The sequence below is a fragment of the Clarias gariepinus genome, chromosome 16 (assembly GCF_024256425.1).
Source record: "Clarias gariepinus isolate MV-2021 ecotype Netherlands chromosome 16, CGAR_prim_01v2, whole genome shotgun sequence".
NCBI lineage: Eukaryota > Metazoa > Chordata > Actinopteri > Siluriformes > Clariidae > Clarias > Clarias gariepinus.
In genome coordinates this window covers 29,262,501-29,505,000 of record NC_071115.1, presented here as the reverse complement: position 1 = coordinate 29,505,000, position 242,500 = coordinate 29,262,501, and the positions used below count along the sequence as shown (strand labels likewise).

General features: G+C 38.5%; 10 protein-coding genes across 11 annotated transcripts; 3 read left to right on the top strand and 7 right to left on the bottom strand.

The window, feature by feature from the left end:
• Positions 1-36,050: 36,050 nt before the first annotated feature.
• On the bottom strand, positions 36,051-38,806 carry si:ch211-76l23.4 (uncharacterized). The gene is made up of 5 exons (XM_053514421.1): positions 38,720-38,806; positions 37,349-37,452; positions 37,104-37,233; positions 36,528-36,773; positions 36,051-36,434 (listed from the first exon to the last, which is right to left on the bottom strand). Exons 2-4 carry the CDS (start codon positions 37,449-37,451, stop codon positions 36,554-36,556), a joined length of 453 nt encoding a protein of 150 aa, XP_053370396.1. The 5' UTR covers position 37,452; positions 38,720-38,806; the 3' UTR covers positions 36,051-36,434; positions 36,528-36,553.
• A 1,452-nt stretch (positions 38,807-40,258) lies between these two features.
• Positions 40,259-58,933, top strand: flr (fleer). The gene is made up of 19 exons (XM_053514413.1): positions 40,259-40,429; positions 40,586-40,651; positions 41,649-41,858; positions 43,334-43,390; positions 44,969-45,104; positions 47,593-47,697; positions 49,355-49,483; positions 49,757-49,806; positions 52,233-52,385; positions 52,576-52,641; positions 52,791-52,844; positions 53,791-53,856; positions 54,213-54,289; positions 54,380-54,590; positions 55,984-56,055; positions 56,899-57,002; positions 57,649-57,727; positions 58,224-58,353; positions 58,730-58,933. The coding sequence occupies exons 1-19, from the start codon at positions 40,376-40,378 to the stop codon at positions 58,864-58,866; spliced, it is 1,956 nt and encodes a 651-aa protein (XP_053370388.1). The 5' UTR covers positions 40,259-40,375; the 3' UTR covers positions 58,867-58,933.
• Positions 58,934-59,170: 237 nt separating this feature from the next.
• On the bottom strand, positions 59,171-64,002 carry c16h16orf89 (chromosome 16 C16orf89 homolog). The gene is made up of 8 exons (XM_053514419.1): positions 63,771-64,002; positions 63,075-63,227; positions 61,702-61,852; positions 61,503-61,620; positions 61,239-61,401; positions 60,333-60,437; positions 60,137-60,214; positions 59,171-59,856 (listed from the first exon to the last, which is right to left on the bottom strand). The coding sequence occupies exons 1-8, from the start codon at positions 63,943-63,945 to the stop codon at positions 59,753-59,755; spliced, it is 1,047 nt and encodes a 348-aa protein (XP_053370394.1). The 5' UTR covers positions 63,946-64,002; the 3' UTR covers positions 59,171-59,752.
• A 1,042-nt stretch (positions 64,003-65,044) lies between these two features.
• Positions 65,045-71,737, top strand: alg1 (ALG1 chitobiosyldiphosphodolichol beta-mannosyltransferase). Its single transcript, XM_053514415.1, has 13 exons — positions 65,045-65,325; positions 66,356-66,433; positions 66,521-66,624; positions 66,707-66,855; positions 66,934-67,023; positions 67,372-67,482; positions 67,734-67,852; positions 67,941-67,979; positions 68,075-68,134; positions 68,232-68,342; positions 69,674-69,788; positions 69,892-69,967; positions 71,097-71,737. Exons 1-13 carry the CDS (start codon positions 65,052-65,054, stop codon positions 71,232-71,234), a joined length of 1,464 nt encoding a protein of 487 aa, XP_053370390.1. The 5' UTR covers positions 65,045-65,051; the 3' UTR covers positions 71,235-71,737.
• Positions 71,425-75,711, bottom strand: eef2kmt (eukaryotic elongation factor 2 lysine methyltransferase). The gene is made up of 8 exons (XM_053514420.1): positions 75,619-75,711; positions 75,465-75,524; positions 75,298-75,378; positions 75,120-75,221; positions 73,186-73,319; positions 71,965-72,218; positions 71,722-71,865; positions 71,425-71,569 (listed from the first exon to the last, which is right to left on the bottom strand). Exons 1-8 carry the CDS (start codon positions 75,703-75,705, stop codon positions 71,460-71,462), a joined length of 972 nt encoding a protein of 323 aa, XP_053370395.1. The 5' UTR covers positions 75,706-75,711; the 3' UTR covers positions 71,425-71,459.
• Positions 75,712-78,513: 2,802 nt separating this feature from the next.
• On the bottom strand, positions 78,514-84,148 carry noa1 (nitric oxide associated 1). Its single transcript, XM_053514412.1, has 7 exons — positions 82,829-84,148; positions 80,484-80,648; positions 80,161-80,369; positions 79,938-80,069; positions 79,552-79,668; positions 79,295-79,412; positions 78,514-79,150 (listed from the first exon to the last, which is right to left on the bottom strand). Exons 1-7 carry the CDS (start codon positions 84,069-84,071, stop codon positions 78,930-78,932), a joined length of 2,205 nt encoding a protein of 734 aa, XP_053370387.1. The 5' UTR covers positions 84,072-84,148; the 3' UTR covers positions 78,514-78,929.
• Positions 84,149-84,592: 444 nt separating this feature from the next.
• polr2b (RNA polymerase II subunit B) lies at positions 84,593-94,989 on the top strand. Its single transcript, XM_053514406.1, has 25 exons — positions 84,593-84,720; positions 85,258-85,330; positions 85,455-85,605; positions 86,357-86,469; positions 86,660-86,879; positions 86,967-87,125; positions 87,239-87,403; positions 87,510-87,706; positions 87,875-87,994; positions 88,090-88,276; positions 89,185-89,328; positions 89,434-89,573; positions 89,682-89,793; positions 89,873-90,027; positions 90,137-90,335; positions 90,428-90,596; positions 91,247-91,343; positions 91,480-91,574; positions 91,722-91,972; positions 92,060-92,149; positions 92,400-92,507; positions 93,823-93,936; positions 94,102-94,262; positions 94,431-94,626; positions 94,727-94,989. Exons 1-25 carry the CDS (start codon positions 84,702-84,704, stop codon positions 94,814-94,816), a joined length of 3,525 nt encoding a protein of 1,174 aa, XP_053370381.1. The 5' UTR covers positions 84,593-84,701; the 3' UTR covers positions 94,817-94,989.
• A 2,276-nt stretch (positions 94,990-97,265) lies between these two features.
• igfbp7 (insulin-like growth factor binding protein 7) lies at positions 97,266-105,399 on the bottom strand. The gene is made up of 5 exons (XM_053514139.1): positions 104,933-105,399; positions 103,463-103,572; positions 101,160-101,267; positions 100,408-100,534; positions 97,266-97,898 (listed from the first exon to the last, which is right to left on the bottom strand). Exons 1-5 carry the CDS (start codon positions 105,357-105,359, stop codon positions 97,876-97,878), a joined length of 795 nt encoding a protein of 264 aa, XP_053370114.1. The 5' UTR covers positions 105,360-105,399; the 3' UTR covers positions 97,266-97,875.
• Positions 105,400-109,612: 4,213 nt separating this feature from the next.
• LOC128545000 (cytochrome c oxidase assembly protein COX18, mitochondrial) lies at positions 109,613-117,010 on the bottom strand. Of its 2 annotated transcripts, none has more exons than XM_053515316.1 (7): positions 116,868-117,010; positions 115,499-115,904; positions 114,113-114,213; positions 113,185-113,351; positions 112,927-113,045; positions 112,035-112,142; positions 109,613-109,959 (listed from the first exon to the last, which is right to left on the bottom strand). In XM_053515316.1, the coding sequence occupies exons 1-7, from the start codon at positions 116,885-116,887 to the stop codon at positions 109,792-109,794; spliced, it is 1,089 nt and encodes a 362-aa protein (XP_053371291.1). In that variant the 5' UTR covers positions 116,888-117,010; the 3' UTR covers positions 109,613-109,791. The 2 variants fall into 2 exon arrangements, with proteins under 2 accessions (XP_053371291.1, XP_053371292.1); XM_053515317.1 differs by having other exon boundaries at positions 112,927-113,042.
• Positions 117,011-118,134: 1,124 nt separating this feature from the next.
• On the bottom strand, positions 118,135-133,818 carry cpxm1b (carboxypeptidase X (M14 family), member 1b). Its single transcript, XM_053515315.1, has 13 exons — positions 133,486-133,818; positions 130,175-130,284; positions 129,750-129,889; positions 129,532-129,616; positions 127,361-127,511; positions 125,866-125,954; positions 124,780-124,903; positions 121,254-121,450; positions 120,944-121,123; positions 120,503-120,797; positions 119,997-120,136; positions 119,429-119,531; positions 118,135-118,595 (listed from the first exon to the last, which is right to left on the bottom strand). Exons 1-13 carry the CDS (start codon positions 133,814-133,816, stop codon positions 118,300-118,302), a joined length of 2,241 nt encoding a protein of 746 aa, XP_053371290.1. The 5' UTR covers positions 133,817-133,818; the 3' UTR covers positions 118,135-118,299.
• Positions 133,819-242,500: the final 108,682 nt, after the last annotated feature.

The following is a 242,500-nucleotide window of genomic DNA, read 5'->3' as shown; positions in this document are numbered from 1 at the left end:
ATCCATAGTTAAAATGATAAGATTGTGGGAGAGAAAAGAGAGAGATATTTATCAGTTTATTGATGAGGTCAAACTCGAAGGTAGCGAATACTGGTTGGTATGAAAGTAAACAATCATAGCATTAAGGATTTGCAGTTTTTCCTCACCAGCAGGGGACTCACAGCCACCCCGCTCCACTTCCCAACGACCTGCTCGGCATCACTTTACAGTAACACATGATAGTCTCGATACTCTACACACGGAAACCTAACAGTGTCCTAACTAATCTAATGGCAGACTTGCACTGATAAAATAATCACTTATTTTATAATGGATATTACTGTAATACGTTAATAATGGAATGCCAGTATTAAAAAATCTAAAGTATTCAAACACTACAAATTATGAGCAATTTTATATATATATATATATATATATATATATATATATATATTTTTTTTTTTTTTTTTTTTTTTTGCATCATTGTGGTTCAGTTTCTGTTGTGTCGTCTTGGTTAAAGGCTTAGAGACCTCAACGATCCCTAACAATTTCATCGGGTCAAAAGACTAGCTACGCCACACCAGCACCCTCCTCCACATCTTGAGCTGTTTTGTGCTCATCATCTTGTCGAAAGGTCCATCTTCTCCTTGGATTAGGATTATAGCTTCTAGTTTTTTTATTCTAGAATAAGAGTTTGGTGTAAACATGATTAAGCTACACTTTATGATTGCTTTCTGTTCTCTAACTATTGTTCCTGCAGCTTTCACGTCGTCCTGCGGCTGTTTTAAAGTCACTGCAAGCTTACCTTCATCACTTCTCTAAGTGCCCAGAAAGAAGGACATGGTTTGTGATTCTATGAATTGGTTATACTGAATAATACTGAATAATTCCAGCCTTGTTGAATAATTTGTGCCTGAGAACTTTAGGAAGCTCCATCGTGATACAGTTCCATGAAGTCTCCTAAACTGACTATAAGATGATAATAAGCTGTATTGTTCTTCCTCATTTCTGTTTAAGGAAGAGTGCAAATTTAAAACCATAATCCGAGCACTGGCATATTCATAGTGTCTCATTATGAGGAGCGTTGTGAAAATGTGAGCGCTGCAAAAAAAAGGATGCGGTTTGACCCGGGCCGCCCTGTGTGCCTCATTATTTCATGGCCGTATACCAACGCTGGCGCTTGACAAGCATGTGGGCTGTAAGACAGAAACCAAGTAAACAAACAGCTTAAACCTATCTCGCCGTCATTTCCATAAAGACAAAGCACTTTATATTGATTCGAGCAAAGCCCTTCATCTCATGCCGTCCTCCTACAACACAAATTTATCGCTTCACCCTTAATGGTCACTTTCTGATCAATAAAAAGGCTCAGCGTATGAGCTACACTTTGTGAAAACTGCATCACTGCAAACATCTCATGATGGTGTAACAGACATCAAGAATTTCAGCGACCTTGATGGCCTGCTGTAAGGTTTTATACTGTGGCACTGCTGAAGAATTACAGGTTTTTGTTAATTATCAATGCATTCATTCTAAACAGTTATTGTTTCCATAGCAACACTGATACATGGACTTATAAAGGAGATGTTTATATTAAGCGATTTCTTTTATTATGAAAGTCTCAAGGATAAAGGACTTGAGCTGCATTTGCACATACTGTAACTATAAAGAATTTTTTTTTAAATGACATTCTTTAATAAATTATTAAAAACATCAACATGATTTGTAATCGCAATATGCTGTGATATAACATATAATTATATAACAGAAACAACAGAACAACAGATAACAGAAAATTCAGGTTGCTGTTACGAGAAATTAGTCCACTTTGCAGTGCTGGGAAAAAGAAAAGAAAAGGAATGAATCAAAAATATAATAAATTGGAGTCAAAATAATGCATTAAAAATAAATAAAAAATCAATATTAAAAATTCTAAACTATCAGTCAAAAATCTAAATATATACAAAATCAAGAGTAAATAAAGAAATTTTATTATCCAGAATAAAACAGAAATTTAGAACTCAATTAAAATGTAGAAAAATAAAATAAAATAATAAGAATTTTTTTATGAAAATTAAAAATTATTAAATAAACATTTACAAATACAATTACAAGTGAGAAATCCAAAATCAAAAAGAAAAACAAATTAAAATAAAAATTTAACATGTATGCAAATAAAAATACAATATCTTTTATAAAAATAAATAAATTAAAAAAATTATTAAAATGCAAATAAAATTATATTTAAAAAAAAAGTGCTGGGTCTTTACTAGATTATGGTGTTAGTTGTTCATGTTATTTGTTTGTTAAGTGTTAGTTGTCTTAGGTGAGTTTTTGAGTTAAACAGTTACTTCTAATTGGATGAAAGGCATTCCAGGAGTGGCGATAATGGTCAGTAACAGCACTGGGACGTTTAACTACATGTACCACTCCGTGTGCCAGGTGTTCTACAGTCATCAATTGCACTCAGTGTCTGTCTCAGCTTGGGTGAATGTAGGTCTGTACGGTCTGCAGTGCTGAGGAGAGAGCGGTTAGTTCGTTCTGCCAGGAGCAAAATAACTGGTTTAATAAACAATCAATGCATAATCTGTTGATAATAGCAGGTGTTTGTGGAATGGTTGTATAATATCACACTCAAACCCGTGCATCATGGCCACATTACAGGCGTGCTGATAAGCAGCACAACAGCTCGACCTTGCATGTGATGGCATTTAAAATAAAGCTGACATTTTATTAATTATTAATATTGCTATTCAATAAATGTCCACATTTGTAAGTCATGTGATGATATGGCAGTCGATATTACTGTTTCTGTGAATCAATTATATTTTATTTAATTTTATTTCTACATTCAAATAAATCTTGTAAGTCGCCGCTGGTTTGATGCACGGTGTGCGGCTCGGGAGAGATCAACCAGCGAACAAATGAAGCTGTGGTCATCTGGAGTCAATGCCACATCCAGGAGTCATTTTCAGGTCTTTTTTTTTTTTTTCACCGAAGGTGCATCAGCAAAATAGAGGAAGTCCATCATTTCCAGCGCTAAATGACATTTATGCAAATTACTAAACCATGCTGGTTATTTATTTTTTTGGAAAACATTGATAAGCTGAGTCATTCATGGGTGCTTTTTCCATTTCAGCACTTTTTTAGCAAAATCCTGTAGTTTATTTCTGTTGGAAGTGGAATTCATTACATTACGGAGTCCAGGGCTGTGAGGTTATTTAATATTTAATACCACATCCAGCGTTCTTGTCCCTTTCAATGATGCAATAATTCATTACAGCATAGATATTAATCCTGCAAGTATGTTTTGAGTAATTTTTTTTTGTTCTCTGAATCCCGACTAGTGTTAAAAAAAAGAAGAAGAAGAAAAAGGAAATAAAAGTGTGTATTAAAAAGGCAGTGGTGGTTTTAAGAATTTTGGCACCCCTACAGTTAATTTTGGGGTTTATGTGTGTGTGTGTGTGTGTGTGTGTGTGTATATATATATATATATATATATATATATATATATATATATATATATATATATATATATAAAGAAATACAAAAAAAAAAAAGATAAACTATTTTCTAAATTTTATAACTGAAATATATATATATATATATATATATATATATATATACACTAACGTTAAAACATTTGTGCAAAATCCGTCCAGCACCATAATGAAACTGGCTCTCATGAAGGCCGTCCCAGGAGGGCGAGACCAAAACCTACCTCTGCCGCAAACCTACCTCTCCCTGCAGATATATATATTAGGATTCATTTGTTACAGATGAAAATAAAAGTATTGAATTAAATTAAATTGAATTAAGAAAAGGTAAGTGGGTGATTTCATTTCATTCAATAATTTTGCAAGTGAATGTTTGTAGATGAGATTATTGAAGCCTGTCCTTTAAATATGAAAGTTGCTCATCAAAGTCATAAAAGTCAACCAATAATAATACAGAGTAAATGTTCGATATTTCCTTTCAGAGATGATTGACAGCTCTGCGTATGCAATAGAAGAAACACTTCTATTTTCAATGTCATTCAGACACGTATTATTCTGAACAGGGTTTTAGTGCCGACATTCCTCAGTGAGCACGTTTATCAATATCAGTGGGGGAAAAAGATCATTTGTTGTACTGCCATCCTAAACATAGAGTGTTTCAGGCATTTTGCGTCACACATAATTCACCAGCTCTGTGATTCAGTTTCAGAGGCTCATTCTCTCCATGAATCAAATCCAAAAACTCACTGGTTTCATAATTCAGATTCAGAGCCTTGTTGTCTATAGGATTCAGATCTAAAGTCTAATTGGCTCCATGATCCTGAGTCAGAGCCTTATTAAATCATCAGATCCAGATGTTTAGTAACTCTATGATTTAGATTCAGAGACTCACTTGTTCTGAAATTCACGTGCGGAGGTGCACTGGATTTCTGATTCATATTTGTAAATATTTAGACTCATTGGCTCTGCGATTCAGGTTCAGGATCTCATTAACTCTACGGTTCTGATTTACATTTACATTTGGCAGAAGCTCTTATCCAGACAAAAGTGCTTTTCAGTTCCCATCATTGGATAGATCCGTACACTGGTTACTAGTTTACTAACATTAAGTATCATCAGTCAAACACTGTTTGTAAAGGTTTTATTTTATTGTCTATATGATTAAAATCCAGAGGTTTATTGTGATACTCTGTGAATCACATCCAATGGCTCTTTAGGTCCATGGTCCAGCTTCAGATTCTCATTGACTCTATGAGCCAGATTTAGTGGCTCATTGGATCAAAATTCAGATGCAGAATTTTGTTAAGTCCAAAAAACAAAAAATGTACTGGCTTCTGGCGTAGTGATTTAATAACTCTTTAATTCAACTTCAGAGGCTCATTGACTCTTTGAGCCAGACTGTGTGGCCCATTGGGTCAATAATTCAGATGTAAATGTAAATTGACGATATGATTCAGATTCACGGAATAAGTGGCTAAATGATTCAGAATTAAAGAATAATTGGCTCTATAATTATGACGCTACTCATACACCACTCAGCACATTGCACATTTAGCACACGTTTGTACATGGTCTATATTTTGCACACCTTGAACTTTGCACATTGTTCTAATGATTGGAGATTGCTTTTCTATTTGCATTTCATTTGAATTCTATTTTATTACTCGTACATAGTGTGAATATATAGTAAGAATATGTAGTGAGAATACAGCTACATATATTGCCTATATTTGTATAATGTTTATTATTATATTCTTATTTTATATTTTGTATTCTTTATTTGAATATTTTCTTTTTTATACTATTTCTCTTTTTTCGTTATATCCTTATTTTATATTGCTTATTTAAAAACTCTATTTTCTTTTTTCATTTTTAGGTCATGGGCGGTCATACAAGCATTTCAGTGCATATCATACTATGTAGGACACGAAAAAAATTTGAATTTGAGCTTGATATATCTTAATTGGGATGTGCGATTCCGATTCAGAGATGTTTCGACTTTGTGATTCTGACTCAGAGGCTCAAAGACTGTATGGTTTATATTCAGAAACTCAACCCAAAGATTTTTTTTAGATATATCAATGAAAATCATTGTATGTTTCTTTTTTTTGTACGTAGGAGCAAAAGCGAATGCAAGAGCGAGACATGTGGCAAATCTACTGAGTGAGAAGCCATTTTCAGGACCTCGTCCCATGTTGTGGATATTTTTAATGGAAAAAATATGAGAATGATTAAGCCCTGGGCGATTAAACCTCTGCAGTCATTGCAATGTGCCAATCACATTGTTGAGTCCATTTTGTTACCTAATGAGGTCCAGGTGGATCAGGGTAAGGACCTAAATTTAGGACACAGCAAGATGAAAAGCACACACTGGGAGTTCCATCCAGTCTCAGATGTTTTGAGAAGCTAGACCCAGAGCCATTGGCACACTGCGGGCGGTCATGTCATGTGCCAGAGCTCCCAGTCACTACGGACTAAAGCTGTATAAATCATTATTCAGCAGAGTTGCAGGACAGACGAGCCACGAGGACTGGGTCTCTGTGCGCTCACGTGTGTCCATGCCAGGGCTCAGAAGATGTGATGCTTCCAGACAATGAACTTCATCAGGAAAGAGTGAATGTCAAATAAGGGGTTTAGGTGTTCCATAATTCCAATCCAGATGTATTGACAGACACTGACTCCATGGTTCAGATCCAGATGCTCATAAGATCTATGGTTTAAATACTCATAGCCTTATGATTAAAATCCAAAGGCTCATTAGCTCTGGGATCCAAATTCAGAGGCTCCTGTAGTCTGTGATTGAGTTTCAGAATTATATTGTCTCATTGGACATGGGATTCAAATTCCTGTTTGCTCAATGATTCAGATTAAGCACATATTGACTTTTGATTCAGATGCTCATTAACTCTAGATCTGTGATTCAAATGCTCATCAGCTTTATGATTCAGGTTTAGAATAATATCGACTCACAGATTTAGATTCAGATCCTGACTGGCTCTATGATTCAGATTCTGAAACGATGGACTCCTGATTCAGATGCTCATTAACTCTTGATCCGTGATTCAAAACCTCACTGGCTTTATGATTCAGGTTTGGAAGTTTAGAAGTTTTGACTGATTCAGATTCAGATCCTCTGGCTCATTTGCATAACGATTCAGATTTAGAGTCCGATTGGTTCAAGGATTCAGATTCAGCACTTACTGACTCTTGGTTTAGATCTCTGCTCACGTGATTCAAATGCTTGTTAGCTTCATGATTCAGGTTTAAAATCATATTGACTCACTGATTCAGATTTAGATCCGTAGGCTCTTTTAATTTACGATTCAGATTCAGAAACTATGGACTCCTGATTCAGATGCTCATTAACTCTAGATCCGTAATTCAAATGCTTGTTAGCTTCATGATTCAGGTTTAAAATCATATTGACTCACTGGTTCGATTTGTTCATTGATTTAGATTCAGAACTCATTTGATTCTTAACTCAGTTGCTTATCAATTCTAGATCCATGATTGAAAGGCTCGATAGCGTTATGATTCAGATTCAAAATCATCTTGACTCAATGTTTAAGATTTAGATCCTCAGTTTTTTTTGCATTATGATTCAGATTTAAAATCCGATTCAGATGCCGTGGCTCTGGAATTGAATTAGACCTGTGATTCATTACCTTTATAATAAGGTTCAAATTCAGATCCTCAGGCTTTTTTGCATTACAATTCAGATTTAGAATCCGATTGGCTCTGTGATTCGGATCAGATCTGTCATTCAAATGTTCGTTGGCTTTATGACAAAGGCTTTATATTTCAGATCCACAGGCTCATTGGGTATTTGATTAGGACTCAGAGGCTTAATGCCGCTATAATTCAGGTTCAGATGTTCATTGCCTCTGTGATCTACATTCAGAGGACCACTGGCTGTATGAATTGGATTCAGACGCTCATAGCTGCTTTATATTCACTTAACTGCCTGAGAGATTCTGATTTAGAGACTTGTTGGCTTCATGGTTCGGATTTTCAGCTTGTTGGCTTTCATTCAATTTTAGACGCTCATTGTGTTTGTAATTCAAATTATTCGGTTAATTTGCTCGGTGACTCTGAATTGTTGGCTCCACGACAAGTATTTCAAGGCACACTGGCTTTATTTTTCAGATTCGAAGCATCATCGGGTGTGCGATCCAGGGTCGTTGAGTGGTCAGGGATAAATAGGATTTTCATGTTGTGGTCTTTGTGTTGCTTTCATTTACGAGCTGCTAACATACCTCACGCACGGGCGGTGAAAGCAGATAGGGAAGAAGAGAAAGGAGATCAAATCAGAGGTGAGACGAGGGAAGAGGAAGTATGCGAGGAAAGAGTGAAAGGAAAGATGAGAGAGGACAGATGAGAGGGAAAGACAAAGCCGAGGAAAGATGAAAAGAGGAGAGGACAGTGTCGAGGAGAACAGCTGCTGTCTTGTCTCCTTTAATAACCCCTGCGGATTGAAGGAGAGGTGCCGACAGCTGCTGGCGTGTCAGTTTCACTCTCTTAAAAAAAAAAAAAAAAGTCCGAAGGATAAATCTGGCTCTGACATGAGCCATGACTTCAGCTCAGACACTCCCTCCCTCACTCCTCTTCTGAAGCCTCGGCTGATACGTTTTTTTTTTCCCCTCTCCATCCTGTGATTGCTGCTTTCTTAACTTCAGCCTGTTCCTTCATCAAAAATCCAGATGTGTCTTTATTTGAATGGTGGCGTATGGTGGATGAGGCAATTGTGTAACATTGTCAGGGAATCAGCCTGCACTGATGGATGATGGAGCTTCATGTTAATTTGATTTTGATGGAAACTGCTTGTATAGGCATAGCGCCAGTCGCGCATGTCAGTAAAAGAGGTAGAATGATGATGACTAGTGATATTAGGTAGGCTAAGTATGGGATAACAACTTCTGACCAATCAGAATTGAGAATTCAGTATTGCTTTGATATAAGATCAAACCAAAGTCTATATCTATATGAATAAAAAAGAGGTTTTCTCTTTACATTGGTCAGAACTTGCTCTTTCAATGATATATTTACATTTCGTACATTGGGGGACCCAAGAAATTTTATGTCTGTATGTCTGTATGTCTGTCCAAACAGATTTAGTCACAGCATCACGCAAAACTGTCTGGACAGAATTGAATGAAACTTTGGCAGTGTTTAGGTACTCGCCTGAAGGTATACCTGGGCCAGAAATGAAATTAAAATGTTGAGAAGTTTTGTGCCAGATTACATCACAGCATCTAGCGGGTTTTTTTGTACTGTAGTCACCCCCACAGAGCCAATTGTTGCTATAGTTTACCATGTAGAGTATGCAGATGACACAGAAACAACCGTAATGTCTTTACCTACGTACAAGCTGACAAAATCCTCAATACAACCACAACACCATGATTCACCGTGGCTTACTCCAAAATAATGGTACGTACACTATGAAAACTGAACCGCGCGCCATAAATTACATCAAAATGTTGAGTAAAAGGGAAATTATGAGCAGTTACAGATGTGCCGGATACTGATCAGCTTATTTTTAGCTTGAACCTTTTAACCATTTCTACAAACTCACTACTTGTCAACCACAGGTACTGTACTAACACTACTATGCTAATAGGTATACATTACTATGTAATTATAATAATTAATAGGCTTCTATGGTTTCAGACAGAAGTACTATTCATTCCATAATCCTGACTCATGTGAAGTCGCACCTTGAGCTGATTTGTTATTCAATACGGTTCGTAGTTCCTGCTCAGTGCAGTACATAAAGTGTGAAAGAACAAATATTTAATATATACCAAATATTACTCTCTCGTATAAACACTTGCTCTAACAGGCTGTCGAGAGCGCGCTAGGATTCTGCCACAGCCGGAGCGTTTGCTGCTTTACAGCTTGCTGATAATCAAATTTCCATTTTCCCCTCCGTAGCCCTCATGAAGGCATGTATATAACTCCGACACACATCAGCCTTCTCCCCGCGCGCACACACGAACGCGCCGCGTCGCGCCAGGCCTCGCTGCTTTATAACCCCGCGTATCAGGCGTGGCGTGAGAGAATTAGCTGCCAGGACCTCATATTTGTTTCTGAAATAGGACGAGGAGAGCTGGCCGAACAAACACATCCATCAGGTCGGAGGAAAGGGGTGTAAATCTCTGGCTTTTTTCTCCAGCCAGCCCAGCAAACCCGTTACAGCGCAGTCCACTGATTTACACAACTAGACTAGAAAAAAACCCTCAGCGAGAACGCGCTATCTTTAATACCAATATTTCTCTGATTTTACTGAGTAACACATGAAAGCAGCATAAGACCACTGTATGCTTGTTAGTGTGTCTTACTGTGTGTGTGTGTGTGTGTGTGAGACAGGGAATTGCATGGCGAAAAAAAAAGTCTCCCACAAAATTGAAAAGTCTTGTTGATGATAGAACGGCCAGAGCTGAGAGGAAGGCTGCGGTTACTCAATTAATCACACTTTACAACCGTCCTGTGTGTTCAAACCAGTCGAAGGCGGAGAGCTCTCTCAGTATCCACCGTGAAGTCACCTTCCGGACAAGTCCCGGTTTGACTTGAACGGCGTTGTGACAGGATTATGACCTGACTAAACACGTTTTATGATTTGTATGCATGTTGGAAAGACTAAATTAAATAATGGGTGCAAAATTAATTCATTAATTGATGGAGTGATAATAATAATAATAATAATAATAATAATAATAATAATAATAATAATAATTTAAAAATCAATATATATAAATATTCAGGACACTAACTGGCATTTAAAGCAGTCATGTCCAAATCCCCCTGTGGTTGTACTTTGTAATGAACGTGCCTGGGATGTCGGGACAAATCCCACCCCGGAGTCACATATCAATCTCCCAGCTTTATGCCTGAGACTTCTCTCTGACTTTAATTTGCTTCAGTAAGCAATGTTTTATTCATCGCACTGAGACGGAACACGTCGCTGGTGTTGTTGTTCTGGATCTTCTGAGTGCGCTTTATACCATGGCTTAGGAGCCGCACTGAAGACTCATGATGTGTCGACGGGGGACACGCGGCTAACAGGAACATATACATTATTTATTTTATTATTTCACTGTTTAAACTGTCTCAGTTTACTTAACTCTTATATATTTAAATTTTATTAATTTTGTTAGAATTACATTTATAAATGTAAACATTTCCATTTAACATGAAAAAAAATAATAATTTCGTTTTGGAAAACAGTTACTGCAAAAAAAAGTTCTAATTTATTTATTTATATATATTTTTTATCTATAAACTTACCCACGACTTTGTTCCCCGGAAGAATAAAACTTCTTTGTTTGCAATTTATAAAGTTTGATTACATTTTTCTTCACTATTAATATCACTCGAAGGAAAGAACAGGGAAAAAAAACGGTAAAGAAACTAATGAAATGAAAAAAAAACCAAATCAAATAAAACATAAATCAAATAAAAAAATTATATATATATAGAACAGTGATGTTTTGGGGCTGTCACAGACTTTCAACTCCCTCCAATGATTCTCTATGGGGATGAGATCTGGAGACTGGCCAGGCCACTCCAGGACCTTTAAGTGCTTCTTACGAAAGCTTCTTGATTTATTTATTTTTAATTTGATTCATTTTTTAATTGTATTCTTTCCTTTTCTGTATATATATATATATAGATGATCATTCCTGATTTTTATTTCTTTCTACATTGTAAAGGAATGCTGAAGGCGTCCAAAAAATGCATTAATCTCCTTTGAACAGTTAATGGTGAGATGTTTCTGCTACTTCTGCTCTGTAAAGACTTCATAACGCCTCTAATCTGAGATGCTGGTTGTTAATTGGTCATTTTTCAGGCTGATAACTCTAAATGAACTTCTCGTCTGCGGCAGAGGTAGGTTTTGGTCTCGCCCTCCTGGGATGGCCTTCATGAGAGCCAGTTTCATTATGGTGCTTCACGGATTTTGCAAATGCACTTGACAATACTGTTCTTGCAAGAACTATTACAGAAAGGCCGACCTCTGTGTCTTAAAATAACAACTAACTGTTGTTTTTGTTGTAGTTGTTACGTAATTACCTAATTCCATATGTGTTATTTTATAGTTTTGAAATCCCCAGTATTGTTGTAGAATGTAGAAAATAAATCACTAAACAAAAACAAAGAAATTTGCAAGTGACCCCAAACTTTTGAACTGTAGTGTGTGTATATATATATATATATATATATATATATATATATATATATATCCATCGCAGGGCACACACACATACACACACACACATACACACATACTGTACACTCACACACACTATTGGCACACTGGGAATGCCAGTTAGCCTAATCTGCATTTTTTTGGACTGTAGGAGAAAACCGAAGTACCCGGAGGAAACCCACCAAGCACGGGGAGAACATATAAACTCCATACACACAGACGCAGACAGAACCGCTACTTCACCGTGCCGCGGTTCTGCTAATCAAAACTTGTTAAAATGGAGGGAAAAAAAACCTTGGTAAAACTTTTTTTTTAAGAAAGGCTCATTCATGAGAACAAGGCACATTTCAGAGTCTTCTGCCTTTTATCTCCGCTTCCTCCATGTGATCACAGCGATATCTGGCTGTCTTGTCAGTTCCAATTACAGTTTCCTCGGCTCGGCTGTAGGCTTAACCAGAAATCTTTACAAGCCTTGTGATGTCTCACAAGAATGCCGAGCGGCCTCGCTCTCAGCCTTGACCTGGAGTGTTGCTTGTGAAGGCTGATCGATGGGCATCGGGTCCAGACACGTGACCTCATGGATGAACAGGAAAAAAACAAACCTTGAGAAAATGACACTGGAAACAGGTAGAGGATCAATACCTAATTTTTTAATGCAGTTCACGTAAAAAACAAAAACATATGATTCAGCATTTTGTTTATGGTATATATTTATTATATATTTGCATCAGGCATTAAATAATGTTGTAATTCGTTCAGCGAGGTTTACGGGTTTGGGAATTCATTTAGTGAGAAAAAAGACACGATGAGAACATACTGACAGGAGCTTCTTCAGGAGCCACGTGATGCACTTGCAGTGCCGTCTTATGTGCAGATCTTATCGGATTGATCGATACGCTGCATCGTTTAACAATACTGACATGAGGCGTGAGCTATGTCTTTGTCACAGCACCCAGAGATCATATAAAATATCTTCAGCATGGTTTTGGTTATCACGAACAACAATTACGACACGGTCAAACACCGTATTAGTATGGCGTTCCTAATAACCCTTTAGGTGAGTGTATGTGTTTATTACCTACTGTATAATTACATGCAGCCTCTTGAGATTAAATAATTGCACAGGTCCACATTTTAATTTTTATGCGGTCAGTTGTGTTTGTATAGCAGTGAGGATTTTATCGCTCATGTACTGTAAAGTGTTGGAGAATTTTAATTTAAAGCTGAAATGATGATTTACTGCCTCTGAATTGGGACTTGATTGACACCTTCGAAAGTGGTTTAGCTTTTAAGAAGCACTTTTATTATATTCCTTCTGCAAGCTTTCCAGACGCTGATATACCCCTTTCCTGCTGCACCTGACATGAACCGTGTTCTAAATAACAACGCCCGGAGCAAATAAGCTAGCGGGTGACTCGGCTCTGTCTACTGACACCAAGACTTAATGAAACACTCACCTTGACTCCGGCGAAGCCAACGTTGACACCTAGCGCGTGTCATTCAGAGGAGATTATTATCCCAGCAAATGTGCTTCTATGCCAACTACCACATAGACACAAGCCCACACACACGCACACACACACACACACACACACACATACAGTATCCACGCTCATCCTGAAGGACCCCCTCGGCAGGAAGCATCTGCTTGGCTCAGAGTTGCAGGTGATAAAATATAACACGGGCCACCTGGCAGCCTGAAGAACGAACGCATAGTGGCCACCATATTGGCTCGCCATATTAAACACCTGCTGGATCGACTCAGTTAGAGGACATTATCTATTGCTGCTTTTCCAAACCTGTCCCGTTTCTAATAAGACAAATAACATGGGCGAACCGAACAACGTGCAGATGCTCGGCTGTAATTTGTTTGCCTTGAGTGAATCCAGGGTGCAGTGGTGTGTAGTAAATCCTCTGTGATGAATTCTACACGTCGCTCAGATGTAACAAAGTCGGTCTTCTACGTACGTAGCGACAGTAAATTTCCTTGAACTATTTTGGCTTGTTTTAAAGGAGCTGAAATACAAGCACAGCTAGGTCGAGTGGAGTAGGGTAAAGTTTGTCATTTCTGAAAGTAATGTTTAATATACGTATATAAGCTTTATACCATAAAGGTTATACATTAAAACATTATTGACTATGTCAACATTAATTATCGGGAACAAGTTCAGACATCAGTTTTAAATGTCACACATGCATAACCCTGCACCGAGCTGGCAGTTCGAACCCATACTGTAGTAAACAACTACCTCGCTGAGTGCATGTGCTGGAAATGAGGTCAGAAGTGCAGTGATGCGTCCCGTGGGAAGGCCAGATGGCTTTCTTGGTTCACGCATGTCACTAACGGCGCTATCCATGATCTCAGCTCATGACCATGCCCGCGTCCTGTGTAGGAGGCACCGAGGCCAGGCCACCTGTGTAACCCACATGCTCCTTTACTGGAACAACGGTTTTCAGCGGTAACTTCCGCGGTAATCGTTCGCTACAAAGTGTATGCTTGTGAATCCTGAAATTGACTTTTTTGATACTTGTAATCAATATGGCAACATTTACCCATTTAAGGTTATAAGTTTCAATGGGTTATATGCGTTTGCAGTTTTTAAACAACAAACCATCCAAGGCAGGAGAAAAAAACAAAACAAGTAAATGACTTAAATAGGTTTGCCAAAAGGAGGTCAACAGTTGTTTTTGTTTTTGCCTCCTCTCTCTTTTTAGAAATCAATAACAGCTCCGAGAAAGAGGAGACGGCTTTTCCGGCTAACGCGACCATCCCCCCTTACTCGCTAATGCCGAGCTCCCGTATGCTCCTCACACAGCTCAGCGCTCTCCCATCAGCATCTAATCGGCTTGCGCTCAACTTGCGCTGTAATTAAAGAAGCCAGAGGGAGACCAATAAAAGAGGATAAAGGCGAAGTAGTGCGCTCTAACCTCAGGCCAGATAACATAATGAAAAGGCAGCATGCTAATCACTGAGGTGTGAACAGCGTCTCCGAGCTGAGGCCGACTCTGGCGAAGGGTGTGAACCTGTGCCGCAGGAGTGTTGACAAGCCAGACAGGTTGCCTGATGGATCAGTGTCCTCTAGCTACAGTTGCTAAATGCAGTTTGGTCTGCTTTTAATGAAAAAAAGCGTAATAGAAATACTCATATTTTGCAAGCTTATAACAAGGAATGAAATGCAGTAAAAGCTTATTTTTGTCATGTGCTTCATTTCATCTTTATAATTAGTCTATTAATGAAAATTGACATGGGTGTAAAAAAAAGGGGGGGGGGTGGAGTTACAATCAATACATTATTATTTAGGTGATATCCAATCAATTTAGCATCTCATATATCATTTATAACTGAGCATGACATCCTGGTTGACTTCCAACTTTGTGGCAACAGTTTGGGGAAGTGACAGTGCCTGTGCACAAAGCGAAGACTGCTGTATAAAGACACTGTGTGGAGGAACTTGACTGGCCTTCGGGATGAACTGGATGAACTTGAAAGGAGATTGCGAACCAGAACTTCAGTGTCTGACCTCATAAATGCTCTACAGAATAAAAGGGCACGAATTCCCACAGAAACTCTCCAAATTCTAGTGGACGGCCGTCATAGCATTGCAGGTTTGACCAAATAATTTTGTCCATATATGGTATGTTACTTTAAGCTCGGATGCTATATACAGTACTCCTTCCATGAATGTTAAAATGTCACATTATTACACCCCTCCTCCGAATGCACCATTTCGGTGTCTACGAAAATGAGCTACTGCTTAGCCACTCCCCTCCAGAGATTAGCCACTCCCCTCCAGAGATTAGCCACTCCCCTCCTAGAGCAGCAATATGAGGTCACACTAGGTGAAAAATCTAACCAAGATCTCAATGGAACAATGGCTAAACATGACCAATAAGTACATTTTGTATGATAGTCCCTCTTTAATTGTCAGGTTTACATTGTGAATGAGCTATTACTATAAAAACGCCAACGTATCAGAACGAGTGCATTAATATGAACAAAACTTGCAGCTGGACTTCTGTCGGAGCGTTTAATCCAAACCTCATCCAAATCAGAAGTAGGAATTCTAGAACAAGACAAAAAAAAAAAAAAAAACTGGCAAAGGATGTCGTTGCATCTGAACAAAAGCAGTGGCCATAGTCTGTGTGTCTTGTTTAAATTTTTTATGCAGACTAATGACACAGACAGAAGAAAGACACCCACCCCAGTGTCTGTCTGAGTCTGGCAGCCATTTTAATGAACAGAGATTAATTTGTACTCCTGCACACTAACTTAATATGCTGAGCGGAACAACTTTAAAGCATTTACAGCACGAACCTTTGCCTTTCTCACCTTTTCCAGCCAGATCGTGTGTGTTTGTGTGCGTTTATATATAGATATATATAAAGTGCTGAATGCTGACTGACAGGTGGAGCACGTGTCCTTCAGTGGGTCAGATTCTATTTTTCGTCTTGTTTTTTTTTCCCAAGCAAAACCTGTTGATTGAGTTCCAAGGCCCCCTGCCTCAATCCAAAAACGAATCAATACACGCCATCTTCTGGGTTTCTTTCTGTAACTGGAAAAGGTCGTTTGAAATTGCATCAGCGGCGCGGCTACATCTGTTGGACTGTTGGAGTGTATTAGATGCAGGGCTCCAAAGAAATCTGAGTCTATGATCGAGATTTCATTATGTGTCCAATTCTATATAATTAATGATTTAAATAATCTTTTTTTTTTTTTTTGTGGGTGGGGGGGGGGGGGGGGTTCCAATTTTCTTCCTTATGTAGTCGTGGCCAATTCCTCCCCGTCACTAGGGGGCTCCCACATTAAGGCTACTACTACCACTCAGTCGGGAGGGCGAAGACTATCCCGTGTTTCCTCCGAACCGTGTGACTTCAGCACAACACACTCGGAGGAAAGCGCTAGCCACTCCTTCCGCGTGTGCGAGCTCACAGACGCCCCTGATTGGCTGTAGAGCCGTGATTAATGTGGGAGCGCAAGTACCTCTCATCCCTTCCCCCTGAGAGAGCTCAGCCAATCAGCTCTTACTGTGCCTCCGGCTGTGAGAGGTTACAGCATCACCCGGGGATCGAACCGGCGATCTCCGGATAATAGGGCGAGCACTTTACCACTGCAATATACAATACAATACAATATACTGAAATATACTTTATATCAGAACATCCTATTCGACTATAACACAGTTAGCTCTAACCGAGTAGTCTGATTGGACGAGAGGCTTTCCACAAGTTGAGATAGACAGTAACAGAACTGAGGTGTTTATCTCTATGTATCAGGTCTATCCAGTCCGCAGTACGGAGGAGAGAGCAGCTGCCTGCCAAAACCCACATTTACAACCAGTCACAGAAGCACTTTTAGCAAGAACACACATCTGATTATGGTATGTCGTCATGCTGTCTCTGCAGTACTCGCTTCTAAGGGATTCTGAATGACCTCTAGATCATCAGGGTTGTTCTGTTTATGGCTAATGTGAGCTTACAAACCTGGCCAGCTCCTAACACAAGGCTGAATTCCAAATCCCTCTCTAACCCCTGATCATGGGGCACTACTTGGTGTGTGGAACAAGGGTTTGTACATCCTACATAACGCACTAGATTTTCATTCGTTTGGGATTTAACCATGGACCCCAGATGTTAGCTCGTATTCCAAAGCGGAGTAAGCAGAAATATAAAATAATTCTTTACTTAAAGTTTCTCAGGACTGTCCACCACCTCCACGATTTATTCCCCTCACCTTTTGGCTACAGAGTACTGGTAGGAGTTAATAAACGGTGGTTGTATAAAACTTAGTTTTTGTAACATTTGACATCAGCTGTTGCACATCAAAGCCATGCCGATATTCAGCACAACAGCACTCATTCTGATGTAATATTGCTTCATTTTATGCCACTGTGTCTAAATATAGAGTACAATTATTAACATTACTTTACACACATGTTGTAACAATGTGATTTAGTGATACAATAAACATATATGTACTGTATGTATTAAAACTTGTCTCAACCACTGTCCGGTCATTGATGTTTTACCTGATGGTGTTCCGTGTCTTACCCTTCATTACTTTTCTATATAAACCGTTGTATCTCAAGTTCAAAGCTTTAACGTGTTTATAAGTCTGTATTTTTTCTTGTCTACTCCTGCATATTTGTTCTTTTTTGTCATGATTGGGAAATTTGGCAGTGATACCATACTTGCATCCTGCCTTAACTAACTACACCTCAAAAAATATTCACTATAGATTTAAACGAAACTGTATGTCAGGCTGTTCTTCACCTGTCTAGCTTCCTGTTTGTGGAATTATGTGGAATGACATCACAACTTTGCTGCTTATTTCAGGTCTTTATGAAGTCTCCATCAGAATGTGCTTGATCCAAACTCTGGGATTAACTGAGCATCTCCAGTTGAGCCTCCTGCTGTTCTGTTATAATGAGTTACCGAGGCATCTCCTGCAGATCTTGATCTTTCATCCACTCACTGATTCATAGTTTTCCCAACTGTCATCCAGCACTGTAGATTTGGAGGTTGTTTAAAGGTGCTTATATAACACATAAAGCATACATTATAGAACTGTCCAAGCAAATAAAGAGCATGGTCTCTGGGAATCAAACCCAGATACTGGTGGTGCAAGTGCTACATACAGTGCTGTGCAAGAGTCCCTCATTTCCTCATGTTAAATGTAATTAAGGGCGGCATGGTGGTGTGGTGGGTAGCACTGTCACCCTCCTCCTCCCCGGTCAGGCTTCTGCACCTGTTTCTCACCAGTTCAGGCCATGTTTTTCTATGCTTGAATGATTCATAGGTCACTGTTTGGCTTAACAAACAAAAAACATTGGGACTGGGCTGAAAAAGAAAGGCAAAAAGCCCCTTAGAATACCTGCAGAACGCCTGAAGAACTTTTTGAACGTCAAGACTTTTTGTACGGGACTATACGTCTAAGAAAATTTAGACTAAATTTGTAAGGATGAACACTTTTGTTGCAGAACCCAAACTCCAGAGGGAGCCATCGCAATGGTCAAATCCTGATCCTGATCAAGCTTCCTTCACCTAGTCAGAAGAGCAAACCTGATGCAGCCTCTCCTACCTGGAATATGGAGTCATACCTAAACCAACTCTGGTACCTAAACAAAGCTGAACAAAAATCCAGGCAGTAAATACAACCCAGTACATATACTGTAAGGCAGGACACGTCTTGTCAAGGGTGGGGTTTTGTGGTGTAGAGCACAAAACATACTGTAGGTAGGGGTTAAGACTTTTAAGCAATAAAAGCAACAGCTGGATTAGGTCTGGCTCTGCCTCCAGGAACTCATCCTGTGTTTTCCGTCCCAGTATTACTCTGTGGGTTTAGGAAATGAATAAAACAAAACAAACTTTGAAGATCTTTTAAGTTTGTGCCTCAGAGGAAACCCTTCTTTTCCATCTTAAAGGATTCCAAGTAGAACCAAGGGCAAGAACCGTTAATCACCCAATAAACCCAAATATTAAGGTCTCTGAGTATTACAACAAATGTCATTGTCAATACAGTGGTACTGCAGCATAGGTGCAGGTGCCAAGAGGAATCGTAAATTAAGGTTAAGAGAGGTTTAGTGTCTATTTATTTAATATTTTACTACATTTACAGTACATGTCTTTTCTAAATGTATTGTTTTCATCTGCAAAAATATGATTAAAGTGTTGGAAATAGGTTATATTGGTAATATTTTTGAGTGGCTGAAACGGATTATCTGCATTTACATTATTTTTCGATTGGAAAATGCGTTTTACAATACAAAATTCTGCCTTAAGAACTTACCTCCGGATCGGATTAAATTCGTATGCCAAGATACCGCTGTTTTGATTATTATATTGTTATGCCTGAAATAATGTAAAAATCTGTTTATTTAAGAGAAAAAAAAGTTAGTGCATTTGGGTATGTTTTTATTCATAAACAGCCATAACTTCTAGTTCTGTTTGGTTGGTTCCATTCTTTGGTTTACGTCCTGGTAATATATTGTCATGTCTACTCTGACACAACGGACACAGCAATTAATTATCCGCTTGTTTACACATTCCCCAACTGAAGCTTTTTCTCTGTCATAGGAATGTTTTCAGTCTTATATTAAAAATGTCCAAACTTTCCTCCTGAAGGTGCAAAGACATCCTTTTGGTTTCCAATTCTTCATGGCGAGGTCCTGTCGCGGTACAGATCCGGTTTACACTTGTTATCCATGACAGAAAGGGGCCGAACGGACAGGAGCGAGCGCTGCTGGAAAATTGGATACAGGCAGAGCAGATAAGCAGGCTGAATCTTTGCGGCCTCTCGGGGCTAAAAATCTATTAGCAATGCCAGGAAGTTAAGCACAAGCCTCCTGGGTGAATGCTCCCAAGCCCTGGCAGTTTTTTTAATGAAACACTTGAAATCTTAGCCAGTTCATTTGTACCTCTGCCTCGACTTTCTCTCTTGTTATAAGACTCATCGCGGCAGGCTTTAACACGACGTGTTCTTTTTAAACCTTCTGAAAATTTAAATGTGTCTAAAGGATGGCTGGTGAAAAACTTTACTTTTCTTTTCTGTCTTCTTTTTCATGTCCGTGTCAAATTGACCGTTTGTTCACCTCTGCAGCATCGTTAAGTTCACGTCTCATTTCCGCCATCGGTTCTGACAGGTGGCGAAAGTTTAGAGTAGACTAGATGTTCTCAGCCAGGAGTAATTAAGTTTTGTGTACAACCTTTTAAGAAGCTAAAAATAAAAAAATTTGGTCTATCAGATATAAAGATGACAGCAGTTTCAATGATGTCATTTTTTAAATCCTTTTTATTAAATGTGATGGATTTCCATCAAGCCCAATTTTTTTTCTACTGGGTAGAGACATTTTTCTTTTAAAGCATTTATGAGATTTTAGGGAGAGACTGCAAATTCAGTGGAATGTAAAGAACTCTATACGCTGCCTGTGAATAAATGGCCTGCCAAGCAAAGAAAACAACTAAGGAGATTGGAATACAGAAGGAGACCGTATTGCTGAACCGTCAACATCGACTCATCAAAGTCCTAGGGAGAGAGGAAAGATTGGACTTTGGAGTGATGGAGAAAGGTCATGTGACCTGATGAGTCCAGATTGAGCCTATCCCAGAGTGATGGGCGTGTCAGGGTAAGAAGGGAAGGACATGAAGCGATGCTCCCATCATGCATAGTGTCCACTGTACACGCCCCTGCATGAAAAAGACAGTGTTATGATCTGGGGTCGATCAGTCGCTCAGGTCTGGACTCAGTAACATTATGTGGCAATAAAATGAAGTCAGCTAAAGTTTTCTTTTGGCCATATTCCAGGATTCAGGTTGTTAAAAGTGGTCCAGGGAGCATGAGGAATGATTTTCACACCACATTGCACACCATAATTAAAGCTAAAGGCACTCAAACAAAGTATTAGAGTGTACGATTTTGTTTTGGCCAGGCAGTGTAATAAATGGCTTTTTATTTAGAAATTGAATTAAGATGATATAGGACTATATTTATAACACCTCCCTACCTTCTCCTGTATACGTTTTCTAATTATTATATTGTTTTAAAAGGGAAAAAAAAAACAATCAATACACAGAAAAATAGAAGAGGGAAAGATGTAAAAAGTAATAAATAAGACAGAACCACATCGATCATAATGAGATGATTTTTATGATGAGATGCTATGTGCCGGCCTTTACTTAAGATAATGTAAAACAATGATGCAAAACTGTTTCAAAGTTTTGTTATAAGGAACTAATAAAACTTTTCAGGCGTTGGTAAATCGTCCAGACTTATGTAACCTGCTTCTGCTGTTAATGAGAGAATAATATTCAGTTTGTTTTTAGCGCTTATACATGAAACGAGATGTCGGAAGCGCTGAGAGAAATGAGGCATTATTGACACAAAGTACAAAACGGTGCCTTTAATTTGTTCCTCAATTATGAAACTCCTCATAATCTCTGGGAAACATTTTTTTTTCCACTGCTCTATGATTCGTCATATTTGCAGAATAGTTCATTTATCAGAGTATAGCAGTGAGAAAAAACACACACACACACACACACACACACACACAAGTCAGTACAAATGTGTAGTGCTGATTAATCTCTCAGTTTCCCGACATTAAATAGTAATGAGAAAATAATTTTTGTTTGAGTATTTTTAAACAGTGCCAGGTTTTTTTTTTTTTTATAATAATAATTTCAGTAAGACATCTTGCTCATATCACTGGGAGCCTCCCTTATGAAAATGAATGACTTGTGAAACGTCAAGGAATCAGCCTCAGGGTATTGGAGAAGCCGGAAAAACCATATATTATAAATTATATAATCAACCAATCATGTCAAAGCATAATAATAATAATAATAATAATAATAATAATAATAAATATAGCAGATTTATGGAAGATTCATCATTAAAGATCTTCATGTCACTAATTCCTCTCTCAGCATGGTTGCTAGGAGGCTAATTACATATTACAGGTGCTTTCGATCATGTCCTTCATTACCGCCATCCCTGTCCAGTCATTGCTTTGTTATCACGCTGTGTTCACCTGTTTTATGTTAACTCTAGATTAGCTAGCTCAATTAGACCACGCTGTTTTGTGTTGCATTTTCGCATTTCTGAGCGTTTTAAGTTTATATCCCATGTGTACTGTGTTACACTTTTGGTTTGAGGTTCATGACTAAAAAAAAAAAAAGAAAAAACCTGTACAGTCAAACAATAGCGGTGGAGCTGGGTCTGAAGTTGGTAACTCAGACCCTTAGTACAATTTTCGACCCAAGGCGAGATGCCTGATCTCACCTGTCAATCTGTTTAGTTGAAATATATATATATACACGTTTTGCCCTTTTCCCGCACACACCGTGCCATGCAAAGATCTCGGTGTATCAGGAGAAAGACTTCAGGGATAACCTTTATTTCCAGAGAGAGAGGGTTTTGCGCATGCCGTTGTATTTTTGATAACAGATCGCCCATCATTCACGCCAGACGAGTTTCCATCAGCGCGAGGAGAAGCAGCAGTCAGTCCTGGAGTGATTTGACAGGCGCCTAGACGCTCGCCTGAGCCCAGGGGAGGCTGTGTTGTGCTCTCAGACAAACCCGGTAAGTAGCAGTGGGATGCCAGGCTGGATGATGGAATACGGGCTGTGTTATCTCACAGCGGGATCAGAGCCAGGTTTTAGACAAAAGGACTTTACCCAGCTCAGGGACAGCATTGAGGCAAAATGAACTGAATCTGGAGCGGGATTGTCAAATTGACTTTTACAGGGAACATCGGGCTAAGGCGAATTAACTCCGTGGAAGTCTGTCGCACAGTTCGACCAATATAAAAATCATCTAAGGTCTCTGTGGTGTCAGAATATCTGTAACTTTGTTACCTGACTTTAAATATTTAAGCACTATATTAACACAACAGCCATAGATCATCACAGCTGAGACGACATTACTCACAATACAGAACCTTGAGCGTCCCTCTGCTTTATACAGCCGCGTACAACGCAAGGGCAATACGGAAAGCAGACACACATTATCTCTAATGCCTGTGTTTTATAAAGGAGATTTATTCCATTACAAAAATAGTCTTCCATTATGTGACTTGTTGCTAAGCTGTAAAATATTATACAAAATGATTGTCAAGCCTGTGAATTAGCCATCATGAACTGTTAGGTGTTGGACTGTGGGCATGGTGTTGAGGCATAGACGCAGAGGGGATAAGGTGGCAAACCAAGTCTTTTAATGACAAACTAAACAAAACATGAACAAAGGAAGTTGGCTTGAACTTGGAGCATACTACAAACAGAACTCATAAAAACACAGACTAGGGATTACACAGTCTAATACAATACAGATATGGGATACAAACCGGATGAGACAAGACGCACTAAACAGACTAGAGGACTAAACACAGGGGACTATACATGCAAGGGGACTAAACGCACACAAGACAGGCTTGGCTAGGCCTACTAGCTGTTATGCACATTAGCTGCTAAGCTAGCTAGTAGCTAAACAGACTAATTGCTTAACAGGATAGTAGCCAGAGACCTAAGGGGCGAACAGACCAGGGGCACAGCAGACTAGGTATGAAACAGACTAAGAACTCTAAAGATTAGTAGCTAAACAGACGAGGAGACTGGACAGACCAAGATCTAAGCAGGTTAGTAGTGCACTGGTTAGTATTTATACAGACTAAGAACTACACAAGCAAAGGTGGTTACTCACACATGAGGGTAAACACAATAGGCTTATTCTCCTAGAGGCTAATCCTGCTACGAGACACAGAGACGAAGAGACATAAACTAAATCAAGACAGATATAAACTTAACTTAAAGAGCTCCAGAAACCAAATGCCAACTCTACTTCAACAGAATATAACAAGACAAAACAAAACCCACTTAACGGAACTGAAATTAACATTAATGCTCGACTTAGTTTCCCAGAACAACAAGCTATTTATAACAAGACTAATTAGCTACCTCGTTCGGGTAAGCAACTGCATCACCTGACCGAGGTGCCTTCTTGTTAAACTGAGTCTACTAACTAAAACTACAAACTTAAGAACAGTGCCCTCTACTGGGCAACCCTCACATTAGCAGCTAGTATTGGACGCTCCGTAGGCCGTCTGCTAGGTTTAACAGCTAATGTAGTTTAGATAGCATGTTTGGTAACATCCTGCTATTATTGTGCTCTTTATTGTGTTGCATATAAAAATAATCAAAACATTTAGAAATGAAGACATGAAGAAATGAAATAAATAGACATTAAACCTCACTCAACATTAATTTATGATTCCTCTGAAACCAAACTAAAAGCGGCTCCGTTTTTTTCTTGCTACCGCCCTCGATAACATTCTCGGGACCCGTGGTGCTACGTCTTCACTAAATCTTACACAAAAGGCAAAGAAAATAAATGAATGTAACTCGCTTTGCATAGCATTCCACTGACACAAACATGTTTTGAACGGCTTGAAACATGTGCTGAAAATGCTTCGTATGCCGTCTTGCAGAATTTCAATACTTAAGGTGAAAATTTGCAAGGAGGGGCGTTTGTTTAATCAGGTACTTCTACTGTATAAGGCTATGTGAGTGTAACGCCACCTACCAGACACAGAACGAACTGCACTTCCCAGCATCCACACTCCTGATCACCGGAGTACTAATGACACGACACACCTGTTTCCAGTCTCTATAGGAGTAAAAAAGATGTTCAGTAACATCAGATCCCATTGAAGTCGTTGCTTCCTGATTGATTTCCTGTGTGTGAACTTAGCTTTGAACTTTCAACCTTGTGTTTTTAAATATTCCTTTACATTTTGTCGGCCTGACTTTCGCGCCCTTGATCCGATTTTGCCTTTGAACTACCCGTGTTTGATTTCATTGTATCAGATAAACGATGTGTTCCACCTCCATATGCTTTCTCTCTGCGCTGTGGTTTTAACAATAAGCTGTATGTATGATCTTTTATATATTTTTAAAGTACTTTTTAAAAAAAGTTGATATGTCATAAGTGGAATGATACAGGTTTTTTGGGGACTGCAGACCTTTGAATAGGACTTTACTGTATATTAAGCAAAACATCAGATGTAACTATTCAATTACAAACAGTAAAAGTAAATAAACAGTATAATGTTTCATCCATCCATCCTGGGACCTCTGAATCCAACTAGGGACCGTGGAGGCCAATGGCAATTAGTATTGTATTTAAAAATAATCAACTTTGTCCTTATTTTTGATTAATAAGAGTGGAATGTTATACTTGCTCTATAAATATATCGTTTATTTTTTACTTGCTGTTTATGAAAGTCACTACTATGATGTCATGCTGATGTTGTCTCTTGGTTACACCCACACAACCCACTTTACACACACACACACACACACACACACACACACTAACCCTCCATCCAAAAGGCTTTTCTGTGTCTGCTTCCATAAATATAGTTTATAATGTCCATCACTGGACCGAGTGTGAATTCGTTCAGAGGGACTTGCAGATTTATGGCACGTGTCTACGCTTTTAAAATCACTACAGAGACGTTTCTGTTACGAATAATTCATCTTAAAAAACTCGTGTATTTATGCATATATATCTTTGACACATGAGACTCACTTAATATCCAAGAATGACTAATGAAACAATTATATATGAGTCCTGTTTGGAATAAATTCCTGCAGCCACGCCAGCCCTTTAACGCGTAAGATTGAGGACCTGAGCTTTAAATAAATCGATAAAGAATGTATTTGTGTTTGTCTGAAGGCTGGTTTGTGTTTCATAGAACATTATTAATTATAACATTTTACACTATCAAGTACAAATGAGATGCAAATGAAATTAGATACACAGTCCCTTGTGGTCACGGTGTTACCCGAAGGTAGACGACACCGCCATATCTTTAGCAGATTTTTCCATTCTTACACATTTTGTTCATCTATCAAATCAAAGCCCGAAGGAAGGAACTGTAGAGCACCTAGGTTGTCTCCTGTGTCCAATTCAGTTATCTACTCAATAGGAGAGGCTCGACTCCCAACTGCAAGTGTGAGGTCATAGCACTTTCCTCTGAGCGTGTTCCACAGCCATGTGATGCAGCAGGAGCAAGAGATATGGAGGTCAGCTTCAAAGTAAACAACATCACTTCTATGTTAGAAACCAGTACAGTTATCGCTGTTCACTATTGTGTCTTACACTTAGCTTATTAAATCTTTAATACAATACCGCTTTATAAAGACAGTGTGATGATGGAGAGACTTCGGCTTCCCTTCGTCTCACCTCCGCTCACGACACGACCGCCTTCCAGTTGACATTTCTGTCATGTGGCATTTCGCTGTCTTTTTTTCTTCTTTTCCTGAAACGCAATGTCAAAAAGCTCAGATGAAAAGAGAACTCTGTCAGAATATTAACAAGACTGCTAGGATTTGAGAAAATCCTCACACATGATATGACAGGTAATAACATTATGGTGCCACGGATATTACATTTCTAATAGATCAAAAGTAAAAAAAAAAAACATTTTAGACACAGATTTAAAGTGTCCTAAAAGTACATTCAGATAAATGGCGAATTTAAACATTAATAAAACTATATTTTTTGTCGCTTTAAATTGGTTATTCGTGTAAATCTTTTGAAAATTGTATTCTTTTTCACTGCAAAAAAAAAATACATCTTAGCAAATGAAATATTGCTGAATTTAGCCAAATTGATTTATTTTATGATGCTGATTTTTTTTTATGTTATACAGAAAATGTGCCAAAGAAGCTACATCTGAAGTTTTTGCAACATTACCAATCTTACTTCCCTAAAAATTTTAAGTTGCTAACTTCAGCCATTTTGAAGAGCCGATTTTATATGTGGCCCAAAAATGCCCATTGTTCAGCCTAATACTGCCTCGCTTCAAACTAAAATAATACAAAATGCTAATTATTTATATTTCTCTTTGAAACTGTAGTGTCCGTAACCATGTTAAATTTATGTTGCAATATTTTAAAATTTTGGATTTTAAAATAATACACGTTTGACAGGTTTATGACTTTTTATGTAAAATCTAAATTGGCCGAGTTTCATTTGAACGATGATTATGATCATTGAAAGATTTGAATTTTAAAAAGTTACCCATATAAAAACATTAAATGGCATGAAATTGTATTTAGCAAATGTTTCTTTATATATATATATATATGTGTGTGTGTGTGTGTGTGTGTGTGTGTTGTTGGAGATTTTTTTCTGGATTGAAAAAAAAATACAAGAAATGCTTTGCCTATACTGCTTTTTGCTCAATAAATATGAGACGTCTGATTCAAAACTGCTCCTGTCCTTGTTTTGCATATTTACAAAACTGCAGCATAAATCAGGAGGTAATAAACATTAAGTTTTATGAAAAATGATATTGTATGATCCTATCTGAAAATTCACTTTTCCACTTAGTCAGACACTTTTTAGCACTGATACCATGTTTTTTACAACATTATCTATAATTTCATAAAATACCCACACAACATATTTTACACTTTTATACCTCAGAATTTATCATTTCTTTCTGTATTGTCTGTAAATCCTGCATAATTTATATATTTCTATTTCAATTCTGTTTTATTTTTATAACTTTTGTGAATATTGTACATTTTTCAGCCTATTTTTTTCCGTTCTTATTCTTACGTTACTTTTATTAGAAAAGTCTATTTTTCATTCAGTTAAATATATTTTAAATGTCTCGTCCTTTTGGCAGATAATATTGCTAGTTTATAGGAATTTTATTTCTTGAAACAGCTTATCTGCCAGTAGACACCTTTTTTTTGTTTTTGGAACTCAGGTTTTAATTTAACAAACATCTTATATTTGCCCTGTTGCAATCTTATTTTAAGAATTTATAGATAGGTTATGCTAAATTAGCAACATTTCATTTCCTAAGATACGTGTTTGCGTTAATGCTTATTTATTAATATTGAAACATTTTTCTCAACAATCTGTTCATTGTTAGTTATGAAAGCCATTGTTAGCCATTTTTGTTTATTCATTCTGAAATTCACTCTTAGCCAGTGTGAAATGTTTAACAGGAAGTTGCATCATACAAATTGCCTGAACGTTAGAGGAAATTGAAAAGTACGCTCTCTTATTCTTGAGGTTACTTTGAATTCTGTTACCTATAACATGAATTTGAGTTATGTTCATTTTAGCATGTCTTCAAACATTAATGTTAAATACCTCCGTCGTGTGTATTGCTTACACAATGTGTGATAATTTATTCCAAAGAATGATGGTGATGGTAAAATTAATATTTTGTTTGATTCACTGTTAAAAATGATAAAGTCCCAAAGGCTAAGTGACACCCCGGTGGCTAGACCTTGTAGTCCTGTTCCTCGTGTCTTACTCACATTTAATAACAGTATCCCGGCTTAAAAGCCTTCTCTCGGGAAACCAATTTTCCCTTATGTCTAGCTCTAAATTGTTTCTGCTTATGTGAACGGCAGCAGACCTTCACTTAACATCACGTCAAACGGCGCTAATCCTTAAAAAACAGAATGACGTTCCAGAAGTCGAGAGCTGTGAAACAGACAGGGGGGATCCACTTAATCTCCTTTTCTATCTCTCTTTTATTCGATTAATCCCCGCCACAGCTGTTTGAGACACACTCCGCTTGTGTAATGGACGTCCTTCCCTGCTGTGAGCTGTAATTGAAAAATGACGGGTCGCACGCCGCTCCTCCTGACTGCCACATGTTGGGCGAATACAGTCTTCTCGAAACCGCTGTTTGTCTGCTGCGAACGTTTGGTTTCAACACAGAGGATTATGTTTTGTCTAAAAATAAATCCTGTGTTTTTGTGTGAAGTGTGAACCAAAAATGGACAAAAAGTTAAGACGCTACGCTAAAATTCATCAGAACAGCCATTTCGTAGATTTCCTTTCTTTAGCATGCTGTTTGCTGTTACTTTTTTTAATCATCTGTACTTAAAATCATCTATATTTCATTTGAGGAAGTGCCGTTGTCCTGAATATCAGAGTGACTGTGATATCTTCTGTAGGCGCCCTATGACCGCATCACAGCCGTGCTGATATCGAGCATAACAGCACTCGTGTCATATTCCTTAATTGACGATTTCAACTATCGTTTAAAATAAACTGGCCAAATTTGCAACCTGGTACAAATCTAATTACTCATCCAAAACAACTTTTGGTTTTTCTTTTCTTATACATTTAGTGTCCATAAGCTTTGATTACATTGGCAAAATTAGCCTTGTAATGTCTATAAAACACTAAAAGTAAACACCAAACTTTTGGCCGTTTTTTTTTATTTTTTTTTTTAGATTCAATCACATAATTATGCCCTTGTTCCCATTAAGTTCTATTTGTCTTGTCTATTTTCCAAAATGCTCCCCACAATCCCCTCTGTAAATGTATTTTCAATATCAAAATCAAATCCAGCCTGAATGCTGAATTAACCTCTAAATAATTAACTGCTCCGAGTAAACTCTAATTGCTTTTTTCTTTTTTTCTTTTTTATAATAATATGCTTACAAATGTTAGTACAAGAGCAATGATGTCAACAAGAGGCAAATCAATTTGCATTAATCTCCTCCCTCGTGGGGGTAAATCTATGCAGATTATTTAAACATCATTAAACAACTGCGGTTTATATTACAAAGCTAGTTAATAATAGATGAGGTTTGTTATAAGGCAACGGATTCATATCGGAATTCTCTTTGCATGCGATTTGAAAATATTACAAACGCAATCGAGTAATGAAACGCAGCTGGGTTTGTGCAAAGAAAATAATGCCACTTCAGTTAAGCATTTTTTTAGCTGGTAATAAAAACAACAGACTTCCAGGAGTTCATTACAAGGATAGAAAAACAAGACAAGCAAGCCTAAGGATCTGAGAGACTTTAACGAGCTGGGTGAGAACATTTCCAACATGGCAGGTCTCCGGGTGTGGTCCTGGTACGCAGTGGGTAGTACTAGTAGTCCAACAGCGTCATGGGTGTCCAAGAATCATTAATCTGGATGGGAAGCAAAGGCTAGCCTGTTTGGGTCAATCCTACAGAATAGCACAAATCGCTGAAAAAGTTATTTCTGCTATATTAGTAAGACAAAATAACACAAAGCACATCTGACAGAAACTGGTCAGGGTCTCCATGTTGACCTTTGTCCACTTCTGAAAACTCCTACAATGTGTATGTGAACATCAGAACTGGACCGTATAGCAATGGAAGAAGGTGGCCTGGTTTGATGGATCGTGTTCTTTATTACATCACGTGCTTGGATCAGAGTGTGTATCTCATTTACCTGGGGAATGACAGCAAAGACACTGTGACGTTTGCTGAAAAACCCTGGGTTCTGGCATTCATGTGGATCTTCCAAACATTGTTGCAGACCAAGTACTCTATGATGCCATTGGCGCACCATGGAATTGTTGAGGAACACAATGAACTGCCTTCAAACCCGCCAGATCTCCGTCTGATGGACGGATGGACAAACAAATCTGTCTAATGGAGGCCCACCTCATAATTTACAAAACTTAAAGGATCCTCTGGTAACATCTTGTGCCTGACACCAGAGGACATCTTCAAAGGTGTTTTGTTGCCCATACCTTAATGAGAATTGTTTTGGTGACACAAAAGGAACCTAATCAATATTATTTATTGTTATGGCTGTATGTATTTTTTAGACATTAAGAGGTTTTGTAATCGTTAAAGATTAAAAAATTCTCAGCAGTTTGTTAGAGTCTGAACACTCCTTGAGGCTGATGCCATAAGGTTGTCTCAGGACGGATGGAGAATCATGATGTAACACCAGACCTGTACTATAAACTAAACACATCCATATAAGCACCGACTACGTCACTCAGCTGGGTGTCGAAATCTCAGCCAAGCTGTCAGACCAACATAAATCCAATTTAAACCCATTTAATGAACCCTTCATAAATAATGATCTCTAATGATGGATAAACCTTCTCATCTGTCTTATTTCCAGAACAGCATCCATAAAAATGACAATATTTACAATGACAACATAATATACTGTATAAAGCACACATAAGACTGCCTCCATTAGTGTCAGAGCATACAGAATAGGCTATGGAGAAGCCAGCATCTGCATGCAGTGCACACAAAACACGCCAGATGACTACACACATGCCATATGGGACGGCACACCAGTTAAGCACTTCTGGAAACAAATCGCTAAGGAATATCTTATTTGTTTGTTTGCTTGTTTTTAATCAAGCCATCCCCTCTCTCTTCTTCACTCAGAGATATTTCTGAGATCAACAGCAAAAGGAAAACACGACGGTACTTCTTATAGCGCTAACCATCCGCGAGAAACCCATTCTATGCATGCATGTCTTAGTTCTGTTGGAGAAAACTGGAGTAATTAACCCAGAGGAAACCCATCAAGCACGGGAAGAAAATGCAAACTACATGCACACAAACCACAGAAGGTGGGACTCGAACCCGGAACCTGGAGGTGCAAGGTGACAGTACATGATGCTATCGCCACCGTGTTTCACAATAGAGATTTAAAGCCTGGGATTGCAAGAAAAAAAGGATCGGATCAGCAAGTGTTTCTCATGGCCTCACAATACGTTCAGTGCTTTGTTGAATGCCTAATGAACCCTTACAGTACACTGTTTTTCCTGGGTAAAACAGGGTAAAACAGGTGTTCTGCTTCTGTTTTTCATCTCAGGTTGGTGGAGTGCTGGAGAAAAGCTTGTCCTGCTGAAAGCTTCACATTTCTCCAAACAAGACCTACGGAGTTCTATCAGAGTAAACTTTGGCGACTTCCTCGACTACCTTGACTCCTTATTCCACTTTTCTCTTGGGAAAAGACTCAATAGCTCACAATGTCTTCTGTTTAAGAATAATGAAAGACAATGCATTCTAAAGACCTTGAATCCTACAGAAAATGTTGTACTCTTTCCCAGATTTGGGCCTGGATACAGTCTCAGAGATCTTTAGAGACACTTATTTTACTTCTTAGCTTGTTTTTGTCAGCTGTCAGACTTTTTATCTTGAGATAGATAGAGTTGTGCTCAAGCTGTAGAAGAAACATGTTAAAGGATTGGTATCGGAAAATGACCTCCAGTTAAATAGGAAGCCAGGTTAGTGGGTTATTACCAAGTTGTTATTTTTAAAATGTTTAAAAAAACAAACATGAATTTTATAGAGCCGAAATGAAATACATCGAAAAAATACAGAAAAACAGTCAGGGCTTGGAAGTGGGAGTTCATGGAGATCTGAGTTTGTGCTAATGGGAGGAACCTGAGTTCCAAATCATATGCAAAGGTTTTAAGCGTAACATTTGTGAAATTACAAAACAAAATAAATTTAAAAAAGAACTTTAAGGAACTTAATTATTTCTATATACTGTATACTGTATTCGTCCATGCTTTGAACTGTAGATACGTCATTATTTTATGGTGAGCACCAGATAAACATCTGAAATACTTTTTGGGGGGGGGGGGGGGGGGTTTCCACAGCACTGGATTTTACACAATATTTTTCTATTTCAAAGCTTTTTTACACTCATGCCGTAAGTAGAAACGTCCCTCATCATTCATCACACTGTTCTTCTTTGGCAGCCTCAGCAAGTTGGAAGACCTCCAATCCCCTTGGATTAAATCCTTCCGGCTTTGAGAGCTTGTTAAATCTTTAATCAGGATCGGCACCTTTATCGAGACCGAGTCGAGACTCAATTAAAGCTTGTCGCGCTTCTTCTGCTGTGTGTTTCTGCTCGGGGTTTATAAGAGCAACTGCAACGTGGACCTGGTTACGTAATGATCTAAGAAAGAAACATTCGCCCTGGCTGGTGACAATGATGAATTACCTCATGCTTAAGTAGTTCTGTGAGCGCTTTGTCTTTCTCTGAATTATGAAGAGTTCCAGTTTCTCTGGTAATTTTCTGAAACTTATTTTAACCGGTTGCAAAAAGGATTTTTTTTTTTTTTTATTTGCACCGGTTTATGTTCTAAATGTGTGATTGGTCAGGATTTGATACATTTTCTCTAAGGTCACTTCTGACAGTAGTGCACGATATTAATACTTTGAAACAGTAACGACTCATACGCAGACTTTGTACAGCTGACACTCCAGGTAACTGTCTTAATTTGATTGATTGATTGATTGATTGATTGATTGATTGATTGATTGATTGATTGATTGCTAATATGACAGAGTCGTCTCTGAAGGTGTTCGTATTCAATCTGTACAGCCTTCCAAGTGAATGTCTGTTTAGAGCTGTTATAACATAAGTGAGAACAGAAAGCTAACCTATTTTTGGCGATGCTCGATAACTTCAAGTGCAGCTACAGTATGTATAAATGAATAAAATGTAAAACATTTGGATGGCACAGTGGTGTAGTGCTTAGCACCTTGCACCTCCAGGGTCGAAGGTTCATTTCCCACCTAGGACTGTGTGTGTTTGCATGTTCTCCCTGTGCCTCGAGGATTTCCTCTTGGTTTCCTCCAACAGTCCAAAGGTTAGGCTAATTTCCATTGAATGATTGTGTGTGTGTGTGTGTGTGTGTGTGTGTGTGTGTGTGTGTTTGTTTCACAAGGCTCAAGGCTTCCACTGACCTCCACCGAACCAGAATAAGCAGTATAGAAGATGAATGAAAGAGAGTGAGAACAAAAAAATGTTCTATGGTTGAGAGAAATAAAACAAAGAAAGTTATGTTATGTGGAAATTTTATTCAATAAAAACACATAAAAACATTAAAATATCTTCTTTATTCTGGTTTGCTTTTATTATTTAGGGCAGCACCATAACCTTAAAAAAAGGAATGGTGCCATTTCTAATATTCAACAGGAGTTCAATTAACCTGAGAAGATTACAAGTTTATATTCTTCATGCTGGAAATGAAATAAATTAGGGAAATAATTCTGATGCACAAGAATGTGAATAAAAACCTGAGGATGTTTCATGTTGTTTTTCATAATAGGGGATCTTTAAGTTCAGTTCAGCCTTTATTCTTCACATATACATCACTGCACAGGGAAATTCTTTGTCCTTTGCATATCCCATCTTCTTGTTAGCACAGGGTCAATCATTACATCAGACAGGATTAAGGACCTCGCTCAAGGGCCCAACAGCGGCAACCCAGGGGAGCCGTGCTCGAACCGCTGACCTTCCAATCAGTAACTCAAAGCCTGAACACACTGAGCTACCACAATTATGAAATATATTAATTATATGTCTTTAAAGGTTTTTATTAAAAGACGCTTAAGTTCTGAAACCAGGGACATTGAGGTAATCTGATTTGTCCAGTTATTTTCCGGTGGGCTCCTTGAACTGATGATGATGATGATGATGATATTTTGGCCCTGACTCCTCTCCTGCTTCATAATTTATAAAGACAAAGATATAGATTTCCCCCTGGTGGTGGTGGTTTGGTAGTGCACCATTTGTAAACCAAACCCAAATAAGTTTTACTGAATAGAACTCATACTGGTGTGTAGATGAGTTTCATGGACTTCTCAATATCATCACTTTGAAATGTCATTATTATTATTATTATTATTATTATTATTATCCCTGATTATTTCAACTACAGAACAAATCGACACCTGGTGTACTAGATGTAATAAGTTATTTATTTTGACATATAAAGCATTAAATGGTCTCGCGCCGCAGTACCTGAGCGAACTGCTAGTGTCTTACGATCCGCCACGCCTACTTCGATCAAAGGATGCAGGCTGCTTGTCAGTACCGCGTATTATGAAAAATACAGCTGGGGGCAGAGCTTTTTCTTACAAAGCCCCAAAGTTATGGAATAGTCTTCCAAATAGTGTTCGGGACTCAGACACAGTCTCAGTGTTTAAGTCCAGGCTAAAAACCTATTTATTTAGCCAAGCATTTTTATAAATAGATTTGCCATAGGTAAAGGAGCAGATCTGGGGGACTCATGGACGTAGAGTATTATGGTGAACTGGTATGTTTGGATGCTGTCTTCCTCACTCTCATTGATCACTCAGGTTTGCTGACGGTGAGGTGATTGGTTGCTTTACATCTCAGTTCCCCCTCATGTTTGTGTTTCCTTCTGGCTCTCCCTTTTAGTTATGCTGTCATAGTTAGTCCTGCCGGAGTATCTGCTTGCACTCTACAGTTAATATACATTCACATTATACATTGTGTGACTGTGACCAGACCTAACTGTTATCTCTTCTCTTCTTCTCTTTCCCCCCCTCTTTCTTTTTCCTCTCTCCTCCTGTCTCCCCCTTTCACTCTTTCTCTCTCTCTCTGTCGAGCTACACATGTCGTTCCTGAGCTGCCAGTGATCCAGACTCCCTCTGCCCTCCGGACCTGTCTGACCCATCCTGGTGCCCCGCTTCTGGCTGAAGATCTCGTCACATGGATGCCCCGTATGTCTCTCTGGGATGCGTCTGGTGTCTGGGAATGATTCTCTCTACCTAGAAAATGGTTCTGGCCTTGACTGGTGTTGGCAACTGTTTCTCTGGGGACTTGACAGTTCGATAGTTCAGGACTGGAACTTCCTACAAGTCTACCTGGGTCTTCAATAACTACCTGGACTCCATATTAACATCAATTAACATCAGCTATTATAGCTGAACTGCCTCCCACCCTACACACTGTATAAATGCAGATCATTTACTGCTTTCTGTTTCACCCAGATGAGGATGGGTTCCCTGTTGAGTCTGGTTCCTCTCAAGGTTTCTTCCTTTTACCATCTCAGGGAGTTTTTCCTTGCCACTGTCGCCCTCGGCTTGCTCACCAGGGACAAACTGACCATTTTGATTCATACACATTAAAATTCCATACAAACTTAAATAATTCTTTTGATTGTGTAAAGCTGCAAATAAAATTTAATTGAATTGAATTATCAGCATTACCGTAGCAGGTGTCTAATGCTATGGTTCTCTTTCCTTGTGAAACATCACTCTCAGGTCGTACATGCATCAACATCAGATTTTATTCATAGCTTAGATCAGATCATGAGCCGAAAGAAATGAAGCACCACTTTATCATGCTCAGAGAGATATAAATGCAGAATAATGTCCTAATACATTAGCTCATGTGCTAGAAATAATATATGTTCTGATTACCAAATCCAAATACAATCCGCTGATAAAATATATAATTCTATATAATTCTATATATTGTATATATGTCTTTGTATATCTACATATAGGTCTAGCGTAATAGTATAATAAACACTTTGCTTTTTTCTTACAAATGGTCGCTTTGCTATGTGGCCTGGAAACCACAACATGGGGGATTTCAGCAGTTCAGCATTTTGTGTATTACCTGTTTCCCAGCAACATGCAGTAACAAGATGCTAAAAAGGAGGGAAAAAAGAAAAACACTATGTAAGTGCATACTGTGGTATTTTTTATATAGACATAATTGTGTGTATGGATTCGCAGAGTACCAGCTCTAATGGAAAGTTCTGGACGCTCAGGAGCTTGACGAAGCTGAAGTACGAGTCTTGATCAGCCTCCGTCTCACCGGAGTGACGGGCGCAGGGGTGTTGGCTTTCTCCTTCTCCTTGTTTATCTTCAGGTCGTCGATGAAGCTCTCGATGGCCGTGAACTTATCCGTCAGCTCGCCAAGGTGGCTCTTCAAGGCATTGAACTCCTTGTACAAGTCGTCCAAAGCCTCAGACAAAGGCTGGATCCTGCAAAAAAAGAAAGAAACGACAAGAGGGATTTTTTTTTAAGGTTAACTGATTTGACCACTTGAGTGTAATTATGCTTGACTCATATCCAAACCATCCCAAGCAAACCATCCGGGAAGCTCCCGATTGTGCATGCAGCATTTCCAGTAGCCATAATGACACAGTCTGCTCTGAAATAAATCCAGCAACTTAAGTTCCAGACTTTCCTTCTAACCTCAAACCAGCAATTTTCCTTCTTGGCTACATATTTTGTCCTTCTCAGAGAATGTTTATGGTCTGTCGTGAAAGTCAAGAGGTGATGGAAAAAGAAGAGGGATGACCTCACGTTACCTGGCGTAATCAGGCAGCACGTTCTGGTGGTCTTTCTGGAGAATGTCCTTCACCTGGCTCAGGATACCGAACTTCCAGTCATCCAGGACTTGAGTCAAATTCGCCACTCCTCTCATGCTCACTTTCTCAGCTGGATCGATATTTTAGGTGAACAATAAAACTCCATGTCATCATTTTGTTCACTCTGTTTTTTTTTTTAGCTTTTGTTTTTACTTCATATTTAATTACCCCAAAAAAGAACTCACATCCATCACGGTAGCTCCATTCTTTATTAGCGACGCGCTTCTTTTGGCCAAACACCACAACCGCGGCTAGAGCCAGGAGCAGGAAGCTCAGCCTGAATCCCATCCTGGCAAGCGAAACACAAAAACACAAAAAATGGGAGGAGGACCATGGCTCAACTCTGAGATGTTTAGAGTGTTAGCAGGAACATTCCATAGCCACATCCATACCCCAGACCCTATTTAGGAACAAAATAGTTCTGGATAAAACTTTAAGATGAACGCCAGTAGCAAATTTATGTCTGCTTTTTTATGCATAACAGGTTAAATAAATTTATAAATTTTAAATCGATTGCCTTAAAACATTCAATAATTTTATATTATACTAAAGTTGATCTACCTTAGAAATATCGCACAACTTGTTTGTATGTTTCGTCTCAAATTCACTTTTCAACATTTTCATGCTGAAAACACAGCCGTAATTCACCACCTTTAATATCTTCAAAATACTTTTACAGATTTAGATCTACATGGCTCCATATATTTACACTGAAAATTATCTGTAAATAAAAAATAAATTAATTAAATAAAATCCCAGATTATTACATGCTAAATGATCTAAAAAATATTTATCAGCTACAACCAAAAATTCAGCTTTTTTTTTCCAATCTGAAGAATAACAGCCATTAAATATTATACATAATCTTTATCATTCCATCGTGAACTTTTGTCCTAAATTCACTTTTATAACAATTTTGAGCTCTAAATGGCTCCACAGTCATACCAAGACAACATAATTTATGTTTGTTTATTTTGTTTGTTTTGTCCCATAATTTTTGAGCATTAATTGGCTCCATAAATTTATGCTGGAGATGAATTTACTTAAAATCTCAACATTAACAAAGCTCCATCTACTCTGGAAAAATGCCTACCTTTTTTTAATGTGCATAATTTTTACATTAACATCTTTGCATTCTGTCTGAAATTCACTTTTGTAAAAAAAAAACATTGGGCTGTAAATCATATCGTAGTTTACTCTAGGGATTAGTCTTTAATTAATTTTTAAAGTTACTCTGAAGAACAACAGGCTTAACCGTCCTGCATAATATTTATTTCTAATGTTTACAATTTATACAATTTTTTAACTTCGGAATGCTCCCGTAATTTAATCTGGACTTGACATGCTTTAGGGGAAATTCTAAATAATCTTTATTAAAAAAAAAAAAAAAAAAAAAAAACTATAATTGGCTTTATAGCTTTACTCTAACATTTACGAGTCTCACCCTGAAGCTCAAACCCCTCTGAATTTAACTCTCAGCCCATTTCAAGCTCACGAATTTTAAATGATTTGAGAAATTTCCATGCATAAAAAGAATCTTAAAGAAGAGTAAATACCTGTGAGTGACTGAGTGAGTGTGTTCTCAGTAGGGCGTCTCTGTAGTGTCCAAACACGTGTCTCCAGCCTAAGCACACTGCACACACTTTAGAAAGTCCTGAATATACAAAACACACACCCTCTCATTTTCTCTCCATCATCTGAGCTGCCACACACACACACACACACACACACATGTATAAGCAAGTCATTGTGATTTGCACAGGATTTTCCCCCTGCAGGTTGAGAACACTGTTCAAGTGAGAATAAATAGTTCAAGTATTTGACTTTTTTTTGTAAATGCACTCATCTTTATAAATAAAAGAAAGGTTTTGTCTTTACATTAGTCAGAATTTACTCTTCATACATTAGAGGACCCGAAACCACTCTCAGAAAAATTCTGTCTGTGTGTCTGTTTGTCTGTATGTCTGGCTGGACAGAATCTAATGAAACTTTTGAAATGTAAAAAATGTTGAGTGAAAGCGATGTTATGAACAGTTATGTGGGGGATTTAATAATCCACTTTAAAATAATCTACTAATAAGCTTGCTCAATGTAAACCCCTGCACCACTCACTCATCGTCTATACCGCTTTATAGCGCGGGGGGCCTGGAACCTGGACACTGGAGCTGCAAGGCAAACACCTCCACCTATAGATATTCATTAGAAAAGCTAAACTGAACATTTTTACTGGAATTAGTTTATATTTTTAACATTAAAATAACAAAGTTATGGTGAAGTGAAGTGGTATAAGTGAATTTTAACACGCTGGAGGGGTTTTAAGACAAAACTTCATCTTTATCCTTTTATCTACTTTTTCCATTTCTCATCTGTGATTCACTCTCCGATTACCGAACAGGGAGTGTATTTGTCTGACCGCCAAAGAAGGACAACTTAGTGTAAACAAGGCGTAAGATCCTCAACCTTACAGAATGGGATTTCTTTGTATTAATAAGTTAGACAGAGAGTTCTGCTGTACAGAGAGACACACAGACATGTACGTGGGCTTCAACCTCAAATAATAATAATAATAATAATAATCATAATAATAATAATAATAATATCACTGATTACATTAAAGATCAGCAAATTATTTTTCAGCTTTAACCTTTTAACTTTTTCTTCAAACTCTTTTCTCGTTAACGACGGTGCTTACTTTAGTTATTAATTAATTAAAGGTTTAATGCTAAATGCTTAATTTACTGCTGCATGATTATTTTATTGCTGTATTTATTTATATATGCAATTTAAAATAATCTGTGTCACAAAAACAGATTTTGTCAGATTTTTTAAAAATTGTTTCGTCTGACAGAGTTTAAAATTAGTTGTTGTGGTGGTTTTGTTGTGTCTTTTACTGTTTTCAGCGTTTTATTATCGTTATTTAGAATGATATTGACCGCAAAAAAAGACAAAACCTTTATAAATCACCTTTATATATTTAAACATTCATTTATTTATTTTAAATAGGTAAAAGCATTTTAAAAATCCGTGTTCATACGGAGGACTTTTAAAACACTAACGCAAGCCATTTCCGGTTCCGGTACTGTTGCTAAGTAACGCGTGCCGCTGTTGATACAGACTGTGGAAATGCTGAGCGTTTGAGTCGCTCGTGCGTGCGAGCTTCAGTTGTGTTTATTATTATGTCTGTAAATAATAAATGAATAAAGTGTTGAGTCATGGCGCTGAATGCGATTAAAGATGGAGAATTCACCGCTACTGTTTATAAACTGGTGAGTTCATGCTAACCTGCTGTTAGCTTAGCAGCCTCGCGCGCGTTAAGCGGTATTTTGTTGTTTTTCTCTGTTTTATATCTAATATTAGAAATGTGAAAAAATGTAAAGCATGTGTATTATTCATTTTTATTACTGTTATTGTTATTATTTTAGATTAAAGATGGGCGCTATGGAGACGCTATACACATCCTGAGCAATGAACTTCAGAAGCACATGAAAGTAAGTCACATGTCATCATTTCTCAGAGTTTCAGTGTTACAATATTTAATGTTGAACTTATTTAAAAAAAAATTGAAATACATTTTTGAGACCTTTTATATTATGTTATGCACTGATTTTCTAAGTTCCACCCGGATGCACACAGGCACAAAAAAGTTCACACCATTTTGGTTTTTACAAAAACCAACTTTACAATTAAATTTGAGCTCCTTTTTTTAACCTACAAATAAAATTGTAATAATATATATTCATATAACTGTTCTTTGGCTATTCCATACATGCTATGACTGTTCTGTGACTGTTCTCTACATGCTGTGACTGTTCCTTGACAGTTCCCTGTATGTTGTGACTGTATTGTCTGTTTGTTGACTGTTCCATACATGTTGTGACTGTTCTCTGACTGTTCTCTACATGCTTTGACTGTTCCATACATGTTGTGACTGTTCTCTGACTGTTCTCTACATGCTTTGACCGTTTTCAAATTCAAATTTTATTTGTCACATACACAGTCATACACAGTACGATATGCAGTGAAATGGTTAAACGACCGCCGGTGACCTTAAAAAGAAAATAAAAAAATATATATAAGGAATAAATATTAATAAAAGAAATAAAATACAAAGGAAAATAAATGTAACTAGTAAAATTAACAACTGTACAAATAAGGGCATGTAAAAATATTACAAAAATAGAATATAGGAATATGGGGGGGAAATATATATATAATTTTTTTTTAAATGTTTTAAAGTGGCATTAAAATGTCTTAAAGTGTCAGAGTGGCAAAGTGTCATGTGCAATGGCAGGTAAACATGTATTCTATAAAGTGACATGTGCAATGGCTTCAGATATGATCTCTCTACATGTTGTGACTGTTCATTGACTGTTCCATACATGCATGTTGTGAATGGTCTATGACTTTATTCTCACTGCTTTAACGGTTCTATGACTGTTCTGTTAATTCTCTGACTGTTCTTCTATCATGTTTTTTTCCCCCCAGTCTCGAGCTGCCCTGTCTCTCCTGGGTTACTGCTATTACCATGTGCAGGATTTCACCAATGCAGCCGATTGTTATGAGCAGCTCATTCAGCTGCACCCAGAAGTGGAAGACTACAAACTATACTACGCCCAGTCCCTGTACGGAGCGTGTGCTTTCCAGGACGCAATGAAAGCCACGTTTCTTCTGGACAGTCCTACGAGTCACATCAAGGTGATATGATCTACCCTAATGCAGGAAAAAAAAATGCCTCTCAAAGCACGTTTTGTAGATTTAGTGTGTGTGTGTGTGTGTGTGTGTGTGTGTTTTTTTTTTTTTTTTTTTTTAAGAAAATACATTTTAGTTATGTAATTGTGGAAGCTAATGACCATTTTTCTCTTCCAAAACTGTCCCTGATGGTTAAAGAGATTAGACGCACATCTGTAAACATGATTCAATACAAAATATAACTTTCATTTGTGCTTTTAGGTTTTATTTTTATGTTTCTGACCTTCTGAAGACAAACATCAGGACTCTGACAGACCCCTAACCCAAAATTACTCCACCATATTTAGAACTCAGTGTTATTTTATACATGTATATCATGAACTATGAACAATTAAATAACCTGTTAAAATATATTCATAAGCTATTTTTCATGTTCTGATAATTACTTGCATTAGAAAACATTTATATCAGTGTGTATTATATTTTTATGAATAGTTAACATAATGCTTTATAAATAGTAACACATTACAGCACAAAAGCACAATTTCAGGTTCGTTAGTTTGCTATCTCGTAATGATCATATATATAAATGTTGTAATTTTTTATGTACATCCAGTATGTGATATTTCAATATTCAGTCTATATACAGTACTGTGCAAAAGTCTAAGGCACTATATTATATGCTGTACCCATTTTGTTATATATGTTTATTGTGTCTGCATAATTATGTACAAAATCATTCAGTATTTTCATATATAACTTAAAAATTAATAAATAACATTACAGGAGAATATATGCATGGCTGTAAAGAAAAAAAATATAGTAGAAGACAGACCAGTTTTCAGATGGAAACAAAAAACCTAATGTACGCTCCTGGGATTTGCATAAAAACAGGAAGGAGCGAGTTTGACAAAGTTACCAGGAGAACTCAAATTCTCCAGCAAGCTCAGTAAAACCTAACAACTGTTTTACTTATAGTCCGGTGCAAAAGTCTTGGGCACATACAGAAATATGGCACAATATGGTTTTGAAAACGTTTCTGAATAAAAGAAACTTCTATAAAGAGTAATAAAATAAACAGTCACTATTTGAAGTGAAAACTCATTGTTTAAAATTAGGAGTTTTAGACAGATTTGTGAAGTTTTATAAGAAAACAGCGGTTTTACTGAGCTTGCTGGAGAATATGAGTTATTCTGGTAACTTCACACTCGCTCCTTTCTATTTTTCTCTTTTCTACCTTTCCATGCATATATTCTCCTGTAATGTTATTTATTTATTACATTTTAAGTTATATAAGGAAATACTGAATGATTTTGTATATGATTATGCAGACATCATAAACATATATAACAAAATTGGTACAGCATATAATATGGTGCCTAAGACTTTTGCACAGTACTGTACAGGTATGACAGCCAGAACATGAACTTTTTCAAACAGCGCTCGTTTACTTGCCACAATCTGCTCTTGTTTACCTGCAGATGATTAAACTTCAAGCTGCTATAAAGTACGGAGAAGAAGACTTTCCAGCAGCGATGGTGAGGTCATGGTTTTAAGGGAACAAATTCAATATAACAACAATATGGTCTGTCAAAATTTGTTTTATTCCTTCTTTTACAAAATAGATTTTAAAGAACAGTGCAATGTTTGATTTTTCCCAATGTTTCATCTGTAAGAAGGTTTAGTGTTATAGCTAGTGTTTGTGTAAAAGCATCATAAAAATCATCTGATCATAGCGGGTCTCGGCAAATACTACCTCAGACGAACGACAACATAGAGCTTTTTTCACTGCACCATGTTATTTATAGTTATTATATAGATATATAGATAGTTATTTAACAAAAATGAAGCCATGTTTGCTGGTCAGGAGGATTAAAGTGTATGTTAACACAACGCCAAGCGGGAAAGATATTTTTTTTAATGGTCTTAGAGCAACAATTGTTGCTGCACTTTAATCTAGAAAAGGTTATAAAACAATTTCTAAAGAATTAGGAGTTTATTGCATTACAATGAGAAAAATTCTTCACAAGTGAAGAGCATTCAAGACAGTTGCTGATCTTCCTAGGAGTGGACCTCCCTACAGGAGCTACATCTCAGACCCTACAGGCCTCACTGAGCATGTTGAATATTAAAGTCCATGAGACAGCACAATTAGAAGAAGACTGAACAAATACAGTTTGTCTGGAAGGAATTCCAGGAGAAAGCCTCCTCTGTCTAAAATGAACATGGAAGCACGACTGAGGTTCACAAAGCTGCATCTGAACAAACCATGCATTTTGTGGAGTTATTTGGCCTTAATGTGGAGTGGAGTTATTTGGCCTTAATGCTCAGCACCAGGTTTGCAAAAACTAAACAGCATTTCAGCAGAAACACCTCATACCCACTGTCAAGCACAGCAGTGGAGGGGTGATGATTTGGGCTTGTTTTTTTTTTTCAGCAACAGGACGTGGGGACCAGACTGTTCTAGAGCTAGATGTGAGGCCATCCGTCTGACAGCTAAAGCTTGTGCGAAATTGGGTCATGCCACAGGACAATGATCTGAAGCTCACCAGTAAATCAACATCAGAATGGCTGAAAAATAAAAGTGTTAAGTTTTTTGCAATGGCCCAGTCAAAGTCCAGAGTATAGAAAAGAATCAGCTTCCTATAAGATAATAATTTTTTTTTTTTTAGCTGTATTTAATCAGTGCAACTTTTAACGTCCAAGTGAAAGATTTAACCCATTGAGAAGTTGATTAGCTTCACTTACAGTGATTGACTTACAAGCTATTTTCCAAATCAGTGACTCTGTTTTGTAACTTTGTAGTTTTTTTCCAGACGTTAGTGTTATATCTTTTACATAGATGTTGAAAGTTGCACTAAGCAAATACAGATGAATAAAACTAAATCTGTGTCAAGCTGCATGTTATTCGTTTGATGGTGTACTTGCCTAATATTGAGACCTAATTTTAAAGTTTTTACACAAAAAAAAAAGAATTACATTTTTCAGATGCCTGTATTTTCCATTTCACCGTAAGATGTTATCATACGTTAATGTTGTCTCAGCTCTTACTGCTTACTAACCAGTGCTTGTGGCTGGAAGTGGCTGATTTTTGGCAAAAATAAAAATGGTTTCAGGCTCTGGTGGAGCAGTTGCCTGCGGACGACCCCGATACCGAAGTGGATCAAGGCTGCCTGCTGTATAAGCTCGGAGAACATGAGAAGGCCTGCTCCAAGTTTACAGGCGCCATGCAAGTGCTGGGATACCAGCCAGGTGAATAAAGCAGGGCTCTCTCTCTCTTTCTCTCTCTCTCTCTCTCTCTCTCTCTCTCTCTCTCTCTTTCTAACACCACCATCACTTTTATTTGCTAGGCTGAACAAACTTACATAGTAAAGATATACAGTATTGTGTGTATATCACTCTGTGCTATGATGTTGTAGGACAGTTTTCTACAGAAAAGTGGGGTGCTGAAGCAGTGACGAAGAGTTCCTGCTACCAGCAGAAAGTTGATTGATCATTCTTTCCCCTAAACTTCTGAATAGTTTTTATGTTTCTGATACTACAGCTATAAGATTAAAGAAAGAAATGCTAGACTTTGTCCATTTATAATCATGTTTAACACTGATGAATATCTATGAATCGAGTAAGTCCTGTGTTATTGCAGCTAAACGCAGTCGTTCCTGTCTTGTAAAGCATTGGAAAAGTTAAAGTAACAGCTTCAACCCTTAAAACTCAAATGACACAAATCCCTGCCAGCAAAAACCACAAAAAAAAACCTGCTTATACAAAAGTCCTCCTGTTGTGTTGATGGGGGGGGGCTTCAGATCAAACGTTTGGTGCATTTGGGTTTTCAGACGTCTCAGTTAAAACTTAAGTTGTCATTACTTTTAAAATGACGTGACAAAAATGTTGAACTCGTATCATTTTTTTAAATGAGTGATCATGTGTATCTGTGGTATTTCTTTGCTTTTTTATTGTTGGCTTAGTCATTTTTCTATAAATGTATACAAACCTATAAAAAATATTAGTTCACTTCATTATGTTGCCTAGGTTGTGCTGAAAATCTTTGCACAAACCTGACCCCTATATATATTAAAACATAGTTATGCAAAAAAAGTCTAACAATGCCAATGAAAAATAAAATTTAACTGGTCCCAGATCAGATCTAATTATTTGCAATAACAGAACAGCCTAATTTTTTTCTTGATTTCTTCCACAACACTACAAAGTCATGTGTCAATAATAAAAGTTTTATATTTTAATGAATGCCACATTGGACTTTTTATCTCTTTACAGTTACACTATAGACTCCTTGCATTAATGTTAAATACATAATGTTAAACAGACCAAATCAAAGACTGCACAAGTGTTTCATTTGCCTTTCCTGTCTGTTGTTTCTTGCGTTACTATGGAAACGTAACATGTTAGAACAAACAGATTAATATTAGCCAGGGATTTACAGCCAGACTTACTTTCTGACCAATCAGAATCTAGAACTCAACAGAGCTTTGGTATAACAGGCTATATATAAAATAATAATAATAATAATAACAATAATAAAATGCACCTATATTAGGCAATAATTAAATTTAAACTATTCATATAGTAATCATGTGGAAGTGAAATGTAACACAATGTCTTGTAAATGTAAGATCTGTCTTCATCTTTTCTTTCTAAACTTTTGCACTCAAATGTACTGTATAATTTAAGCTGTAAGTGACACTAAACAGTGGTATTTAATAGTATGTTTAGACATATTTTCTCCATGAGGGAATCCAGTTTTATATATACTCAGGAAAAAAAGAAACGTCCCTTTTTCAGGACTGTGGATTTCAACAATAATGTCGTAAAAATCCAAATAACTTTACAGATTTTCATTGTAAATGGTTTAAACAATGTTTTCCATGCATGTTCAATTAACCATAATCAATTAATTAACATGCACCTGTGGAATGGTCGTTAAGGCCTTAACAGCTTACAGCGTTCTAAAAACGCAGAAAACTAAAAACACTTGTCTACCGACTGTGAAAAACACCAAAAGAAAGATGCCCAGGGTCCCTGCTCATCTGCGTGAACGTGCATTAGGCATGCTGCAGGGAGGCATGAGGACTGCTGATGTGGCTAGGGCGATAAATCGCCATGTCCGCACCGTGAGACGCCTAAGATGGCGCTACAGGGTGACAGAAAGGACATCTGATCATTCTCGCAGTGGAAGACCACGTGTAACAACACCTGCACGGGATCGGTACATCCGAATATCACACCTGCGTGACAGGTACAGGATGGCCACAACAACTGCCCGAGTCACACCAGGAACACACAATCCCTCCATCAGTGCTCAGACTGTCCGCAATAGGCAGTCCATGAGGAGGAGATGCACTGCAGTACTTCAAGCAGCTGGTGGCCACACCAGATACTGACTGGTACTTTTGATTTTGAGCCTCCCTTCATTCAGGGACACATTGTAAAACATTTTTAGTTTATGTCTTATGGTGTTGACTCTTTTAATGTTCATACAAATATTTACACATTAAGTTTACTGAAAGTAAAAACAGTTGAAAGTCAGAGGACGTTTCTTTTTTTGCTGAGTATATATTTCCATACGAACAGGAAAAAGTGATACGTTTATGAAATGGTGTGTTTATACTGGCTGGACGAGCCGGCGGTCCTCAGGGTAGTCGTTTAGTATTTTTATGGATGTGGTTGTGGTAGGAGGGGTTCTGCATCCTTCACTGGCTCACGTGTGTTTTTCCCATTTCAGATTTGGCCTACAACATCGCTCTGTGTCACTACAGCCTCAAGCAGTACGCCGCAGCCCTCAAGTACATCCGGGAGATCATCGAGCGTGGGATAAGGGAGCACCCAGGTTTATATTCGCTCACCACCGCTCTTCTTCTACATGGGTGTAACCTTTATTTTCTGTTCCAACATGAAGCTCTGGTCTTGGCTCTGCATCTCGAATGAAATAATTTTTCCAAAAACGAGCTTGGTGTAGATTTTTATTTTTGAGATGATATTCAGGTCAAATTACCGGCGAAGAAAAACGCGATTTCAGTTCCAGATTGTGGGGATGTTTTGATTTCCATAATTGGTGCCTGTATGACCAATAATAAAGTTGGAGACAAATAATTCGATTATTTATTTATTTATTTTGGAACGAGCCAGTGGTGGTGTGTGACGTGATACGTGCAGGGAATCCAGTCATCAAAATTCTGAATCAGTTGGGGTTTATGGAGGAGCTTGTGTTGTAGTCCCAGTAAATGTGAATTACAACAAGCAATGTGTGAGGTGAGGCAATGCATGGATGAGATTGGCACCAGTTTCCGGGGTAAGGGATGGGTGGCAACAAAGTAACATGACTTAGAGACACTGTTAACATAGGATTCAAAAGTCAGGATACTGTCTAAGCCGTCAGGAACAGGCAGAGAGTACTGGCTACCTAGTATACCAGTAGAAATTAAAGTATCTTAATCGTGTGTACTGTACTCAGTTGTAAGGAATTTACCGGTTTAAAATTACTGAAAGTTAGTTTTAAAGACAAAAACAAAGAAAAAGAGGTTGGGGCAGTCGTAGTGGCAGCTGACCTCAGCAATACTTTTATTGCATAGGATACTGTGTATGACTGTGTAAAAATAAAATTTAAAGTTGGCTCTCAAGTTTTTAACCTGTGAAGATGGAGAAACTGTGGACCCATCAAGGCAAACTGTTTTAAAAGAGGAAAGAGTAGATTTTAAATCTATAACGAGAACATCTGTGCAGAAAAAACATGTTTTCTTTATGAAGACAGTGAACATACAGTACGAGAGTAAAAAAGCATGGTCATAACAGTAAAAACGATTACTGAATTTCCTAAAAATGTTACCAAGAAGCAGAAGATAGATTATAAACAAAAGAGGGCCTATGACGGAGCCTTGAGGAGCCTGAAATGTTTCAAAATACAGACTGAAATGTCTCCAAAACGCCAGCATGAGCATGTGTAGAAACTGCTTTGTCCAGGACTCTGGATTATAGTCCATGTCCTATATCTTAAGGATCCGAAATATTGCAGCTATTTTATAAGATGACAGAAAAAGGCTGGAGCTAAGAAATGAGTGTATAATGCAAGTTATAAGTAAGGAGAAGAAGGGGACACTGGATTTTACCAGAGTTGGTATGGGATAGAGCTGACACGTTAAAGATTTGATAGAATTTACATTTCAGTTTTAAAAGGAAGCTTAAAAGTAGTGAGAAGATTGCAGTGGGGATTGGTAGAAACCTTGTAGCAGGAACTATATAAAGTATTTGTTAAAGAGCCTAACTGCTGAAGGATATCAATAATTTCCACATTGAGCAGTGACGTGGGAGTGTGTCTGAAGATGTCAGGATGATATTAACAGTGTAAAACAAGGCTTTTGTGTCACCTTTAACTGACTTTATTACTTTTTTTATAATAAGCAGAACCTGGCTCGTTATAAGGAGCACACTGAAAGAAAATTGTGTACTGTAAGGTTTATACTGTTCTTTTTTTTTTTTTTTATGCTCAGAACTCGGCGTCGGCATGACGACCGAAGGGATTGAAGTAAAAAGCGTGGGAAACACACTGGTGCTGCATGAAACGGCCTTGATCGAAGCTTTTAACCTGAAAGCAGCCATCGAATATCAGCTAAAGAAGTGTAAGTACAAATGGCAGAGAACAAAAAACAAAGACAGCTCAGTTCTTGCATTCTTAATTCTGATTGGTCAGGTGGAACGAAGTTTCATAAGGGTATGAAGTGTAGCCTTATGTAACAGCAGATTTGGTGATCAATTATCAACTTGTTGCTTAACGAATCTAAACGACCTCGGGTGCAGGCCTGGGCTTTACTTCTCCGTTAGAAAATATGCAGCTTGTGAATAAAAGAAAGGAATCTGTACCACTAGCTTTGTCCTGTTCTTGCCCTCTGCAGATGATGATGCTCAGGAAGCGCTGACTGATATGCCACCCAGATCAGAAGAGGTACTTGTCATTTGTTCCCCCCCCCTCCCCCCACCACACACTCTGTAGCATGTGTATGTGTGCGTGCTTGTGTGTGTGTGTAGGCGTGTGGTGTTTTTTGACCTCTGTCTCCATGACGGCCTCGAATAACTTTGCATGTTGAACTTGTCTTTGCAAGCAGAAGCTGTCAGATGCCACATGCCTGTCAGCAGAGATTTCTTTTTCTCTCTCTTTTTTTTTCCCCCAAGCAGGCATGCTTGCTCATGTAAGCGACCTTTTTTCTGAGTTCATCACTGAACCTTTTTCTTTTTCAAGTCAATGGTTCGAGTTGAAGGTTTTACATCCTGATTGCTGTGGAATGATGATCCTTTGTGACACTGATGGGAGTTTAAGGCTCATTGGTTGTGGATAACAAACACACACGCATTAACACACACACACACGCATGCGCGCACGCACTGGCCTGTAAAAAAAACGATGAAACGCTGCAGGGACATGCTTCTTTTCTGGCACCTGGGGAGAAACAATAAACCCAAACCCCGGCCCCCGCTCGTTCCAGCCCTGCAGGAGACGTGGTTCAGACTCGAGGGGGTTCTGAGACGTGTCTAGCCGAGTTAGACCCAAGAAAATCACCAGATTGAAACATGAGCACAAAGTGTTTATCTGTTTACAGTGAATATTTTGAAGGTTTATTATAGAGATGCGTCTGTGCAGAAGAGCTGAGTGGATTGGAAATTGAAGTGTTTCACTGTTTGCTTCCCTCTAGTGACAACCAGCGATAGAGTTGGATGTGTTTATTACAGACACAACTAAGGTTTCTCTCTGGGATTTTTCATGAAGATTCTTACAGAGCAGCATGTTTAATATTTATATTTATCTTTGAAAATGCTGAATTTAGCTTTCGTGACACTCAAATATAGGACCATTTGGACCTGATTCCCACAGATAAGAAAGCACAAGGACCCACAAAACCATTTTGACATGTAAAATAAAGATAACACTGCATATATCTTTTTTACCTTTATGCTATGTATATAAAAAAAACTAGTGTGTTGCATTTAGAGAAAACGAAATTCTAGTTCTGCATGCAACAAAACATTTTGAAATATATATATGTTCAAATGTAGACGCTGGGTTGAAGGTTAATTTCAAATACAATACTGAGAATGTCTATTTGAATTCTCCTTGTATTTCTAAAATAAAAAGCCAAGCTTAAATTGTCCACCTACAGCAAATCAAAAATGCAGTAATGTTACAAGATCACCATAATTTTCAAATTTAAAATTACATTTAGGGATTAAAGATGCGACTCCGGTGCCGCGGTTTACCGACCCCTGTACTATACAAAACAAATGTTTTAAGAATTAAAAATAAATTAATTAATGAATAAATCCCATTATGTTTCATGCAAAAAATTAATTAAAAAAATCAGCCTGCATTTGTTTTAGGAAATTTGTTACATACAGTATAAAAACAGTGTATTAAATTATAGGGATGTTCCGATACAATATTTTCACAATACCTAGACACTGATTCGATTTGTATTGTGATTCCATAAATATCACAATTTTTGTGATTAATAATTCAGTATTTATTTATTTTTTTTTAGATTTTGTCACAGTTATAAACAAACTTGGTAAATAATTTGCTCATACCACACAGCATACTGTGCTGCCTGTAAATGTGTAGGATTATAGAGTAAATGCATTGTTTTCTCATCTCAAATGCAAAAATAATAATTAAAACAATCTATAGCGAGGAATGAATCCCCACACAAAAAAATTGTGATAAATAACTGAATCTATTTTTTTTAATCTCTATTAAACTATATATGCATAAATTTTATATATTAACATGTAAAAAAAAACTTTGCTGAAAAATACATTTGACGAACAAGACCTACTTTGCTTGATTTGAGGAATATTGTTTATAGAAATTTTTAAAATAAATATATCCCATGTTTGGTTCAAATAAAAACGGGTTTAAAAAATATGAAACATATTATACATAAAATATACAGTTTATAACTACGAGTTTATCAGAAATTTATTTTCAGAAATATTTTCTTCGTGTTAAAATATTAAACTATTAAGTGTTAAAATATTCGTATGAAGAATTATTTAAGAATTTGGCCCTGTAATTTAAAAAAAAAAAATAATAATCCTTTAAAAAAACCATTGAACATTTTTACCTTGTCCACAGCTGGATTAGAGCTATCAGCTTTGCTTCTTTTTTTTTATTTGTAGTTTCTGTGTGAGTGGTTATGATCATTAAATTCAGTTCAACATTACACACCGCTGCTGTGATGTTCTCCAGGGAACATTTCTCATTATATTTTTATAGGAGATTGTTTAAAAAGTGATATCAGATTAAGACCTTAGTAACGTCATCAACTAATCATTTGTATCCTTTACGTTAGAATTACCGCATTGTTTTTGCGATCGCAGGAGCTCGACCCCGTCACACTTCACAACCAGGCCCTCATGAACATGGACACCAAGCCGACAGAAGGCTTCGAGAAGCTGGCGTTCCTCCTGCAGCAGAGCCCTTTCCCTCCCTCCACCTTCGGCAATCTGCTCCTGCTCTACTGCAAATATGAGGTGCGACCCCTTCGAAGATTTTCGCTTTAATAATTCACACCAGTTGTTTATTGCTTTCTCCATGAGATGAATTATGCATGGTTGTGTAAGAGCATGAAGAAACCCCACACAGAGCTGTAATATCTCTCTGCTGTGAGTACGAGCATGTGCTGGGTTTCAATGTCTTGGTGTTTTTTTTTTTTCCTCGCAGTACTTCGACATGGCTGCTGATGTGATGGCTGAAAACGCACACCTCACCTACAAGTTCCTGTCTCCAGTAAGAAAACGGTTTTGTAGCTCTGTGAACTGGGCAAGGGGAGATCCTGAATACTGTAAATATTAGTCGGTGCTAATAATGCAGAATTCATACGTCATATTTAACGACTAATTGTGAGTGTGCTGCGTTTGTTTTTTTCTTGTGTTCAGTACCTGTACGAGTTTCTGGACGCCATGTTGACGAGTCAAACCGCTCCCGAGGAGGTAACACCCATCCTCATCACTATAGCTGAAGTCAAACAACACACTGAAATATCCTGAATACAGGCTTAAGACATGTTCTTAGTGGATGAAATATTTTCAATAATTCAAATAAATGTAAGTAATAATAATAAATATAGTTTCAAGCAATGATGAGGGGGCCCAAGCACCATGCACCATCGGCACCCGGACACACCAGAAGGACAGTGGGCACAGTGGTCATATCTATTTAAAGGGAACATACCAATATCATTGGCAGAATTTTAATAATAGGGGGAATTTTGACCTGCATGAGAATGGACTTTGTTAATCTATCTCTTGTATGTCTTTACTTTCCTAAAATATTTCTTTTTCGGTTCCGAAAAAGTATATATCAGAGATCCCCTGAATATAGATTTTTTTCATGAATTTCTTTCTTAACTCTACTCTTGTAGAAAAAAATAGGACTGAGTTGTTTCTAGTGCTTTGCAGCAGTGAAAGGTGACTAAGCACAGTTTAGTTAGTTACTGTACTTTTTTTTAACATATCTGTACTTTGCTTAGCGAATATGTTTTATGTTTACTGCATCCTACAGCAAATATCTGTAGTTTCACTGCAGTTCTGCATGGTGTAGGGTTACATAACAAGAATGCAATGTAATATTTAAAACAGAAACCTGCTGGCTGTTGTGCATTAATTGGATGATTTTAATTTCTAAAATTAATAATTAATAGTTACTAAAATTTTTAAAATTTAGACTTTGGATTAGTTTCTTGGACCCCTAAATATAACATCATGATAATAGTAGCCTGGGTTCAAGCCTGGGTTCTGTGTTACAGTACTTATGAACCTTTGCTTGTTCATGTTCTTTTAAGTCATCATCAAGAAATGTTCTGTTATTAAATAAAACGTGTTTAGCTTGTTTTATCAAACCTGGAGCTTTGTGTACCTTCTTCTACGTCTTCTCCAGGCGTTTCGGAAGCTAGACGATATGGCAGGAAAACTGACGGAGCGGTTACGGAAGGTCACCAATCTGGTAACTTTTTTTTTTTTTCACTTATATGATGATATGATATAAGTTTGCTATTTGTATAAAATAAAACTCTTGGAGGTGTGCTGTAACTGGAAAATAATAAATGACATGAACACCGCATGTGAACGCCACAAATTTGATTAAGTTCCAAACAGTCACAGTGTGTTTTTTTTTTTTTTTAAACCCTCTTATACCAAATTGTAAAGCAATTGTAGACATTTATATATTTTTTCTGTAGTTACATTAAACTTTACAATAGTTGTTTCTCCATTGTTTTCTGTCTTATATTAATAATAATATTAATTAAACAAAAAAATGACTTGTATAATAACTTATAAAAAGCCATTTTGTGGTTGAAGGTTCAGGAGTCACGGCGTTCACGGGACGACGAAGGTCTAAAAAAAGCAGTGGAAGATTACGATCAGCTTCTCGAGGAGTACGTGTTTAGACTTTACATTGCTACTTGATACTAAAACCTAGCTACAGTGGATGGGACCCTGAGCTGATGAGTTTTTTGTTTTGGCAGGTACGTCCCTGTGCTGATGGCGCAGACGAAGATTTACTGGAACCGCGAGAACTACAACATGGTGGAGAAGATTTTCCGCAAGTCAGTGGAGTTCTGCAACGAACACGACACGTGGAAGCTGAACGTCGCACACGTGCTCTTCATGCAGGAGAACAAATACAAAGAGGCGATCGGATTCTACGAGCCCATCGTAAAGAAACACTACGATAATGTAAGCGCAGCGAGATCAGGAAGAGTTGAGGTGCATGAGACTGTTTGAGAAGATGCATCTCAGGGGGCTATTAGGGGCTGTCTGAGTGTTCTTCTTATAAACATAAAATAATAATAATTATATATATATATATAGAGAGAGAGAGACAGAGACAAAGACTTTTATGTAAAATCATTAAGAAAAGGTTCTTCTGGTGCAGAATATAAGGAAAAATATGACCTTGTAAAAATTATAATATATTTTTATATAAATTTTATATAATATATAATATATAATTATATATATATAATTATAAACTGTAGTTTAGTTTTGTGCTTTCTGTTTTCATTTAGCTTTTTTAATCCTTTTTTTTACATAATTTTTAGGAAGTTAAAATTAATATGTAGAGGGTCCCATTCATCTTTTCTTCTATTTTTGCTTTTTATTTTACTTTTTTTCCATAATAATAATAATAATTCTGCAATAGCTTATTTAAATACATAAAATATTTAATGTCCCATTTAAGTAATTTAACCTTTTTGTTTTTTATTTCTCAAAATTCTGGTTTACTTTTGGTTTTCACTTTTCTCTTTTTTTCATTTCCATAAAAATTTTTTAATCAAAATTCTCTAAAATATTTTCAGGCACAAAATATATTTTAATGACATAAAAAAAAAAAAAAATATATATATATATATATATATATATATATATATATATATACACACAGTATATAAACTCTGTCATCTGCGGCATAAACATAAACAAGTTAATTTATAATATTTTTAACAAAAAATGTTTAGAAAAGGGAAGTTTTAATGTCTCAAGTTCTTAATATTTAATCCATTTTTCTGTCCTGCACATGAGGTTGAGTCAATTTAAAACCTTACATTAAAAACTTGCATTGGTTTTCTTGCACAAAGGTGTCACTAAATGACATCGGCCTTCGAATTAAAGTCCATTTCATTGTGTGTGATTGTTCCAGTGATTTATTTTCTCTAGGTTATAAAACTCTAATTATTAAAATATAGATTAAATTCAAATTTATTTTGCCACTTAAAGGTTTTCATTTGACTCACCCTGATCTATTTGCACACTTAGCAGTTACATTTAAGAATTTGCATTAACAGGAGATTGGACGTCCCCAGGTGTAGGATTGGAATTGAACCTGTGTTTGTGTGTTTTTCACTCACTAGCTGGAACAGTGTAACATTCAGGAGTGTCCCTGCAAAAGAAAGCCTTCGGTAAAGCGCGTGCTAGCATGTCAAAGTCTGACTGCATGGGACGTTCAGTGTGGTGTTGGAAGTTTGCCGTGTCCTTATGGATGGCGTTTGATTGTGTTTTCTCTGTCCTCGTCCTCTGACTGAATAAAAAGACATGTTTTGTTTTTTTGTTTTTTTTTTAAATCTAACAGATCCTTAATGTGAGCGCGATCGTTCTGGCTAACCTGTGTGTGTCGTACATCATGACGAGCCAAAACGAAGAGGTAAGAACTGTTTGTTTTATTAGCGTCTGCTGTGTTGTGAGCTAAAGATAATGAAAGACATTTTTTTTAACATTTTTTTTTTATTATTTATGTACCATTCACACATTTAAAAAAAAAATTGCAGCTCAAAGTCATTTACAGTGAAATAATACAAAAGGTAAAAAAAAAAAATGTTATAGTGAAAATGCAATAAATAATAGCAGAAGATATACAGAATATAGTAAATTTATAAAAATGGAATTAAGTTTAATGTAAAGTGTAAAAGTGAGAAAAATAAGTAATATTCCATGCTAAAATACTAAATTAGAGAAAAAATACAGATAAATATGAAGCAACAAATGGTAGGGAAAATGGGGGAAAAGTTACAATTTTGAATAATAATGTAAAGTATTGTGTAATTTTTAAAATGGTGGGTGTAAAAAATGTTAGTAGAGACAGAAAATTTAAAATACAAAAGATCATTAAAATGTCCAACAAATAGAATGGACTATAAAAATAATTACTGGTCGAACTAAGCAAAATATTTAATAAAAGCTACTTAAATACTACAGTGTATAACAGTTTTTACTGTTTGTTTTTTCGGTGCGTTCCAGATCTTCAGTTCATAAAGACAATACTTATAATTTGCATCACCATTTGTTTTAGGTCTCTTATGTAAAATAGGACATATTCATTATTGGATTATAATAATCCTCGAAATGACAAAAATTCTAATTCTAACCCAGACGGATCAGTCTGCATCACTGTTGTACAGCTTCCACAGCTTCGGAATTTTTTCTTGTCTGTTTAATAAAAATCATTTTCGAGGGGTGGCAATAATTCTTGACGGTTGTGTCTCAAAAGGCAGAGGAGCTGATGAGGAAAATCGAGAAAGAGGAAGAACAGATCTCGTACAACGACCCTGACAAGAAGGTGTTTCACCTGTGCATCGTCAACCTGGTGATCGGGTAACACGTCTCGTTCGTATTATATCAGAGAATAAAGCTGCCACGTGTGAAAGTTTAATAGCTAGTAAAAATCAGCAGTATTGACATACAGTAGGTCTGCCTAGCTGGCTTTGTTGTTTTTTTTTTGTTTTTTTTTTAGTATATATATACATATATATATATATATATATATATATATATATATATATATATATATATATAAAATAATAAATAATAATATAATTATTAAATAATAACAAAATAAAAATACATACAGGCAGACGGTATGCCTTTCTGTGCTTTGACTCCGCCCATCATCTTTGTTTGCTTTAAAGAAAGCAACATAATACAGAACAATAAACATTAGTTAACAAAAATAAGGCAAAACATTTAATAAATACTTCACCATACTGTTTGATGTCATAACAGTTCATGCATGCTCATGCTATGTCTAACTGTATGTTCTGGGGGCGGGGCTTTATGTACATGAGAGTAAACAAAAAAAATATTTGAATGTTGTTGTAATGCATCTACCTCACCACTAGAGGTCAAGTCTTGACTTTTAAAGGATGACTCAGGAGGAATAACCATCAGTTGGTTCATATTTGTATGTGATGTTAATACACGTTGTTCCATGTCATTTGAACCCACGCTCTTGTCCCTGCAGGACCCTTTACTGCGCTAAAGGAAACTACGACTTCGGTATTTCTCGCGTGATCAAGAGCTTGGAGCCGTACAACAAGAAGGTGCTGCGCATTTAACCTCTTTCTCTTTTTTTTCTCCAAATATTTCCTCCTCGTCCTCCAGTGTTCAGCGCTCGCATAAGCCCTCTCTATTTATTATTACTGTGGCCAAACGGAAGAGCACTCGGCCACAAGCAGCTGAACAAACACCATCCTTCCGTTCTCAGAGCCGTGCTGAGATAAACGCGCACTCATGAGCGTAGTTCTGTCCCTGTGCGAGTGAGAGACACTTCTTTTCACAAGATCTCTGTTGTCTAATTTATAAATTACACAATAACTGGCTAAGACTGCTGAGCTTGTTTCATGTAATCGATCAGTGTCTTTATTTCTTGAAAGGAACCCCTCAGGTTTTGGGGACCACAAGAACGCTTAGAATATACTGTAGAGTTCTTTATCCTGGTGTCTCATTTAACAGATTAGATTTGAATTTAACAACAGTATGAAGACTGTGATCGTAATACTTTAGGAGCTAATCCGTGCCGTGTGGCCTAAATTTCAGCTCGGAACAGACACGTGGTTCTACATTAAGAGGTGCTTCCTGTCCTTGTTGGAGAACATGGCCAAGCACATGATCATGCTGAGGGACACCGTCGTGCAGGACTGCGTCCAGTTCCTGGAACACTGCGAGTGTAAGTGTATATTAAAAACATTTTAAATGATTGTTCACATAAACCAACCCAGTCCACTGTATATTTATGTGTAGGACAATAATTAAAGAATTATAAGAATAATAGTTTTTAGATTTGAAGAAGCAGAGTTCACTTCACCGCCTCAATTAGGTGGATTAATTTTTTCAAAGACAGAAAATCCTGAAGTTTCTTATTTACCAGTCAAATTATTTAAAATTAGTTTGTGCACAAGTGAGTCGTTACTATAGAAACAACGATGCATTTAAACAAGCGTGTCGATAAAACCATTGTCAGACCGAGCAGAATGAAGAATTCCGAAATGATCCTGATGTTCTGTTCAGGAAGGCTAATGATAACGCTTGCTTTCTCCTCTCAGTGTACGGGAAGGACGTCCCGGCCGTCATCGAGCAGCCTCTGGAGGAGGAACATGCGCACATCGGGAAAAACACGGTCACCTACGAGGCTCGCATGCTGAAGGCTCTGTTCTATGAAGTCATCGGATGGAACGACTAGCGGCTCCTCCTGAACGCATCCCGGCTCGGGGTTTCAATAACAGCACGCGTTTAGAAGAGGGTTTTTTTCTAGTATCTTGTAAAAAAACACTGTGTAAAATGGTTTGTCTAAAGAAAAGAGGAATATTCTTCTAATTCTACATTTATTTATCATTTCTTTGCATAAAAAAAATAATGTTTTCTCTTACAATTCTCAACATTATCATCCTCTTTATAATAATATCACAAGAAAAATATTTACTGTTAGATAAAAAAAATAAATATGGTGGGTTTTTTTTCTACAGAATAAACCCATGCTTGTTTTTACTGAATGTATTAATTTGTTACAGCGGAACTTTGGATTGCGAGTACCTTGGTCTACGAGTGTTTCAAGTGTAAATTTTAATTCGGTAAACAAGTGAGGTCTTGAAATACGAGCAGAATTGTGGGTAATCGTCTCCCATGCTCGGTCTCAGTGCGTGTACGTCACTTGTATAGTCATCATTCGGCGTGCGCGTGTGTACTGTTTACTATAACACTTTGTGTGTGTAAGTGTATGTGTGTGTAGAAATCATCCTACAGAGTAGTCCCCTTTCTCTTCCTCTCCTCTCTCTTAAGTGAGAGCCACAATTACTTCTTTCAATTCTTTCAATTACTTTTACTTCAGCCACAATTCTTTTTAAAGGTAAAGTGCAGGTTAATTTGTTTTATTTTTACTTTTTATTTTGTATTAATTATTTTTCTATAAATCTTTTTGGGATGTGGACCAAAAAAAAAAGTTACTTCTTATTTCTTATGGGGGAAAATTCACTTTGATATACAAGTGTTTTGGTATACAAGCGCACTTCCAGAATTATGCTCGCAATCCAAGGTTTAACTGTATATTATAATGTATATGTATATATATTTTACACCAGTGGTCGTTTCGTAGTGTCTTGCTCAGAAAGGTAAAAGTTGAGGTATCCGCCCAGCGCACCCATGGCCACGCCCGTCGTGTGACTCGAGCATCCGTCTAAAACAAGACAGCGCTAATATTTAATTTACTGAAAGAAATAGTTTAAATAATTTGTTTTTTTAATAAAATTCATGTTTGTTAAAACAAAAGTAACAGAAAGATCTAAAAAGAAATTCTTCAAATGTGATTTTTAATTTTTTTTTTTACAGAATGTTGTTTTTTCCTGTTAATCATATTTAAAATTATTTCTGACATCCATAAATAAATAAAAAGACTTAATTTGTAGATTGCAACCGTAAACGTTATGACAATTTCCAATTTAAATCCCATCATTTACCTTTCAGTGTTTTCTCCCTCCTCTTCACGCGCTTGTGCGCCGCATCCAAATATTCCTCGAACATTTGCAAGTAGTCGTCTGATAGGAAAAGGAACACATTGACGCAGATTGTTTTGCTAATCTCTTTAGATCACTAAAGAGTTCAGCAAAGTTTAGATCAAAATTAGTTATTATTAGGTTTTATAATTAGACTCACCGTCTTTCCCGAAACAGCCCAGCTCCTTGTCCTGCCAAGTCAGAATGTGCTGCAGCCAGGCGGCTTTGTAAAAGTCAGAGAATCCAGCCAGCCCACAAAGGAGAACTGAAAAACAAACAAACAAACAAAGGAAAAAACTAAGGACTTTCCTTTACTAAAAAATAAAAAAGCATAACTTATCAAGCTACAAAGAAACCATACCGAGCATAAACTCCTCTGTCCTGAAAAAGACTAAACAAGTTTAACAACTTTAAAAGCACTGACACTGGAGACTCCTTCCATAAATATTAAATAAACCTGAATTAACAGAAAAAAATAAAACCAATAAGTATTTTTTCTTGTTTGATCTCAGGGGATAATTTCTTTTTTAAGGATGTGATAACTCCTTCCTCAATGCACCGCGTTCCGCGGATAAAGCAGCACTTTGGCATCGTCTCCTCAACTTCGAGTTCAGCAAGTGACATATAATCAATATGGCCGCTCACAACATGAACATTAAAGACAGCAGCACTTATTAATTTTAATGAATTATGTTGTATATGTACTACCTGGGGAAAAAGGGGAAAAAAGACTGCTGACTTCATCTTATTGCAGCATAACATTGCTGAGTCTAGACCTGAGCAACGGATCAACCCCAGATCATAACACTGTCTCCAGAGGCTTGTACATTGGACACTATACATAATGGGTGCATCACTTCATGTGCTTCCCTTCTTACCCTGACACGCCCATCGCTCTGTAATAGGCTCAATCTGGACTCATCAGGTCAATCCTTTTTCCATCACTCCAAAGTCCGATCTTTATGCTCCCAAGCAAACTGAAGGGTTTATTTTGATTAGTCTCACTAACAGCTGAACGAACCTTGTTATATGTAAGGTTTATACTACATTATGAGTGGCTACTAACTGTTCTCCATGAAGATATCTTGGATTTGCCCAGTGAAGCCCTTGGTGCTGATCTCCTGGTTGCTCCTCATCATGTTGGAGCAGAAAATCCTGTGATAGTGTTGTACTGTGATGTTAACTGGTAAGAGCTTCAACTCTCCATTCAGCATCCTGGTACACCCTTTCTAAAAATAATATTAATCATAATAATAAGCATAAATAATTGAGTGAAAATTTCGAATTGAGTAAATGGAATGTGTAATGGCTGGATGCACTGCTTCATTACCATCGTCCCGATCATGAAGTAGAGCAGCTGGTGGGACAAAGAGTAATGTGGACACCCGAATCGCGTCATGGTGTCCCTGCAGGCCTTCGTGACGATGCACGGCGTCCCATCGTCTTTCCTTCCGATTAAAACAGATGTGATTTCACAATCTTTACGTTTTCTTTTTGTTTTTTTGTCATTTTGAAAGTTTTGTTCTTACCAGGTTCCCAGAAGAAACGTCATGCACTTATCCCCGAGCTGCTCGTCGTAACACTCTACGGATCTCGGAGACGTGTACACCAGGGACGAGTCAGTGGAGGTCCATTCATGAGGCAAGGACCAGAAAGACGAGGATAAGACGGGTTCAAACTCTGTAGGAAAGTTGCAGGTCAAATGACTCAAAGTAAATACTCACACAGGTGGACGAGTGACTCAGATCAAATTAAATTCAGTTACATTTCATAAGCATGCTTGGGGTGATAAACCCATTACTAGACATTGAAGACTGTTCAAACTGTGTGTTTGAGACTGTTTTTTGCAGACATGACACACGATGGCTCCATAGTCTCACTGACCTGAACCCTGTTAACAATCTCTGGTGTGGGTTCAAGAGCGAAAACCTAAAAATATAAAGTAAAATACAGGAAGTCCCTGACTTACAAACTTTTGAGTTATGAATTTCCGCAGTTACAAATGGACGATGGTTCATTCATCAATGCAAACAAATTGCGGAAGTAGTTCATTTCTATTATACAAAAAATAGACACTGCAGTGTACCAGATATTTACAATTATAAACAATATTTTCAGTATGTAAGTGAACGTATAAAATGTCTAAAGTCCAGTATATTGTGTGTGTCGGCCTCACCGGTTTCAATGAATCAGTCCGGAAGCACGATGATAGAAAGTGGCTTTCCTGTAAAGCTGTGATGGTGAATAATCCTAATTTTGGGAAATCCTCAACAAAACAGAGTTTACAGTCTAATACAGTGAAAAACAGCTGACAAAATGTCATCTGGGATTCCCCTCGCGATTCAAAGGCACACAGACAACACTGTGTGATTTCTTTCTGTATGAGATTAATTTCCTTATGCGCGGTTATAGTTTTTGACCACTTAAAGGCAGTATGGGGAAAGCGGACAAAGATTAAGTCAAATGAATTACTATGCTTTACATTGTATTTCGCGTCGAAGGTATATAAGACTTAGTTTTTCCGACTTAAGAACTAATCTGACTTATAAATATGCTCCCGGAGCGGAACTCGTTCGTAAGTCGGGGAATAGCTGTACAATATAAAAATGCTAAAATTTTATTTCATGTTATTCTTTCTTCAGCAGATGATTCTCCAGATATTAAACTTGGGTAATTTTAACAAGCAAACGTTTTGTAGGAAGGAAAGAATAAAACTGTTTATGAGTAGAGCGGATAAGTTGACAGGATATCAAACCCACAGCAAACTGACAGAAACCTCCGCCCCCAGGATCTAAAGCAACTATAAAAAAATGTCTTATTCCTGAACTTTTTTTAATGACAAGATTAATTAACTGCAGCTCCATTTTCAGCAAGGACTTTTGTCTTTTGTCTTTTTTCTTACCTTTGTAGTATTTTGGATCCATCTCCTGAAGTGAAGTGACAGCAAGAGCCAGACTCTTGTCCAGTTTTTTGACCAGAGACAGGGCGATGGTGCGCTGAGAGAGGTTTAGAGAATCTGAATGGGTCTGAGATTTCGTGGCTTCCTGTAACTGGGCTGAAGGGGGAAAAAATGCAGAACTAATGCAGAATTTAACATGAAGGCAGGGTCTCAGAATGCAGCTTAATGCTCTGGGGGTTAGTGAATACGGCAGATACGGTGTTATACTGTAGTAAAAATATTTATGATAATGTAATAAGAAAAAAGGGACTTGTTAGGCGTTCAGTGTTATGCATAAGTGAAAATTTGTTTCTCAGATGTACAGAAACATAATATTAAGGATTTATTCATTTATTAAATAAAATAAAGCTAAAAGGAACTGTTCATAAAGTATGAATAAGATTTTGTGTAACCTGGTGAAAAAAAAATCTTAGTTCATGCAAAAATAAATAAATACATAAATAAATAGAAAACCCTGTGCAGGCATGTGTAATTCAGCTTTATCGCCATACATACTGTACTTGTAGAAGTTGTTATAACTCTATTCTGCACTGTGCATGCTTTTACAGCCTACTCAGACTTTTAAATTAATTGATTGATTGATTGATTGATTGATTGATTGATTGATTGATTGATTGATTTATGTGTTGAAGTGCTCACCTTGCAGGATGACATAACCCACCACACCGTCCAGATTTATGTTCCTGCTCTGCTGTTCAAAATAATTCACTCCTTTAGACACACTGTCCAAAATGTCATCTATAACCTCCTGCTGTGCCAAGCGCGCTCCCGCGACTATGAGAAGTGCCACGAGCGCGCGCATCTCCCCAAACATCAGTAATAATAATAATAATAATAATAATAATGAGTAATTGTTTCTTTATTCCTGATGCGCGTGAGCGGACCGCAGACTGTCCTAGGGTCTCGAGCTCCAGACTAAAGACAGAGGTTGCGGGGAGGTGGGCGTGGCTAAGGGGTACTTAGGTAGTTAAGGTCGGCCCTCTAGCGGTGAAGTAGGTGACGTACAACAACATTTTAGTTCTTTACAGAACGAATTCGCCTCCAGCATGTGCGTGTGTGAGTCGGTACGGCGGCCAGTAAGGGTCAGATAGAGCATAAATTTTTTTTTACTTTTAATTATGGACTGAATTTTTTTTTAATATCCCACTACAGTGTATCAATGTATAGGCTAAATTTAAAAAATAAGTGTAATGATAATGATCATAATAATAATAATAATCTGTCGATATTATTATATTAATATCCCAGTTCCAATGTTTTTATTTCAGTGTATAGGCTAAATATATAAATTAAAAAAACATGATTAGTAATATAATTTCTTCTTCTTCTTCTTCTTCTTATTATTATTATTATTAAAACAATGATTATGGGCTAAGTATTTAAATCCCAAATTTGCACAGTTTATTTTAATCTTTGGTTGTGGATTAAATATTTATTTAATAATCTCTGATTATGAACTTATTATCGCTCACTTATTATGTAATTAAATCTCTTATGTTTTTTATTTGAGGTGTTTTGAAAGATGTATGGATTCAAAACCCTAAATGATAGAATAATTAATATTTGTAGCTGTATTAGGGGAGTATTTTTTAACAACTCCTGATTTTGGACAAAAGGTTTTTTGGATTATAATTATGAGCTGAAGAATGTCACTTAACTTGTTTAGGTGTGTAATGTGTGTTTGATGTTAGGGGGCGGGGCCAAATCAAAACATGGACTGGATGCAAACTTTTTTAATATATATATAAAAAAACTTTACTTTAGTTAGAGCATACATAAAGCATATTAATTGGATATTATTTCCATACATGTATACTGTTATTATTACTGCCAGTTTCTTTAAAAAGACCCTTAAAAGGAGAGTGGTCTCTTTAAATCCTCCGCCACGTCACTCCTGACGTCACACACAGGAACAGGACGATGGCGGATGCCAATGCGGCGGTCCTGCTCGTGACCGTGTCGCTGGTCGTGCTGGGGCTCGTGGCCGGTCTGAGCTGGTCGTGGGCGCTGCTTCCGGTCGGCGTGGTGGTCTTCATTTTCATCCTGGCGCGCGGGCTGAAGTCACGCGACGAATTCGCTCACCTGAACGTGTGCGTGCTCGTGCTCGGGGACCTGGGACGCAGCCCGCGCATGCAGTATCACGCGCTGTCTCTCAGCAAGCACGGATACAATGTAACCTTTATCGGCTTCCTCGGTAAACATTAAAGAGACGCTGCTTTTATCTCTGCACTGCTTAAACATGTCATGATAGTATGACGTCATTGTCACGACTGTATTATTCTATACTCATTAAAGCTGCGCTCTGTAATTCATTGAAGTGTTTGTACAACTTTAATAATCATTTATCCTTAGAGATGAGGTCATCCACTATACTGTCACCGCACTACTGACTGCTGAGCTTCACTAATTTGCATTAGAACTCTATCATACTGTGTAAGATGCATTTTTATTCGTACCGTATCTTCATAAACAGAACCACTGTACATTTCTGCATGGACCGATGATCAAACTGGTCCTGTCTGAAGAGCCAAAAACCCATTTATGGAGCTGGAACTGATCTAACTCCAACTTTAATCCTATTCTCAAACTCAACAAAATAATCCAGCCTCTGAATCTCAGTTTAGCACACAGAAATGTTTGGTTTGCTCTCGCCGATGATCTACTACAATATTATTTTGTTTAATTTCCTAAGTGTAAATCAGCTCTCGTGCAAATAAGTTGCAAAGTACACAGTTTGAGATGCAGCTCCTGCCTATATGTGTAGATTCAGGCTGGAAATAAGCTTCTCCTTCAAGGCAAAACAACTATGCAGTTTTTTTTTTTACTTTTTTCCCAATTTTCTCCCTAATTTAGTCGTGTCCAATTCCTCCCTGTCACTAGGGGGCTCCCACATTAAGCTACTACTACTCAGTTGGAAAGGCCGAAGACTATCACGTGTTTCCTTCGAACCACGTGACGCCAGCCAACCGCATCTTTTCGAACTACTTGCTCACGCACCGTTGGGGGCGGCGTAACACACTCGGAGGACAGCGCTATCCGCTTCTCCCGCTTGTGTGAGCTCACAGACGCCCCTGATTGGCTGTAGAGCCGTGATTAATGTGGGAGTGTGAAGTACCTCTCATTCCCCGGCTCTGAGAAAGTCCAGCTAAATAGCTCTCTCTAGACGCCTGGCTGCAACAACTCTTCCTGATTTGAGAGATAAAAAAAAATACTTGTCTTTACAGGCACTAAACCTCATCAAGACATTCTTGAGGATGACCGGATCGAGATCCTTCCCATCTTGGAGCACAAAGGCCTCAGATGTAACATCAGCTCTTTTGAATTTCATATTGCTACATATATATTTACTGTCAAAAAAAAAAAAACATGCGTTTTGTTTAATCTTTCAGTTGGTCCTAAGATCCTCAGATACGTCACCAAGGTGATCTCTCAGTCCCTGCAGCTCCTCTACGTCTTAACGAAGCTGGACGATCAGGCCTTTATTCTTCTTCAGGTATTTTCCCGTCCCGTCCGATGCTGTGTCTGAAGTTGTGTTGAAGGTCGGTCTAGCTTCACAATTGCGTCCTCTGATCTAGAATCCTCCGGGACTGCCGAGCATCGCAGTGACGTGGCTGGCGAGTCGGCTGATAGGAGCTCAGTTCGTGATCGACTGGCACAATTACGGGTACTCCATCATGGCACTCAGTCATGGCGAGAATCATCCCATCGTCAGGGTGGCCAAATGGTACTGGAGACTTCTTACACAAGACCAAATTGACAATTATTTTATTTTTTATTCACTTTTTTTTTTTTTTTTTGATAGGTATGAACAATTTTTTGGCCGTTTCGCCGATCACAACCTGTGCGTCACTGACGCGATGAGACGTGATCTTCAGAAGAACTGGAACATTCGGTAAGCTTTTAACAAGATTTATTGTGATACAACAAAGTAAATATAAATAATCTACACTTGACACAAATTATAAATAAAACTCCACCTTCTTTTGATAACCAGCGCTACAAGGTCTGCATTTGCATACTGAAACCTGATTGGTTGTTTCATTTACTGATGCAATAACACCTTAATAAAAGAGTTCAGTTTTCTCAGCAAGGATTTAACCATAATAAAATCATTTTATGATTATTGTTTAATAATGTTTATTAAAATTGTAACTTAATTGTAAGTTCATTTAAAACCAATTTGAACTCACCTTGTAAGATTAATCAATTATCAAAATCTTGTATTTTTTTCCCTCTCTAGTGCATCAACCTTATACGACAAGCCGCCCTCAATATTCCGAGAAACGCCATTGAAGCTTCGCCACGAGCTCTTCATTCGTATGGCCAGCGCTTACCCACCATTCAGAGGGTGGTAAGGTTTTTCGTATTTTTTAATGGGACCTTTAAAGTGGCTGCACAGTTATTGTAAGTGAACCGATATAAAGAATGATTACATACGACACTCCTAGCTCTTGCTAGCTTGTTGCTTGATGTAGCGCCCTCTGGTGGCAGTACCCAGAAAATACAGTAACTCATGTAACAGATTTGTTAATTAGCAACGCTAATTCGGTACTTCCATTCGATAATGCTTATCATATTTTTTATTATTATTATTAATCGTAGTTCTGAAGGCAAGGAGGACACGGAGCTGACTGCATTCACGGAGCTAAACACTAAAACCGGGGAGGTGACGCCTGCACCCGGACGACCTGCTCTCCTGATCAGCAGCACCAGCTGGACCGGTCAGCACTGTATCACTGTCTTATACACGATTATATAAATATAGAATTTAATAAACAACAACACTAACGGTCTCATTCTGTTCGACAGAGGATGAAGATTTCTCCGTTCTTTTAAAAGCACTTAAAGGTTTGAGCTGAACTTTAACATTATCTGTACCATCTTATACACTTGAGAAAAAATAAAACAAAAAGCACGAAATGTGACATGTTCTCTTTCTGCAGATTATGAAGGGTTTGTAGAAGCAGGGGCCCGTCTTCCAGCGCTCGTCTGCGCCATCACAGGTTTCTGCTCTCGATATGTACGACATGAGATGATCTTCAGCGCTTAGATGTAATGTAGAGTGTGTTGATTGTATTTATTTTTTTGTTGTAACTCCAGGAAAAGGTCCCCAGAAGGAATATTATCAGAAGATCATCAACTCGAAAGAGTTCAGACACGTCAAGATCTGCACGCCGTGGATGGAAGCGGAGGATTATCCTGTTCTTCTGGGTGAGAGAGAGAGAGAGAGAGAGAGTTACTAACTAAACTAGCTATTGTTTAAGACTTCAGTAGTTGAACAAAACCTACATAGATAGAGCAACACTACAGCTAGAGCTTGGTTTTGGGTCGAGAGGGCATCAGAGGGATCGTTTCAGACCCCACACTTTCGTTGTGTAACTACTAGGGCTGTAATGGAGCACAAAACTCACGGATTAGTTCGTTGTTGTTTTTTCCCCCCCTTCAGATCAGACAAAAAAAAAATTAATAATGAATACACAATAATTGTTGAAATTGTAAATAATTGTTAGTTTTAAAAGATCACCACGTCAATATAATGATTTTACTTATTTTATTTTAATGACGTGGTGATCTTTTTTTTTTTTTTTTTATCATTAGCATCCAAAGGAAGAAAATCAGGAGTTATAGTTTTTATCTTTTTTTTAATACTTTTATCATCTTGATTTTTATCATAATGATTTTATTTAATGTATTTAATTATTAAATTTTATTTAAAAATGTAGTTTATTTTCTTTATAATGATTTTAATAAAAAAAAAAATTTTCATTTTAATAATGTGGCGATTTTTTTTTCGTTCCCTAGCACTCAAGGGAAGAAAATCGGGACTATAAAACCTTTATTTATAATTGCTTTACAATTTAGTTTTAGTACATTTATTGTTTGGACTGGATTTTATCCGAGTGCGCGGCACTGTGGCCCAGCACCTCCCGGATCCTGGGTTAGATTCCCACCTCGGGATTGTGGGTGTGGATTCTGCATGTTCTCCCTGTGTTTGGTGGGTTTCTTCCGGGTACTCCGATTTCCTCCCACAGTCCAAAGACATGCAGATTAGGCTAATTGATGTTCCTGAATTGCCCGTTGTGGGTGTGTGCGTGCGCCCTAGGATGGATTGACCCCCCCACCTTGTGTGCAACCCTGTACAGGATAAGCAGTATACCAGATGAATGAATGAAAACATATTTATCAGAGTGGGAGGAGTTTTATCACTGCATAGGGGGATTCTGCCAGTGTGAGCTGGCAACCCTGATTTATACAAAGAGTACAGAGTTTGAGCGAGGGGGAAAATACAATTACTTAATGTGCATGTGAGAGTTTGAGTGAGTGCAGACCTAATTGCTTAAATTTTATTTAATTTAAATTCGTTACACAACTCTATTAGTTAACTACGTATTAAGTCTTAACGTGATTGTATATCTTTGTTAAACACGTATCAGTTTGTAATTAACTACTTTATTGAAATGGTGTAACTAGGTAGATTATTACAGATGTTATTTATTTATACGCTTATTTATATTCGATCAAACGGCATGCTGGGTTCACAGGCTCGGCTGACCTCGGCGTCTGCTTGCACAAGTCCTCGAGCGGTCTGGACCTGCCCATGAAGGTGGTCGACATGTTCGGGTGTTGTCTTCCTGTCTGCGCGATACACTTCCAGTGGTGAGTCTCCTCTAACACAAACGAATGCAACGTTTTACCTCTACGTTGATTATTTTCCCTGAGTTTTATTCCTAATTGTTTTGTATGTCGTGTGTGATTGAAGTTTGGACGAGCTGGTGAGGCACGAGGAGAACGGCCTGATCTTCAAAGACTCGGCCGAGCTCTCGCAGCAGCTGGAGGTAAAAGACACAAGGCTTCTTACAGTGGAACCTTGGAATGCGAGTAATGCGGTTTGCGAGCGTTCCGCAAGGCGAGCAAAAATTTGTAAAATTTTGACTTGAAAAACGAGTATGTCTTGGTTTAAGAGTACCGAGTATTATGTATCACGAATTCGCTTCTTGTTTTGACGCAGAGCATTACATGATCACAACTGAGCCAACGGTTTTTCTCTCTTGCGCTGCAGAATTGTGGGTAATCGTCTTCCCTGCTGGGTCTTAGTGTGCGTCTCTTACTGGTATAATCAACATGGTGTACTGTTTACTATAACACTGTGACCACGTGTGTGCGCGTAAAACATCTTTTATTTTGTGATGTATGTGTGTAAAGCAAAACAAAGTCTTATTAGAGAGGTTAAAGATCCATTTTCTCCCTCTCTATTGTTGTGTGCATGCATAATTTGACACCGTGCCCCTTCACACACACACTCTCACCTTTACACGCCCCACTTCTCACACTCTCTCTCTGCTCTACACAGAAACACTGTTCTGTCGTGATTCTTTTCAAAGTTAAAGTGCAGGTTCATTTTTATGTTTGTTTTACTTTACACCAGTTATTCCGTTAGTATGCGCTTACACGAGTGTCATTAGCAATGTTCCTTGCAAATTTTTCCGACAATACAGTCTTTCCGTTAATGTGTTTGTGTAAAATTCAAATAAGAGAGGAGAAAGATTTACTATGTAAGATGAGAAGAAGGAGGGTCTGATTCCTCCTCTTACTTCACACACAAACCCAAACACACACACACATACAATCACAGCACCTGCGCGTATAAATGGAAACCCTTAGCTGTCAGGATTTATTTTAACTTTTGTGCAGGTTAATTTGTTTTATTTTTACTTTATATTTTGTGTTAATTATTTTTATGTATTTATTTTTTGGAGCTGTGGAATGAATAGTTTAAGGTTTCTTTATTTCTTATGGGAAAATTTGCTTTGGTTTAGTGTTTTGGAATACGAGCCCACTTCCGGAATGAATTATGCTCGTAATCCAAGGTTCCACTGTATATTTATACATATATATAAAAAAAACTATCCTTAAGAAACGTAAAGCATTTTAACACTAATGCATGTTTGCATCACATCTGTACAGATGTTGTTCTCTGACTTCCCTGATGATCGAGGGAAGTTGGGCGTCTTCCGAAGGAATCTCAGAGAGAGCGGGGAGCAGCGCTGGGACGAAAACTGGGACCAACACATCCTGCCGCTGTTTAAGGAACATTCTGACTGAGCAGTAGTAGAGTCCGTGACGATGATAATCAGATTAACAATAAAAGTAATAATAGTAATAATAATATGAAGAAGAAGAAGTGGCAGGGATTCATACAGGGTAAAACGTAAAAATATTTTTTCTGTGTGTCATTCGAGCAATTGCATCGGACAAAACTTGAACATGAAGCAAAAAGCACACTTTGTGTAAATACGATGTAAATAAGCACTTTATTACGTTCAGGATTCAGCCAGCAGCGTGCACGTTGATGATTTCGATAGAAATCCCGTGTCGGTCGTACGGGAACACTTGACTGATGGGATTCGTAACAATGCCGTGTTTCAATCCAGCCTTTTCTGTACCAAAAAAAAAAAAAGTGAAACAAAAAACAAAACAAGCCATCACTCTTAGTGTTACTGATAGTGTCTTGACAAATGCCTGTCAGTGTTGTTCTATCGTTATGGTTGTTGTTGTTGTGTTATGACATGTATGACATTAAAACTCAAACCCAGCTGGTTCTTGAAGCAGGTGTAGGTTCCTGGGTTGCGTACGGTCGAGGAGATATAAACCTCCGGAGGGTTCTTCTGACTCTTTATCAGTTTCGCTAGTAGTTTCACCAGACAGCTGACGATCTCGGGATCATACACCACGTCTGTGTTTGGTTTTATTTTCAAAAAGAATCCAGTTTTTACTCACAAAGCACTTCATCTGGAGTGAAAATACAAACAAAACAGGATTTTAAACAAAGCACCTGCTGCGATGACTGTCTCCGCCCCGATCCTCCTCAGCTCTTCGTCTCGTACGTGTTCCCAGTCCAGTTCCTCCACACACACCGACACGCCTGTGTCGTCCTCCTGTTCCTGTAACCCGTTGTGCTGGATGTTATTCCGCAGTCTCTGCAGCACACTCTGGTGGCAGTCTGTGAACGTGTATTTTTTGGGCTTGCAGGCGCGGCACACTGCGACACCGGTGAGTCCGGATCCGCTGCCCAGCTCCAGCACCGTCCTGTACAGGGATTAGGGTTCTGTACATCAGCACGGACATGAGCGGTCTGCACTTTAACATCAGGGCTAAAAGTTCAAGAGAGGAGAGGTCGGACCTGTAGTGTGTGTGAATCAGTGAGGTGTGTGTGTGTGCGCTGAGATACAATAGTGTGTCACATCATCAGAGTGACGAAAATGAGTAAATGTTTCAAGACTTGCGATAACGTTCTAATATCAGCAGAATCTAAAGAACGAGCCAAAGCAAGAAACATCTGGTGCAGAGAAATGTGACTCATCACATGGTACAAATAAAGAAAGGAAGATAGAAGAGGGAAGAATAAAGGATGTAGGAAAAGACAGATGGGTAAAAGAAAAAGTAGGAAAATAAGTGTTATTTCTTCTTCAAAACAAGAAGAGGTGGTGTGGGGAAAGAAATTTATAATGGCAAAAAAGATGGAAGTGGTAGGTTTTAACGGTAGGTTAAAAATAAAGAAAGAAAAAAAGGAAGTATACAAATAAAATATATATGGTAATATAATACTAAAATGTAATTAAAGGTGTAGGTTTTATAGACAAACTGTAAGAAAAGAATTTATGATTTTATAAAAAGAATTATAGGATGATAAGAATGATGGCAAAAGGAATGGGTGCAAGGAAATCACACTGAACAGATCAATGACTCGATGGAAAGATGATTACATAATAGGTTTAAAGAACATGTGATAGAATAAATAAAAAAAAAAGATAAAAGTAGGCAAAAAAATGAATGAGCAACTGATGTAGAGGAGGATGATTGAACAAAAGAAAATACTTGGATCTTTAAAGTGAAGGAAAGAAAGACGGAAAGGACTAAGTGAGTGTAAGTGAAAAGCAACTGGGCACGAAAGTGATAATGGATTTGGTAAAGAGAAAGAAAAAGAAGTAAAGGGACTCTCTTATAGCCACATTTCCCGAGCTGGCTATGTGTGTGAGAGTTGAGAGAGACGTACTTTCCAGCGAAGACGTGTGTGTTGTCCAGCGCCCACTCGGCCAGGTGGAGGGCCGCCTCCCACGTGACGAGGCCGGTGGTGCCCTCTGAGATCATCGCTACGTTCTCTTCCAGACTCACCGGCTCTCCTGACGGCTGAACGACATTTCACCTGATCATTATCCCTGAAAACTCGGGATGTTGTGATGTCATAAGAGTCAAAAATGAAATCTTATTGGACAATCAGAAATTACATTAATCAATGTTTTTTAATCCTTCGCTTTTTTTTACCTGCAAGATAATGCAAGGGATATTAATGAGGGTTTCGCCTTTCAGTAGAGACGGGAGGAAAATCCCTTCTCAATCACACTTAATCCATAACCGATTTTTTTTGCAACTATTTACATTTATAATAGAGATAAACCATCCGATCAGCCAGCGAACAGAATTAGCTGGTTTTCAGTAGGGTCGGGTACCAGAACCTAATCAGAATGCAGATTTCGGTGCCACTTAAATGCCTGAGTGATCAATTGAAATATTTGTCTTCTGGTTCTCTGAAACGAACATAAGAAGCATCACAACTGTACAATTTCCAACCTGAGAAAATGCACATGAACGTGGGTCGGACGTTCTGATGATACAGATCCAAAAGTTTGCAGTAACGTAAGTGTCCATGTTGTTTTCACATTCCAACATAAAAGCACAACTCAGGAAATTCAAGCATCCAATGAATGCAGTAATTTCAGTCACTCTGACGGTAGCCAGTAGCGTTGGCTCGCTAAATTAAAATACCTAAAGCTAAACACTTTATAGTGTGGCTGTATTTCACAACAAAGGATTCCGACACTGTAACATTCAACAAAGGTCTTTCAACAACTGTGTGTAAAGCGGGAAACACGTCAAACATAACGAAGCATCTGAGGACACGCGGGACAAAGTTAAAAGCAGAGGGATGCACCGTGTTTAACAGCTTGTGGACATCAACTGGCTGGGTGTCAGACCAACACTAACAGAGTCGGGAGAGGCGTCGGGTCATATAATAATGGTTCATATAATAAAGGTTTATGTAATAATGTCATATTTCTGCTAAATAATTGCTGAGATTTGAAGATGGTTTGTAGCATACCAAGAATTTGCTGTTTTCTGTGTTAAATTATTGTAGTTGGGTTAGGTAGCATGTACATTTGTTGTGCTTTGTGATGATTTTTTATGACTTTTATTTTTTTTTTATAAAAAGCTTCTTTAACGTTATCCATAATTTTTTGTGGCTCATTTCAGTATCGGTTCAGGCACCATTTAGACACCATCCTGTTTTAAAAGTATCGATTTGGAAGCTTCATAAGTGGTGCAACAGAAACGCATTTTTATGCCATCATTATCAAAAATCACACAGATTAAAAGTCTCTGATCTGCCTTTTTCTCCAAACTCTGTGAACTCTTTACACATGCTTACATCAGTCTCAAAACAGTTTTGAGACTTTGATAAGTTTCTTTATAATCCTACAGGTGGCGCTCTCTGAACTATTCACACATTTTCATCACAGAGTGAATTATTTGCTCATTTTGTTCGGGTGACAGAGATACGCGCCGCTCAGTAACAATGCAGCTTTAGTGTTTACTTTAATTTGAAGTTAGTTTGTGTTGTTTCAATGCAAGACTCGGTTTTTAATTGAGAAAATAATGTTATGAGGAACAGGCTACAATTCATTAATCATGAAACTTTTTTTAAGGTTTAAAATTGTAACAAAATTTGGGAAAATTTATATCATATCGGGATATTTGTAAAATCGTCATACTTATAGAATCGCAATTTTTATCGAATCTGCACAGAGGTATGATGATAATATGGTATCAGAAAGTGACTGCTGATTCACATATCTACTTTTCAGAATGTAATTTCTGTCTGATGTGGATTGCTATTCTGTCTAATACGGAACAATTTCCAAAGTTACTTACCAGGAAATAAGTTTTATAACACACTGTCTCCTCTTCAGCGCTCATGACTTCGCCTAAAGCATCGTACAGCTCATCCAAAGGCTCGGACGCAGTCGCCTCATGCTGTAAAGAGAAAAAATTATTATATATATATATAAATCACTGCTCTTGTGAAATATAACAAATCAAAGTGACTTACCTTTTTAATGAGTTCGGACAGGAAGAGTCTCCTGTACTTCACAGACGGTGGATTTTTCCGACATACAGAATGAAGACACGTCTAAAAACAAAACAAAAAGTTTCACTACTAAAAAGAAGAGAATACGTGTATTTTTTACATTAATCTGCTAAAAAAATATTTAATACCTTTTTTAAAATGTCCAGAATTACTCCTGGTGATGAGTTTTGGAGTTCAGTTTCTAAGGACTAAAACAGAACTGTCACGTGATCATTTAAATATTCAAATACATTCAAAATAGTTTTGTGACGTAAAAAGTGCGATTAGAAATATTTGACGTACCTTCCAGGGAAACGTGTTTAAACGACACATGGCGAAAAACGACAACTGGAAACGACACGTGACGTCATGACAAGTCTCAAAGCTCATTTCCTCTAATATGTGTGATGGAATATTTAACGTATTTTTTTTTCAAACCAACTTCAAAAACAGACGAATTGTCTCTGATAAACGTTACACAGAGACCACGCGTTATTTTGCTTCCTTGTGTTCAGATAATCCCGCCTCCTGTCTTCTGATTGGCTAGTACTATTCCGCTTTCTGCGCCGTGATTGGATGGAAGTGTTTGGACGCCATATTTATTGTTGTTTTAAAAAGTTAATTCATCCGCCATATTGGAAAGAGCTAGATTCACTTGCAAATAATACAGAAAGATTTAGATTTGTCAAAAATGTCTGCATATTAGACATGAGGTAAGTGAATATCTTATTAATATAATGCATTTTTTTTTGCTCAAATAATCAAGCAAAATAGTTTAAGGAATGTTCCAGCTGGTTTATGATAAATGATCATAAACCAAAATGAGATATTATATATAGAAAAAGTGACAATTTTTTTTTTTCAATCTGATGTTAAATAATTAAACAAAATCAAACTACATATTTTACCATTTTTTTTATATATGACTATTACTGATGATATCAGATAAAGTACAACAGCCACGCCCTATAGTGTAGTATTAATTAGTATTCAGCCCATCTAAATGATTGGTGGTTGCTGAACATAGAAATCAATTACTTTTACTTACATATGTTATTATTGGAAAAATTAGCTCAATAGTATAGTATTTATCTTGGTAGTGTGGGATATCACAATATAGTACAATGGATGCAGAGCCGTCCCAAACACGGATAAAATAGGAGGGTTTGTGTTAAGAAGGGCATCCTGTGCAAACCTGTGCTAAAAGAACAACAACGATATATAGTGTGAAAGTACAGATATGATATTACACTGATCAGCCATAACACTACCACCACCATCAGGTGTATTGAATAACACTATCAATTATACCCCAGTAAACTGGTGACAAGATCATGGGCACCCAAGACCAGTGGACTGGCACCCCATCCAGGGTGTACCCACCTAGTGGCGCGGGTCCCCTGGGATATGCTCTAAGCCCACGATGACCAGGATGTGAGTGAGTATAATATACAGTAGTATATTATTGGTCAGCGGTATGAAGGAACTATTTTTAAAACATATAAGGAAGTAATTTATTATACAAACCCGATTCCAAAAAAGTTGGGACACTGTACAAATTGTGAATAAAAACAAAATGCAATGAAGTGGAAGTTTCAAAATTCTATATTTTATTCAGAATAGAATATAGATAACATATAAAATGTTCATTTTGAAATGTCATGCCAAATATTGGCTCATTTTGGATTTCATAAGAGCTATACATTCCAAACAAGTTGGGACAGGTGACAATAAGAGGCTGAAAAAGTTACTAAACATAAGAATCAGCTGGAGAACTAATTTGCAACTTATTAGGTCAATTGGCAACATGATTGGGTATAAAAAGAGCCTCTCAAAGTGGTAGTTTCTCTCAGAAGTCAAGATGGGCAGAGGATCACCGATTCCCCCAATGCTGCGGCGAAATATATTGGCGCAATATCAGAAAGAAGTTTCTCAGAGAAAAATTGCTAAATGTTTGAAGTTATCATCTACAGTGTATAATATCATCCAAAGATTCTGAGAATCTAGAACAATCTCTGTGCGTAAGGGTAAAGGCCGGAAGACCATACTGGATGCCCGTGATCTTCGGGCCCTTAGACGGCACTGCACCACATACAGGAATGCTACTGTAATGGAAATCACAACATGGGCTCAGGAATAGTTCCAGAAAACATTGTTGGTGAACACAATCCATCGTGCCATTCACCGTTGCCAGCTAAAACTCTATAGGTCCAAAAAGAAGCCATGTCTAAACATGATCCAGAAGTGCAGGCGTTTTCTCTGGGCCAAGGCTCATTTAAAATGGACTGTGGCAAAGTGGAAAACTGTTCTGTGGTCAGACGAATCAAAATTTAAAGTTCTTTTTGGGAAACTGGGACGCCATGTCATTCGGACTAAAGAGGCCAAGGACAACTCAAGTCGTTATCAGCGTTTAGTTCAGAAGCCTGCATCTCTGATGGTATGGGGTTGCATGAGTGCGTGTCGCATGGGAAGCTTACACATCAGGAAAGGCACCATCAATGCTGAAAGGTATATTTAAGTTCTAGAACAACATATGCTCCCTTCTAGTCGTCGTCTCTTTCAGGGAATACCTTGCATTTTCCAACTTGACAAAGCCAGACCACATACTGCATCTATTACAACATTATGGCTGCGTAGGAGAAGGATCCAGGTACTGAAATGGCCATCCTGCAGTCCAGACCTTTCACCCATAGAAAACATTTGGCGCATCATAAAGAGGAAGATGCGGCAAAGAAGACCTAAGACTGTTGAACAACTAGAAGCCTGTATTAGACAAGAATGGGACAACATTCCTATTCCTAAACTTGAGCAACTTGTTTCCTCAGTCCCCAGACGTTTGCAGACTGTTACAAAAAGAAGAGGGGATTCCACACAGTGGTAAACGTGGTCTTGTCGCAAATTTTTGAAGATGTGTTGATGCCATGAAATTTTAAAATCAACTTATTTTTCCATTAAAATTATACATTTTCTTAGTTTAAACATTTGATGTCATCTTATTTTGAATAAAATATTACAATTTGAAACTTCATTGCATCCCGTTTTTATTCACAATTTGTACAGTGTCTCAATTTCGAGTTTAAACAATAAATATCATACTGTCAAGGTACACACCCACAAGAAGCTCATATTTACATATGTTTCATATAAATGCTGAATAACAGATATAAAAAAAACATTAAATAACTCAATGGAGACAAATTATATTTACATCATAGAATTTACTCTTCCACACTTCTACAGATTTTAAGATAAACAAAATCAGGTGGTTTAACGTTCTGGCAACTGAGCTCCATGCTAATTTCATGGCATGAGCAAAAAAAAATAAAAATCAGCCTGGGTCCGAAACAACATACTGCTGTAGTACACAGTTTGTCAAATCCACATTTCACTCACACTTCAAACTGTTCATCCCCTTAATTTAAGCACTAATATAGCGCAATACTTTCAGTTTTTCCATATTACAACTATATATGGGGCACCAACGTTTGCACTCAGTTGTATCAGCCTGTAAGTGTCTGATCCCTGAATATATCAATCATCGCATCCCGACCCAGTGTGGTTTAGTTACTTTTTTTGAGAAGCTCTACATTTAAATTATTTGTTATTATTAAGTGTCATTTTAAGTTAATCTTCTGTTTTCGCTCAAAACGTTTCGCATCCAGCAGCGCTTGGGGTTTTTTCGTCCTGTACACAGGAGATTTGGGAATTCGAGCCCCCTTCACGTTGACGATGTGAGGAAGCAGAGGTGGGTCTCGTAAACAAAGCCCGGCATCCTCAGGGGCGTGGCCTCTCACCAGGATCCGCTCCGACTCTGCCGCTGTCACAGCGATCCATCCTGAGGCAAAGTTAAACATCTTCATTAGTGTGTTGTGTTTGTGTCCCAAACCACTTGTTTTGTTATACAGGCCACATTCTAGTGAATAGGCCTTAACTTTTTTTTTTTGTTTGTTTAATGTGTTAGATATGACGTAGATATAACCTGCTGAAGATAGTTTGATGTCTGTCACTGCCGTGTCCAGTCCTCGGCCCTTGAGCTCGAAGTCTTGAGACACGAACGCCGGAAACAGCTTCATTCGTTCCTCTCCGCCTGTTGGCACCTAAACAGGAAATGATGAAGAATATTAATGTTGAGAGAGAGAAAAAAAGAAATGGCATAATTGATTACAATGTAGTGTTTTAATCTGACTATGAATGGATAAAAAGTGTGACATGTTCTCCTTTTTATTTCTAACTCACAGCGAGTAGTGTTTTCCCGGCATGTTTCTGGTAAGTGAGGTCGGCTTTGTCCAGACTAGTGATGTGGACGGGGATTTGAGACGAAGCCACGACGGTAAACCAGCATGGCTGATTTCCCTGAAGAAGACAGAGTGCAGATTATAAGGACAAAGTCCATCAATATCAAACAGAACAAATGGCTCAGCTATTACTGTCACTTAAGTAAATGTTTTTTTTTTTTTTTTTACTTATACTTACTTATTTACATTTAGATGTTGATATTGGTTTGTTTTAGGACTTTATCTTTTTCTATCATGACATCAGCTTTTATTATACTGTGTGTAGTTCAACAGTGCTGTTTATAATCACACAAACTGTTCAAATCTAAATAAAGCACACAATCTCACTTCTAGATAATCGATCCGTGCCAGAGCTCCGAGGAACAACGCTGTCCCCGGCTTGAGGATAAATGTCCTAGGTGTGATGGCGTGCGTTGGCACCACAAGCTTCACTTCCTGTTCGTTCAGCACCCTAAGAATCTGATAATTAAACAACAAAATTATTTAGTTTTTTTTGTTTTTCCACACAAAGATACACTGAACTCAAGTAACACTGCGTAATCCTACTCACGTCATGTTCTTTCATGATGCCCGGTGTGTCGTAGAACCAGTGAGCATCTTTAATTTCGTTGTATGTAAGTTCAGCCTCGGGTTCATCCTCTGAGCTTGGTCTGCCCACCTTGTCTTCATTCAGGTCCTCTCCAAAGCTGAGGCTGTCTGGGTCGAACTCCACAAGGTCTTTTTTAGTAGACTGCACCCGGAACGTTCTCCCAACACGACCTGCGATCGAGTAAACTTAAAATTCAGCTTTCAGAATGTTTTTTTACACACACTGCTTTCTTTTTTTTTTTTTATGTTCCACTAAAACCATTTCCTGCTCCAGGTTCAGCTCACCGATCAAGTAGCCCTGTTTACGGAATTGCTGGATTCTCCTGAGCTCTTCCGGATCGAGATCGTCCTCAGTCTGCTGTGCTGCCATTCGCAGTCGCTCTGCACGTCTGAACAGCCGATATGGCGTCGGGTTGATGATGGGGAACTTTAAGAGGTTCAGCGTTGTACCTAGAACAAAAAAAAAAAAAAAACGCCTGTCTTCATTTCAATGTTAAGAAAATATACCGTGAGACCTTGGATTGCGAGTAACTTGGTCTGCAAGCGTTTTGCAAGACGAGCTAATTTAAAAAAATAACTAAACTTAATAAACGAGCAAGGGCTTGATATATGAGTGGTGTGCATCACTGTGTCTGCTGAGCATCATAAGATCACAAATGAGCCCCCGAAAGAACGGTCCTTTCCTCTCATGCGCTGCACAGTTAGGGGTAACTGTCTCCCATGCTCAGTCTCACTTGTATAGTCAATAATGCTTGCGCGCTTGTACTGTTTATTATAACATTAAGACCGTGTGTGTGTGCACGAGTAAAGCAAAAGCAAGCGTTATTAGAAAGGTTCCTTGTTAAAAATCCAGAGTTTTATAGTGTTTCCGGTGTCATTAGAGAGGTTCCAGACAGAGCTGTGTTTCCATTAGCGTGTGTAAATTAAAATAATAAAATTTTGGGTTTTTTGGCATGTTTTTTTTCTTCTGTAAAACCTATAGAAACCTGCATTTCTACAAATGGCTAAGTTAAAATGTCTAAAATTTCTGTCAGATTCACGTTTATAAATGATAAAAAGAAATATTCACTGTTGTGTGCTAGCCAGCTACATAAGCTAACCAACATTTCTGACATGATTTTAAACAAATATTTATTTTCTAATATATTTTACTCAAAACCGGTTAACTAAAATAAGGAAAGCTGTACAGTATAAATATTCTTTATATCTTTATACTGATAAATGGTCATACTCTCTATTGATAAAACTAGCCAGCAACCTAATCGAACCTGCAGAAAAACTTGACATCGTTGATAAATCTCTACTGTACCACACCTAGCCAGTTAGCTACCAAGAACAAAACTGACTGTTTTTGACAGGAATTTTCAGTTATACTCCATATATTTGAAAACCTTTTCAGTGCTAAGCTAACTTAAAATATAAAATATCTAAAGCTTTTGAAAGTCATATTTTAAACAATTAGGATTCTTAAAAAACAATTTTTTAAATCTTTACAAATAATTCTAGCCTGATTGGTAAATGTAATTAATTCTGACAGGAATTTTCAGTCATGGTTGTACATTTTTATAATCTTCGCTGCTAATAACAACCAGCTAGTTAACCTTAGCAGACTGGTTGGGATAGTTTTATAATAAGTGGTTACTTAATCAAACTTGACAAGAGTTATGAAGGGATTTCATATTTATAAAATTGAATAATAAATAATATAACCATCATGGTGGTTTGATGGGAAATATAAACTTTACACAATGGATATTTCAGAACTTTATTGTATCGTTCGTGAACGAATCGACTCGCGTTTAAGAGCCGTTTGTCCTCCAAAACATTGAGTAAGTATCCTCTGAGGGCATGTTATAATATTAATTATATCACCATATTGTACTGCACTGTGTGTTCTGTCACCTTTCTATCACAACCAGCATTAAACCTTTTCCTGTGGATCAGAAAGCCTTGTCCCCCCATGACCCTTTCGCCAGTTTAACGGTTCTCCTTCCTTGGATTATTTTTTGTATTTCCTGACCACTTCAGCCTGGGAACATCCCACACGACCTGCTGTTCTGGAGTTGCTCTGACCCTCTAGCCATCACAATTTGAGCCCTTATCAAAGTCACCCAAATTCTTACACTTGTGCATTTTTTTCTACCTCCAGCACATCGACTTTAGAAAAAGGTTATATAATTAATATAATTTGCCAAATATATCCCAGCCAATTCCAGCTGCCATTGTAACGAGATATTGAGAATGAAGCTACTGTGCGAAGGGCCAAATTGTGATGGTTAGAGGACTGGGTCAAAGCAACTTCAAAACTGCAGGTCTTGTAGGATGTTCCCATTCTGCAGTGGTCAGGACATAGTAAATGTGGTCTGTCTAAAAGATTTAACATAGAAATTAGAAGAAATCCTTCTCCTCCATTTAATATACAATGTCAGCCAAAAAATGAATACACACTTCAGGAAAAGAACAATAGCATATTAATATAATATTAATAATATTATTATGAATATCACTATATAATGTGTAGCAATAAATGTAATACAAAAATATTTATATATTTTTTCTTTTTCTAAAGCGTTTAGACATATGTTTGGCTGACTCTGTATTAGTAACGGGATTAATACAACCACCCTTACCAGGCCACGGTGATATTGTGGCTTTATGGATCACATCAGATGCTCTGGATTTGCAGTAGTCAGACTCCAGGAGAGTGTTAAACAAAGTGGACTTGCCAGCATTGGCAGTACCAACCAAATACACGTCTCCTTTATACTTCCAGGACGCCTGTAGTTTAGTAATCAGGTTCTCAATCCCGTATCCCGTTTTGGCACTGATCAGATGAACATTCTTTGAATCTGTTGTGGGAATTCCAGCATCAGCACAATGCTGTGCCAGCTGCCTCCTGATCCTCTGCAGGTAATTATCGGAATCTCCAGGCAGCAGGTCCACTTTATTCCCTAAAACAATGATGTGCTTGTTTTTGCCGACGAGCTGCGGCAGGTCAGGAACAATAGAGTCTGGAAGATCGAGGAGATCCACAATGAGCAGCACTAAAGCTTTCTCAGGTTTGATTCTACTCACGATTTTCCTGTACTCTTCCTTCGACATAGTGACGTTTAAAGCCTTCTGGTGGTGTGTGAGCAGAAAACAGCGCTGACATATCGCCTTCTTGAGTTTGTCTTCTTCTTGTAACTGCTTATATTTCTCACTAGGAAGGTAACCAGGAAGTTCAGGAGCCATGCAGTGCATTAAAGCACCGCATCCTGAGCAGGAGAGGTCACTGATTGGCATCTCAGCATCTGGACTTCCGTAGATCTTCTGCTCCTGCTTCGTCTTCTTTTTCTTTGATTGTTTAAGTGGAAACCCAGCATCGTGGAATTCGATGCAATCCTCCAGGTCCAGGTTCTGATCTCCAACATCTTTTAAAGATCGCAGCTGCAGCTCCAGGGCTTTTTGCTGGAGTTCTGTTACAGTCTTTCTCGGTGCTTTCGCCTCTTTCGCTTTCATAGAGTCTGTGATTTGAAGCTGTTCAAGAAAAGAATCTTTATCATTGTCCATGGTGTCACAGTATTCCAAAAAGACAAAATCTTCCTCCTTGTCAGGATCAACAGATGAGTAGCTCTCTGCTGTTGCTTTACGCCTGCTTTCAGATTTCTCCTCAGTGCTGTGAAATCTTAAAGGCTCGTTCATACATGTCCAGTTCTTAGAAATCCAACAAGTTTCCTTCTTGTTTCTGGACACCAGGTCACAGTAAAGTGAGGACTGACATACACCTCTCCATTCTACACCTCTATATTGTTGACCTCGCGTCTTCAAAACACATTTTAAACGTCTAGAAGCAGAAAACCTAAGTACAGGCACTTGTAAAAGTCTAAACATGGTTTAAGAAATTCTCTATAAATTGCATAAACATTTACAACCTTGAAAATCTCCAACACACGTGAAACAACCAGATATTTTTTTTCCCCTCCGTCGCAGGAAAATGACGCCATGGTTGGCGACGGTTAAAATAATTTTTTTTCTTCAGCAAACTATAAAAAAAAAAGAGCGAAAAAACCCGAAATATATATATATATATATATATATATATATATATATATATATATATATATATATAAAAATAATAAAGGGCGAAAATAGCATTTTCTTTTTGTTAATTTATTTCGGCTTCTACATTGGTAAATATGTTAAACTGGTAAATAATTAAAAAAAAAAAAACATAATATCTTTAAAACATTTTAATACGAAAAATATAACATAATGATCTAAATGTGTTAAAAGTTGAAGGGACTTATTTATTAATAAAATACTAAAATATTAACTATTGCTCTGAATTCAACTGAACATCCGGTCTATTACGCGAAAACAGGAAGTGACGAATATTTTACGCGCCAAGTACTCTCGGTGAAGTTTCTAAATAGAGCGCGTTTTAGCGCCGAACAAATTGACGCCGCAGGTTTCGCTCTTCATATTTATTTATTTTACGAAAGATTCCTGCTCTAAATCACAATGTATGATCAAGACGAAGGTGCGTTTATAACAACAAATTTATATATTTCAATTCTGTCCTTTATAACAATTTACGTAGTGTTTATAACGTAGTGTTTTCTTCAACGCTAGCTAACAATATATCCTTTTTTTTCCAAATGTTTTCGTACAAGCCCGCCTTCTGAACTACGATTGGTTAGATTTGTCTAAAATTCTGCTTGACGATTGGATATTGATGTTGCTGTCCAATCAGTGGCTCGTTTTGTGCCGGTATGGCCAATTATATTTAAGGAAGGCAGGATTTGTCGGAATACGGGTCCTAGAGTAAACTAACGCTAGCTAGCAAGATCGCAATTAGCTTTAGTGCTTATTGAGCTTAATACGCTTTCTAGATAATAAAAGCAAATGTTGAACATTTCCATATTTTGTTCTATTTCCGTTTCCTGTGTCCTTTTCTGGATAGCTGATAGATTGTAAAATAATGGCCTGTGTGTGTTTTATGTGTAGTGCACTTTATAGTGCACAAACAAGTTTAGGACACTCTTCTTATTCTCTTATTGTTATTCTCTTGCTACAGATATCCAGTATGATGAAGATGATGATGAGATCACTCCCGATCTGTGGCAGGAAGCCTGCTGGATTGTTATCAGGTCGATATTGCGATCTTGCTTTGTGTCTCTGTTTTCTGTCTCTGATTGTCTCGGAGTTTTGAGGGTTACGGTGATGTCGTGTGAAAATGACCTCTTGCGTATGTTTGGTTTTGCCCCCTTCCAGCTCCTACTTCGATGAGAAAGGGTTGGTTCGGCAGCAGCTCGATTCGTTTGACGAGTTCATTCAGATGTCCGTCCAGAGGATCGTGGAGGACGCGCCACCCATCGACCTGCAGGCCGAGGCCCAGCACACGTCCGGAGAGGTGGAGGAACCGGTAAGTATTCTCTTTACACACGTACACTCCGTAATCTCATATATACACACACACACACACTAGGGAGCGTAATCACTACACTACCCACTACGATATTATTACAATACCCAGGTGCAATTAAAGTTGCGATTCTATAAGTATCATGATTTTAAAAATATCCCAATTTTGACATTTTTCTCAGATTTTACCATTTTAAACCTTAAAGGTAATTAAATAGGTAATTAAATGTAGCCCATTTCTCATCACCATTACTCAACTCTACCGTGAACGCACGGGCTGAGTGGCCGATAGCAGCCACTGGACTCTAATGTGGGCATGCAGAGCTTCTAATGCATGCAATTTTTTACTGGTGTAGGTGTGTGTAATCAGGGGGTTTGAGGCTAATTTGCTCACAGAGTTTGGAGAAAAAGGCAGATCAGAAGCTTTTAATGAGTGTGATTTTTAAAAATGTAACGCCAGAAAAATGTGTTTCTGTTGCAAGACTTGGAAGCTTTTGCACTCAGTACAGAATCAGGAATATCTGAGGCCAATCTCCCTTCGTGGGCAATCAGACTTAAAAACAGAAAATTCTGCTTGACCAGTTCATCTCTATTCTAAAAAAATTGATTTTGGAGTCAGTGTCACCACACAAAAGGGTCATGATTTAGAATCGATTTCGTTTCCCTATCTCGAATGCATACAGATTGTTCTGTTTATAAAAACTTTCACTGGTTCTTTGTTTCTAATAAATCTTTGTGCTCTTTTACTGCAGCCTCGGTTCCTGCTGAAGTTCGAGCAGATCTACCTGTCCAAGCCGACACACTGGGAGCGAGACGGCGCACCTTCACCCATGATGCCCAACGAAGCCCGACTCCGAAACCTCACGTCAGTGTAGCTTTATGACACGTCTTATGAAAAAGATAAAAAAAAAATGTAGACAGAAAATATACTGCTAATAATGTTATTATTATTATTATAAGAAATTATTTAGAATTATCTTTGTTTGTTGTGCCTCGCCCCCTTTATTTTGACTTCCATATGATTAACACTAAAATGTGTGTTTATATGTGGTTAGATACTCTGCTCCGCTCTACGTGGACATCACCAAAACCATCATAAAGGAGGGAGAGGAGCAGCAGCAGACGCAGCACCAGAAAACCTTCATCGGCAAAATTCCCATCATGCTCCGGTCCACCTACTGCCTGCTGAGCGGCCTGACGGACCGTGACCTGTGCGAGCTGAACGAGTGTCCTCTCGACCCGGGCGGATACTTCATCATCAACGGCTCCGAAAAGGTCAGGGGTTCCCTTGTTTAACTTAGCGCGTGGCACCGTACCCCCGTGTACACACGTCACTGAGCGTGTTTTGCGTGTGTATTACAGGTGCTGATCGCTCAGGAGAAAATGGCCACGAATACGGTGTACGTGTTCGCCAAGAAGGACTCGAAGTACGCCTACACGGGCGAGTGCAGGTCCTGTTTGGAGAACTCCTCCAGACCCACCAGCACCATCTGGGTCAGCATGATGGCCCGAGGAGGACAGGTACCATCTCTCTCAAAACACGAACACACATCACCTCCTATCTCCTCTCATCCTCATCACAAAAATGACAGATTTATTTACCACAATTCCTGTTTTTTTATTTTTTGTTTTAGGGAGTGAAGAAGAGCGCGATCGGTCAGAGGATCGTCTCCACCCTGCCGTACATCAGACAGGAAGTTCCCATCATCATCGTGTTTCGGGCGCTGGGCTTTGTGTCCGACAGAGACATCCTGGAGCACATCATCTACGACTTCGATGATCCTGAGATGATGGAGATGGTAAATCCTGAGCCTGGTTAGATCGTAGCTTTTAAGGAACGTCTAAGGATCTACGTCAAAACGACGTCTCATTTCTCTCTTTGTTTTTTTTGGGGGTTTTTTGTAGGTGAAGCCATCTCTGGACGAAGCGTTTGTGATTCAGGAGCAGAACGTTGCTCTGAACTTTATTGGGTCCAGAGGGGCCAAACCCGGTGTCACTAAAGAGAGGAGAATTAAATACGCTAAGGAGGTTCTGCAGAAGGAGGTGCTGCCTCATGTGGGCGTGTCCGACTTCTGCGAGACCAAGAAGGCGTACTTTTTAGGGTGAGGGTATAAAATTGATTTATGAAGTCTCTGATCGAAAACCTTGGCTGATTGATTCATTGTTACTAATACTGTACAGTCTCGCTGCTTAAAAACACTGCTATTGGGCTTAGAACTTACAACCTTCTGGACGCTAAGTGCTTCGAATTCTTTGTGTCTCTCCCTCAGGTACATGGTGCACAGGCTCCTGCTGGCGGCTCTGGGCCGAAGAGAGCTGGACGACAGAGATCACTACGGCAACAAAAGACTGGATCTGGCCGGCCCGCTACTGGCGTTCCTCTTCAGAGGGTGAGAGCGTCAGATCTCTCTCTTTTGTTTCTTCTCGTCTCTGTTTCTTGTCATCCTCCGTTTTTTAAACACACTGTATTATTTCTCAACAACAGAATGTTTAAGAACCTGCTGAAGGAGATCAGGATCTACGCTCAGAAGTTCATCGACCGAGGGAAAGACTTCAACCTGGAGCTGGCCATCAAGACGCGCATCATCTCAGACGGCCTGAAGTACTCGCTGGCCACCGGGAACTGGGGCGACGTCAAGAAAGCCCATCAGGCTCGAGCCGGGGTGTCTCAGGTGATCAGTACAGAGCGTCTATACAGTACATACACACAGGAACAGACAACAGACAGGTCACCAATAAATCTGCTTTTAAATGTATTGTATCACATTTTCACCATTTTTCATTTTTAGCTTTGTACCTTTATGTGATGGCACAACCAACAGTGTCTTAAAATCTTAATGGTTTTTATTATTATGGTGATGTGACAAAAATATAGAATCATAAATGTTTTTTTACAATATTCCATTTGCATAAACATTCTTTTTCATTAAATATATTTAATTAATTGAATGTCTGCAAAAGTATGTTTATTAAAAAAAAATGGCGGGGGGACCTAAGTAAGTAAAAAATACACTTATAATGGTAAATAAATAGACAAACGTTTATTTTGTTTCTTTTAATTTGTTTTAGAGAATTAATATAATATGTGCAAAAATATTTGTTTCGTGAAAAAAGAAAACTCAAGAAAAGTAGTAATTAAAAAGCAAGTAATGACAACAGTAATAAACAAGTCAATACATGTTAAATAAAAAAATAATTATAATTAATTTAAGATATATTTAGAACTAACTTTGATAGATTTATGTACATTAAATTTTACTTTTAAATTTAAAAAATGTTTAAAAAATCAATAATAATTAGACATTTCATGACGGTCTATCATGATGGTGTCAAAAATTTTTTTAATAAACCCCACAGCTTTGTATTATAAAAAAATATTTTCCTGAAACATCGCATTACTTTGCTATATCTCAAACATCTATACCGTAGTTTATCACTTACTTTAATTGAAAGATTATTACTGATCATCGTTGTAAAATATGATCATATTATTTTAAGCCCTGACACTCTTGTAAGCTCTCAGGTCTTGTAAGCTTTAGCGTAAAGTTTACTGACGGTCTCCTGTGCTGCTGCTCTTCAGGTGTTAAACAGACTGACCTTCGCCTCGACGCTGTCTCACCTGCGGCGCGTCAACTCGCCCATCGGCCGAGACGGAAAGCTGGCAAAGCCGAGGCAGCTCCATAACACCCTGTGGGGTATGGTGTGTCCCGCCGAGACGCCAGAGGTGCTAATGAATTCAGAAAATTCTCAGGAAGAACATAATGTAGGAGAGAAATGCAGAACACTGTTAACACTGTAAAGATGTATTTGTGTGTGTGTGTGTGTGTAGGGCCATGCTGTAGGTCTGGTGAAGAACTTGGCCCTGATGGCGTACATCTCCGTGGGTTCTCAGCCGTCCCCCATCCTGGAGTTCTTGGAAGAGTGGAGCATGGAGAACCTAGAGGAGATCTCACCTGCTGCTATTGCAGAGTCAGTTTCTCCAAGAAAAAAAAAACAAAGTTTATTAAAGCGTCCTGCAGCTACTGTGTGATTTTTATTTTATTTTATTTATTTTCTCTCTCTTTCTCTCTCGTCCAGCGCTACGAAGATCTTCGTGAACGGCTGCTGGGTGGGAATCCACAAAGACCCCGAGCAGCTGATGAACACTTTGAGGAAGCTCAGGAGGCAGATGGACATCATTGTGTCCGAGGTAAAGGAATGAAATTCGGTCTGGAGCTTGAACAGAAATCCGAGAAACTCTACCCAGCTCACGCGCTTCCTCCACCCAGGTGTCGATGATCCGGGATATCCGAGAGCGAGAGATCCGGATTTACACGGACGCAGGGAGGATCTGTCGCCCGCTGCTCATTGTGGAGAAGCAGAAGCTCTTGCTGAAAAGGCGCCACATCGATCAGCTCAAAGAGCGAGAGTACAACAACTACAGGTACACGGGTGCCGGGAAACGGAACGGAACAGAACGTAACAACTGGGGTGAGACCAGAGATCTGAGAAATCCTTATAACGGAGTCTTTCTTACGTTAATGTGTGTGTAGCTGGCAGGACCTGGTGGCGAGCGGCGTAGTGGAGTACATCGATACTCTGGAGGAGGAGACTGTGATGTTGGCCATGACCCCGGATGACCTCCAGGAGAAGGGCGTGGCCTACTGCTCCACTTACACACACTGTGAGATCCATCCGTCTATGATCCTGGGAGTGTGTGCATCCATCATTCCTTTCCCTGATCACAATCAGGTACACACACACACACACACACACACACAAATGCATCACGAGTGCACGTTATATGTCTCTACAATGAAATAAGATGATGTGTGTGTGTTCAGTCTCCCAGGAACACCTACCAGTCTGCTATGGGGAAGCAGGCCATGGGTGTGTACATCACCAACTTCCATGTGCGCATGGACACCCTGGCTCACGTGCTGTATTACCCCCAGAAGCCCCTGGTCACTACACGCTCCATGGAGTACCTGCGCTTCAGAGAGCTGCCAGCAGGTGACACCATACACTTAATTCCACATTTGTCATCAGCAGACAGTTAAACCTTGCATTGCGAGCATAATTTGTTTGTATGTTATTGCATAATTTGTCTGTATAAGTGTGTCTGTATATCAAAGCAAATCCCCCTAACTGCTACCCCCCGTAAGAAATAATGGAAACTCTGATGATTTGTTCCACAATCCAAAAATATTCATATAAAGTTAATGCAAAATATAAAATAAAAAAATAAAACAAATTAACCCACACTTTACCTTTGAAAAGAATCCCGACAGAGCCTTTTTTCCCTTAGTTTGGAGCATTGGCTCAGTTGTGATCACGTGACGCCCAGCATGCGTACTTCTCGTATGGTCAAGACCTCTCGTTTATTATGTTAGAATTTATAAAAAGATTTAGCAAAACGTTTTGACCGTATCTTTTTTTTTTTTTTTTTTTTTTTCTTCTTCAATCTGCTGTTCATGCTTCATGACGGGGCAGCGTAATACACTCAGAGCTAAGCACTGTGTCCATCCTCTTCTACATGCGCACAATTATACAGACTCTTGCAAATGTCTCAATGATTGACAGGAAAGAGAGAGAGAGAATGTCCCGGCCACCTATAGAGCATTATTGTGATATAAAAAAAAAACATATTTTTTCTCTTCCAGGCATCAATTCCATCGTGGCTATTGCATCGTACACGGGTTACAATCAGGAGGACTCGGTCATCATGAACCGCTCCGCCGTGGACCGAGGCTTCTTCAGGTTCCTCGTTCTTCTCTTCCTTTTGTACTTGATGCGTAGAATGTTGTGAATCTGTTCAATCTTCCCTCGTCAACATCGGTGAAAATCAGCCGATCTATACATTAAATAACATCCAATGAGTGTGTTCTCTTTTTAGATCCGTGTTTTATCGCTCCTATAAAGAGCAGGAGTCAAAGAAAGGCTTCGACCAGGAGGAGATTTTCGAGAAACCCAAGCGTGAAGAGTGTCAAGGTGAGTCAGAGACAAAAACCAGGTCCTGTAGTTACCATGTTCGAGTTTTAGCTTATTGCAGTTGGTTTTAAAACTCCGTCCCGATTCTAGTCGCTGTCTGCCTCATGACCTTGTATTATGCTATAAACTTTTTTGCGTTTCTGACAGGAATGCGCCACGCCATCTACGACAAGTTGGACGACGACGGCCTGATCGCGCCGGGCGTGCGCGTTTCCGGCGAGGACGTGATCATCGGGAAGACGGTCACCCTACCCGAAAACGACGACGAGCTGGACAGTACGAACCGCCGCTACACCAAGAGAGACTGCAGCACGTTCCTGCGCACCAGCGAAACCGGCATCGTCGACCAGGTCATGGTGACGCTCAACCAGGAGGGGTACAAGTTCTGCAAGATCCGGGTGGGTGTGGCTTTCCCGCGGACCACACAAGAAGTCGGGCGTAGCTGAGAATCTGTGACGCTAATTCTGCCGGTTTGTCTCCTGCAGGTGCGCTCGGTGAGAATCCCTCAGATCGGAGACAAGTTCGCCAGCCGACACGGACAGAAGGGGACCTGCGGGATCCAGTACAGGCAGGAGGTGAGGACGGCGTGTCCGAAACAGAGAGCGTGAGATTAGACACCAAGCAGAACCAGATGTTGATTTAGATTCTTTTTGTTTTAGTTATGTGTCTATGAATGAACAGTGAAGTAAAACATTTTTGTCATTTTTGTTATGACCTAATGATTCATGCTGTTTGGTTTTAATTAGAAAATTTAATGTGATAAATGTAGCCATGTTAAAAGCAGGTTTATTAAATATACTGTTCTTAATCTGTGTGTGTTTGCAGGACATGCCGTTCACATGTGAAGGAATTACCCCCGACATCATCATCAACCCCCACGCCATCCCGTCCCGAATGACAGTCGGTCACTTGATCGAGTGTCTGCAGGGGAAGGTATAAACACATTTCTCACACACACGCACACACTTTCACCAAAGTGAACCTGAGGTCCGTTCTTCGTACGTCGCTTGACACATCCGAGATGAATTGACACATCTAAGATGAGATCATCGTGCTAATTACGATCCGGCTAAGTCGATTCTTCGAGCACACCTGTTGTTGATGATTAGTATAGCTGGATTGAGTTGTCTAGGATTATTGCGCGCTCGTGCGTTGGTTTAAAAGGCGATATGCATCGACAGTAGAAACACTGATCACAAGCCCTCCGATTGGTTGATGAAATGGAAAAAGAGCGGCTCAATTTTTTTTATAACACGTGTTATGCGCTGAAATGCCCCCCTGCCATGGATTGCCCCCCTACATAATCGCTATCAAATATTATGTTAGAACATAAATTCATAGGTTAATGGTTTACAAATTACAAATTACATGAGACAATAAAATAAAATAAGCAATATGAAAATAAATATGTTGTATATGAAAAAATAGAAATATTATGTATACTTTAATATTGTTTATTTTATAATAAAATTAGTTTCGTCCAATTTATCATTATAAAATATAAATTTTTAATATATATAAATATTTATTAGCATATTTTTATGACAAACCCCTGAAAAATAAATGTTACAAAATAGAGTTCGTAATAATGGTCTCGACGGCTGTCTCGTGCCTAGGGTTTATTATAATAGTAATATCATATTTGATAACAATAAACCTATGCATTTATGTTCATATATAATATTTGATAGCGATTATGTGTGTGTGTGTGTGTGTGTGTGTGTGTGTGTGTGAGTGGGGGGGAGTCCATGGCAGGGGGCATATACTTTTCTTTGTCCACGTGAGTCAGTCATGCTCTTTAACCAATCAGATGTGACCTCGCCATTTCAACCAATCATATCCCGCCAGGAGCGCAGGCTAAATCCTGTTTACATGAAATAAACCTGCTCCCGAGCAGGTTCAAGCTTACGGATATGTTGCTATGACAACAAATGCTAGAAGCGCATCGAAGAACGAAACAATCCAAGATCAGGACAAATCCACAACAATCAAATCCAGCTAACTGAGTTAGCGACGTACGAAGAACGGACCCCTGGTGCTAGTTCGTGTCCTTATAAGAACTGGCTTTGATTTGCGCCATTACATCATTGTATACGTCCGTGTTTGTCTCTACTTTGGCGGCAATGCTAGCCCTAGCACCATCTGAGTGCCGGTGCTTTGGCTGTCTGAAAACAAAGAACCGCGTTGGTGAAATCAGTGCTGTTATAGTGTTTAATGCCTAAAAATCAAAATCGTTCCTTACGCCAAGGTTTCTGCGAATAAAGGCGAGATCGGTGACGCCACTCCGTTCAACGACGCTGTGAACGTGCAGAAAGTGTCCAACCTGCTGTCTGAATACGGCTACCACCTCAGAGGAAACGAGGTACGACGTGCAACAGATGTACAGTAGCTACGACGAAATGCAGTTTAGCTTCTACCAGAAATGCTGTAGTTCTGTATATAATAAGTGCAAATATTGACATTGTGTAACTACTAAGGTGCAGGTTGAACACACGCCGTTTATGCTGTTCTCTCTCGGGTCCTGTAGGTGCTGTATAACGGTTTCACGGGTCGCAAGCTGACCTCTCAGATCTTCCTCGGCCCCACTTACTACCAGCGCCTCAAACACATGGTGGACGATAAGATCCACTCGAGGGCACGAGGCCCCGTCCAGATCCTCAACAGGCAGCCTATGGAGGGCAGATCACGGTAAGACACTGGGTACTCTCGTACTGCTTTATGCGTATAGGCGCTGAGATATAAAAAAATAGATATTTTATTACAGATAGTCTGTATCAGCTATTGAAAGTAATACTTTAAAAGATAAAAAGTTAGTGAGGTTAATTGTTTGTGTGTGTGTGTGTGTGTGTTACACAGAGATGGAGGTCTGCGTTTCGGAGAGATGGAGCGAGATTGTCAGATCGCTCACGGCGCAGCTCAGTTCCTGAGGGAGCGTCTGTTCGAGGCGTCTGATCCCTACCAGGTGCACGTGTGTAACCTGTGCGGGCTCATGGCCATCGCCAACACGCGCACACACACCTACGAGTGCAGGGGCTGCCGCAACAAGACTCAGGTAGGAGCTTTCTCCTTTTTAACCGTACTTTCTCTTTTCATTTTCAGTTATTATTTATTTATTTATTTATTTTGTGTAACCTGTCGTCCCTGTGTTTCAGATCTCGCTGGTGCGGCTCCCGTACGCCTGCAAGCTTCTGTTCCAGGAGCTCATGTCTATGAGCATCGCCCCACGCATGATGACCACCTAAACACCACACCATGGAATCATGGGAAGCGGGGGGAGGAGGGGAAAGCCATGTTTTAGTGCTTTACCTGTCTGAACTGCAGTGTGCTCTGATGGAGCGCCGTCATTGTCGTTATCGCTTCATATGATAATAATTGCGTTTTTGTAAAATGTAGAATAAAATAAATGTTTTTTTTTTCTTTTTAAGTCTTTGTGGCTTTTTTCCCCTCCGCAAGCATGTTTCTCCTAAACACACACATACACACACACATACACACACACTCACATCCACGTCTTGAAATGAGGCCTAGTGAGGAAATAAAAATACAACTTTGTGCGAGAAAAACGGTTACGAATAAATCTTCTTTTGTCTGTAAAATCTGGAATCATACAGAAAATCTTAGATCCTTGTCTTAAGCTTTGTAAACTAGTTTTATGATAAAATGCTTTTACTTTGTATTAGTGATTATTTTCTGACAGTTTCTAATCTACATATTTTTCATTTAAAACAAAGAAATTACTTTTACTGCACAAAACTTTTTCAATGTTTTTTGTAATAAGAAAATATTTTTATTATTTTAAAAATAAATTCTTAATTTTTTAGTTCATAATTAAACTTGTACTAGGGTTAGGGTTAGTACCCTCTTAAAATACATAAAATTTTAAAATATTTTTTTCTGTATTAAAAAAAACTTACTGTATTCATGTCATCAAAATATATTTTTTTAAATTATTGACATCCATCAAGAAAAAAGGGATGAAACCTGTGTATATGTGTGTATATATATATATATATATAAATTCCATTCAGAACGGAGAATATGCTTGCCCTTATAAATTAAAAATAAAGCAGTTTAAGCCAAAATACAGTAATAATCTTTCATTGAATAATCTGTAGTGGAATTATTGGCACCCCTAACGAGTTAGTTTCCCACCTCAGTTTTCAGAAGTGCTCTTGCAGCTGTCGGCTAAAGCCGATATGTAAAGTTTCGTTCCTAGAAAGTGGCTTCGGTAAAAAAAAATTAATAAACAAAAACACCTTCACTGTTCTTTGGGCTTTAAATCTGTTAAACGGGTTTAATTAAATAACGTGCGGAGTATGGAGAGGTGATGATTAGAATAATAATGTTCGTCTTGGACGTGTTCATGTTTGATTGTACACCAGTAACGGAATAAGACTTGTAGAGACACCAGCCAGACGGTTACTCACATGTTTATGGACCACAGTGTTCTGGTTTATTGTCTGACTGAAACACATCACTAGAGCTGGACCATGAAACATACACCATGTGGTCTGTGCACTTACCTTTTGAGCCATGGTGAGCTCAATTTCAGATTTATACTGAACACACACTTACTTCCATGTACAGCATTTAACACACTTAAACACTCCGAGTGATTTATTCCAAAGACCCGTAACACCATGTGAATGCATTCCGTAAGGTTAAACTCCAATACACCCCAACAAACCAGAGTCACTGTGGCTGTGTGTGACAGGAATGACCTCTTATTGTTCGGGTTACTGGTTCAAATCTTGCTTTGCTTTGCTTTTTTTCCCAAGCCTTAAGTATAAGGGACGCATTTGGGTGATAAATGTGCAAAACAAAAAGATCACTTCCCACCTGCACCAGTGGCTCATGGGTTCCGTGCTGTTATAATGGTGTGTGTGGTCAGGGTTCGAATCCCTGCTGTGGGTTGGTGAAAACTTTGCATGGTATCATTTTATAATGAAGCATTGTAAATTATAGTACCGTAATTAGATTAAATTAAAAGCATTTAGGAATGAACGTCATAATGTAACAACATGGTAAACATATTAGCCAGAGCAAAACACAACGTAGTATTAAACATATAGACGTCCAGGAGCCGGGGTAGCATAACCCCTGCTTTCACCTCTCCCAGAGCCCCAGGTGGGACAGACCGGACATTCTCTCTCTTTCTTTCTTTCTTTCTCGGATTTACAGTCCCACCCAAGCACAGCACCTGCAACCCAGCAAGGGTCTCAAACCTAAGTCCTCCAGAGACCGACACACACACCTTTAACCTACTGGGCCATCAGAGCTGATAAGTTTCAACACTCTTTTATTAACCTTTATCTTTTTTTTTTGCACCTTACATACAAAAACGTCCGTTTGTTCAGTACAGGAATATACATGACTTGACCAAGGCCACACCAGAACCCAGGGCTTGAACCCAGCTCCTCTCGCTGCACCGACACAGTGAGCCATCAGGACTTTGAGATGCGGCTGTTTTCTGGTGGGATTTATTTATTTTTATTTTAAGCACATGTACACAGAGTTAGACGGATGAAAAGAAAACTTAAGCAAGAGTCGAACCCATGATGTTCTGAACAAACCACATGCATGGTGTGTTAACACACTGAGCCACCAGAACATGCTGAAGCGTCAGTGAGATGTGAGTGTATTTATGTATTTATGCATCAGAGTCAGAGCACAAACTGAGCGTAAACCACGTCACGTTATAAAGACTTTATTCATAAATGAAAAGATGACATTTAAACAAGTGCGTTAGTTGGAAGTAATTGCGTGCAGAATAACTATAATAACAATAATCCTCTCTCTCTTACACGTACAGCGCTCCAGACTTAAACCCTGGTAGACATTAGACCCCCGAGTTACACCCCATATCGCATTCCTCCTCTGGATTACATCTCAGGAGCTCCTGGTCTCCAAAACACTTTACACGATGTACCCGAAGACGACGGAGAAAATACAAATAGATTTTATCTAACAGCTGAGAAGAAGAAAACAAGAGCCTGGAGGTTGATCTATCTCAGTCTCAATCTCCTGATTGGTGTGTGTGTGTGTGTGTGTGTGTGACAAAGCTGCTGAGGAAAGGATATGGATAAAATAGGATACCTTTGCGTTCGTGTGTGTGTGTGTGTGTGTGTGTGTAGGTAAGAGACATGCCAGTGTGCAGATAAACTCCAAAGGCTTGTCATGTCTAACTTGTGTGATGTAATGTGTCACAAGTGTGTGTGTGTGTGTGTGTGTGTGAGAGATGTTCTTCGTCCGATCCCAATCCTGATCTTGTGGGAGGTGGCGTCAAGGGTGAACACACTCCTTACAGCTCATCATCCTGGACCACTACACACACACACACACACACACACACACATGATCAATCAAATCAGATTCTTCTTTTTCAGCATTTCTTATTAACCAGCATAATTTTTTTCTCCATTTGTATCTGCCTTTAATTCAAACTCATCACTCGTTATTAACATTCTCTGACCAATCAGGATGTACAGAGCTGGAACAATCCGACCAATGGGAATGCAGTGATCCAGGTAAAAGGGGCGGAGTTTTGCATGTAAAAGCTGCCCTGGGGTATTATATTTGTGCGAGACTTTGTTATGATTCCTGAGCTGGTGGATTGCGGTACTCCTTCCTGTTGTGTTTTTGTCCGCGTTGTTTCAGCTATCTCATTGTTCTGCTTTAGCTCTAATCATGCGTTCTTTGTGTCGATAACTCAGGTAAGACTCTGCATATGCACGTACGCATCATTGTGTAGGTGGCATGCGGGCTGGAATAAATATATTCAACTGGTAAATGTGTTTATGCATTAGTTTATCTGTTAGCTTAGTTAGAACAGCTAAAATAACGAACACGCTAGGTTATATTCATTGTGATCTTATATCATGAAATGACGCACCTGGATTTTTTTTTTCTTTTTTTTTTCTATAGCTTGCTTATCAAGGTTAGCGTATCTTAAGCACAATTTGTGTACAGATTCTACCTGACCTGGATCAACACTGGAAAAAGTCTAAACGTTGCATTTGTTTATTGCCAAGAACCATCAAGCAGATCAGGGTGAAGGCAGCCGTAGTATTACCATAGGGGTGTACAGTAACAACCAGGACAACATGCTAATGATCAACTTGTTTTAATCAAGCTGAAACGATTGACTCTGTAAACAAGCATCTTTTCAAAATAACCAATTGAGTGGTTTTGCACCAAATTTGTATTATAATTTTTGAAAACGTGCCCCTATTGATTTCTCCCTCCAACATGATTATGGATTATTGTCATGAGGTCAAACACATCATATATCAGGTCAAGGTTACAACACTAGATAAAAGTGTAAAGGTAAAACTTTACACTTGTGTCAAACTCTCCATTTGTGCATTGAGAATGTAACTTAGATTTAAATAGAATTTTTTTTTTCATGTTTACAAAGTTGTTGTTTTGATCTACTTTTATTTTTCGAACCTATGTGATATTGGACCCCTTTTTGGTCTAGCCCAGAGGTAGTGTGTTTAGATTCAGATCGCTATATATGCAGTCAGTGTATACAGTAAGTCTATAAAAAAATAAGCAATTTCCTTAGAATTACAATAATTGCTAATCACGCTGAACATGTGGACAGTTTGATCTTTCGAGGCGTGTATATTTCCTTGTACTTGTATGGAACATAAACAACAATCTTTAGTGACTCTTCCGTCAATGAATGTGAAAAGACTCTGGTTGCTCTGTCATACCGGGCTCTCCGTTCAGATATCTTACACGCAGATATATACATATTATGTTTTCTCTGACGACCCGTAATTAGTTTTGTCTCTTAGTGGCGCTTTTTATTAGCTCCACGGTTTCAGAACATAGGAGACAAACTGTTTTGAAACTTCCCGCAGGAGGAATAAACAAACATTGATCTGTCCATTCATCTTAGAAGGTTCAGTTTTCATAGTCTACTTTTCTTTTTTTGGAGTAAACCGAGCGCTTTCAGTTCTGTCTCTTAGTCTTTAAGCACCAGTTCACACCACCCTTCCAAACCACAACCTTCATTGATCTCATGTTGGATAGATAGAGCCATGAAGCTTTAGTCATAGGACTTGCATTAAAGTCTGACTGTTCAAAACCCCCAGAAATAGACCTCTGCTTTCTCACCGCACCAAAGTACCAATACCAATAATAGGTGCTACCTGATGGTGCTTAAAATCCAAAACACACATCAATACAAACCTGCTTTAACCTGGATTTGGGGGTTGAGAGATTAGAAACATAACCAGTGAGAATTCGGCAACACTTAATGAAAACGTGCACCCACTGGATTTTATCGGTCTAATTACGTCACGTGGCTTGAATGAGCGAACATTATGAGTTTTTAATATAAAATCTTTAAATCTGTCGATTTTGTGTGTGTAGTTTACGAATTGGATTTGGTTAAAGAGACTTAAACAGATCCTGATACAATCAGTGACACTAAACAAGCGTCCCAGCTAATCAGATTGCCTTGCCGTGTTCAGACATGAGCAAAAATGCTCACGTGCCAACACACAGTTCTGTTCTGATTCATGGAGAACGCGAGCGAGACAAGTGAATGATGGAGCTGAATGAAACACAAACACACTGCGGTCTGTTCTGTTTTTTCAATTCTCCAGGTCTTATCACATATTTGTCTTGTGTTGATAAATGTTCTAAAAGAGCAGCTCTGACAGACGTGTAGCCACACACCACGTGTGGTCTTATTTCTATGGGAAATGTGGATTTTTGTACTTTCTAGTCGCCTGGAAGTTTAGCTGATATATATAATGTAAGACTTTCAGTGTAATATTATAATTATAATTGTAGAGATAATTAGAGCCAGGCATCTCACCCTTCTTGGAGGGAATATCGTCGATGGAGTCGACCACGTGGATGGTTCCTGTGGCTGATGCTTCACCCAAGGCGTTACTGACGTGGCACTCGTATGTGCCCGCTGCCTCCTTGGTCAGGGGGAAAATCTGCAACATTCGGAGTTATCCTTTTTCAGCACATCCTATACAGTATGCTGCTTTTCAATCTTTCGCAATCACTATTTTTACATTACGAAGAAAGCCTCACATTCGCTAAATTCATGAAAATCAACGTCATTCACCTCAAACCGAAAAATTCACTATTTGTCACAATCACAACATTTTTACAAAAACACTCGCATTCGCACAAATCCCTTTACTTCACTGTTAGAAATAATGTGTAGCATAAACAGATGTGAGTTGTACGTCATAAGGGAAAAAGGAAGTGTTTTTTTTTTCCTGCACATCCATTGTTACAAGCACAGTAATGAAAACTAAAGCAGGAAATTCTCCAGACAGCAATGCTCTACCTTTTACACAATAAACAAGTCATTTCTTCCATATAAAAATAATTCACAAACATGTTTCCTTTCTGTTCAAACATTCTATCAGTACATGATTATAATAATTTTTTTCTAATCCTAGCCAAACTAGTAAGTAGCAGAAAAACTTTCTGTCTTTCAGGGTTAAAAGCTGCATGCTTCAATCACAGCAATAGAATTATAACATTGAATATGAAATCTGTAACAGTTATGGATGTCGTAGAAATAAATACAAACTACTGCAGACTCACCAGCACCCACCCGGTGACCTCGTGCTTCTCGGGGCCTCCTCTCATCTGGATGGCGAGGTTGTCTTGGTCTCCAGGGAGCAGCTGAGACGGTTTCTGTTCGTATGTCATCTATAGTGAGTAGGACCAAAGTGTTAACTGTTTTTATAAGGAGCGTCAAGTCAAAGCGGGACTTTTGATTGCGCAGACTAACAGAACACACAAATAAGAGTAAAAACTCCCTTTATTTCTCCACTTATCCCCTACTACACTAGTGCACTTATTCCAGCGATTCACTAGTGCCTGGACACCATCAAGGTAGAAAGTTTTCTCAGTGCTCTGGAGCCATGATCATGTCTGAAACGCTGGCCTCCCAGGAACGCCTTTAATGTCCCAAGCCTGTGGAAATGTCTTGTAGCGAGGTCAGGACTGTATACGGCAATAACTCCCCGCAGAGTCCCTGTAATGTGCGAGTGGTGTTAGTGTATGATTGTTTGTACAGTTCCCACAGACAGAGGCGTCTCTTAGACAAGTTCTCGACAAGTTTTCTGCCTATTTTCAGTCCCAGTTTAACTTGAACGGCCCGTGTATTAGTGAACCACGGCGCTTTAATTGTCCTAAAGCTCTGTCCCGAGTTTGTTTATTACCAGATGCTTTTTTATCTTTTCTTATTATTAGTTCTTTTAATCTTTCGCGCACCGTTCACTAAAATGCCTCCTTCTTCAGGACTTCTGTGCAAAACTGAACCATATGTCACGAAGTGTGAGTAAATGTGTGTGTGTGTGTCTTCTGTGTAAAAGGACACACACACCGTTCTCAATAATGGTATGTGGAAACAATACAGCCAGAAAAAACGAGGAAGGAATCCAGGAAGTGTTTCATCCAACATGGAATCTGCTCTCAGAGGCGTTTTATGCTACAAACATCCTTAACAACAAAAGACTCTCTTGGCTCTTGGGGCGAAACCGTCACAGTCTGTTTACTAGCGTCTCCAATATACAGACTGACATGCATGAATAACTGACTGAACATCACAACGGTAGAGCTGGCCTGATATCTACTGTACACACTGGTGTTTTAGAGGTGATTAAGAACCAACATCATAGTAATCAGGCTACGCATTAGCTAGCTAACATTTTCCTGAATTGTCTGCTTACTTTAGATAAAAGCCAAATGATAAATGTAAACATAAAAAAAAGAATGGGATTATGAACAAAGTTGCCACATTTCTTCTCCGTACAGATGTATGTACTTCAGTCTCACTATTGTGTCATGCAACACATGCTAAGCATGGACTAGCATTATAGTAACTGGGTTAAGTATTAACTAATTTAGAAATCCTATTAAATAATGTAACATCCTAGTGACCAGGTTAAGCATGCACGAGCCCTACGTTAAACAAACTAAGTGTTAACTAGCATTAAACACGTGCTAACATTCATGCTAAGCATGAATTAGTGCATTAAACTACAAGTGAATGTTTTTTTTAAATATTAGATAGGGGAGAGAAAAATTGTATTTATTTGTTGTGTGTGTGGCAATTCATGTATTGTCACACCGACTCCAAAATGTATATTTTTATGTATGTTTGCATTTAAGGCGGTAAATGGTGGTGTAGTGGTTACTGTCGCCTTGCACCTCCAGGGTCAGGGTTCGATTCCCGTCTCTGTGTGCATGGAGTTTGCATGTTCTCTCCGTGCTTAGTGGGTTTCCTCCCACAGTCCAAAAATATGCAGGTTAGGGTAAGTGGCATTCCCAAATTGCCTGGAGTGTGTGTGTGTGTGTGTGTGCCCTGTGATGAATTGGCACCCTGTCCAGGGTGTACCCTGCCTCGTGCCCTAGGCCTCCTGGGATAGGCTCCAGGTCCCTGCCACCCTGAATACAAGATAAAGTGGTATAGAAGATGAGTGAGTGAAGTTGCATTTAAAATTGTTACAGTTCCTCTATAGTCCTGCAGGTGGTGCAGTCTAAACCAGCAGCACAGCATTCTGTGATAAATATACAATCTATTTACAGCTAAAGTGACTTAATCGTTAATTTGTTTAGCGTTTTTATTGAAGATAAAAAAGGTGATGTTTCAATTTTGATTTCATTTAATCAAAAATGTTTGACAACGCACATCAATGCAAAACCTTGTGACCATCCGATGAAATGCTCTCTAGACCGTATCTGTCCCATCCCTGGGGGCGGGTCTTACTCAACAGGAGCAGGTAAAGATGGTCTCTCTTTGTGGACATCACTAACACCACCATGTTTTTGTTTGTTTGTTGTTTTCTGTGGACTTAGCGTGCCTTGTCTAAGTTACTGGATGTGTTTGTGGAGTGTACCTTCCTCCAGGTGAGAACTGGTGTGGGGACGCCGATGGCCTCGCAGCTGAGGAAGACCTGAACACCGGTGACGTTCCAGATCTCACCGGGACCCGTAACAATCACAGGAGCTGAGAGAGGAGAGAAAATAAATGTGAAAAAGTGGGGGAAAAAAGAAAGTCTGCTGTGAAACTTTACTATTATTTTAGTATAATACTATACACTGTGTGTGTGTGTGTGTGTGTGTGTGTGTGTGGTGGGGCCAGGATTCATGAATGCTAATCCCACCTGAAAAGATGGAATTTCAGACATGTCGGCTCAGGGATACGGATCGGGAGCGGACATGCTCACATAACACACTTGCTCTGTGTGTGTGTGTGCGTGTGTGTGTGTGTATCAGTCATGGAAGCACTCTTAGAACTTTTTCATGCCAAACCAAACTAATCACTCTGACTATATATCTGCAAAATATACTTTATTAAATTTCTTAATCCAGTACTGTCCAGCCTGGACAGAATATTCTGATAATAATATTGTGGGGAAAAAATGAGAGATGAGAATCTTAAATCCTTCCTTTTTAATTAATTTTTATTCTTTACAAGTGCCCTGAGGAACAGGGACAGGGAATGTAGCGAGGGAGGGGTCGACTGTTTTTAGTCCTGGGGCCTTAGAGACTCTGATGAGGATGTGGAGCTGAAATATTTAGTTTGTTTGTTTTATTCTTTAATTAAAACTAAATCTAGAAGAAATAAACAGCATGAACTTCGGAATTCTGTTTACTGAAAAAGCTACTCATAACTCTTGTGTTTAGAAAAAAAGGACAATTAGGAGGGTTTTTTTGGCCATTTTATTTTACACAATTTTACAGATTTTTAAATAAAAAAAATAAAAGTAAAAAATGTTAAACAAATATAGGTTATTTAAAATAATCTTAACCTTACCTTAACTATAAGAGAGCACTAGACATATTTTACAGCTAGATCATTAATAAGTGTGATGATTTTAAAATGTAAAAATCTTATTATCCACAGTATAATCTTGGATCTTTTAAACCTAATAACAAATTTACATTTTTTACATTTTAAAGATTTTGTTTTTCATTTTCTTTGCCATAAGTACATTTTAATCATTTTATTTTAGTTAAAGATATACTTCAACTATAAAAATAAAGTAAAATGTTTGATAAACTGTTTGGTTAGTTGTTGTTTTTTTGTGTTGCTTTTTTTAAATTCTAATTTTAGTGTTTATATATGTATATAATGTAATAATTAATACCTTTAAACGTAAATTAAATAAAATATGTAATGAAAGGTTTTTTTTATGATTTTTTAATTTTAGTTTTTGTATTTTTTTTAAGTGAATAAAAAAGAGTGAAATGAAATGCAAAAAAAACAAAAACACAAATTCACACTGAACAGTTCAGGTACAGTTCTTTAAGTCTCTGATAATATAAGTAATATGTATAATTTATAAAGTATTGGCCCCCCTCACCTTTGGCGCACTTGCCCTTGTTCTGCACCTTGATGGCGGGTTTCTGCTGACGCTCGGCGGACGCGCTGGCCGCTCTCAGCTCGCACGCGCTCCGGTACTCCACCCCGTCCGAGCCGCACACCTCGTAGTTGCCGTCTTTGCACATGCACACGCCCGTCTCGTTCTTCTTCTTCTTCATCGGCTTCACGTCGCCGTGCGGTTTCACGCACTCGAAGCCGGGCGCGCACCGCGCCGCCCCGCGCCCCCCGCACGCCTGTCCCGGTCCCGCAGCGCACAGCTCGCAGCAGCCGCACGCGTCCAGCACGCGGAACGCGCAGTCCGTCGGCTCGGCGCACGAGCTCGGCTCACAGGGCGGGCAGGAGCGCGGGGCGCGCGAGACAGCGGCGGCGGAGAGCGCCGGGAGCGCGAGGAACAACCAGAGCATCATGAGCGCGTGAAGCGGTAAAGCGACTGGAGTCTGGAACGGACAGAGCGGGGACACTGAGACGACCGGTTAACCACGCCCACTCGGAAACGCCCACTTAGAGCACCGTTATACTGTAGTTTGGACATTTACATATTATTCATGGTTTGAGTTATAGAGCAAAAAATTAAAAAGATTTGAAAAAATGACGTCATTATAAGACCATAATCACCATCGCCTTGCACCTCCAGGGTCCGGGTTCGATTCCCGCCTCGGTGTCTGTGTGTATGTGTGCATGCTCTCTCTTCCTCCAGGTACTCTGGATTCCTCCCACAGTACAAAAACATGCAGATTATTAATCTAGTTGGCATTCCCAAACTCAGTGGCAGTTCTACACTGAATTGCTCCCCGGGTGAGACTCAACCCAACCCACCCAACTCATCACAGTACAGAGACAGCACTTGTTAAAGTAGTAAATGACCTCCTATTGGCCTATGATCAGGGTTGCATCACTATACTTGTTTTACTTAATGTCAGTGCCGCTTTTGACACCATTGATCATAGTATTCTCCTTCACAGATAAAAAAATGTAATAGGAATTAAGGGAAACGGTCCTCTTGTGGCTCAGATCCTATTTTACTAATCGTTATCAGTTTGTACAGTAGATTTAAATGGTGACCATTCTGCTTGTTCTCAAGTGGAGTTTGGTGTTCCACAGGGTTCAGGTTTAGGTCCACTGCTTTTTTCTCTTTACATGCTTTCTCTGAGCAACATAATTCGTAAGCATAGAATTAGTTTTCATTGTTATGCTGATGACACACATTTATACGTCTCAGCAAAACCAGAAGAGAAAATCCACCTTACTAAAGTTGAGCAATGTGTGCAGGATTGGATGTTAATTAACTTCCTTCTGCTTAATCCTGATAAGACAGAAGTTCTATTCATAGAACCACAGGCAGCTAGAAGTAAGCTTTCTGATCACAGTGTAACTTTAAATGGCCTTTATGTTCCATCAAGTACAACAGTAAAAGACCTCGGTGAGATTATAGATTCCAGCCTTTCATTTGAAGCACATTTAGATAATATTACCAGGATAGCATTCTTTCACCTCAGAAATATTGCCAAGATAAGAACTATACTGTCGCTAAACGATGCATAAAAACTAGTTCATGCTTTTATCACCTCTAGGTTGGACTATTGTAATGCCTTACTGTTTGGTTGTTCAACTAGTTGCATAAACAAGCGTTAGTTAGTCCAGAATGCAGCAGCAAGAGTTCTCAGTAGAACCAGAAGATACGAGCATATCACCCCTATCTTATCTTCACTGCATTCCAAATAGTGTTCGGGACTCAGACACAGTCTTAGTGTTTAAGTCCAGGCTAAAAACCTATTATTTAATCAAGCATTTTTAAATAGGTAAATAGATCTATTTAAATTTTGTAAATAGATTAGCCTTGGGTAAAGGAGCAGATCTGGGGGACTCATGGACGTAGAGTTAATGGTAAACTGGTATGTTTAGATGCTGTCTTCTCATTGCTCACTCAGGTTTGTTGATGGTAAAGTGATTGGTCGCTGTACATCTCAGGGAGCCCTTATGTCAGTTTCCCTTTGGCTCTCCCTTTTAGTTATGATGTCATAGTTAGTCCTGCTGTAGTCCCTGCTTGCACTTTGTACTACAAATACATTCACATAATACATTGTGAGACTGTGACAATACCTAACTGCTTCTCTTCTTTTTTTCTCCTCTCTCTCTCTCTCTCCCTCTTTTTTTCCCTCTAACTGTCTATCTATCGAGCTATACATGTTGCTCCTGAGCTGCCAGTGATCCAGACCGCCTCTGACCTCTGGAGCTGTCTGACTCGTCCTGGTATCCTGCTTTTGAAAATCTTGTTGCATGGATGCCCCGTGGGGTCTGCCTGGGATAAGTGTGGTGACTGGGGACAGTTCTGTCCTTGGCTGATGCAGACAGCTGTTCTCTAAGGACCTGTTACGTCAGTCGCTCAATAGTTCAGGACTGGAGTTTCCTACGGTCTACCTGAGCCTCCAATACCGAACTGGACTCAATTTTAACTTTAACACATCTCCTGTTATACTGAACTTCCAGCCTCACACAGTATGATGCAGATCTATCCCTGCTATCTGTTTCACCAAAATGAGGATGGGTTCCCTGTTGAGTTTGGTTCTTCTCAAGGTTTCTTCCTATTACCATTTCTGAGAGTTTTTCCTTGCCATTGTCGCCGTCGTCCTCGGCTTGCTCATCAGGGACAATCTTATCATTTTAAATCATACACATTTATACAAACTTAAATAATTATTTTGATTGTGTACAGCTGCTTTGTGACAATGTCAATTGTTAAAAGCGCTATACAAATAAAATTTAATTCAACTGAATTGACCGCTGGTCGTACTGCGAAGGGTAAAGGGTAAAATTAGCTCATTTCTATGTTGGTACTCTAATAACCCAAGATTGACCGACATTTTGGTTACATACTGTATGACCCAGTGTTTTTTGTGACTGGTTATAGATTTAGAATCCGAATTTAAACCATATAAATTTAAACGTTATCTCATTCAATCTAAAATAAAATTTAGTACTTTATAGTTTAATAATAAAAAAAGAAAAATCTAAAGGTTGAAACTGGAAATATCATATCAAGAAGTGAGCGCACCAGAACTCTTAACCTCAAAGGCTCTTTTCTTTTTTTATTTTCCCCCAACTTTCAGAATTTTCGCAACATGGTTATTTTAAATGCTCAGTGCTGAATTTAGCTTTTCTTTCTTTTAAAATAAAGTTCTAGTCAATGATAATACAAAAGTAAAAAAAAAAAGAGAAGTTTCCTCACACTGTCCCAAAACAAAACCAATAACACGTACACTGCCTTGTACTGCCTTGGCTTTGTAAGAAATGTGCATGTTTAAGTTCAAGGCAGTACACATGTTTATAGCTAGTGTTGACCAACCTAACTTTTTGGTTATTGTTATAAACACATCTTCTGCTTAGCATTTAAATGTGCTATATATTCCTGATATGCACACTGTCAGGCCTAAAAAAAACAGTCGCCACCGATTGCTTTGATTACGGCCATGGCATGGTTCGATAAGCTTATGCTATATTTGTTCCCCTCCTGAATCACATAAATTTCTCTCCAAGATCTTGTCCTGATGATGGGAGAGTCAGACAACTGCGCAAAGCCTTTTCCAGCACATACCAAAGATTCTTAGTGGCGTTATGGTCTGGACTCTGTAGTGGCAATTCTATGTGTGAAAATGATGTCTCATGCTACTTTAACCACTCTTTCACAGGTTGGGCCTAAAGACGTCTGGCATCATCATCATCATCTTGGAATATGCCCTTGCCCTCAAGGAAAAAAAAAAATCCATAGATGGAAAAACCTGGTCATTCAGTAGATTCAGGTGAATATTGTTGTTGGTCTTTCGGCTGCTCCCGGCAAGGGAGAATACAGTGGAATATTTGGTCCGCACAACAACTTGGCACAGGTTTTACGCCGGATGCCCTTCCTGACGCAACCCTCCCATTTTATCTGGGCTTGGGACCGGCATTGCATCCAGTGGCTGGGGGGTTTGGGCACTGGCTGGGAATCGAACCCACTACTAGTAAGGTCACTACTATCCTTACAGACTTTAATAGTGCTATTTACAGTTCTTAACCCAATTTTAATAGGTTCAACAACTTTCTTAGTTGTTTTCTTTCCTCTATGTAGGACGATAATTGGACGCTTCTGAAACAGAGCAACATCTTTGCCACAACCACAGGATATGTCTTTTTTGTTTAAGGAATGAGAAGCTTTTCACTGAATCAGTAAGGATTAAAAAAAGATGTTGCAGATGTCCCTGAACCATATTAATCTGCAGAAAGCGCTTTTCACTATTTGCTTAGTTAAGTCCAGAGTCCAGGTGTCCAGGCAGTGTATGTCTCTATTTTAATATTCTGCTAAAAAAAATAAACACTCAGTCCCAACTTGAAGGTCCACTGTATGTGTGGTTCAAGTTAAAAGAAAACAAAACAACCATCCTTCTTTTTTTTATGTTATGTTATGGCTCATTTTGTGTTTTGTTAAAAGAAAACATGACGTTCCAACTCGTAGAACACAAGAACACAATCAGACAGACATTTTGTAAAATCTAAACTACAATCTAAAAAACAATTTGTATTTAGAACTTTTTTTTCCCCCACAGATAATATTCTCGACTCGAGCACAGGAAAGAGGAGGACAGTGAAGAGCAGTAGAAGCATTTACTCCCACACGAGGTTTAAATGAGGGTTTGGGAGTTGTTTATAAATATTTCTGCCTAAACACCCAAACTGTACATTCCAGGAACTCTTCAGTCATTATGTTTTGGTTTTCACCAACGTCCCCCAAAGTCGTCCTGGAGGAGAGAAGAGAGATTCTGAACTTGTAACACTCAGCCAGCCAGAGTTTTATTCGTTACACATTTATTTAAAGTATTTGTTCAGGAAGGCACCAGCGATGTCCCTGTAGGGGGTTTGAGAGTCCGAGCGTAATGGAGGTATTCGGCAGAGAGAGCGGAAACGAGGAGACCGCAGGAGGAGGTTGTGACCCAGGCCGATGCAGCTGGAGCTGAGCCAATACAGCGCCATGGACTAGAGCAGAGAAAGACAGGGAAAGAGAGACAGTTTTTTGTTTTTACACTAGAGTTATCAACATCTATGATTTGTTTGAACATCTTGTTTAATACCTGATAAATTACAAAAAACTGATATTTCACAAATGTATTTATGTATTTAGCATGTTTTGACTAAATTGAGGAAAAAGGGGCGTGGTTACTATATTGGATAATAATAAAAATAGTTTAATCTACATAGTTGCTAGTCTTTCCAGATTTAAACAGTAACTTTACAAAGGTGGAACTGTTTTTGCTTGATTTTAATGACTATACTACGTTAGACGTATGCAAAATGCATAAAACGTGACTCATTTCGTTCTAAGTACACAAACCAGACATGACGTCCACCGTCTGCGCGCGTGATGCGATGCAAAAACACGACCGCATGCTGGTATCTGTGTCTGATTTCATCCGCTACACGACTGCAGAACCTTTAGCTACAACACAATAGTTGAACGATAACACAAGCTAGCATGACATATCTGACGTATCAGACGTGTCCCCCAGGCTCGAGCCCTTTCTCCTGCTTTCTCTCCTGCCAAGTTAAATCAACCTGAACATCTCTTCAGGCACTCGCCTCTGTTATGCAACCCTGCGTGAAGACACAACAGTCATTTGCGAGACGGATTTCAGCAGAGATGAAACAGGAAAAGAGAGAGAGAGAGACGGGGGAGTGGAGGGGTGGAACGTATGCGATTATCGGACGATATCCGAGCGTCCGGGTCCGAATCTGTACTTTACTAAAGAGCGCACTGTGTTATGACACTGGGACGCTGGGCATGAGGACGACTTCAATGTCAAAACTTCGCAAATCAACTGATACGCGATACTGACGATTATCTGGTAGTAAAGCGCTGAATTAGGAATGTAAAGATTTTAAAAAGATTGTAGAGAGAAGTAAAAATGGGAAACCTGATTACAAAGGTGCGCTTTGTTAACGCATGAGTATCTACGATCGCCTCGTAGCTATACAGTATGTATGAAACAAAATCTAAAACATCTTGTTATTTAACACTTACTTAATGATTTTTTTGGCAATTTTTCTGTTTAAAATTTCACACAAAAAAATCTGCAGTGTCAAATAAAGGTTACCAGTTTTTATGAGGGGTGTTCAAGTCAAACCAGGACTTTTTTAAGGAATAACAGAGGAATTATTAGGAATAACAGAACACAGCTATGAAAGTAAAATCCTCCCTTTCATTTAGCTCTATATACACTAATGCACTTATATATTTTCACTAGAGCTTTTTCTAAGTTTTCTTAGTACGTCGAAACCACGATCAGAGTGCCTGCTTAATGTTTGAAGCTTCACTCTGGCCTCCCAGGAACTCCCAACCATGTTGATATAGCTTGGTGCGAGGTGAAGACTGAGTACTGAGGATGTGGCGATAACTTCCAGCTGAACCCCTTCTTTAAAATGTTTTTATCATTCAAATATTTTACTCCAACTACGAGTCTCATCACCGTACTGTTGCTTGAAGCCTTTTGTAAATCAACTGATTTTATGCCGTCATTCATCAGAAAAAGGAAGGTCATCTGAAAGTCCCAGTTTGACTTGAACGCCTGTCGAAGCTATTAATAGCTAATTGAACATAGAAATGTATTCCTTCCACCAAAATAACAGTAACCATAACTACAACTAGACATGTTGTTCTGTAATAAATAATCATATTCAGTGTTAGCTGTGGCATAAGAGAAATAAAAGACTCGCAGTTATTGCAGACGTCTACTCTTTCAGATGTTCAGCTGCAGAACACCGTAGCTACATAAAAACGGCGAGAGATGTTCGCTTATGCCGCTAATTGTTACTTTTGGTTTCATATAAAAAATTTTACCATTGTAAAATATTAATATATATATTTTTTATAATTTAACTTACTAAATTACTCTTAAAGTTAATGATCATGAATAACAGCTTGACTAGTTTGTCAGCACCACAGCAGGATGAACACACACCGCACGTTTGTTCTGGTACCTTGTTCATTACCGCATCGCTGCATCCAGACACATGCACACACAAACACACTCACTCACACATGACTGATCACTTACAGACGGGACGGTGGCGGCTAAAGGGATCATAACCAGGGAGATTCCTCTGATGAAGTTGGTCGCATATGTCTGAAACTTCGATTGTTCGAGCTTGCTCAGGGCGTGTATCTGCACACACACACACACACACACACACACACACACACACAATATTAAAGCATGTGATCCATTACTCTATTCCATAATCCTTTAACACACGTCTAAACATTTAACACGACACATTAAAAATGTTTCTTAAATATAAAGGTTTAGTGTGACGTCATAAATGTTTTAATTTTTAGAAGTGTTTCTTTTGTTTTTCTGTAATGTTCCCGATTTAGACGCCCTGCCCCAGACTGTGCCATGACCCAAAAAAAAAAAAAAAACAGGAACAAGGAAATCCCACCCAACAGCTCTATTGTTTTTTGAAATGTGTGTGTGTGTGTGTGTGTGTGTGTGTGTGAGTACTGTATATAAGATTTCCTCTTGTTCCACTTAAGACAATTAAAAACCTTCTCCTCCAAGACAGAAAACAATAAATGAAGACACCCCTGAAAAAAAACCTTTAAAACGTCAATAAAATAAAGATCAAACAAAGATTTAATCGCTGCTTATTTGCAATTATAAATAATTATATGATTGACTTCATTAAGATCATATTAAGCTCAAACTATAACCCGTCTTAGATAACTTTTATATACTGTAAAAATTATTATTAAAAATAGTTAAGGGAACAATTAATCCCGGTTTGACTTGAACACCCCTCCTAAATATATACAATATACGTTTAAGTCAAACTGGGACTTATTGTTCCCTCACTTTTAAACACACACATGCATGCATGCACGCACACACACACGCACGCACGCACGCACACACGCACGCACACAGGTGTCCTTGATGTGGTTCTGACCTCAGTGATGAGCAGGTTGACGAGGCCCAGAGACACCGGGATGATCCAGGTGGAGTCCGGTAACGTGAGGTCCGGGAACCAAAGGGCGCCCCCTGCTGCTAGCTCCTGCTGCAGTCCTGCTGCCACACACACACACACAGGGCAACAGGTAAGATGAGCAAAATGAGAGCTGTGTTTACAAAATAGCCCCGTCCACTTTACTCTCAAACAGAAGTACTGTAATTCGTACTCATTACTCACCCCACAGATGGGACTTACCAGACGGGCCGTGTCCCAATCCCATGCTGATGTTACGCAGGGCGAGAGAGACGGACACCCACATGGGCAACTGAACCCAGATCAGCAAACTGGCCTTGAACGGGTGGCAGTTGTCTCTCACGTAAAGCTCGGACACGATCCGCCGCAAATTCTTCTTAAACTGGAACCTGTCGAGCGATAAAACGATTAAAGCTTCAAGGCGAACTGACCTGAACTGGCTTCTCATGGTTAACGTCAGCTAGTTAAATACCACAGAACTTTAATCACAGTTTTGTTAAATATTCACTAGCTAGCCTTAGTTCCCAAGTTATTTAGCTGAATGTAATAATGTGATTAGTGTATGTAATTTCCATCTAGCACTATTGAAAAATTATCTAGTTTAGCTGAAGCGATTTTTGCTAAAGAGTACAAAAAAGTTGGCTAACACGACCTGACATACTGAGCAAAAACTAAATAAAGCTTTTTGCTAATGTTTACAATAAGCTAGCTAACTGACAGACTGCTAATACTAGCTAGACTCTTTTGCTAAAGACTGATAGTTTTTAATTACATATTATAATTAAGATAGCTAGTAAAAAATAAAAAGATTAAGTAAAGCTAGCTAAGACAGTGCGCTGACAGACATAATTACTAGCTAGCATTCTGATGGTTACATTTACTTAGCAAATGAAACACAACTTCACCAACTGCCTAATTTACTAGTTAATTAGCATTAATTATAAGCTAGCTAACACAGTGTGACAGAAAACATTAACATTTTAAAACAGACAGTTTAAAAGGTAATGAATAAATAAATGGCTGATTGTGCTTTTTAGCAAGCTGAGGAACTAGCATTAATGCCATAAGTCGAGCATGAATGTTACAATTGATAATACCTAAAAAAATTCTTTATGTTATAATCGTCACATGACCATAAATTGTGTCGTACCTGCACATTTTCTCGGACCAGCCCTTCTCCTTGGCCCTGACGGAGACCTCGTAGCGTAGCCGTTGTGCTAACTCAGCTATTTCCTTCTGCAAGGCTTCAATCTGGCTGAGAGAAATAACAATCCTGCAGTTATTCACCAGCTCGCCATATAAAAATACTCATACTACTGATCCAGAATCAGCTCGCGTGCACACTTCCAGTGCAAAGATGGCAATAAATTATTGATGACTGATCTGGGAACAGCTCAATAAAGCGTTTATTAAAGCACTTGTTAAGTCGCAAACACCCAAGCACTGATCCCAGATCAACAATAACAATAGCACAGAGATATAAAAGTAATAGTTTAATGTTCCGTTCACTTAAGCTGTACCCTGTTTCGGACACTTCTATCTCAGTAATGTTAGTCCTAGAGATTAGGGTGATTTCAAATTAAATAAGTAATTATATTAACTAAAGAAAACACCTACATCAAAAAAAAAAAAAAGATAAAATAAAATACTTATGACTCCTAAGCACTTTTTTTGCTCCACAGTCAAGAGCGAGAGATTGAAACCAGTAACGGCGACATGGGAATAAAACGAGCTCCTGGGAACAGAGGGATTGTGGGAAAGCAGGGAGAAACACATTCCTTCTTATAAAAAAACCCCCTGAAGATTCTTTTACCCATAAACAGTTTGGTTGTTTAGGACGAGATGGAGATAAATATTTTATTTGCCGACCTTCAGAGTGTGTGAGGTCTGTTTACTTTACCCTAGCAAATGTTTTCACCACGCGGTCAACTGATCGTTTCTGGGGAGAAAAAAAGTCCATGTCTCACCCAGAAGGAGGACGAGAATATGCGAGGAGGGGAAATAAAACTTTTCTACAAGATATGGAGGAAAATCCGGTGTGAACGGCAGAGGAGGTGGAGCTAATTTTGGGTCCAGAAACATATAAAAGAGAAGCGTGAAATGAAACAACTAGTAAGATTTACTCTATGGCAACTTCATAAAACTTTTTTTTTTCTATGCTTTCTTTAAAAATATGTCATTGTATAAGATTTATTAAAAATGTATATTACAAACTGCCTTTAAGGTTCTCATGAAGTGTTTATGAAAAAATATTAATACAAAATAAAAGGTATTAAGTGGCAGAGAAAACCTGTTTAGAAAACTAAAGCACTTTCGGTCCGAACTGCTTGATTGTGTTATTCATTTCATAGACCATCTACTCAAATGTTTAAATAAAGCAAATCTTACCCAATGCCCCCTTAAACAAAATAAAATATTTAACACAATTCTTTCCAGATACCAACAGAAAACTTTCTGCTTCAATCAGTAATGTAAAAATGCATCATGCAGGTCTACACAAGTAAAGCAAGTGTGTAGTAAGTGTGTTAGACGAGACCTTTGCAATGATGATGGCCTGGTAGACGGCGAGCGGCAGGGTGACGACGGTGCGCAGTGCCAGTGTGGTGCAGACGATCCCCGCCCACCACGGCAGCGCCGTCATCTGCTGGCTGGAGATCAGGAGCTGCTCGGTGACATGGACAGCAGCGGAATCTGCCACGCTCTCGTACCACCCTGATCCGGACGAGCTCACGTGCCTCACGCTGCACGGCCGCAGGTATACAGCTGGCATGAATGTCATGCATCTGGAGCTGAGAGAGTGAGCAGATCGGGGAGTTGAGTCTGTCCTAAAGACACCGTGGGAGAAAGATCTGACCTGGGGTTTTACAGTCAGCTGGAAGACACGGAAATGTGACCTTAAGGATCCAGGAAAGAAGAGTTTCACGCACGTCATGGTCGAGAGCCTGAAAGACAAGGCGACAGATTCATTGTGTGACTTTTTGTGAAATAGACAAGAAAATGGTCATTACTAACAGAACAGCTACAACAAATAATCAAGAAACATGAAATAAAATCATAATAGAAAAAAAGGTTTCTTGATTGATCAATTGGTTTAGGGTTTGAGGCCCCCCATGCCACGTGCTACATCACCAAGAGCTTCAAAACAGAATAAATTATAGTATAAATAGTATAATGTTATATGTTACAGTTATAAGGTATAACGTTAAGTTTATATCTGAAAAGTGGTCTTTTACATAATATGCTGCTTTCTTTTCTTTTTTTTCTTGATTGTTCTAACTGACTTATTAATGAAGTCATAAACATGTATAACAAAGTTTGTAAAAAAACAACCTAATTAAATTTTATTTATTTAGTGATCATTGTCGCAAAGCAAAATTTCACAGAATGAAAAAAATGAGAAAAAAAACAGACAAATAAAAAGAAAAGGGTAATTAATACTTTTACACAGTGCGTGTGCCTATCTATCTATCTATCTATCTATCTATCTATCTATCTATCTATATGTTGGCAATGATAAATGATAAATTATTGTTTTGAAAGTTTCAACAGCAACAACAATAATACATTTATTAATTAAACTAAACAATAAATAAGCCAGCTGTTTTTCTGCCAGTTTGTGACAAACATCAACACAATTAAAGAACTTATGATTTTTATCTTGATTATATATTCAGAAAGAATAATTATTAGCTTAATTGATTATAAAAATAATGGATAAAACATGAAAAACATGACATTGAATCATTTCTAGTTATTATAATTACTTTTATCATTATTATTATTATCATTATAATTATTATCATTATTATTATTATTATTATTTCACAAACAGACTAATAACCTCAAACTCCAGAATGAACGAAGCTAACATGCTAACTATCCGAGACAAACAGAAAGATCCTCACCTTCCGCCGTTATTCCACATCTTATCCTAAACACTCGATCACATTCTCATGCAGTAATTCATAAAACGAACGATTCACACATTATTATGCATCAATATTTGACACTTTTGCCCGGTTAATGTCGACCCTACATGACGTGCCGGCGCACTGAGATGACGCAATTTACACGCGCGCGCACATTCCTGACGCTGCCGCGATGTTCTCCCGTTGCCATGGTGAGCTGACAGCTTCCCAATCAAAAAGTGCGCGTGCGACTTCTTTAGCCAATCTTAGAGCAGGGGGGGCGGGAGTTTGCTGAAGGAGAAAACGCCTTTATTTGATTTATTGACTATTACTTTAATGGAATGTAATTGAACTTTTATAGAATTATCGAGTTAATACGAAGAATTCAAGGAACTAATGTTAGATTGCATGCATACAATCTACATAAGATATTTAATCGTTAGTGTAAATACAAACAGTGACAGAATATTGAATTGACAGAGTTTAAATTATTGAGCACAGCACCACCTGCTGGACACAAACGCTGTTACATTGGTTTTGTAAATGTAATTTTGTAAATCTGTGTTAAGGGATATTATTCTATTTAATCTGTTAAAAAACAAAGATTTTAATATCCATTGTAATATTAAGGTTCTTATAAAAAAAGGAAGCTTTGCGGTTATATTTGTCATGATGTGACCCTAAGATTTAACAGGAATTCATTATATTTAACTAATTATAAAGGAAATTACAGCTCATTAGATCCACAGGGATATCAAAGGGACTTTTTTGCTTACTAAAATAACAATTTCCCAGGTATATTATTATGTAACGCATTATTATGTGGTACAAAAGGGCCACAATATAAATGAAATGTGGCATGGTATTATAATAATTAATAAAAGTTAATTTAAAATATTTTTTCAAAATAAGCAGTTAAAAAAAATAAAAATTGCTGTGGTAGAAAAAGAGTACAACAATAGATTGTGTACAAAGGAAAATTACTACAATAATTAATGAAATCATATTTGATTGTACGGATGATAATGGCTATGCTGTTATCTGCTATATGAAACAATGAAAATAGAATTTAATAATCCTTTGTAAAATGAATAAAATTCAAATGAAAAGTGATATTCATCTTACAACCTTCTCTCTGTAAGAATTTTTTTTAAAATGGTTGAACATTGAATTAATTTACAAAAAATTACTTTGTAAACAGAAAAACAATTCTTGCAACACAATAATAAAAATAATGCACAATTATGACTCATGAGCGCTCAAACTTTAATTTTATTCAGTTTATTTCAAATGCATCAGTTCCTGACTGAACAAAATGAGGTAAGACTTGTGCTGCTTATAAACACTGTGATCCTTAATTACAGGGAATGCACCCCCAATTGATCCCAAAATCTAAATCCTGTGACTGCTCCGCACAACAGGTCAAAGGTCAAAGTGTTTTCCTAGCCACACGCCGCTGTGCAGTCCGGCGCCGGTTGCTGGCACCCTGTTTGCGCAGACGCAGTCGGTGCAGTTGGAGCTGCAGCTCTTTGGGGATCTTTCCCCGCTTGGCGAGGATCTCACGCAGCCTCTGCTTGGGCGTTTTGGATAATTGGAAGTCGCAGATGGTGGGGTAGTGCTCGTATTCCACCCTGCAGGAGCGGGAGACAGGAACGTATCCTTCGGCCGTCACCGTCACCTGGTACTCCCCGGGGTTCAGCAGACGCCAGTAATCACCGTCTGGTGCTAGAGACAGAAAACACAATTCTGGATAATATATCCATATCCTTCATGTTTGAAAACAGTAATTAAGTACATACAGTGGGTATGTGTGCTAATAAAGAGAAACAGTAAAGAGGAATCGCAAGGTACAAAAAAGGAAAAGTCCAGGTCTGAGGAGGTTAATGTTCCCATTCAGTCAAAAGTTTGGACACACCTTCTAATTCTAGAACAATGCTATGGACAATAGAACAATACATTACGTCATTAGGTACAACAACAACAACAACAACACAAACAACAGTCGGTTGTTAGTTTAAGACATGAAGGTCAGCTGTTCTGGAACAGTTCTCTCAAGAACAGTATTGTGTCGAGTGCGTTTGCATTGTGAAGTTTTACAGAGCAGAAGTAGCAGATATACATCTCAATATCAACTGTTTAAAGGAGATTATTGTTTATTTTGGACACGTTCATTATTGTTCTTTAGAAAAGAAATGTAGAAAGAAAAAAAATCAGGAAAGATGGCGTTAGAGCGGGTGTCCAAACTTTTGACAAAGATATAAAGATTTGAGAGTGTTGACCAAAAGAATTAAATTTTTTTTTAAGTGAGACATACTTAGAGAACAGCGCTGGTTAAAGAGGTCAATGCCGCTGTATGTATTCTCATGGGGAAGTCTTTACAGCTTTCCAATTTCAGTTCAGTCTTCACAACTCTTGTTATTTTAATTTGTTTGTTTGTTTCTATTATGCCTTTTAATTTGCTTTGATTGCGCAATATTTTTTAGTTTACTTAAAATTTTTGTGCCTTGTGTATGACTGTGCACTTGGGTTCAAGTTTACTCAGTTTGATTTTCTCTCACCAGATCTGATGTGATGGTCGATGTCGTCCACCTTCACGATGGCGTCTGCGATTCCAGCCTTGGTGATTTTGTCCTTTATGACTCCTTTAATGCCTCGGTGGACCTGAGAAATATAAAAATGTAAAAAAAAAAAAAAAAAAGAGTTTTTAATTTACTTTATTTTATTTTTTTATTAAACTCGGGACAATATTATAATTTTTTTTTTCCGGGATAGAGCTGTATGTCCATTTAATGCACATACTGTATAGTAATAGACAATATTATGTTTGTTTAGTAACAATTGTTTATTATTTATTATTTAAAAGTAAAAAATAATGGAATTCTCTTCAGGATCAATAAAGATCTATCTATCTATCTATCTATCTATCTATCTATCTATCTAAATAAGTTAGAAATATTGAGTTAGAAAGAATATAAAAAGAATAGAAATAATGTACATAAACTTATCTCAAACTGTATGATAAATATAAATAAAAAAGAAAGATTTAAATACCAATATTAAAATTGGGTTCTGTTTTGTTACTGGCTTTATATTGAGGAAAATCTAACGTTTGGTTGGATTGATTACCTGCTCCATGTAGACCAGCAGCGACTCCCTGTTGTTCTCCCACTCTAAGGGCAGCTCGCCAGCGTGAGGGAATTTATCACACGACAGCTCGACCGTCACCTCGAAGCAGTTTGTGTGCAGGTAGCTGAAATCATTCATGCCTGTAGAACGATAATCATCACTCAGGGATAATTTTGCAGCTTCAGTGGTTTATCAGGAGGGATAAGAGCTTTGCGACAATGTAAATGGTTAAAAGCGCTATACAAAACAATAAAACTGATTTGAGTTGAATTGAATAAGAATTATGGATCGTGTTCTACGTTAAAGCGGCAGTAAGTGACTTTTTTTGGGATTTTTTTTTTTCTTTAAGTAAAATAACTTTATATAAGCTGTAACTTCAACTTCAGGACAAAAGAGTTAGACCCAGATCTATCCCTGCTTTATTTGATATTTCCTCTGGATGCTCATCGAATTTCAATAGGAAGTGGACATTTTAAACACAAACAGTATATATCTTAGATACCCACTGCCGGGCACAGTATGCCAATTAGCGCCGTTTATGATGTTGTTTTGCCGAGTGAAGTCCTTGTTGTGGCACGGCCGGCGGTCTCCATTGGACATGACGTGGTTGGTGCTGGCGTAGACGGTGGCGAGCCAGCGGAAGAAGCTGTCGTCCGGGGTGGGGGTGTGCTCGCGAGCAGCCCAGTCTCGTGCCATGTCGAAGGGGTATGTGACCACCAGCTCGCCACCATGCAGGTTGGCGCTCAGTACGAAAGGGATCGACTGCATCCAGGTGATCACCAAGCGCGTCTCCGGGGCAACCTTAACAATTACATCACAATGCTGTTTTATTCCTTATTCAGTAGTTTAACGTGACACTGGTAGTGTTACAAGATATTAATCGACTGAATTAAAATAAAAACATATCTGTTGAAGTTGACTTTGATTTCTTGAAGGAAATCACTCACCACTGCATCCTTCGATGTGTACTGTTTAGGAATAGGGATGTAATGGTTAATGAGTTTCGACTTGTCCGTCTCCAGCTCCATGGCGTCCCACATCACCGAGTTCAGATTGGCGAAGTTGTTGTTCATGTCGTAGCCTTCGTAGCTGAAACGACCCAAAGCCCAGCCGGCGAGCTCGGATCCCTGAAGATCAAACAACAAACACACACTAAAAGACATGAGTCAGCTTCTGAGAGCAAGCTGTGGTGTTACGCTGTTTAAAAACAGATGTGAAAGTGGGTATTAACAGTCAGGATTGTGGGACGGATCACACCTTCTTGTAGGCCATCTCATAGCCGTCGGGGTTCATGGAGGGCAGCAGGTGGATGCGAGTGTTTTTAACCAGATGGACTATGCGCTGGTTGCCCTGCTTGTATTCCTGACAGATGTACTGCATCAGGTTCAGCAGCAGCTCTCGCCCCAGTACCTCGTTCCCGTGCATCCCAGCCACGTACCGGAACTCCGGCTCACCTGTAGGAGGCAGCAGCGGTACACTTTTACTACGTATTTAGACACAACCGACAGCACTGCCACAGAGCAGTATGAGTGTGTACAGCTTAATATAAGATATTGTTGCGTTTTTGCGTGCTGTGATGACTGGTTATGGATAAAAAATGTTTTTGTTCCCTTGCTTCATTTCTTAATACAGTAATCCTAAAGACATAGAATAAACGGTTAACGTAAAATAAACTGTATTTTTTTTATTGATCTTCATTAAATATTCACAATTTTATATTTATTTATTTATAATAATAGCCTATAAAATTTTAAAATATTTTTTAAAATTTTAAATAAAATACATATTTTTATATAATTATTAAGAATTTTTTTTTATTATTTAATTAAAGTAGTTTATTTAAAATCTTTACAAAGTATAAAACAGAATCAATTATAAATAAATTTATATAAATTATATATTTATAAATAAATATTGTGTTGCTTGTGAATAAATTATATATTCTAAAATATTATAATAATTTATAATAATCACAATCACAATCAATCACATTTGTATATTTATTTGTTTATAATTTATATTATTTGTGTTTTTTTATATTTAAAGTTACAAAACACAAACAATAGCAATTTAACTAAATATATATTTTTTTAATTATAAATATATTTTTATTTAATTATAAATAAATAAATAAATACAATAATAAATGTGGATTCCTGTTACTTCTGTTAAAAAAAACAATACATTTTAAATAAGCATCATAAATATTTATAATATTTTTTTATTGTGTTAAATTTGTTATATTAAAATAAATATTTCTTAACAATACAAAAAAGTATATACAGTATATAAATACATATATGGTGCTCTTAAATTTTTCTTTTATGAAATTATTTATATAAAATAGACCTGAATTTGTGAGGTTGCCATAGCAACAAGAAGCCAAGAACCTGGCGATGCCAAAGGTACAAATGTCAATATATTAATGTTTATTCATTTATTCTTCTTGTATACCGCTTATCCTGTACAAGGCAGGGTACACACTGAACAGGATGCCCATTGCATTGCAGGACACACACACACACACACACACACACACACACACACACACACACACACACACACACACACACATATGAGCAATTTAGGAACAGCACTTGAATTAATCAGCATGTCTTTGAAGTGTGAAAGGAAACCGAAGTACCTACCAAACCTGTACGTCTGTACCCGAGATAGGGATTGAACCCTTGACGGTACGAGGCCTTACTGTAAACACCATGCCACTGTGCCACCTAATATGTTTTAGTTTTATTTCTAGATGTATAACATATATTTATATAAATCACACTTCAGAGCCCTGAAAGATTATAGGTAGTAGGTCTAACCCTACAACCTAGTGTGTGTGTGTGTGTGTGTGTGTGTGTGTGTAGGTGCGTGTGTGCAAAACCATTTTGTTTGAATGATCTTTTACACCCTGAACAAACAGAAACAATCAGTACAGAAACAGGACAGTATGATGTCACAGATGATTTTTGCATACACAGACTACAACTAAGCATTTTAAAACCTGAAATGCAATTTTTTTTTTTTTACTTGAGAAGCTAAAAGGTACACTACGGTAAAGTAGCAGATGTGCGACTGATGAAACTCGACCTCAGCCCCCCACCCTCACCCCCTCCCTATTTCAAACATGCATCTCTAACAGAGGGCTCTGAAATCTGGCACCTTCCCTAAAACTGGGCTTGACTGCATCTAAACACACCAACGTACTCCTTTATAAAATGGGAAATCCATAATACTGGTAACTTAAACACCTGTTTTCTTTGTCAAAAATGAATAAATATTACATTGCTATCCTCAAACATTTCCTCAATGTCTCTAGTCCAGGGGTCGGCAACCGTAAACACCATTCGGACCCACAGATACGAAAACATCTAAAATGACGACAACACTGCATATATTTTTTTTTTACTTTGTATAAAAAAAACCTATAGTGTGTTGCATTTAGAGGAATTTGCTGCCCACTGCTCTGGATGAATAAATAAGTTGAAATAATAACATTTACTTTATAAATATCAAATTCACTCAGTCTAACAGCTAACTCAGTTATTTGTAGTATTGCTTATCAATCAAATTTAGAGGATTTCTAACAAAAAAGTTTGTGTCTTACATATTTCTAGCAACCTGAGACTGAGTCTAGCTAACATTTAATATTTTGTTATATTACATGCTCTGGTAGTTCTATATCTATATAAATAAAAGAATAAAGGTTTTGTCTGTACATTAACGAGAACTCGCTCTTTTAATCATATATTTACATTTCATACACTGCAGGACGTGAATCCAGTCTCAGACCATAAGTGAAACCAAAATGTAGAGTAAAAGCGACGTTATGAACAGTTATGTGTGGGATTTAATAATCTACTTTAAAATAATCTACTAATGCGCTACTGTCTCAATGTAAACAAACACCTGCACCAATAGATATTAATTAGAAAAGATAAAGTGAATATTTTTACTGGGATTAGTTCATATTTTCACTTTGGCTGAAATAACAGCGCTGAAGTGTGTATTTTAACGACAAAACTTCATCTTTCTGTACAGAAAGACAGACAGACGTGTACGTGGGCTTTAACCTGAAATAATAATAATAATAATAATAATAATAATAATAATAATAATATCACTAATTACATTAAAGATCAGCAGATTATTTTTAGCTTTAACTATTTCTACAAACGGGTACTAATGTTAGTTCACTATAACTATAACTAAATCTAATAGTGTATAAAACTTAGGGTTCTCAGCTCAGGTGATGGTGTGTGTTACCAGGTTCTGCACACGATTCTATAAACTTTGCTTCGTTGGCAGTAAAAGCAAAGTTTTTTTTCCAAAGGGAAGTCTGCACTGGGCTGTTCGGCTGCGTAGCTCCAGGAGCTGTATGTGATTTTTCTGCATCTACTGTATACACGCCTGAGCTGAGCTGCTGATGATGAACAAATACAGATTTGGCTGTAACATGTTTCTAGAACAAGCTGAGTCTGTGCTGAAGCTCACAGGGCCTGGTTTCGATAGTGAAGGTCTTCTTACTGCTCTTGAGCTTTGAGGAACAGGTCACTCATTCAGCTCAGGGTTGACCTCTGACTTTGGCTCTAGTTGTTTATTTTTAATAGGAAAAGCATAAGCTTGGTCTATCTATCTATCTATCTATCTATCTATCTATCTATCTATCTATCTATCTATCTATCTATCTTTACAGTAAATTGCAATGAACTGTTTAGTGTTCTACAGCTTCAGCAAGCAAATTAATAGCGTACGCAGGTCCGATCAGGTTCTCTCTCACCCAGTTCGTGTTTGCCCGGGTTGTCAGAGATCTCCATCACGTACAGTTTCAGGCCCATGTAGCTCTTCCCGATGCTGTAGATGCGTGTGATGTTTGGACAAGCCTCGTTCACCGTCCTCATCAGCTGGAAAATACCACGAGTGATGTCATAGTCAGTTCCAACTAATCATATAAATGAATAAACATCCTAGAAACTGCAAAAAATGTAATGCGAAAACAATCAGATGCGAGAATTTTGTTATTCTTGGATTAAAAAAAGAAAAAAGTTTCAGACAGTTTCTCCACCAGTTCTTATCCTAAAGACATGAATGTTTCTGAAAGCTTTTCCTGCTCCTGACAACACTGAAATAAATCGACTGCGGCTCCCTGCTGGTTAGCAGATATTTGCAGAGGACGGGATGAGAAAGTTAGAGTCGAGAGTAATATTTGTTTTCTGGTGAGTGTGGTGAACCTCAGTACACAGTCAGACACCAGGAACCTCAGCAGCTCTGCCAAAGCTTACAACCTACATGGTGTGACTCATAAACATTAAAAATTATTTTGAAATATCTAAGATGGTCGGATTTCTTTGAATCTGATTGGTCCAGAAGGAGTTTCAACTCTAGCATGAGCGACAGGTTAATATTAATGCGCTCATTCTAATACAGTATATTATCGTTTCCATGGTAACAGATCATACGCAGGGTCATGTACGTACAGTGGATGCTCCAGGTGATCTAATACTTCTAATAAACATGGTGTTTAATAAAACAATACCTAAAATCATTCATGTGGTCATTTTTTGTTTTTTTCTTTAAATTGGTTAGGAAACACTACATGAATTTCTTTAGTTCTTTTTTTTATTTATTATTACTCTTTATCATGTAAATATGAACTAAGGAACCAGATGTTCCACAATATTAACTCTATGAACCGTGAGACCTTTTGTACATTAATAAATTAAACATTGCGAGCTCTGGCAAAACACTACAGGTTACTACAGACTGAGCTGTTATATGAAAATCATGTATTTTTGCCGAATTATGCTTATCACCCTCGCCCCACTACTGTGCCTTCAAGCCTTCTACTCAAGATCTTAGAACATACCTTCCTCATTTCCTTGTAATTGTGATGTCTGAAGTCAAGTTTGTACTGTGATTTCTCTTCCTCTTGCTGATGGTAAAATATATTCGGGTCTAAAGAGAGAGAGAGAGAGAGAGAGAGAGAGAGAGAGAGAGAGAGGTTTAAGACGGAACACTGTTAAACTTTATTTCACACAAAGTTGTTAGTAATTATAAAAAAGGATATCACCTACAGTGTTGTCTCAGGGCCATTGGAAGCTTTTCTCATATGACCCAGGGATTTTTTAACCTTGAGTAACCTCGAGTAATTTTTAAAGCTATACATTCTGGACCCACAGTTCTGTGCAAAAATTGTAAATGTTTCACTGGAACAGACTTTAAAGTGCCTAAAGATATAATTTTAAAATTGTTTGGTTATACCGTCAGCAGCGAGCTCATTTCCCCTCTCGTCTGTTCCAACCACTCAGCATTCAGCATCAGCGGTATAATAATTACCGGCCTGATCATCTGTCCTCATCTGGACCTGTTTCTCACTGGTTCATGCCTAAAGTTGCCTTATTTTGTTTATGCTTCAATGATTTATAGGTCACTGTGTGGCTTAACAAACAAAAAACATTTCTCTGAAACTGCTCAGGTAGAGGTGGCACAGGGGTGTAGTGGTTAGCACTGTCGCCTTGCACCTCTAGGGTCCAGGTTTGATTCCCGTCTCTACTGTATGTGCATGGAGTTTGCATGTTCTCCCCGTGCTTGGTGGGTTTCCTCTGGGTACTCCGGTTTCCTCCCACAGTCCAAATATATGCAGGTTAGTCTAATTGTTGTTCCCAAATTGCCTGCAGTATGTGAATGTGAGTGTGTGTATGTGTGTGTGCCCTGTGATGTATTGGCACCCTGTCCAGGATGTACCCTGCCTCGTGCCCTAAGCCTCCTGGGATAGGCTCCAGGTCTCCGCGACCCTGAATACAGGATAAAGCGGTATAGAAGATGAGTGAGAGTGAGTGCTCAGGTACAGGGACAAAAAAGTCCTTCAGGACGCCTGGAGAATCATTCCTCACGACTACATTAAAACAATACAATTGCAAAATGAATAAATAAATGAGAAAATAAATAATAAATATAGAAAAAAAAAACATTTGAATTGATCACCTAATTTTGACAGATATGAAAATAAAAAGAGATTATATTAAAAATTTAATAAAAAACAACAACAACCAATTAACCAAAGAAATAAATAGAAAGAGAGTAAGAAAGAATAAAAAAAATGTCAAAATATTCATACTTTAAATGAAGAAAGTCAGTCCAATACATCTTTTTTCATGTTATAACAATTAATGAAAAAATATTTAGCAGCTGGTGTCGATCCAAAAATTGATCCATCTTTAAACCTCTAAAAGTTTTTTTTTTTTCTTAATTCAAAGGAAAGTGGTCCTGAGATTTGTGACATCACTCTAAATGAATCCCTACTGGTTTCTATACCTGAGACTGAGTCAAGCAAATATCTACAGTATATTGGTGATTATTACCTGGTAGTGCACATCCCAAGACTTCTGCACGCAAGCAGATGGTTCCGTTTTTAAACCAGGTTTGTGGGTTGATCCGAATGAACCGTGCCACCACAGATTTGGGGAAAATGGCCATAACTGGAGTCTCCGTGTCCCGATTCCCCTCAAACACCTGTTAGCAGGAAAGACCATGTTACTGTAAATAAACCTCTCCATTTCTCTCCACTAGCATAAATTTCACTTAGCTAAAAATCACCTGGTGCTGTAAGATTAAAACACTTATCAGGAGGGGCCAAACCGTACGTTCATAGCAGAAAATGGTCAACGTGACTCTGACTTTAATGTGTCCTTTAAGAGAAACCCAACAGATGAAAGGGGTGTTTGTGTTGCATTGTTGTGTTAGATGATCGCTTGGTATCAGTCAGTCATTCCAGAGCTGCGTTTGGTTCAGTGGTGTTTGTTGTGATGCTGCTGGCCAGGTTTCACCCGCAAAAATCTGGTGTTAAGCAAGAAGAAGCAGACAGGCAAGCCACTCTTTCCAACAGAGCCACTTAGTCAAGCTAAATGCTGCCAGCCTTCATGTCCAAATGTATATTACAGCCACCAGTGTGCTGCCAGGAGGGAGTGTGTCCTGCTGGCAGAATGATGGAGATGATACAGTGCCACCGTGGTGCCTGAGCCAATACACGCCGACAACAGCTAATGAAAGTCTTTAGCCTTGTGTCGAGGAAACTGATGTACCTGTCCTTAAACTTGCACACAGTGATTAATAGTAAACATGTAGAATTAAAATGAAATGATATGGAAATAGGCTGAAGGGAAATTTGGAAAAGATGTCTCAGCGTTTAAAGCCTGTGCAGAAGAATCTGGAATGGTAGCTGGCTTATAATATGCTCATGCTACACTGTACATCTACACTGTTTCCGTAAGTCCAAATAGCTTACTCAACATTCCCAGCTTACCCATCACCAATGCTTGCATCTATAAATGCTCAGTCTACTAAAAAGTCAATCCATCCATCCATCCATCCATCAGACTTTTTAACTGCCCCATCTGATTATCTAAAGGCTAAGAATATTTTCTAAATAACCCATCCGTCCATCCATCCATCCATCCATCCATCCATCCATCCATCCATCCATCCATCCATCTATCCACCCATCAGACTTTCTAACTGCTCCATCTGATTACCTAAAGGCTAAGAATATTTTCTAAATAACCCATCCATCCATCCATTCATCCATCCACACCGTGCTTTCTAAATGTGTCATCCTTCCATCTATAATACTTTACAAATGCTTTATTCATTTAAAACCATTTGGATGCATTATCCATCTATTTATAGCACTTTCTACAAGCTTCATCCATCCATCCATCCACCCATCCAACCTTTCATTTATAAACCTGCAACCTGCTTGATCCAGCTTTCTATCCATGCATGATTTATGGCTTTGTAGCACTTTCTAACATCTCCATCCCTCCATCTGTTGCTCCATAAACCCATCCACACACCATAATCCTGTCCTCTGTTCCCTCAGTCCATGCATGTACCCAGTATCACCTCCTAAATACAGTACCTGCTCAACCAATGATGCGGTTTCCGAAATATCCATTCATCCATCCATCCATCCATCCATCCATCCATCCATCCATCCATCCATCCATCCATCCATCATTTTTGCTTTCTAAATGCTTAGTTCTTCCATAGCTTGTACATTCATAGAGTTTAAATGTATTTTTCATCCATTTATTGCACTTTCTATCAACTCCATCCATTCATGTGCCTGTAACTGCATCAATCCTCCATCCATGTATCCACCTGCAATAATGCGACATCAGTCCTTTTTTCTATTACCTTTAAAACATTATAACCAATTACTCAACCAATTCCCCATCTATCAAAATGTTTAAATGATGTGGCTTTCAAAATATGTTTCATGCATCTATCATATTGTCAAAATAGGATAAATGAACCTTCCTAAATTAACCTCTTTTCCATTTTATTCTTGACGAAATCAATGATTAGTGTTTTTTTCCTGTAACCATTCATCTTTATATCTCTCACATGCCCGATTTTTAAAAGCAAAAATCTCTGGAACAAAGTAAAAAAAAATCTCTCTTTGAGTATTATAATGCTGTATAATATTGGAGCCTAATAACGCACAGCTTCGTTAGAAGTTCATTCCACTTACCGCCTCTTGTGTCCCGTTCATGCAGGGCTTCCAGCTTATGGAGTCGTTACTGAACTGCACCTTGAATGTTTCAACCCAATGCCAGCTACAGGAGAGAGATCAGCACACGCGGTCAGTGTGTTTAACCAGTGTGTATGCACGTAGCCACATACACATACACTTTCACATACAGTGTGTCTCTGTGCTATACTGTACTGTATGTCCGTACGGTTGGCTACCTCCAGATGGAGCTGCGGCCCTGGGTGATGACCCCTGTGAAGCGAGTAGCTCTCAAAGCGTCCACCTGAAGCCACTGTTTCTTGTCTTCCTGTAGTGCACACCATGCTCCGTCATAAATGTCCCCGTCTTCGATACCAGACTGCACACACACACACACACACACAAGCCGGGAGAGTTTATCTAGCTGGAAGGATGGCATGTTAATTAATCCTAACAACCGCAAAACATTCTGTTGGGAGTTTGGATAAGCCTTTGGATAAACAGTGGATTTTAAAGCGGTGGCTCTCAAGTATTTCGTATCTACAACCCCTTTTGAGTTAGAAAGACACCTCAGTATGGATTTATTTAACATTTTTAAAGCGAATGGTAAGCTTTGCTTGAACGTTCCACCAGTCAGTTGACTTTGATGCGTGCTGCGTCTTGCCTGGATGTTGAGTCGACCGCGGTGGGGTCCGAGACCGCGCCGTTTATATGATGAGGCCTGTAGCTGGACATCTTTAACTCTTAAACTCTCCAAACCAAGAGGAGGGCATTCTGAGACAAAAAAAAAAGGGAAAACAGAGAGCTAGATGAATGATAAATGAGAGAAGAATTGGAAAAATTTGAACTGTTTGGGAATGTTTGCTCAACGGCGAGACAAGAGAAATGAAGAGCAGAAGCACAGAAAGGCATCAACAAAACAGACAGACAGAGATGGAGAGGAAAAAAAATGTCCTTAGAACTTTTTTATTTGACTTTTTTAAAAAAAAAAAAGAAGTATTTAAAATTAATTTCATTTATTTTAAATATAACTTTTATACCTCACCTGTAATTAAAATAGCACCGAATTCTTCGTTTAAGTCTGAAAACACACCCTGGAGGTCATAATTATGTGTCTTTTTTTTTTAAAGGCAGGAACATTTGCAGAATTTTTTCCAGAAACAGAAATTCAGACCTTTTGATTAAACTAAGAGAGTTGAAAATCTAAAAATAAAACAGTCAAAATTTCGCTGTAAACATTTAAATGAAATTAAATTAGGACATCTATTATACACACACACACACACACCTGAACATAGGGGCCACACAGAGCCTTTCATGACCCCGCTCCACTCATCTAATCCCGCACACTTGTGGTTTGACCGGACAGACGCCGGACGTAATCTGAGACTTAAAGATAACTATTCTGAAGCGTGTTTGTATCGCAGGCTCTCTGCCCCAGCTGAGCGCGTCCTGTAGCGGTGCAGAAACATGACCGCGTGAACTCCCTCAGAGCCTCACTGGAGAGATCGTTCTTGATTTTCTCGCACAGATGGTGGATCGTTTTTCTCTTGCTTGGCCTTTACCTTTTGTTCTCCGGATGAAAAAACACAGATGACCCTTATGAAGGATAGGCGATAAGGAAGAGGCGCTTTCTTTAAGGGGAAATCCAACCCCAAGTCTCAGGCATTAATTACGTAGATTCATTTTATTTCTCACCATGCAAAGCATGTTTAAAGATGTGCTGTAAGATTGCTTTTAGATATGCATGGTTAGGTCTAACTGAATAATGGTGGCAGTGGTGGCTCAGGCCTTTTGGTTGCCAATCGGAAGGTCTGAGGTTCAAGCCCCGTCACTGCCACCTTGCTACTGTTGGGCCCTTGGGTAAAGCCCTTATTCCAGGCAATAAGATGGTAAATTGTTCCCCACAGAGCGGCCCTTTAGGCAGGTGCAGACCAACACGAGCTAAATAACTATAAACTGCTCCTGGTGCAACTAGGAAGAGTTTAAAAGGTTAAAGCTAAAAATAATCTGATGATCTTTAATGTAATCAGTGATATTGTTATTTCAGGTTAAAGCCCACATACATGTCTGTCTGTCTTTCTGTACAAAGAAATCCCATTCTGTAAGGTTGAGTATCTGAAGCCTTGTTTACACTAAGTTGTTCTTCTTTGGTGGTCAGACAAATACACTCCCTGTTCGGTAATCGGAGAGTGAATCACAGATGAGGAGTGGAAAAAGTAGATAAAAGGATGAAGTTTTGTCTTGAAACGACTTTGTTGTTGTTGTTGGTCTTTCATCTGCTCCCAGCAGGGGGTCGCCACAGCGGCACAGTCCACACAACAACTTGGCACAGGTTTCACGCCGGATGCCCTTTCCGACCCCCATTTTATCCGGGCTTGGGACCGGCACTGCGTCCGTGGTTGGGGGGTTTGGGCACTGTCTGGGAATCAAACTCAGGCCTTCCGCATGGCAAGTGAAACACCTACCACTGACCAGGCGAAACACCTACCATACACATATCATATTACATTCTTTGTGAATACATGGAAACACTTAAATAACAAACATAACATAACATAAGTTATAATATAAGTCCTTCTCTCTTAGTGAGCACAATAGTAATTAGATCAAATATCAAGTAACTCAGATTCAAGTGATCAGTCCTCCGTGTTCTCATACCATCAGTGTCCCTGAGATGACCAGCAGCCGATGTGCTTCCTGTCTCACATGTTACAACGCGTTAAAATTCACTTATACCTATAAAGTACCTTACCTATACCTATATTATACAGTCCTGTCCAGACAGTTTTGCGTGATGCTGAGATAAAATTTGTCTGGGCAGACAGACAGACAGACAGACAGGCAGACAGACAGGCAGGCAGGCAGACAGACAGACAGACAGACAGACAGACAGACAGGCAGACAGACAGGCAGGCAGGCAGACAGACAGACAGACAGACAGGCAGACAGGCAGACAGACAGACAGGCAGACAGACAGGCAGACAGACAGGCAGACAGGCAGACAGACAGACAGACAGACAGACAGACAGAATCTCTACTTAGTGACTCTCTACACTAAGACAGTTTATGAGACTGGTTTTGTGTCCTTTAATGTATAAAATGTAAAGATATAATTGAAATATTGAGTGCTGACTGATGTACATTCTTACATTTATATGGATGAGGGTGATTTTGTGCTTGAAGGTGAAAGATTTCGGAATCCCGAGTAAAATTATAACGCCAATGCTTTACCTACAGTGGAGAGCAGTGCTCTCAGCAATCCCATTCATACCACTTTACCCAGTCTCTGGTTACACTTTTAGGTAATTTGACCTGAGACTAGGTAAAGTGGTATATGAAGGTAAGGGTTGGGCCTACTGTAGCTTTCCTGTTTTGGGTTTTCTTAGCATTTGCAAAAATTCTCTTCTCTTCAGAGCCAGCATTAACTTTTCCAGCTCATCTGTGGGATCAGACCAGACGGTCTAATCTTCACTTCTCATGGGCATCATTTAGCCCTCGACCCTGTCGCCGGTTCACTGGTCGTCCTTACTCTGAGCACATTTTTGGTCTTTACCAACCTTCATACTGGGAACATCTCCAGAAGATCTGCTGTTTTGGAGACACCCTGACCCGGTCGTCTAGACATCACAATTAGGCGCTTACCAAACTCCCTCAGATCCTTATGCTTGTCCATTTTTTATGCTTCCAAAATCCAAAAATCTTAAAAAAATTAATCTTCAGTTTCTGCCTACTATATTAATGTTATTTACAGTATGTCAGCTGTTAGTGGTTTGTAAAGTATGTTTTGGCTGATCTGGATATCGTACATAGTTACATTGAAAAACTAAAAACACATAATTCGGAAAGCAAGCTTATTTTAAATGAATTAGTCTTTAATTTACAACTATTTTAGATGATTTTATAAGTGATTTATCGTTACATTTCTAGTCACAATTGAATTTCCCAGATTAATGTCATTTTACATTATTATACCTAACTCAGCTGGCTCGTCCACTTTTCCTCTACCCCACAAGCGTCTCTCCAGGTTTGGCTCGATCTTCTCCTCCAGATCTTCAGTGCTGAAGTGCACCACTGTGGGCTTTGCGCTTGTGGAGGAGCTTCTCACAGGAGCTTTAGTAGGAGTGACTTTTCCCTCCCCGCTCTTCGTGCCGTGTCTGATCAGCACCGTGGCTCCAGTCGGACGTGAAGTTTGATTGACGGAAGGAGATGTAGGAGATCTGTTAATGCTGCCCAGAATGATTTCAGTTCCGGTGAGCAAACCCAAACAGCACAAGATAAATGACTGATGCCATGAGGAAGCCATGGCTGCACTGTTTGACTTCCAGAGCTGGAGTGTGTGAGAGTGAAACCCCCACTAATACCACTGAAAACCACACTGTTTGGAGTAGAGGGTCTGCAGAATACACAGACTTAACTGTGCAGCAAGGGGAGTTCCTGTAGTGAGAGATCCACTTACGGGGAAAAAAAGGAGACTTTTTCCAAAGATTTGTTTCACATCATCAGCTGCTTATACAGTCATTTTTGCCTCAATAGACTAACAAATTTGCTAATAATGAAATATACTGAATAACCCATAAACACTTAACCACATATGATATGATATAATATAATATGATATGATATGATATGATATAATATGATATGGTATAATAAAATATAATATAATATAATATAGTATAATATAATATAATATAATATAATATAATATAATATAATATAATATAATATAATATAATATAATATAATATAATATATGTATTGTTTAATGTTTAACAACGCTAGGCTATTAGAAAGTCTATGCAACATAAAAATATATATTTTTTCTATTAAAACTTTACACCTTATTGTATTATTAAGTAAACAATTGTATATAATAGAATGCAACAACAACAACAACAACAACAATAATAATAATAATAATAATAATAATAATAATAATAATGTGTGATATAAGTATTATGGCAAATGTAAAATATTATAATTAATTATTATTGTTGTTGCAGTTTTTATTTGAAAAAATAAGGTAACATATAAAAAATAACACTATGTCTATAGATATAAAATAACAAAAGTGTTATAAATGCAATGGAAATAAAATAATAATTAAGAATAATCAAAAAATCCAGATTTGATACATGAATAAATTTACTAATTTAGTCGTTTACATGGTCTATTTCAGCTGTAACAGAATAAATGTAAAATGAACAATTTATGTATGTACAACATAAATGTCAAATAATAACAACAACAACAACAACAACAATAATAATAATAATAATAATAATAATAATAATAATTAATCAAATTGCTATTAAATCAGTGTATTGCTTGTAAGGTACAAACTGCACTTATCATTAATATAAAAATGTATAATGTGTCGAAATTTATTATTTAAGGTTACATGAAAATAAACTGCACATCAGCTCCAGATTAATAATCCGTTCTTTAAACAATAATTCACAATATAATTCCACACATTTATTAATTTAGATTCCACTCTACATTTGATATGCTATTTAGTGTAATAATGTATTCGTTAGGTGAGTGCGCCACCTACAGGCACTAATGAGACAAAACACATTTCACTGTACAGATTTTTGAGTCTGCTCTGATATTCAGCCTTAATTCCTGAAGCATTAAACACTTCCCTTATCACACACTCTTTAACACAGACACTGGAGTGACCTGGTGAGGCGACGCTCTATTCGAGCAGGGGGACCTGGGAGAGTTCTGACCCTCTGCTGGTGAAGAATCTTCAGACTGAAGTGTTTGAAAGAATCATTAGTAACTGATTCGCTCACTTGGTTCCTGTTCCAGAGCGCTGACACTGGAGACTCATTCCACAGATACGGCGCTGTTACAGTAAATCAATAAAATGAATGAAAAAAGAGCAGGAGCGGATCTGCTTTAATGTGTGAGTATTTTATCTGGACCTTAATAACAAACAAAAAAATTAAGGAATAAAAAAAAAATAATAAAGAAACAATAGCCGAGAAACTTTTTCAGATGATGCACTAGATGGCGCCGAAGCACTGTGAAGAGGTTTTACACCTCTGTCTCTCTCTCTCTCTGTCTTTATGAGAGCTGACTGTCAGCTGTGTCTCTGAACTGTTCTCCACACCACCGTCCACTTTATTAGGAACACCCACACGCGTACACCAGCAATACAATCAGGCAGTCGTGCGGGTCAGACGTGTGGCTCTGCAGAAGATCACAGGCGTCTACAAGTAAAGAGCTTCAGGTAACACTAACGCCGAGCATCAGGAAAAAGTGCTGAGATGGAGGACATGAAATAACAACTCTTTACAACCGAGTTGCGCAGAAAAGAAACTCAAACAACAGAATGCGTTGTCGAGAGAGGAGGAGAAGACAAGAAGAAGAGAGCGCTTCATATAGTCGTATAGACTCACAGTAGTACAGTGTGTGTGTGTGTGTGTGTTTATGCATATCCATGCTTATTAACATGTACATCCATGTACATGTGTGTGTACATGCATATGCATATCCATGCTTGTTAACACATCTATCTGTGTGTGCTTTCATGTGTGTGTGTGTGTGTGTGTGTGTGTGTGTGTCAGCGCACTTGTCAGCATGTCTGAACTTTTTGCTGTGTTTACGACTATGTCTGCAGGTTGTTGTGTGTGTGTGTGTGTGTGTGTGTGAGACCCAGCAGTGGCAGTATGAGAGTTAGCAGCGTGCAGTTCTCATTTAATGAGCTCGGAGGGCTGAGGGCTCAGCACACACTCGACCTACCTGCAGCCCTGCTGAGCAACTTCTGTTGATCTGAGCCACGCTCGGACCTGCTACATGGTGTGTGTGTGTGTGTGTGTGTGTGTGTGTGTGTGTGAGAGAGAGAAACAGAAGGAGAGGAAGGAAGAGAGAGAGCGAGCACTAATTATGTGTGTTTGAGTAAATGCTTTTAATTTGCTTTTGTGTGTGTGTGTTTTTGTGATTTTAAGCTATAAAGGATTTATTTCAGCAATAATTGTTGCTATTAAAACACACCCCAGGCTTAAAAGAACATAATTAAGAGAACAAACAGAGAATAAAAGGCTGCTTTTTTTGGTTTCAATAATATAACACTATAATAATTACAGTATATAATTATAACTAGTTATTTCATTTAAAACAAGTTTCTTTATTCATTTACTTATTGCAGTAAACTTTTTAATAAACATAGAGATTAATTCTTAGAAGTTAGAGATGAATAATTAATAAAAACATTAACACCTTAAATACATATTCATAAGGAATAAATCACCGCGTGTCATTATGTCGTGACTGTGTGAAATTTAAACAGAGACGTTTTTGGACACGAATTACATGGGACGCTAGTAAAAAACAAAACAAGACTGTCGAGTCAGAACATGTAGACCGGACGGCCACTTTAATAGGAACACCCGCACACCTGCCCGTTCATGTGGCGATGAGAGAGTGACAACTGGGTTTATAAGTTGAACTTTATTTTGAAACTTCCAGAGTCGTTTGTTCCTCACACACTCACACGTACACACACACACACACACACACACACTCACTGTACACACAGCGCATCCCTGTAATATTGATGCGCTTGGATCTCTCCTGATGCCCTCCGTTTGGTCTCTCTCATGTTCCATAAACTATTCATGATCCTCATCCTTTTGCTTCACTCACTTCCCATAATGCATGGGTAATGTTCTGAAAGGACTCTACACACACACACACACACACACACACGCACACACACATGATGCAAAGCAAAATCTTGTTTTTTTTGCACAATAAATGGAAAAACTATTCTATTCTTTTGGCTACCTTGCCCATGTAATCATGTGTGTATCCCTCTTAAAAAAACACCTTAATGAACGTAAGGACTGGTCTGAATGGTGTACGATTTAATTAGACTGGTTTGAGGAAATAATAAGCTTTATTGTATAAGAGGTTTCAGGCATTTATTAAGAGAGAAATGGGAGGAGTTTGGATCATATCGTGTGCAATAGAATGGGAGGAGTTAGTTACAGTATTATCGTCATATTATTGACCGGCATCAAGCAAAGAAAACAACTAAGGAGATTTTTATCTTTTAATTGGACCAAAATTGGCTTAAGAACTGTCCAACACAGAACAGTGCTGAATTGTCACCACCACTATGCATGATGCACCATCATGCATAGTGTCCACTGTACAAGCCTCTGGAGACAGTGTTATGATCTGGGGTTGATCAGTTACTCAGGTCGAGACTCAGTAACGCAATGGGGCAATAAAATGAAGTCAGCTGACCACCTGAATGTACTGAATCACCAGAGTATCACATCTATGGAGGGTTTCTTCTTTATGAATTGCAAAGGAGTGGCTCTGGGAGCATGAGGAATCGCGTTCATGCATGAACTTAATACCACATCGTGCGCCGCGATCTAAGCTAACAGCGCTCACAAACTAAATACTTAAATAATTGGTGCAGGATATAATGGGAGGAGTTCCAGTCCTTTATAACTCGGCGTATTGTGTATATGTTTTTATTACGGGAGGAGTTGTGAGATGTATGGAGAGAAGATTTTTTAATGATCTAATGTAGCGACATAAGAATGTTAAATAGACTTAAAATGTTTGTTCCAAGAAATACTGAAATAAAACTAGCTTAAATAAAAATTACAAATTACACTAAATTAATATTTATTTATTTATTTATTTAATTTTGTCTGGGTGAGCAGGGTGGCTGAAACAGTATAAATTAATAAAGAAACAAATGCTCAAAACGATGATCTGATATAAAAATACATACTATATTCCATACTGTACATGTGTATACTTTCTATAATATTTGCTACAACATTGTAAACAATTAAAAAACACAGCAAAGTTTATTATTATTATTATTATTTTAATTATTATTATTATAAGATGTTTGGTGCATCGCGAAATGTTGGAAATAACTCAGTGTTATTGGGACAACCGAGATCTAATCTAATCAGACAAATCACTCTAATTAGGCAGTAAGTACAGTAGCGCAGCACATATTTATGTTTAACACCTAACACCAGCGCTGCCTTTTATGTATAGGCGTAACGGCTTTACTCTCCAAGCACTCGTTTCGAGTCTCATTAGGACCTGAGAGCGAGCACTTAATAAGTTCAACAAAGATTTAGATTTGCCTTTTTAATTGCTAGTACATATCATTTTAGCGGTTAAAGCACTCTCCCCCGCCTGGAACTGGGACTCGGGGGGTAATTCAGGGTCGAAGGGGGTATATAAGATATAAGGTAATGATTAACAATGAGCTTTATTAGTTTTGGTCAGAAGGAGAACTCTGAGTGGACTGCATGGGATGTCAGGATCGTTCTGGATCAGATCCCTTTCCTTGGACAAGCCAGAGTTCTGGGCTTCAGGAAACGACATTAACCAGACTGTCGAACTGCAACGCCAACTTACTTCTGACTTCGAAAACGTTCCTCAGCTAGCATACGCTGTTCGCACAACACGCTCCATTATTGTCCATTAGCCGGACGCTGATTTCATCCATATGAGAATTTTAATCTGTTTCTTGTTTTCTTTTTTTCTACAGCGTTAATGGATTTAATGCATTTTCAACTTTTTCAAAAGTTTACAACGTGCCGATGAATATTAACGTTCTCGGGCCAACGGCGCATTAACAGATATGATGCTTTGCTGTTGTAACATGAGAATATGCGTTTTTCAGTGATGAATTGTCCAAAAAAAAAAAAAGAAAAAAAAAAGAGAGCATTCGCTTGGCATGGAAAATACAATTAACACGAACGTGTTTGTGCCAAGCAGGAGTGGCGGAGTGCTGTTTACCTGAACCGCTATCCGAGTGCACAAAACAAATATTACAAGTGGATGGTTGGTGGCGCCCTCAAGGGAAAATAAGGATGTGTGTGTACAGTATGTGTGTGTGTGTGTGTGTTTGTGTGTAGACTTTGCATGATTCCAATACGCTGGCAGGACGAGCTGCTCAGGAAGATTGCGCTGGTTTGTAGTGTGGACAACAGGAGAGTGTGTATCTGCCAACGGCGGAGAGACGGCCAAGATGAGAAAAGCAACGGGGACTTGTGCGTGCGTGTGTGTGTGTGTCTGTGTGTGTACATAGACCATGTAGGCACCTAGACTAATGCAACAAAAGATATATGGATAATTAAAAATGAAAATACGTAAGTCTAAAAGTTTCTAAATTAAAAGTAATGTTAAATAGTGTTAGATCACACACACATACACACGCACAGTATATATAGTAAAAACTGCTCAGATTGCTGTGGTATAAGAGGAATAAAACACTTCAGGATTCATCGGGAAGAAAAACAATCAACTTTGAAGTAATAAAACTATTGCAGGTATTCGGTAGGGGTGCCAATACTTTTGCACCAGACACACACACACACACACACATATTTTAACCCATAATAAATATGGTCTGTATAAGGATACTATGCAGACTGGATGCACATGCATGCATGCACGCGCGCACACACACACACACACACACACACACACACACACACACACACACACACACACACACAGAGTTATTTATTGGGTGGGCAGTGAAAGCCAGCCTGCTTATTTATGCCAGATTGCTTTTCCAGATGTTTTTTTTTTTTCCTAGGCAGAAACCCTTCACTCCTCCCTCACTTTCTCTCTCTACACCCCTCCGCACCTCCTCCTTTTGTCCAGATGGAGATTGTTTTTTACAGGCGTGTGTATAACCCTCCTTTTCCCCGGGCCTGAATCCACCGAGCGCTCTGATAGAAAACTTATGACGAGCTTCGAGGAGAGGAGCTCCGGCTGAAGGCCAAACGCCTCGTCAACAGGAAACAATCCCTTTCAGTGACCCTTAAATAAAAACCCCACAAACATCTTGTTTCCAGGAGTTTCTGTTAGTGTGTTTGTGTGTGTGTGTTTGTGTGTGTGTGTGTGTGTGTGATGAGACCTGATGAGAGCTTCTCCAGCAGCAGGGCTATATGCATAATAGATTGTTGTGCTCGACAATGGCTCACTCTCGAGATCTCGCTCTCGCCCGTCTCGCTCACAGGCCCGCGGTTTCGAGCCGAAAGCAAGCGGACTGTGAGACGCTAACCAGATGGCTCGGATCCTGAAGCTCCTGGGATGACGCACACATCCGCTTTGTGCTAAATTAGCTTACCTGGGATAAAACTGCAGCTCTCTATGATGAGAAAAAAGCAATAATGTAACATAATATAGCGCGAACATGGATTACACACATTAGCTTAAAGTCACAGATGCTAAGGATGCTAAGATAAGATAAGAGTCAGGATTAAAAGTTTTATTAAGTTTATTTTTTTTTTTACTTTGGCATTTTGTGACTTGACTAGACTCCATTCCCAGGACCAGTCAAACTGTAGCTAGAGTTAGCTACATAGAATTAGCTATGCTAATAGCAACGGACGCTAGTGTTTTAAATCACGATTATGAACATGACAGTCCTAAAGATTTAAAGGCACCAGTGGCTCAAGAGGCAGCAGTAGCATTGCATATGTAATGGTTTCTTAATGGTCACATACCATATACATTTTGTCTACACGCTACCACTCAGTACTTTGTGATCACTTTCTAACTTCATGGTTGTTCCTGCTTTTTAAGTCTTTCTACATTTTTAAGCAATGCTGCAGACGTCCAAATTTTATTTTGCAATAATCTTCTTTGAACAGTTGATATTGAGATGTATATCTGCTACTTCTGCTCTGTAAAGCTTCATAACGGCTCTAATCTGAGGTGCTGCTCGAGGTTAATTGGTGATTTCTGAGGCTGGTGACTCTAAATAACCGTCTCCTCTACAGCAGAGGTAGGTTTTGGTCCTGCTTTTTCTGGGAAGGTCTTCATGAGAGACAGTTTCGTCATGGTGATTAATGAGTTTTACAAATGCACTTGACACAATACTGTTCTTGCAAGAACTGTTCCAGAACGGCTGACCTTCATGTCTTAAAATAACTAACTGTTGATGTTGTTGTTACATAATTATCAAATTCCATAGTTTTTCATTAACCACAAAGCATAGCGCCCTCTTCAAGTGTCAAAATAAATTTTTTACTTTTGATCCTTACAAATATCTGCTGAAACTGGAGACTCCTTCTATAAATGTCACAGAACACGTCTCCATGTCAACTATTACTGGGAGGATATAAACATTGACCAAGCTGTTGCTATAGAATAGATAACGTCTTAAATTTCTGTCTGTTATGGAAATTAAATTGACTTCTTCTGACCAATAATTCAACAACACTGTGGTATAACGCGCCATGCGGAGGTTCAATCCTAACTTGGTTAAACAATGCATTAAACAATGTTATTTAACAGAATGTTGATGTAATTGTTTTTTTTTTTTATACAAGCACTCTCATTCTTCTTCTTCTGCACTTGTCTCTAAAATCTAATTCTACCTGAACTGACTTGATCATCTGTAAAACCAAAGAAAAAAAAAGTGTGTGAAATGAAGCTCCTCCACGTGATAAAAGCATCAGACACGCCATCTGTATCTTCTTTTCTGTAATTGTCACTAAACGAGGCTTCAGAAGATGAAAGATCGTTTTGTCAGGAAAAGAAAAATCTCTTGCGAGGGGAGAGGACATTGTTTCTGAAAAGTCTGTTTCCTGCGTTCGTCTCCGTCGGAGTCCGTAGGGGTGCGTGTGCGGAGCAGATTGATGAGGAGCCGAAGTGGGTCCCCGGGTGCCGCACACTTCGCTCGGCAGTATTAAAAACTCCCACGCGCTTTTTTTTGGGGGAGGCCAAATTGCCCTTGCTGGAATGGTGGTGTGTGTCTGCTGTAATGAGCTGCATTCCGGTTTATTGTGATAAATGGTGGAATGCTCAAGAATCTATATCGTCTCAGAACATCATCATAAGACGGCAAGGGCTGGTCTCTCTCTTATTAAATGTTCTTGAACGTTTTGTGAGCATTGCCTCAGCAGGAACTAAAAAAATAAATAACCGTTAAAGCCTTGGGGTTCTTCAGTTGACTTGATGTTTTAAAAATGTTTTAAGAGACAAAGGTCGAGGAACCAAAACGATTCAAAGAACCGAACTTTAATTTTTAAGAGTTTCCTTGCAAATTGCTTTAGAAGTGTGTAATGCCCTTCTAAGGGATGGCTCTCTGCTAGAAACTAAAACAACCCCTTTGTCTCAAAGACTTGTCTCTTTCTTCTAAAAGTAACAACTTAAAGATACACATTGTATCAAATGTAGTAGGATCCTTTAAATGAAAGTGGGTTCCTCACTTGTCTAGGGAAAGACTCAAAGATTGTATGTGGAAACCTACTAGAGAACGTTCGAATATTCAAAAACGGTTTTATGCAGAGCCTTCAAGTTTTCATAAGTATCCTCAGAAACCACCAAGAACTATAGAACTTGCTATGGTTTGGAAGGATCTAAAGCAAGGATGTGAAACTGGATCCAGGAAGGGTCGATGTGGGGCAGGCTTTCATTCCAACCAAGCGGAAGCCACACCTGGTTCCACCTGTTTAATTAATCGCTCTTGGCTCTCAACAGACTATCAGGTGTGGCTTGGTTGGAATGAAAGCTTGCACCCACATCGGCCATTCCTGGATCTGGTTAAACACCCCTGGTCTAAAGGGCCAAAGAAGAACGTGAAGGAGGGTGTGTTCCTCTGGGGTTCCTCTGAGTTTTATGTAGAATCCTTGCTAGAGAGCAATGTTTTAAAAGGAAAAATTTGCAAGCAGAACTATTGAAAGTGAAGGACTCATCTTTTTCTTCTTGAATAGTGTATATTTCAAGCTTTTTAAGAGAACCAAAAGTTTGCAAGAACAGTTTAAGGTTCTTCATTTAATTGGGAGGATACCACAAAGGTTTTATGTACAATCCTTCAGGCACTTAAAGGACAAAGCACTCATCTCTTTCTGCTTTATGGATTTTGGTCCTCTAAAGCCAAGAGTATACTTATTTGCAACTAGGAGGCTCAGATGAAACCCTTAAGCATTTCTCAGCTGTCTAGAAGATTAAAGATGAAAGATTTCCATGGAAATCTAGAAGAAGATGCTCATCAATCAAAACAGGTCTCCAAACAGAACTATTGACGGACCCATCATTCTCTGAAGGACCTTCAACCTATTTGTGAGTTGCTAAGATGTACCATTAAACACTTACGTAAAAGAGGGTTCCTCAGGAGTTCTTCATTTGTCAGAGGGAAGCCTGAACCTTTTAATGTAGAACCCTACTAGAAAAAGCCTAAAACTATCCAAAGAAGCCACAAGGAAACATTGAAACAAACCGCTGAAGCCTTTCTTCATACTTCCATGTGTGAACTCAGACTCAGAAACCGCAGACGCTATAATTTACACATTCGATGAACCTCAATGCCCTCTGAAAACGAGGTCGTAACACAGAATATGGTTTACAGTCGCGCCGTAAAAGTGTCCTGGCCTCGTCTAATTAGAAGTGACTGTTTTATAGAGTGCATGACAATGCATGGATTTAAGCGTGCACACGCTGAGACATGTGGCAAAGATCAGCCCTGAGCCATCTCTGGAAACAGAGGTAAAGAGAGGGAGTGTGTGTGAGTGTGTGTGTCTTTGTGTGTGTGTGGTTGCCAGATGAGGGTCGTTACATTGAGGAGCTGAAGTGTAGCTCATCACTGGTGTGTGTTTCACTCTCTCGCTCATGTTACGCACCTGTTAAAAGGTTAAAGTGCTAATAGGAAACAGCTAAATGCCCGTGAACACCACCAAGTGTTAAGATTTCCTCACAAATAAAAAAAAAAGGTTTTAAACACATTTTTTATCACAAATATATATATATATATATATATATATATATATATATATATATATATATATATATATATATATATGAAATATGTTGCTGGAGATTTTTTTTCTTAATTGAAAAAAAAATACAAGAAATGCTTTGCCTACACTGCTTTTTGCTCAATAAATATGAGACGTCTGATTCAAAACCGCTCCTGTCCTTCAGGTTTAAGATTAAAGTTTAGTCATATTAAGGTTTTGCACAGCAATGTATAATAGCAGATAAGTTCTCTGTTTCTCTTCACACCATCATTGTAATTGTTGTCACAAGCTGCATCTTAAAGGTAAAGCTTATGACCTTACATTAAAAATATTTACTAAGCTATAAAATCCAGACGGCTGGAGCACAAGGTAAAACTTTCCAACACTAAATTTATAAAAAATTTGATAGGTACTTGAAAAGGATATTTGCCATCGTGTGTATGTGTACAGTAGAACCAAAAACAAGTATAATTCAAGATAAAGTATATACAAGCATGATGATATTGGAGGAAAACACTCAAATACTGTAGAACCAGAAGATATGAGCACATCACACCTATCTTATCTTCACTTTATTGGCTCCCTGTGAAATTTCGCATTGATTTTAGAATACTACTTTTGACGTATAAAGCATTAAATGGTCTCGCGCCGCAGTATCTGAGTGAACTGCTAGTGTGTTACGATCCGCCACGCCTACAGTACTTCGATCAAAGGATGCAGGATGCTTGTCTGTTTCTGTTTCACCCAGATGAGGATGGGTTCCCTGTTGAGTCTGGTTCCTCTCAACGTTTCTTCCTATTACCATCTCAGGGAGTTTTTCCTTGCCACTGTCGTCCTCGGCTTGTTCATCAGGGACTATCTGACCATTTTGATTCATACGCATTTACATTCCATACAAACTTAAATAACTCTTTTGATTGCGTAAAGCTGATTTGCGACAATGATAATCGTTAAAAACACTAAACAAATAAAATTGAATTGAATTGAATTCAATAGTCCATCAAGAGGCAGGATGCAAGACAGGATGTAGAATTTAGTGGAATCGCAATTCCAGGTTAATCAGGAACCCATTCTAGTATTTTTTAAAAATTGGAACAATTGGGAAGAATGTCAAGAAGCTCCAGCCCAGCAGGATGCCGGTAATAGTTTGTAATAGTTTATAGTTGTTTTGGGGATGATGTTGTTTATTGAAAGATTGAATGACTTTTATAAAATGACATTGAGATAATGATAAATCCCAGCATTATGTTGCAAATACAACCTTGAAACATTGGAATTTCAACTATTATTTGCATAACATCCGACCACACCCCTTAAGTTTTTAATTGGGTTTTGTCATTTTGAACAGAGATTGGGACAGGTGCAACAGCTTCCCTCACGCAGCGTGTGTACTGTACCTCATAGCACACAGCTTTTACTGCTGTAATGTTGCCTCTCTGTTTTATTTTTTTCAGAAGTATTACCGTGAGGAACATCTGAGGTTAATCTATCATAATGTTAGACATAATGTTAACTTAGTTTAAAGGATAAATAAAATAAACACTGGAAATAAACATTGTGTTGATGTATTTGTACACCATTGTGTTGGGGGCATTTATTTGGTGTTATCTCAATGTTGTTTAATCAAGGTTGTTCTGACATAATTTCATTAGTATAATTCTACCTTTCCAGAAAACAACCTTATACCATTGTTGTCCCAATGTCCATACCATTGACAAGTTAAAAGGTTCAGATTTCTGTAAGCTATTTAATCTATGAAACAACTTAAGTTTTCCATTTCTCCAGTGAGTTTGTAGTTAGCTTTTTGTCGCGATCAATCCCACTCTTCTTAGCTAGCATGCTGTTAGTTAGCTGCTCATGAGGTTCCAAAAAACACAACTCTTTGTTATGACACATCAACCCTTTCTCGACAAATGCACCCAATACAAAGTTTTAGCTCTGGCCTGATTTACCCAGATGTCCTCGCCGTCTGTAACCTGATGCTCTGTCCAGCTGCAATAGGACATATCTGCATTGCTATTGTTTCCCCAATAAGCCCCGCGTTTTGGCTCGGTTTGTCCGAACGGCGCTGGAACGACTGTAGGTGAGATCGACCGATCCGACCTCAAGCTGCCGGAAACACCTGGAATGGAATAGAGGAATAGGAATGGCACGGATACAAAACCGTATTAGGTTTATTCAGCAATAATGCAGACCTCAGGGTTGGTGGAGGGTCAGAGTGGAGAACGTGGGCAGGTTTTCAGCACTAAATATACGATCAGTGAATCACTGGGTGATTTAAGCGCTACTAATGGCGGTCCATCATGCGTGGATGCCAAATACTGTTTCAAGAGAGAAATTCTTTATAAAAACGAGCAATAAATATCCAGAATTTACAGTCACACTGATAAGTTACTGTATCTATTAGGGGAATACGAGCACACAGCACAATAACAGCCTTATCCTTATCCCTCAGAGTCAGTCACCAGGGGTCTGTGGTACAAAACAAGGAAAAACAAAACTTTAGAATTTACACAGATTTATAAAAATGCAAGCTCATTACCATTATTTTTATCCATTACTTAAAAAAAAAATGCATATCTAAATAAAACCTCAGGTTTTCATTTTAAATGTGATATGGTGAAAGACAAATGTTTAGTTTTATTATCGCCTGTTGAGATTTAGTATTTTATGTCTTCATTAAGTTGTACGCTTGAGTTATCTGTCAGAGCAAGCTAAGAAACAAACATAACTACAAAATTATAGCACTGCATGTGCTGGATCAAGTGCTGTTTTACTGTAGAAGCTGCTGAATAACAAAACGGAGGTAGACAAAATATTGCATCACTCACAGCAAAGCTTCTGATGACAAATTTTTAGTTCGTTTAACTTTTAGGTGCCATATATGCATTACAGCACATTGCAGTTCTTTTCTTCTTAGCAGAGCAGACAGGGTTAAGGGCCTTGCTCAAGGGCCTAACTTGGTGGAGCTGGGGCTTGAACCATCGCCCTTCTGATCAGTAATTCTGAGCCTTAACATGTCAACCTACCACTGCCCCTAAATAAGTACAGCTATGGCTGAACTCGTGATCTCAAAAGGTCCTCGTTAAAGACAGGGGTCCACTGGAGAACACTGACCTGGACACAAATACTGTCTTTTTTTGATTGGCATAATCTCAGCAATGCTCACAGACTTACATATAGTCATGAAACCTTACTCTAAATAAAATAAAAGAATTGTTCATTGTGGAACCTTCTTCCCTTTTTTCTCTCGTGAAAATATCCTTCCATTGTCCCTTTATAACCCGAATTTCTTTCCCTTGGTCTCATTCTTTTACTCCTTTTCCATTAAACTTCATCGCAATTTGTTTTAACAACTAAACACTTTCCACTTCATGTTCATGTTTCCAAATCCCTCATGTTTATTTTTCTTTCTGATGCAATTTTTTTGGCATAAAAGCATTTGGATAGCAGCATAGCTATTTTTTCTTTTTTCCTTTTCCTTCCTTGTTTGTCCAACAGCAGCGACGTTTCCAGGCATCGGAGACGCTGATCCGTGTCGACAGCGGCTGCTAATTGGAGTAAATTAATTTACCTCGGGCGGCATGTTCGCACAAAATGGCGCGCGCCATGTGAATAAGTGATGATCGGCAGGGCCGGTATAAGGCCCGACTTTTTAAATCATTTAACAACACGAGCCACTAATTAGCAGTGAGAAAATCCGGCTTTCAGCCTCAATTAAGACAAGTCTGTGTCAGAGAAAGGAATGAGAAAGAGGGCACTGAGAGCTTTTGATTTATTTATCCTCTGCGCAGATTCTGGTTGCAGTGGGTTTTGCTTTTAAATGGAATGGATAGGAAATATAGAATTTGAGTCTGTGTAATCAGACGAACCTGAATTCTTCTTCCTGAATAAGAAAAACTTAAACAACATTTTGGGCCACTAGTCAAGACTGCGAGTAGAGACGGGGATCACCCCTGTTCTTTGCAGATACTGTGCTTTTGGCGCTTTAAAGGTGCACCTTCTGAGAGTGAAGCAGCTGGGATAAAGATCAGCACCTCAAAGATGAACAGTGGAGAACATTGAAAGAACATTGGTCTCTTGGTCAGCGTTACAGCCTTAGGTCGAAACTTTATGTTCAGCGATCAATCAAAATCCAGCCGCGATCCTTGGATTTTTGACAATCCATGGACATTTGAGCAGATTTCTATTGCTTCAAATGGAGTGGACCTATTTTAGGTGGTTCTTTACAGGGATGCTCCCTGATAGGTTCAGAAATGTATCAGGCACATTCCACTGGATGAAAGACATGAAAACTCCTGAAGAGATCTTATAGTCCGCTGTGGAACGTCTGGGGATCCGGCAAGAGGAGCTGAAACTTTTGATAAAATCAGAACACACCTTCTCAACTGCTTTCACTGTGAACATCAAACCATTGTTCACATTCAAGCGAGACAGTTGTCTTTTAAAAATTCTCTTCATAGAGTTCAGTGAGATGTTTTCCAGCTTTTCATGACCTGTCTTCTAACTCTATCATGAATAATCTATTAACACAAACACTTCACATATCCAATTACACAGCATCAGAACTGCTCAGTCTCACTTAATGTAATTATCCCAGCTTAATCAAGTGAAGTAAGTCATCTCATTAAAAAGTGCCTCGTTGCTACTCCTTCCTGTTCTCTAATTCGCTCGGACATCGCTGATATTTTTAGGAACCCTTGCTGAATCTTTTCCACAGACTTCCTGGCAACAATTTTCTGTTTGTAGCTTTGATAGCCAAATGTGTCCCCAGTAAATTAATGACATCCGAGTTCAGGGGGACGTCTGGGTCACGTTCAGAGGTACCGTTGGCTCGGGGAGTCTTTAAGCTTGAGGAAAAAAAAATCCTGACCCAGTAACGCGGCCTTAGAAATCCAGACCCTTGAAATTTGTCCTCAAAAAAACCAAAAAGGGCCGAAGCCCTTTGAGCGAAGGAAGGATGCGCTGGATCCAAGTCAAGGCGGCAGATTACAGAAACGGCACCTTGCGCCATGGGACATCCTTCTGGGTCTCTCACAGAAACGTCCGGAAAATACCGTGCCAAATTTCTCCCTGCAAATTCTCCTCCCTTCATCCAGTTTGGAAATCCAGACTGCAGGGAAATTAACGCTTGCTCTAGTGGGAAAGGAGGGCAACGTGAACTCTTGCCAACTCATCTGAGAGCTTGCACCCCCCTCTCTCTGCACACTTTCTGATTCCCTTATTTTGTTTCGCGCCGTCCGTGAAATGCAGCCGATTCCCAGCTCTGAGTTTTTTCGGCTGCCGCTCAAATCCCAGCAGTGTTTATGGATTCTCCAGATCTCATTACAGTCAATGAGCCTGCAAAGACTCGCAGATCAAAGTGAAAAAGACTTTCTGGTGAGTGAGTGAGTGAGTAAGTGAGTGAGTGAGTGAGAGAGAGTGAGAGAGCGAGAGGAGTGAGCCAAATCAAGCAATTACAGCAAAGGAGGCTCGTATCAGGAATATTTTAAAAGCAGGAAGTGGCTAGTTATAAATTAATAAATGAGGAATGGAAAAAAAAACAACAGCAGCGGCAAACCACTGGTGCTAAAATCATACATGGATACAGGATATATTTCTATGTTATCTAAAATCTAAAATTGTTGCTTCTGCCAGGAGGTTAAGACAAGACACCAAATAGCTAATTTCACCCCAAAAGTATTTGATGACACATCATTTTCCATGTACACTGAAGAGACAAGGCTAATGTAGCTACTGTAAGAGATACGCTAAATTCTGAAGACAAATTGGATTGGATCAAAGGCTTAACATATCCAGTAGCATTATGCTAACTGTATGCCTATTGTATGCTTCTTAAATCAGTTAGCAAACAGCTTGATGTCATTCTACACAAACTTCGAAGTTATCAAGGTTGGACAAAGGTGAGTCAAAAATAATCCGCACTTTGGTTATATTAAAACTTCTGTTGGCCGCACTGACTCATCAGCACTTTTCGTTTAAGGCTACAGGCTCCCCAGTCACTGCTGTGGAGGTGTAAACATGTTTGTCAGAATTAACGTTGAGTTGGACGCAAGTGTAGGTAAGTAAGACCAGAATTATTAATCCAATAACAAAACAAACATGGGCAGTTTGTAGAAACAGGCAGAAGTCGGTCGATTAGCAAAACTGTACACTAGGGCAATCAGAAAATCGGAAACCTAAATACCAGATCAAAGTCATACACTGAAAAGCTATCACAAATAGACATGACTTGGTAACGTCCGGAAAAACTCACAGGAGAGTATATTTCGCAACGTCCCTTCATTACTGGCTTCTATTTAAGCACTTCGGGTGCAGGTATGCTTAGAGTTCAGGTGACATAAAATGTGTCTGTTGGGAGTTGTAGTCCATTTTCGCCATGTCTGTATGGGGATATGGCCTTGTCTGTTTTCCCATTTCTGCTGGCCTGACAGTGTTACATCAGTTTGTAACTGTGGTGCAAGCAAAGATGGATGCCCCACTTGTGATTTGCACAAAAGAAGAGCAGCGTGCAGTGATTTCATATTTTTGTGGTCTGAGGGTGTACCTGATGCTGAAACAACTCGTAAACAGAAGGATTTGAATATCTGCAAACACATTTCAGACCGATACTCTAAGGAAATTGGGAGTTTCTTAAAGAGAACCATTGCTGGTGACGAGACACGGATTCATCACTACGAGTCTGAGAGTAAGCAGCAGAGGAACCGCTGACTGAGAAAAAGTTCAAAGTCAACCATCAGCTGGAAAATTCATCAATGCTTACAGCTTTCTGGGATTCTTGAGGGCCAGAAGTATTGGAACAACCAGGGGGGGAAAAAAATCAACAATCAACAGTGCTCGTTACAGTGAGACGCTTATTAAAGAGCTGAAACTTTGGATTAAATGCAGAGGACTGATATCCACGGGCGTCGTGATCTCACATGAAATCGTCCTGATCTTTCTCATTTGGACTTCCACTGTTTATATGTAGTGTAAGTGCAATCTGTCAATCTGTCCAAAAAAAAAGGGAAGGTCCAGCAAGAAAGTTAGCAGTTGACACTTTGCAAACAGTGATGTCACAGACAACCCGAAAGACATGGAAAGCATCGGACATCATGGCGTACACCAAAACACTTACTCTTTTTAGACCTCGGCTTTCACGCCAGTTTATCCTGTTTATCATTAATGGGTGTGGAAATAACCCTAGGTCCTGTGCTCAATTATATGAAACATGATTTCGCGGATGTGTCGTGGCTAAACTGTGTCGTCCAGGGTAGAAGATAGCGAAGGAATCCTATCACCATGCGTTTAACTTTCATGCCGCGTAAACCTCCTTTAGTCTCGTTGCCCTTGAAAGTTTCAGTCTTCGTGAACCTTGGTCTTTCCTGTCGCTTGCTCTCCCTCACCCTGTTTTTGTCTACTATATCTGACGTTTGGCACATTGCTCTGCTGCCAGGCATTAAACGACATCATCCACCAGCTGTGAGTGTGAACCACACACACACATACACACAAACACACACCACAGTCATTAAAGGGGCCCCTTTAATTAAAGTAGGCATGTAAAGGTCGTTAAAGGCGAACAGATGGGTCCTTGGTTTACTCATCGTCGCACTCGGCCCCTTTTGTCCTCCCGTAAATATCTTTTTAAAATGTTTCCGACATCGCAGGTCCTGAACACACAATGAGAACCGGTTGATGATGAAGCTGCTTACATTTTTTTTACTTGTTTTTTTGTTGACAGTGTTTGGAAATTTATCTTTCTTGGGCACAAGAGAAATTGTTTATGGTGATGTCTTAAACTCACCTACTGAGTTTTGTGTCAAGATAGAAAAAGCACACTTTAGTGCTTGGGCCCCTGATAAAACACACTGTAGAGTCATTTTTATTAATTTCGTGAAATACAGTATAAAGAAAAACGCTAGCTACTGCTCTCATTACCACCTGTAGGGTATGAATTAATAAGTATTAGTACTTTGTTAGACTTAAAATTTGAAATGTACTGTATAATGGGTTCTGTATTCAAAGCTATTTCTAATGGAAAATAAACCCAGATGAAAGTTTTTAGCTAAACTCAACTAGCTCCCGTTAACATTCTTAACGGGATATTATTGTGTTCCAGGAGCTACTGAAATACTCGACGTTCCCAAATATTCAGTTGAACATTTAGACATAAAAAAAAACAAGAAAGAAAGAAGAAACAAGCTATAAGCAGTGATTTTTGGTGAAGTTAGGTGTATTAAACGCTTTTTTTAATTTTGTTTTCAAAGTTTTATAAACAAAATTTAACAAAGAAATAACAAGATAACAAAATTTACCTAGAGATTTGAGATATAGATGATGAGACTGATATTTTCGTGTTATTCAGGGACCTGGTTTTAAATTGGTCAAACATTTTAAACTTCTACAGTTTCTAGAGTTGACTTAATAAATTATGACATATAACATTTTTTATTTTGTTTACTTTAATTTTGTTGTTTATCTTATTAAACACCTTGCTGAGACATACACGACATGGTATACCAAATGTCTTCATAAGCGCTATAATTATATGTCAAGTGTTATTGCAACCTCTCTCTGTATCGCACCCCCCCCACACACACAGACAAAGTCATAATGAGTGTGAAGTCATAATTACAGCTTGCTCCATACGTTTCAATGCTTTGTCTTTATGGGGACCGTGACGTCTTTGCTCCCCATGAGGCTGATGTGTCAACCGGTCTTCATGAAACAATACGTACACACACTTTTACATCCTCCGCCCATAATTAATGGAACTTCTCATCATTTTTTGATAGAGAGGTGGAGCATCACACTCCATAATGTGGTCATGCTTTCTCATAAGCAGGCCAGCTGGTCAACTTTTTTAAGTTGATTAGGACCACAATTAGACAGAAACACTGAAATACTCACAAACAAATAGACAGAGAGAAAGAGAGAGAGAGTTTTCTGTTTTTTTTCTCTGTACGATTATTTTGACGTTGGTCCCCGGGTTAGAGCATCAGGTGTGTGCTGGTTTATCAGGACGAAGCTGGAAATGTGTGTCCCATGGTGGCTCAATGCTAATCAGAGATTCTGCCCTCCATCTTGCTGCAGGCTGTTATGTCCAACGGGGAATGGATGCAAAATGATTATTAAATAACTGCTTTTATAAAAAACAAAAAAACAAACAAAAAAAACCCAGCTTATTGCTGGCTGTTTATTAGGAGCTATGTTTAGCGAATAAAACAGAAACACTTCTCAAAATTAAGAGAAACTCTAATCTGTCCATGATTCCATTGATGATGGTCATGTGAAAATGGTGAAAATGACGTCATAGGAAAATAAAACAGTGCTCACAGATTTTGATAACTAACTTTCATATTTTATCGCTTGATAAAAGATACACAGGAATATACAGAGGCTACCTTTACAGCTACGGATAGAGCAACAGAATAATCTTTTTTAATTTTGTTCTTATAAAATATGGTATAAAATTCTTCGTATTTGATTAACAATACCTCTAATAAAAAAAAAAACTAACTAAAAAAAAAAAACCCTTCCAGTACCTCAGCAGTAATGTCTTGAGGGACTCTGCGAGACTTGAATGGAATTTTATGTCACAAACAGACGCAGTGACGACTCATCAAGCCCCTGGTAACTGCGAGCACACTTTCCTTCCTCTCGTTTCTGTTATTAGTGACAAGTCGCGTTATGTCGCCCCGATCCTGATCCGCTAATGCAGACGCAAAACAAATTAGAGCCGAGCCGCTATTAACGCTTGGCTCCCTGGAGGAGACGGGGATGATATTAAAGTCGTCCTCCCACTGCTGCAAACACACTCTGTGATGGACAGGTAAATTAGGAGAACAAGAGAACAAGCTTGACACTGTTTATGTTTCAAAGAAAAGCAGATAGACAGAGGGATAGGTAGATATACAGAGCGGGTTTCTACTAATAACTCATTCACTGTTCAATCTCTCTGTCTTTCTTTTAAGATATTTAAAGTATAATCTATATAATCTGGCTAATATGACAATTATAATAAAATCATGCTAATTCTAATGATTGGAAAAAGAACAGTGTTTTTTATAATCTACAACTTCCCAGTTTTAAAGCTTATGATTTATGTTCTAGGTTGATGGGAGCGGAACCAGATGTCGTCTCCTGGTGTTGTAGCTAAAATTTTATATGTTCTGAGATGCTTTTTTGCTCACAACATTGGTAAAAAGTGGTTACTCGAGTTAATGTGCACTTCCTTGAACCAGACCAGCCATTCTCTCTTTAATCAACCCACAGAAGTGGACGGTATTTATGCCATTCTATATAAACTTTAAAAAATATTGTGTTCCAGGAGTTTTTGAAATACCCAAACTTTCAAAAGCAACCAGAAAACCGCCACTAAACCACCGGAGACACAGAGATTACATTCTCCCCATTCTGATGTTTGTTGTGAATATTAAGACAAGCTCTCTTACAATCCGATCTCACTTTCATCTACAGAATTAAGTCCACCACATTTTAGCGTCATCACCTCACTGACGGAGTTCCTCAGGGTTGCATCCTCGGTCCTCACTCATTCTCGTCCTATGTCATAAATCACTGTGATAATGTGCAAGTTGATGACTTTTTCCTCATCTGTGACACTTTTATCCTTTCACTCCTTCCCTTTTTTTTCCACTTGGCGCAGACGTCTGATTTTAAAAACACACCTGCACACCTGAGTGCGATGTAAAGATTTGCAACGGGGCCTCCCGAGAGACCGTGCCCTTCTGTTGGAACATCGTGGGATGTAGGGGAAGTGTGCGAGACCTCCATCTGGCCTCCTCACCATGACCCCCGAGGAGCAGCCGTCTGGGCAACGGCCCCCTCGAACAGCAACGTTTTTTCGAAGCGATTAATACGTCCATTTCTGTAAAAGGGAGGAAATGGAAAGTAGCAGAGATTATAATAGGGAGCAGATGGCAGGATCAGCGGGGGACCTGGAGGTCACGGCATTGGCCGCACCAATAAATAAAGTTTTATTGTTTTTTTTACTGAAAATTCATACCTTTCAAGATATGGGCTTTGTCCCAAATCCTAGCTGTTTGAAACATCAGGTGTTCTAAAAACGCTATCAAGGCATTTAGAACACTTTAAGTAGTTTTATTGCTCAAGAAACTGTGTGTAGTGCTTATGCATTGCAAGCATTAGCATTGTGTAAATGATGTAAAATGTTTCAATGTTTCTAATGTTTAATAATCTATATTATCTGTTAGAGGTCATATGTGTTCAGTGTCACTGTGTGCTATTAATTAGCTCATTACCTAGAAAAGTGTAAAAAAAAAAAAAACAATCCCTCACAATATGCTACAACTTAATATGTTCTGTACGATTTTTCTTTGTGACTTTACTCACATCATCAAAAAAAGCAATTGTTGAACATTTTCTGGATATTTGTTATTGTGGAAGTATTGGTATCAATCCCACCAATCCTTTTTTTATCCTCTGGTATAAAAACAAATAAAAAACAAAACATGAAATAACGATAATTATTTACTTATTACATACTGTACTTGATCCAAGCTAAGCAATGTTGCAAGCTAAATGTTGTAGCTAGCTAATGTGCTTTATTTTAATCATCTAGCTATAAATATAATCAATCGGAATCATCAATTACTGAAAATTATGTTTTTGTTCTCTTACTTCCCGGAAAAAAGAATTCCATGAGGGAAAATCTTGCATTCAGCTACGTAGACTTTTTTTTTTTTTTTTTTTTGCGAAATCTGAAAAATACCTCACAGCCTCCACCATATGGCGACTTTTAGCACCACACATATTAAACTCTCTTTTTCCACCGTAAAGCGTGTAAAATACGGCCGTCTGACTCATCGCTGGCGCCTTACCAGTGCTCTCTCGTCTAATTAGGTTTGATTGCACAATCAACTCCGACCAAATGGCTCGTCATATGGTTGCGAGTGTAACTCTTCCGCAGGATCTGACAGCAACGCTGAGAAAAAGCTCAGAAAGCTGCTTGTGGTCTTAAACCAGCGGCCCAGGTTTACCGAGGTGCCAGGAACACCGTATGGGGAATACTGACTTGGTGTTTTATCGTAGCTTTTTTTTATTTTGCAGATTCATGAGTCATGTGTCGTGTTTTGAAATTGAAACGATTAAAGATTGATATGAACACACTCCGTCTGAGAAGTTATTGACTTTGGTGGCAGATACCGTGTGTAAGTAAAGCTTAATAATAAAGCGACTTGAGAATAAATAAAATATCATGTTCTCATTGGTATCTTGTTCTCTCCATGACAGAAGACATGTTGCAGTTTAAAAAAAAAATGAGGAGAAGTGCAAGTGTGTTGAGGGAATGACTGGCTGTACTGTACGTAGCTGCTCTAACGTAAGTGAGAAGAGGAACTAAGCTGTAACATGGATGTTCCACGCTGTTACATGTAACAACAAATACTTGTTGAATAAGAGAAATGAAACACTTTACTGCAGCTTACTTCATAAATAATGCACATCATACAACTATAGAGTAAAAAGTTTAACTTTAACACTAATTATTATATTATCTATCTAATAAAATTCTGAACAATTTTATGGGTTTTTAGTTTATTTATTGGCATTTCCTTAAATGATTTTCTAACCTTTGTTGATATTATCAACAATATCATGAGTTTATATCTTATTAGTTATTCCATAAATGATTTTATAACCTTTGGTAGTTTGTTTGTTAGTGATGGGAAGTTTGGATCATTTTAGTGACTAGGTTCTTTGAATCTCCTTCATCAAAATGAACTAATCTTTCCTGAGTCATTTAGTTCATTTCGTTCTTTTGATGAGAAATTAAATAAAATGATATATTTTCAATAAACAGACCCCCAACATGTCAGCAAATTTTGATATAGTTCCAGTAATGAAAATGTTACAATGAAACTAAGGACATAATATGATAAACAGAATGAGCAGCTCACCTCTCATATCTTCTGGTTTGAATTGTTTGTTACACAGGAAAGAGTTGAACGGTTTCTCTCATGAGTCTTCTAGTCGTTTGTTCTTTTGAATCTATTGCACTACATTGGGAGTCACATGACAAAAGAAGGAATGATTTGGACTAGAAGACTCAAAGGTAATGACTCATTTCTGTTTCCCGTACATACCTATTTAAAAAAAACTAATCGTTCATGAGCAACCCATGACTACTATCTATCTATCTATCCATTCATCCATCCATCTATCTATCGGTCTATTGATTTTTTTCTGCTTGTTTGTATGTTTTTTTTTGGTATTGTCAACAATTTCATGGGATTTTATCTCATACATTGGCTTCCAATACATGATTTTTCCCCATGATTTATTTGCTTGTTTATTTATTTATTTGAAGGTGGATGGTTATTTTCCGAATCCTCACCTCCAGGTGATAGTGAATAGTTAAAGCAAACTGCAGTAGATAAGTCGAATCTAATTTGGTAAGTAATCTTTATAAAAATTCTCCACATAATATGTTGCAACAGAGGCATCATTATTTCTTTTCATCTGTATCTGTGTTCCGCACGTAAACATAAAGTGGGCGTGGTCTTGACCAGAAGAGAGTGATGTAACCTCCTGTAACTTAATTTCCTAAAAGCTCGATCAGATGCTCTGTCTGGCTTTCTAGGAAAACAAATGCAGTTTTTTTTATTTATATCTGTTCATTACAAATAACAAATTTCAGCTCTGATGTGTGAAGTACACCAAAGCGTGATACACTTCTCTATCTGGAGCACAATAGTTACACAACCTGATACGCTCGTACGACTGAAGACAGAATTTAGCTTTTAGTTGTAAATCAAATTTTTGCTCAGAATAACTATACGTATATTTCCTCATTGTAGAGTTATGCTTTATGCTGATCCTTATTTAATTTCCAATCTTCGGTTTCACTGAGATGATGTGTTGAGGTCGGAGGTGCTGTCGTGTGGTGGCTGCAACTTCTCACGTTTAACACGGACAGAAAAACAAACAGATCTCTCTCTCTCTCTCTCTCTCTCTCTCTCTGTCGCTCACTCATTGCGTCCACGGCTTGTTATTTTTAATGGCAGATACACAGAGGATTTGGAGCTTCAGTTGTCTATGTGTGTGTGTGTGTGTGTGTGTTGTCACAGCACTGTCGGTAGAGTGTGTGGAGTTGTGCTGTATGCACTGAGTCCCTTGTGTGTGTGTGTGTGTGTGTGTGTGTGTGTGTGTGTGTGTGTGTGTGTGAAGACGGACTCCTCCTCACAGATGGGGCTTTAATTAACACATGGGCTCTCTCATCACAACACCGCGGCCAGGTGTCACCCTGGAAACCGTCTCCATGCTGGACGCATGGGACACACACACACACACACACACACACACACTCTTACACACACTCACATGCTGTAGCGTCAACATGCTGGATGATGACGGTGATGATTATGAGAACGATGATGCTGATTAGTACAGTCATGATTATAATCATAAGTTGCTGCATGTTGTGTTTGATGGTGTCATTAATAAATGAATTTAATCTGAACACTTAAAAAAAGTGTTTAACTTCAATCGAATTGTTTAATAAAAAAATGGACACATTATAGATACACAGACATCTCATTTGTATAAATAAAAGAAAGGTTTTGGACCGCACTTGCACTTATCTTTATGTTTCATACCAGAAACCAGTCTTAAGGAAATTTCTGTCCGTCTGTCAGCCAGATTTTGTCAAATTCAAATTCAAATTTTATTTGTCACATACACAGTCATACACAGTACGAAATGTAGTGAAATGCTTACACGACTGCCAGTGACCTTAAAAAGAGAATTAAAACTTATAAGTAATAAATAATAAATAATAAATATCACAGCATCATACAATGTTATGAACAGTTATGCGTCGGATTTAATAATCTTCTTTAAAATAAGCTACTAATAATCTACTTGCTCAATGTAAAAAACACCTGCACCAATAGATATTAATTAGGAAAGCTAAACTAATTGGGATTAGTTAATAATAATAATAATAATAATAATAATAATAATAATAATGAAAAATGCTAAAATAAGAGTTTAAGTAGTATAAGTATACTTTAACAGACTTTAACAAAACTTAATCTTTATCTGATAAGATACTTAACCCTACAAAACTTGAATAGACAATGAGTTCTGATGTACAGAAAGTCATATAACGTGTACGTGATTACATTAAAGCTCATCAGGTTATTTTAAGCTTTAACCTTTTAACTATTTCTACAAACTCTTTATCCGTCAAGACACATACTTACACTAGTCTGATATAAAGAATTAAAAAGGATAAAAAAATGTAAAAACATATTTGAAAATACCTAAAATAAAATAATTTACTTAAAGTACTTTGTCTAAAGTCCAGTTGATAGAAAACAGAACGCAAATTGTTGAAAATAATTAGAAAACTGCAAAATGGCCACGCCGGCCCAGTAGGTGGCGATAGTATGCGATAAACCTTTACGACAAACAGCTCAAGAATATTGAGCGATAAAGAAGGTAAAATAGCAGGAAGCTGGTGTGTGTTTGTGTGTGTGTGTGCGCAAGTCTGAGACTCTTAATTTGTTCGAAGTTACATCCTATACATATTGTAGATTAGTGATCAGTTCTATAACAAATGTTCCTATGACAAATGACTTGATAATAACGTGCAAACTTATAAACTCTATCACTATCCTGAAAATTTACATCACCAACTTGTGGAAGAGACTCACCTTGTGTGTGAACTGTACACACAATCATCCATTAAAGGAGTCCCTGGGAGGCCGGCGTTTTAGACACGGAGCAGACGATCCCGATCTTTCGAGAAAACCTTTTTACCTTGCTGGTGTCCAAGCTTTAGTGAAACACTGGGATAAGTGCATTAGTGTAGCAGGAGATTATATAGAGAAATGAAGGGAGTTTTTACTCTCATGAGTGTGTTCTGTTATTCTGCACAATAAAAAAGTCCAGCTTTGACTTGAACACCCTTCATATAAATTTGAATTCACAAAAGACTGCATGAAAATCTCTTGTTTCTTTCTTTCCTCTCACTGTGACGGAGGGACTGTGATGTGAGCAGCATTTTATTAGCACGTATTAAAGGCAAAGAGGATCAAACAGTTCTGAAATAAACAGGTCGTAATTCTTATAAACCTTAATATTTTTTCTGCATTGACTTGGACTTTTCTTGGAGTTATTGGCGTTTAGAAACAGACTTGTTTCAGCTTTTATTGGTCAGGGCTCAGACATTGTAAAAAAATCTTTAAACGCAGGCCAGATTAGCGCTTAATCATTTGTACAACGCTGAAGTAAAAACTTGGCCTTAAAGACAATTTTTCAGTCTTCAGTCTAGATCTTGACCCTGTCTTGGTTTTATTAAGACTTTTGATCTCGTCTCAACTTCAATCCCCACCAGACTCTGTCTTAACTCATTTTTGGACTTGACAATAGCGGTCTTGACTATACAAACACTACAAACAATGACAACCGAGTGTTTATCTAAGCTGAGCGATAGCTAAAATATCTGCTCTCAGTTTGGTTAGCAGGGCCGCTTTCACGTGGACACGAAAACAAAAACGCAGCAAACCTGCTCACGTGGCCTATAAGCTGCAAACTTGTGTGACTGTTTCTTTGATCATGTTCGTAGCCCCAAATCATAGACACGCTACGTCTGTAACTTTGCCTCCCGAAAGCTTTTGATGTGTTTCGAGGTGAATTAACTTTCACGCACTTTTCTTCTCCCCCATCCCCCCGACCGTCTTCTGTGCGCTTTACTCCTCCGTCTCTGTCGCCTCGGTTGCTGTGTGTCGAGCTGACAGCTCCTCCCGAGCGAAGAAGTTGGTGACATTCTCCCCGTTCCCGCGACATCTGGCCACAAACGAGCGCGTCAAATCCCACCCAGCGGCTGCTTAAAGGGTGCCAACTGCCGGTACTTCCCATTAGGGCCCTAAAGACGAGCACTTCAAACGGCACGCGCACCTTGGGAGGGACGCGCATCATCATATTTTAATCGAACATGTGGCTCCTTCGCCGTTGTCCCGCGTCCAAATTGCAATAGTGAATTCTGTCCAGCTGTCGGGCTACAAATGGGGCTCAATTATAGCGGCGACATGCACCTCTGTTTCTCTCTCTCTCTCTCTCTCTCTCTTTTCTTTTCCCTGGCTTTAATCGTTAAACAAAGTGAGTCGGACTCATCGAAGTCGCTCTCGGTCAAACCTTTGTTGGTGTGACGGCTGACATCATGTGTACTGACACTGTTTGCTCTCCCGAGTCACACACACACACACACACACACACACGTGTGGTTAAGACAGAATCGGCTCTGTCGTCCTGCTAATGGAGCTTCTGGCATGTAACACCTCGCTTTACAAACAAGTTTGGTCGTGTTTTATTGATGGGAGTTGAAGTGTTTGTGCCAGATTCCAGGGCTAGTTTAGTATTCATTACTGTTTCTAGTCAATATTTTATATCTCTAAATACTTTTTTGGTGCATTTTACTGTAGCTCGTATCAGCATTTTAGATTTTAAGGCTGGAAGTTGTCGCTAGCTTACAAATTATACATCAGCATCGATATAACTCGCTCTTAACAAGCGGTAACACGCCATACAAATTGAATCCGTTCTGAAGGTGAGTTCTTAAGGTGAAATATCGGATTGCAAAACGCATTTTTCTATAGGAAATAATGTAAATACAGATAATTCGTTCCAGGCACCCAAAAATATTACCAACATTGAAAAGCGGCTCCCTTTTCTACTTGCTACCATCCTTGCTAACATTCTTGGGACTCATGGTGTTATGTGCGTGCACCTTAGCCGGCATGCGGTTTATTTTCGTGCATGCTAAAAATGGGAAAATTCTTAACGTGGAGTGTTCGTATGTCAAGGTTCCAAGTTATAAGTAAATTATTTTGGTGGCGTTGTTGTAAACGACCAAATCAACAACCCCTATATTTAATCCTGACGCGACTACACACCTTCATACTATTTTTAGTCTAAAAACTATTTAAAACGTATCTTCCTGAGTGCACTATTGCTGTATCATCATGATACATTACGTTATTTGGATTTACCCCCATTAGCAAGTCACCTCCTTAAGCATCCTTGCCACCGATGCATCCACATGAACGACACGTCCCGGTATACGGAACCTGCGTCAGAACCTTTTAACAAAATAAGTTTTATACTAAAAGGTGACTGCGAGGACAAACAAACAAATCTCGCATAATTATTTCTTAGCAATCCGAGCGATGGAAAGCGTAGCGCCGAAGCTCCTTCACTCGTTTTTGTTGTTTCTCTGAATCCCATGTGATCCGGAATAAACGAGCTGGCAACGTGCCATCTTTTTTTGTTTTTTTGAGAAGGCCGTTTCTAACATAACGCGTTCGTTCACATAGTGATGTGGAGGTTATTATCTTAGCGGGAGAAAAAAGAGGGGGAAAGAAAAAAAAGAGTGAGCTCGCTTTCTGTCACAGCACATCAACTGTTTTCAAAATCTGCACAATTTGGGCTATGTGCTGCATAACAAAGTGCGACGTGTTGCCCAGAGATGGAAATGTGCCGCTTAGCATGTGATAGAATTCATTTGTTTTCTCATTACTTAGCGCTAACTTGCATTTATTGCGCGGCAACAGTGAATTCTGGGTTCTGATTGGTCAGAAGGTGTTGATTCATTTTCTGTAAGTTTTTTCGCATCTTAGAAACTTCAAAAGATGCTACGTGGAGTGTTGAGAGTCGTGAGAGTGACCTGACTTCATTGCACAACCCTAGTGTTAATTGTTTTTCTATAAAGTTTTTTCTAACATGGCGGGTTCTGTTTCTAATAACTGTTACAGGATTTCTATTAGCATCCTTTAAGCATTAACGTGTTAGAATTAAGCCTGTTTCTTACTCCATTATTTAATTAAATACCTACGTATATAATTACAGTCTCTGATATGCTTCGCTAACTTTAAGTGAAGTATTGCACACGATGACATCATAAATCTCTTTAAATCCCCCATTATGCGAAACACAGTAATAATCATCTCGGTCGCCATGACGATATGAGTCGCTAAGGCCTTCTCGCATCTCCAGGCTTTAGCGCTGCTTTCTCTCCCCTGTGTTATGTCATTTTTTACTTTCTTTCTCTTTATTCCTCCTTTTTTTTTTTATTTCCCTCCGGGTGCCACGTGTTCCCTTTACAAAGCCCGTGAGTCTCAGCGAAACATTACAGAGCGCAGCATGTGTTTGATTAAAAAAGTGTAAAGTTACAAATTAGTTAATAAAATCGTTTAGGCCCGATCGCTGCAAATGGTGATAAATGCGTTCCATATGCTCTCAATAAAAAAAAGAAAAAAAAAAAAGAAAAACGTGGCGAGTGCCATGTGCCAGTCCCCTCTGTCTTCTCCCATAAACAAATAAATTAAAACAATTACCGCCACGCACGCCCTCCCGCTCTGTAACGAGCGTGCTGCCGGATAAAAGATGTGACAGCTTTCATTTCCTCAAACTGCTCCCTGTCTCTATCTGGAGTGGACGGAAAGTTCCAGATGTTCCCGGTCGAAAGGGCTTCCTCTCCGTCTTCCCCTTTTTTCCGCTCATTCCCGTGCAACATTCCACACGTCAATGCTTTACGATCCGGGATTACGCTGCGCCCGTTGCTTAACGGGCGCATACCAAGCGATGTCCACACGTCATCGAGGTTTTATTGGAGACCCTGTTTTCCCTGTCAGTGTCTCCTGATTATGGCTGGTAGTCATAAAAATGTAAAAGGATCAGAGCGAAAATCTGACCCCAGATCAGCTGGGGTTTGTGTGTCGTCATGTTCATGTGTAATGTCACCGACACTTCCTGTCTTAACCTGTCTCGATTTTTCTACAAAACCTGGTTCTTATTGTGGATTCATAATTTCTCTTGGCAGCGTGTTGTGCATAAGTATTTACCCCCTTAAACCTTAACAGCACTGTTCGGAGCATAGTTTAGAGTGTAGTCGAGAGGCATTGCAGCTGGGGCGTTCAAGTCAAACCGGGACTTGAGATGATTTTTTTTTTTTTTGCTAAATTAAGGCTGTAAAAGTGATTGACATTCATGGAAGATTTTCTAAGCCTTCAGTACGGCGATGAGATTTGAACGTGGTTTTAAAGAAGGCCGTATGTCTGTAAATGACAATCCAGGTTGTGCAACGTGCAAGTTACAGAAACTCCACTGGGCCATTTTACACGTTTGGGTCATTAAAGGAGTTCCTCAGAGGCCAGAGTTTTTACTATCATCAATGTGTTCTGTTATTCTGTGCAATCATAAGTCTCGGTTTGACTTGAACGCCCCTCGTATCTCAAAGCTCGAAACTAAAACGATACAAAATGTCCTAAAAAAGGGACACATTGTTGTTCTTTCATGTGAGAAGCTCGGTCACCGTGGTGCGCAGCCCTTTCTGCTGTACTCTTATTATCCACTTTGTAATTTCCCGTAGACTTGCTTTGTTCTTGGAATGATTCCGTACATCAAGGAAAAAATGTTTGCACTTATTGTGTCTTCGTTTGCAGAAAATTGTTTACAATGTCCTGACCTCTTCCAGCGCGATTCTTACCAAAGTAGACTTCTACTAGTGCATGCAACATGGTGCTCCCACCACCGTGCTGCGCGGTCAGGCTGCAGCCTTCAGTATTCAAACAATAACAGGCTTATTGCTGAGTCAGCTCTCATGTGTGTGTGTGTTTGTGTGTGTGTGTGTGTGTGCGTCATGATCCCGATGTCTGCATGTCTGCAGGGTCTGGCCAAAGCATCACGTCATTACTCTTCATCTAAAGAGGACGACAGCGAGAGGGAGTGAGAGGCGGATGTGTGTGTGAGAGTGAAATAAATCGCCTGCAGGGTTCTCACACTGATCTGACCTAACACACACACACACACACACACACACACACACACACACACACACACACACACACACACAAACACCAACCAGGCGCGATGAGATATCAGCTGAGATGTCTGTTTTTATTCACTCAATCATTACCGCATTGTTCCGGCTGCGTGCCTGTGCATTTTTAATCGCACCTCATGGCCGTGAAAGTGTGATGGATGGACTTAGTGAAAGGAGAGATGGAAAAAAAAAATTTTTTTAACCAAAAAGGTAGAGCAATATAGATGTAGCACTTTTCTTAATATGTTGAATATATTTATTTGATAAAAAAGAAGTGCTAAAACTTGTGTCATGGTTGTACATAAGAACAGAGCAATGATTAAAGCACTGTTTGTAACGTGCATTAAAGGTGCGTTTTACAATATGTTGAACACCCTATAAAATGATTCAAGGATATCCTCTGAAAAGAAAAGGCTTCTTCAGTTTAAAGACACTCCAGCTTTTCCTGCTACGACTAAAATCAAGTCCATAATGAAAAACAACAAAATGAAACTTCATGAGGTGCCGTGTCACAGAATCTAAAACTCTGTTAAGAAAAAAACATCATTAAGTTTCTAACACACGTAGAAATACAAGAAAGGTGAATTCGAAAAAGCAAATCAAAATAAATTAATTATGTGAAAAAACTGGAACATTAATGAATCACTTGCAAATATCACAAATAAAAACAAAAACAATCATATATGAATCATATAAAAACATTGCATGTGATAAGGAGAATCATGGGGAAAATGGAAGTAATGAAAAGACATAAATCGTCTATGAATCACGTAAAAATGAAGAATCACATCAAAGTAAATAAATCATGAATGCTTCACCTTAAGACATCACATGTGGAAATGAATAATTTTAAAATAAATTAAAGATGAGAAAAATATAGCAGGTTCATAAATAACTCATTTGCAAAAATCACATAAAAATAAATGAATCATTTTGAACATGTTGCATGTAGAATTTTTTTTACGATATGATACGTAATATCATAACGTACAATGAAAACATGTAAAAAATGAATAATTTGAAAGTAAATAAATCACGAACGAGTAATGTGAAACCATCACGTGTGTTTAAAGGAATCATGTGAGAAAACGTGCAATTAAACAGATCATGAACGATTAACGTGAAAACATCACACATTAAAAGGGAATCATGTGCAAAAGGAATGATGTAAAATAAACGAATCACGTAAAAAATAATTATGCAAAAAATATAACTGGAACAAAAATGAACCATTTGCAAATATGAAAATGTAAAAAATAATGAATTGTTAAAAATCCCAACTGTAAAAAAAAAAATTATATTGCCTGGATCCCATGAAAACATCACATGTAGAAAAGGAATCATATGAAAATACATGAATCATGTACGAATCACGTAAGAACATCAGATGTGAAAAGGATTTGTGTGGAACATGAATCACGTGAATTATTTGAAAATAAATTAATGTGAAAAATAGACACTTGTATGGATTTCACGTGATTTTCTACCAAGGTTTATTTCCAATCCTGCTAAAATTTGTTGCTCATGATCCCTTTCAAGATCAGACTGAAGGTGTGGGAACACACAGGCATTTGTGTGTGTGTGTGTGTGTGTTACGGATGCAGTCCACTGGTGACCTTCACAGTTCTGAGGAATCCAGCCAAGATCAGCAAGCTAAGCTCTGAGCTCTGGAGCACATGCAGAAAGAAAAAAAAAGACTCGGGAAGCAGATGAGAGGAAATGAGCCCTTTAATTGGAGGCCTTATTAGGAAAATGAAGAAAGGCCAAAAGGACAGAGCGCGACTCGGGTGACGTGTCATTCGTCTGCGTTTGACAGAATTTCAATCCTTAGTCTCACAAATTAGATCCGATAATGATCGAAGCAATAATTTGGATAATTCTTTGTTTCTTTTTTTCGTTCTTTCTTTTTTTTTATATTAACATCAAACTTTGTTTTTCAGAACATTTTTTCTTTTAATATTAAGAACTAGTTATAATCTATTCTGCTATATAAAATAAAATATACAATAACACTTATATGTGTAAATTTTGCTCAACATTGTTATATTTAAAATTTAATAAATAGATACATTTAACAATTAGAAATTTTTGAATTCTTAAATCCTGCGATTGTCTGAAATTTAAAACTAAAATTACTAAATTTCATGGGCAGTTAATTAAGGGTTAAATAAAAATACCTTGTAAAAAATATATTTTTAATAATAATCTAATAAATATTTATTGAAGTTTTTTTAAAAACAGTTTTCTTTTAATGTTTTTAAAAACAGTATTATTCAGTTAGAAAAAAATTACAAATAAAAATATATAATAAATTATTTATAAGCATGTAATAGACATGGTTCAACAATTAACGCTTAATGATTATACAATAAAATTTTTAAATGATTTTTAAAATTTTACATAGCATGTTATTTTTAAATCTTCAACTATTATTTTTATAACTTTTATTTAATTAATCCTTAATAATTAAAGCTTTACTGAAATTATATTCATTTATTTATTTACTTAAATATATTAATTAGGTTAATATTATATATGAATATATATATATATATATATATATATATATATATATATATATATATATATATATATATTATAATATATTAACTAAATATATTAACAACTATTTACTATAGTAAACTAAGTCATATTTAAAACCATTTTAACATTTTTGAACTTTAAAAATGACTTGATTTTAGTATATTTATTATCACTCAGCTGTGAGGAAAAGTATTCATTTGTTCAAAGACAAAATTTGGAATTAAGACAACAAACACACAACACGCAACACTTTTTCTCACACAACAAGACTTCCTCCCTGCTTTTTATCACTGTTCTGTGCATCACGCCCTGTTTCCTGTCATGCTAAGCTTTATAAATAAATACGCCTTTATCTTGTTTAATCTTTATTTAAATCTCTTGCACGTCGAACAAAAATCTGACTCCTTTGAATAATGAGCACGATGGCGGCGAAATAAAACACCTTTGGAGAGAACGCTCATCAGCCCAAACTGCTGAAGTTCACCACCTTTTCCTGATCTGTCAGAAAAGTCAGGAAGTGTAATAGCGCTCTGTTAAATTATACAGAGCAAAATGAAATGGAATGAAACGCCACCGAGTCGCGCCGCATATCAAATGGCTGTCATTTTTTTCAAAGGGAAAAAACGTTGAAAACTCTGAGACTTTTTGGGGGGCAGATTCAAAGAACAGGGTACAGATGAGAGTCTGGTTTCCTTTGTCATATATTTTTTGTTTTAATTGAACGTCTCTAGTTTTCCACGTGTGTTTTATTTCTTTCATTACATATCTAAAAATGGAGAATTTAAACTTTTTAAAATAAATAAATTTTAAATAATTTCAAAGCCCACTTTTTTTGTATCTGTAGTACAAATTAAATCTATTATTCCTAACATACTTGGGTCTTAAAAAGAAAAAAACAGACTTGTTTTACTTGAAATTAAATTACAATAAATATCTAAGCACAGCTTAGTCTGTTAAATATGAATAATAAAAGTTAGAGAACAAAACGAATATAATAGACAGAAGACATTATACTACAGGATAGTACAGTATGTGAAGCTATACTACATGATGATAGAGAAAAATATATTTGAAGAAATCATTTTAAAAACCACTGAACACTGTTTATTGACACAGATGTTCCAGCTGAGCTTACATGTATAATTGATTATTATTTTTTTTTTCCGGGCCTCGGTACTAAGAAATGTATTTCAATTTTTGATATCGATTTAAATTTATGTCTAGCGTAATCACGCAAATTATATGCCTTGATTATAAAGCCAGAGTATGCTTTTAATGCTTTTCTAAATTATGATATACAATATGAACTATAGGGATGTTCAAGTCAAAGTGGGACTTTTGATTGTGCAGATTAACAGAACAGAACAGAGTTCTGAAAATTAAAACTCCCTTTGTTTCTCTCTATAATCCCCTGCTACAATAATGCACTTATCCCAGTGTTTCACTAGAGCTTGGACACCATCGAGTCAGGTAGTTTTCTCAGTATCGTACCACCTGCTTCACACGTCTGAATGCTGGCCTCCAAGGAAACTCTGTTAATGGTTTACAGCGAGGTCAAGACTGTATCGGGGCAGTAACTCTCAGCCGAGTTCCTGTAATGTGCGAGTCGGTGAATGATTGCGTGTACAGTTCCCACAGAAAGATGTACTTCTTTTTGGTCGAAAGGTGACGACGTGTTATCTGTCGTTTTTCAAGAATCACGCATTTCACTAATTGAATGTTCATTGGAACAATGACATTCAAGACATTAGGCAGGCAAATATTATCTCATCATACATCGCAGTAGTTAAAGGCCTTGCTTAAGGTACCAACAGGGCCAACTTGGTGGTGGTCGGGTTTAAACCTCAGACTTTCTGAACCGTAGTTCAATGCCCACAGACTGCAGTGGGATCCGAGCCACCTGGGCCAGGATCGTCATTCAAACACGTACAACCTACATTAAAACATCTGCACCGCTCAAATGTTCTACTTTGGGTAATTGTCTCATTACGTACTGTGTCTGAAGTCTTCTGTAAATGTCAATTGCTTTTACGCCTCCATTCACACATTTTCGTTCACTTTCATGCTTCCATTCAAATCCTGGTTTGACTTGAACGGCCCTCATATATAAATATAAGTTAAAAATGTTTTGTAATGTACATATTTATTACGGTATTCATTATAATTCATGACTGTTTAATCATGGAGGAAAAAAAAGGGCTCCGTTTCTTAAAGAAAGACTGTATGTATACAGATATATTTTACACTTACGCTTAGATTTCATTAAACAGACCTTCTATTCTTTTCTTAGTACAGAGAGATTTGTACATTTTTCAGTCTGTCTGTAATCAGACGTATACTCCATAACTTGATGATACTGAAAAACACCTGTGTATCCCTTTAACGCTGCCTTAATGTGATTGATTATTAAAAATATCTGATTCGAAAATCGTTTTTGGGAAACATTTTTATTTTACTAAATCCAACATTTTAAATTTTTCAGATTTTTCTGATCAAGTTGCTCTTGAATGCAATTCATCTGACAATATTTGACAATAATTTCCTCTTTCGTCCCATTGAAACACATCAGTACCACGGCATTACCACCGGATCAGATGTCTACACGTTTCAGATTCAATCAAAAGCCACGTCTTTGACAGTCAAAAAGACACAAACACAGGAGACAAGAGGGAAAGAGAAGAGTGTGTGAGTGGGTGTGAAAAAGAAGCGCTCGCTCGCACTCGTCTTTTCCAGTTTAGGGACTCCAGATGGGGAGTCATTTTTTATTCGTCTTGAGGCGGCACTTCACATCTGCTGGCCCAGATGCCTAATGAATACGGAAGCAGGGCCGAGCTGTCGCCTCATTAATACTGAACTCGCGCAGGGAGCCCAGGCGCCGTCCCGCGCCCGTCGCCTCGCGCCATCCACAGCCCGTTGGCACGGAAACGTCGTCCTCGGTGCCCGCTACTCGGCAGCTGGCGCCTCGCTGGAACAAAGCAGCGCCGCTTTGTCGGCCCTAATGCCTCTCCGTGTTGTCACTTAAGGTCTTTATTGGTATTAATTGATACCATCAGCGCTTCTTTTACTCACGTCTCGTGTCCGGCCCCCGGGCCCCTTCCCGTCCTCCATCCTACGTCTGTACTTTTAGTTGTTATTTTTTATTTTATGTATTTATAGGAACAGTGTGATAAATTCATGCCGTGTTAATTGTCCAACACGTAATTCCAGGTATTTATCTGCTTGCTCTTTAGTGAGGAAACATCTAGAAAATATCTTTAAAGTAGGCATTTTAAAGTAGGTTTTATTATATTTATAAGACTTTAGTCCGAAAAATTTTTTTTTATTTGTTCGCTTCAGTGCTAATGTTATAAAAGAAATGGAAGTACAAAGCTACCAGTTTGTTTATATTGCCGGCTATGAACTCACAAAGCAACAAGTGATGTTCTCTTCTGTATCAACAGCTGGGGAAAGAGAGGGAAGAGAGGGATGGAGAGAGAATGACAGGACAGAGAGAAAGAGAGAGAACATTTATTTCATGAAAGAAAAAGATGAGGGGAAGAAGAGAGGAAGAGAAAGAGAGATATTATAAGTAAAAGAATTGATTGATAGAAGAAAAAAGAGTAAGAAAAGGAAAGATAGAGCAAGATAAATATGGAGAAATGTGACAAAGAGAAAAGAAGGCAGAGAAAGGTAATAGAAAGTGATTGATAATGAGAAAGAGACAGTAACAAAGAATCAAATACAAATTAAAAACAAAAGAAAGAATGAAATATGGATGAAAGACAAAGAGAAAGAGAGAGATGAAAGACAAAAGTAATATCAGTAGACAACAGACATGACTGAAAAAAAGAAAACATAAAAAGAAGAGTTAAAGAACAAACAGAAATGGTGGGATAAAACAAGGAAAAGGTACCAGACAAAACAAAGACAAAAGAGAAAAAATGATGGCGAGACAAAAAAAGACAATGAAAGTGTAGAGTGAGACAGAAAAGATGAACAGAGAAGCAAAGGAGACAAAATTGAGAAAGAAAGAGTGAGAGAGCGAGACAGAGAGCGAGAGACTACTTTCCAATAAATCTCTGATAAGATGACAATGCTAATTTATACTCTGATGCTAAAATCCTGCTCGTGTTAACCCATTGTGTACTAAATGCTAACAGAGTGCTAGCCCACTGTCAGGTCATTTTAAATTCGCATTAGCTTCACATTCCAGAAGCATCTAACCAGGAAAAAAAGACAAAAAAAGTAAGAAATAAAAAGCAGTAATTGAGGAAAATAAACAGATAAACGTTTATTTATAAGAGTTTATCTCTTAGTTGCGGAGTGATAAAAAACTTCCAAAGTGCCGAGCTGTGAGAACGTCGCTGCCAAACGCTCTGCGTCTCCTGGCTGCTGTTATCCCCAAGAACATCTCTCAGATCAAGGTTCTTCAGCCAAGCTTTTTCTTTTTTTTCCTCCTCTACCTTTTTTTTATGCTACACTAACAGCACCCGTGAAGACCCAGCTGCCACCTGGCCGGTTCTGAGTGCCAGCCTCCGAAAAACCCAGAGAAAGCAGCCTAGCGCTAGTTAATGACATTTCATTATCACGGATGGGACTGGACACTAACGGCTCGAGGAACTACGGCTGTTTCATCATTCTTGCACAAAGATGCTGATAGCATGCTGGCTATCATGATTATCATGATTATTTCAAAAATCAAAACGTCTAAAAAACCCGAATTTATTTATAATATATATTTGAATGCACGTCTTATACACTTGTGTATGAGTTAGCAAACACAGAAAGCTAGCTGCGTATACGCCAGCCTTAACTAAGTTTTTAAAAATAATTTCACAATTAAAATTATTTATTGACAAACCTGACAATAAATTAGTAAAGCAACACAAACATTTTTAAAGTTATTTACTTTTGATTGATTAGCTAAAATTTAGCTAGCTGCTTAACAGAAGTGGGATTTCAGTATATTTTCACAATTTATACTATTAAATAAACAGTTTCTAAATTTTATTAAACATAGCAAAACAAATCAAAACTATATCAGCTAAGCTGTCTACCTAGCTAGCAACCTGGCTTGCTAATGCTAATGAAATCAACTCTGCCATGTTTGTTGCATTTCTGTCTTGATTTTTCACGAAATTCAACCTTTCAGTTCATTACCTCACAGGAGCAAACTTCGCTAGATAAAGTCCAGCTCTTCCTAATTTACCAGCTAGCTAGAAGATAAAGTAACATTAGAAGATCTGGATTTTTGCAAGCGAGTCCTGATCATAAGGAATTAAATGAATTAATTATTTTGTATAAATGTAAACATTTTACTTGTTACAAATGTTAGTTAAGTTAGTTAGGTACTAATAACTGTGCTAGCGTCCTTTTCTGTAACTATCTCGCTTTGCCTTTAATGGGATTTCAGTTGTTTTAAGGATCATTCTCATCGACTTTATTTTTTTATTTAACAGCACCCTTTATTTTTTTTTTTTTAGGGTCAACATTAGCCAGGTTAGCTAAGTAGCCTGACTAGCACAGATGTTTAGCACAAAAAAGGAACAGGAAGTGAATTATTTTAATAAATTTAATGCAAAATAAGTTTTGTACACCTTTGTGCACAAAAAAAAAAAAAAGCAAATGAAGAACTACAATATGTTCTTGTTTATTTATAATTTTAAATTATGGTTTTAGAGAATTTTTCATTATGATTAATACATTATTGGGAGTCTGTGGAACTAAGGGTGCGTGGATACAACTAAACATGAGCGGAAGTCAAACTGGGACTTGTGATGAAATTTTTGGTGAGTAAAGGTAAATAAATACTGATTGACATTTACAGAAGACTTCAAGTACAGAACAGTACGGTGATAAGACTCTTAGCCGAGGTAACATATTTAAACAGTGCAAACATTTTAAAAAAGGCCATATTTCCATGAATCATGATCCCAGCCAAGATGGCCTTGAGCCCACTAAAGTCGTTCCCTGTGAACATTCAGCAAGTGGAGGGGACGAATCTGTCTGGGGGAACGGTACGTAGAATTGATCGCCAACAGCACTTGCGCATTACAGGAACTCGACTGGGAATTATTGCCTCATCACCTCTACAGTCTTGACCTCGCTCCAAGCTGTTTTAACATGTTTGTGCAATTGAATGGGTTCCTGGGAGGCCAGCATTTCAGATGTGAATCAGACAGGCAGATCATGGCTTAAAAAAAAACTACTTTAGGTTACCACCATGATGTTATACAAGAATTAGTAAAATGCTGGGATAAGTGCATTAGTTTGACAGGGGATTACGTGTATAGAGAAATAAATAAAGTGTTCTGTTATCCTGCACAATCAAAAGTCCCTGTTTGACTTAAACGCCCCTTGTACATGTTGGAGGTGATCAGTGTAAATATCAAGTTTGATAAATGGAGCCCATTGTACCCACAAATGAAATACAGCAACCTCTGCTGGCTAAATACTAAAACTGAATTGCGTCTCTGTGGTGCATGTGTGTATGTGTGTGTGTGTGTGTGAGAGAGAGAGAAGGAAAGCATATGAATAATAGTTTGATTTATAACGAAAAGCACAACTCTTCATCTCGAATACACACAGCTCTCATCACAAACGCATTATATTTTCGACGCCAGATCCGTTTCCCGCTCGAACTCCGAGATGGATTACAAGCAGATAAAATCATTTCCACATGTTAGCAGATGAGCTAGCGATGCACTCAGCTATTTAAGAGATAAAAAGATGCATGTTTGTTTCAAACTCTTTTCTCACAATAGCTGAATGTTAGGAAGAAAGAAAGAAAGCAAAAAAAAAAAAAAAACAACAATGACGAGTGTGACCTCGCTGAAGTGGAAATGGTGGAATCACGGCTGTTCCCTGATGCAGCCCGATTTAGATCATGGAGTAATTGCTTCATGGATGGGAATCAGATGAACTTTTGATAGCGCAACACTGTATTAGCAATCATAGTAATGCAGTTAGACAGCCAGCTTTTGTTTGCTTGTTTTGTTTCATGACCTGGGACAAATTTAGATCTACAGTAATAGGGTTGCACAATGCAATGACATTATATCAATAGCATGCACAGTTATGCAGTATATACTGTAAGTACATATGTAAGTATTTCTGTTTTAATGCTAGATTACCTAACTTACCATCTGGGCTCGTAGAAAAATAAGAGTTGTAATTATGACCTTGTCTTGCCGCTCAAATGTGCTCAATTTATAGTTTGAGATCAATCTTCAAGACATTTCCAGCTAGTTTCATCACATTAGACCACTTTTGCAAAACCATAACCCTGTGTCAGTTGATACAGTTTCACTATGGAAGATCACCTGGACTATGCAGGATAAGAGACATATATGATGGATGGATAAAATCAAATTGAAACTTCAAACGTTCACACTAGCATGTGACAAAGCGATAGATTCATTCATTCATGTTCTATGTACATGCACAAGACGGAGTTTAACGCTGACTGACAAAATGACTGTGTAGATAACATTGAAGCCTTTCAATGCAAATCCAAAAGATTGGTGCAAATAGTTGCTAGGACCAGGCCTATGGTACCCAATGCCAGAAGTGTCAGACTTTTCATCTGTACTTAGGCCTTGATTCCAAGACAGTGACCCAAACCCAGCCACTAGATCCAGGGCATCCTGAATGCCGCTCCTAAGCCCTTACACAAACGGGAGGGCATAAAACCTGTGTTGTGTGTGAATGAGATGGTCCGCTGTGGTGACCTTTTAATTAGAGCGCCTGAAACAAACAACAACAAACGTCCCCTGCTTTCTCCATCCTTCCCTATGTTTCACAGCTATCTGGGAGCCATTGATGCTTGGACCGATCCATTCTCTGATATTGTCTTCCCACCCTTTCCTTTGCCCCCTGGTACAGTGAACTGCGGGATGGTCTTCACAAGACAAGCCCATCAGATCTTAAGTGGACATGTCCGTATAACTTAAGCTTCCTACTTTCAATGATGGTGAGGTGGTCATCATAGTGCCCGATGGCTTGTGTGGTCATCTGGTGGCCCTCTCCATTTGGGATGCCTTCAGTGTTTGAGATGCAACAGCTTTTAGTAGCATCTCATTGCTCAATTTGGAAACAGTTCCCAGTGTAGCAGACAGGACACGCCCACAAAAAACAAGTTACAAGCGAAATGAGATACTTGTCCACTCTTAGATTACTTTGCAACATTTTGTTCTTAGTTCTGTGATGTCTTTTTGTCCATTGTTATAGTTCAGCTGATACTTAATAACTAGCTATAATCTTTTTTTTTTTTTTACTTATTATACAAGTTAGCGTCGCATCTTTAAAGCGAAACATAAAGAATCAAACATAGACAGCGGACAAGCCTTGTCTCACTGAGAGCAACACTACATAACGTTCATTTCCTTTTTGGCCTGACCGAAGCTATAAAATTAGGGTTTAAGGTTAGGGATTAGGAGCTAGCAACTAAATCGCTAAATCACTGACTAGATAATTTGTGGTTTTCCTTCCAGTATCTTTGTATAGGTCAAACAGGATTCCTCGAGTGTATTATAAACGCCATACAATTGACCATTTTTCCTCTTCATGTTGTTTTAGCTGTTAGCGTGGACAGGAAACAATGTACGAGTCAAACCTGATTTTTCAGGATTTTTGGCAGTGCTTGCGTGTCTGTGTGTGTGTGTGTGTGTGTGTGTGTGTGTGTGTGTGAGAGAGAGAGAGTACGAGTGTGTTTGGGGTAACCTTATGTGACATCCTCAAACTGCTCATTCTCAGTCTGTCATTAAACATGATGAACTTCCTAAGCGCAGGCTCTTTTTTTTTCCTTTTCTGCCATCTGACATTTTTCCACGAGCTCCTGCCAAAAATCATATTCAACTCATCGCAATCCCTAAAGCCTGGAGCGATGAGGGGGTGACGGGGTCAGATCGCGATGGAGGGGTGAGCATAGAACATGTTTTTGTCATTTTCATGAGTCCGGGAAACACTGCCGTTATCCAAAAACAGATCGGATTTAGACTTTAACTTGGTGTTGAGTGTAGTGAACGTGTTCAGCTAGGGCTGCTTAGCTACGCTAGGTGCCAAATCACAGAAAACAAAACACTAGCACACACATGAAAGAAAAAAATATATCTAATTAAAAGCTTAAAGACACATTATTTCACAGATTTCAATGTTATCACCGTTTGGTCTTAGCGAGTTAGCTATCTAGCTGATACAGCATCTTATTGATAGCGAAGTAGATTTTATATTATTGAGTATTAAGCGGACGTGAATATTAGTAAGCACATTCCACAGGTAGGGCTAGCAGGAGGTTTAGGCTTAGCATCAAATGAGCAGCTAGCATTTGTATCTTAGTTTCATTCGTACCTACGAGCTGTACGCTAGTTCCGTGATGAGTAATGACACCATGGTAGCCTTGGTAGTATTTTTCTCACTGGATTATGTGCTTGACATGTACATCCTCTATGAATTATATGAAGGAGGTACAAATGAGAAAGTTTTAAAAAGAAAGTTCAGAGAATTCCGACAACGGTAATTATGAAAATGACAAAAAGCTCTTAAACTAGGCTAAAGTACTCATGTAAGCTAACATACACAAACAACGCGCGTATTGGCCTCATAAAAAAAATGAGGTTTGTTTCTCTGACACTGGAGACTCCTTACGTAATTGATTAACTAAATATTTTCCTACAATAAATATCGCTTTTACTATAGAAATGTTCAGAACGAGAGCGTTGATATGAATCGGGATACGCTATATCAGTGGGCTACGTTCACATTCGTTGGGGTGAAGCGAGGGACGGAGCGCGAACACACTCTCTGAACAGCGCCGGAGGGTGCGTCTGATGGTGCTAGTAATTACAAAAGCACTCATCGTATTTGTATGTGAGTGAGAGAATAAGAGAAAAAAGCAGACAGAGAGAATATGTCAGTGTTTTAATGAAGTTGTATGATACACGTCAGCCGCTGAGATATCATTTCATTTCCACTTGTATGATATTTCAAATATTCAGGCCTGCTCAAAAGTTTTTGCACCCCAGAGTTCTAAATAAAACACAATGATGTAGAATGATTCCAGGAATAATCTGATGAATAAACATTTCCTTTAGTTTCTTCTTTTCTTTCTTTTCTTATTAACTTCATAAAAAATGAAAAAAGACAAGCCGGTCAAAGGACAGATGGTAATGTAAATGAAAACAGGATGTGATTAAAATGTTAAAACTATGAACGTATAAAATGTATGACACTCTGTTCTGTTTTTAATAATAAGTAACTAAATAATAATTTGGCATAATATCAGAGAAATAAAACCCCCTCAGGCATGCTTTTATTGAAAAATAATCAACCCAGGGTGTCATAACAGGACGTTCCTCTTCATCACGACATGCTGGTGTTGATTATTTTCCTATAACAGCACAACAATGAATGATTAAGTTGTGGATTAAATAAATGTTGATGAAAATATTTTTTATATTATTAATATTTCAACAAACGTTAATTGATATGACAATGCAGTAACTTTAAATATTTTAAATCGTTAAGGTTTAATCTCCTTTTTTCATTTATAATTAGTGATAAGTTATTAAAGACTGAAGTTTGTTGTCTAATAAAAAAATGCATTAAGTAATGTTAGTTAAGAAAACTTTAATGTAAGGAGTTACCCAATCTAATATATACACACACAGTAAGTATCTAAAATTGTTATTATATAATTTTGCCTTCAGTTAAATTAAAAGAAAAAAAAGTTTAGAGATTCAGGCTAAGCAGAGCATCTTATTAAAAATCTTTGTTTGAATTCAGAGGAGAGAGCGGACGGGGCACGGTGTGCGTCTCAGCCCCGGTGTGTGTTTTGCTCGCGGTCAGATTGGCGACGACGTTGTTTTTTTTTTTGGGGTTTGTTATTTTTTTTATTATTTTCCCTCTTGTCTTCATCCTGAGGGACATCAAATCACCCAGAGCACTTTTTCCTTCCTTTTTTTTTCCATCGAATCTGTTCAGCGTCCCCTCGAGGACACGGAGAGACACGGAGACGATCGTTTCACGTTAATAACCGAGTACAGAGATGATCCGAAAAACATGTTGTTTCATTTGAAACGCCTCGCGGGCTCCACGGCGCGGGACGTTTAAGGAAGGAAAGGAAAAAAAAGAAAAGAGAAGTTGAGACAAAACAGCATCTGCATAATTCATCCGTCATGCATGTAGACATCGTGTGCTAGCTTTACTTTGAGGTCCAACTGGCCAGAAGCGTGACACAAGACAATAAAAGACCAATTCTTTCTCATGCAGAGTTATAAGTAGAGATGATTAGTTTCTCACATTATCTGCTACGGGAATCACCAGGGACCTTGTGATACAATATTATCACAATACATCGGTGCTAATTCGATTCGTATTGCGATTCTATTTGCTTATACCACATAATAAACTGTGCTGCCTGCCACCTCAATAGTATTTACAGTGTGCCACCTGTAGGATTATAAAGGAACTGCAACATATTACTAGAATAAATGCCAACATATAAAAAAAATTAACATATATATATTTTTTAAATATATTTTGGAGTCATTGTGGTGATACATGAATTGCCACACAAAAGAATCACGACACATCACTGAATCGTTTTTTCCCCACCAGCTCTATTGTCTACAATTCGTTCAAAAAGCAACTAGAAGAGATTTTAACTAAGACTTATCATCATCATCATCATCATCATTATTCTTATTACTTAGTATGAGAAGTTTTTTCCAAATGTTTGGCATAATCAGATTTACAAATAAATTTAAATGTGTAAAATGTGAGTCGCCAGTGTCAGCTCTTTATGGATTCTCGGTATAATGAAAAACTGACATAAACATGTGTTTTTATTGTTACATAATTTTTTTAATAAGGTTTTTTCTAGATATAAAAACTGTGGACAACAGCGATAAATTTTTTTTTAACACCGACTGAACAATTAAAAAAGAACTTACACTTAAATTAAATGATTCTGGATTCTGCTGAACAGACGATCTTTTGAATAACAGTGTCGGATTATGATTAAAGATAATAAAGAAACTTTTATCCTGCTCAGACCAGAGCTATTGGAAAGTGGCCGCAGTGATCTTATTTAAGATCAGGGATGAATCACGGCCGAGCATAAGGGCGCGAATTGCCCAAGAGCCGAAGTGATTGTTTGTGATGGCTCCCTGCCTCCACACGGGGGCCGCGGGGCAGGAATTCACGAAACCTCTTTCACAAATTTCACGGATCCCTCAACGTCACTCTCACACTGTCCACACCTCTCGCCTCTCTCACATTTCACACATCTCTTACAGACAGGGATAAACTACTGGAAGGGAAAAACAAGTGTGTATGTGTGTGTGTGTGTGCGTGTGTGTGTGTGTGTGGTGGGGGAGGGGATGCCGAGATGTGTTTATCCACACGCATCTGTCTCATGTTGTTAATTGGGAGCGTTTGCCATTTGGAGAGGGGCTGATGGCCTCCAGGCATGTCGAAGCAACCTGACATGAGGCGAAATTCAGATTCTTTCCAAAAAGAAAGAAATTTTTCATGCTAATAAGGCCGTAACAAAAGCTACCAGCTTTAGCCCCGCTCTTAAAGTTAAAAGGAATCCTTAGACATTTACATTATGGTAACATTATATTTATAAGTAAATAAAATGTTATAAATTGAATAAGACTCCTAAAGAGGTGGAGGTAAAGTGGTGGAGAAGGTTATTTGCTATTACATTGGATTGATACCTGTGACTGCTAGCTCCACCCCTGAGCCCCGCCCATTTATGCAAATCTTCTACAATTTTAATCATTTGGTTAATTTCCTAAGTAAATGTTGTAAGATCATTTAAAATTTTATTGTTACAGTATTTAAAAATTTAACAAAAACTACAACTGTTAGCACGAACTAGCCGAACCGCTCATCCTGATCCACTAGCTAAGTAGATGCAATTCTTACAAATGTTTAAGCAAATCAAAAATTTAGAAATTTATCTAGATTTTTTTCTGAAGTTTCGTATAGGTACAAGCGCTAGCTATCTTAAAACAGAACAAGTTATTCTGTGTTTCCTTCCGTCTTTACTTACCTACAAACTTGAGTTTGGCCTCAAATAAATCAGGATGTTTTGACGTTATGTTTGGGGCGAGGTCATCATTTCATCATAGCTACCTCTAGCTATTGTTTTTAATTAAGACAAACATAAGAAAAATGTAAAAATACAGCAATGAATTGTCTAAATTATTAAAACATACTGCACAATATAACAAAATTATTGCATGTTATAGTGTTTTGAGTTAGCAGTCGTGTGAGTTTACGTGTAAATATAACAAGTACAAAAAATATGTACAGTATTGTCAGCTACAAGTAATGTCAAAGCTCACTGAGTAACATGGAAATGTACTGAATGTACTGTATATATCCCATGGGCGACAGTATGATGTGTCTGGTGAAAAAAATGATAGTTAATTAGCATGCTGTTAGAATTCGTTTGACTAGCATCTCCTAATATAAAACAGCTTTTTAATACCAAACTGCTATCAGTACTGTAACAAATCTATTTACAGCTAAAAACATGCCAGCATACGTACGGACTGATTGGCTAAAATTAGCCTAATTTAACTAATTTCTAGACGGGTTACCATGAACGATTTCAATTCCTGAACTTTTCTTGCTTATAATCACCTGCCCCTCTGAGTCACCACTATTTTCAGCGTTTGCGCTCCCAATTTTTCGACTACGACTCGCGCCCCTCCCCCAGCCCCGACCTGCTCGCACTTGCGGCACATATTTAACCCCGTGTTATCGCCTCTGCAAGTGGCGCCCCTAATTGCAAAAGAGGTGAAGCCTGTGTCACCCCACCACACCAGCGGCACTGCTTTGATAGCACCCTTGCTCGCTTTGCACACACTGACGCCCTAATTAACCTCTCTCGATTAGGGCAATTAGCTCCTTGACTTTACGCCTAATCCCTAAAAAGTGCACTCGAGCCGTGACTTGCCTCCGTCTGGAGCCTGATGCGCTTCAGGAAAAGACCATTAGATGGGATGTTTATAGTCCTACTCACGTTCTAGAAGCTTCCATGAACTTTCAGTGAAAGTCCAACACCTGACAGATTGACATCGCTGAACATGAAGCCACTTGGCAGCAAATTACTTTTTTTTCCCTTTCTTTCTTTTACAGTAGACTGGGTGTGTGTTATACGATATGCCGTGGCTGTCAGCATAGTAGCGTAAATCTGTTTGACCATCAGACGACATTTTCATAGTCAAATTCAATTTACAGTCCTGTTACGACAGTTCCTTTTTGGCACCCCATACCCTGACGACTTTACTGCAAAGCCAAGTTCACCCCAAAGCTGAAACAATGTCCAAAGAGTCATAGTAGCGCATCAATGTGTATCATGAATGGTTATGCAAATTAACGTTCAGGGGTAGCTCAGTGGTTAAGGCGTTGGACTACGGTTCAGTTCAGAAGATCCCAGGTTCAAACCCCACAACCACCAAGTTGCCACTGTTGGGCCCTTGAGCAAGGCCCTTAACCCTCAACTGCTCTCATGTATAATGAGATAAAAAAGTCGCTCTGGATAAGAGCGTCTGCCAAATGCCCAAATGTAAATGTAACATACGGTCAACAATCCAGTTGGTCCAAAATGACAGGGTGCATAATGGAAAGAGTGACTTCCATTACTTGGTATACCACAATTCTAAGTTCTGATCAGCCAGAAGGTCTTATCTAAATATAACCCAAACCATCTTTATTTTACGCAAGTATTACAGAAGTAAAAGTAGAAGTCTTCATAGTATTTCTCTTCCTCACTTTCTCTCTCTCTCCCTGCTTCCCCAATGTCATCATGCTGTTTCCGTCAATGTCTGCAACAAGCTCTGCTTCTGATTTCAAACACCCCTTGCGTTATTAGGCGCGTCTCTAAAGAAAGGCAAGTTATGCAATTACCCTTCAAATTTTCACTACAAACATTACATACTTATTTAACGCCATTCAGTAAAATTCCAGCTATGTGCTGTATATGGTGGAGTAAAAGTAAAAATTATCCTCCTTAATAAAGAAATCACTTAAACTACAAATACGTGAACTGTGTGCTCACGTGGACCTTCCACATCTGCATATAAAACGATTAAAACCTGTTGTTTTGGTGCAGAGGCTCATATGCAGGAGTGTAAGAATGATCTTGGCTGATAGGAATCAAACCCCATGTGGTCTTCTGAGGTTGTAGGTCATCAATATGATTCTTTTGCGTTCAGTCATGCCTTTCCACTCGCCAAGCTTTCAAAGCGTGATCATTTGCAGTACTGTAGGATTGAAGCCAGCCTGGCCATTCTCCACTAACAGAACCCACTCTAGTAAACTCCTAAATGCTCAAAAAGTCCTCAAACTTGCAAATAAGGTGACCGACTTCACCTTATTTGTTTTCCCCCTACATTCTGATATTTGTCCTAAACATTAACTAAATCTCTTCCACTGTATATTCATGATGTTATGTGTTATGTGAACGGATAACGGATTGCCTGATTGAACGATCGAATAGCCCCAGTATTCCTACTGTAAAAGTCTCACATCCACTATGAAAAACATACAGAACACCCACTCATATACACACACTTCACCCAGACAGGAAACACATCTGTTTTTCTTTGTGCAGGCATAAAACATTCTAAACCGGTAGTCTCATTGTTGGAACTGTAAATATAGCATAAAAAAAAAAAAAAAACTACAGCACAACAGAATCAGAGCACATTCGTTTTAAGCTGAAACATTCGCCAGACTGAAAGAGAGGCTGTGATTTATGACAAGGTGGCTTCTATATAAAGCGTATAAAGTAACAAAACAGAAGGTCAGGATTAATGCCAGAGGAAATTCATAGACGTTTTTCATTTCCCCCAAAATGCAATCGATCAGTCAAGACGTATTTGGTGTGTAAAGTTGGGTCTTATAATAATAATAATAATAATAATAATAATACATGTTAACTATACTGGTGAATAAGGAAGAACATGATTAGTCTTTTATATTGTCTATTTTTGTCTATCTATAAATAATACAGCCAAATAATCGGCTAAATAAATTTTTCTTTTTTTCATTTTGTCTTTTCTAAAATTTTCTAACATGCTTTTTTGTTTTCTACTTAATTTTTCCTAAATAATGAGTTAAAAACACCAAGAAATCCAGTACATACAACAGAAAAAAATGCTAATTAGTTAAATAATTAAAATGGAAATGAATTTAAAAAGCAAATGAGACACATAATAAAATTATATATTTATAATACTTTAAAATTGCTTCATAATTATGTTTTTCGTCCTTTTGAGCTTATTTTATATTTATTTAGTAAACAGTTTAATAACTTTGTTATTATTTTATTTGGTTTATTTTTTTTTTATCTATTGCAGAGCATTTTGCCAAGGATTTTAAGTTTTCTTATATTTATAAAAAAAAATTAAGTACTCATCTGTTAAAGCTTCCATTTAACAATTATAATAAAAATTTTTTTTTGAAAGCAAATGAGGCATTACGTAAATTTTGTCATTTTCATCTGACATTTCTTATCTGACCAATCAGAGTTGAGGATTTGTCAGCGCCGTGTTATGAGCAGTATTTATCAGTAAATTATGATTATATGGAAGCACTCTGACTATAACTCATGGCTTCTCCTTCATCCTGGAAGATCTTCTGGGAGAACGGAGCGGTTGGTTTCGCAGGAACGAACTTACAGACCGCAAGTACGCGACCGTATATTTGCAGGAAAATTTCCCGATGTCGACAAGCGTGTAAGGATTTCCCGTTGGCAGTTGGAGTGAGAGGTCTTCACGGGTGGGACGGAGAGGAAGTGGTTTGGTCCGCTGAGGTCCAGAAGAATCTGTAAATTTATGATCTAGGTCTGAGGACAAGGAGGAGGTGATGCAGGGAGACAGGAAGAGACAGAGACAAAGAGAGAGAGAGAGAGAGAAGAATGAAATAAGTAGTGGAGACAGAAGCAAAGAGTGAGAGGCCTGGTGCGAGTGTGAAGAGAGAGTGTGTGTGTGTGTGTGTGTGTGTGTCTGAAAGTCTGATTAATATTCATCAGGCGGAGAAGGCAGATGTGTCTGACATCTGTGTGATGTCAGCGTGTTGTCAACACATTGTTAGCACCGCAAACGTGCAAACAGATTAACGGGCCGAGCCGCCTTCACCGAGTGCGAAAAAAGCGATTGCGGAGGAAGAAGGGAAGACAGCTTGTTCCTTCACTTCTTCCTGCCGTGCTTCCGATGCTCGGCTGCTGCCGATGGTGTAAAGACGTTCCTCGTGCCAAGGCTCAGCGCCCGCTCTTGATTCTGCCTAATTAATCGTTCCCGAGTAGGAGCTGGAGTTCAGGTGCGACCTGCTTTTGACTGACAGATGTAAAACTCCGCCTCCCAGTTTGCACCACTGTTTATTTATTCTATGTACTGGTACGTGTACATGATCCTCGTTTCTGAAATGAACTCTGCAAATCTGTTTTTTTTTTTTTGCTAATTTTAATCACATTATTATCTTAACATCTGTGATGTTCAACGGCGAAACACGACAGAATGTTACACTGAAAATTAACCAAAATTAATATTTTTTAAATATTTTCATTACCACTGAAGGATGCAAATTAACGTGACACTGGGAATTTTTTTTTTTTAAATAATGAATATAATTTATAAACAGATTTGATAATTGCTTCATGTAATTGAATATTGAATTTTTTGAAAAATATATATATTTTAATCCATTACATTTAATTTTTCATTTTATTTTTTCAGAAAGAAGTCAATGGTATAATTGTACATATATTGCATTTTTTAATTTACAGCACTGTGTAAAAGTTTATACACCCTCATTAATTCACGTTTTGCTTCCGAGGAGTGAGAATTTCTTTTTTATGTAATCTTTAGGAAATAACTTTTTCGGCTCTTTGTTTTGGCAGGTTTTCAGCTCTGAATTTTTCAGAGGAGTCATTTTTATTTGTTAAGCCACTCAGTTTCGCCTCCAAACCATTTAAGCATAAGAAACCCATCTAATCTAACTTAAGGCATGAACCAGTGAGAAACAGATGATGACAGATGATCAGGCCGGTGATTAGTAACTGCCGATGCTGAATGCTGATTGGTCGGAACAGACGAGAGGGGAAATGAGGTCGCCGCTCAGGTTGTTACATAAACAACCAATCTTTAAAATTCTGTCTGTAGTCACTTTGCAAACTGTCACAGTAAAACTTTTGTTTCCGTTTTATCTTTAAGTTAATCTACATAATTAAACTAAATTTAATTTAATATGAAAAATTGAGGCATGGCTCTGTACTGCATTAGTCAGTTTGCATTTTAATTTTTTTTCGGCATTTAACAATTTATTTCCGTCCTTATCCAGTTCCTGTTTAAAGTTAAAATTTGACTAAATCATAAGTGAATTTTTATTACTACATTTATAAGTACACGTCCCATTCGACCATTATAGCTACAAATAAAATTTTTCTTTAGATTTGTTTATGATTATAATGTGCTCATGGACATTTTTGATTATTTTTATGCCAGTTTTATTTTATATGTTGTTGTACTTTGCTTTTATGTTATCATTAACATTTGGGATCCTTGACTTTTTATTTTGAGTAACTTTTTTATTTGTTCTAACTATAACTTTTTTACTTTTTATAATTTTTTTGGGTTAACATTTGAAGGAATAAAAATATAAAAACATTCCATTAACATGACTCGGGCAAGATGATGATGATGATGATGATGATGATAAGTAATAAATAAAATGAGTAATTATTTGGTAAGCGAGGATGTTATTCCTTTCCACCTGAGCACCAGTTGTGAACAATAGTGAGGGGGCGTGGCCAAGACTGAGACGAAGAGAAACCAGGAAGTAACACATTGCAACATGCTGTACACTGCATGCCGCGCTCGTAAATAGTTTATATTGAACCTCGTGTTAAAGCCAAAGACCTGCTGTTCCACCTGACAGCAGAACGTGCGGATGTCAGCTGATTTATAAGTGTCTTTTGATCTGACATCACTTTTCGTCACTTGCTTTTATGCAAACGAGTCGTCAGCGAGCAAACACGTCAGCTAGCAAGGTGTCAGGTTTTATATCTTACCTGCTGTTGGAGTTATGTTCCATCGATTATCTACATGGTGGATGGCAAAGAGTTCAGGAACAACGTTTGGACCTCCACGAGAATTGATATCGTTTATAATGACTTGCATTAGCTGCATATTTCATATATGATCTCATCGCTAGAATATAATTCTTCATACAATGAACACTTCTTCCTCGTTGTCTGCTTCTTTTCCCACGTTGTGTATTATTACAAATAATCATTGCACTTGATCTTCGGAGCATTTTCATCTCATGATGTCGACTCCTTTAACAAGACCACACTGTTTCTGAAAAAAAGTGATGAGGAAAAGAAAGGATGAAGATGATGCTGATAGAGTCCATGTGTTGGCAGGGTGATACTGAGGTGTGTCCGTATCTGCATGGGTGGACAATGCAGGACTCTGTATGGACACCCAGAGGACCATGTGTGGGTTCGGAGGACATTGACCAGATGAGCCTTCCCCTCGTTCTGTCATTCTTTTCTTTCCTTCGTTCATTCTTTCTTTCTCTCATTCTTCCAACCCACGCTATAAAAACATGCGCATTCCTGCCGCTCCCTGATCTTGGCACGTAACCCTCTGCGTGTGTGTTTTGGGAAAAGCCTCCATCCAAAAAACGATTCATACTCCAGAAACCACCAACTCTATTTTATTATTATTATTATTTTTTTTTGCTGCCCTGCTGCAAGCCTTTTTATTCATGACATCGTGGGAATTGGTGAAAAAAAGCAGGAAGATGCATGTGGGGTTTTTTTTTGCGGAGGGGATTTCAGCTGAACGCTACTTTTTAATGACAGACATATGATTCTGGAAAAATGTTTTACAATTTTTCCTATGGATGACACTTTGAATCATCACGTTTAATCATCCAGAGCAATGCGCAGAGCGGAGCAGTGCAGGGTTAAGGGTCTTGCCCATGAGCCCAACAGCAGCTCTGCGGTAGTGCTGGGACCCGAGCTCACTAAAGAATCTTGGGAACAACATTTCTTCGAATTACTGCACCTCTAGGGTCGATATCCTGAATACAGGATAAAGCGGTGTAGAAGATGAGTGAGTAAGAGAGTAAATAACTGCAGAATTAAATGGATTTGTGCGCTATTTAAAGTGATTTGTTATACTGATTTGTCATTAGGAAACCTATATATGTAGTCACACCTCCTAGAATGAGAGGTCGTGCCGATTACCCTTGCACAGATGCACAGAGGTTATGCCTTCTTGACTGAGCCCGAAAGCACAGAGGCCACGCCCTCTCCCTAATTAATTCAATGGAGCCACGCCTCCTTCATTGGCACAGAGGCCACACTGTCCCTAAGAAGGACGCTCACAAGCCCCAAGTCCCTGGATGGTACAGAGGCACAGCGGACACAACTGCTTCACTGGGACTGGCAAAAAAAAAGAGGCCACACTACTGTACCAACTGACAGGCGGCAATGCCCCACCCTTCTGTGTACAACGGTCCCACTCGTCTTTGTAGAAATGTGGCACAGGGAATAAATCCCCCTTACAAGGATGGAATTTTCAGAGATGCCACACCTTCTTTACACAGACTGAGGTATAGAGCTTACACACCCCTCCCAGGACAAAACTTCACAGATGTCTGCCACCCCTTTAGGAATGAGGCACAGAGGCCTTGCCTTCTTTTCTGGGACGTTGAGGCATCAATGCCATGCCTCCTCTTCAATGAAACTGAAAAATTTCGGAACGGGCAGGGACCACAGAGACCACACCACTTACACTTGGACTAACAGACATAGAGGCCACATCTTCTTCAATGGGATTGACAGGTAGAGAGGCCACACCTCCTATGCTTAAACAGTCACTAAGGCCACACCAGCTTCACTTGAAATGATAGATAGAGAGGCCACACCTTCTACACAAAGACTAACGGGCACCAAGGCCACACCTCCGATACTAGAACTAATAGGTGGAGAGACCACACCCCCCCACATTTCATTTAAAAGGCACTGATGCCACACCTCCTTCATTAAAACTGATAGGTGGAGAGAGCACACCTCCTACACATAGACTAACGGGCACAGAGGCCACACCCCCAACGCTGGAACACAGTTATGATCCGTCATCCAAATCCAACCAGGCGAACCTTTATACAGAATATAATCCTTTACACGTTTGTAACTCTTAGTTTGTGTCTTTTACGCTAATCCCGCTTACCTACGGATCCTGATCCGGATACACGTGCACGTTAGCGGTTTAATTTTAAGCGAGCAAACTAACTCCAAAACGTCCCTCTAGGGGTGCACATGACATCACTGAAGCACTTATTTACTTATTACACTGTACTCCTATTAGAGTTATTATGGGGGAGCCGAGCACCTGATATGCAAACAAACACACGGCGTACATAACAACCGCGTTAATGAGGTTCCCCCCAGCACGCCGTGCCCTCCACACACCACGCACATAATCTGCTTCAAAAGAATACAATTATGTCTGTGATAGTAAAGACTCCTGAATCTTATTTGTCCTGCCTCTCTCCATCTTAATCACCATGGTGATGAGGGCTCTCTCATTATTAGCGCTGCAGCGCAAATGTATTTTCGGCACACGCTCCTCACAGGAGGTTATTTTTCCAGCAGGAGTCCCTCGGGGCGTTTGTGATGCTGAACTTTGGGGCCTGCATGACAAGGAAAAATAAATAAGTAGCCTATTAAATTAGCAAATAAGTTATAAGTGCCTTAGTGATGTCATAGCAGCCTTCTAGCAAGATTATGTTTGTTTATGTTGCATTTACGGCGATATTTATGTTCGTTTTAATGACTATTTCCCCTTTTATCCCAAATGCCCTCGAGCAGCCAAGACACATTTGGCCAATTAAGTATTTTATAAAACAGCATTTTGACTTTATAGTTATGTACGCAAGTCCAAAATTCAACTGTGTTATACTCTACGTCCAGGTAGCTTCTAAGTACAACTCCGCCTACAATATGGGGTCTAGGAGGTAGTACGATACCAAACCATGCCAAAGCCCCTTTCGCACATTCTAGACTTTGGTCCCTAACAAGTAAGATTTTAAGATTGTAAGAAATCAATAGAAAATCACAAAATGTCGTCTGCAAATAAAAAACAGGGTGGTCTGTGTGTCTTTGTAGTTAAATCGTAGACAATCATGTCAATCAGTTTTTTAATTGTAGTCATCATCAAGTGCATCATACTAGACCATGTGGTAATTCAGATCAGCTGGGCAGAACATTGGTAATGACACATGAACAACTTTCTCTCTTTTAATTGAAATAAATAACAATTTTAACTCGACAGCAGCAACTCAGAACCAGTAGAAGTTCATTATGTGCAAAATTTACAACAAACTCACGAGTGAACGTACAGCAGGAGACGGATGTTTGTTGAATGAACTGGATTTTCATGGATACCAGATTTCTTGTGTGAATGCAGTATAAAAGATTTCTGTATAAATTTGTTTATATCCAGTTTGACACATGTTGTTTCTTATGACATGAAATTTCAAGAGAACAAGAGTGACAAAAAAAAAAAAAAAAAAAAGAAAAGGTGCAGGATTAGACAAAAGTTTTGGTTCCCATCATTCATCTTAGGTATGAATATTCATGAACAGGAACTAAATGATAGTGCTAAGTAGTTGTGGCAAATTTTAAGCCTTCATGTCTTAATTTCTCCTGATTTTACTGTATAATCAAGACCCAAAGCTCTCCTCGAACCGCTTTAAAAACATGTTCATGCGCTAACAAATTAGCAATGGAGCGGCAATTGTTCCATTTTAATTGTAAAAGGAGTGCAAGGGGACATTTCGGGCGCGATTTACGTGGCGTGAATATGCAGCGAGGAAAAGAGGAAGTGATCTCACTAAGTGATTTTCGACGCTGTCAAATTAATCCGGGCGCTAGTTTTGCGTTTAGTTAGCATCAAAACAGCATCGACTTTAGCGTTCCATATGGGGGTCTGACACCAGTACGGCTGGAGGCAGATGTTTCCCTGCCGTCGCGTCATTATCGATGCAAATTTATTCATTAAACAATTTAATTGTGCTGATGATTGACGGCCGGCCGGCGTTATTACAGGGGAAACATTACTAATAATATGTTAGTCTTATTAACTCAGTGTGCAAGCAATAAGTGGAGCTGTGTTTATATAGATTAACCTCTGCTAATGTAGCGCTACGGGCCCGCCGAGCGCACGAGTGGGCGCTTTCATCCAACAAAGCACTTTTATTACTTTACAGGCTTTAGAGAGACGATGTTAACGATCACGAGTCCCCTTCGAGACTCGACCCCTGACTGATCCAACAAGGCAGTATAGCGCCGTATTCTTCTCAGGAAAAGTAAAATCCCTTACAAAGAGAAGAAAGACGGTGGTGGACGTTCAATGAACCCATTTTTGTAGCTAATGCAATCTGCATGTTGGGTTTTGTGATGCTGAATAACAGAGACACGATAAAATCATAAACAAGGTTGTGTTCACAATTGCAGTCCTTTTGCATTGAACCCAGGCAGGTGAGATGAGAACCGAAACGACCGGTCTGAGAGAGTCTGAATGCGAATGTGTTCCGCTAGGAAAAGAACTCATTTGGGAAATGATTCGACTCTGAGTCGACTTATCTGCATAAAGTGAATCATGCCATGCCTTGTTTTAAGACGCAGTCTTGCAGAAATGTCTAGTAACCACTGAATAGATTCTATTCTAGATATTTACTTGGTGCGTTCAAGCCAAACCGGGACTTGAATTGATGACTGTGATGAAATTTCTGGAGAATGAAGATTGACATTTACAGAAGACTCAGGCTGCCTAATCGTGGCTCTAGAGTACTAAGAACACTTTCCTACATTGATGGTATGCAAGCATAAGTGCATTAGTGTAGCAGGGCATTATATAGAGAAATAAAGGCTGGACTTACTCTCAGAACTGTCTCCTGTCATTCTGCACAATCAAAAGTCCCACTTTGACCTGAACGCTGCTTGTACATAATAAATAATGGAATCATTTATTTATTTTTAACATCAGCTTTATGATTATAAATTTGAACTGTGAAGAAGTAAGAAAGTGTGGAAATGATTCAGTTCTGTTCATCAAAATAGATCAAAGTTTTCTTCACGACATAAGTTTGATCCTTTCATTCATAAAAGTCCTGATGTAAAAATAGTCACAATGAAGTAGGTACAGTAGCTCGTTATAGACTTTAAAATTAGCTCGGTTTTTATAGCGCATTAGCTCCAGATTAGATCCAAACCCCTGTACACGCATCAAGTCTGACACTGGTTTCACTTTATTATACAGTTATTATAATCATTTTGATTTAATTTAGGATTTCTAGAAAATGTATTCAAAAAAGCATCATAAATTAGTTTAAATGTTAGTTGTAACGTTTTACTTACGCCAGTTTTGCAAGCATTCTAGCAATTTTTAACCATTAAAGAACCATCAAAAAGTGTTTTTAAAAAAAAAAAAAATTCTGTAAGACAGTATCAGAAATGACTTCTCTCACTTTGTTGTTCCTGCCTTTTTGACCCCATTTGCTTTGGGGGCTCTTGCTCGAGGATGTTGTTTTAGCCTCTTCAGCCCTCCAGCGCTGTTTGCCTTCGCCACCCTCTGGGTGAGAAATGGTCCTGGACAGGAAATGGCAAGCATGTCATACAGGAAGTTTAGGTTTTCCGACTCCTGGTCATGACAATGCCTCGATTCTGTCATCTCATCCTTCTTTTTCCTCGACTCGCAACAGCTCGCTTTACGAGAAAGATTCTCTCTATGCTAATTCTCTAAGGAAACGTAGATCCTCGCAAATAGATGATTAGCCCCATTAGGAGAGATTAGCTTGTTTGGTGTGCCGCTAGGATCATGTTTCGAGTGAGAAACGTCCATGTGCCGAGATTGAGATGCTGCCTGTTTTATATAGAACAATTAGCATAAAATTTTAACCTGCAAGCGTAGTTAGCAATAAACTTGCCTTACATAATAATAATAATATAAATAATAATAATAATAATAATAATTCTCTTGTTTAAAAAATTTGTTCTGCAATTAAAACATTTCTTTAATGGAGAATACATCACTTGTAAAGAAGTTAATTAGCTTTTCCTTATCATCAGCGATCTTTTCCAGGTTGAGTGTTCCTTTAAGAGTGCCATATAGAGTCTGATGCCTTTTCCACATTTCGCAATACACTTCCTGTAACTCGTCTCTCCCATCTTACGACCTAGCTGACAGCTCTTGATCCTCTAAATATGTTCATGTGCAGTTTATTGCGCCCTGGGAGTTTGGAGGAACATGGTAATATATCAGTTAGCTTGGCCGTCTCCCTGAGCAAACATGGACGAAATAAGTTTCGACTCTCCACCGTATATATTAGTTAGCTTTGACCAGCGGCCATATTGGCCACAGATGAGGATCCTAGTTGTCCCGTTGATCTCCGTCGGGTAGCTAATGTTTCTAAAGTTTTGCTCGGCCCTGGGAGTGCAAGAGCGATGAGTCTTCCCATCACTTCTCTCTGAAATATGGAACCCTTTCACCACTGCATACCGGTAATAAAATCTTTATTTCATATCCAGATGGTGGCTATCCTGTGGTACTTTATGGCTTGAGATGCTAGCGGGTAGCATGTCACAGGATTGGAATGAGGATGAGGAACTTGTTCGGGTAAAGGGTGCTACACAAAATGCACCGGATACAGGTTAGGACTCCGGCGTGTGCATGACGTAGTTGGTATTAAAGCAGCTTATTCAAGTCAAGGAGGTGTGGCCTTTGTGTTTGCTGGTCTCAGTGAAGGAGGTGTGGCCTCTGCGTGTGAGTCTTAGTGAAGGAGGTGTGGCCTCTGCGTGTGAGTCTTAGTGAAGGAGGTGTGGTCTCCATGTACAGTATAAGTCTTATTAAGGATGTGTGGCCTCTATTACCCCTTTTCCACTGCTATGGTCCCCGTGCCGGTTCCCAATTTTGGAACCAGTGCCGTGCTTTTTGACAGAAAAAAATTGGTGCCGGTGCCCTAAAATAAGCACCGAACTGGCCCCTAAACTCTGCTGGTCTAGTTGCGAGAACCCGTGACATCACGAGCGGTGGGCGGAGTTATAGGGAGCGTTAAAAAAAATGGCGGAGACCCAAAGTTCGTTAATGTGGAGCGCGGACGAAACAAAAGCAATTTGGATATCCGTCGAGATTCAGCAGAAATTGTAAAGTGCTTTAAAAAAAAAAGTGTATAAGGAAATAAGAGAAGGACTAATAGTCGCAGACTTCACACGAACAACCGACCAAATAGTGAATAAGCTAATAAAAACTGAAGAAAGACTACAGGGCCGAAAAAATATTTTTTTAATACTGACAATACATTTTCATAGTTTGTAGAATAACCAGTAAACTGACTTCGGCCATGTTCGTTTCTGTTTAGTAGGCGTGGCCTGTGACGTATTATCATGCAGCTCCTGCTGAGCTCCTGTCTAGTGTTAATGCGGGCCGGTTCTCGGTGGTTCCCAGTCCGGCACCAAGCACCAGCACCAGTGTAGTGGAAATGAGGCACAAGTGTCACTGTTAGTGAAGGAGGTGTGGCCTCCATTTATCAGTCTTAGTAAAGAAGGTGTGGCCCTTTTAATTTGTTAAAGTCGGAGAAGAAGGTGTGGCCTTTATGTGTAAGACTTAGTGTAGGAGGTGTGGCCTCCATGTATCATTTACATCCTATCCAGAGCGACTTACGTTTTTTTTTGATCTCATAACACATCTGAGCAGTTGAGGGTTAAGGGCCTTGCTCAAGGGCCCAACAGTGGCAACCTAGTGGTTGTGGGGTTTGAACCTGGGATCTTCCGAACCGTAGTCCAATGCCTTAACCACTGAGCTAACCCTGGCCCCCTCGTATCAGTTTTGTGAAGGAGGTGTGGCGTCTATATGTCAATGTTAGTGAAGAAGGTGTGGCCTCTGTGAGTCAGTCTTAGTGAAAGACGTGTGGCCTTTATGTCCAACTCTCAATGTAGGAGGTGTGGCCTCTATGTGTCCGTCTTAGTGAAGGAGGTGTGGTCTTTTTTAATTTGTCAGCCAGTGAGAAGACGGTGTGACCTCTATTAGTCCTAATGAAAGAGGTGTGACTTTTTTTAATATGTTGGGCTTCGTTAAGGAGGTGTGGTCTCTTTGTTTTCTCACTGAAGATTTTTGTGTCACATTTGTTTTTCAGTCCTGTTGATGGTGGAACGGCCTTTGTGTGTGTCAACCAATGTAAGCCTGACGCAACCAATGGAACTTGCCTAAGAGGGTGTGTGGGTCAGGTATATATATATATAAAAAAAGTGCTGATACTTAAAAGTAAAACTGCCTTAACAAAAACAAAAGTATTACATCATAATGGATCAGTAAAGAATCTTAAATATTGATGACTTCAGGTGTGAAACTCTGTCTCGTTTCTTCTGGACATGCTTCCGTAACCGAGTTCTTCCTCAGTGTTTTTACGCCGGTGGGTTTGTGTTTGATCAGTTACACGAGTCCTGCTCCCTTTATCCCAAATCTCTCTCTCTCTCTCACACACACACACACACACTGCTTCCTTTAGGCTGTTCGGACTGACACTTTTCTTTATGTCAGTTCATGTTTATTTGTCTCTCTCTCTCTCTCTCTCTCTCTCGCTCGCTCACTCACCCCCCAAAGCTGTTTTATTAATAAGCGCACCCCTCGTAAACAATTCCGTTTCTGACATGTACCACACTCGGCTGTTTCATCACAGCGAGATTTCATCAGCGTCTCCTGATCGTGTGCTCGCTGTGCAACACACTTGTCAGATTTGTAGCTGATGGTGTTTTCTTCTCTCTCGCACCGCTGCGAACAAGAAAAATGTTCGTGTTCTCAGAGAAGGCACCGGGCGTATTGCTGAGCTCTACACGTATCCTGGATGTAACTGATGAACGAAAGAACGTCAGGCAACACAGAAGGTAGATTAGACTTCCTGGCCAATTTATTAGGTATACATGATGATTAATACGATTGTATGATCGAGTCTGTTTTTCAGTTAAGCCTGAAATTTCTCCTCACGGTTCGGAACATTAGAGACGCTTTCCTGCTCGGCACAGATGCTAAAAGTGATTATACGGTAGAGCTACCATAGCCTTCCTGTCAGTCTGGCCGTTTTCTACAGTCCTGCTTGGAATTCTAAGGAAACATGGTATCCTAATATCCAGACTGAGGGAAAAGTGCGGTGTCTTGATGAGGCACCCAGTTGTCTCGCACGTCGTTGTCTTAATTGCTCGAGAGGATTTGTTACCTCTGTGCGACCGCTGCAAGAACCGATCACGTAAAAGCATGCTCGCTGATGGGGCCCTTTATTCTGCCTTTAGAGTGGAAAAGAAGAAAACTACATTTGTTTCTTTTCTCTTTTGGTTGCATGTGTTGATCAAGCTTTATATAAAGCTAGACAATAAAGAGCACCCTAACTTGTTTATACAAAGAAATCCCATTCTGTAAGGTTGAGTATCTGACGCGTTGTTTACACTAAGTTGTCCTTCTTTGGTGGTCAGACAAATACACTCCCTGTTTGGTAATCAGAGAGTAAATCACAGATGAGAAATGGAAAAAGTAGATCAGATACAGATGAAGTTTTGTCTTAAAACTTGTGTTAAAATTCACTTATACCACTTCAGCGCTGTTATTTCAGCCAAAGTGAAATTATGAACTAATCCCAGTCAAAATATTCAGTTAAGTTTTTCTAATTAAAATCTATTAGTGCAGGTGTTTGTTTACATTGAGCAAGTAGCGCATTAGTAGATTATTTTACAGTAGATTATTAAATCCAGCACATAACTGTTTATACCATGGCTTTGACTTTTACTTTACATTTTTGGCGCAGGTAAATACCGAAGGACTGGCGAAGTTTCATTAGATTTTGTTCAGCTAGTTTTGCGTGATGCTGTGACAAAATCTTGCTGGACAGACATACAGATATACAGACACTAAAAAACTCTGGTTTCGGGTCCTCCAATATATGAAACATAATGATATCATTGAAATAATGATGCACTATATATATGAGCACTACAGTATGTCATGCATCAGCAAAATTCCCAACTCCAACCTAAAAAGTATTCAAAACTAGCCACTTGCCACTTCAGTCCTAGCCTAGCACCACCATGCTGTTCTGAGCAAAAATACAATCGCTCCCCACTTCATACTGACATTTCCTTTATGATCAATAAAGTATCTACACATCTAGTGATTTATCGATCAGCTCTGCTTATTAGCAACATGCATGATCAGGTGTGTGTTATTTCATCCAGAATTGGTAGTGTTTTAGTTTACATGTACATTTTTAGCTCATTATTTTTCTAAGCAGTCGAGGGATAAGGGCGTTGCTCAAGGTCCCAACAGGTGGTGCTGGGATTTGAACCTGAAGCCTTCTGAACTGTAGTCTGACACCATAACCACTGAGCTACCCCTACTGTACGCCATTTAGCTATACATCTCACACATGCTAAAATACGACTAGCCGAGACCAAAAGCCCTACATCTGGTCCGTTTTCTCCGGTTCCCACAGCTCAATCGACACATTACCGCAGTCACTTCGGGGTGGATTACTACCTGTTCCTGTGTTTACTACCTCTATTTACTGCTCTGACTTTTTAGCTGTCACACGTTGAGCAGAAAAGTTCAATGTTCCCACTCAGTGATCCTTAGGAATCCTCCCAGCATAATAAATCAGAATTATGGAATAATAACTCGCCTGGGCTTTTTGTCTCAGTTCTTTGTCTTCATGAGGAAAAAAAAAAAGGAAACAGAAATTAACAGCACACCTCAGGCAAAGGGAACATCCTCATGGAAATCTGACTCAGATTTCCATCCCAGGTTCCCAGACCACCTGTTTTAGGGCTCTGCTGAATGCTGGCACTGAAAGAAGCTGCAACTCTCCGTGAGCGTATCCGGTTTTGCCGGAGATCTCCTCAGGCCTAGGATGGTTTTAATCATCACTCAGAGATGGTAGATGATGATGGCAGAGGATTTAGGGTTATTGCTAGGGAGAAATAAATGTCTGTTCCTGTTAAGATTTAATTTCAAGCAAAACCTACATGAACAGAACAGGGACAAAGGAATATTACTTCACTGTTTAGGTTAAAACTAACCACAAAAAAATGTTATGTAATTTTTAAATGTTTATGTTATAATGTACATGTACCTGTAAATATTAATACATTTTAAAAGAAAGTAAGCTTAATAAAAAGTATATTAGAAATAAGAAATAAATGTTTTATTACATTTTCCTATACAGACCATTCTGGGAAAATCTGGAATGTTTGAATTTGAATAATTTAAATAAAATTTAAATAAAATTTGAATAATGTATAAAGAAAAAAGTTTTTTTTTTTGTTTTAAAAATTTTTCAATTTAAAATTATAATCATTTGCTACAGACAGATATTATGTTTTTATATTTCAAATTTAACTTCACTTATTACGTATTTATATATTTTTTTCGAGTTATTTCACATTTTAAATGCCAGATTAATGTTAATGATCCATTAGCCATTTTAAAACATCAAAGAAAATTCTCTAAAAAATATATATATTTTATCCAGCTTAATAAATAAAGCCCAAGACATCAAAAATAAAATTTATATTTCTATATATTTTAATAAAGATTTTATTATGATTTTTCTTTATTTGCTCTCATTTCCTGATTTGTTTTTTATTAATTTTTTTATTTAAATAATACATTTGGAAATATGATATTTTTTTGGGGAAAAATCTCTCTATCAAGTTTTTTTTATTTATTTATTTTTTGCAAAACTTTTAACATATTAAAATATTTGTATAAATATTAACAAATTACACTTTGTCGTTCACAGCGCTGGCTTTAAACATGTCCACAGTAGGATTTAAAAACATAAAGGGGTTACAAACTTTTGACTGCAAACCATACAGTATCTGAGCGGTGTGAGGTTCTGCATATTGTATCATTAGCACTCGAGCACTGGACTTTCAGCGCACGTGTACATGCAGCTACTTCGCTAATAAAGTGCCCTGCTGCGGGTGTGCGCGAAAATTCCTAAACTTTCCAAAGCTGTGGGTTAATTGCGGATGAACGGCGTCCAGCAAACGCCGCTCCCTTCCCATAATGCCCAGGGACACACTATGAACTCCCGCCAACGAAGGCCTGAGCATTTGCGCCGCTAACGACCCTGGAACCTTTCCATCCGTCCCCGGATGGGGAGAGATTCTCGCGTTTTACGATCCCCCCCCCCCCTCCCTCTATCTGCAGTCTACGTTTTGCTGATTTTTGTTCCAGCGTCGCCTTTAAAGTAGGCGATTTAGGAATACCAAGCCCACGCTTCATCGTTTCCTCTTTTTTTATATACTGATGGGGCAAATACGGGGTGAGAAACACGGAGCTGATGTACGAGTGAAGACTTGCATTGCTCTTTTTAAAACAGGAAGTTGAAAAAAAAAACATCAATTAGGATAGGGCTGTTGGATCAAAGTGGGAACTGAGGGGGAAGCAGTCACACACTCGTGCATGTGTATGTGTGTTTGTATGTGTGTGTGTGTGGGAATGTAAGTCAGCGTGTGAAAAACGAACGCTGAGACCTTGCAGCGATTAGCGTGGGCCAAAACTACTAGGCAGGCCACCTAATCAAAAACAGTGTGCCCCACCTCTCTCTCTCTCTCTCTCTCTCTCTCTCTCTCAGTGTGTGTGTGTGTGTGTGTGTGTTGGGTCAGTCCTTTTGGGATTAGAACAGAATCTAAACAATTGAGTTAATTCACTAAACATCCTGTGTTGTGAGTGTGGGATTTGATCCTATTCTCATTCCAAACTGTGATGATGATGCACTGCTTATAACTGCTCATAACCTCTCCCAGCTCTTACTGCTTATAACCCTTCATTCCTCTTAGGGAACATATTATGAGCTCGCATGACACTTTTTGTAGCTCTAAGTAGCTTTTGCACTTACAAAGATCCCATCCCATCCCTCTTACTACTTCCTAGCTCCTCGTAACACTAAACCTTCAGAGCCCTTCCTGATTATAACCCTCTCTAGCACTTCATAGACCTTTATAACTCTTACACATACACATCTCTTGCTGATTATAACTCTTCCTAGCAGTAGCTGGTTCTAAGCATTTCTGTGTCTGATTGCTTTAAACCTTTCATAGTTCATACTGCTTATAAGCCTTCATGGTGCATAATGCTATAGTGTAATAAACTGTTATAAAGAGGTAATAAACATTTATTAATTAAATCGACTCACACTTCTACATTTTTTGTTTTAACTCTCATCCACCCAACACCTCTTCCAAACTCCTGGAGAAGATTTGAGAATAAAGCAGAATGCTCGGCTGCTCTCTCTCTCTCTCTCTCTCTCTCTCTCTCTAGGACACGCACTATTACACCAACACCTGTGCATAACATGTGGAACTTAATGTCTTTCCATTTGCCATTTGTTTCCTCTTAAACAAGGCAGCGGTGCTCGGGGAACAGCATCTGTGCTTCACACTCAGCCGAGCACTCGCTACCTCAGACGTAACGCTGATGCGGCCACCGTGTTGGAGCGACTGCAGAAACCAGAGCTCAAGCTCGAACCCTGGAGCCTGGACATGTGAGGCTCCTACATCACCCGCTGCAAGACCGTAACACTCGCATTCAATCGACTGACTTAAGATTTCTATCCGGAAAACAATAGAGGATGACATATTGACCAAGTATGGCCACGCCTCCTTCACTGACACTGACACTCAAAGGGTACACCTCCTTTACCAACACTGATACCAGAGGCCACACCTCCTTTACAAAGATGACATGGTGACACCGTGGGCCACGCCTCCTTTACTAACACTGACAACAAAGACCACGCCTCCTTTATTAAGATTGACATCAGAGACCACACCTCCTTCACTAAGACTAACGGGCCAGGGGTAGCTCAGTGGTTAAGGCATTGGACTGCGGTTCGGAAGATCCCAGGTTCAAACCCCACAACCACCAAGTTGCCACTGTTGGGCCCTTGAGCAAGGCCCTTAACCCTCAACTGCTCAGATGTGTATTGAGATAAAAATGTAAGTCGCTCTGGATAAGAGCGTCTGCCAAATGCCTAAATGTAAACTAACACTCACACCTGAGGCCGTGTCTCCTCCACTAAGACTGGCCACACCTCCTTATTTTAATGGAAAAATATTTTTGGATTTATTAATGACATAACGAGTACATAAAGACATTCTTTCTTTTCATCTCCTATGCCTCAATATATTTCACTTTCTTCTGCATTCTTTTACTTTTTTAATCCTTTCTCCATTTCTTTCTCTGCACTTATGTTTTAGTCTGTTTCAGTGCCATCACTCTCTCTCTCTCTCTCTCTCACTCTCTCTCACTCTCACTTTCTCTCACTCTCTCTCTCACTCTCTCTCTCTCTCTCTCTCTCTCTCTCTCACTCTCTCTCACTCTCACTTTCTCTCACTCTCTCTCTCTGTCACTCTCTTTCTCTCTCACCCTTACTCTCTCTCTCTCTCCCTCACTCTCTCTCACTTTCTCTCTCTCTCACTCTCTCTCACTCTCTCTCTCTCTCTCTCCATCGCTCTTGACAACATCGCTCTGTTATACATTCTAATCTCTCTTTCCTCTTATTCAGTTCAGTTCAGAAGAGCTTTATTGGCATGAATGTTAACAAAAGTATTACATTGTTGCCAAAGCCATTAGAAAACATTAATTACATTAATCTGAATTTATAAAACTATACAGTATAAACATATTAGACATTATTAATTATAATTTTTATTATTCTCTATTTCTTGATATTTGTAAGTTTTTACCTTTCTCACTTTTCTACAATAAGAATTAAAGTGATTTCATCAGCTGTTACTGTAGGACAAATCTTAAACCAGATGCACGCTCACTTCACATGCTCACTCCATGTGCACTACACCTGTATTTGGATCTAATTTGTTCCTACAGTCCTATTGTGTATGTGTAGGGATTTAATAAGAGTGCTTATTGTGTGTGTGTGTGTGTGTGTGTGTGTATTAGTCCATAGTGGCCACTTCCTGTTTTCTGTGAGCTTGGAGAAATACGATGTGTCTCGTTTTATGTCTCTTATTTTCCCCCTTCTGTTTTTCTCTCTGTTCTTCTGACATTCACATCCCTCAGTTCATCCGTCTCTCTTTTTTTCAATCACAATATCCTGTTTTTCATTCTCGTTCTATTCTGGCCTTTCCCCTCACTTTCCTTTTCTTTCTATACATCAGTCTCGATTCTTTTGCTCTGCTTATTCTTCTTTTCTTTTTCCATCCATGTCTTTAATTTTTCGTTCTTTATTTCCTCTCCCTAATCTGTCTCTCACTTCTCCCTCTCTCCATCCATGTCTTTTACACTTCTCATTTCTTCCCTCATGTCTTCATCCCCTTTTCATCTCATGCTTGTCTCTTTCTTATTCCCCTTTCCATTTGAAATGGAACTCATTTCTTTCTTTCTTTCTTTCTTTCTTTCTTTCTTTCTTTCTTTCTTTTTTTGCTACATCCCTCCTTTGTTATCTCTCTTTTTTCTATTCATACTCTCTCTCTCTCTTGTTCTCCTTTCCCTCTCTCACCTTACCCCTCTCCTCCCTTTATTTCACTCTCTCTACACATTCTTTATGATTTCTTGCAAGATTCAAGATTCGAATAAAGCACCTTTAAATTTTAAAACTCTCTCTCTCTCTCTTTCTCTCACACATCTCTTTTATCCCTCGCTCACTCACTTCTTCCCTTGTTCATTCACAAACCCTCATTCCTCCTTTTCCCTCTCTCCATCACCTCGGTCTTTCGTTCCTGACTCTCCTGACCTCTTTTCTCTCGTTTCCTCTCTCTATTGTTTCTCTTTTCTCTCTCTTTCTTGTTCTGTTCTTTTCTAGTTCCTCCTTTGTTCTCTCTCTCTCTCTCTTACACACACCTTACTCCTCTCCTCCCTTTATTTCACTCTCACTACACACTCTTTCTACCTCCCTTATTCACTCTTCTCACACACACACAGACACACACTCCTCACTCCTCACTCTCTCTCTCTCCCCCCTCCCTCGCTCGCTCACCCCCTCCCTCGCTCTTCACAAACACGCCCGCAACCGTGCCCTTTCCTCTTCAAACTAATTACCTCGGCTACCTTGTACCCGAGCCCCCGCGGGACGCTAACAACTGTCAGAGCCGTATTATTTTTGAAATTTAAACAATCATCTTACGCGCGCCGCAGCTAAGATCCCGGCCTTTTCGGCGGCTTCGACCTTCAGTAATTAATACCCCAGGGCCCATTATTGGCAAAGCCTTTATCCTCTGGGCCGAGGAGCCTCGAACCCGCTAATTACGGCCAAGCAGCTAATCTCGCCGCCGTGCTGATTGACAGCTACACCTATTCTACTAATTGCCTGTTGCAGACAACACCTGGTGAAGCGCGGCGTCTGGGGAGGCAAGAGCGCGCCGAAAACTCCCATCAGCCTCGTGGGAAGAGCAGCCCGGGTTTTTAGATACACAGACAGAGAATCTGTGTGTGTGTGTGTGTGTGTGAGAGAGAGAGTGAGAGAGAGAGAGAGAGAGTGTGTGTGTGTGGTTACTGAGGTGTGTACATGTTTCATGCAAGCACACACAGGCTGTGTAGGTGTATTGTTTAAGAGTTGTGGGTTTTATCATGTGTGTGTGTGTGTGTGTGTGTGTATGTCTGTGGGCCTTGTCATGGAACTGGTTGTGTAATGGTTAGTTGTGCTCTGAGGAGTGTGTCCTCAAATGTAATCAGTTGTGTGTGCGTGTGTGTGTGCGTGTGTGTGTGCGTGTGTGTGTGCGTGCGTGTGTGTGTGTGTGTGCGTGTGTGTGTGTGTGTGTGTGTGTGTGTGTGTGTTTGTGGGTTGTAAAGTGTGTGCATGATGTGTGTATTGATGGGAAGTTGTGAGTTATATTGTGTGTGTGTGTAGAATGCATTTTCACTGGTGTGTGTGTGTGTGTGTGTGTGTGTGTATAGAGTGAGTGTGTATAGAGTGTGTGTGTGTGTGTAGAGTGTGTTCTTGTTGGTCTGTGTAGTCTGGCATCTTTTCTCCCGTGTGTGTAAAACACTGCACAGCCACACACAGGAGAACACACTCTACACACTCTACACGCTCTACACACACTCTACACACACTCTACACACACTCTACACACACTCTACACACTCTACACACTCTACACACACTCTACACACTCTACACGCTCTACACACACTCTACACGCTCTACACACACTCTACACACTCTACATGCTCTACACACACTCTACACACACTCTACACGCTCTACACACACTCTACACACTCTACATGCTCTACACACACTCTACACACACTCTACACACTCTACACGCTCTACACACACTCTACACACACTCTACACACACTCTACACACACTCTACACACTCTACACACTCTACACACACTCTACACACTCTACACGCTCTACACACACTCTACACGCTCTACACACACTCTACACACTCTACATGCTCTACACACACTCTACACACACTCTACACGCTCTACACACACTCTACACACTCTACACACACTCTACACGCTCTACACACTCTACACACACTCTACACGCTCTACACACACTCTACACACACTCTACACACACTCTACACACTCTACATGCTCTACACACACTCTACACACACTCTACACACACTCTACACGCTCTACACACACTCTACACACTCTACATGCTCTACACACTCTACACACACTCTACACACACTCTACACACTCTACACACACTCTACACACTCTACACACTCTACACACACTCTACACGCTCTACACACTCTACACACTCTACACACTCTACACACACTCTACACACTCTACATGCTCTACACACACTCTACACACTCTCTACACACACTCTACACGCTCTACACACACTCTACACACTCTACATGCTCTACACACACTCTACACACACTCTACACACACTCTACACGCTCTACACACACTCTACACACTCTACATGCTCTACACACTCTACACACACTCTACACACACTCTACACACTCTACACACTCTACACACTCTACACACACTCTACACGCTCTACACACACTCTACACACTCTACACACTCTACACACTCTACACACACTCTACACACTCTACACACTCTACACACACTCTACACACTCTACACACTCTACACACTCTACACACACTCTACACACTCTACACACTCTATACACACTCTACACACTCTACACACACTCTACACACTCTACACACATTCTACACACTCCACACACACTCTACACACTCTACACACACTCTACACACTCTACACACTCTCTACACACACTCTACACACTCTACACACTCTACACACACTCTACACACTCTACACACATTCTACACACTCCACACACATTCTACACACTCCACACACACTCTACACACTCTACACACACTCTACACACACTCTACACACTCTACACACTCTCTACACACACTCTACACACTCTACACACTCTACACACACTCTACACACTCTACACACATTCTACACACTCCACACACATTCTACACACTCCACACACACTCTACACACTCTACACACACTCTACACACACTCTACACACACTCTACACACACTTTACACACTCTACACACACTCTACACACTTTACACACACTCTACACACACTCTACACCACTCTAAACACACTCTACACACACTCTACACACACTCTACACGCTCTACACACAATCTACACACTCTACACACACTCTACACACACTCTACACACTCTACACACACTCTACACACACTCTACACACACTCTACACACTCTACATGAACGATTTGTTCTTTACGAATGAGTCTTTGATGTGACTCAGAAGAACGAGTCGTTTCGGAGAGTGATTCAGTCATTCAGTCATCGTAAGACTCGGTTGTTTATATACAGGAAGCAGAAATGAGTCGTTTCCTCTGAGTCTGTTAGGTCGAGCTGTTCTCGATCTGTTCACGTTTTGTCACGTGACTCCTATAGACGCAGTAGATATGATGGTGATCTGCTCACTCTCACTCTGTTTATTATTATATGTCCTTAGCTACATTGTTATTTTTTCATTAATGGAATTAGAGACAAAATTCGTGTACGTAGACGTATTGGGGGTCTGTTTATTTAAAAAATCTAACATTTTATTTTATTTCGGATCAAAAGAACTGAATTAACTAAATGATTAAAAAAAAAGATTCATTCATTTTGATGAACGAGATTCAAAGAACCGAGTCACTAAAATGATTCAAACTTCCCACCACTGCTCTACTGATGTGTGTGTGTGTGTGTGTAGAGTGTCTGCATGTGGTGTGTGTGTGTGTGTGTGTGTGTGTGTGTGTGTGTGTGTGTGTTCTTACTGGCATGTGTGTGTGTGTGTGTGTGTGTTCTAACTAATGTGTGTGTGTGTGTGTGTGTATGTAGAGTGTGTTCTTACTGGCATGTGTGTGTGTGTGTGTTCTAATTAATGTGTGTGTGTGTGTGTGTGTGTGTATGTAGAGTGTGTTCTCACTGGTGTTTGTGTGTGTGTGTGTGTGTGTGTGTGTATGTATAGAGTGTGTTTTAACTGATGTGTGTGTGTGTGTGTGTGTGTGTGTGTGTAGAGTGTGTTCTCACTAGTGTGTGTGTGTGTGTGTGTGTGTATGTAGAGTGTGTTTTCACTGGCGTTTGTGTGTCTGTGTATAGAGTGTGTTTTAACTGATGTGTGTGTGTGTGAGTGTGTGTATGTAGAGTGTGTTCTCACTAGTGTGTGTGTGTGTGTGTACAGTATGTAGAGTGTTTTCTCACTTATGTGTGTGTGTGTATGTAGAGTGTTTTCTCACTTATGTGTGTGTGTGTGTGTGTGTGTGTGTGTGTGTAGAGTGTGTTGTAGAGTGTGTCCTGACTGATGTGTGTGTGTGTGTGTGTGTGTAGAATTTGTTCTCATAGGTGTGAGTGTGTGTGGAGTGTGTCCTGACTGATGTGTGTGTGTGTGTGTGTGTAGAATTTGTTCTCACAGGTGTGTGTGTGAGGAGTGCGTCCTGACTGATGTGTGTGTGTGTGTGTGTGCGTGTGTGTGTGTGTGTGTAGAGAGTTTGTTCTCACAGGTGTGTGTGTGGAGTGTGTCCGGACTGATGTGTGTGTGTGTGTGTGTGTGTGTAGAATTTGTTCTCACAGGTGTGTGTGTGTGTAGAGTTTGTTCTCACTGGTGTGTGTGAATGTGAGTACAGCTCATTCAGATATAACTCGTGGATAAACAGAACCACAAAACGTCACTATTTTTATGCTTGCTGTTATTAGATTTAATGATTATTATTATTAGAATATTATTATAGAATATTATATTATATTCTATAATAATACACACTCTTGAGTACACACTCTTACACACACTCGAACAGTTTCCCTCAGTACCTCGGCCAGACTCCTGCACTAGCGCTCTCTCTCTGACGCGGTGATCTCAGGCTCGGCCGAGCGTCACAGCCGCGTTATTATGCTTTAATTAGAGCACACACAGGCAGATTCTCCACATCGCCCGGCTCGCGACCCCACAAAGCGTGAAAAACGGCCAACACGCATTCGGAAGAGCTTACACCTGCGTTCGGGATGCGGCCCATATGTCGGAGCGTCGCCGCTCTAATGGCGTTAATTTACGCTGCTCTGTCTGGGGTAGAAAACTCAGTCCTGGGGGAAGCGCACTTCAGGTTAAAGATATACGTCACTATTAGTACGACTCTAATCGTGCTGCACTTTAATGAAGGGAATAATGATCATGAGACGAGAGGAAATGCTGCTTCGCATTAACGCCTTTAAATCATTTTAGCTAATGTTATTACATTTACTTCTGAGCCTTAGGTAAGATCGTTGGTTAGCATATTTCAGATTTATAGAAACCTACAAGTCAGGCAGAATTCATAAGCTAGCTAGCGTACAATTAAGCTAGTTCATATGCTTTCTGCCTGCATTGCACATTTACTGTATACTTACCTGGGTGGAGACGAAAATGCATTCGGACGGGACTAACATCTCCGTGTTTATTACGGAGGTGGGAGTGTCTGTGTTTACATGTGGGCGTTGCACAAGACATTATTGGTGCACAAACTTGAATACGCTAGTCGCGTTGACCAAAACACACACAAAAAAAAAAAACGCGTTTTGGAAAAAACATTCGGACTGGATTAGATCTCTCAGAGGACAGTAGGTGATTTGCTCTGGAGTCGTGTGAGAGATTCGGACGGGATTAAAATCACAAAGTACGTCTGTGAAACAGAAATTTCTCTAACGACCCCCTGTACAACTAGTCCCATCCGAATAGAGCTTAAGATGGAACCTTGAGCATACCCAGACTCAATGGGGAACTCATCCCCAGATAGCAGGAATTGTTCAGCAGTCATTCTGTGTGTTAGGAGGCTGGAAGTTCAATATAACAGATGGTATCTTTAAGTTAATATGGAGTCCAGTTCGTTATTGGTGGCTCAGGTAGACTGTATGTAGGAAATTCCCGTCTTGACTATAGAGTGACTGCAGTCACAAGTCAAATGGAACAAACAACTTAAAACCTAAAATGATCACAATTTAACTAACCAACACAGCAAACAGTGCTAAATGCTGATCTGGGATCAGCTTATTAACTTTTGTATACACTTTGTATATAAGTGCAGGAATATAAATACTGATCCAGGGTCAGTTTTTGAAATGGAACTTACAATGAGTGAATTATTATGCACGATTTGTGGGGCAAATTTGATTTAGATTATGCTACACTGTAATCACTAATTTGGGGTCAGTTTTAACTCTGATCCAGGGTCAGCTTTATTAGGCAGAATTATTAACGCTCTTGTGGGAACAGATTCGACTCAGTATAAATTAATTTAGGTGAGATTATACAATATGTGCTGATCAGGGGCCAATGACATCATACTGTATTTTTAAATAAAGGAACGCTAATAATGGCATCATTGTCAATATTGATCTGGGGTCAGATTAACAATAAAGAAATTAGGAATTAATAATTTAATATACTGAATATGTTACTGAAGTAAAACAGTTGTAACACAAATTTATGTAGAGTAAATTCTATTTCATCTGCAATTACAGGAAAATCATCCACAACAAGGTTTAATTTAAACATGTGATAAAGTCATAAATAAATGCTTTCTTCAGTAGAGACATAATACTGTTTGAGTATGGCTTTGGAAAAATGCAGTCTAGAAAAACATTACAGACTCCACGGTATACGACCGAGCACGGGGAATTGTGATGAATTTGTAGTTGTGAGCCTAGCGCTGTGTTGATGCGGTGATTCTGTCTTTTGACTTTATGCTCAAACTCTCTCCATATTGATCAAATTCTCCAGTCAAGCGAAGTGTGAATGACGCGATGTCTAACACATCAAGCCAACTCTCTGCAGGTTCATGGATCGGGGTGTGTTTTCACACACAGGTCACCAGAGCAGCAGGATGCCTGTCAATCGCACTCGTTTATGATGCGGACACAAGAGCTAAAGGCCAGACTAGAGAGAGACAGAGAGAGACAGAGAGAGACAGAGAGAGAAAGAGAGGGAGAGAGAGAGAGCAGTGCATTCCTCCAGGGAGCTGCTTAGTGCCGTGTCGATGTTGTGCAAATGTAACGTGCCTCCCCCTCGCTGCACTTGACCTTCGAACGCAAACCTCCCGAGACGCCACTGATCTAAATAACATCATGATGCTATTAGCATATAGTGCAGGACAACAATCCTCAGCACTCGAATGGAGCATGAAACACACACACACACACACACACACACACAAAATCAATGAATCAATCAACACGCAGACTCTTAATATATACTGAGCAAAATAATATCACTGATCTGGGATCAGGTTTTGCATTGGGTAAATGTATATGCTATTGATCTCAGGGCAGAATTTGCTATGGACTAATAATATAAAAGATATAAATACTGTTCTGAGGTCAGTTTTGTCTTGATATGAGAAAGATGATCAATTTCATGTCAGTTTTGATAATACTGTACTGTAAAAAAAAAAAAAAAACAGAATTGTGCACAACCAACATCAGTTGTCAGTCATTCAGCTGCTCCCATCGTGGGGTCGCCACAGTGAACCATCCAATCCACACACAACTTGGCACAGGTTTTACACCGAATGCCCTTCCTGACACAACGCTCTCGTTTTATCCAGGTTTGCAACTGGTTTGCAACTGCGTCTAGTGTCTGGGATTTGAGCATCGGATGAGAATCGAACCCAGGCCTTCCACATGGCAGGTGAGAAACCTACCACTGAGCCACCAATGCCCCACCGCAACTGATGTCAAGGTATACAGTAAAAAGTTTACACTGATCAGGGGTCAGTTCAAAGCATTTCACTGCATATCGTACTGTGTATGACTGTGTACGTAACAAATAAAATTTAAATATGAATTTGAGTTCTGTTACTACACTCTAAAAAATAAAACTGTGCTGTACTCAATTTTTTTGGTGAAACATTTTTACACTTAAAAATATTGAGTAAATATAAAAAAATATTAAAATCATGTAAAATATACTTCATGAATTGAGTACAAGTCAGTAAAAAAATTAAGTAGACCTGAATAACTATATTTAGTACAATGATGTACAAAATTGAGTAAATGTAATTAAAATCAGAAGTTAATGCAAAGTAAAAATGTGTAAAATAAATAAGTAGATATAATTGAAATGGAAGGTAGAAGATACTGAAAATTATACTATTATTTAACAAACAAATGTGCTACATTTACTAAATATTTTAACTAAATGAAAGAAACAATACACACATTTTCATTTTAATTAAACATTTATTTGCCAAATTTGACAAGACATGAAGTCTAAACTCAACCTGGTTTACTTTGCAAATGACATGTAACAAGATCATAAACAGAGAGCTGGATTTATCTTATTAGTAAACAGTTGTAGAAACAATACCTTTGCCACAAGTATTATACAGTTAACACATGGAAAGTAGACTTTTGTATTAGAATCTAATGAGTCACATTTTACATCTGAAAGATTGCACACCTTCACACTTCAGTTTCCTGAAAACTGTGGGATCCATACAAATGTGTGTGCAGACCTTCTTAGGTCTTAAAGAAGCAATGACAGTCTAAATGAAGACAGGACACTAAATATCCATGACCAACAGTACCATGCTTCACTCGATAATGATCGAAATTCCTTTTGATGATACGACAAATGCACACAGTTTACACCGCCATCCCATAATGCTGGCACCTAAAAAAGGAATAATAGTATACAAGTAAGTACAAGTGTGACTGTTAATATAAAGTCTACCAGACTGGTAAAATAGTACTTCCGTTCAAATATATACTTTTTGGACTAATAGTCTATTTCTATCTTTGATTCAATGGTTACACATTTAATACTTCTGTAACATTTAAAAAGGTTGACATTTACCTCCTGTTTTATCTCCATTCAACTTCTCTTCATTAGTGGTGTTGGTGCTGTGAAAGAGATATAGAAAATATATAACATGTTTCACACAAACACACACAAAATCAATCAGTTTTAGGTTCTTTTACTTACATATCAGAACATACATAATGTTTCACTTCAGTATTTTTATTTCATATTACTATCTCCCAATTCTAATTCTGAGAGAAATGTTGTATTTTCACTAAATCTTTCTATTTTATAGCTTTAGTTATTAGTACAGTACTTAGCACTTTTATTTATAACATCTGCCGCTGCGTGCTCAGTGTTTAATCATGTTAAAAATACTCATATACAGTAACGGATAAAACAGAACCCGGACACTGCACCTCATTTCTGCTGTTTAAACCGGATTTGTTCTGAGTTTCTTCCTTAAAGTGTCGGAGTGACCGAGCAGACTCGTGGTTCAGTGTGTGAGGTGTGTAATGTTACACATGCGGTAATTATTTGAACATGTTAGTTTTATATCCTCGCCACAGTGGCGGTAGGCTGCGCAAAATCACCGCATTTGGCGGGAGAAATTCAAATATTGCGGCACAACCGCGGCCGGTTACACCGAGAAACCCAAGGAAAACCGGACATGCACGCGCTGCTGCTCGGTGTTAAATCCCTCCTCTTACATCAGAGTTTAAATGTCTGTATTAACGCCGCTTTAGCTGAGCAGGTCGGAGGTTGGAACAAACAAGCTAAATCACACTGAACCCCAGGACTGGCCTGTTGCTAGCTATCGTTAGCTCTGGAGCTCGGCTGTGACAGGATTCAGAACAGTAACTCACACACTATAAAGTTGTGTGTGCAGGCAGACAGAGTCATTATTACAGTAACTTGTGTTAGCTGTTTACTCACCAGGATTTATAAGGAATGTTCCAGAATGTTCCAGGTGCTTCATGTCCATCCTCACAGCCTTCTTGTCTCTGATGTTACACCAGACTTCCCATGAGCACTTGCACAGGGCAATTTACTCAATTATTTAAGTTTTTGTTGTTAAACATAAAGAATATTGAGTTGGAATGAGTGATTATTGTAGTTCTTGAAACTAATCAGTACAATTACTCAATTAACAGATATTTTGATTGAAATGTATAAAAAAATATTAAGTGCATGTTAAAAATATAATTAAGTTAGTCAAATACTGATTTTTACTAGTGAAGTAAACTTAAATTATAGTGTAAATTTAGGACAAAATGAATAATTGTTTTTTTAGGCATTTATTTTGATTTGTCTAACTCAAACAATCATGTATGTGACTTTTAGAGATTTTATTAAGGTAACATAACTTTTTTATAACTGTGAAATTTACAAGGCCGCAGAATCATTTTTTAGAGTGTATACAGAGTAGTAATTTTAAGAGTATTTGTCAATTTGTCAAGTAGTTTGTCAATAGATAATGTAGAAAATGTAAGAATATTAAACACTAATTTAGGGTCAGGGTCATTAAATACCATCATGGTGCTGCATATACTGTAGTACAGAACAACAATCCTCAGCACTCGATTGGAGGGAGCATGAAACACACACACACACACACACACACACACACACACACACACACACACACACACACACACATCAATAAATCTTTCAACACACCAACCATCAGTAAAATAATATCACTAATTTGCGGTCTGTTTTTACATGGTGTTAATGTACAAGTTATTCATCCCAGGTCAGTCTTTGGCATAGACTAAAAATATTAACTCATCATCACTGCATGGAGTAGAACGTTTAAGAATAGTTAAACACTGATAAGGGCAGTTTAGTTACAATACAGAATAATAATTTTGAGTATTAAACACTGCTTTTGGTGCCAGTTTTGTCACAACACACACACACACACACACATATATATATATATATATATATATATAGTGTATAGCAGAACATTTAGGAATATCGCAGAATGATCTGAAATGAGTTAAAATTTTAAGAATAGTTAACACTAATTTGGGGTATAAAAAACTGATCTCAGGTCAGTTTTGTATGTAACCTTAGATGAACACTAATCATTCAATAAGTAATAGTAATGTAATATGTTCAGGGATGTTACCACTGATCTGAGGTCAGTTTTGTCACTAGACAGAGTAGAATATAAGAGGTGTGTAAAATAGTACACACCAACATGGGGTCAGTTTTGTATGTAACATAAGATGACCGCTGATTTGTTATAGTGTGGAATGGTTTTATCAGTCAATAAATAAAATATTCTCACTGATCTGGGGTCAGGTTTGACACCATATCGTCTGTTGATAGAGATAAACATTGAGCCAGTTTTGTCACTTTATTAGACAATAATAATTGATGAACAGGAAAATGAACACTGGGATCAGTTTTCACACCTCAGGTCAGGCTGTGGTCAGCAATAACAGAGCCAAGAATATGAAATATTATTAAAAAAAAAAAAAAAAAAACTCAGAACATGAACATAATTTTTTTTGTGTGGTAGAAAAAAAACAGACTTTCATGTTTGGCATTGGTGATTAAGTGACATTTACAGAACAGATATTCTGCTGGCACAAAAATGGCGTAAAATGATGCCAAATGATGTCTAACACGATGATTCTGTATTAGCGAGTGCGTGGGACAAAACCCAAATGCTGAGTCAGTGAAGTCAGTAAAAGACTATAATACACGCACTTTGTCTCTCTTTCTCTCTCTTACACCAAGTGCACAGTGAGGCCCTTGTACTTCATTCCTGCTTCACGCCAAACTAATGAACAACCCCGCACACCATAATGTAGCACTTAAGGTTAATTAGATGTAGTTATGCTATTAAGAACGCTACAGATCCATCCTTAATTCCCTCAATAAGATCACTGTGTTTTACGATTGTCACGTCGTCCCGAATAATTAAACCCGGCGAATGGACGCTATAAATGCAGCGCGCGGCCGTATTGTCAGCGTTCGCTAAATGAGCTGTGAAACCTCGGCTAGCTTGTTAAAAGTCGAGTTTAAGTGAAAGATTGTGCATCAATCCTCCTTCCTTTTTAAATTTCTAGATTAGACATGATATAAAGCATATTGACTCACAGACACCAGAAATGAGCACGTGTAAATATGTAAAACGTTTGGGGGGAAAATGTGAGATGGCTAGATTTCACTAGAAGGACTGAGACAGTCGTTAGTGTGTTTGTGATGCTAGTTTGTGTGAAGGCGAATAACCACAAAGATGTTTAGTTACAGCATCTGTAGTCTTTTTTCTTTTGACTAAGGGTGCCAATAGTTTTGCAAGACAGCAGCACGTTCCTGATATTGTTTTACTGGTTGCATTTATTGTATTTTATTAATTTTTTATACTATAGGGTTAATGTTTTCTATTACTGATATTGTTTAATTAAATATAAATTATATAAAAAAAGTGTCGGTTTGTGTTTATTTTAAAGGTTATCTATCTATCTATCTATCTATCTATCTATCTATCTATCTATCTATCTATCTAGCTATCTCCTTTCTTTTTCCTCTCTCTCTCACTTTTTCTTTAATTTATCTTATTGTTGAAGTTATTTATAGTATTAATGGTCTTAAAATAACAATAAAACAATATAAGAAATAAAACAAAGAAAAAGAAGTCATTGGAGTTGCTTTTATTATATACATTATTTGTAGGTCTGTTTGTTTGTTTGTTTGTTTGTTTGATTGATTAATACATTTCTTTTTATTACTAGTTAGTATGATTCAGTTAAAGAAAAAAAAACAGCTTAAAAATAATATTTAATTAAATATGATTAAAAGTGATTTTGATTACCTGGATTAGAATGTATTTATTATTTTATTAATTTGCTTGTCTGTTTGTTTGCTTATTGTAATTCCTCACAAGTCTAAAAGTATTTACTTGAAGAAAACTCAATAATAATAAATAAAGATGAACGTATGCTAGAGGTTAATTATTTTCTGAATCTATCACTGGAGTGAACGTAAGACCCACAGGTAATGCCATGTGTGTGTGTGTGTGTGTGTGTGTGTGTTTAAAATAGGCCCGCAGCATGTTGGAGCGAGCGGCTGAGTGTGTGTACCGCTGGGGTGGAGCGGCTCAGCGGCTCAGGCACGCCAAAGCGAGCAGCTCATTTATCAAAATTGTTCTGCAAAAATGATTTATCTGTTCATCGTCCGTGCGCAGATGTCTTTAATGGCCGCCGATGCCCAGGAGGTGGATGGAGGAGTGCAGTGCTGGTGTATGTGTGTGTGTGTGTGTGTGTGTGTGTGTGGGATGTGGGGGGAAGTTAAAAACGACAAGAGCATAGTAAGATGGACGTCTGCTCTCTCTGCAGGTGTTTGCATGCATGTGTGTGTGTGTGTGTGTGTGCGTGTGTGTGTGTGTGTGACCTCTAGGGCCCTGTTTCTTTCTCAAGCCATTTGCAGCGGCTCTGGCAGGCTGCACCCTCACATGGGGCACCGCTGTTCGAGCAAAATGTCTGTGTGTGAAAATGTGTGTGTGTGTGAGTTTGTGCGAGCTCAACGGTGTGTTAAAAAAGGTTTTTCTTCTTTAAACCAAACCTCACAGAAAAGTTGTTCAAATGTGAATCACAATTCTGCTATTAAAGAGACGATGTCGTTCTCCTTCACTCTTCTCACCACCTGACCCTGCTGGAGCCGCCGCTGCCTGAACTTTAACACTAACCTCCTTCCTGATGCTCATTGATACGTTTTCTGATCCAGTTTTAGATCTTTTTTTAAGCATGTGCACTTTGACTACAGTCAGTGTTCAGTTTGCTCACCCTGACATCAGCGTGTGTGCCGAGTAAGACATGTGCCGAGACTTTGACGCTCAGAGCGAGAGGAATATTCATCGACTGTAATGGAAAAAAAATTAAGATGAAAGGAGCAAAAATAAATGATATGTAGAAATTATTAGAGTAATGAAAAAAAAATCAAGCAAACATAAATGACAATTTAAAGATTATTATTGACAAAGAAAAATCACGAATCTATTATTATTATTGTTATTATTATATTTTAACATATATAAAATATATCAAACTATTTTGTATAATAAATCTATTTAGTCTGTCTCTCTCTCTCCCTCTGTATTTATGTAACTAACTCTCGGCCTGCCAATGCATCCATCATCTATCTGTCTGTTCTCTTTTTTATCTATCTACATAAACAAAAGAAAATATGCAAAACATGCTAAGATAAATGTAAAAATCCAAAGACAATCATGATATATTATTATTCAGTGCTCAAGCAAAGAAAAACCTTTACATTTAAAAAAATACGAGACAGCTGACACTTTAAAGATTTAGATTTTTTTAAGAATTATTATTATTAACAACAATAATAATAATAATAATAATAATAATAATAATAATAATAATAATGCACATTTTTGACCTTACTAATGGTACATATTATTTAATTTTTGAATTAAGAGAGTCCAGTCCAGTGTGTGTGTGTGTGTGTGGGTGTGTGTGTGTGTGTGTGTGTGTGTGTGTGAAGGGAAACCTAATTGCGTCTCCATTCTGCTCGGTTTGATTGTAATTATCCGTGTGTGAAGTATGTGTGTGTAGCGCTGAGTAACGCTGGATGATAAATGCGCTGCTGCGTGTTAGAGGATGATGAATCTGAGGTCCCGGTCTCTGGACATCAGGAATAGCAGCGGTGAAGCAGGGGTTTCTGGGTAAATGAGACCAGAGCAGCTCCCTGGTGGGCAGCAGGGAAGTGAGGCGACGTGGGAAGATGTGCAACACACACACATGGACACACACACACACACACACACACACACACACACACTCTTAAACCTTTAAAAGTAAATATAAGCAGTGTTAGACAGAACTAGGCCACTCACTGAGACACACACACACACACACACACACACACACACACACACAATAAGGGAATTTTCCAAAAATGTAAGCTTTCCAAAAAAAAAAAGAAAGAAAGAACAGACAAAAGCTAAAGGTTGCATGTAAAATAATGAATGCATGAATTAATAATAATGTTTATTTTGTTGAGAAACTTCTAAAAAAAAGAAATATAAATTTTCACCTATTTTTTTTATGAATACACATAACATTGTAAGTCTATGCTACCTACTTCGATAAAGTGATGCCTCAGAATATATTAATTTAATCCGTTTTGGAGGCGAGTTCTTAGGTGAAATTTCATATAGTGAAACGCATTTTCCCATAGGAAATAATGTAAATGCAGATAATCCGTTCCAGCCACCCAAAAATATTAAAATAATGTTACCAATTTACAACACTATAATCATATTTTTGCATATGAAAAAGACATGTAAATGCAGTAAAATATAAAATAAATGGACATTTAACCTTACTTAACCTTATAACCTAATTTATGATGCCTCTTGGCATCAGCTGCATTAAAATCCAAACTGAAAGTGGCTCTCTTTTCTTCTTGCTACCATGCTTGCTTCTTCACAAAATGCACAAAATGCACAAAATGCCAAAAATACGTAGACTTGCTTCGCTTCACTTTCCACTGATGCAAATAAGTTTTAAATTGCTCTCAGATGTACACACAACTTATACGTAGGCGCAGTGTAGGTGAAAGCCAGACATACATACAATGTAGGCACAAGCCGGCGTTCAGTTTAGCTCGGTTTGTTTGCTCATATGGCGATAATGCTTCGCATGCTGAGGCAAATTTCTTGCACAATTTCAGATCGTAAGGCGTAAATTTTTAATGTTCATTTGCAGAGGTACCAATGTACTAGCTCAAACACAATCATCAAATAACTCGAGATCATGCTAACTTCTTTTCCAGTCTTAACAAGAAAGTATGCACTGTCGAAAATTAGAATACATGTTCAATGAGTTGAATATTTTCATTCATCAATGTCTAGAAGAAATCACATTTGCTAACTGCTCACAACAAATAAAAACATTGCCGTGGGACTGCAAGGATTGTGTCAAATTTTGACATTTTGAAATGTAGCTATAGCTAGTATAAAAGAAAATTTGCGCGCTGCTGGATTTGAACCAATACAAATATTCAAGTTAGCATTCTAATTCTAATTATCTAGCCAAAGCAAACATTTGCTAACTCATATGGGAAAAAAATAAATCCCAGATGTGTCATAGCTTAATGTTCACGTTAACATGGTTTCTACAGGACCAGTAAACATTCATTAACTGCTGAAAGCCTTCATTTATAGCCAAAGGAGTTACTAAGATTAAACTTTCAGCTAGCCATTAGCAAATTCTTGAATGCTGTCGCGAATGTTTTGCTGAGTTAGCAGTAAACAAACATTCACTAACTGCTCGCTTGTTAACTGTAGTTTATATCAATAAAAAGAGTAGTTTATGTTGAAATTTTACGCTAAATGACTCTAATGTTTTATCAGACCAAATAAGTGAAAATAAATAAATTAAACAAAACTACCTAGCAATAAACCTAGACACGTGCTGTAGGAAGACAAACGTCTTTCCACATGTTAATGTCTCAGAAAGCCACACGTAGCAAAGATTCCCCTCATTTCCTGTCTCTCAGTCTCGGGTTCCCCTAGGTGGCTTTTAATGACACTGAGCAGACCTTAATGCACCGACCCAGACGACGATTATCACCTGGCTAATCCTACAGTTCATTAGCCACGGCTCTTAATAATTAAGCTGGAGAAGCGCAGAGAGACGCGGCGCACTTGAGCACCCATTATCCTGCTAGCGAAGGAAGAAGTGGGTGCCAATACTTATACGTTGGGTCAATTTTTTTTTTGTATTATATGGGTATGGATACCTGTTTTGCAGAAGAAATTTTTTTGGATAAAAATAGTTAAATAACCTAAATTAATTTTGATGAAAAGCTAAATAAATAAACAAAATATTTTTTAAATAGAATAAAAATACTGTCGATTAGCAATAGTTAAATAGTTAGCATTTTAGCTTTTAGTAATAATGAGGAGTAATAATTTAATAATAATTTCACTGCAAGCAGTAGGGAGGCTAATTTTTTAGCATTTATTAATTAACCTTTTCTTTTGGTGTAAAATCATAATTTTTTAAAAATTAAAATATAAAGGTTAAAGGTTAGCAACAATACCAAAGATAGGCCATGTAACTGCTGCCGCTAATTCAGTTACCTAGCTACAACCATACAAATTTTAAGGTATTACTGTATACGAGGGTAATCCGTGTTTAACTTTTATATGTGATGATAGAAAATATCATCAATACGTAATAAGTTTGATAGGAAATATTATTATTGCATCAAGTAAAGCTTACAAAGCTGAAAGCTAAGAAAAATTAGCATATCAACATTTTTGTGCTTGTTAGTGCACTAGCATGCTTGCTAATGTTTGTTTAGTCCATGTGGTGATGTCAAGTGAGCAGGTTAGCGTTTAGCTGATAAAATTTACCTTTAGAGTTTTTAAAAGTTCTACATTCATAGACTCAGGGCTGCGTGTCACTCAGTAATTCAGGACAGACTAACAAAGACACACACACACACCACACACACAGACACACACACACACACACAGCTTAACAAAAGTCAACACACAAATGATTAATTAAACACACTGTGGAGTTTTCAGCTACATTTCCTACAGTATGATGTCCTCCAGCCTCGTTTGTCCAGCTAGTTATTACTCAGGTCTGGAAAGGTTGAAACACCTTAAGGGTACACACACACACACACACACACACACACAGACACACACTAACAAAGAAGCAGTCTCTCTAAGGAGAGTATGTTCATGAATAATACAGAAATAGAGTTTGACCACTGGCCTGTGGCAAACTCTGTGCGTGTGTGTGTGTGTGTGTATGTACTGTATGTGTGTGCTGAGGTACAGCACCTTTTCTCTGCTTCTTTGTGTTTGACATCTTTTTGTTATAATTAGAGTAACGCCATTTTCACGTTAGACCCAAAGAAGGAAATACCCCAAAGCCTGTTAGGCCAGGGCGTGGTCTCTGTGGGCGTGGTCTCTGTGGGCGTGGTCTCTTTGGCCGGCTTTCAAGATGATCAGTGTTGCCAGATTTAGTCCTCAGATGTTGCCAGGACTAAGGTTCTTATCAAATGCCAATATTCACACAAAACCAATATATTCAATATATTTAGACAATATTTCTTTCAGCAACCTGTTAATGTAGATTTGCAGGTTGTAACGTCACGGCCACACTTAAGAACATAACAGTACAATGCAAAACCACCACCTATTAGATGGGAGAGGGGACAAACACTCAGCATGGAAGCTCTCATTCAGTCATCTAGTGCAATTGCTAAGAAAAACACCATGACGGCAGGTCAGCACCACCGTCTAGTAGTTAACGACGATGGAATGGGGATGTCTGCCTCTTAAAGAGATCCTATTATGCTTTTTCAAATGTTATCTTTCATACAGTGTGTCATGTAGCTGTATGTGAACATAAACTATCTGCACTATCTGTGACGCTGACAGTCAACGATAAATGAAGTTTTTGTCTATAAAAAAAAGAGTCGGCTCACCTTCGCCTAAACGAGTCGTAAGCAAATCTAATTTTTCTCTGTTACGGATCCACGTCACTCCGTAGCATATTTGCATACTGTCCGCCCATGTTCCACGTCACGAACAACTTGCCCGCCATCTTACAATTAACGTTACCACACTCTTGTTAATGTGACCGAGCATTCATGCCGGGTTTGCTTAAACACTTTGTGATATAAAAAAAAACAATAAAAAACGAGAGCACACGAAATCTTTTTTAACTGTTTATTCTCCACTATCCACCAAACTCTAACACTCGCACAGTGCGCATGCCCCATGTCCTTTTACGGCACCCAGAGGGGGAAAAACACACACGCGAAGTGCGCATGCTCCTTGCATGAGCAGTAATGTTGGAACAGCCGCCGTTATTTGTTTGGACGAGAGAAGGAGAGATTGCTGTGGATTATTTTCTTTTGAAGATTTTTTAACCGCATTATCTTTGACTGGACATATACCCCGGACTTCTCACCGTTCGCCATCAGCCTCCCGGACTTCATTAACCCCGGTGAGACCGAACTATACTCGGTATACTCGGATAACACACATACAATAAACACGGACTTCGGACATTTTCCACTCACTCGCGTTCACGCACACATACCGTTTATTATATGTAGTTTGTAAATATTGTTTATATCTATGTTTGGTTGTGGTGCCCCCTCTTCGTTTACTTTATTTAGTTTTGTATAATACACGTTTGCTTTATCTACTTGTTTGTGTTTGTTCTTTTTGCTCACCGGCCTTTTAACGCAACACAGACACAAAGATAAAAGATCTCTCGATTTTTGTAGTCACAGTTAATATAAAATTAGCTGGTCGTTACATCGTAAAAACATCTTTTCTATATATTGACGGGTCTCCAGAGCCGTCATATGAGTTCTGTAGCGGTAGACCAATCATAAATCACCGCGCCATCTGACCAATCAGAGCAGTGAGGGCTCATGGAAAGGAGGGGTTTAGACAGACTGAATCTTCAACCTGCTTCACACGTCGAGTCGTTTACGATAAAATTTAATCTATTTTTGGAGAAAACTAAAGTGTTTTTTGACCATACATACATGTAAACCTGTTTTAAAAGACTCATTAAGCAATATTAGCAACCTTTAAAATGGCATAATTGGGGCACTTTAATGTCATGATCACTGATTGGCTGGAGTACTGCCTAGGTTTTGTTTTAAATCAGCAAATGTACAAATTTCATCTTAAACGCGAATTTTGTTTACCCACCCATACCAATTTAGACCCACAAAATCTAATTTAAAACCACGCAATTAGGCGGAAACCCAACCAACCTGGTAACACTAAAGATAATAAAAGGGAGTCCTGTGTATACATAAAGGAGGTGTGGCCGCTGTGCCTGTGAGTCAAAATCAAGGAAGTGTTGCTTCCTGGTCTGTTAGTGGACCACCAATGAGGCATCTGTCCAAATAAAGAAGGTGTAGCTTCTGCTTTTAGTTTAATTGTAGGAGGCGTAGCCACTGTGCCTTTCAGTCAATGTACACAAGGTATGGCTTCTGTCCAAATAAGGAAGGTGTGGCTTTTGATTCTGTGCTTGGTACAGTAGTCTGAATTAGGAGGTTTGGCTACAATGCCTGTCAGTCCATGCAAAAAAAGTTGTGACCTCTCTATCTGTCAATCCATGCAATGGACTGTCAATCCACAGTCATGGCCTCTGTGGCTTCAGTGCCAGGGCATTATAATTATCCAACTAATTCAATTTACGCACCTAAAGGTGTTTCACAAAGTGGCATTCTGATACACTCCTTTTAATTCCAAGCGCCGGAAATTTTTTACTTACTGTTTCTTTGACCTCCTTCTTCCGGTTCTCACTTCAGGTTTTGCCAAGCTCGTTCTTTATTTTTAATGGAGACATGTTGCTATGATTTATTCAAACGACAAACCTTGCTTCGTTCTTTCTGTCTTTTTTTATGTGGAGCTATTTGGGCGCTAATGTCAGATTACCTCGCTAGCCATTCAGCGCGTGATAAATGACTCAGACAGGCGGTAAAAAATAAATCAAAACCGCCGGGATGGAGGAAAAGAGAAAGCGGAGGGGAAAGGAGCTGAAGGGCCGGTAAATCATCTCAGCGAAACGCCCAACAGCGGCGGGGAAATGCCACACATTATTCCAGTGCCACGGCTAATCAAAGCACACACAGTGATTAGAGAGGACTACACACTCCTTCTGACCTTAACGAGTCATTATCACTCCTGCTGAGCTGAGGCAACACACATACACTTAGAAACACACAGAGATCACAGAGTGTAAAAGATGGTGTTCATCAGCACCGGCGCCACCAGCCATGTAACTGAATAGAGTGTTTGAGGAAAATGGATGTCATGTACTTTTTTTTTTCAGCAACCGCTCTGAAACTCTCTCCATCGCTTTCTGTCAAACCAAATCAGTGTTACTTAACGACGTATGCATGTTTTTTTTTTACATGGCCTGCAGAGGCACGTCTCACACACACACTCAAAGAAAGAAAAGTGATATCTACACATTTACCTTGCTTCAAACTGGATATTTACTTGATTCATGTAAGATTTATGCATTTTGTTTTTACACGTACATTTTTCATTGGCTTTTAAATATTTTTTTCCAAAATTAGATAAATCCATTTAGTTAGTTTGGCTGGAAAATAGGTTTGTTCCAAAGAAGCAATAACTATTTAAAACTGATGGAGAATATTTTGTACATGGTTTCCTTGAGTCACAGAGTGTTAAAAAATGTTGGGTCAAAATTGGTTTGGTTATATTAATGCAAACTTGCATAATTTTGCAAAATGCTATAACTTTACCTCCAACAGCTTTCTCATAATGGATAAATCAGGCTTATGTTTGTGGTCATTTAAGTATGCGGTTTAGTGTCAATCATACTGTTGGTTGAGTTTTAATAAAAGAAAAATATAGCAAACTACTGTAATGCTTTGCTTGTGAGTCACAATTATAACAATAAAAATGTGTTTTTCATTGCAATGAATACCTTTTACATTACACATTAAAAGATCATAATACACTTAAAACAATAATAAAAAAAAAAAAAAATCAGTTCACAACATCATTAGGCTCCTCCTCCTCCAGTGTAATTTCTTTAGAAAAATTAAAACATACTTAACAAGAGTCTGGGGCAGTCTTTAATTAACTAGGCATTGGTTTTCCTGATCCTTAGTCTAAAGGGAAGCAAAGTCCTATCTGAGATGCCAGTAAAGATTTAAAGCCTCATCTTTGGGTAAAGGACTGGGTAAATGGGTAGAAACCTCCTTTCTCAAATTAGGGCCCAATGTGGGATGGAGACAGAAGGCCTCCTTTTTGTCCCCTGATGTGGTGTTGAAAAGCAGCTAGAGACACCATCTCTTTGTCCTCCGGCAATTGGCTCATGGCTGCAGAGGCCACCTTGTTGATCTCTGGTGTGAACCAGACAGGGGCATGGTATGGGATCATGGTGTAGGATGTTACCTCATCTGGCTTTGGTCGTGCTTTGGGTGGGTCATTGTCTGTACAAATGATTGTAGAGGGCACCTTTTTGCCCTGTTACTAGAGCCTGGCTAATTCCTGGTATTGGCTAGTGGCAAGAAAGGTCACCTCTTTGATTTCAGGCAGGAGATTGGCTGGAGCTTGGTATGGGCTCATGGCTGGAGAGGTCACATCTTTGGCCTCATCAAGTGCCTGGCTGGGGCAAAGCATGAACTTGTGGCTAGACAAGCTGCCGTTTTTACCTCTGACAGGAGTTTTGCTGGGGAATGCAAATGCTGGAGATGCCACCTCTCCACATCTGATGAGATCCTGACTAGGGCATGGCATTGGCTCAAGTCTGAAGAGGCTGCTCTTTTTGATCTCTGGCAGGGGCGTGGCATGGACTTGCTGCAGAAGGCGTCTGTTTAGCCATTAGCAAGATTCTGGCCGTGGCAAGGTTTGAGCTTGTAACTGATCTCTTTGGCCTGTGGCAAAAGCCTGGCTGGGGTATGACATAGACTCATGGCTAAAGAAGTCACTTGACTGACCTCTGGTAAAATCCTGGCTAGGGTATGGTGTGGGCTTGTGGTAAGGGACAACACCTCTTCCGCCTCTAGATGGATTGTGGAGGTCAAAGGGTGAACTTTCACAGGGAATGGGGCTGAAATTGGAGCTGTGGACACCACCAGGTCACCAGGACAAGTTGACAAGTTGGAGGTCTGTGTTGGAAGCTCCCCCATCACAAAAAATACAATATACAAAAAAAATATAATACAATTATATAAGCAAGAACATCAAGAACATGGCTATGAACTTGGAACAGTGCAAACCTAAGATGCAAACCTAATATCAACCAGACTCCAAGTGAATTGAATAACATTGATTATCACTGGTGTCCCCAAGGCGTATTTATGCCCATGGGACCAATAGCCAGCCTGTCCAATCTGAGCCAACAAAGAAGCTAATGTAGCCCGAAAAAATTAATAAAATAAACCCAATGCTGGCTAGGATGGAAAACACCAGAACAGCCAGTGCATCACAGCTTGCTTTGTGAGTTGATCCAAATTCCCCAAATCTCAGTCCAACTACAGACCCATAGTATGTTCTGGACAAACAAGTCTGATCCATGGTGGCCCACCCTGCAACTTACAGCAGTTTAAGGATCTGCAACTAGCGTCCCAGTGCCAGAATCCACAGCAAACCGCAGAGACCTCTGGATGCCCGAGGGACCAGAACTGCCTTGGTAGTAAGGGGAAACCTTGATCAATATTTGTTTAAATGTTTTGCATTGTTTTAATTTTATGGCTGATTTTTCTGTGTTAAGACAGAGAGAGCAAGAGATTTTACATATTTTTCATATATGATGAACATACAATAACCTTACTATTTAAACAATATAAGCGTGCATAAGGTTATTCATTAGCTGTCTAGCTAACCTGTTTACACAACAATGTTAGCCATATCTTCTCTGGTCAGATATCTGATCTGGTTATATATGATATTTCTATTTGGGGTCATAGCAGTTTATGGCGATAAAACTTTTGGTGAACTTTTGGTCTTTAAATGCATGGACACCCACACCTGTCTTGTGACTGGAAACAATGGATATTAAAATAAATTTCTCAGTGCAACCCCTACAATAAATTAATAAGTATTGACATATTATTACAAAACTGTGAGTACAATGAAATATTTCTTTGTTCATCTTTCTTTTTATTTGAATCATTCAATTTTACTTTCAATGTCTGCCATAGGAGATAGAATAGATCTTAAACTGTACGTACTGAAAAAATAAGAAGAATGGCTTATTTTTATGGCCTTCTGGGGTCCAGGCAAAATTTCGAGTTTCGCTTCTGCTCTAAGTATCTATACATCATATATTTGATCTCATCTAACAAACGCCTAAGCTTGTAATATAAACTCTTGAGGATGCCTTATAAACATTACCGGAGAATGCAGTTTCTTTTATGGCCTGACTGGCTCTACTTAATCGAATCCCAGGATGCTTTGCACATACGTGTTTTTTTTAAGCATTTCCTGCGTATTTTTTTAACGAAACATGAGATGTTAATGAAAACCGTTCTCTCCAAGCGCATAGCGCTGTCACTAAGCATCAGCAGCGTGTATCGCCCAGGGCATTGCACCTTCCCCGACTTCGCATTTGCAATCTCCCATGCTGCAATTAGCATCACGCAGGAAGATGAAGACGTCTAGCTTTCAGCAAGTCCGACTTCATCACCTCGAAGGCCGAGAGAACTGAGAAATAATCACGCTCCCTTTTCTGCTTTTCTGCATGTAATTCACTCCGTGTCGGGTTCATGAAAGAGTCAGCACTCTCAGAGTGCCCTGTTTACCACCTCCAGAGACCCGAACGGGCGAGAGGCAGGGGGGGGGAAACGTGTTTTTTATATATATGATATTCTTTTGCTTTCATGAATGTGCTGCTGAGAGATTCAAAATGTATTTAAATTCTGTAAAATTCCAAAGAATCAAGTCAGCATGACTAACATTAAACTTGACAGGTGCGGATAAACTGCAGATGATCCATAAGCATAATACATCTTAAAAAAAAAAAAAAGAAGTTTTTAATTGAAGTTATAAACATTATGTAAATAGATCCAGTTTGTCTGGAGATGTGTTTAACATCAGTAATCAGAAAGTAAACAAAAATGTAAAGGTTTCATTGACTTGAACTACAGTTAGAAGGATCTCTCTCTCTCTCTCTCTCTCTCTCTCTCTCTTGTCCTTGGATAAGGCCCAGCGCAGCTGAAGGGTGGGATTAGTACTACTCTTCCTGGCCCATTGATTCTCGGCGCTGACAGCACCCGAGAGCCCTGCAGGACAAATAAATAAATAAATAAATAAATAAATAAATAACCCCATCATTTAAAAAAGAAAACGGACAAAGAAAGCAAAATGTCTGACAGACAAGCTCAGAGCTCCAGGTTTTTTTCCCCCCTGAGCTGAAACGTCTATTGATACTGAGTCCTGACAGAATAAGAAAAAAAAAAAAACAACAACCATCAATCCACCATTACACCGATTCCACAAATCCACGCGGAGTGAAAGTTAAAGAAAATGGCGTCCTGTCCTGTCACACTTGTCCCACCAAAACAAGACAACCAAAAAAATAATAACCGAAAATCTTAATTATTATGTTACCAGTTAAACATTTTTATGAAGAAGGGAAGTGTTTTGATGCTGTAAATGTTACAACCTGTTACTCTAGTCTTTGCATATATACTGATTGCATATAATCAGTATAACAGCCATGAATGCTTAGGTCAGGTTTATGATTGGTCATGTCAGATAAAATCTTATTTATTAAGGTTACATCTATATGTAATAACAGGAAGGTTTATAAAATAGTTGTGACATGGTTATAGTTACTGTATATTTTATGTATATGTTTTATGACATGACTATGCCTGGTTATAACACAGTTTATACATAGTTTTTATTAGGATTGTGCCATGGATGTACTGTATATGGTCATGCGTTGCTTATGACATACCTATGTCTGGTTATGTCACATAGCCTATATGAAATGGTTTCTCTCAGGATTGGGCTATATATGGTCACGCTTTGCGTATTGTTATGTGTAGATACGTTTATTTCCATGGTTATAGTGATGCCATGGTTGTTGATATTCTTATGAGATGTTATATCACATATGTTAATGCCAGGGTTATGCTACAGTATAGTGCGAATGCATATAATTATGCTGTGTTTATGACATGGTTATTTTAGTTATATAATTTGTTGGTTGTATTAGAATGCTACACTTATGACACTGTTATGTTTGGTGATGTCACATCTATGCGTTGGTGATGCCAATTTTATACACTAGTTGTGTCATGCTTATATAATGTGCTACGTAATATTGTTTATTATATTACAGCTATGATATGGTTATTCCCTTGCCATATGCTTCATAAGGTAATCGGTCACGGTCGCGCCTTGTTATATCCTTATATGATGTGGTTTGTGCCATATTATGCCATCTTTCTATGATGGTTAAATTACGCTCATATTTGCACCTTGTTATGTTACGGCTACAGCAACAATCTGACATTTTAGGAGTTATGTCATTATTATGTTAGGGGTTTGTCATGGTTATTAAAGTTATATCATAATTCTGCCTTATTTATATAAGGACTAAGCTACACTTAATTACCACATAGACATGGGTTATATTATTATTATTATTATTATTATTATTATTATAATGTTTAAGGACTTATGACAGGGTAATGACCATGTTATGACATGCTTAAGTCATGTTTCACTTTCTCATATAAACAAGGCGCTATCAATATCTGCGAATCCTGTTCTGCACTGATATGCGGTTTTTAGAAACATAAACATGCTTCCATTATGCGCTGAATTATTGAATCATTCCAGAATATTCTCTAGTGATGGAAAGGGATGTGATTTATGATCGTTAATTGTGGCATTGAAAAAAAAAAAAAAAAAGCACAATGGACTGCAGAAAGAAAAAGAAACACGCAGAAGGACAGAACATCTGGAGAAGTGATTCAGAACGGAGCCAAATTCTTGTCCTGGGAGTAAAGCTGAATCTGAACGAGCTGCACCCTGGAGATTTAAAACTATTCCACCCCGATCCCCGGGGGCTGTGACTCGGAGTGACCTCTGCCCTGGCCGCGTTCGCGCTGAGCTAAAACAAGACGTTTCTGTACTTGGTACCGAACCAGCGTCGGACGCAGCATAAATCACGAGAGAGCGCGGCCTTCATGTTTGAAACATCTTTTCCGCTCAGGAGAAGAGAACGAGAAAACAATATGGTCCTCGGCTGTGGCTGTCCGGGTGTTAGAGAGAAAGACGGAGAGAAGGAAGAGAGAAGGAAAGCCCACCTGCAGGACTCACCGAGCTGCCAAGGCCCACACACTGATCCCTCAGGATCCAAGAGAATGAGCTGAACTGCTTCCAGAGACGCTAATCATTTCTCTCTCTCTCTCTTTCTCTCTCTCTCTCTCTCTCTCTTTCTCCTCCACCTATCTATCTCCCTCACTCCCTCAATCTAATTCTCTCATTCTCCCTTTGTTTCTGTTTTTTCATCTTGTTTCTTTCCGGCTTTGTCTTCCTGTCTCCTCTCTGTTCTCTTTGTCTCTCGACTTCTTCTCTCCTTTGCGAAAACATCCAGACGGAACGATTAGAGAGCTGTGATTTGATTCTATCCATTGCTTTTCAAGACAGGAAGAGTGACAACATGTTGAAGATTTACATCACAACTAAAAATACGTTCTCTGTCAGAGTCAGCGACGTCGAGACAATAAACTTCCTGAAAATGACTCAAATTGTTCCCTTTTTTTTAAATGAATAAACTTTTAAACTAATGAATGAGGTCAGGGATATGTTAAGGCAATAACAGGTTAATGACATGCTTATTAATGATCATGATCAGCCAGTTGTATTTATGGCACTGTTATGCCTGATGATATCACAATTATGACGTAAATGTTTATATTAATTCTGTTATGCCATAATCATTTGCTAATTATGCCATTGATGTATGAGGCTATGTTGTGCTAACATTTATTCCCAGTTATATAACATCCATGGCATGGTCTGGCTTCATAAGGTTATGTCATGCTTATGGCAGTCTTAAGACATCTAGGGCTTGTTTTTTTTAGGCTTATGCTGTTCTGACATACAAGTTATTCCATGGTCTTAGGGTTAGAGTTAATGTTAATAGTTTAAACAGGTGCTTATTACACATTTATGCATGTTTATATTACATCTAAGAATCTGTTTTGTTATAAGGCCATGGCTGCATGCTTATGACGTAGTTATAACTGCTATGAGCAGCAATTTTTATTTTTAACTGCTTTTTTGTTAGGGTTATGCAGTAGTCATAGGCTAATTTTGCCATGATTGCATAACATTATGTTGTGCTTATGACACGTTTATGCATATCACATTTATGAAATCTCTACAGTAAATTATGCCCAGCTGTATAAGGTTGTGTCCTGTGTTTAAGTGTTTTTGCCATGTTAACAATTATGCCATGGTTAAGCCGTGCTCATGACAAGTTTATGCCTGGTTATAATTTTATGATATATAGGTTATAATGTATAATGTTATGTCATGCTTATGACATTTCTTTAACTACTATAGGACATCTATTTAAGATGACATAAGACGTTTTTTAAATCAGGGTTGTGCCGTGATCATATTAAGGGTTTGCCATGGTTATATAAGGCTATGTTGTGTTTATGATATGGTTATGACTGGTTATATCAGTTCTATGACACTTAAATAGGCTGCATAAGCCAATTTTATGATTATGACATTGTTATGACAGCAATCTAAGACTTGTTTTTCTCAGCATCATGCTTTGGTCAATTATACACAGTTATATAGATTATACCATGCATATGACATTGTTATGACAGGTTATGTTCCATCTTGGCTTAATTTTGATCAGGTTTAGGCCATGGTCGTATACAGGCTATTCTATGGTTATATAACATTACATTATGCTCATGGCATTGCTAAGACTGTTACATAACATTTATAACATGTTTTATTTCTTTAAAAGACATATGCCATGGTCATATGTTAATAATGGCATGGTTGTGTAAGGTCATTCTCATGGCATTATTATCCCTGTTTATACCACACCTGTGATTTACTTCTTGTCAGGTTTATGCCATATTTGTATAAAGTTATATCACACTTATGACATTGTTATGACTGCTTATATTACTTCTGTGACATGTTTTGTTTTTACTTAGAATTATGCCATTGTCATATTTTTTCTCTGAATCTATTTTTCTAGGGGGAAAAATTTAAAAAGAAGTGATAAAACATGATGCAGATGGATTGGAATAAATGATTGAGCTCGTGTTCCAGGAATCACAACGACGGTTCGCGTTCTCATTCGTCGCCGCTCTTTTCTTCGCCGCAATGTGTGAGAAGCGTTAGCACTTTGCTGGGGGATTTCGCAGGATCCTCGGTGTCAATTAGGTCTCAGTGTGACGGGAGTCGGGAGGCTGCAGGATGATGAATGAACTCCCACCCTGAGCTGCCACACACACACACACACACACTCACACACACACACACACACACACACACACTCACTGAGCTTCCCTAGAACTTTGATTATATGCATGACTATTCCATGCTTCCAACACACTCTCTCACACACTTACACACACACTTCTTTTTCATAATACACAGAGTTTTTATAGAATTAAAGCTATAAAACTTCCTGTAATTGAAACCATGAGTACGATAATACCACCAAGATGTGTAGAGAACAATACACAGCTCTTATGAACACTTGAGTCCTTTTCACTTCGAAGAAAGAAAAAAAAGGATAAAAAAAAAACACGACCCGAACCTTTGGCCCGACTCGGGTTGGGCTAATGTGTGAATCATCCGCTTTGTCTTTTCCCACAGAGCATCAAGACTCTTGTGTGGTTTTTTTTTTTTTGTTTTTTTTACAATAAAAAATAAAAATGATCATAATTAATCTCTATTTATTCTATACATTCTACACCGCCAGGTCCTGCGTGGAACGATCCGATACCTGCCGTCTCTCAGCGTTTGATATGGTGTGTGTGTCTCGTTTTAGAGTTGCTCATGCACACTTAGCTGCCTTTGCCACCAAGATCACACACACACACGCACACACACACACACACACATGTGTGATACATCAAAGATTTTGCATTTCAGCTCATAAAAACGGTTCAATTTAAAAAACTGTCGTATTTTTATTATCTAAATTATCTATCTTTATTATCTAAATCTGTAACCTCCTGGTAGATGCAGCAATGGAGCAGGATGCAATGTAACAGTATTTTATCCATAATTGGGTTTTAAAAAAGGGAAACGTCATGTTGCTTATTCTAAAAATAAAAAAATAAAATGTAATCAATAGGAAACTGCTAATGAGGAAGTAAACACTTGAACTCAATAACTATGCGCTACACAGTGTTTTATTCCTTTTAGGAATTTTATAACATGCTTTTAAGGAGTACAATAGATTACTGGAGATGCTTTGTCAGACACATGCATACACACACACACACCTGTCCTAGCCATCACTGACCCGACCACCCTGCCGAGTTTATGCCTCTATTGCGCAATGACCTCCCTCTGACAGTGGAGCGCTCCACTGGGGCCGAACCTCTGCTGCACCCTGAGCCGGTCCATTTCCTGAGTCAATGGGGGTGTTCAGGTCACTAAACTCCCCTGGATCCTTCAGAAATGTCTTGATTTGCCCAGTAAAATCCACACCTGCCACAAAAACGCAGAGTCAGGACCGCATCCAGAAAATAAGTGGTGCTTTATTTCCCCTCATCGTTTTCTTCTTCTGTCCTCTTAATTCACCGAATTCCTTTCTCTTGCCCTCTCTCTCTCTCACTCTCGCTCAGTCTCTCTGTCTGGTTCGCTTCTATTTCACTTGGAAATAAAACATCGAGGATTGTTATTGCCCGCCACAGCAGTCAGTGTCGAAGTCAATTAAAGATGTAACAATGTGCTTTTTGTTCTGGCCAGCGCGGGAGTGTGGTTTTTACTGCGCTTATTTATTGCCTTGTAACCCCGAAATCAAATTAGTTCGTACGGAGGAAGCCGTGTGCGCCCTACCTCCATCATGATTGCTTCTCCTTGTGAAGCTGAATTAATACCAGGCCAAAGAAAATAGAGCGAGCGTGACCTCTGGTGCGAGGGTCGCCCTCGACGGCCCGACGGGTCCGCACGCGCGTTCATTACAGGTGCTAAATGCTCATATACTGTGAGAGCGGCTCTGCTTTTCCAGTGACTCCAAATTTAAACCCCGAGCTCTGGACGAGGCTTCATGAGGACGCCTGCAGACACGCTCATTCTTTAGCGGGACGGAGAACACGGGGAACAGCTCTCAGGCGACCGAGAACGCCTCGGAGCCAGAACTGTGCCAATAAGAACATGATAAATCACCCGAGGAACGCTAGAGAACAATGTGTTTCACAGAAACAAGCTGGAAGTCAGGTGGTAAATTTAACACTGAAGGGGTTTTCTGTTGTGACCTTGTTTATGAGCCTCATTCAGAACAAAAGAGTTATGAATATTTATCAATTATTGATCACAGCGTTAAATAAAAAAAACACAAATGTCCTAAACACAAAAAACAACATGAAAGCACATAAACTGAACGAACGCAAAAATAAGCTACTGCGCCAAAAATACATGTACTACGTCCAAAAAAAAGGCACAAAAATATGAGCAAAAATGCAACGAACATGAATGACATTAACACATATTGATTTACTGAACACAAATGGCTCTAATACAAATAACGTACATGAACACAAATCAATTACCTTAATGACCAAAACAAAAACTACAAACATGCAGATGAACTACCTCAGCACAACTTTCCATGACACATATAGAAATACAAATATACAACATTAACAAGAAATAACAACCCCTAACACCAATAAAAAAGGGAAAAAAAACAACACAAATTGTTTACATGATGCATAGATAACACAACAGAAATAGAATTCATAATTTCAAATAACCAAAATAAACATGTATACCCTACATGTATACATTCTACCTCAACACAAATAAAACTACACAAATGCAAACAAAATCCATAAACAAAAACATACAGTACAAATCTTGAACAACTCCAACTACATAAATGCAAACAAATAAACCACAAGAACAAAAATTTTCAAAAATTATTATATTACATAAAAAATTGCAAGAACACAAACGAGTGCATATACAGTAAATAATGCAAACAAACAACAAAAACACTTTAACACACTAAAGTGAAGTACGCTGAACAAAGCACATTAACACAAAAAAAATGCAAAACAACTACAAAAACAAGCAAATTATATAATACTATAAGTATTTCATCAGAACACAAATGTTTTTTTTAAAAGCACGTCACAAACACAAACACAAACACAAATATATACTAGATGCAAATAGACAACCAAAGCACAGTAGTGCTGTATTTTAAAATAATTTTAACAATATCTATATATTTTTCTTTTTTAGGCAGTACATTTTTGTTACATATTTTTTTTAGTTAATTATTATTTTTTTAGGATCCTCATTCAGCTTTTTATCAGCTGACTAAACTAAAAACAGCTTGTTCATAAGATTGGAATGAAAATCAGCTCCATCCCTCTCACAGCCCAGAACAGCCACCGCACAGAGACAGTGTTGGGTTTTGAACATTTTTGACAGTTTTTAAACAGTTCCTTTTTTTTTATTGAAATCTGGAGCATGTGTGGGAAGCGTTAACCAAGCCTTAAACAATGAGGAACGACCTTAAGGTCCGAGTCTGCAAACAAAGAATGTTTTAATGGTGCACACGCTCGCTCGCTAGCGCAGGAAGGTTGCGACAGGTTTAGTATTCCATTACACTGTGATTGAGTGTTGACATTTCTGAGGCTGTATGAGAGGAAATTCATTAGACGGGCGAACGCTTTTGGGCGATTACGGTCCAGGTTCTGGGTTATGAGGTTCGCTGTAGTGCAGATCGTTAAGTGAAATCGGTCCTCAATTTTGCAACAATGGTAAAGTGATCGCGAGCGTGATTCGGTCAGGGACGAACGGCAGAACAATCAGATGAAGTGTTTTGACATGACTTACTTAAGTTTCCTCGTTCTCAACAGAACTTATGAAATAACAACGTCTTAAATAACACCATGCTACACACAAACACGCCTGTAGGTTTTTCTATCTTTATAAGGACGATGGATTGACTCAATAATTAATATAAGTGATTAGAACTAAACCTCAGTGACCAGAAGAAAATATTGTAAAATATTTGTGAATTAGTAATCGATTGGTGCTGTGTTACGAAGCTAGTGTTCTGCTTGCACCATAGACTCGATAAGAACTGGACAAACCCTCTGGTTTTGGGAGCTCTGGTCATCGTCATACTGGCGGGAGCTGACTCTGGCCAAACTCCAGTTAATCCATAATTGGGCAAGTGGGCAAAGAAAACCTCGATATTGCGCCTGGATATTAGTTGGATGTTGGTTGGTTGGATTAGCTTAGTTACTGCTAGATAACATGAGGCTCTATTGGAAATGACGGTGTGACGGTGACCCTTGTGGTCATTCACGGAACTGCACATTTTTGTCATTTCTGTGTTGGATTAATTTTTGACCTGCATTAGTACCAGTTTTGGGGATCGTTACTTTTTAGAGTAACTAATTACATTACAAAATGGCTGTCTTTAAAAGGTAATCAGTTACATCACAGCGGTACTTTCTGATAAAAGTAACTAGTATTTTTCCATTGCAGAAAATGAAAACTCCTTTGTGATTTCTCATGCATGTTGTTTTAGTCAAGACCGTTATAATTATTCTGCCATCATCACTCAGCAAAGTTTGGCCCATAATCCAAAAACCCCTATCTCACCTACGCAGTTTCGCGCGGTGGCCGTAAGTACGGTTCATCATGATTCACGTGAGCTTTAGCGCTGTAATTAGGTTTCCATCTGTCTGTCCTCGCATAGTCAAACCGCATAGGTGAGATAGGGGTATAACAGCAGAAATAACATAGGGGCGGGTCATCAGGGGCGGGGCTTGTAGGACGACTTTCACACACACACTCATGGATTGGAAATGACTGCTGTCTGGCTCACAGATTACATAAATTGTCTAAATAACAGATTAGATTTTTTTAAATATAAGTAATTGAGTACTTAAATGGCGGACGTAACACGTTAGATTATTCGTTACATCAAAAAAGTAATCCAAGTAATACACTGATTAGTGCCTTAACATTAAAATTTTTTTGTCTGTACAAGCATGTGTTTAAATGTGTTGTCTTGTAGGCTTTTATCAGGAATTTGCATACTAGTTAGTTAATTAACATGTTGCTAGTAATTTGTAAGATTTCTTAGACTAATTAGCATGACATGTTTTTACTCACGTTTTACTCATGTTTTTATCTTAAAAAAAAAAAAAAAAAAAAATATATATATATATATATATATATATATATATATATATATATATAATAAAAAAATGCAATGTATTTCAATAATCAACGATAATTATATGACTTAATCTTAGGCGTTTTTGTTCCCCTGTATTTGTTAGCTAGCTTAGCATGGTAAACTAAGTAATCTAACTAGTGACAGGTTTGCAATGATATCTTTTAATTACGCGTACCCTGCGATACCTGGCCAGAGGAAGGATGGATGAATGAATGAATATATTACACAACCCTCCATCCTCACATGTAAATTTAAGCAGGGGCGTATGTACGCTGCGTAACTAACATATGCAAATGAATGCATGTCATTAGCATACACCTGATTTGCGAGAGGGCGAAAGTTCCTAAACAGAGTGTAAAGGTGATATAAACAACCCGCGGTGATCAATGTTGCTCTTCAGCTCATGCATATTAGCTCAGCTTCTCTCTTTCTCGCTCTGTTTTGCTTTAATGCATAGAAACATATCTTGCCTTTGCTAATTGTTTATTTATTAATCCTCTTCCCCCTGATATTAAAGCAGAAGAGAAATGTTTTAGCTCTGTGTGTGTGTATGAGAAAGAGAGAGAGAGAGAGAGAGAGAGAGAGGGGAGAGATAGAGGTGGTGGTGGGGGGGGTCTAAGACATCGTAGAGATAGTTCCGAACACGTTTTCCTGCTGAGGCTTTGCGGCTAATCGCAACGGAGCCTATTAGCGCCTGACATTTTTATCCATGAGTCGAGGGCTAACGGGCGCCGCCCGCCTCAGCCCCTGGCACCTCGGGACTCACCTGAAATAAATCCGATACCTGAGCCGCGGCAATCGATTTCACGTCAGCCGCAGAAGTTTTCAGGACGTGCCGGGGGGTTTGGGTTTGGCGGGAGGGGGGTTGAGGGGGACGGGCGGGGGTTCGGGAGCGTGGAGAGAAAGATTGAGAGGATGAGGGAGGAAGAGAAATCTTTAAGAAGGAGTGAGAGAAATCTTAATTAGGTAAGTGGTGATGGTGATGCGAGGATATAGAGATGGAGGATGGGAGGATCTAGTGAAAGAGGAAATAAAAGGTAAAAGGTGCTGTTTATACATATCATACAAATTAAAGCAACATGTTTGGCTCAACAGTTTGCTCGTATTTATGTCATTCTAATATTTCAGTTTCCATGTGAAAAACGTGGGAAGACGCTGATGATGCTTAAATTGTGTAAAATCAGTTAAAAGATGGAGAGAGATGGAGGAAATGAGGAAAACGAGCCAACATTGAGCTCCGAGCTGAGAGATTACTGACTGACAGTTTGAGAATTTGGGTGAAGACACAGAAGTGTGATGAAAGCTCCTTGGTTCCTCAAGTGTGTGTGCATGTGTGTGAGGAAGTATGTGTTAAAAAAAGCCCAAGGCGAGCTGAACTCAGACTCTGTGACCACCTGCAGAACTAAATAGGCCAATTAGGGGAGCGGAGTATTTTCTTAGCAGGTAATGTTTAATAATGAGTTCAGCAGTGCAAAGCTGTCGAAAGCACGCACACACACACATAGAAACATTCTATACACACACACAACCACACATTCTCTGTGCTCCATGTGTGGCCATAAGACTGTGTCTGGCAGAATTATTTTAAATTCCGTTAAAACCTTTAAAAATCATTGAAATATTTATTTATTTATTTATTTATTTATTTATTTTTATGGCTTTTGAATACCGATAAGTGTAATTAATAATCAATACATGGGATACTTGTTAGAGTAGACAGAGAATTCACTTTTTATTCTGTATTTTTTCCCCTATTTTTTTCTTCCAAATAAACGTAGAATTGATATAGATAATAATATAATATTTAATATATAATATTTAGACTTTGCATTATTTTGCATTATTTGTAAGTGCGAATCCGAAATATTCTGTCATGGCCGCAATCGTCAGGGCCACACATTTCCCCACAGGTTGTGTTTTCCATATTACACTTGGTTTGTTGATTGCACTAATGATGCAGCAAACCACATGAAACAGAAAAGGGTACTTCAGGGATTCTTTAAAGATATATTGGATATTTAAGGCTTGTTAAATAGATGGCGTGGATTTGCTTAAAGGTATCCGATGGTCATGCATGACTTCAGAAATGGCAAATAATACAGTAACTATTTTACTTTTAATGCATTTAATACAATTATTATGATAAATAAAGTATGAACCATGCACAATTCTAACCTACAGTATTTTATCTAAAAGGCAAATTAAGCAGCTGCATAACTCCACTCTAAATACCAGCTAGTACCTACAGTAGTATAATAAGCTAGTACAATAAGAAAAAAATTGCATTGCTTTGTGCGCTTTCCTTTGTACCCTGAGACGTCCATCTCTCTTCGACAGGGTCAGGCTGCAGGCTAAGCCTTTTTTTTTCTGACGAGTCTCACTAACGAATCTCACTAACGAGTCTCACTAACTAAGTAGTTTTCTACCGGACTCAAAGCTGATTAGATCCAATCCTGTGAGTTTTCATCACATTGTGTGTATGGAAATGCTCTTACTTTCATTATTAAAACATAGCTATTTTTTTAAACTGTTCATGTAACCTTACCAAGCATTTACTGTGATTTCCATTCATGATTTTTTTTCCTACCACATTTCTTCCACAGTTGACAGTTCAGCACTATCCTTCCAAGTTTTGATGTGTTCTTAACCATGAAGGATTCTTAACCCAGTTCAAGTCATTTCAAATCTCCTTAGTTGTTTTCTCCTATACAGCCAGGCAGAGTATTATTGGCCTAACGTTTAGACACTGTTGGACAAAAGAAATGTTAAACTAATAAATATACTCTTATGAAAACCTAAAAAACACTTTTACATAGTTAAGAAGTCAAATTAAGGTAAAATTACCATCATGCTTAGTAGAGTGTTACTTTAGGACAAACTTACTCTTAATCTTCTTAAGGGGTTTCGTGATTTGCCATTTGATTTTATCAAGCTGACATGTCTTAATATTAAAAATATTTTGATTGTATATTTTATATTCACACTATAATTCCCCTGTTTAGACAATTATAGGATAGAAGGACATTGGAATGCTTGAACTTGGTGCAACACAAGCAGACGTGACAAAGGCAAGATAAAACATAGATGTTCAATGGATTCATTTAGAAATCTTACAGAAAATGCTGCCAATACTGATGGTACATTATTACATTATATTATTGCATTACATTACATTATTATAGTAAATGTATTGATTTTTGATTATTAATGGTATATCAGGTATATACCATTAATACCATCAAATTATGATTATGATTATCCCTGATATAGCATTAATAATCTGATTATTGATGGTATATATCAATAATCAATAACCTGATTATCGATGGTATACACACGATAAGGTGTCAGACTATTGAAGGGCCGTATCGTGGGCCAATTGTCAACTTTGTCTGGATTTTGAATTTTTGGTACTAACACACAGATTTTTGTATAAAATAAAAAAATATATATATTTAACAGAATTTTTTTTGTAAGAAATCTATAGGTATAACATTTATTTTTTAGTAGCCTATATTCAGTAGCAGAAAAGTGCTAATTTATACAGTTGCTTTTTGAGTTCTTTACAAGGTGATCGCAAAGAGTTTTTTCCTCACCACTGTCACATCTGGATTGTTCATTAAAGATCTAAATCTAGATCTGGATTCCTTGAAAACTGCTTTGTCACAATGACAACGTCTAATTGAATTAAATAGGGAAGCATTCTGCACGGTGTAAGGTTCTACTCAGAAACAGAAAGGGTTCCTCCAAAAGTACAATTAAAGAACCAGAGATAAGAGTATATGCCTTTTTAATTATTCAAACTAGGCGAAAGCCTTTCTCGTTCTTGCAGATCCCTCTCCATGGCAGGTGTGTATAAACAGGTGGGAATGGAAATAAACCAGTGGTGGAAACGACACAGGCGGTCGTTAGACAAACTGAGCCGAGCAAATATCTGCCTCGGGTTTACCGCGGGAGGATTGCAGTGCTTTTGTAATCTCACACTGCTTTCAAACACTGTCATTTCTCTTTAAAACATCTTGAATATGGAGCGCAATTAGCTAAGCACTGAGGGGGAAAATAACTGTAATACAAGGAGGACCGACGAGCCCGCACACACCTCTGATCTCTTCTCAGCGAAATGATGTCATGTTCCGTTGCGCTGTTTGAAGAGGTGTGTATTTACGAGGGGTCGAACATTGTAATGGCGGCAGCGGTCCAGCAAGCGAATTTAATACCGTGTCTCAAACCCAAAACGGCGTTTAAAGCTGCTAATTTATGTGCAGGTGCCACAGGTTTGTGAGCGGAAACGTAAAAGAGGAAAAAATATATAAAGATTTATAGCTGACTAAAGATGAAGGAATATGTAGAAATCCACAGGACCCAATGTTAGTCCATCTTAATAACTTACAGGAATTTAAGCAGCAGATGCTTAAAAATATCAGGAATAGATTGCTTCCTGTTTTTTTTTCTCTTTTTGAAATAAGAATATGTCCCGTGAAAGGAAAAATTGGAGAATTACGCTGCGTAGAAAAAAAAAAACATTTTGGCTTAAGGTAGTTGCAAGAAAACAGGCAGAAAGTCCAGTTTATTCTACTGGTTCAATCGGCATGACAATGAAAGCACTGGGTCAACTGGACCAGGTATGAAAAGCACGGGTTCTTGCAAATTCTACACCATAAAGCCATCAATTTGAAGAGAAAAAACATGCTTGATGGCTGTCATCAGATGCCCAAATACATGACAAAGTGATCAAACTTTGTCAACCAATGAGCTAAATAATAGCAAATTAATAGCAATAAACAAACATTTGTACCTGTGGCACTCCCTGTGTTTAGTAGATTTACTCCTTGTACTCTGGTTTCCTAATTTGAATTTCTAAGTTGCCCAAAGTGTGTGAATGAATGTGTGCAAACTGATATCCTGTGATTGATTGGCACTCCATGGTTAGTTTCCAGGCCTCCTGTGAACCTGTAAAGAATATGCGGTATGGAGAATTACTTGTCATCTAAGTATAATGTATTTTGATTATTTCAAAATCATTCTGTAGAATTGGCTAATTAAAGGCTCTTGCCTTTCAAAATCATTTTTTCAAACTTCTTCTAACAGGAAACACTTTTGTAGGGTTCGATATACAGTACAACATTTAAAGGTCTATCTCAGAGGGACAATCCAAGAAGTTGTAAGTATTTTTCAACATGCTTTTAACGGATAATTCAATGAATAATTAAGGGTTTTAGCTTTTAAAAAGATTTCTACAGAGAAGCCCATTTGGATTGGAAACGCACAAAGTTAGGGTTCAACATAGACTTCCTCAGGTGGTCATTTAAGGCTTTTTTTAATGATTCTCCAAAGCTCTTTCTAATTGAAAATCCGTTACTGTCATGTTCCATGTAGAGTGTTTAAGAAGTTTCCACTAGAATAAGTTTTTTAAAAAAAGCTTTTTCCTATTTCAGATGCTTTCTAATTGGGACGTATTCTGCTGTAGAACCTGAAGAGGAATATCCAAAAAGATCTTAGATCTCTAAGGTTAAACAGAACAATTAAGGGCGCTTTCCTTCCAAAATACAGTAGATTTTTGAAATCCTTTCTGTTCAGTAAACACTCTTTCATAGGGTTTCTTGTACAACTTTTAAGGGCTCCTCCCTGAGGGACAATCAAAGAAGTTGTAATCATTCTCCAAGGGTCCTTTAAAGGTTAAGTGGATAATGAAAGGTCTTATCTTCCCAATAGAAAGGTTTCTACAGAGAAGCCTATATGGATTGGAAAAATTCAAAGTTAGGATTAAACATAGAGCATTTAAAAGTTCCTTAAATGGACAACCAACAAACCTTTAAGGCTCACTCAAGGGTTCACTGGAAAGATACTTTCCAAAAATGATTCTTGAAACCCTTTTTGATTGGAAAACCCTCTGTTATTGGGTTCTATGTGGAGCATATAAAGGTTCCCCCGGGACAGGCAACCAGAAAAGCTTTAAGTATTCTTAAAGGGTCCTTGAAAGTTTAAGAGGATAATAAAGTGCTCGTATCTTCCAGGAGGAGTAAGGTTTTTAATATAACAGAGAATTTTAAGGCTTTCTTAGAATGACAACCAAAGAACTCTTAAGGGTGATTCAGTGGTTTACTAGATAAATAAAGGTTCGTACCTTTTTCTCAAATTCTTTGTGATTAGGAAAAAGAAATATGCTGTAGAACCTTGAAGTGTTCCATTAGAGGAACAACCAAAGACACTCCACGCAGCTTTAACACTTATTTAGATATTTCTTTTTATGTCTGTATTGTAGCAGTGGTAATTCCAAAATGCCTGCACTAAGACCATGTTAAACTGAAAAGCATTCTAGGCAAATTGTCCCCGTTTAGAGATGTTGTCATAATCCCTCACATCTCTAAGGACTTACCTACCAAACTTCACCCCAGTACCTTAAGGAAAATGTCAACAACAATCCTGTGTTAAACCCTTATTATAACTGTCATGTTTCTGACCAGAGGAAGTGGTGGTCCACCGATAGGCCTGAAGG

Bases quoted from the DNA above. Each gene is read 5' to 3' on its own strand.
- si:ch211-76l23.4 (XM_053514421.1), bottom strand. From the start codon at position 37,451: ATGGGATTCAGGCTGAGCTTCCTGCTCCTGGCTCTAGCCGCGGTTGTG. The intron at 37,234-37,348 runs GTGAGTTCTTTT...ATATCGATCCAG, and splicing joins ATGGAGCTACCGTGATGGAT to CTGAGAAAGTGAGCATGAGA. The intron at 36,774-37,103 runs GTAACGTGAGGT...CTTTTTTTGCAG, and splicing joins GTGCTGCCTGATTACGCCAG to GATCCAGCCTTTGTCTGAGG.
- flr (XM_053514413.1), top strand. From the start codon at position 40,376: ATGGCGCTGAATGCGATTAAAGATGGAGAATTCACCGCTACTGTTTAT. The intron at 52,386-52,575 runs GTGCGACCCCTT...TTTTCCTCGCAG, and splicing joins TGCTCTACTGCAAATATGAG to TACTTCGACATGGCTGCTGA. The intron at 57,728-58,223 runs GTGCTGCGCATT...CCTAAATTTCAG, and splicing joins TGGAGCCGTACAACAAGAAG to CTCGGAACAGACACGTGGTT.
- c16h16orf89 (XM_053514419.1), bottom strand. From the start codon at position 63,945: ATGTTTGGGGAGATGCGCGCGCTCGTGGCACTTCTCATAGTCGCGGGA. The intron at 63,228-63,770 runs GTGAGCACTTCA...TTCCCCCTTCAG, and splicing joins GGGTTATGTCATCCTGCAAG to CCCAGTTACAGGAAGCCACG. The intron at 59,857-60,136 runs GTAAATGATGGG...GTCTTGTTTTAG, and splicing joins GAGGGAGAAAACACTGAAAG to ACGGATGCTCGAGTCACACG.
- alg1 (XM_053514415.1), top strand. From the start codon at position 65,052: ATGGCGGATGCCAATGCGGCGGTCCTGCTCGTGACCGTGTCGCTGGTC. The intron at 68,135-68,231 runs GTTTCTGCTCTC...TTGTAACTCCAG, and splicing joins GCTCGTCTGCGCCATCACAG to GAAAAGGTCCCCAGAAGGAA. The intron at 69,968-71,096 runs GTAAAAGACACA...ACATCTGTACAG, and splicing joins AGCTCTCGCAGCAGCTGGAG to ATGTTGTTCTCTGACTTCCC.
- eef2kmt (XM_053514420.1), bottom strand. From the start codon at position 75,705: ATGAGCTTTGAGACTTGTCATGACGTCACGTGTCGTTTCCAGTTGTCG. The intron at 75,222-75,297 runs GTAAGTCACTTT...TTCTCTTTACAG, and splicing joins TGTCCGAACTCATTAAAAAG to CATGAGGCGACTGCGTCCGA. The intron at 72,219-73,185 runs GTACGTCTCTCT...ATCCCTGTACAG, and splicing joins ACACACGTCTTCGCTGGAAA to GACGGTGCTGGAGCTGGGCA.
- noa1 (XM_053514412.1), bottom strand. From the start codon at position 84,071: ATGTTTAGACTTTTACAAGTGCCTGTACTTAGGTTTTCTGCTTCTAGA. The intron at 80,649-82,828 runs GTAAGGGTGGTT...TTTTTGTTCTAG, and splicing joins CACAATATCACCGTGGCCTG to GTACAACGCTGAACCTCTTA. The intron at 80,070-80,160 runs GTGAGTAGGATT...TTTAATTATCAG, and splicing joins GCATCATGAAAGAACATGAC to ATTCTTAGGGTGCTGAACGA.
- polr2b (XM_053514406.1), top strand. The intron at 91,575-91,721 runs GTGAGTCAGAGA...CGTTTCTGACAG, and splicing joins CAAGCGTGAAGAGTGTCAAG to GAATGCGCCACGCCATCTAC. The intron at 94,627-94,726 runs GTAGGAGCTTTC...CCTGTGTTTCAG, and splicing joins GCTGCCGCAACAAGACTCAG to ATCTCGCTGGTGCGGCTCCC.
- igfbp7 (XM_053514139.1), bottom strand. From the start codon at position 105,359: ATGATGCTCTGGTTGTTCCTCGCGCTCCCGGCGCTCTCCGCCGCCGCT. The intron at 101,268-103,462 runs GTACACTCCACA...TACTCACTATAG, and splicing joins CAGTTCTCACCTGGAGGAAG to ATGACATACGAACAGAAACC. The intron at 97,899-100,407 runs GTGAGATGCCTG...GTGTGTGTGTAG, and splicing joins CGATATTCCCTCCAAGAAGG to TGGTCCAGGATGATGAGCTG.
- LOC128545000 (XM_053515316.1), bottom strand. From the start codon at position 116,887: ATGTGGAATAACGGCGGAAG. The intron at 113,046-113,184 runs GTAAGTCCCATC...TGTGTGTGGCAG, and splicing joins ATTGGGACACGGCCCGTCTG to CAGGACTGCAGCAGGAGCTA. The intron at 112,143-112,926 runs GTCAGAACCACA...GTGTGTGTGCAG, and splicing joins TCAACCTGCTCATCACTGAG to ATACACGCCCTGAGCAAGCT.
- cpxm1b (XM_053515315.1), bottom strand. From the start codon at position 133,816: ATGGCTTCCTCATGGCATCAGTCATTTATCTTGTGCTGTTTGGGTTTG. The intron at 129,617-129,749 runs GTAGCCAACCGT...TCTCTCCTGTAG, and splicing joins GGCCGCAGCTCCATCTGGAG to CTGGCATTGGGTTGAAACAT. The intron at 118,596-119,428 runs GTGAGAGAAAAT...TTCTGTCTCTAG, and splicing joins CGACCATCACATCAGATCTG to CACCAGACGGTGATTACTGG.